This window comes from Tachyglossus aculeatus, chromosome X2, assembly GCF_015852505.1.
Source record: "Tachyglossus aculeatus isolate mTacAcu1 chromosome X2, mTacAcu1.pri, whole genome shotgun sequence".
NCBI lineage: Eukaryota > Metazoa > Chordata > Mammalia > Monotremata > Tachyglossidae > Tachyglossus > Tachyglossus aculeatus.
In genome coordinates this window covers 13,622,689-13,884,590 of record NC_052100.1, presented here as the reverse complement: position 1 = coordinate 13,884,590, position 261,902 = coordinate 13,622,689, and the positions used below count along the sequence as shown (strand labels likewise).

The 261,902-nt window shown below is 46.9% G+C and overlaps 2 protein-coding genes across 2 annotated transcripts; one reads left to right on the top strand and one right to left on the bottom strand.

Annotated features, from left to right (window-relative positions):
* Window positions 1-36,193: 36,193 nt before the first annotated feature.
* On the top strand, window positions 36,194-96,746 carry ATP8B3 (ATPase phospholipid transporting 8B3). Its single transcript, XM_038771265.1, has 26 exons — window positions 36,194-36,241; window positions 36,600-36,691; window positions 37,483-37,596; window positions 43,545-43,643; window positions 44,040-44,101; window positions 44,474-44,546; window positions 44,637-44,707; window positions 52,549-52,631; window positions 54,024-54,182; window positions 55,283-55,371; window positions 55,547-55,740; window positions 56,074-56,341; window positions 70,984-71,125; window positions 83,634-83,822; window positions 84,127-84,239; window positions 84,842-85,006; window positions 85,124-85,235; window positions 88,179-88,254; window positions 89,646-89,781; window positions 90,583-90,895; window positions 91,515-91,738; window positions 92,898-92,981; window positions 94,355-94,594; window positions 95,001-95,139; window positions 95,954-96,084; window positions 96,486-96,746. The coding sequence occupies exons 1-26, from the start codon at window positions 36,217-36,219 to the stop codon at window positions 96,717-96,719; spliced, it is 3,627 nt and encodes a 1,208-aa protein (XP_038627193.1). The 5' UTR covers window positions 36,194-36,216; the 3' UTR covers window positions 96,720-96,746.
* A 13,776-nt stretch (window positions 96,747-110,522) lies between these two features.
* On the bottom strand, window positions 110,523-229,948 carry ONECUT3 (one cut homeobox 3). The gene is made up of 2 exons (XM_038771523.1): window positions 228,925-229,948; window positions 110,523-110,818 (listed from the first exon to the last, which is right to left on the bottom strand). Exons 1-2 carry the CDS (start codon window positions 229,946-229,948, stop codon window positions 110,523-110,525), a joined length of 1,320 nt encoding a protein of 439 aa, XP_038627451.1.
* Window positions 229,949-261,902: the final 31,954 nt, after the last annotated feature.

The following is a 261,902-nucleotide window of genomic DNA, read 5'->3' as shown; positions in this document are numbered from 1 at the left end:
GGTTTTCTCCATGTGTTCTTGGCCCAGAGGGTTCTCCTTGGCTACAGAATCCGTGGCTAGGATTATATGGTTTTGTTTTGGGATTGGCTGTACAGCAGTGAAACCCCACCCAGACAAATGGATCTCTCTCCATTCTGATGATCTCTGAGAATGTAGTAATGTCAATCAGCCTTGTCAATGCACTATAATATCTTGTCAGTTTTGATTTTTTTTTCTTACAGCCCTACTCCTACTCTAACCACCACCTCCCCACCATTGTATCCTAAATTGATTTCCAGACTGGGACATATCTGCATCGTTAGACACTTTGGGGGCCCGAATCTGCCCAGAGCAAAACTATCGTGTCGCCCTATTGTTGGTGGGACCAGTGTTTCTAGAGCTACCATGCCTACCCCAAAGAACTCAGACTTGAGTGGATCTCCCTAACTGAAAGAGTATTTGGGGTTTTTCCAGCCCCCTTCACTACCATCACAGGTCTGTCTCCAGAAACCCGATGGCTGGCCAGTGTAGAGTTAAAGTAAGCCCAGGCAGGAGTTGCCCATTAGGTTGATTCCCTGGCCAAATAAAGGAGGTTCCCTAGGTTGCAATCTCTGGAGAAAATATCCCACTTGCATGACCTCAGCCCTACTGCTATTCAGCCTTTCTGATGTTAAGATGCAGATGGATTTTTCAACCTGCTTAGTAGGCTCGTCTCTTGCAGACACAGACCATGTAGATACTTGGCCATTAGCTATGTGTAGACACAGATGCTTGATCATTAAAAAGCTGTAAGTTTGTGGCAGACACTGAGTGGCCCACTGGTAGAGGAATCAACAGTCAATACAGGGTAGGTTATTTCTCATATCCCTACAGCCTTTTGGATGGTATTGATCCAGAAGTTTGGATGACACTGGCTCATGCAAAGGTGAGGGGGTAAAGGAAGAATCTGGTGTAACTTCTGCCATCTGGGTGAGGGCCCCAGTGAGGTCCTGGCTCATTGATCACATAATCCCCTTGCTGACCCTTACTTTGCTCTCTTCTCAGCCTGTTATGGATCAGGTGATCCTTGAGAAGCAGCATGGCTTAGCGGAAAGGGCACGGGCTTGGGAGTCAGAGGTCGTGAGTTCTAATCTCAGCTCCGCCACTTGTCAGCTGTGTGACTTTGGGCAAGTCCCTTAACTTCTCTGTGCCTGTTACCTCATCTGTAAAGTGGGGATCAAGACTGTGAGACCCAAGTGGGATGACCTAATAACCTTGTATCTAGCCCAGCACTTAGAGCAGTGCTTGGCACATAGTAAGAGCTTAACAAATACCAACATTATTATCATTGCTTTTATTATCAGGTACCTGGTGGTTCACCTGGACAGGGCAAACCTCTCTGGAACTTGTGGAGGCCAAAACACCAAGTCAGTAGTAGGAATAGCCAATAATCATTCATGGGATCACCTGTCCCATTTCCTGTCTTATCAAGGTGGTGTCTTGGGCCCAGGCCTACTGAGCTTGTAGGTTCAGAGGAAAAATGGGGAATGAATTAAGAATATGCATATTTCAGGCTCCAAATCTTGGGTTTGTATTTATCTGCAATGTGGGTGGAAGTCTCATGAACCCTCCTGGATCTAAACAATAAATGCAGCAGCGGAAATGAGGTAGAGCAAAAGATGGTGGGAAAAGCAATTTTGGAGGAGGAATGGTAGGGTGATTGGAGGAAGTGATATGGATTCCAGATCAGGACTAGTGCTCTAAATAGCCTTTGAAAAAAAAAAAAACCCATTTAGACTCCTAAAATTATATTGGGTAATGTTTAGCAGTTCACAAATAACCTCTTCCCACCTCCTCCTTTATTGTTTGTTGGAAGTAGGAAACAAAATCACCCTGTGGGGTACCTGGTTGGCCCATTGAGATGTCAGCGGTGGGAGGGGAGTGGCATGTTGGGAACTGGTTAGTATGGGCAGTTGCTACCCACAGGGTGATTCTGCTTCCTGCTTCCAACAAAGAGAGAGCAGGTGGAGACTGGCTTGAAATGTTAACTGTAGTGTATTATTGGTAATACATGCTTTCCAGTTAACCATTTACACATTTATAATTTTCCTTTCCCAGCCCACCAATGAACACTTAATGGATTTCCAAGAAGAGAGTTGTTTAATGCAAAGAGGAAGGTGGGGATGAGGTCAGAGCCAAGTGGTCAAATGAAGCATTTTTTTTATTTGGTTGGAAAACATAGACATTAGCTTTGGCCTAAAGAATCTTGTTTGACTAGTGGAAATGACCAACCATGACGGAAGTGTTTCTCAGAGAGCAGCTTCCCTGCTAGGGAAGAGGGGTGTGGAGGAAGGAGAAAACGGGTTCAAAAGGTGACCTTTCCCAAGGAGAAGCCTGGGTGTGTGGAGCCCATTGAAGTGTGTGGGTAGTTTGGGGGTGGGGCAGCAGCTTCTGACCCTGGAGTGCAGCAAAAATTCAGGTGCTTTCCTCCTTCCTTACCCCCTCCCCATTCCCCTTGGGTTGATCTCTTGGATAACTGGGCAGAATGGGAGAGAGAAAGTGAGAATCAGGGAATGGAACTGGTAAACCCAGCTCCCATGTCCAGGGGTTGGGTATGTCTGCTCTGGTCATCTTAAAAAACATTGGGCGGTATGCTAGACCGGGATCCAGAAAGCCTGGGTTCTGGTCCCAGGCTCAAGACCTGGACTGTCAATGGGCTTCAGTTTCCCCTTATGTGAAATGTTGGAGCTGATTCTGGCACCACCTTGCTCCTACCCACAACCAACTGTTCAGAAGACATGGATCTGTTTTCTTTCAATCAATCAATCAATCGTATTTATTGAGCGCTTACTGTGTGCAGAGCACTGTACTAAGTGCTTGGGAAGTACAAGTTGGCAACATATAGAGACGGTCCCTACCCGACAGTGGGCTCACAGTCTAGAAGGGGGAGACAGAGAACAAAACAAAACATATTAACAAAATAAAATAAATAGAATAGATATGTACAAGTAAAATAGAGTAATAAATACGTACAAACATATACATATATACAGGTGCTGTGGGGAAAGGAAGAAGGTAAGGCGGAGGGGATGGAGAGGGGGAGGAGGGGGAGAGGAAGGAGGGGGCTCAGTCTGGGAAGGCCTCCTGGAGGAGATGAGCTCTCAGTAGGGCCTTGAAGGGAGGAGGCGAGCTAGCTTGGCGGATGTGGGGAGGGAGGGCATTCCAGGCCAGGGGGATGACGTGGGCCGGGGGTCGACGGCGGGACAGGTGAGAACGAGGCACGGTGAGGAGATTAGTGGCAGAGGAGCAGGGGGTGTGGGCTGGGCTGTAGAAGGAGAGAAGGGAGGTGAGGTAGGAGGGGGTGAGGTGGCAGGCCTGGTCAGAGGCAGGGGATTAGGCTCTATGACCCTTTGACACCTTGTCCAGCTTGAGTGCCCCTGAAAGGTCCAAAAGATGGAGGAGTGGCTATGGGCCCAAAGGGGAGAGACCGCACCCCAAGTCTTGGGACCCTTATTGTACAATGACAAATTGCTCATTCTCCAAAGGCCTGTCTCATAGCTTTCAAAAATGCCCATGTATCCAGAAAAAATTATCCTTTGACCCTATGGAACTATCTAGTTATCACCCCATCTCCTTCCTACCATTCCTTTCCAAACAACTCAAACAAATTGTTTACACCTGCTGTCTCCTCTTCCTCTCCTCCAATTCGCTCTTTGACCTCCTTCATTCCATGAAAACTGCCTCTTCTAAGGTCTCCAAACACCTCCATCTTGCCAGATCAAGTGGCCTCTACTCCATCCTAATCCTCCTCAACCTCTTAGCTGTTTTTGACACTGAGAACCACCCCCTTCTCCTGGAAACATCTGAACTTGACTTCACTGACACTGTACTCTCCTGGTTCTTCTTCTATCTCTGGGCACTCCTTCCAGTCTCTTTTGCAGGCTCCTCTTTTGCCTATCTACACCTACTCCCTTAGACTTAGTCTTCCCTTCTAGACTGTAAGCTTAGTGTGGGCAGGGAATGTATCAGTTATATTGTAGTGTTGTACTCTCCCAAGCATTTAATAGTGCTCTGCACATAGCCTCAGTGACTACAATTGAGTGATTGATTAGTTAATCCTACAGCTTTAGCCATGTTTCTGGTTGATTTCCAAATCTACCTCTCCAGCCCCGACTTCTGTCCTTATCTGCAGTCTCACTCTTCTGCCTTGATTACAGTATGAGCCTCCTTGTTGATCTCCCAGCCTCCTGTCTCTCCCCACTCCATTCATACTTCACTCTGCTGCCCAGATCATTTTTCTACAAAAATGTTCAGGACATTCATTCATTCATTCAGTCGTATTTATTGAGCACTTACTGTGTGCAGAGCACTGTACTAAGCGCTTGGGAAGTACAAGTTGGCAACATATAGAGATGGTCCCTATCCAACAGTGGGCTCACAGTCTAGAAGGGGGAGACAGAGAACAAAACAAAACATATTAGCAAAATAAAATAAATAGAATAAATATGTACAAATAAAATAGAGTAATAAAAACATACAAACATATACAGGTGCCGTGGGGAGGGGAAGGAGGTAAGGCGGGGGGGATGGGGAGGAGGGGGAGAGGAAGGAGGGGGCTCAGTCTGGGAAGGCCTCCTGGAGGAGGTGATCTCTCAGTAAAGCCTTGAAGGGAGGAAGAGAGCTAGCTTGGCGGATGTGTGGAGGGAGGGCATTCCAGGCCAGGGGATGACGTAGGCCGGGGGTCGGCGGCGGGACAGGTGAGAATGAGGTACGGTGAGGAGATTAGCGGCAGAGGAGTGGAGGGTGCGGGCTGGGCTGGAGAAGGAGAGAAGGGAGGTGAGGTAGGAGGGGGCGAGGTGATGGAGAGCCTTGAAGCCCAGGGTGAGGAGTTTCTGCCTGATGCGTAGGTTGATTGGTAGCCACTGGAGATTTTTGAGGAGGGGAGTAACATGCCCAGAGTGTTTCCGGACAAAGAGAATCCGGGCAGCGGCGTGAAGTACGGATTGAAGAGGGGAGAGACAGGAGGATGGGAGATCGGAGAGGAGGCTGATACAGTAATCCAGACGGGATAGGATGAGAGCTTGAACGAGCAGGGTAGTGGTTTGGATGGAGAGGAAAGGGCGAAGGACATGTTTCCCCACTCCTCAAGAAACTCAGTGGTTGCCCATCCAGCTCCACATCAAACAAAAACTCCTCACCATTGGCTTTAAAGCACTCCATCATCTTACCCCCTCCTACTTCACCTTACTATTCTTCTAACCCAGCCCGCACACTTTGCTCCCCTAATGCTAACTTTCTCAGTGTACATCGCTGTCAGATATCTTGCCACCAACCCCTCATCCACGTCCAGCCACTGGCCTGGAACTCCCTCCCTCCTCAAATCCGACAATTACTTTCCCCCTCCTTCAAAGCCTTATTGAAGACACATCTTCCCTGACTAAGGCCTCCTTTCCACTTCTCCAACTCCCTTCTTCATTGCCCTGACTTGCTCCCTTTTTTCGCTTCCTCTCAGCCCCACAGCACTTATGTCTATATCTGTAATTTATATTGTCTGTCTCCTCCTCTGGACTGTAAGCTCATTGTGGGCAGGGAAATTGTCTGTTTATTGTTTTGTACTCTCCCAAATGCTTAGTACAGTGGTCTGCACACAGTAAGTGCTCAATAAATACAATTGAACGAACTTCCTTCTGCCTTCAGGATATCTCTACTTGGATGTACTGCCGATACCTCCAACTTAACATATCTAAACCAGAATTCATCTTCCCTCCGAACCCTGTCCTCCTCATTACTTTCCCATTATTGTATACACCACCACCATCCTCCCTGTCTTGCAAACCCATAACCTTGGCATTAACCTCGACTCATCTTTTTTATGGTATTTGTTAAGTGCTTACTATGTGCCAAGCACTAGAGTAGATACAAGTTTATCAAGTTGGACACAATCCCTGTCCTACATGGAGCTCAAAGTCTAAGTATGAGGGAGTAGGATTTAATCCTGGAAGGACAGCTGGCCCTGGGGATTGATAGGGTTTGTGGCCAGGGGAATATGGTGGAACAAACTCGGATGCTGAGAGAGTGGCATGGTTTTTGGGTAGGGAGTGGCTGCCTCTCCCCAACCCAGAGAATGCTACTTCATATGTATGGAGACCTCTTCTTTGATTATTCAGCAAATCAGTTTCTAGGTTCTGTATAGGCTGGGGATGCAGTGACTCTGAGGATTTAGTGAAGCCTGGATACTGGGCTGTAGGAGGTGGCACCAGAGCCTTTAGAGACAGGTCAGGAAACTGGGATCATTTCCTGGCTCTACTACTAAGCGACTACGTGCTAATAACTATAATTATTACACCATGGGTGGGGAGGAGCTGGTTTGATCCGGTCTGACCTTTGGGTTGCAGGCAGTCATACCCCAAGGGCAGTGCCAGGTGGAGCAATCATGGGATAGGACTGACCCAGGTCAGGGTGCAAGAGGACATGGGGCTGGCCTCAGGTTTCCAAGTGCTCCCCTCAAATCACGTCCACTCTCCTTAGTCCTTTCCCTTTCCATCTTGTTCTCACAGCTATGTTTTTTGGCTTGAGGCCCTGGGGGCTAGAGAAGTTAGGAGAGAGGGAGAAAGGGCAGTTGTTCCTGAAGATACTGAGAAAGAAAACCGAGAACCAGTTTGAACCCAGTAAAAGTGCATTTGTTGCTTCCAGCCATGTTCCCCTCCTGGTATCTGACACTTGGCATTCTGTCTCTGACCCTGAGCAATGAGAGGATTCCAGGCCCCATCCTTCCCTATGGCTGGAGCCTACACACCTGGCCTCTCCCAGGCAAAGTTGTTAGAGAATCAGTTTCTTTCCACATTGAGCCTTCAGCCTCCAAAATTATGTGGGTGGGGGGAGTATTGGGGTGAGTGGATGGATGGAAAGTAGAAATGGAAGAGTTAGGGCTGAGGGGTAGAAGCAACTGGGTGAGCTGGTAAGGGGGAGGGAGTGGGAAACTGGGCAGGAGAAAGGGAAGTGGGGAGGGGAAGGGGGGAAGCCATATGGAAGATTGGAGTGAAGAAACTGGAGAAGGATCAGGGATTGGGACTGGGGACTCCTGGCCTCTCATTTAGGCTGGGCCCCTTTGTCGAAACACTCAGCCAGCATGAGGTCTGCTGTCCCTACCAGGTGGCTTGCACCCAGCATCTATGCTGCTGACTCATGTCCAGCAGACACCGGGGTCAGAGGTAGGCCATGGTTACTGAGCCCATCTTTAAAGGTCCTGAACTGGTTTGGTTGTCCCCGGGGCGAGAATCTCAGGCCCATTGGCTCCCATGAATGAGGAAGGCAGAAGGAGAGGATTGGAGAATGGTAAACCAATGTGATTAATTGGGGAGAAAAGTGGGTAAGCCCCTAGCTGACTGACAGCCTCACTGAAATGCAGCAGGTGGTTGGGAGGGGGTGCCAATTAGGGGTTTCCAATCAGGGATTAATGGGTTCCCATCCACGTTTTTGGCGGAGCTGGTGAGGGTAATGGGAACTGGAGGTCAAGGGTCACAAGGGTGAAGGCAGAAAAAGGCAGAACTGCTATGAGAAGGGAGGGACCCAGGCTTCTGTCTCCTCCCCTTGCACTTTGATGAGCAAGGCCTCAGGCTGGGGCTCCCCACAACTCCATAGTCTTATGAAGTGGCTGCAAGTTGGAGTGGGACTCCTGGGGCTGTCTTTGGATAAAATCCCAAAAGGCCTAGGAATTAGAAGGACCTGCGCTCTAATGCTGGCTCTGCCGCATGTCTGCTGTGTGACCTTGGGCAAGTCACTTCTCTGTGCCTCAGTTACCTCAAGTGTAAAGTGGGGAATAACACTTTGAGCCCCATGTGGGACATGGACTCTGTCCAACCTGATTAGCTTGTATCTCCCACAGTGCTTAATACAGTGCCTGGCGCATAGTAAGTGCTTAACAAATACCATTTAAAAAAAAGTCCTCTATGGTGGCATCCAGCTAGGGCTCCCAGCTTGTTGTTGGGGACAAGTCACTCCCATTAGTTCCCCCTCACCCCATTACCACTCCTTCGGGGACCCTGACAAGATCTGCTCAGTTGACTTGGGACTTTGCGATCCAAGCCACTCTAGGCAGAGCCTTATTGAGCCCCCTCAGCTGTACCACCACTCCCCTCCCTGCATGTCTTCCCTTTCCTTCCTCTCCTTCCTTTGCTGACCCTGAATGGAGCAGTGGAGTATGCTCCAGGGCCCAACCACTTAGCCCATCACCCTGCTAGGCCAAAGCTGGGACTCTGGAAGAAGAGAAGGTTGACATAAAGTGAATTGGGACCAGGGTAAGCTCATTGTGGGCAGGGAATGTGACTACCAACCAGTGCTTAGTGTAGTGCCTGGCACATAAAAAGCGCTTAACAGATACCATCATAATAATGATGTTAACTGCTTACTATGTGCAAAGTGCGAAGCACTGGTCTAAGCGCTGAGGGGATACAAGGTGATTAGGTTGTCCCATGTGGGGCTCACAGTCTTAATCCCCATTTTACAGATGAGGTAACTGAGGCACAGAAAAGTTAAGTGACTTACCCAAAGTCACACAGCAGACAAGGGGCGGCACTGGGATTAGAGCCCATGACCTCTGACTCCCAAGCCTGTACTCTTTCCCCTGAGCCACGCTGCTTCTCTTCTCTTCTCTTATAATCATCATTATTATATTGTATTCTCCAATTCAATCAGTCACATTTATGGAGTGCTTACTGGGTACCGAGTACTGTACTAAGCACTTGGGAGAATACAGTATAACGGAGTTGACAGGCATGTTTCCTGTCCACAACAGGCTTACAGTCTAGAGGGAGAGAGACATTAATATAAATCAATTAAATTATGGGTATGTATATAAGTGCTCTGGGGCTGAGGGAGGGTGCAAAAAGGGCGCAAATCCTAGTGCAAGAGCAAAGCAGAAAGGGAGTGGGAGACGAGGAAATAAGAGCTAGTCGGGAATGGCCTCTTGGTGGAAATGTGGTTTCAATACTTTGAAAGTGAGGAGAGGGAATGTCTGTTGGTAATGCGGAGGGAGGGAATTTCTGGCCAGAAGCAGAATGGGGAAAAGGGGTTGGTGGCAAGACAGACGAGATTGAGGTACAGTGACATTAGAGGAGCCAAGTGTGCAGATTGTAGTAGGAAATCGGGGAAACTCCAGTGGTAAGGAGTTTCAGTTTGATGCAGAGGTGGATGGACAACCACCGGCGGTCCTTGAGTGGGGAAACATGGACTGACTGTTTTTGTAGGAAAATGATCCGGGCAGCAGAATGAAGTGTGGACTATAAGTGGGAAGAGGCAGGAGGCAGGAAGGTCAGCAAGGAGAGTGATGCACTAATCAATCTCCCCCTTCTAGACTGTGAGCCCGTTGTTGGGTAGGGAACGTCTTGTTGCCAACTTGTACTTCTCAAGCGCTTAGTACAGTGCTCTGCACACAGAAAGCACTCAATAAATATGATTGAATGAACGAATGAATCAAGGTGCGATAGGATAAATGTTTGGATTAATGTGGTGGCAGTTTGGAGAGGAAAGGGTGGATTTTAATGATGTTGTGAAGGTTGAACCCAAGCACTTAGTACAGTGCTCTGTCACAGTAAGCACTCAATAAATTCAATTGATTGATTGATTAGGACTCTGGTCCATGAAACCAACCCCCTTACCTTCCACGCTCCCCCGAACAAAGATTTGCAGGAAAGCTTAAAGAATGGGAACTCAAAGGAGCAGAATAAATTTTGCATTAGTCCTATTGCCTGATTTCTTTCAGGCCTTGAGCATTTAGCTCCCCTTTTTAGAGACCCTGGCAAAGAGTACATGAGGTCCTCCAATGGTCTGGCCAGTTCCCGTGATGTCAAGGTACCGGGAGATGCTTCCCACTCTGGCAAAGGTAAGGAACAACTTTGACAAATCAGGGTCCTGTTGATTTTGGGCATCACAAGATCCTGGAATCCTTATGCTGGAAAGGACCTCAAGAGGCCATCTAAGTGCGACCTTCTGCCTCCATGGAAGTGATTGACTAGATCATCCAGGACAAATGGCTTCCAATTTTTCCTTTAATAACTCTAGGGATGGAGGCTCCACGACCACTCCACGTAACCTTTTTAACCACCCCAACAGTCAAGGAGATGGCCCATGCATTGAACATAACTGTGTCTTGCTGCAATTTAAGCTCATTTTCTTTTGCTGGGGCTTCTGTGGTCCTGGAGAACAATTAGGCAGAATTCTCCCTCTATATACTCGGAGACAGTTAGTAAACCAACTCTCAGCCTTCTCCAGACTAAACAATAAATCCCAATTCCTTTGCCCTTTCTTTAAGAGTCCGCAGTCTCCTTCCCTTATTGCCATTTCTGTTGCCCTCCTCTTAACTTTCTCCAGTTCTTCCGTATCCTTTTTAAATTAGTGATAGCTTATTAGAAAACTGAACTCCTTTGTCTCAATTCTGCAGTAATGCACATTTCACTACATGTTTTCGTTAGAACCCTGTTAGGAAATTAGAGAGTCTTCTTCTGTCAATGGAAGTTTATTAGGGTTCAGTGTGCCACACATGTAAGTGGAAGAAACTGCTTTTTTCTTCCACTTACATGTGACTTTGGAACTGGTGAGTGCTATAGGGCAAGTTTTTCTAAACTTGAGGTTTTGTAATAATGTGATTCTCATGTTATAAAAGAACTGGGTGTACTCCAGTATGGGTCTGACAAGTGCAGAGGATTAAGGAAGGATTATGGCATGACGCTTGCCAGTTTTAACATAATGGATTTACGAATTGCAACCCAGTCATAACTGAACTTCAGGTTAAAATCTGTTGCTACTGATTGGTTATCAGTGTGTGTGTGTGTGTGTGTGTGTGTGTGTGTGTGTGTGTGTGTGTGTGTGTGTGTGTGTGTGTGTGATGAGACCAAACCATAATTTTTTTAATGGCACTTATTAAGCGCTTACTATGTGCAAAGCACTGTTCTAAGCTCTGGGGAGGTTACAAGGTGATCAAGTTGTCCCACGGGGGGCTCACAGTCTTAATCCCCATTTTACAGATGAGGTAACTGAGGCACAGAGAAGTTAAGTGACTTGCCCAAAGTCACACAGCTGACAATTGGCAGAGCCAGGATTTGAACCCATGACCTCTGACTCCAAAGCCCGTGCTCTTTCCACTGAGCCACGCTGCTTCTCCAATTGACAATCCAATCTACAGTATGTGCACTTAAACATTGTCCCTTGGCATACTGGTACATTCCTTATCTGCAGGACTTGGTGCCGTTTTGGGGGTGATCTTTGTGGTATGATCTTCCTAAAACCTCTGCTCTTAGACAATAACTCCATTTCTAATTGCTGTATACCAGACTGACCTGTCTTCTGCTACTGTCTTCCAACTGTTCGTTGCTATTACCCCACCATTGAAGGTTTTGCCTCAGGGTGACTTTAAATCACTTCTTCAGTCCACTTTGTTTATGATTACTCTATTTCAGCACAACACAGAATAGCTGTTTGTTCATCCTGCTGTTGTCCATTCTTCTCACTTGTCCCTCCCAGTGAAGGTATGATGTGACAAGTATTATTAGTTGTTTGTGTTTCAGGATCTCATTGTGATCTTGTACGTACCACTTGATGTTCCACACTGCACTTAGATGGCATTGCAGGAACTGTTCAAGAGGTTGGATATGGCATCTTGGTAGGTCCACGTTTTGTAGATGTAAATTAGTGATATTTATTGAGCATTGCCTGTTTGCAGAACACTGTAGTAAGCCCTTAGACAAGTACACCAGAAACACGACTGTTGTCTCAATGGAAAGAATGAGGCTCTGGGAATGAGAAGACCTGAGTTCTGGTCTGAGTTTTGAGTTCCTCAAAAATCTCCAGTGGCTACCAATCAACCTACGCATCAGGCAGAAACTCCTCACCCTGGGCTTCAAGGCTCTCCATCACCTCGCCCCCTCCTACCTCACCTCCCTTCTCTCCTTCTACAGCCCAGCCCGCACCCTCCGCTCCTCTGCTGCTAATCTCCTCACCGTGCCTCGTTCTCGCCTGTCCCGCCGTCGTCCCCCGGCCCACGTCATCCCCCTGGCCTGGAATGCCCTCCCTTCCCACATCCGCCAAGCTAGCTCTTTTCCTCTCTTCAAGGCCCTACTGAGAGCTCACCTCCTCCAGGAGGTCTTCCCAGACTGAGCCCCCTCCTTCCTCTCCCCCTCCTCCCCCCTCCATCCCCCATGCCTTACCTCCTTCCCTTCCCCACAGCACCTTATATATGTATATATGTTTGCATGGATTTATTACTCTATTTATTTATTTTACTTGTACATATCTATTCTATTTATTTTATTTTGTTAATATGTTTTGTTTTGTTCTCTGTCTCCCGCTTCTAGACTGTGAGCCCACTGTTGGGTAGGGACCGTCTCTATATGTTGCCAACTTGTACTTCCCAAGCGCTTAGAACAGTGCTCTGCACACAGTAAGCGCTCAATAAATATGATTGATTGATTGATTGGTCCTGGCTTGGCAAATAGGGGAATGCCTACTGGTGCTGTGCTATTGGTGGTGAAGAACCACCTAGGGTGTTCCACAAGGTGGAGAGGCCCAGCAGGAATATTATAAAATAGTTGGCTAACGTGGGCAGTGAAGACTACCATGGTTTCCAGGATGGAAAACACCTTTCTAACACTAGGATCATGTTGGACCAATTGGTAGTTTGTAATCCACTTTTTTCTACTGTGAGTTTTGGAAATTCCCAAGATAGAAGCTTGAACAAACACTCCCAGATCAGGGGTCATTTAACAATAAACTTATCTTTGCAAACTCCTTGAATGGGTGGTTCACACCCCTGCCTTCACTTCCCCTCTACCAACTCTCTTCTTGACCTACTGCAATCTGATTTTTGCCTTTTCATTCCCATGGTCTCCAATGACCTCTCAGTCAAGTTTAATGCTCTCTACTCTATCCTAATCTTCCTTGACCTCTCGGCCACTTTTGACACTGTTGACCACTTCTTGCTCCTGAAATACCCTCAGAGGATATGATACTCCTCTGATTCTCCTCCTACGTCTTTGACCTCCTCTTCTAAGTCTCAATTGCTGGCTCTTCTTCCTCTTTTCAGGTCCTTACTGCATGTGTCCCACAAGGGTCTCTTCTGGGCCCCTAGCTCTTCTCACCCTCCTCTCACTTTCTTGGGAAGTCATCACTCATTTGGCTTTGGCTATCATTTCTATTTGGATGACTCCCAAATCTACCCTAACTACCCTTGACCTCTCATGTATACTTCAATCCCATATTTCCTCCTGCCTCTAGGACAATGCCACATGGATGACTAACTGGCTCTTTAGACTTAACATGGTTAAAACATGACTCTTCATCTTCCCAGTCCTCCCACCTTTTCCATCCCAGTCAATAACACCATCATCTTTCCTATCCCCGCAGCTCACAACCATGGTGTTATCTTAGACTCCTTTTGGCTTTTTACTGCTCACACTCAGCCCGTCACTAAATCTTGATGGGTTTTCCTCTACAATATCTTCAGGATCCACCACTTTTCTCTCCACATTTATGGCTACCACCCTGCTTCAAGCTCTCTCAACTAGACTTGTACATTAGCCTCTTTATTGGCCTCCCTGCCTCCAACCCCTCCCCTCTATACTTTGTTGCCCAGATCATCTCTAAAAAGTCACTCTGAATACTAAAAGTCACTCCTCATAAACCTTCAGTAACCATCCCTTTGCATCAGATAGAAGTTCCTAACCTACAGTGTCTGGCACACAGTAAGTGCTTAACAATTACCATTTTAAAAAAAAGAAACAAAGAACAAAACAAAACAAAAACCATCTCTTTAACATATCTGCTCATTTCAGATGCTTCACCCCAATTTGCACTTTGCTTCTCCCAAACTCACATTCTCATCATGCTATGCACTCAACTTCCCCACCTCCGACCCCTGGCTTAGGCCCTTCCTCCTCTCTGGAATCCCCTCCCCCTTCAGATCCACAACTCTCCCCATATTCAAAGCCCTTCTGAAATCCCATGTCCTCCACAGACTCTGTCGTCCCAACAGCTATCCTTAGCACTTACATCTATATTGAATTACAGACTCAATTCATCATTCTACAGCATTTATTGCATGCCTACTGTATGCTGAGCACTGTACTAAGCACTTGGGAGAGTACAATATAATAGTAGTCATAATGGTGGTATTTATTAACTGTTTACTCTGTACCAAGCATTATGCTCACTGCTGGGGTAGATACAAAATAATCAGTTTGGACACAGTCCCTGTCCCTCTCCCACATGGAGCTCCCAGTCAAAGAGAGAGGGAGGTAGAGGAAACTGAGGCTCAAAGAAGTTGAGGGACTTCCTCAAGGCCACCCAGTTGGCAAGTAGCAGGATGATCATACTTCATTTTTTTAGTCACCTTTCCATAGTCTGCTGCTTCCAAGTCTATCTATGCTTTACCTCTTGCTTCCAACGTATATATACTGTTTGGGTCTGCCGGTCTCCCCCCCGATGGAAGGTCTGTGAGAACAGGGGCCATTTCTTTCACTTTTATTGTACTCTCCCAAACTCCTAGTACAGTGCTCTGCTCATAGGTGCTCAGCAAATACTACTAAATGGTGCACTAGGAGTAGTAACTCTAGCAGCTTGCTCTGCTGGATAGACACAACATTTCAAATGCTGTTCAAAGAAACGGTCTGAAGGAGTTGTAACTTATTTTCAATTCGCTTGGGTTAGCACCAGCATTATTTTTCTTGCTGTCAAGACCCAGTCTGAAGGGGAGATAGGAAAGTTAGGGGTAGATTGGACTGCTTTTGCTTGCTCTGTACAGCACCCAGGGCAGTGGCAGGTTCATGCTGAGTGTAACAAATCCTATGTAATGATGCCCAACCAGTGGGATTGGCTGGGAGAATTGATGGGCCCACCTGGGCCTTGCCTGAGGGATCAATTAATCAATCAGTGGTATTTACTGAGTGCTTACTGTGTGCAGAGCACTGTACTAAGTGCTTGGGAGAGTACACTACAACAGAGTTGGTAGACACATTCACTGACCACCATGATGGAGAATATGGGCCATAAGCCTGGGTCTACATTTTCCACAGGGCAATAGCCTGGTTTGGTGGTGCTTTGATTTTTGGAAGGAGCTAATTCCTTTGATGGGTGTCTTGTCCTGGGGGGAAAGCCGGGGGAAAGAGGTGAGGAAGGGTGATGGTTCCCATTCCATTGGCCTTAATCATTGGTTCCTAGCATGACCCTGACTCTTCTTTAATAATAATAATAATAATAATGGCACTTATTAAGCACTTACTATGTGCAATGCACTGTTATAAGCGCTGGGGAGGTTACAAAGAGATCAGGTTGTCCCACGGGGGGCTCACAGTCTTAATCCCCATTTTACAGATAAGGTCTTTAGGCTTGTTCCCTGGTACTGTCCCCAAGCTTGGGCCTTATCCCTAGAGGGAACAGCAAAATGACTCTGCCCCAAGAGAGGACTGCAGGGGCAGAGGTAGTATTCTGGGTAAGAGCCGACACAAAGAGCTAGAGGTTAAGCCCCTGATATTCTGGTGCCTCTCTCTGCCCAAGCTCCAGTGTGCTTGGGATTCTTTATCACAATTATTCTCTACAACATCCTTCAGGCACAGAGGGAGAAGCCTTTAGCACACTTACCATTTTACCAAGGAGAAATGGAGGCCCACAGTTTCTTTGATCTCCAGTGAGACCAGTAGGAGGCTACAGTGGAACCAAGAGTTCTGATTCCCAGCCTTAGGCTTAATTCACTGGTCCTTATTTTGAGGTTTCTCTAGGGGTCAAACCCTGGCATGTTAACACAGTGCTTTATCAGAGGGTCATAGAGTCAATGTTCAGAGATCCAGTTGTCTATCTCTCCATCCTTATTGACACTTATTGCCCATCACCCTTGCCAGTTGTTCCAGTTATTTTTATTTTGCTAAAGGTGGGCAAAAGTAAGTACATAAGTGCAAGAGGTAGCTGAAGGGTTGAGAAGAATCAGGGGGTTGAAAATTTTAGAAGGACCTTGGAGGTGAGGAGTATGGAGGCCTAGCAGATACTGGGGGGTGGAGGGAGTTTCAGGCCTTGTAGACAAAGGGTCAGAGGTTTGCAAGGGAGGACTGAAGAGTGAGAGCACAGGAGTGGACAGCTGGTAGACAGCCTTAAAGCCAACGATAATGGAGTCTTTGCTTGCTGTTCAAGGAGATGGGCGGCCACTGGAGTATTTTGAGAAGAGGGGCGATACCTTGAGAGGCACTACAGAAATGTGATGAGGGCAGCAACAGGGAGAATGGACTGAAGCAGGGAGAGGCTGGAGTCAGGGAGACCAGCAAAGAAGCTGAAACAATAGTGCAATTGTGATATGATGACAGCTTGAACCAGGGATGTGGCTGCCTGGGTTAGAGGAAAGGGGCAGATCCGCAAGATGTTTTTGAGGGAAAATCAAGGAGTTTCAGCAGTAGACTGTGCGTGAGAGCAGAATGGCAGTACTGCAGTACTGTTTCTAGACAGCAGAAAGAGCTGTTGGTACTGAACAGTGCATAATAATAATAATAATGGCATTTATTAAGCGCTTACTATGTGCAAAGCACTGTTCTAAGCTCTGGGGAGGTTACAAGGTGATCAGGTTGTCCCACGGGGGGCTCACAGTCTTAAACCCCCATTTTACAGATGAGGTAACTGAGGCCCCGAGAAGTGAAGTGACTTGCCCAAAATCACACAGCTGACAATTGGCGGAGCCGGGATTTGAACCCGTGACCTCTGACTCCAAATCCCGCGCTCTTTCCACTGAGCCACGCTGCTTCTCTAATAATGATGATGGTATTTGTTAAGCGCTTACTATGTGCCAACCATTCATTAATTCATTAATTCATTATTCAATCGTATTTATTGAGCACTTACTGTGTGCAGAGCACTGTACTAAGTGCTTGAGAAGTACATGTTGGCAACATATAGAGACGGTCCCTACCCAACAGCGGGCTCACAGTCGAGAAGGGGGAGACAGAGAAGAAAACAAAACATATTAACAAAATAAAATAAATAGAATAAATATGTACAAATAAAATAAATAAATAAATAGAGTAATAAATACATACAAACATATATACAGGTGCTGTGGGGAGGGGAAGGAGGTAAGGTGGGGGGATGGGGAGGGGGAGGAGGGGGATTCATTTGACTGTTCTAAGCGCTGGGGTAGATACAAGGTAATCAGGTTGTCCTACATGGGGCTCACAGTCTTAATCCCCATTTTACAGATGAGGTAACTGAGGCACAGAGAAGTTAAGTGACTTGCCCAAAGTCACACAGCTGATAAGTGGCAGAGCCGGGATTATTACATCTGTGCATACAAACACAGACTTGGAAGGAAGAGGTGGTATTATTTGAGGTTGTCATTTATTCATTCACTGAGATTTAATAAGTGCCTGTTGTGTGCACAGAACTGTACTAAGTGCTGGAGAAGATTACAATGGGGAAAAAAAATCAAACACTGTTTCTGCCTCACAATCTAAGAATAAGGGGGAGGAGGGCTGGGGGGTGGAAGGCCCCTGACACGCAAGGAAAGATTGAAGCAACAAAATAACATAACAAAATGACAGTAGTGAAAACAATAAGAGCTAATGCCAGGTTACAGATAAAAGAGTCATTTTCAGGTGCCTCAATCCAGAGTCCAACGGTCATAACATTTCAATGCTTTAACTGAGTGCAGCAGCATCTCCTTCCTGACAAGGTAGCCCTCTCCCTCCTCCCCACTCACTCCTGGTAGTGGGGGCATGGGTTGGGCTGGGGGGAGACTCAACAGGCTGCAGAATTCTGCCGGAGTGGTTGAACTGAGGTCGATGACTGTGGTTATCCTGGTGCTAGTTCTTTCATGTCAGGAGCGGTACCACTATTGAATAAGCACAGGTGCAGGAAGAAAACTTAGAACACAAACCCCTACACTTCTGTGCCCTACAATTCCTCATCCTGCCAGGAGTGGTAATTTGAGAATGTTGTTTGTCTCTTGTTTTCTTAAGTAGCTTTTGAGTGAGCCTTCCTTACTTTTGACAAGTGGGTGGGATGCAGGTCATGTCCTTCTGTGCTTTGAAGCTTCCTCATTGTTTGACCCTGAAGGAACTCAGGCTCAGATTGAACAACAACACTGGCCAGGAGTGAGCAAGGTGGAAGAGGAGTGGAGCAGGGGGGAGGAGTTCCATTTTCCAACAGGTTGCCGTTTAGGGCGAGTGGACAAGTAAGGTGGGGGAGGAAGTGATGAGTCCCAATTCCAGCTTCCAGTGATGTGTGGTGTAACCTTGAACAAGTCATTTAACCTCACTGAGCCTTATTTCCTATTTAGTGCTCTCATGCTCGATAAATGTCATTTATTGATTGAAGGGGAAGTGCAGTTTCAACCTCCCTTCTAAAGTCGTTGGGAAGAATCGTTAATGAAGTCCTCAGAAGTCTTGTTTGAGGGGCGGAGGTGTTGGAGGATGTGAGGCACTTTGAGCCCACAGATTTACCTGGTATTGAAGCCTCAGGATCTAGTGCTTATGTATTGGAGCTACATTATATAGAGAGAAGCAGCATGGCCTAGTGGAGGAACACAGACCTGGGAATCGGAGGACCTGGGTTCTTAATTCTGGCTTTGCCGCTTGCCTCAATTTCCTCAACTGTAAACACCTGTTATTAATAATAATAATGGTATTCATTAAGTGCTTACTACGTGCCAGGCACTGTACTAAGCACTGGGGTGAATACAAACACATCAGGTTAAACACGGTCCCTGTCCCTCATAGGGCTCACAGTCTTAATCCCCATTTTATAGATGAGGTAACTGAGGCACAGAGAAGTGAAGTGACTTGCCCAAGGCCACACAGTAGACAAGTGGCAGAGCTGGGATTAGAACCCATGACTTTCTGAGTCCCAGGCCAATCCTCTATCCACTATGCCATGCACAGTGCCTCCCTCCTACTTAGACCGTGAGCCCCATGTGGGACAAGGGACTGTGTCCAACATGAACCCATCCACTCCCACAACCTTAACTACAACCTCTATGCATATGGCTCCCATATCTACCTCTCCAACCCTGACTTTTCTCTTTCTCTGTAGTCTCTCGATTCCTCCTGCCTCCAGAACATTCCTATATGTATGTTCCCACCACCACCTCAGGCTCATCATGTCCAAAACTAACATCTAACTTTCGCATTACAATTGACACGTCCACCATCCTCCCCTTTTCTCAAGTCCTGATCTTGGCATTATCTTTGACTCCCTCTCTTTCAAAACCCATATTCTTTTGACCACCAAATTCCTTTGGTTCTTCCTCCACAACATTTCCAGAATCTGTTCCTTCTTCTCCATCAAAACTGCCACAACACTGATTCTCCCGGCTTACATCCTCTATGTCCTATCTGCCTCCACTCTCTTCCCTCTCCAGTCCATATTTCACTCTCTGTCAGGATTATTTATCTGAAACATCATTTTACATATGTCTTCCCACTCCTCATAAAAAACCAGTGGCTGCCCATTCCTCCCCACAGGAAACAGAAACTCCAGACCATCAGTTTTAAGGCCCTCCAATCAGCTCCCTCCCTCCTACTTATAATTATCCTCTTTCCTCTCTCACTACATCCCAACTCACACTCTTCCTTCCTTTCAAGCTAAACAACTCACTGGGCCCTCTCTCTTTATAGTTGACAGACCACAGGTCTCCACACCTTCAGAGTCCTTCTGGAATCACCTCTCCTCCAGGAGGCCTTTTATGGTTAATTTCTCATCTCCCTCCCACTGCTACTTCAGCAATTCCACACCACCTAAGCACTTGTGTACTTTCACTCCTCATAGCACTTATGAACATATCTTTATGCTTGTTTACTTCCTCTTATCTGTAATTTAGTTTTCAGTCCATTTCCCTGCTAAATCATGACTACTATCTGTACTGTACTCTCCCCTGCACTTGGTGCACAGTGAATACTCTATGCATATTGTGAGTGATTGACTGATCTGTCAGTGTGGTCTCCTTGTAGTTCTCTGCTTTACACAGAAACTGAGGTCTTTCTCCCCTCGAGGGTATTCAAACTGGGATGGAGAGGAGTGGCAGACTCTGGAATCCTTCATAGGAGGGTGACCCATCCAAGAAATTGAATTCAAGCCTCATTGGAGGCTAATAGCTAGAGCCCCAGGTACCTTTAGACCAACTCTAGCCTCCAGTTCCACACTTCTTCTTGAGTCGGGGGAAGGGAATGTCTTCTTAGAGCTGGGATCAGCATTGGCCAGGCAAGTGGACTGAAGAGACTTTTCAGGGGTCAAGTGAGGAAGAAGATGAAGAGAATCCAATCCACTTCAGTGGAGCAAGGTGAACTGAAATAGTGGCTGAGAATGGGAGTGGAGTGGAGGGAACGTGAATCCTTTGGGAGCCTTTGCTGAGAAGGACAAGACTTTCCGGAAGGGCCATTACTTCTACCCTGGACTCTGAGGGGGGGGGAGGGGAGAGGGAGAGAGAGAGGAGAGAGAGAGAGGGAGAGAGGGAGAGAGAGAGGAGAGAGGGAGAGAGGGAGAGAGGGAGAGAGGGAGAGGGAGAGAGAGAGAGAGAGAGAGAGAGAGAGAGAGAGAGAGAGAGAGAGAGAGAGAGAGAGAGAGAGTGTGTACACCCGAACATGCGCCTCATTGTCTGGGGATAGCAGCTCCGTTTTCTCTTCAGCTGGGATCCTGGGAGGAGCTTCTCTGCCTCTCTCTCACGTGCTCACTGTTGCATTTAAAACCTGAATGCCTCAGCTGTCTCCAAACAGCTCCGCCAGCATAGTACAGGAGGTGTGAGGTCTCTGTACAACCCTTGGACCTGATTCCAGGAGCCCCCCAGGGCCCAGGTGAGTGCCCAACTGGCCTTTGGGCTGATTGTAATCTGAGTGGCTTGGCTCTCTTTAGAATGGGGACTAGGGGCAGTACAGTACTTTCTGACTCTCTCTTAGTTGGCTCAGTCCCTACCCAGGGGGATAGGGTGCTGCTTAGAGCCACCTTCCTGGATTTACTGAACTGAAAAATCTGCTCAGTTGGACAGGGAAAGGCTGGAGAATGCAGATCCCTGTGGTAGTGGGGCTGGTGAGAGGGAGCCATTGCTTGGACTCCCCTGAATCCCCATGTTGCAAGATTACCTCCACCTGTGCCAGGGGCCACTCCAAAATAGCAGCCCTCCAGGGCTCTTGTTTTGATCGCATATGTCTCCAGGAGCTGACAATATCTTCTCCCCTTCTCCCCTGGCTTCAAAGTCAGGAGAGGGAATTCTTTCGCTGCTTTGCAGATGGGGACACGAGGGCATGGGTAATTTCCCGGGTCCAAGCTGGAACTGTAGGCATGGATGTGTGGCAGATTAGAAAACTCCAAAGAGCACATCATGGAGAACTGGGAATCCAGGGGCTAAGGGCCTCTAAGGGGAGTGGTTTCTGAAAACTATGCAGAGGAGAGCAGGAGCCCCAGACTGAGCCCCCTTTTTCCTCTCCTCCTCCCCATCCCTCCCCGCCCTACCTCCTTCCCCTCCCCACAGCACCTGTATATATGTTTGTACAGATTTATTACTCTATTTATTTTACTTGTACATGGTCACTATTCTATTGTTTTGTTAATGATGTGCATCTAGCTTTATTTCTATTTATTCTGATGACACCTGTCCCACACGTTCTGTTTTGTTGTCTGTCTCCCCCTTCTAGACTGTGAGCCCGTTGTTGGGTAGGGACTGTTTCTCTATGTTGCCAACTTGTACTTCCCAAGCGCTTAGTACAGTGCTCTGCGCACAGTAAGTGCTCAATAAATACGTTTGAATGAATGAATGAAAGGAGCAGGGGGTTAGGCTTTGTGGGACAGGCACTGTCTTGTACAGGTAAGAACTCTGGAAAAGCAAGATGTTAGTAATATTATTCTATTTTCAATGCTTCAGAAATAATTCTCTAGCCAAACACTCAGACCTCTCCCGCTAGACTAGTGTGAGTTTTGGTTTGTAGTTTTGCAGGTCTGTCCTTGGGGGGTGGGGGTGATTGCAGGCTCCACAGAGGCTGTTTCCTGGGGAGACAGAGGTGGGTGGGATACCCATATGGGGCCCGGTGCTCTGATTAAGAAACATCTTTGTGAATTGCTGCAGAAAACCCCAAGAGGCCCCCTTTTCTAAGTAGCTTGGAAACTAAGCTGCAGGTGCTCTGCTGCTCGAACTTTCCGGGATTGGAAGTACTAATTCCTGAGGTGCCCACCTTGTTTTGTTGTCTGTCTCCCCCTTCTAGACTGTGAGCCCGTTATTGGGTAGGGACCATTTCTATATGTTGCCGACTTGTACTTCCCAAGCGCTTAGTACAGTGCTCTGCACACAGTAAGCGCTCCTTGTCTTCCCTCCCAAACCCTGCCCTCTCCCTGACTTTCCCATCACTGTTGACGGCACTACCATCCTTCCCGTCTCACAAGCCCGCAACCTTGGTGTCATCCTCGACTCCGCTCTCTCATTCACCCCTCACATCCAATCTGTCACCAAAACCTGCTGGTCTCACCTCTGTAACATTGCCAAGATCCGCCCTTTCCTCTCCATCCAAACCGCTACCCTGCTCGTTCAAGCTCTCATCCTATCCCGTCTGGACTACTGTATCAGCCTCCTCTCCGATCTCCCATCCTCTTGTCTCTCCCCACTTCAATCCATACTTCATGCCGCTGCCCGGATTGTCTTTGTCCAGAAACGCTCTGGGCATGTTACTCCCCTCCTCAAAAATCTCCAATGGCCACCAATCAATCTGCGCATCAGGCAGAAACTCCTCACCCTCGGCTTCAAGGCTGTCCATCACCCCGCCCCCTCCTACCTCACCTCCCTTCTCTCCTTCTACAGCCCAGCCCACACCCTCCGCTCCTCTGTCGCTAATCTCCTCACCGTGCCTCGTTCTCGCCTGTCCCGCCGTCGACCCCCGGCCCACGTCATCCCCCGGGCCTGGAATGCCCTCCCTCCGCACATCAGCCAAGCTAGCTCTCTTCCTCCCTTCAAAGCCCTACTGAGAGCTCAACTCCTCCAGGAGGCCTTCCCAGACTGAGCCCCCTCCTTCCTCTCCCCCTCCTCCCCCCATCCCTCCCGCCTTACCTCCTTCTCCTCCCCACAGCACCTGCATATATGTATATTTGTTTGTACGTATTTATTACTCTATTTATTTTATTTGTACATATTTATTCTATTTTATTTTGCTAATATGTTTTGTTTTGTTCTCTGTCTCCCCCTTCCAGACTGTGAGCCCACTGTTGGGTAGGGACCGTCTCTATATGTTGCCAACTTGTACTTCCCAAGCACTTAGTACAGTGCTCTGCATACAGTAAGCACTCAATAAATACGATTGAATGAATGAATAAATATGATTGAATGAAAAAAGTGGACAATCCCCTAGTCTCATCCCCTGTCAGTCAAGCTAAGTTTGGCTTGAGAGGGGTACCTGGCTGAACTTTCAGGGGCCTGAACTCCTTGCTTCTGGAGTTACCTAGCTTTTTCCCTCCCACTCTGCATAGGGAGGGGTCCATTTCCATTTCTTCCTGAGCTCAGCTCTATCCTAAAGGGTGGGTTGTGGGCAGGGGGACAGAGAGGGAGGAAGAAGACAGAAAAGAGAGCAAACTCCTGAAAACTTCCCTGAGGACTTAGGTTCTATGTTGAGCTGGGCTGGTCAATCAATCAACCAATTGTATTTATTGAACGCCTGTCTGTCTGTGTACTAAACACATAGGAGAGTTCAACAAAATTGGTAGACATGTTGCCTGCCTGCTGGGCTTTTTGGGTAGAGAGAGTAGAGTGCAGTCTATATCTTGGGAACACTGAAATGGAATTGCCTTCTCCCCAGCTCCCTGAGATAGAGAGATTGGGCTTCCAAACTCATCTGGGAAGGGAGCCCTTTCACCAGGAAGCAGGGATTCCCATTATCTCCACACTGCAGCCAGACTGTCCAGCCTCCCCTCCTTTGGAAATGGCAACTTCCTCCTTTCTCTCCTGTGCCACCACTCATCATTCAGAAATTGATCTTCTCCTTCCTCCCCATTTTGTGCTTCCACACCTTTCTCCCTCCTTTCATCTCCCTCCTCCTTTCTCTTCTGTCCTTCCCTCTCTCCCATCTCCTTCCTCCCCCCCTCTTTTTCTCCTTCTCCCCCCTTCTCATCCCTCTTCCCTCTCATCCCTCCCTCCCCCCTCCCCCCTCTTACCTCTCCCCCCTTTATCGTGCTTCCCTCTTTCTTTCCCCTTCCCCCTCCCCCTCCCCCTACCCAGTCCCAACACTAACTCTGTTGGAGTCGGAATTCTAAAATTCTGCAGTTAACATCTGGGTTGCTGACACATATGAAAACCCTTGGCTTTTTCCCCCAGAAAAGTTTCTCTTGTGATGGTTATCAGTGAGGATCAGATTTCGGTTTGCTTTTCAGGCCCTTTCACTGCCCCTGAAACTCTCTCTTCCCTGCCACTTACAATTTCATTTCATTCGTCTTCGAGGGAGGGTAACTGCCTCTCTCTTTGCCTGGCTTGCCTCTTCCTCAAAATGTCCCTCGTCATTTCAGTGGCTGCTGCTGTTGTTGTTTACTTGCTGCAAGGTTGCTGTGACTGGATGTCGTTTTCGAGTCTTGAGGTGGCTATAGTGCTTTCTAACCTATTCAGAGTCAAGAGACATGGATTCCAATTCCAGTTTTGCTGCCGCCTTTTATGTGACCAAGTCATCTAACCTCTCTGTCTCAATTACCCTGGTAAACTGGAGGGAAAAATCCCTTCTAGAGATGTTAGGAGGGTTATGATAGCTCATAAATGAAGCCACTGGAGCTCCTCTGAGGATGGTGCTGTGAAGCAGCTTGGCTTAGTGGAAAGAGCATGGGCCTAGGAGTCAGGGGACTGGGTTCTAATTCTGACTCCACCACTTTTGTGTTGTGTGACCTTGGGCAAGTCATGTCACTTCTCTGTGCCTCAGTTTCTTCCTCTGCACAATGAAAATTCAATACCTGTTCTCCCTCCTACTTAGATTATGAGCCCCATGTGGGACCTACTCCAGTGCAAATGCCACAGTTATTATTATTATCGTAAATCTTTACAGTTTAGCTTGTTTGTGCTTGGACAGAATACTGAACTGGCAGTTTGTAGAACAAATGCAACAAAATAAAATTAACTTCAAAACTAGCCCTCCACCAACCATATATGAGAGGGAAGCTGCTAACGTGCATTGAGGATGTGGTTGGGGAAGGATCAGCAGTCCTTTCCCTACCCCCGCTCCTGGGGCCTCCTGTTGCTGCTGCGGGCACCTTTGCTGGCTTAAGTGTCAGGTGGGAAGTGCAACTTCTGCTCCATGGGCCTGACTCTGTAGCATCCTCTCCTGGAAAGTGGAGAGATGGAAACACCTGAGTTTAGGAGATGGGGAAATGGTCTGAACAGCAGCAACCCCACCTCAAAAATCATTGTCACGGAGATGGAGTGGGAGAAACAGTCTTCCTGGATCCCTCCCTTAACTACTGGGGCAGGTCCTATGTAATAATAATACTAATGATGGCATTTCTTAAGCACTTACTATGTGCAAAGCACAGTTCTAAGCACTGGGGAGGATACAAGATGATCAGGTTGTCTCATGTGGGGCTCACAGTCTTCATTCCCATTTTACAGATGAGGTAACTGAGGCACAGAGAAGTTAAGTGACTTGCCCAAAGTCACACAGCTGACAATTGGTGGAGCTGGGATTTGAACCCATGACCTCTGACTCCCAAGCCTGTGCTCTTTCCATTGAGCCACACTGCTTATCTAATTCCTGCTCCTTGGATAACCACTCGGTACCATGTGCCCTGCACTATTCTCAGTCCCACCTCTGCTTGAAGTCATCTTTGGACTTCAAGGCCAGTCTGTGCCATGGAGGTTTTTCTGTATACTCATAAGAGTCACACACAGTTTGGACCTAACCTACTTGTTAGGAACACCAGGTTCAGTGCCAGATCCTCAGAGAGCACTCTGTTAATATTTGCTGTGGCTGCTTCTGAATAAACAACTTTGATCTTGAACCAAAGTGGTGACCTTTTATGGTGACCTTTGCATGAGGACCACCCTCACTGGTATCCTGGGTTTAAAGAAGGTTAAAATGGTTCCAGCCCTGCTTGATGGCATCTACTTAGGATGTTGACAAATGGTAGTATGAAAACAACACTGGGTTTTTTTAGGTATCTCAAAAAGTAGGGCTTTTTCCCCCCAAAGTTACATGACAAGGCAAAGCATGGCATTGCAAGGCCTTGTGGAAAGAGTAGAGAATCAATCAATCAATCAATCGCATTTATTGAGCACTTACTGTGTGCAGAGCACTGTACTAAGTTCTTGGGAAGTACAGGTTGGCAACATATAGAGACGGTCCCTACCCAACAGTGGGCTCACAGTCTAGAAGGGGGAGACAGAGAACAAAACATATTAACAAAATAAAATAAATAGAATAGATATGTACAAGTAAAATAAATAAATAGAGTAATAAATACGTACAAACATATATACATATATACAGGTGCTGAGGGGAAGGGAAGGAGGTAAGGCGGGCGGGGATGGAGAGGGGGCGGAGGGGGAGAGGAAGGAGGGGGCTCAGTCTGGGAAGGCCTCCTGGAGGAGGTGAGCTCTCAGTAGGGCTTTGAAAGGAGGAAGAGAGCTAGCTTGGCGGATGTGGGGAGGGAGGGCATTCCAGGCCAGGGGGATGACATGGGCCGGGGGTCGACAGCGGGACAGGCGAGAACGAGGCACGGTGAGGAGATTAGCGGCAGAGGAGCGGAGGGTGCGGGCTGGGCTGTAGAAGGAGAGAAAGGAGGTGAGGTAGGAGGGGGCAAGGTGATGGAGAGCCTTGAAGCCGAGGGTGAGGAGTATTTGCCTGATGTGTAGGTTGATTGGTAGCCACTGGAGATTTTTGAGGAGGGGAGTAACATGCCCAGAGCGTTTCTGGACAAAGACAATCCGGGCAGCGGCATGAAGTATGGATTGAAGTGGGGAGAGACAAGAGGATGGGAGATCGGAGAGGAGGCTGATACAATAGTCCAGACGGGATAGGATGAGAGCTTGAACGAGCAGGGTAGCAGTTTGGATGGAGAGGAAAGGGCGGATCTTGGCAATGTTGCGGAGCTGAGACCGGCAGGTTTTGGTGACGGCTTGGATGTGAGGGGTGAACGAGAGAGCGGAGTCGAGGATGACACCAAGGTTGCGGGCTTGTGAGACGGGAAGGATGGCAGTGCCGTCAACAGTGATGGGAAAGTCAGGGAGAGGGCAGGGTTTGGGAGGGAAGACAAGGAGTTCAGTCTTGGACATGTTGAGTTTTAGGTGGCGGGCAGACATCCAGATGGAGATGTTCTGAAGACAGGAGGAGATGCGAGCCTGGAGAGAGGGGGAGAGAGCAGGGGCAGAGATGTAGATCTGGGTGTCATCAGCGTAGAGATGATAGTTGAAGCTGTGGGAGTGAATGAGGTTACCAAGGGAGTGAGTGTAGATCGAGAACAGAAGGGGACCAAGAACTGAACCTTGAGGAACCCCCACAGTAAGGGGATGGGAGGGGGAGGAGGAGCCTGCAAAAGAGACTGAGAATGAACGACCAGAGAGATAGGAGGAGAACCAGGAGAGGACGGAGTCTGTGAAGCCAAGGTTGGATAGCGTGTTGAGGAGAAGGGGGTGGTCCACAGTGTTGAAGGCAGCTGAGAGGTCGAGGAGGATTAGGATAGAGCATGAGCCGTTGGATTTGGCAAGCAGGAGGTCATTGGTGACCTTTGAGAGGGCAGTTTCCGTGGAATGTAGGGGATGGAACCCAGACTGGAGGGGGTCGAGGAGAGAGTTGGTGTTGAGGAATTTGAGGCAGCGCGTGTAGACGACTCGTTCAAGGAGTTTGGAAAGGAATGGTAGGAGGGAGATGGGGCGATAACTAGATAATAGAGAAGCAGTGTGGCCCAGTGGAAAGAGCACGGGCTTTGGAGTCAGGGGTCATGGGTCCAAATCCTGGCTCCGCCAATTGCCAGCTGTGTGACTTTGGGCAAGTCACTTAACTTCTCTGTGCCTCAGTTACCTCATCTGGAAAATGGGGATTAAGACTGTGAGCCCCATGTGGGACAACCTGATCACCTTGTAACCTCCCCAGCGCTTAGAACAGTGCCTTGCACATAGTAAGTGCTTAATAAATGCTATCATTAATAAATGCCATCATTAAGTCAGGAAGCCCATGTTCTAATCCCAGCTCTGTCACTGGCCTGTGTGTGACCTTGGGCAAGTTGCCTAACCTCTCTCCGTCTCAATCTTCCCATCTGTTAAATGGGGAAAAGATACACCATAAGGGACAGGGACTGCATCTGACCTGATTATCTTTTATCCTCCCCAGTGCTGGGCAGATAGTAAATGCTCAGGAAATCCCATCATTCTGTCTCCCTGGGCCTACCACCGGGCAAGGTAAGCCAGTGCTTCCATTTGCCTCCTCTCCATTGAGCCAGGGTCAGAGATGGTGCATTCGTTGGCAAGAGGTGGCTGAAGACTAGAGAAAAGGTAGCGTGGTGTACTCCCTCTGCTTCTCTGCTTTGCCTCTGTGCCTCTCTCTGTGCTGAGAATTTGTCTGGAGAATTCAGAGCTACAGCATTCTCTGATTCTCCTTCCGCCAAGCCTGCGGGACCGGGTCCAACTGGCACTGAATAAATCAGTCAGTTTCTGGGCCAGGCTCAGATTGTCTGAAGTGAGGAGGTGGGGGAAGAAGGAGATGAAACTAAATACTTCACTGTTGTCTTTGTTCTGGCCTTATCTTCCAGCAGATACTTGCTGTTGCCTTGGTGACCTTGGGCCTGTCAGCTGGTGTCACTCTGTATGGTTAGCATCAGACTCCTGGGTTTTTTCTTGGGCCCTAGCAGTGACCCTGATGATGATAAATTATTTATTTATATTAATGTCTGCCTCTCCCTCTAGACTGTAAGCTTGTTCTGGCAGGGAATGGGTCTGCTAATTCTGTTGTATTGCTCTCGACCAAGTGCTAAGTACAGCGCTCTGCACATAGTACGCCTCACCACCAGCTTTAAAGCAATGAATCACCTTGCCCCCCGCACCTCACCTCTCTACTCTCCTACTACAACCCAGCCTGCTAACCTACTTGCTGTACCTCAATCTCTATCTCACTGCTGACCACTAGCCCACATCCGGAAACACCCTCCTTCTTCATATCCCACAGACAATTACTCTCCCCACCCTTCAAAGCCTTATTGAAAGCACATCTCCTCCAAGAGGCCTTCCCTGACTAAACCCTCTTTTCCTTCTCTTCGACTTACTTCTGCCCTTCTGCTTCACCCTGACTTGCTCCCTTCATTCATCACCCCCTTCCCAGCCCCACAGCACTTATGAACATATTCATAATTAATTAATTTATTTATATTAATGTCTGTCTCCCCTTCTAGACTAATCTCATTATGGGCAGGGACTGTGTCTGTTATATTGTTATATTGTACTCTCCCAAGCACTTAGTACAGTGCCCTGCACACAGCAAGCACTCAAAAATTATAATTGATTGATTGCATGTGGGATTTGTTAAGTGCTTACTTTGTGCCAAGCACTGTACTAAGCACAGGGGTAGATGCAAGATCATCAGGTGGGACGCAACCCCTGTCTCACATGGGGCTCATAGTCTAAGTAGGAGGGAGACCCGGTATAGAATCCCCATTTTACAGATGTCCTTTCACCAATATTTCCCAATATCCTTTTGCCCCAACATAGCCATTTTTTTTCCCCATAATGTGTGCTGTTTCCTGCAGGGAGAATGCCCACCAATGGCTGGGAATCCAGCTGTCTATCCCCACTTCAGTCTATACTTCACGCTGCTGCCCGGATCATCTTTGTACAGAAACGCTCTGGGCATGTTACTCCCCTCCTCAAAAATCTCCAGTGGCTGTCTATGCATCAACCTATGCATCAGGCAAAAACTCCTCACCCTGGGCTTCAAGGCTGTCCATCACCTCTCCCCCTCCTACCTCACCTCCCTTCTGTCCTTCTACAGCCCAGCCCGCACCCTCCGCTCCTCTGCCGCTAACCTCCTCACTGTGCCTTGTTCTTCCCTGTCCCGCCGTCGACCCCCGGCCCACGACCTCCCCCTGGCCTGGAATGCCCTCCCTCCACACATCCACCAAGCTAGTTCTCTTCCTCCCTTCAAAGCCCTACTGATAGCTCACCTCCTCCAAGAGGCCTCCCCAGACTGAGCCCCCTTTTTCATCTCCTCCTCCCCATCCCCCCTGCCCTACCTCCTTCTCCTCCCCACAGCACTTGTATATATGTTTGTGATGGCGGTGGTTGTTCCGGATGGCCACCAAGTCGCCGGGCGACTAAAGGATTAGTCAGACAGCATGTGACTGCCGAAAGTTTTAATAAGGTTTTATTGGTAAGGCCAAAGACCGAATAGGGGGTAACGCACCCCGGCTGGCTCATTTCCTTAAGGGAAAAGGCCCCAAGTGCCCAATACAATGGGCTTATATACCGCTGTTGCTGATCACAGTGATTGGTAGATTTGAAAACAGTGGGGACTGGATTGGTACAGATTTGTTCCAGAGCTGGGTGGAGTCTATCACCTTATTTGGTTTGGTTCCTGGACCCAGCCAGTGGGCTGCAGGGTCTAAGGCCCGTACCAGATATGGCAACAGAACCGCGTATATTCAAACAATATCTGCAACCTTTCCATGGTGCATGAGGGGCCCCCATCATTTGTACAGTTTTATTACTCTATTTATTTTACTTGTACATATTTACTATTCTATTTATTTTGTTAATGAGGTGCATCTAGCTTTATTTCTATTTATTCTGATGACTTGACACCTGTCCACATGTTTTGTTTTGTTGTCTGTCTCCCCCTTCTAGACTGTGAGCCCATTGTTGGATAGGGACCATCTCTATATGTTGCTAACTTGTACTTCTCAAGCGCTTAGTACAGTGCTCTGCACACAGTAAACGCTCAATAAATACGATTGAATGAATGAATGAATGGAGTGGCCGTTGACACAGTGGAAATGGGAAAGCACTTCAGATGTGTCTGGATGGATGACCACAAGCATCATTTAAATGAGTCCATTGGGAATGAGTCAGAAGCAAATGAATTAGGCTTTTCAGTCATACCCTCGGGACAGAGAAGAAGAAGAGGAGTGCTCAGAGGTCAGGAAGGAGTCTGGTCTTCACATTGGGGTTCTGATTGCTTCCAGCTGGTCAGTTTGAACACCTGATGACCTCAGTGTGTGTTTTGTGTGTGTCTGTGTGTGTGTATACATCGGCATTCGTGTATTCGTGTATTTCGGTGACTAAGTGGATGGCTTTGTGTGCATGTATGAATAATTCTGACTCTAATTTCCCTGACTGTAACAAACTGTGGGAGCATTTGGTGGGTGGGGACAAGAGTAATTGTCTATGGGATATGAAAAAGGAGGGCACTGCAGGACATGGGCTAGTGGTCAGCATTTGGTTGGTGGGGGTGGGGACAAGGGGGACCAGCTCAGTTTTTTTCCCTTAAACTCACTTCATTGTTCTGGTTCCCAGAAATCATATCGATACAGCAGAGCCCAAGCATCAGGAGTGACCTTGGAAGTCTCCTGGCCTGAGCATCACAAGGAGACTGGTCAGTTCTAGATAGGGTTCAGGCCTTGAAATCATATTTTCTGGAGGAGGGGTAAGAACCAAGTAGTTTGGCAAATCCTAAAGGGAAGGTGTTCCATGCATTGGGAAAACCTTGAGCAAGGTTGGAGGCAAGAGAATCACAAGCAAGGGACATCAAAAGCAATAGATCAAACAGAAGTTCCTGCCCATTGACTTCAAAGCACTCCACCAGCTCTCTCCTTTTTTAAAAAAATGGTATTTGTTTAGATATTATTCTGTGCTAGGTACTGTACTAAGCACCAGGGTAGATACAAGCTAACCATAGTCTCTGTCCCAGTGGAGCTCCCAGTCTTAATCCCCATTTTACAGATGAGGTAACTGAGGCACAGAGAAGTTAAGTGACTTGCCCAAGGTCACGCAGCAGACAAGAGTACTCACTTCAGCCACTTGCTACACCCCAGTTAGCACTCTTGGTGCCTCCCAAGCTCACCTTCCTACTATACACTCTTCTCAACTCTCCCAGCCCCAGCTCATTGGTCACATCCTACCCCCTTGGAAATCTCTCCCCATTCAAATCCACCAAATGGCAGCTCTGAAGCAGCCTGACTTAGTGACAAGACCACGGGCCTAGGAGTCAGAGGACGTGGGTTCTAATCCCAGCTCCACCATTTGTCTGCTGTGTGACCTCGGGCAAGCCACTTACCTTCTCTGGGCCTCAGTTACCTCATCTGTAAAATGGGGATTAAGACTGTGAGCCTCACGTGGGACAATTTGATTGCCTTTGATTGACCCCAGCGCTTAGAACAGTGCTTGGCACATAGTAAGTGCTTAACAAATACTATTGTTATTATTATTATTATTGTTATTATTATTATTATTAATCCCAGTAGGCTTTTCCCAACTAAAAGAAGCAGCACAGCCTAGTGGAAAGAGTATGGGCCCGGGAGTCGGAGGACCTGGGTTATAATCCTGGCTCTGCCTCTTGTCTGCTGTGTGACCTCGGGAAAGTCACTTAATTTTTATGTGCCTCAGTTACCTCATCTGAAAAATGGGGATTAAGACTGTGAGCCTCACGTGGGACGGTTTGATTGCCTTGTATCTACCCCAGCGCTTAGAACAGTGCTTGGCACATATTAAGTGCTTAACAAATACCATTATTATTATTATTATTATTATTATTCTTAAATCCCAGTAGGCTTTTCCCAACTAAAAGAAGCAGTATGGCCTAGTAGAAAGAGTATGGGCCCGGGAGTCAGAGGACCTGGGTTATAATCCTGGCTCTGCTTCTTGTCTGCTGTGTGACCTTGGGAAAGTCACTTAATTTTTATGTGCCTCAGTTACCTCATCTGTAAAATAGGGATTAAGACTATGAGTCCCATGTAGGGCATGGATGTGTCCTACCTGATACCTTGTATCTACCCCATCATTTAGTACAATTCCTGGTTCATAGTAAGTGTTTAACAAATGCCAACCAAACTAATTCCTAGTAATAAAAAAATAATAACTGTGGCATTTGTTAAGTGCCAACTATATGCCAAGCATAGTACTTGTATCTGTATCTGCTGGGGCAGATGCAAGTTAATCAGGTCAGACACAGTCTCTGTCCCCATAGGGGACAGCCTATGGGGAAAGGAGAAGAGGTATTGTATCCACAACAGATAAGGAAATGGAGTCACAGAGCAGTTAAGTGACTTGCCCAAGGTCACACAACAGGCAAGTGACAGGGCTAGGATTAGAACCCAGATCCTCCGACTCCCAGGACCATGCTCTTTCCACTAGGCAATGCTGCTTCTCAATACCCCTGGTGATATCATCCTACCAGTCGCCTTTTCATGTCTATTGAACATGCTGCATATGATGCTCAGCAGGGCACTACCCCCATTTAGAGATTGAAGCAATAAATAATATGTGACAAAGGTGATGTTAAAAGCTGGTTAAGAGTTGAGTGGCAGGGCTGAGAGAGGATGGCAGGGTGAGTTGTTGAGGGGAGTTTCAGCAGTTTGTCCAACCAAGTGAACCAGTGGGGTTTATTTCTGGCTTGGTCTGGTTGGGAACCTTTCCCTGTTTTGAGCCACCCACCTGATTAGGAAAATGAAGCTCTTTTATAGAAGGTTTGAGAATCAATTTTGGGAAATTATATATCAAGCTATGGTTACTCCTTTGATATCAGTTTTTCTCAGCTGTAGATGTAAGGAATCTGGAGAATATTTCTTAAACTCTCACACTGGGCAACCCTCATTCCCTAACCCTCCATCCCCACTTTCCCCAGGGATCACTCACCTTAAACGACTGAGAAACAGAGAGAAAAGACACCACTCTCTCAGGGGCCATCTGGCAGGTCATCAACTCCTATTGAGAGTCACCCTCAAATGGCCTCTGGCATGCTGAGGTCTGAGTGCCCTACCTGGACTGGTGATTGGGTTTCTTAATTACCCGTGTGATGAGTGAAAAATCACCCTGGGCTCCAAGCTCTCCTGGAAAAAGCTTGGCCCCTAGAGCGAGCTGGAAATTATTGCCCGGATTCCTCTACCTTCTCCTCTCAATCTTTCTCTTTCTGCTTTATGAAGTCATTTACATTCTCATTCTTCCTCTGCCCTACCCTCCTCTGCACTCACCTCTTCACTCTCTCATATTCCCTTGTCCCCATTCCTTTGCCACAGAGTTGTATGCCCATGGGGCATGCTTGGTAAGATTGCTGTCTCTGTTAGGACTCCAGCCCAATTACAAACAATGTCTGAACTATTGACTGGAAATACAAGCCTCCTATGTGCACGTCATTGCCAATCAATCCCCAGTGTTTCTTAATGACTTTTAAGTGAAATGAAGTGAGTGAAAGGAAGACATCATGGGCCCTGCTCTCAAAGTTAACAGCCTAATGGGGGAAACCAGGCAGACCTAGAGACCCCAGAACAAATGAAAAAACATGAAATCCAAATGAATGCAACAAAAGAGTCTAAAAAGATACATAGAACACAAATGAAGGAAAAAGAAGTTTATATTGGACCTAAGTGTGTCAGGATTTCTGGGACATTTGGAGTGGTGAGTCAGCCAGGTGAGGTCAGTCTGACAAGGTTTCATTAAGGAGGGAAGCTTACAGGTTTTGAAAGAGAAAGGCACAGGTTTGATGATGAGGCTATGGAAGGAGAACAGCATGTACAGAGGCAATGAAGTGGAGGTGGGGGGAACTGTAAACAGTTGGCTTTGTTGTACCAGAGTGCCGAGCATTTTGCATTTTTATGCATTTAATATTCAAATACACGGAAATCTCTGGCCTCTGCTCCTTTCTGGTTGTCTTGATTCTAAAAATAGTGATCTTGTTTTAGAGAAAACACAAGGGCACAGAAGGAGTCAGGGCTGGATAAATTAGTGTCCTACAGCTTTCTGATCAGAAAATTAGAGTACCCATGAGAAAATAAAGGTCCTATCTCCAGTCCATATTTCCTTTTTTCTGCCTAGATCATTTTTCTAAAATGTCACACTATAGTTATCTTGTACTTTTCAACACACCCAGTCATTGCTCATTCCTCTACATTTCATGCAGAAATCCCTAACCACTGGAGGTTTTGAGGGAGTGCATAAACTTTAAGTGCTAAGGGTGGCTGTAGGACAAACATAACCTGGGAAGGTGGAGCTTAATCAGGGAAGGCCTCCTGGAGGAAGTAGGGTTTTTCAGGAGGGCTTTGAAGATAGGGGGAAATTGTGGTCTGGCTGGTTTGAAGTGGGAGGGAGTTCCAGGCAGAAGGAAGGTCCTCTGATGACTTGTCAGGTGTAAAGCTAAAAAACTCATGGTGGGCAGGGAATGTATCTGTTATAATGTTGTGTTGTATTCTCCCAAGTGCTTAGTAAAGTGCTCTGCACACAGTAAGTGTGTAACAAATTCGTTTGATTGACTGATTGATTGAGCTGATGAGCAGATTTCCCTTCAAATCCTGTGGCAGCCACGGTCAAGCATGAGGAGAGTTTAGCCCCTTTCTCTGGGCTCCTCAGTGGACTTGCTAAAGGTGTTGGCTTTCATGCTGATGGGTATTTAGAAACCTTGATTTTGAAATTGAAGCTCCCACTTCAACTTTTATATGCATTCTTTTCTTTTGGGTAATTTCCTCTTATGTCTTCAGACTGCATAGCATAATTTCCCACAGTGCCACACCACTGTGGTGGCTCAGAAGTTTGGGAGTGCTGATGACTGGGCACACATAACAAACAGAGCATGCAAAAGGCCTAACAGGCCATGCCAACTTCTCTTAGGGTCAGGCCAGGAAGCTCCCTGAAACACATCTTTTATTATTTCTCCATGAGAGTTTTCAGCCTCCTGAGGGACAGAATGTCCAGCACCTTCCCTCAGGAGATGATTCCCAAATCAAACAGTTGCCACCATCAGGATTACTCTTCTCTGTTGGACCCAGGTGTTCCTTGCTGGTTTCCCTTTGGGGATGAGGGCTGGAAAGGAGGAGGAGTAGGCAAGTTCTGGTGTCAAGAGCCCTGGATTGGAATTTGGATAATGGGGTGTGTGTCTGGCTCCTTATTTATTCTCTCTCTGAGACCTTGGGCTACCTTCCTGAGAGAGAATTGTCCTACTCTCTCTGGGAGGGGATTGCATCTGGAAGAAGAAGCTTTGAGTCTTTAAGGAAATCCCAAGTCGTGACATTCCTGGTGGTCAGCAGGGCAGAGAGAAAGGGGATGACTGTGCTGGTTCTTGTAGTTCTATCAGGATGAGTGGCAACGGTTCCCAGGACAACTACATGGCTGGCAATGAGAAAGAACCAGGTGAGTGCAACACTGATAATGTTGGGGGTGGGGGATGAGGAGGCTGGGGGATTAGGTGGGGAAGTAGATGTGAAGGAGTTCATCAGTGCCGGGAAGGTAGGAGATAGTTGTAGGGGGTAGTGTGGGGCCTAGTGAGGAGCAGGGGGTTGTGGTTGGGGGAAGTATTTCAGTCGCACTACTGTGCCTGCTGATTTGTTTGTCTGCTCATGTGTTTGCTGTCAGGTGAGCCAGACACTTCCTGGGGAGCCAATTAGCTCTCCTTTGAGAGATAGTTAGTCACCATCTCCTCATCAGTGCATTCCACCAGCTGCTCAGTGCTTGGCAGTAAGAATTGCCATGGGTTCTATTTGGCTTTCAGAGTTCACCTGGGAGGTGAAGGCCAATGACCAGGCATATCATGAGCAGATCAAGAAGAAGTTTTTCCTGTGCTGGAAGAAGAGAAAGTATGCGGTGAGTCATTTTAGTCCGCTTCAGTCTTAGAGCTGATGATTCACAAAAGGGTCCTAAGATATGAAGAGCTGGGAGAAGGGGAAATTGGACCTGTCCAAGACTCAGGGTCCAGGCATCCAACTTCTTCCCCATTCTGCCTGGAGAGTTTGGTGGGGTGGACTCAACAGTATTTAGTGAACATTTACTGTGTGCAGATCACTGTACTAAGCACTTGGGAGAGTACAGTACAGAAGAGTAGGTAGATAAGATCCCTGCCCTAAAGGAGCTTACCCTGTAGTGAGGAGACAGATGCTAAAATCAATTACAGATGTATGTACATAAGTGCTGTGGGAGTGGGGTGAAGATCAAAGTGCTTAAGGGGTATATAGCCAAGTGCATAGGCGATATAGAAGGGAGGGTGAATAGGGGAGGTGAAGGCTTAGTCAGGGAAGGCCTCTTGGAGGCAATATGATTTTAGTAGGACTTTGAAGACAGGGAGAATGGTAGTCTGTTGGATATGAAGTGGGAGGGAGTTTCAGGGCCAAGGGAGGATTTGGACAAGCTGTTGGCAGTGAGACAGAAGAGTTTGAAGTACAGAGAGTAAGTTGGTATTTAAGGAGTGAAGTGTGCAGGTTGGGTTGTAGTAGAGATCATTGAGGTAAGATAGGAGGGGGAAAGCTGATTGAGTGCTTTAAAACCCATGGTAAAGAGTTACTAGTGAAGTAACTTTGGCTCCCATGACCTCCATTACTGGCAGGAAGGTGACCTGGCTTCAGCAGGGTCCAAAATAGGGGTGTTCGCTGTTATTTCAGGATAATGCCATCAAGACGGCCAAGTACAATATGCTGACTTTCCTGCCCTTGAACCTCTACGAGCAGTTCCATCGCATGGCCAACCTCTACTTCCTCTTCATCATTCTCCTGCAGGTGAGGGATCTGAGAACATAGTGTAGGCTGGGGTTGGGAGTCTCTGCTGGAACAAGGGGTGGGGATGGGAGAGAAAGTCTGGGCAAAGACTCCTCCTGTAATTGGAGACGATCCATTGGGCTCTCTGGGACCTAGGATAGCTGGGCTCAGGAATGGGAGAGTAGGCTAGTGGCTAGTTCATGGGCCTCTTGTGTTTGGTCCCTGACTCTGCCACCAACTACACCATTGGAGAACTCATTTGCTCATATGGCTTCAGCTACCACCCCTATGCGGTTGATACCCAAAATCTACATCTGCAGCCCTGATCACATTTCCTCTTGCCTTCAGGACATCTCTACTTGGATGTTCTCCCATCACCTCAAGCTTAACATGTCCAAAACACAAAATTGTTCTTCCATGATTTATAGAATTAGAAAAGAGTCATGTGAAGGATAGGCTGTGGGTTTGTGTATATGACTTGATAGGTTAAAGATAATTCCTGATGATCAGAGTAAAAAGTCAGAGACTTGGCAATTGCTTTGCCTCATAATAAATATTCCTTGGCTTAATGAATAAATTTGTGTTTTAGGTGTGTTGCTTTTTTTTTTTTAAACAAGAGCAGGTCCAGTTTTCATCATTCATTCATCATTTCATTTCATCATTCATCAGGTGATTTTGACACCTGTCTACATGTTTGTTTTGTCATCTGTCTTCCCCTTCTAGACTGTGAGCCCGTTGTTGGGTAGGGGCCATCTCTATATGGTGCCAACTTGTACTTCCCAAGCACTTAGTACAGTGCTCTGCACACAGTAAGCGCTCAATAAATATGAATGAATGAATGAATGAACTCTATCTTCCCACCCAAACTTTGTCCTCCCCTTGACTTTCTCATCACTGTAAACAGCACCATTCATTCATTCAGACTTATTTATTGAGTGCTCACTGTGTGCAAAGCACTGTCATAAGTGCTTGGGAGAGGACCATATAACACCATCCTTCCTGTATCACAAGCCCATAACCTTGGCTTTATCCTTGACTCCTCTCTCTCATTCAACCCACACATTTAATCCATCACTAAATCCTGTCAGTCCCACCTTCACAACATAGCTAAAATCTGCCCTTTCCTCTCCATCCAAACTACACCATGCTAATACAATCACTCATCCTATCCCACCTGGATTACTGCATCAGCCTCCTTGCTGACCTCCCAGCTTCCTGTCTCTCCCCACTCCAGTCCATACTTCACTCAGCTGCCTGGATCATTTTTCTACCAGGACATGTCACCCTACTCCTCAGAAAACTCTAGTGATTCACCATCCACCTCCACATCTAAGAAAAACTTCTCACCACCGACTTTAAAGCACTCTACCACCATGCCCCCTCCAAACTCACTTAGTCTGCTTCTACAACTCAGCCTTCACACTTCGCTCCTCTAACACTAACCTTCTCAATTTGGCTCTATCTTGCCTATCTCTCTGTTGACCCCTAGCCCATGTCCTGCCTCTGGCCTGGAACACCCTCCCTCCTCAAATCTGACAGACAATTACTTTCCCCCCCTACAAAGCCTTATTGAAGGCACATCTCCAAGAGGCCTTCCCAGACTAAGCCCATCTTTTCCTCTTCTCTCACTCCCCTGTCTGTCCCCCTGACTTGCTCTCTTTGTTCTCCCCCGTCCCCGGCCCAGCCCCATAGCTCTAATGTATATATCTGTAATTTATTTATTTGCATTGATGTGTCTTCACCCCCCACCCCCCCCAAGACTGTAAGCTCATCATGTGCAGGGAATGTCTCTGTTTATTGTATTGTACTCTCCCAAGCATTTAGTACAGTGCTCTGCACACAGTAAGTGCTCAATAAATATGATTGAATGAATAAATAATGGAAGGTTGAGTTTGAGGTTCATATTTCTCAATAAGAAAGAACTTGGACCTTGTTAGATACCTCTGTGACAATGAAACAAGAAACTCCATAATTTTTCCCTCCTCATTCTCCTTCCCCTGCCACCTCTCTTCCTCTCCTCACCCCTAAAATATTTGCCATAGCTGAGCTCGTGGATACCTTCAAGGGATGAGGTTATGCCAAATAGGTCTCTGGAGATAATCTTTTCTTCTGGCCTCTTTCCCACCCCGAGTCCTAATTCTCTTTCTGTGGAAATGAGGAAATGCCAAGTAAATGTCTCAGGGGGAAGTGAGAGGAAGAGCCATTGTTATGCTATTCAGGAACAAATGAGCTATTTCCCTGCCAATGACCTCAACCTAATGGGCCAAAGGGAGGAGACATTCTGCCAACATGGTCCAGGAATCAGGAAGTTTCAGAGACAGTATTGGATTGACTGCCATAGATCAATCAATGGTATTTATTGAGCACTTACTGTGTGCAGAGCATGGAACTAAGCTCTTGGGAGAATACTCTATAAGTGCAACATACAATATAATATCAATCAATCAACAATAACACTGGTTAAGTTCTGACCCAGGGTAAAGCAGAGAATGGTGCTAAGGTCTGGGGAAGAGATGTGGACATGGATTCAGACCACCGGTCCCTGGCCTAAGGGGGCTCCCAGTCCCTGGGAAGTGGGGTGGGGGCGGGGAGAGCAGGCTCGTGGGGAAGAAGTAGAGTGGGACAAAGGAAACAGGCTCACATGGTGGAACCAAAACCAACAGCTGTGACAATCAATCAATCAATCATATTTATTGAGCACTTACTGTGTGCAGAGCACTGTACTAAGCGCTTGGGAAGTACAAGTTGGCAACATATAGAGACAGTCGCTACCCAACAGTGGGCTCACAGTCTAAAAGGGGGAGACAGAGAACAAAAACAAACATACTAACAAAATAAAATAAATAGAATAGATATGTACAAGTAAAATAAATAGAGTAATAAATATGTACAAACATATATACTTATATACAGGTGCTGTGGGGAAGGGAAGGAGGTAAGATGGGATGGAGAGGGGGACGAGGGGGAGAGGAAGGAAGGGGCTCAATCTGGGAAGGCCTCCTGGAGGAGGTGAACTCTCAGTAGGGCCTTGAAGGGAGGAAGAGAGCTAGCTTGGCAGATGGGCAGAGGGAGGGCATTCCAGGCTCGGGGGATGACGTGGGCCAGGGGTCGATGGTGGGACAGGCGAGAACGAGGCACAGTGAGGAGATTAGCGGCAGAGGAGCGGAGGTGCGGGGTGGGCTGTAGAAGGAGAGAATGGAGGTAAGGTAGGAGGGGGCGAGGTGATGGAGAGCCTTGAAGCCGAGGGTGAGGAGTTTCTGCCTGATGCGCAGATTGATTGGTAGCCACTGGAGATTTTTGAGGAGGGGAGTAACATGCCCAGAGCGTTTCTGGACAAAGACAATCCGGGCAGCAGCATGAAGTATGGATTGAAGTGGGGAGAGACACGAGGATGGGAGATCAGAGAGAAGGCTGATGCAGTAGTCCAGACGGGACAGGATGAGAGCTTGAACGAGCAGGGTAGCGGTTTGGATGGAGAGGAAAGGGCGGATCTTGGCAATATTGCGGAGCTGAGACCGGCAGGTTTTGGTGACAGCTTGGATGTGAGGGGTGAATGAGAGAGCGGAGTTGAGGATGACACCAAGGTTGCGGGCTTGTGAGACGGGAAGTATGGTAGTGCCGTCAACAGAGATGGGAAAGTCAGGGAGAGGGCAGGGTTTGGGAGGGAAGACAAGGAGTTCAGTCTTGGACATGTTGAGTTTTAGGTGGTGGGCAGACATCCAGACGGAGATGTCCTGAAGGCAGGAGGAGATGCGAGCCTGGAGAGAGGGGGAGAGAGCAGGGGCAGAGATGGAGATCTGGGTGTCATCAGTGTAGAGATGATAGTTGAAGCTGTGGGAGCGAATGAGGTCACCAAGGGAGTGAGTGTAGATCCAGAACAGAAGGGGACCGAGAACTGAACCTTGGGGAACCCCCACAGTAAGGGGATGGGAGGGGGAGGAGGAGCCTGCAAAAGAGACTGAGAATGAATGACCGGAGAGATAAGAGGAGAACCAGAAGAGGATGGAGTCTGTGAAGCCAAGGTCGGATAGCATGTTGAGGAGAAGGGGGTGGTCCACAGTGTCGAAGGCAGCTGAGAGGTCGAGGAGGATTAGGATAGAGTATGAGCCGTTGGATTTGGCAAGCAGGAGGTCATTGGTGACCTTTGAGAGGGCAGTTTCTGTGGAATGTAGGGGACGGAAGCCAGACTGGAGGGGGTCGAGGAGAGAGTTGGTGTTGAGGAATTCGAGGCAGCGCGTGTAGACGACTCGTTCAAGGAGTTTGGAAAGGAATGGTAGGAGGGATATGGGGCGATAACTAGAAGGTGAGGTGGGGTCAAGAGAGGGTTTTTTTAGGATGGGAGAGACATGGGCATGTTTGAAGGCAGAGGGGAAGGAACCAGTGGAGAGTGAGCAGTTGAAGATAGAAGTTAAGGAGGGGAGAAGGGATGGAGCGAGAGATTTTATCAGATGAGAGGGAATGAGGTCGGAAGCACAGGTGGCCGGAGTAACACTTGAGAGGAGGGAGGAGAGCTCCTCTGAGGATACTGCTGGGAAGGATGGGAGAGTAGCAGAGGGTGTTGAGAGCCGGGGGGTTGGAGAAGGCGGGGGAGTGACAATAACAGCTGATGACTGGTCCTCAGCTTCTCGTGGCTCCAGGCAGGGCCAAGGTGCTGCCACCCTCCCAGAGTCCTGCAGGGGATGGCATCTTTGGTGATTCTGCACTCTGGAGGGGAAGGGGGAATTTTTCCTGTGTATCCACTTGTATATCAGGATCATCTTCCTAGTCCCTGGGCTCAAAGCACTATCACCTCTGCAAACTTACTATACCTCTCCACTGCCCAATGCAGGTGAGGCCTCTAATGTCTTCTTCCTGAGCGTTTAATGGTTTGGGTTTCATATCACCAGGAACTAGTATTTTTCCCAAGAGAATTTTGCTGAAGAAAGTTCTATTTTAGTCACAATTCAAATTGGGGAAAATCTAATGTCCATCGTAAGCCTTATGCTGATAGAATTTGGAGTGTGTAGATGCTGCTTTCTGATAGGGATTCAGCACTGCTACTCCCACATTCAATCTGGCCCAGAGACCCTGGCATCACCACATTGATATGATGACAAAGGGTATCTCCAGCTTTTTCAGGCCTATCTTCCCTCCCCATTGCGAGTTGGATGCCCCTATGAAGTCCAGGAGGCCAGTGACAATGTATGGGGAGAGAATAGTGTTGCGGTTCCATCAGACATGATTCTTAAATGGGAAAAGTCTTAAGCTAAGCAAGAGGTCCACACATGAAAGGTGCACTTAGGATGGCCAATGAGGGCATTTCCAAAAAACTGGAACCTGAAATATATGTGAAATTCCATGCATTTTGCTGCCTTGTAGTATGATGTGCTGATGTCATGTGGACACCATTTTTGTGGTAGTCTGCCAGATTTTGCTTGAATCTGCCTCAGCCCAGGATGTCTCTCTGGGGTATTATGACACCTCCAATCAGCCCAGAGCCATCATAGTCCTCTCCCTGGTCCCTGCAAACACAGCTGCCAGTGTTGGGGTACAGAAGCTGAGGTGGAGGGAGGCTGGGCCTGAAAATAAAAACATGGGGAATCAAGGTGTCTGGTGGTGCTGAATTAATATAGGACAGGGGTAGAGCTGCTGAAAGCCTGGTATGAAACAGGACAAGGATCCCGCTGTCTTGTCTCCATTAGCCCAACTCAGTTTGCCACAAAAACTGAGCTGAATTGTGACTAAATATTGTGCCAACCCTCCTTGGGTTGCATTGAAAATGAGACTGGGATCACAACAACTGTTAAGGAGTGGGCAAGATCCACTTGGACTTTTTCATTGGTTGCAAGCTACTGCATTGTTTGTCTGGGGAAGACACAGAATCAGAGATGGTGAAGGGACAGAGCCGGAATGGGGGTAGTGGTGTGGCTCTGTTCTCAGGAAGACCATGGGCCCTGCATTATAATGAGGCTGCATCTTTCCTACTGCAGACCATCCCAGAGATCTCCACACTGCCCTGGTTTGCCCTTCTGCTGCCCCTTGCCTGCCTCCTCATCATCAGGGGAACCCGGGACCTCGTGGATGATATTGTGAGTTCTGAGTCAGTGGGCTGGGGGGACTGGCCCTATCCTGAGGATGGCAGTTTGGGGACTCCATATTCCCTGAGACAAGCCAGCTCAGTTTCTGGGGCAGGCTACGGGCCGTTGGCTGGTCATATGAGGTCCAGAAACTAGTTCTCATGGCTTCACCCTATGGCCTTTGGTGGCCATCTTGGAACTTCATCCCTTCTTTCTTCCCAGCCCAGCTCCTCCCTCCCCAACATAGCTCCCAGGACACACAGAGAGATTGGTGCCTGACCCAGATGCTCTACTTTCCTCCTCACCCTTGCTTTTGTGGGGCCCAGTCTTATATTTCTCAGGCTTGGGGGCAGGCAGACTGTGGTCACTGGGTCATTTGCTTTCTGCTTCATTTCTTCTCTTTTTCAGGCCCGGCACAGGAGCGATTGGGCCATCAATAGCAGACCCTGCCAAATCCTGATGGGGAAAAGGTGAGGCAGATAGCAGTGATTTCCAGGGGGAGAGAAGGGATGCTTTCTTCATTGTCCTATCAGCAGCAGGGTATAGGGCCCTGTCAGAAAAGTCCTCAGTAGAAGAACTCATTAACTAAACCTTTCCCAGAGGTCAAAGTGAATAGAGTTTTGTCCTGGGCCCAGGCCAAAGACCATGTAAGACCTGGGGATCCAAGGCTCTTCTTGATCTGAGATTAATCTCACTGGCTCAGACTCAAAGCTTGGAAGTGGGAAGCAGCCTCTGCTGGGAGTATGGCATCTCTGACCAGATCGGGGCTTGGACTGTGGGAGAGTTTGTGGCATTGTCCTGGCCTCCATCTCAGCCCTGGCCTTGAGCACCTTCCCTTATAGTTTCTGCAAGAAGAAGTGGCGGGACATCCGGGTGGGAGATGTGGTTTGCCTGAAGAAGGACGACTTTGTTCCAGTAAGTTGGTGGCTTTTTCTCTTGCAGTTCTTCTTTATGTCTAATTGAAATCTCTCTGCCTACAATTGAACCCTATTCCTTATCTTCAAGGCCGACCTGCTCTTACTGGCCAGCTCAGAACCCAGCAGCCTGTGCTACGTGGAGACAGCTGACATTGATGGGTGAGAAGAAAGGGGCCGTGAGTTGGTGGGTGAGGTCTCAGTCCTGGCCCACAGTCCTGCCAGCTATGACAGAGAAGGCCAACAGCAGGCCTAAAGGGATAGACCTCCTTCTTTCTTTTTGTCCTTTGGGACATTGCCCATTGGACTCTTGGTCAACAGGGAATCTATGCTGGTGTCCTAGTGGACAACGTGGCTATAACCACTCTCCTGTAGCTGGGGGTAACATGGCAGAGGCACTAGGGATTCAGCCTTGGTGCTCACACTCTTAATCCCCATTTTACAGGAGGTAGCTGAGGCCCAGAGAAGTGATGTGACATGCCCAAGGTCACACAGCAGACACGTGGTAGAGCTGGGATTAGAACCCAAGTCCTTCTGATTCCCAGGCCCATGCTCTATCCACTAAGCCATGCTGCTTGTCTAAAAGTGTGCACTAGCCGGAAATTGAACTTGGGCCTTCCAAGTGGCAGACGAGAATTCTACAACTGAATATTTAAACCATCCAATCCATACGTGTGTCTAGGCTATTTTTAAAGATCTTCAGGGTTGGAGATTTCATAATCTCTTCTGGTCTTCCATCATAGTGTTTAATCATCCTAGTTCCTTGAAGGTCTTCCTAATGTCTAATTCAAATTTCTCTTTGTACAGTGTAAACATACTTTCTCTTGGCTCTTCCTCTGTGGAAATGTGAACTACTCCATGCTTGATTCATCAGAACCTTTTGTACTTTTGGAGGCAGTTATTAAGCCCCCTCCAGCCTGCTGTTAGCCAGGCTAAACAACTTTAACCCCTTGAACATTTCCTCAGAAGACCTATTTTTCATACTGGACCCTCTCCTGTTTTTCCATGTCTTTAAAAAATTCTAGTAGCCCAAACTGGACCCAGTTCTTCAATATGGGTCTGAGCAATGTCAAGTTTAGCAGAAGAATTATCTCCTGGTTCCTGACATTGTCAGTCCATCCCAGTATCAATGTGCAGCCTTGTTGACTCATTTTCAGCTATAGGCTACCATGATACACTGTTGCCTTGCTCTGCTATCTGGCCAGTGTTTCCCCCAACTTGTATCTTTGTCTTTGGGTCCTGCATTGAACTTGCCCCAATTGAATATCCTCCTGTTTTATAGAATCACTTTTCTAATTTATCAAGGTCACTTTGGTTTTTATTCCTTCTCAGGTGTGAGCAACCTTGCTCAGTTTAGTGTCCTTTCATTTTGGTCATGGATCAATATATTCATCCTGACAAGAATTTCCTCCCTGGGTAGGGAGACAGTAGACTTTAGTGAGTCCGTGGAAAGATGCTTTCTCAGATTATTGTAATGAAGGACGGATCCATTTGCTCAAGCCTCTTGGTTCAGGTTGTTCCCTGAGCAGGGATGACTTCAAACATTTGACTACCCTGAGGCAAGGAAAAATTTGCTACCCTCTCCTTTTCCTCATGACATCATTATTTTATACTACATATGCATGTGGTGTAGCATATTGATGTCATATGGAAATCTGTTTGAACCCCTAAAATTAGCATGTTTCTCCATGAGAGCCCCCCAAGGTCCCTCTCTCCCCCTCATTCTTGTGTCAGAGCAATTGGATTCTCCTCCCAGATCCCTGTTCATTCCAACTCAAGTGGGGGCTTTCAAATTTTTAACCACTGCTGTTCTCTGACAGTGCACCCTGAGGTGACTCTCACCCATTTATTGTCTGAAGCCCAGCCAACCTAGGTTGCTGATTAGATGGGACACAAAAAACAATTTTAAAGTTTAGATCAGTTGCATCTATTGCTTCTTTCTTGTCTGTGTGGTTTATAAATCTGTGCTTCTTGAGAAGTTTAGATTCTGATATTGATACCTATTCTGAAAAACCAATACATGGTCTTTGAGGGTAGAGAAGACTGTGTCTTATTTATTCAGAATGAGAAGCAGCATGGTCTAGTGGAAAGAACACAGGACTGGGAGTGAGGGGACCTAGCTCTTCCACTTGCCTGTTATGTGACCTTGGACAAGTCACTTCACTTCTTTGTGTTTCAGTTTCCTCATTGGTGAAATGGGGATTTATCTTCTCTCTCCCTCTTAGACAATGAACCCAATGTGGGGCAGGAACTGTGTCTGATGTGAAAGTATTGCGTCTATATCAGTGCTTAGCACATAGCAAGTGTTTAACAAATACCACACTTATTATTAATTATTATTAGTTGGTATAAGCTGTATTGACCAAACTACTGCTGTAGGCACAGTGCTTAAGTAAACACTTGGAATACAACAGAAATGAGAAGATATGCTCTCTACCTTTGCGGAACTTTGATTCAAATGAGAAAGACAGCAGGTCCACCATAGCTGAGAATAAGAGAATAAACATAAATAATAGATGCAAGGAAATAAGTAAGCATGAAATAAGGAATCCTCCACACCTCCCAATGGGCACCCAGTGATATTTCCCATTGTCAATGGCAGATGGGCCTTGGTCCAGCATGAAAACTTTGGCCCTGAGAAACTTCGTGATAGCACTGATGAGAGTGCTAGTGGTTCTGTGCGGAGCCACTTGCATTCTCTTTTTCCTGACAGTTGTGGTGCAGTGGGTGCAACAAGTAGGTGATCATTACGTCCTAGTGTAAAGAGCACAAGTCTTGCTCTTAGGCCTTTGGACCTGAGTTCTAATTCCAGCTCCACCACTTGTCTGTTTGTGATCTTGGGCAAGTTACTTCACTTCCCTCTGACACAGTTTCCTTGGCTGTAAAATGAGGATTCAATACCTACTCTCTCTCCTACTTAGACTATGAGCTCCATGTGAGGTAGGAAACTATTTCCAACCTGACTATCTTATATCTACACCAGTGCTTAGAACAGTGTTGCCACATAATAAGTGTTTAACCAATACAATGATGATAATAATAATAATAAAAAGGGGCCCCAACATAGATGCTGTGCCATAGAACTGTAGACCAACAGGTAATTCCTAGGGTAGCTGCCTTGGTAGCTTGGTAGCTTGTGGCTTCGCTGCCCATATTAGCCAGCTATTTTTAGGATTTCTGTTGAACTTGTCCACCTCCAGAGATGCCCCAGGTGGTTCCTTGATTAGAAATCTTGACCATTGGTAGCATAGCTCTAGCAGGCACACTCGCTTCCTTGGAGAACTCATGCACTCCCATGACTTAAATCACCATCTCTACGTGGATGATTCCTCTAGACTGTGAGCCCGTTGTTGGGTAGGGACCGTCTCTATATGTTGCCAACTTGTACTTCCCAAGTGCTTAGTACAGTGCTCTGCACTCAGTAAGTGCTCAATAAATATGATTGAATGAATGAATGAATGATTCCCAAATCTACATCTTCTCTCTCCTTTTCTGCAATCTCGATTTTCCTCTTGCTTTCAGGACATCTCTACTTGGATGTCCCACCAACACCTCAAATTTAACATGTCCAAAACAGAACTCCTCATATTCCCACCCAAATCTGGCCCTCCCCTTGACTTCCCCATCACTGTAGACAACACCACTATCCTCCTTGTCTCATAAGCCCATAACCTTGGCATTATCCTTGATTAATCTCTCTTTCAACCCACATATTCAATCTGTCACCAAATTCTGTTGGCTCAACCTTCACAACATTGCTAAAATCCACCCTTTCCTCTTCATCCAAACTGCTACTGGGTTAATTCAAGCATTTATCCTAACCAGCCTTGACTACTGCAGCAGTCTTCTTGCTGACCTCCCAGCTTCCTATCTCTCCCCACTTCATTCCATTCTTCACTCCTCTGCCTGGATCATTTATCTACAAAACCATTCAGTCCATATTTCCTCATTCCTCAAGAACTTCCAGGGGGTTACCCATCTACCTCCACATCAAACAGAAACTCCTTACCATCGGCTTTACCACTGTGTGACTTTGGGCAAGTCACTTCACTTCTCTGTGCCTCAGTTACCTCATCTGTAAAATGGGGATTAAGACTTTGAGCCCCACCATATCACCTTGTATCCTCCCCAGTGCTTAGAACAGTGCTTTGTACATAGTAAGCACTTAACAAACACCATCATCATAATTATTATTATTTAAAGCACTCAGTCACCTTGTCTCCTTCTACCTTACCTCTGATTTTCTACTACAAAAAACCCATCCCACACACTTTGCTCCTCTAATGCCAACTGCCTCACTGTATCTCGATTTCGTCTGTCTCGCTGCTGACCCTTTACCCAAATCCTGCCTCAGGCCTGGAACTCCCTCCCTCTTTATATCCAGCAGACCATCACTTCCCACCTTCAAAGCCTTATTAAAAGCAAATCTCCTCCAAGTGGCCTTCCTCAACTAAACCCTCATTTCCCCTACTCCCTCTCCCTTTTGCATCACCCTTGCACTTGGATTTGCACCCTTCATTCACCCCACTCTTAGCCCCACAGCACTTATATATCCATCCATAATTTATATTAATGTCTTCTCCCCCTCTAGGTTGTAAACTCCTTGTGGGCAGGGAATATGTCTACCAATTTTGTTATATTGTACTCTCCCAAGTGCTTAGTACAGTGTTTTGCATACAGTAAGTGCTGAATAAATATAATTGATTGATAAGCCCCCAAATCCCCTTTGGAGCCTGAATTATCCAATTGGGCCATCTATATGAAGCATGCCAACTGGATAAGTACTCAATCCATTTGACTTGGAGCTGGCCAAATCCAGCTATAAGATAAATAAGTGAAATTCACTTGACTTCACAGATTTGGGTGAGAGGTCAGAGATGGGGCAGGGTGGTGATTGCAATTCCTCCAAGGATATCTAGCAGCGTGGCTCAGTGGAAAGAGTCCGAAGAGTCAGAGGTCGGGGGTTCAAATCCCAGCTCTGCCTCTTGTCAGCTGTGTGACTTTGGGCAAGTCACTTCACTTCTCTGTGCCTCAGTTACCTCATCTGTAAAATGAGGATGAAGACTGTGAGCCCCCCGTGGGACAACCTGATCACCTTGTAACCTCCCCAGCACTTAGAACAGTGCTTTGCACATAGTAAGTGCTTAATAAATGCCATTATTATTATTATTAGTCACTGCTACTCTGCCCCCATAAAAAAACATTCCAAAGTGCCTCAGAGATCATTTAAGAGCAGTGTATGGGGAACTAACCCTAGTAAGTTTTGGGTTTTTTTATTTTGGTGGCATGCACTGTTCATGCCATTCTCCCTGTTCCAGTTGCTCTGTCACTGGAACAAGGCAGGAAACGGGAGAGTATAGGTAGTTTCCCCTCTAGTGCTAATGAGGATGCTTTAAAAGAGGCACTTGGGCATTCCAGTAGAAGACTATGTGAAAATCTGTTAATTCTTTAGTCAATTAAGTATCATAGGAACTGTGTTATAGGCCCTGATGATTTGAAGGCGTTCAGGTTTTTTTTAGTTCTTTATTTCCCTATGCTTGTTTAGCTTTCTAACCCTCCCAGCATCATGTGTTCTGGTTAATCAATCAATCAATGGTTGAAGAAGGAGGCAATGGTAAACTGCTTCCATATTTTTACCAAGAAAACTCTATGGATCCACTACCAGAACGATTGCAGATGGAAGTGGGGCGTTCTGGGAGAAATGTGTCCATGGCATTGCTATGGGCTGAACACGACTCAACAGCATAAGACAACAACAACTTGACATTTCATTTTTTTTCCATTTCAATCATATTTACTGAGCACTTACTGTGTGCAGCACATTGTACTAAGTGCTTGGGAATGTACAATACAACAATAAAGAGTGACAATCCCTGCCTGCAATGAGCTCACAGTCTAAAGGGCATCGTGGTACACTTCTTACTTGGGTATTTATTGAGCACTTAATGTACGTCAAGCACTGTGCTAAGGGCTCGGGTAGTTACAAAAATACCAGACAAGACATAATGATAATAATGATAATAATTGTGGTATTTGTCAAGTGCTTTCTATGTGCCAGGCACTGTACTACGTGCTGGGGTGGATACAAGCAAATTGGGTTGGACACAGTCCCTGTCCCACATAGGGCTCACAGTCTCAATCCCCATTTTACAGATGAAGTAACTGAGGCACAGAGAAGTTAAGTGACTTGCCCAAGGCCACACAGCAGAAAAGCAGCAGAGCCGGGATTAGAACTCCCAGGCCCATGCTGCCCAAATGGAGCTCACAATCTAGGTGGGGGTAGACAGATAAAAACAATAACAATGGAAAGACCACGGCCTAGTTGGAAGCAGCGTAGCCTAATGGCTAGAGTGTGGGCCTGGGAGTCCAAAGGATCTGGGTTCTAATCTCGGTTTCACCACTTGTCTACTGTATTACCTTGGACAAGTCTCTTCACTCCCCTGTGCTTTAGTTACTTCATCTGTAAAATGGGGGTTGACTTGTGAACCCCATTTGAAGCAGCGTGGCTCAGTGGAAAGAGCCCGGGCTTTGGAGTCAGAGGTCATGGGTTCGAATCCCGGCTCCGCCACATGTCTGCTGTGTGACCTTGGGCAAGTCACTTAACTTCTCTGAGCCTCAGTTACCTCATCTGTAAAATGGGATTAAGACTGTGAGACCCATGTGGGACAACCTGATCACTTTGTATGCCCCCCCAGCGCTTAGAACAGTGCTTTGCACATAGTAAGCGCTTAACAAATGCCAACATTATTATTATTATTATTTGGGAGAGGGACTGTATCCAACCAGACAACCTTGTACCTATCCCTGTGCTTTGTACAATGCCTGGCACACAGTAAGTGCTTAACAAATACCATAAAAAACTAATAAGCAACGGAGTCAACAAACCAAGGCAGCAATGACAAGTAAATGAAGAGTTCTTGTAATGAGGAGTTCTCAGACTTTCCATTGATCCAGGCGAACCATCCTGAGTTTTAAAACTCCAGAGTCCCCCAGGGTTCTAAAGGCTGTAGAGGTGGGGATTGGTTTTTTTGTTTAGGGTCCTGCTAGCCATTGAGTGTCTTGGAGTAGTCCCCAGTTTTAAGGGGGATCTGGGCCATTTTATTTTAATGGTATTTGTTAAGGGCTTACTATGTGCCATGTACTGTACTAAGTGCTGGGGTAGATGCAAGTTAATCAGATTGGACACAGTCCATGTCCCACATGGGTCTCACAGTCTTAATCCCCATTTTACAGATGAAGTCACTGAGGCACAGAGAAGTTAAGCAACTTGCCATGGTCACACAGCAGACAAGTGGTGGAGCCAGGATTAGAACCTACGTTCTCCGACTCCCAGGGCCATACTCTCTCTGCTAGGCCACTCTGCTTCCCAAGTGACTCAGACTCTGCCCATCCCCAGCTTGTGCAGGCAATAAGACTTCTGAGTGTCCTATGAGCCGGGGGGAGGCTGACTCCAGAGCTCTGGGCTTAAGGGGACTCCAATCATGTTTGGCTTGCATATCAACCAGAAGAGTTGTGTTTGTGCCTGTAGCTAGGCTGTTTGAAAAGCAGCTGGACTTTCTAGAATCTTTTTGCCTCTTGAACAGTCTTTTTTCTGGGGAGACAGCTAGACAGCTTTTGACTTCCTTTTTTTATTATATTTTTTAAGCGCTTACTATGGATTAGGCACTGTACTAAGTGCTGGGGTAGATATAAAATAATCAGGTTGGACACAGTCCCTGTCCCACATAGGGCTCATAATCTAAGTCAGAGGGAGGAGGATTTAATCCCCATTTTACAGATGAGGTAACTGAGGCACAGAGAAGTAAGCAACCTGCCCAAGATCACACAGCAGACAAGTGGCAGAGTCAGGATTAGAACCCAGATCCTCTGACTTTCAGGTCTTTGTTCTTTCCACCTGGCCACATGCTGCATTTCCATCTCTCCAGGACTTGCTGAGTCCTTTTAAGGGTCTCATTGTGTTAACTTTGTTCTTTCCTTTGTGTCTTCTCTGTTCTCATTGTCAGGGAAACCAACCTGAAATTCCGGCAGGCCCCAATCATCACACACAAGGAACTGACCAACATAGAAAATATGGCTGAATTTAATGGTGAGTAGAATCCTAGGGAACCACCATCCACCAGCCCCTTGATTTTTGAAGGCAAACTGTGGCCTGGAGAGTTTTGCTTTTGAGCACTTCATTGTCTCCTCCAAAAGCCCTAAGCCAGGAATTCTGAGACCCTGTCTTTTGACCCTGACCATGGTTCTTTTCTTCAGTTCAATGGCACCAGCTCCATGGGTGAGAAGAGGGGCCATCACCCACAGTGGATTGACACTGAAGGGGCAAAGTCATTCGTTTTGCTCCCACAGCTTTTGGAGCAGGGTGGGCAGTTGTAGCTAGCCCAGCCTGCCCCTTGGAGCCAGAAAAAGGCCAGAAGTAGTGTCAAGTTAGTGTTTCCACTTTATCCCCCCAGTTAGGTATCTGGCCCGGCTCTGGCTCCTGCAGGGTTCCCATCATCCTCACTGGGTTCTGGAGGGGTCAGACTAGAGACACCTCTCCCCTCCTCGGCCCCAGAGCTCATTGAGGGTGAGGAGAAGCCCAACTACCCAGATATGCCAGGTCAGCATGAGGGGTGCTCCGGGGACAAGCCATACATATGGGCTTTGGAATCACCACTGCAGCGGCCAGTTCAGCCCCGAGGGGCTGCATAGTCATCGTGCCACCCAGGGCCACCAGCCACCACAGCTGCTGCTCCCACAGCTGTTGATGCCACTACCCAAGTGGTAGTGGCACTGGCTCCAGCTCAGCTGGACCACGCTGGACCGGTGTTGGAGTTGCTGCTACTTGGTTGGTGGTAGCAGCAGTGATGGATGTGGTGGGGAAGAAAGGGACAGTGCCACAGCAGAGGGTAAGTACTTTTTTCCCTTTCTCTCCCTGTCCCCCTTTCCTTGTCTTCTGATGACTCTGCTTTCTCCCCCTTCTTTTCCCTGCCTCGCACTTTCTCTCCCTTTCTTCTTCACCTTTCTTGTTTCCCTTTCTCCCCTGTCCCTCCACCTCCCCTTTCTCTCTCCCTCTCTACCCCCTGAACACTCCACCTCTGTTCCAGTCTATAATTCTTGGTTTCTCTGCAAAGTTGGACTAATTAGATTACTATGATGCCAAGGCATTGGGTGGAGGACGGAGCTTCCACTGGGTTTCAGGATGAGGCTTCTAATAACTGGTGACCCCCCTCCTTTGCTGTGGGACAGAGGCAGAGCTCAAGAACTGGCCTATATTTCACCTCCTCTCCTCTCCTTCTCTCCTTTCAACAGAAAATACAGGCTGCCCCATAGGTTCCTAGGCAAAGGCCCTCTCCAGTTGTCTGTCCCTGATTCCTGGGCCTGTTCAGGATGGAGGGAGCTCAATCTTGGGCCTGGACCACAGATCTAACCCCAGCCAGCTCCTGGGGCTCAGTACACGCACCACCACAGATCTCCTGAGTTCTTCCCATTGGTGTGGCAGGCACAGTCGTGTGTGAGGAGCCCAGTAGTCGCATGCACACCTTTGTGGGAACACTGGACTGGAAGGGTGAGCAGCACTCCCTGGACAATGAGAACGTCCTCTTGAGGGGCTGCAGGATCCGCAACACAGACACCTGCTATGGCCTTGTTATCTATGCAGGTAAAGGAAGAGTTGCCCCCTTCCTCCCAACCTTGCCCACTCTGCCCCACAGTTCAAATGAGAAAGAGAAAGTAAGCATGAGAGTGCAAGCAGCTCTTCCATCAGACTCCAGGACTCATCAACCAGGAAGTCCTCAGATATTGACGACAGGCTTCCAGCCCTCTCTGCCATAGGGGAGTCACTATGTTCTCATTGCAGGGGCCAGTATCTCACTCCATTGTATCAGGGGAAACAGAGGCCCAGATCATGTGCACTATCTGCCTGGTGGGGTTAACAAGCTAATTCCCAAGCCATACTGCATCCCTTTCACCTTCTCCCTTCCCACTGCCTTCTTCTCCACCTTGTCTTGGGGTCTTGTCCCCCAGGCAGCCTCTTCAAGGGCCCCCAGTCTGCTAAATAACATTCTGTATGGGCCAGGTTAGGTGCCACCCTGCTCAGAGACAGTGGATTGGCCTGGATGGAGTTTGCACATCTCCTTCCACATGAGAGTTCAGTGTCAAAGACCCACAAGCTCCTCCACATCTTCAAATCTCAAGCTGCCCACTGTTTTTCAATGGGGTTTTAATTACTGATCATAGGCTTCTGGTATATTTGGAATTGATCTTCACCCACCCACTCTGATTCTCACTGGTTTTCCTCATAGGAGGTGGGGGAGAGTGGTTGGATGAAAATGAAAACTGAAAAGGTTCAGCATTCCAGCAGCAAAATCTGTGGTCACTTCTTTGACCCACGTACCCCTCCCCCATCTCCCTATTATCCACTTGGCCTTATCTGGAGGATTCTGACGGACTAGTTATTTGCCATCTTTCCTGGGAACAGGCTCTGATGGAGAAGTGATCCAGGTGAAAAGGGAGTATGCATAAGTACCCAAGGAGTTTACTCCTCTCTGCTCAGGATGGGGCATGCTAATGTTCACCTGGGGTCAAAGGGCAATCCAAGGGCTTCCCCACTGTCCCTAAGAGTAATGACTCTAGAGTCTGGGCCCCATGTGGCTCAGCTGCTCTTGTGGGGAGGGAGGGGGAAATCCAGTCCCCAAACAGGTGACAGGTTTCTCTGGGGGGGTGGGGGGGCTTAAGCCCTTGAACTTTGATTCCCTTCAGGCTTTGATTCTAAAATCATGAAGAACTGTGGGAAGATCAAGCTGAAGAGAACCAAGTTGGACCGCTTGATGAACAGACTCGTCATCTTAGTGAGTGTGGCTCTGCAGCCAGACAGAGCCCATGTCTGTACCCTCCATAGCAGAGCTGAAGTTGTTTCCCTGGGCCTCACAGGAGCTCAGCCTGCTCTAGACCCCAGGGTTAGAGCATCTGCCCCACACTGCCCAGCTGAACCTTCCATCCTCCCCAATCCCTGGCTCCTTACAGATATTCCTGATGCTGATTGCTGTGTCCTTCTGCCTTGCGGTGACCAGCGGCTTCTGGGCAGTTGACTTCCGGGACAAGCACAGTTACCTCTCAGCTTTCCACTCCAACTCCTCACCGGCCACAGAGGCCTTCCACACTTTCTGGGGCTTCATGATCCTGCTGAGTATTATTGTGCCCATGTCCCTGTATATCACGTGAGGCCCAGGGTGGCCTGTGCCACCTGTTTCTTTTCTTTCTTGGGTTAAAAGATGGGATGGAGAGGGTTGGGGAGAGCAACCTTTTGGGGATGGGAGTCATGCGTCAACAGGCCCCTACTCATTTTTCCCCTCTGGAGCCCATTTCAGTGGCACATGTATCTTGAAAGTAGACTGGGCTGCTAATTGAAATTTGCTGGTCCTTCTTACTGACCTTTCAGGACAAACCCAGGATAAAGGGGAACTGGGAGGCAGAACGCTGGGGTCCTATTCCTCTTCCTTCCTTGGGGATGCTGGGGGCTTGTAACCAGCTGTACATGTCACTCCCCACAGTTTCGAGTTCATCTACCTGGTGAACAGCTGCTTTATCGACTGGGACCTGGAAATGTATTACTCGCCCAAGGACACCCCTGCCAAGGCCCGGAGCACTAGTCTGAATGATCAGCTGGGCCAGATTGAGTACATCTTCTCAGACAAGACAGGAACCCTCACCCAGAACATTATGACTTTCAAGAAGTGCTGCATCAATGGAGTTATCTACGGTAACTCTTCTCACTCCTCTGCCTCTCCTGGCCCCAATCCCAGGCCTTATCTGGATGGGGCTGAGCTACCTCACAGGGGAGTTACAGAAGCCACTAGATCTTTTGGACAGGAGGGCAAATTGCCCTAAGGAATTTCCCCTGAGTTCATGGAATTCATGGGGCCAGGTCAGGAATCTGGAGTCGAATGTGCCTTGGAGAAGGAAGAGATGAAGGGATGTGGGGAGAAGGGAATTGGTGTATGTGTTTATGTGGTTGGGAAGGAAGCGGGTGGAGGGAAGGGAGAGTCAGAGGTCAGGAGGAGAGATGGAGAGGAGAGAGGATGGAAGAGTTGGGGGCTGAGACCATGATACTTTGCTCCTTTCAAGCTAATTTTCTAATGGCACCTTGCTCACAACTCTCCAACACATTGCTTGCTCCCTCGGCATAGATTCCCCCTTTCAAATATACCAGACTACACCCCTCCCTCCTGAAAACCCTCCTCCTCCAGTGGCCATTTCCTAATTAAATCCCACCTCCCAGATCAGGCCATCACAACAGCCATCCTTAGCACTTATGTGTCTATATGTTTGTTTCTTACTGATGTGTTTATTTGTCTACCTAAAAACATGTCCATCTAATCTCGGATTTGTTCTTGTTGTGTATTTGGCAATTTATGTCCTCTTTTCTCTGCCATTAGGTCGTGAGCTCCTTGAGGGTAGAGCCTACATCTTTTATTTCTGTTGTATGTTCCCAAACAAAGTGCTCTGCACACAGTAAGCGCTCAGTAAATGCTGGTGATAATGATGGCTGAGGATGCCTGTCTCGGGGAGCTGAAGGGCACAGAACACAGCAAAACTACAATCCCTGGGGCTGTCTTCTACTACCATTGTCCTCTCCCAAGCAATTAGTAGTGTGCTTTGCCTGCAGAAGGTGTTGAATACATACATATTTACATAAATAAATACACTTTGTAGATTGATCCCTGCCTGCCAGAAAGAAGGTTTTCATGGAATTGAGGCAAGGCAGGCACACTGTATACACAAGACAATGGATTGCTAAGTCTTCAAAGTCACTTACTTGCTGGAACCACAGATTTGATTATTAGGAGCTTTACATCACCACCACTATTTCTAGGCCCAGTCTCCAGTGCCCATTGCAATGCCAGGGAACAAGACTGGGAAGCGGCCAGAGGGAGAGGAAGGATGGACTAGTTCTATCACTGTGTTTGGCTTCTTGACCGGTCAACATTGTGGTGTGTCCAGGGGGTTCAGGAACAGCCCAGCAGATGTAATTCCAGCCAGTTTAGCCAGGCAGATGTCTGCAGGACTGTGTCAGGGCCACTCTATGAGGGCAGGCTTAGGCTCAGATGGGCTCCTAGGATGATTTGTGGGGAGGGCTGCTCAAGTCTGTAGTTGCCTCAGGAGGTGAAATCTCCCAGATTTGCACTTAAGTTCTGAAAGTGTAGCCCCACCAGGCCATAGGGCACTCCTACCACCTAGCATTGCTATGGGGAATGTTCAGAGGGATCCAAATGGTCCAGCAGCCTGACTCTGGTGGGCAGCTTGGTCTGGTCTTTCAGTATGAAGGGCAATTTTTTTCTCTTCTCTGTTCTTTCCAATGTCTTCATAACCCTTTGGCTGAGGGGTACCATTATGGCCCATGGGGGTTTTCTTAGGTCCAAAACTTTTCAAACGTTCTGCCTTAAAAGTGCTAACTAGCCCTCACCACCTTGCAAGGCCTTTTCTCTCTGGCCTGATATGTTTATTCTTGCTCACAGGATGTTATTTTGGTCCCCCTGTCCTGGAAGCATTTCACTGCTGTGAGGAATAGAGGTTTCTAGCCGCAGGGCCCCAACCTCAAACCCTGGTGTGTCATCTTCTTGCTGGGATGACTGAAGAATCTTTTCTCCCACAGGTACAATTGAAGGAGGCAGCACCAAAACTCCGGTGAGTATTCTGGCCCCAGTGCCTTTCATGCTTAGAGGGGCAGGATGGGGTTGGTCCAGGCAGAGTCGATCACCTCGTCCCAGAAGGCTGGGACATTTCCAAGTTGATAATGATAATAATGAATAGTAACAATAATTGTGATATTTGTTACATATTTACTATGTGCAAGCACTGTACTGAGCATTGGGGTGGATACAAGATTATCAGGTCAGACACAGTCTCTGTTCCACACAGGGCTCACAGCCTAAAGGGGAGGGCAAACAGGTATTGAATCCCTATTTTACCCATAAGGAAACTGAGGAGGCACAGAGAAGTGAAATGACTTGTCCAAGGTCACACAGCAGACAAATGGTGGAACTGGGATGAGAACCCAGGTTTTCTGACTTCTGGGCCTGGGCTCTTCCCACTAGGTCATGCTGCTACTCACATGTTGCCATGTGACTTCCAAGGGTTTCTTATAGGGGACATTATGCATGGTGCTTTCTACTTAAGGGATAATAATAATAATAGTATTTAAGGGCAGAGCACTGTACTAAGCTCTTGAGAGAGTACAAAACCATGTGATAAACACTGGGGTAGATACAAGTTAATCAAGTTGGATATAATCCCTGTCCCACGTGGTGCTCACAGTCTAATAGAGGTTTTCGATACAAGTTAATCAAGTTGGATATAATCCCTGTCCCACATGGTGCTCACAGTCTAATAGAGGTTTTCTAGCTGCAGGGCCCCAACCACAAACCCAGGTGTTTCTTCTTTCTGGTAAGACAGAGGGATTTTTCTTTCTCTCACAGATACAGATGTTCCCCTTGGGGCTTATTGGGGATAGGGTTAATGGCAAGACAGAGGTGGAACTTGACAATTGGCCACTGCTGCTCTTCTCCACCTAGCCCCGGGTAGATTTTCTCTTTGACAGGCAAACCCTGTGACTAGAGACTGGGGGGAGGGAGAGAAACCATGGAGGGTGAGTCCTACGGAGGATGTGGATTAGCCTAAGTCTAGGCATTGGAAAGCTGAAATGGGCCTGCTTAAGCAGCAGACAATTTCTCCCTCTCTTCTCCAGGCCTACTCTTCTTTCCCATAGCAAACAGTATGGATAGAGTGAGAAACAGCATGGCCTAGTGGATAGAGCATGGGCCTGGGATTCAGAAGGACCTGGGTTCTAATCCTAGCTTGTCTGCTGTGTGATCTTGGACAAGTCATTTAACTTCTCTGTGCCTCAATGATCTCATCTGCAAAATGGGGATTAAGACTGTGAGTGCCTGTGGGACATGAACTGTGTCCAACCTGATTAGTTCGTGTCTACCCCAATGCTTAGTATAGTGCCTGGCACATAGTAAGCGCTCAACTTCCACAGGAGAAGCAGTGTGGCTTAGTGGATAGAGCCTGGGCCTGCAAGTTATTAGGACATGGGTTCTCATCCCGGCTCTGCCACATGTCTGCTGTGTGACCTTGGACAAGTCACTTCACTGGGCCTCAGTTGCCTCACCTGTAAAATGGGGATTAAGAGTGTGAGCCCATGTGAGACAGGGACTGTGTCCAACCTGACTAACTTGTATCTACCCCAGTGCTTGGCCCATAGTACGTGCTTAACAAGTACCAAAATTATTATTGTTATAAAAGAATAGCAAAGTGGAACTTCAATGCAGTCATGCACATATAATAATGATGATATTTGTTAAGTGATTACTATGTGCAAAGCACTGTTCTAAGTACTAGGGGCATACAAGGTAATCAGGTTGTCCCACGTGGGGCTCACAGATATAGTGATCATATATCACATATATGATCCCACTCCACAGTTCCTTCTGCCGTTGCTTAAAAAACTAAACAAGCTCCCAAGGAGGGACAGGGGCAGTTTCAGGAAAAGGGAACTTGGCTCATACAGAAATCTCAGGGATACCAGAAGTTGAATAATTTGCAAAAATATTTCATGCCATTAGTTTCCATTTGCACTGCTCTTTCAAACACCCACTCTGAGGAAAATAAACCCAGTTTAGTCCTCTTTTTCCACTAACAACAATGCTGTGATATTACAAAATTGAACCCAAATGATCTATATGCTGCATTTAAAATTCCTGGAGAATGAAGGCACAAGTAAGAAACGTAATGACACTGAAGTGGCACTGTTAAGGACAATAGACTCTATTTTGTCTCTACCAATATGCCCAACTTTAGGTGACTGTATGGAATAACCCCTACCAGGGCAGTCTTTAAGACTTGGGCCCTGCCAACAGATAAGGACTGCCACTCCTTTGAGAAGAGCTCTGAAATCGAACACATACTTGCAGCAAAGCAAGCAGTACCTTATTAACACTTTGCTAGTTCTCTGGACTTTCACAAAAGGGACCCTTAGCAAAGCAAATGGTAGGGGGTGCCAAGGCTTAAGAGATCCAAGGCTAAACAGATTTAAAAAAAAATGACTTGTAGGCATTGCTGGAACCACACACATTGCCATAGCACCACTGAAGGGCTGAGAGGGCTCCACCTTCATTGCAGACAAGGAGAGAATCTTAAAGAAATGGCACAGCATTTCAAGGATCTCCTTAGCATTCTTACCACACCTGTGGATGAAACACTAAAGAACAGTTACCCTGCTAATGTGTGAAGACACAGTTTTCATTCCAGTGTTTACTGAAGTCACCGTTGCAATTAGAGCAATCAAGACTGGTAAAACTTCAGGATTTGATAGTATATCTGCTAAGATCTGCAAGCAGGGTGGAGATATTCAGCTCAGACACATCAACATATTCATCACTGAGGAAATGCAACAGAACTTCAAAGGATGCCACCATTATAGACATCTTCAAGAGGAAAGGTGAGAGAGTAGGCCGTTGGATCTTCAATCAGTCAATCATATTTACTGAGTGCTGAGGACTGTACTAAGCCCTTGGGAGAGTACAGTGTAATACAATTGGTACACACGTTCCCTGCCCACAAGGAACTTACAGTCTAGAGGGGAAGACATTAATATACATAAGTGCTGTGGGGCTGAGGGCAGGGTGAATAAAGGGTACAAATTCAAGTTCAAGGGTGACACAGAAGTGGGAGAAGAGGAAATGAAAGCTTATTCAGGGAAGGTCTCTTGGAAGAGATGTACCTTCAATAAGGCTTTGAAGCTGGGTAGAGTAATTGTCTGTTGGACATGAGGAGGGATGGAGTTCCAGGCCAGTGGCAGGATGTGGGTGAGAGGTTGGTGGTGAGAAAGACAAGATTGAAGTACAGTGAGTAAATTGGCATTAGAGGAGCGAAGTGTGCTGACTGGGTTATAGTAGGAAATCAGGGAGGTAAAATAGGAAGGGGCAAGTTGATTGAGTGCTTGAAAGCCCACTGTAAAGAGCTTCTCTTTGATGTATAGGTAGATCAATCAATTAATTGCATATATTGAGCACTTAATGTGTGCAGAGCATTGTACTTGGCACTTGGGAGGCTACAGTACAACAGAGTTGGTAGAAAAGGTCTCTAACCACAATGAGCTTGCAGTCAAGAGGGGGAGACAGACATTAATAGTCACTCTTTAGAATGTAAGCTTATTGTGGGTAGGGAACATGTCTACCAACTCTGCTATATTGTACTCTTCCAAGCACTTAATACAGTGCTCTGCACACAGTAAGTGCTCAATAAATATGATTGATTAATGTAAATAAATTACAGATGTACATAAGGGCTGTGGGGCTGAGGGAGGGGTGAATAAAGAGTGCAAATCCAAGTGCAAGGGGGATGAGGAAGGGAGTGAAATGAGGAATTAGTTGGGGAAGACCTCTTGGAAGAGATTTGCTTTAAATAAGGTTTTGAAAGTAGGGAGAGTGATTATCTGTTGGATATGAGGAGGAAAGGTGTTCCAGGCCAGAGGCAGAACGTGGGTGAAAAATAGGCAGTGGAATAGATGAGATCGAGGTACAGTGAGTAGATTGGTATTAAGGAGCAAAGTGTGGGCTGGAGAACTGGATGTTCTTAAGGAGTCGGAAACATGGACTGAATGTCTCTGGAGAAAAACGATCCGGGTAGCAGAGGGAAGTATGGACTGGAGTGGGGAGAAACAGGAGGCAGGAGAAACAGGAGGTCAGCAAGGAGGTGGGATAGGATATCCTATCAAGATGGGATAGGATAAGAGGTTGGATTAACATGGGAGCAGTTTGGATGGAGAGAAAAGGGTTGATTTTAGAGATGTGAAGGTTGAGCCAACGTGATTTGGTGACAGTCAATCAATCAGTGTTGCTTATTGAGCACTCACTGTGTGCAGAGCACTGTACTAAAATTTAATATGTGGGTTGAATGAGAAAGCTGAGTTGAAGATAACACCAAGATGGGCAACCACTGGAAGTTCTTGAGCAGTGGGGAAACAGGTATCGAATGATTTTGCAGTAAAATGACCTGGGCATCAGTATGAAGTGTGGACAGAAGTGGGGAGAAACAGGAGACACGGAGGTCAGCAGGGAAGGATTAAGTAAGTGACAGACCCAGCCGCTATTCCCATTCTGTATTTCTAGAAAAATATTAACTAGATTCCTCCTGTGCTAACTACTGGAAAACAGTTAACCATGCCCTCCCAGAATTGCAGTGTAGCTTCAGATCGTCATGGGCCACAGGGGGGCATGATATTTACAGCATGTCTGATACAGGACAAATGCAAGAAACAGTTTCAAAACCTTTACCTGGGGTTTGTAGAATTTGACATTGTCAGTACACCTCAACTGTGGCAACAGTTAAAAAAAGCTTTTGCTGACCTAATATTAGCAGGAGTAGCTGCATTAATTGAGTACCCACTTGGTGTGGTGTGCAGTACTAGGCACTTGAGAAGTATAGGATAACAAAGTGACATGTTCCCTGCCCACAAGGATCTCACTTTCTGAGGGAGAAGAAAAGGAAAATATTTACAACTACAGTGGTCAAAAATAATCGAGCACACACCTATGTATGAGTGGAAAGGGAAAAGGTAAGTAAATTTTTTAAGTGCTAGGGTAGGCTGAAGGGATGATATGGCTGGGAAATTAATCTGGGAATCCTTGTTGGAGGAGATGGGATTTTAGGAGGGATATAAATGTGGGCAGAGCTGGGGTCTGCCTGATGTGGGGAAGGAGGGAGTTCCAAGCTGGGGGAACAGCAGGATCAAGGAGATGGAGGTGGGATAGTCAAGAGCAAGGGTACTGCTACAAAGATAGAATGTCTATAAAGGTTATTAATGTCTTAAAATTACTTTGACCGCATCACGGAATAAAGCAGGGCCATGAACTAGATCCAATCCTGCTCAACCTGTTCTACACACCATGCTCGAGGACATAATAAAGGATCTGGAAGCTGGTGTCAGAATACAATTCTGACTCTGTGGGAAACTCTTTTAACTCTACCGGCTAAGAGCAATTTGGAGAGTTCTTGAATTACTCATATTGGACACTGAAAATCATGCTCTAGTAGCACCCACAAAGAAGACATGCAGATGATTAAGAACCACTTTAAAAATCAGCAAAACACTATAGCTTGACAATTAATCTGCAGAAGACCAATCAAGCCCTTCTCCCACCAATTGGACAGACCACAGCTTCTCCCACCTTAAAAGGCTGCCTAAAATCCCACCACCTCCAACAAGTCTTCCCTGATTAACTCCCAATACACTGAACAATATCAACTCATTAGTATCCACACAGCATAGTGGATAGAGCATGGGCTTGGGAGTCAGAAGGTCATGTGTTAGAATCCCAGCTCTGCCACTTGTCTGTTATGTGGCCTTAGGCAAATCACTTAACTTCCTCTGTGCCTCCGTTACCTTATCCTTAATACGAGGAATAAGATTGTGAGCCTCAGTTGGGATGGGGAATGTGTCCAACCCAATTTTCTTGTAACCACCCTAGAGCTTAATGCAGTGCCTAGCACAAAGTAAGCACTTAACAAATACCACTATTATTATTAACACATATTTATTTATAACCTTCCTCAGCATATATATATATATGATCAATTTGGACATAGAAGTTATTTATTTTGATTATTTGTCAATTGAGAAGCAGCATAGCTTACTGAATAGAGTACGTGCCTGGGAGTCAGAAGGACCTGGGTTCTAAGCCCGGCTCTGCCACGTGTCTGCTGTGTGACCTTGGACAAATCACTTAACTTCTCTGTGCCTCAATTACCTCGTCTGTAAAATGGAGATAAGCATGTGAGCCCCATGTGGGACAGGGACTTTGTCCAACCTGATTAACTTGTATCTACCCCAGTGCTTAGAACAGTGGCACATTGTAAGCACTTAACAAGTACCATAATAATAATAATTATTATTATTAAATTATTTCATGTCTAGCTATCATGTTACAGTATAAGCTCCTTGTGGGCAGGGAACATGTCTCATGCTTCCATTGTACTATCCTAGTAGAGAGTACTTGGAAGAGTACAATCATAATAATAATGGTATTAAGCACTTACTATGTGTCTAGCACTGTTCTAAGTGCTGGGGTAGATACAGGGTACTCAGGTTGTCCCATGTGGGGCTCATAGTTTTAATCCCCATTTTTTTACAGATGAGTTAACTGAGGCACAGAGAAGTTAAATGACTTGCCCAAGGTCACACAGCAGATAAGGGGTAGAGCAGGATTAGAACCCACATCCTCTGACTCCCAAGCCCATGCTCTTTCCACTAAGCCATGCTGCTTTTCAAAAGAGTTAGAGTTATTAGTAGACATGACTCTACCCTCAAGGAATTGACAGCCTAATGGGGGTGGCAGATACTAAAATAAAATACAGATAGGAAAGAGAAGAAAGAAAAATGGATAATGTAGATGAGTGATTGATTAATTGGGTAAGTCAGTAGGTTCAGAAATGCTACAGGTGGTTGTGAGTACATAAGTGAGTAGCAGGTGCTGAAGTGCTGAGATGGTAGTTGGGAGGCTATAATCTGGGGAGAACAGAAATGTATTGGGGAAGACTTCACAGAGGAGATGCCATTTCAGAAGGGTTATTGACAATGGAGACAGCTGAGGTCTGGCAGATATGAAGTGGGAGGGAGCTTCAGCCAGCAGGAAATAGTAGTAAAGGTATTCATTAAGCTCCCATTGTACTAAACATTTGGAAAAGCTAGAAGCTTAGCTTGGGATAAATTAGAAAAAGCTAAGGAGTATGTAAGATGAGGAGTAGCATGGCCTAGTGGATAGAGCACGAGGCTGGGAGTAAGAAGAACCTGGGTTCTAATCCTGACTCCACTACTTGTCTACTGTGTGACCTTGGCAAGTCACTTAACTTCTCTGTGCCTCAGTTACCTCATTTGTAAAACGGGGATTAAGACTGTGAGCCCAGTGTGGAACAGGGACTGTGTTCAACCTGGTTAATTTGTATCTACCCCAGTGCTTAGTATAGTGACTGGCACTTAGTAAGCACTTAACAAATACCATAAAAAAGGAAAGTTGGTGGAGAGTCTTAAAGCCAATCATGAGAAGTTTATGCTTGATGCAGAGAGAAATGGGAAGCCCCCGGAGGAAAGGGGAGATGTAAGATGAATAACCCTTCATAAAAATAGGAAATAAGGAGGTGTTAGGGTAGGAATGGGAGTGATTTATGTCGGTTTGAAATCAATCAATTGTATTTATTGAGTGCTTACCATGTGCATAGCATTGTACTAAGCACTTGGGAGAACACAACAGAATTAGCAGACACATTCCCTGCCAATAACAAGCTTATAGACTATAAGCTTATAGACTAAAGGGAGAGACAGACATTACTATGATTAAATAATTTAAAATACATAATTTAAAGATATGTACATAAGTTTTGTGGGGTTGGGTGGGGCAAATAGCAAATGTCTAAAGGTCACAAATCACAAATGTGAGCCCTTTGTGGGACAGGGACTATCCAACCCGCTTAGTACAGTGCCTGGCACGTAGTAAGTGCTTAACAAATACCGCTATTATTATTATCATTAGGCTTCTAGCCCTGTGGGGGCTTGTAATATTTCTATGCTATGAATAATAGTATTTATTGAGCACTTACTGTGTGCATAGCACTGTAGTAAGCACTTGAAAGATCCTACCTAACACAAGCTTACAGTCTATGCACTGTGTAATGCCTGAGCGGCTATTTTTCAAGAAGGGAAATGGGCCCAGAAAGGAAAAGTGACTAAATCTGGTGCTGGCAGGGCCCTGGCAGAGGAGGAAGCAAGCCGGCAGGCTGGAACCCCAGCGTAGCTGGCTGCTGAGTCTCATTCCTCTCCTGTGGGCAAACTGGTGGCTGGAAAGATAAAGCATCAACCATTCCTTTTCCCTTCCTGCTCCCCAGAGGAAAACCTCAGCCAGGGCTGATCTGCCCTGGCAGGTGCACCCTGCTAATGGCCTCATGTCCGTGGGGCAACTCTAGCCCGGGCTCAGTTCAGCACCCCTAATTCCTTTACAAGCAACAAGGGAGTGGTGGGGGAGGGCTCCTGACTAAGCTTGTTGTTGGGTAGGGATTGTCTCTATCTGTTGCCGAATTTCCAAGCACTTAGTACAGTGCTGTGCACCCAGTAAGCGCTTAATAAATACGATTGAATGAATGAATGAAATCTAAGTGCATAGACAATGCAGAAGGGAAAGCAAGCTGGGGAAAAGAGGGCTTAATCGGGGAAGTCTTCTTAGAGATGTGACCTTAGTAATGCTTTGAAGGTGGTGAGAGTGATGGTCTAATGTATATGGAGGGGGAAGGGAGTTCCAGGCTAGGGGGAGGTCATGAAAAATGAGTCGGTGGCCAGATAGATGAGATTGGAGCACAGTGAGTAAGCTGGCACTAGAGGAGCAGAGAGTGTGGGCTGGGCTGTAATAGGAGATTAGTGAGGTGAGGTAGATGGGCCAAGCTGATTGAGTGCTTTAAAGCCAGTGGTAAGGAGTTTCTTTTTGATGTGGAGGTGGACGGGCAGCCAATGGAGGTTCTTGAGGAGAGGGGAGACATGGACTGAATGTTTTAGTTGATAAATGATCCATGCAGCAGAGTGAGGTATGGACTGGAGTGGGGAGAGACAGGAAGCCTGGAGGTCAGCGAGGAGGCAGATGCAGTAGTCAAGGAGGAATAGGATAAGTGCTTGAATCAGCATGGTAGCAGTTTGGATGGAGAGGAAAGGGCGAATTTTAGTAATATTGTGACTGTAGAACTGCTAGGATTTGGTGACATTGAATATGTGGGTGGAATGAGAGACATGAGTTGAGGATAAAATCAAGCTTGCGGGCTTGTGAGATAGGGAGGATAGTGGTGTTATCTACAGTGATGGGAAAGACAGCGGGAGGACAGGGTTTGGGTGGGAAGATAAGGAGTTCAGTTTTGGACATGTTTAATTTGAGGTGTTGGGATATCCAAGTAGATTATTATTTATGGTATTTGTTAAGTGCTTACTGTGTGCCAGGCACTGTACTAAGTGCTGGGGTAGATACAAACTAATCAGTTGGGGCAGAGTTCCTATCCACATGGGGCTCATAGTCTTAATCTTCATTTTACAGATGAGGTAACTGAGGCACAGAGAAGTTAAGTGACTTGAGCAAGGTCACACGAGACAAGTGGCAGAGCCAGGATTAGAACCCAGGTCCTTATGACTCCCAGGCCCATGCTCTATTCAGTAGGCCATGCTGCTTCTATTAGGCCTTGCCTTGAAGGCAGGAGGAAATGTGAGATTGCAAGGAAGGAAAGAAGTCCAAGCTGGAGGTATAGATTTGGGAATCATCTGCATAGAGATGGTAATTGAAACCATGGGAGTGAATGAATTCTCCAAGGGAGTGGGTGTAGATGGAGAACAGAAGGGGACTCGTAACTTAGCCTTGAGGGACTGCCACTGTCAGAGGGTGGGAAGCAGAGCCAGCAAAAGAGACTGAGAAAGAGCGGTCAGAGAGATGGGAGGAAAACCAACAGATGACAGTGTCAGTGAATCCAAAGTTGGATAAAGTTTCAAGGAGAAGGGGGTGGTCAAAAGTGTCAAAAGTGGCTGAGTGGTCTAGGAGGATTAGCATGGAGTAGAGGCCATCGGATTTGGTGAGAAGGAGATAATTGGTTACTTTAGAGAGAGCTGTTTCTGAGGAGTGAAGGGGACGGAAGCCAGATTGGAGGGGATCTAGGAGAGAATTGGAGGATAGGAAGTAGAGACAGCAGGTGTAAACAACTCCCTCAGAAGTAAAGAGAGAAGCAGCATGGCTTGGATGTAGCCCGGCTTGGGAGTCAAAAGGACCTGGGTTCTAATTCTGGCTAAGCCACATGTCAGCTGTATGACTTTGGGCAAGTCACTTAACTTCTCTGTGCCTCAGTTACCTCATCTGTAAAATGAGGATAAAAGTCTGAGCCCCATGAGGGACAGGGACTGTGCCCATCCTTATTAACTTGTATCTACCCCAGCACTTAGAGGAGTGCTTGGCACATAGTAAGCGCTTAACAAGTACCATAATTATTATTATTATTAAAGGAGCTGCCAGAGTGAGAGGCTAAAAAGGTTTCACAAAGTAACTTCACCTTTATGGACAGCGATCCTGCTATTTGGTGAATCTCTTGGAGATTGAGGCCAATGTAGCTGGCTGACTCAACACTTTCCAAAATCCTTTGAGTTGTTTTCACCCGAACTACCGAAGAGGGGGTGGGGAGTGGGTGGAAAGGGAAGCAAGCAGCTCCCAGAGCTTGCTTGGGAGTGCACCACTTCCCCAGAAGTGCACTGGACTGGAGCTATAGCTGTGGCAAACCCCAACCCCAGGAATGGGCTTTAAACTTTGAACTGTGCTAAGGAGCACTCCGGTTCCCCCTCTCCCATCTCACTTCCCTTCCCTTCCCTCTATTTCCTGCCTGGACCCAGTTGGACTGTAAAATTTTTCACTAGGCACATTTTAAAACGAAAACCTGATCTTGTTTTCTTCAGATTCTAGGACATTTTAAATGACCAAATGTGAAATTCACTCTTAGGCTGCAGCTGCTGCCATTTTTTTTCCCTCCAAGCCCCTCCCAATCAGACCCTCAACAGGCAGATTGGCAGATGTGTCCACCAATAAGATCCTGCCTGGGGGAAACCAATTAGAGGAAGCAACCTATAAATACTCCAAAAAACAACATTTTCAACTGGTAGAATGTGATCAAAGAAGGCCTTCTGGGGCCCAATCATTTCATAATCCTTAGTACCTTAGCAAGATGCATCTTTGTAAGGTGCCCATTGAAGATAATGAGGGAGGGGAGGCAGGGAGAGCAGAAACAAGTGCTTTTAGGAAATGAGAGGCTCCAGGGTCAGGGCGCAGGTGGAAGGAGTGGGTTTAGAGAGCAGGGGGAGACATCTTCTTGAGAAACAGCAGGGAAGCGGGAGAAGGATGAGGAAGATTTATTGGCATAATGAAGAGGTGATGGGGTACTTCGGGGAGTTAACTTGGGAAAATCCACAAATAATCAAAAGATCTCCATAAGTGACACAGAGCTGAATGCTGTCACTGAATCCTGCCAAATAAGCAGCATTCTGTTTAATGATGCAAGGTTAAACAAGTAGGTAGAAAACTGAATCAAGAAAATATGTCTTTGGAAGATTGACGGATAAAATGTGCACCAATATGGCCTCAAGATTCAGATCAAACTGAAGGTCTAGAACAGTCGATCGTGTTCAATCTTCTTTATCTGAATTTTGGAACTACTCCACCAATGCTATCTACGTGTCATATTTAAACATCAAATGGCAAGAAAGGATCATAAAAAATAAGGTCCTGGAACACAGTCAGCCCATCAACATTGAAGCAATTTTCTTCACATCTTACCTATGCTGGGCAAGAAATTCAAGGAGAATGGATGGCAGTAAAATACGTAAACAGCTGTTTTGGGGTGAGCTGAAATGAAAAATTATAAACTGGATGGACAGATGGAACACTTGAGAGAACAATCAAGTGAAAGCTCAAATAATGTGGCAAAGCCATGAACAGTTGGGGGATAACAGCATCTTTATAGCATACAGTAATCAGAAATGGCATGAGAGACTTAGACTTCAGGAAAATCAGGATGCAAAGAGGGAGAAATGAAATGGCACCAGGCATGGTGGATAACAAATGCAGTAATCCACATATTCAGGGAAGTGATTGTTAGTTACACATTGGTTTTATCAGCCACACTTCCAACACACCTAATTAAAAATCATGCCCTCAATAACATCAGCTTCAGGTCTAAAGGATGCCTGGTAGAGTTATAAATAAACCAACTAGCCCTGGGTCAATAATAATAATAACAATGATGACATTTGTTAAGTGCTTACTATGTGCAAAGCACCGTTCTAAGCACTGGGGAGGTTACAAGGTGATCAGGTTGTCCCACGGGGGGCTCACAGTCTTAATCCCTATTTTACAGATGAGATAACTGAGGCACAGAGAAGTTAAGTGACTTGCCTAAGGTCACACAACTGACAATTGGCAGAGCCGGGGTTTGAACCCATGACCTCTGACTCCAAAGTCCGTGCTCTTTCCATTGAGCCACTCTGCTTCTCCAAGAAGCCCTGGGTTTCAGTTCAGGGACTAAAAATTAGTAGAATGAACAACTTCTTCACCCAACTTAATTTTATTAACTCAATTTGTTAAAATGCTATCTGGAAATTGCTCACAGGTGCCAATGTCCAGCTTTGGCATTTTAATGACCAACTCTCTTTGGCTGTGTAGACAACAGAGGCAGCCACTGTGAGAGAGGTCAGTTCCTTCCTCCTCCAGATATGGGTCAATAGCACTTGCAGCAGTTAAATACTCCAGGGCTCTGTAGATTGTTTTCCCTCCTCCAGCCCCTCCACCTGTCCTGCCTTGTGCCATGGATGCTTCTCTTCCCAGCAGGAAGTCTCTTTCCAGTGGAATGAATATGCAGATGGGAAGTTGCTGTTTCAAGACCCCTTGCTCCTGGAAGCCATCCATCAAGATGCTGACACTGTGATGCGGGAATTCTGGAGGTTGCTGGCCCTCTGCCACACCGTCATGGTAGAGGAGAAGGACAGTGAGTGAAGGGGTTGGAACGGGGGAGAGTGGTGGCGGCTATGCTTGGACCAGGCCAGGACCGTGACAGGTCCTAGTCTTAGAAACCTTTGGCAGATGGGGCCAGCACTTACATCTCCAAAATCATAGAGGTGGCAGAAAGGTGAACTGAGCTGCCAATGTTTTACTTTGAGGGTGGCTCCTGACACAGCTGGGCCCTAAAACGGACTCTGAGAGAGTGAATGTAGCACATATTTGGTGGTACTGGGTATTTCAAACCAGCTTTGGAGGCCCCTTTTGGTCTTTTTTTTTAGGATTGTGGTTTTAGGATTAGCATTTGAGCAGAGGATGGAAAACTCTGAAGCAGATGGATTTGCTCCAGTGAGCAGAGCCTGATGTACCCAGTGCTTAGAACAGTGTCTGGCATATAGTAAGTGTTTAACAAATGTCATTATTATTATTATTATTATTGTTCATGGGGATAGCCCCCCTCAATGCCAACTCTGTGGTGGGAGTAATGGGGGCCAATAATGGTGTAATTGCATCCAACTTTGCCCAAACCCTTGTTTTATTTACTTCCCATGTGTTTTGCCATCCTATCCCTTCCCTTGTGTTTGGGGCTGGACTCTCAGTTTCACTCATCCCCAGGTCTCTGATAAATCTTGAGCATACAAGGAGGTTGAAAAATGCTGAGATTTTTCTGAGAGGAGCTAATACTACAGAAGACCTGCTTTCCACACCATTACTAGTACTCTGCTGCATTCTGCACTCCCTTTCTAACCAGGGTGGCAAAATCAGCAGCTGCTCAGACAGAAAATACTAAATTTAGAGCTGGAAGGTCCAAGAAGAATTACTAGAAGAAAACTTAGGTTTATTAGCACAAGGTTGGATATCCAGGAGGGCAACCATCACATGATTCTTTTTTTTGTTGGTGGTGGTGCTATTTGTTAAACACTTCCTCTGTGCCAAGCACTGTACTAAGAGCTGTTGCAGATAAAAGGTAATCTCAATCAATCGATCGTATTTACTGAGTGCTTACTGGGGGGTGTGGAACACTCTACTAAGCGCTTGGGAGAATAGAATATAATAGAATTAGTAAACCTGTTCCCTGCTGAATATGAGCTTAGTCTAGATAGGGAGACAGGCATTAATATAAATAAATAAATTATATATATATTTATGTACGTAAGTGCTGTGGAGCTGAGGGAAAGATGAATAAAAGGGGCAAATTCAAGCACAAGGGTAACATAAAAAGGAGTGGGAGAAGACGAAATGAAGGCTTGATCTCTCCCCCTCTCTGCAGTCTCACATTTCCTCCTGTCTTCAAGACATTTCTATTTGCATGTCCTCCCATCACCTCAAGCTTAACATATCTAAAACAGAATTTCTTATCTTTCCACCAAAACCCTGTCCTCCCCCTGACTTTCCCATCACTGTAGATAGCACCACCATCCTTCCTGTCTCTCGAACCCATAACCTTAGCATTATCCTTGACTCTTCTCTCTTATTCAACCCACATATTCAATCCATCACTAAATCCTGTTGGGTAGACCTTCACAACCTTGCTAAAATCTGCCTTTTCTTCTCTATTCAAATTGCTACCACATTAATCCAATCACTTACGCTATCCCGCCTTGATTACTGTATCAGCCTCCTTGCTGGCTTCCCAGTCTCTGGTCTCTCCCCACTCCAGTCCATACTTCACTCTGCTTCCTGGATCATTTTTCTATATAAATGTTCAGACCATGTTTCCCTTCTTCTCAAGAACCTTCAGTGGTTGCACATCCAACAGAAACTCCTCATCTTTGGCTTTAAATCACTCAATTACCTTGTTCCCTTCTAGCTCACCTTGCTACTCTTCTACTACAACCCAGCCCACCCACTTTGCTCCTCTAATGCTAACCTTCTCAATGTGCCTTGATCTCGACTATCTTGGTGCCTACCCCTCACCCACATCCTGCCCTTGGTCCAGAATGCTCTCCTCCTCATATCTGACAGACAGTTACTCTCCCCCTGCCCCCTACAAAGCCTTATGAGGCTGCTGCTGCTATCAAAGCCTCCCCCAAGAGGCCCTCCCTGACTAAGCCCTCCCTTCCTCTTCTCCCATTCCCTTGTGCATCACTCCGACTTGCTCCCTTTATTCATCCTCCCCTGCAAGTCCCACAGCATTTATGTACATATCTGTAATTTATTTATATTAATGTCTCTCTCTCCCTCTAGACTGTAAGCATGTTGTGGGCAGGGAATGTGTCTGTTATATTCTCCCAAGTGCTTTGTTCAGTGCTCTGCACACAGTAAGTGCTCAATAAATATGATTGACTGACTGACTGGAAGGCCTCTTGTAGGAGATGTGCCTTCAGTAAGGCTTTGAAGGTGGGGAGGATGATCTTCTGCCAGATATGAAGAGGGAGGACATGATAAGCCAGAGGCAGGAAGTGGGTGAGAGGTTGGCAGCGAGATAGACAAGATTCAGGTACAGTAAGTAGGTTAACATTAGAGTAGCAAAGTGTGTGAGTTGCATTATAGCAGGAAAGTAGCGGGGTAAAATAGGAGGGAGCAGAGTAATTGAGCACTTTAAAGCCACTGGTAAGGAGTTTCTGTTTGACGCAGAGGTGGGTGGGCAACAGCCACTGGAGGCTTTTGAGGAGTGGGAAACCATGGATGAATGGTTTTGTAGAAAAATGATTCGGGCAGCAGAGTGAAGTATGGACTGGATTGGGAAGAGACAGGAAGCAGTGAGGTCAGCAAGGAGGCTGATGCTGTTATCAAGGCAGTGTAGGATAAGTTCTATCTAGTTGGACCCAGGCCCTGTGCTACATGGAACTCTCAGTCTAAGTGGGAGGAAGAATGGGTATTGAATCAGTAGCTCTGAAAGACCACACAAGAAGCCGTATCAAGGCAGGGAGCAGAGTAGGGCACTTGTGTACTTTTTTAGTCTTAAAGCTAACTCTGGGAGGGCAGTAGAGGCTAAGTGGGCATCAAGAGGCCCCTAAGACCCAGTTCCCTTTTCAGATGTTGACTCCCTAAGTAATTATGAGGATGACATGCTCCCTCTCTGGGCCTCAGTCTCCCCTGCTTTTAAAGAGCCAGGGAAGGAAAAGGTGAGAGCTCTGATCTCCAGCTTGGCACCTGCTTGCAAGCAGCTCCGAACAATCGTAAGAATGGGACTGAGGGCAGGGGATGGTGATGAGGGCTGAGCTTCCTGCAGAAAGAGTGGGTGTTGGAGTGGCTAAAGCCAGAAGAACTGGCAGTCTGATAGGGACCTCCCCTAAACTGGCTGTTGCTTGGGCACAGCAGCCTTTTAGCTGCCTATGAACCATGAACTCAGCTGATTGCAGCACTCGCATCTCCAGTACTTCTAGTTCCTTGGCCATGTCTGGGAGTCAGGACTTCTGAATCCTCTTCCCTCCTGACTCTGCTGCAGATTTTTGATAGGACTTTGGGTGAGTCACCTGCCCCCTACAGACCTCAGAGTCCCCAGCTATAGATTTAGACTCCTACAAATTAGATTTAGATTTAGGCTCACCCCTGTGAATTTCCCTCCCTTCCCTCTCCCCTGCTATAATAATAATAATGGCATTTATTAAGCTCTTACTATGTGCAAAGCACTGTTCTAAGCACTGGGGAAGTTACAAGGTGCTCAGGTTGTCCCACAAGGGGCTCACAGTCTTAATCCCCATTTTACAGATGAGGGAACTGAGGCCCAGAGAAGTTAAGTGACTTGCCCAAAGTCACACAGTGGACAATTGGCGGAGCTGGGATTTTGAACCCATGCCCTCTGAATCCGCAGCCTGTGCTCTTTCCACTGAGCCACGCTGCTTCTCTGCTATGGTTTACCTAAGGGCTGCTTGCTTTGTTTCTTGTTTCGGAGGGGTGCACTCTGTTGCTGTGAAATGAAGCCACCCCAGAAGAAGCTAGATTTAACTGGCAGAAATAGTGAGCCCTGGGTTACCTCATCAGCTCAGAGATTTGCTGGTGCCTCTGTGTGTTAGCACACCCCATAACATAAAAATTGTGGTACTTGTTAAATGTTTACTATGAGCTAAACACTGTACTAAGGACTGGGGTAGCTGCAAGATAATCAGGTCAGGCACCGACCCTGTCTCACACTGGGCTTACAATCTAAAGGGAAGGGAGAATCTGTATTGAATCCCCATTATATAGATGAGGAAACTGAGGCACAGAGCAGTTAAGTGACTTGCTCACAGTCACACAGCAGGCAAGTGGCTGAGCCAGAATTAGAACCCACGTTCTCTGGCTCCCAGGCCTGTGCTCTTTCCACTAGGCCACATGTCTTCCTGAGAGTTAGGAGTAATAGGCCGGCTGTTCTTAATCAATCAGTGGTATTTTAGAGTGCTTACTGTGTGCAGAGCACTGTACTAAGCATTTGGGAGAGTATAAAATAGAGTTGAGAGAAACGTTCCCTGCCCACGAGGCGTATCAAAGTGCTGGGGGGTACAGACCCAAGTGCAGAGGCTATGCAGAAGGGAGAATAGGGTGGGGAGATGAGAAGTTAGTCAGGGAAGTCTTCCTGAGGAGATATGGTTTTAATAGAGCTTTGAAGAGGGGAAGAGTGGTGGCTTGTTGCCTGGAAGGGAGTTTCCAGCAGGAGGGAGGGCATGTGCAAGGCATTGAAAGCAAGAAACACAAGACTGAGTAAGTAGGTTGATGTTAGAGAAATGAAGCATGTGGCATGTAGTGGGAGATGAGCAAAGTTAGGTAGGAGGGGGAGAGCTGGTTGAGTGTTGTGGGTGGGGATCATGTCTACCAACTTTGTTATATTGTATTCTCCCAAGCACTTAGTACACTGCTTTGCACAGAGTAAGTGCTCAATAAATGTGATTGGTTGATTTAAAGTCAGTGGTGAGGCATTTCTGCTTGATACTCAGTGGTGAGACATTTCTGCTTGATACACAGATGGATGGACAGCCATTGGAGATTTTTGAGAATTGGGGAGGGTTTTTTTGTTTGTTTTAGAAAAATGATCCTGGCAGAAGAGTGAAGTATGGACTGGAGACAAGAGAGTCTGGAGGCAGGGAGTTCAGTGAGGAGGCTGGTGCAGTACTAGAAGTGGGATATGACTAGTGCTTGGACAAGAGTGGTAGGCATTTGGATGGAGAGGAAGGGGTGGATTTTAGAGATGTTGTGAAGGTGAAACTGAGAGTGTTCGGTGACTGGCTATGCAGGTTGAAAGAGAGATGAGTTGAGGATAAAGCCTCAGAGGAGGCTGAGGGACGACCAAATGATAGGTTGAAAGAGAGATGAGTTGAGGATAAAGCCAAAGTTATGGGCCTTTGAGACAGGAAAGATGGTGGTGTTGTCCATAGTGATGGGAAAATCTCAGGGAGCATGGGGTTTAGGTGGGAATGAAGAGTTCTGTTTCTAGATACATTGAATTTGAGGTGTTGGAGGGACTTCCAAGTAGAAATATCTTGAAGGAAGGAGGAAATGAGAGACTGCAGAGAGGAGACAAGTTGGGGCTGGAGAGGTAGATTTAAGGAGACATCTGGGTAGAGATGCCCTGGCCTAAAGCAGAAAGCACTACAGCTGGGTCTGGGGGCAGTGTAAGGGGCAGGTCTGAGGAAGAGGGCCTTTATGCCCCCAGGCCAGAAATCTGTGAGTCCCATTCTCCTCAGCCCCATTGGACATGATTCAAGAGCTGTACTACTAAATACTCCTGAGCCTGTGGCAGGTCTGTATTCCTAAATCTTTCTAACCAGCCTCAATCTCAGCCCCTCTTCCTGGGACTAAACCCCCTCCCAAAGGCAGGTACATTGAATATGTTTTCTTTTGAGTAACAGGATGCTCTAAATCTATATCACTCACATTGCTATCCCTCACCTCCTAATGTTGAATCTGTGGCTGCCCCCTCCTCAACCCCATCTCCAAACAAACTTGGTAGGCCTCTGTTTCTCAGTTCAGTTCTTTTCAAGACTCCTTCACCCTGATTTCCTGGTTATTCCAGGAAGCTGTGGACTGGGCCCCAAGGAGCAGGATGTTCTAGGACAGAATGTTATTCACTTTGATATGCTGGGCATCCAATGAGTTTTCTAAGAGGACCAAGTGACCCCAGAGGCAGCAGTTGAAACCTCCTCATGAGTGCAACCTGTGTGCCTGGAGTTGGCATCTCTATTTTTGGGGGGATCATTAGCTTTCCTGGGGCACTTCTGAGGCATGAAATTCCATTCAAGCCTTTCCTGTAACATCAAAGGGTTGAAATCAGGCAAAGCACTGTGGATACTGACCTGCCAAACAATGGCTCCAAATTACTATGGAGGTCACTTCAGGCTCAGGGCTCCTGGGCTGGCAAGATGTTTCATAGCTTCTGAAGGTGGAAATTAGTCTGTTGTCCAGCACTGAATACTGTGGCACACTCAGGAGCTTATAAAGGGCTTTGATGAAGTAGACTGTGACCCCTTCTAGACTGTGAGCCCGTTGTTGGGTAGGGACTATCTCTATATATTGCCAACTTGTACTTCCCAAGTGCTTAGTACAGTGCTCTGCACACAGTAAGCACTCAATAAATACAATTGAATGAATGAATGAAGTTAATGAGAATAATGGTGGTGATGAAGAAAGGTCAGCTCTTGGATTGGGAGAACCTCTTGTTGGCCATGTAACTGCAAAGGAGAAGGAGAAGCTGGGCCTGGACCCTGACTACAAATGTTGGCAAAACAAGCATGGTCCTAGGCCGATGGAGTCCTTGAATGGTTCTGGGTTTCCAAGGGAAAAGAAGCTAGAAATGGCTTAGAGTGGGGAGCCCCATAGGTTTGGAAAATGGGAGGATGTGCTAAAGGAATGTAGATGATTTAGCCCAGAGGAAGCTGAGGGACAACCAAATGATAGCCTTCAGTGGTACTGAAAGTGGTGATCAGCTTCTCACTGATTCCACTAGGTTTTGTATGAGAAATTCATTTAATTGATAATAATGATAATAATAATGATAATAGTAATCATGATGGTATTTAAGTACTTACTATGTGCAAAGCACTGTTCTAAGCACTGGGGGGATACAAGGTGATCAGGTTGTCCCATGTGGGGCTCACAGTCTTAATCCCCATTTTACAGATGAGGTAACTGAGGCACAGAGAAGTTAAGTGACTTGCCCAAAGTCACACAGCTGACAAGTGGCACAGCCAGGATTAGAACCCATGGCCTCTGACTCCCAAGCCCGGGCTCTTTCCACTGAGCTACGCGGCTTCTCTAAGATACAGCTACAGCTATTTAAGCTACAGCAGGCAGGATTTACGGGTGAAGAAAGAAAGAATTTATTTCTGGATTGGGCTACCAAGGAGGGCATGGAGTCTCTTTTTCTCAAGATTTGCCTTTCCCCAGATAATTCCTTGAATTTGGGGGGCACTTTTATTTTCCAGTGCACTTTCACTATAAGTACAGCCTATTGGCTTTCACAACCAGTACTTAATTTATACTGGGGTGTTCTGGTTCTTATTCCTGGCACCTCTGGGCATAGCTTCAGCAAAATTGTTTTCACTGGCAATAATGATGTTGATTTTGGCACCCATTCAAAGTCATTACAGAATGAGCTGAAATGAGGTAATGGATGTGCAAATACTTTGGAAAAATAAAAGCATTATCCAAATTCAAATTATCATTACACATTTAAAATGTAAAATTGTGTAACTGCTTGAGCTCCACATCTCTTAGAAAATTAAACACTGTTCACAACATCCCTGGAAGATCAAGCTCTGTTTAACTAGGGAAAAATCTAAACTGAAGCCCTGAGAGATTCAATAACTTGCCTGAGGTCATATAGCAGATCAGTGGCCCCACCTTACCTCCTTCCCCTCCCCACAGCCCCTGTATATATGTATATATGTTTGTACATATTTATTACTCTATTTATTTTCCTTGTACATATTTATTCTATTTATTTTATTTTGTTAATATGTTTTGTTTTGCTGTCTGTCTCTCCCTTCTAGACTGTGAGCCCGCTGTTGGGTAGGGACCATCTCTATATGTTGCCAACTTGTATTTCCCAAGCGCTTAGTATAGTGCTCTGCACACAGTAAGCGCTCAATATATATGATTGTATGAGTGAATGAATGAATGAACAGGGATGAGAATCCAGATCTCTTGACCTGTAGTCCATTCTGCCTCCCCACCCTCTACCACCTGACTGAAGGATCAAATTCTTTGCCACCCCTATGCCTCAGTATCTTATTAATAATAATAATAGCAATAATAATGATTATTATTAGTATTATGATATTTAAGCACCTACTATGTGCCAAGCACTGAACTAAGCGCTGGAGTGGATACAAGCAGATTGGGTTGGACACAGCCCCTGTCCCACGTGGGGCTCACAGTCTCAATCCCCATTTTACAGATGAGGTAACTGAGGCCCTGAGAAGTGAAGTGACTTGCCAAAGGTCACACAGCAGACAAGAGGCAGAAAAGGGATTAGAACCTGCGACCTCTGACTCCCAAGCCCGTACTCCTGCATCTAAGTCATGCTGCTCATCTTGGTTACTTTGGAACTGGTCATCATCCAGTTGTCATCTAAGCACAATGGCTGCACAGGACTGCACGGAACAGCTCGCTGCCCCCAGGAGAACCTTAGTTTGAAGTGGAGAGGAAACCCTATCCATCAAAGGCTCCAGACTAGAACTCTATCTAACCCTGGAGCATCAAGCTTGGATACCAGGCTATCGGGGAGTTGGCTTGAACACTCCCCAGGCAGAGCTATAGTAACAGGAGGGGATTCTGATCCTATCTCCCCTCTCCATTTCAGATGGACTGACAGTAAAATAGCTTTCTGCCTTTCCCTACTGTTCTTCCTTGCAGGTCAGCAGGGATCCTGGAGATGAGGTTATGGATGGGGGGTACGGACTCTACTCTATCCTAATCCTCCTCAGCCTCTTGGCTGGCTTTGACTCTGTGGACCATTCCCTACTCCTGGAAACTCTACCCTACCTTAGATTCATTCATTCATTCATTCAATCGTATTTATTGAGCGCTTACTGTGTGCAGAGCACTGTACTAAGTGCTTGGGGAGTACAAGTTGACAACATATAGAGATGGTCCCTACCCAACAGTGGGCTCACAGTCTAGAAGGGGGAGACAGACAACAAAACAAAACATATTAACAAAATAAAATAAATAGAATAAATATGTACAAGTAAAATAGAGTAATAAATATGTACAAACGTATATACATATATACAGATTTACCCACACAGTTCTCTCCTGGTTCTCCTCTTACTTCCTTCTCAGTCACTTTCACTGGCTCTTCCTTCGTCTCTCACCCTCTAACTGTGGGTGTCCCTTAAGGCTCCTTTCTGGGTTGTCTTCTATTCTTGCTTTAAATCACTCCCTGGGAAGCTCATCCACTCCCAATGGCTTCTACCACCTCTTTGTGAATGACTCTCAAATCTACTTTGTTCCCTGACCTCTCGCCTCCACTGCAACCTCACATTTCCTCTTGCTTCCAGGACATCACCATATGGATGCCTCACTGACCCTTCAACCTCAACATGTCCAAATCTGAACTTCTCATCTTCCCTCCCAATTCCTCTCCCCCATCTAACTTTCCCATCACATTCGACAACACCCCCATCCCCTCCCCTTTCCCAACCCTGAAGCTCACAACTTTGTCATTATCCTTGACTCCTCCCTCTCTTTCAAACCCCATATTTCAGTCTGTCACTAAATTCTGCCAGTTCTTCCTCCACAACATATCCAGGATCCACTTTTTCCTCTCCATCAAAACAGCCAACAAGCTGGTCCTTCTAGACTGTGAGCCTGCTGTTGGGTAGGGACCGTCTCTATATGTTGCCAACTTGTACTTCCCAAGCGCTTAGTATAGTCTTCTGTACACAGTAAGCATTCAATAAATACGATTGAATGAATGAATGAATGGTCCAGGTCCTTGTCATATTCTGGCTTCTTCATGGGCCTCCTTACCTCCAATCTCTCCTCTCTCTAGTCCAGAATTCACTTTGTTGCCTGGATCATTTTTCTAACACATTATTCTGTACAAGCCTTCCCAGCTCCTCAATAACCCTTAATGGTTGCCCATTCTTCACCACATCAAGTTGAAACTACAGACCATTGGCTTTAAGGCACTCATTCAGCTCTCTCCCTCTTACTTATCCATTCTCTTTCCCCCCTGCACCCCTGCTTATACTCTTCATTTCTCTCAAGCTAGCCTATTCATGCCTTCATTCAGTCGTATTTATTGAGCGCTTACTGTGTGCAGAGCACTATACTAAGCGCTTGGGAAGTACAAATCAGCAACATATAGAGATGGTCCCTACCCAACAATGGGCTGTATTCACTAGGCCTTATTCTTGTCTCTCCCACCTCTGACCCTTTCTTATGTCCTTCCTCCTGCCTGGGATTCCCTCCCCCCTTCATATCAAAGTCCTTCTGAAATCCCATCTACTCCAGGAAAGCTTCCCCAAATAATTTCTCTACCCCCACTAGTTTTACCCCCCACAACAAACACCCCGGACTTTACGTACTTGCAACCACCTGTAGCCCTTTCGTAAGTATCCTGTTACTTAAGCACTCACCTAAATATCCACTTTCCTTCATCTCCCTACCTGTAAATTATTTTAATGTCCATTTCTCCTGCTAGATTATATGGTCTCTGTTCTCCCCTTGCAGGGCAGCAGGGACCATGAAAATAAGCCTGTGGATGGGGCTTATGGACAGAGATTGTATCTTCTAATTCTAGTGTACTCTTCCCAAATGCTTAGTACAGTGCTCTGCACATATTGAACATTCATTAAATACTATTGATTGGGGCTGGCAGGGAGGAAAAATAGCCTCTTAATTCCCAGAAGTGTACCAAACATATGTGCACATGCACACACATCCACACACAGTTAGGGCCACAAGACATGGGGTAGTTCTGGAAATTAAAAGGACATTATAGCTGATTGGTCAGCCTCAGGCTGGGGGTGTTCATTTCCATTAATGGAAAAGAAAATTGACTTGGCTTTGCTTCCTGTGTGGGCAGGAGGCAAGAAGATGGGAGTTTAGCTCAGAGCAGACCATTTCTAGGGATAGGACCAGACAAACCAGGATAAGTGCCCTTCAGAAACATCTCAATTCTGGCAATTGCAAAGGAAGAAACTCTTGGAACACTGTCCATCGTAATTTGATTTAATGTAAATGGAGTTATCTTGCCCAAATTTTCCATTGCATCAGGGCCATGGGACAGAAGGAAGCCCTTAAATTTTGGATCAGAATTCCTTTTGACCAATAGTACCCCAGATAATTTGATCTCTGTCCTAGTAGCATAAGCAACTCCAAGCCTGGACTTTGTGAGGAGTCCTGGATTACTGCTTCTAACTCACCATTTTAGGACCTCAAGCTAACCATCTATAAAATGAGTATTATCATTCTTGCTTCCTTCTTCCCTTAATGGACTCGTACGTGGGGACTTGAGATAAAGATGGAATCTCTCATCAAGAATGCAAGATAAACCTCAAACCTGATATTTCGGGATCAAGAACTTGTACGAATAGGAATTGGTCATAGTAATAATAATAATAATAATAATGGTATTTGTTAAGCGCTTACTTTGTGCAAAGCACTGTTCTAAGCGCTGGTGGGGGGGGGCAGATACAAGGTGATCAGGTTGTCCCACGGGAGGCTCACAGTTTTAATCCCCATTTTACAGATGATGGAACTGAGGCACAGAGAAGTTAAGTGACTTGCCCAAAGTCACACAGCTGACAATTGGCAAAGTCGGGATTTGAACCCCTGACCTCTGACTCCAAAGCCCGGGCTCTTTCCACTGAGCCACGCTGCTTCTCAGCATATATATAGCTGCATAGTATAGAGCTGCGTAGCATATAGCTGTGTAGCTGCGTAGACTGAGCATAGTATAAGTGGATTGTGTAGCACCCCTTGTATTGCCTTGTTTCTGCCAGTTGAATTCCCACTAGGGCACAGAGTGCAAAAAAAGTGAGTGGGCAGGACGACACATCAAGGAGGGCATACAGAGGTTTTTTTAAAAAAAACAACAAACCAACAAACATGTTTAAGACCCATGTAGGGCCATGGTGCTATAAACCAGCAGGTGGTTGTCTTGGTAACCATTGTGGTCTTCACTGCTCATGTTAGCCAAATAATATGAGGATTTCTACTGGGCCTGTCCACTTCATGGAATGTCATAGGTGGTTCTTCAGTTAGAAAACCTCACCACTGCTAGCACAGCCTCCAGCAGGCATAATCCTACTTGCAGAGCTGAGATTAGAATCCAGGTCTCTTGATTCTCAGTATTGAACTTTTTTCAGGTTTTTTTTTTTGGTGGGGGGTGCTTGGAGATGTGAGAAAACACACATACCCACTTACAACACTGGGTTGTCACTATTAATCAGGGAATTTCCAGGGTAGGCAGATATGACAGCTGTATGGATTGGGCCATAGGCTGGGAGGGACTTTGTGAGGTCATCTCTTTTATTCCCTGCTTTCAGGACAGACCCTTCAGTGTCCTAGGGCTTGGGCATGGACTAATCAGGAACTGAACCCATTTTTCTTCCCCAACCACTTTCCAGACCAGCTGATCTACCAGGCAGCTTCTCCTGATGAAGAGGCCTTGGTGACGGCTGCTCGGAATTTTGGCTATGTGTTTCTGTCACGGACCCAGGACACCATCACCACCAGTGAACTTGGGGTAAAGAGGACATACCAAGTGCTGGCCATGCTGGACTTCAACAGTGTCCGCAAGAGGATGTCTGTTCTCTGTAAGATGGATTCTCCACCTAGAATGGCTGTGGTGTAGGGACTACTGGGTTCTATCCCTGAGCTCTGCCCCTGACATGGAGTAGGACACTTCCCCTTATCTAAATTGGAGAGAATCATGTGGCTCCTCCCAAATCCAACCAAATTCATTTCTCCAATGTTTTCTCCCCTGGCTGTCCTCGTCCCATGCTCTCCTCTCCACATTCCCCCTACCTCCCAACCCCTCTCCCAGACACAAACCCCATCCAGAGATGTTGGAAAGTGACTTGAGGACATACAAAGCCTCTGGGTGCTTTTTCTATACAGTGAGAGACCCTGAGGGGACAATCCATCTCTACACCAAAGGCGCAGACACAGTCATCTTTGAGAGGCTGCGGGATGATGACCCCATTGAAGTTGCCACTGAAAAAGCCTTGGATGTGAGTACCTGGGGCAGCTCCTGTGGGGGTGGGGCATCTGGTGGCTTTTGTACCATTCTTCTTCCTCCCTTTTCCCTTAATCTGCATGTTCCTCAGGTGGCCTTTGTGGGATCCAAGTGATCCCTCTCGCCCCTGAGGGAAACTAGGATGAGGCCTCTGCTTAGTAACTACCTTATCTCCAAATTTGCCTCTGGGTAGAGCCCTGGTGGCTAGTGCTTGTCATTCCCCGTCTCTCTCCTTGGCTTGTACCTCTTTGATCCTGGGGTGTCTTTATACCTCAGCCTCAGCTGGAGCTCATTGGCAGGTTCACAGTCCACCTCTAACTTAGAAATCGGCTGACTTCTCGAGGGACGGGGGGTGGGGGGGTGTCTCTATGTCTTCTGAATTTGGTTCTTGTAGCTATGGGTCGGGGGTTGGGGGAAGATGGGTCAATGAGGAAGGCATTGACCCATCATTTAGTACTCCTCTGGTCCTTTTAGGCTTTCATCCCAGCATCCCCAATGCCCCAGCGGTCTCCAAGGGTTTGAGAGGGCCCTTTGGAACAGTTGGTGGGGGCTGTGCCCACCCTCCCTGTCACCTCCCCACCTTCCCATCCCCTGCAGGCCTTTGCTGAAGAGACACTGAGGACCCTGTGCCTAGCCAGCAAAAAGGTGGAGGAGAAGGTGTACAAAGAGTGGAAAAAGCGGCATCATGCAGCCAGTGTCCTGCTGCAGAATCGGGCCCAGGAGCTAGACAAAGTGTATGAGGAGATTGAACAAGATCTCCAGGTATGTGAGCTGGAAAGGGAGACTCAGCATCCTGGAGCTCTTGTCCAGCTGGGAATCAATCTGACAGTAGCAGAGGATGTTTGGTGGCAAACCACACCTCTCTGCTTTGCTCTCCAGCTGTTGGGGGCCACTGCCATTGAGGACAAGCTACAGGAAGGGGTCCCTGACACTATCCACCTGCTCAAGAAAGGAAATATCAAAGTGTGGGTGCTGACGGGGGACAAACAAGGTGGGTCTGGGAGCCTTAGTTCCTAGCCTAAACTGCCCAGCTGTCAATTGTGCAGTCACATTTATTGAGCACCTACTGGTGGGGGTGGGGGTGGGGGCGGCAGAGCACAGAATAAAGTGCTTGGGAGAACTTAACTTCTACCGTAGAAACAAAAGACATGGTTTCTGTCCTTAAGGAGCTTACAATCTAATGGAAGAGACAGACAGGTAGGTACAAATTGTTTACATATAATGGGAGCAGGAGGGAGAACAATGATAGAGCTGGTAGTAGCAAGGGTAGTAGAAAGTCAACAGCTGAATATTCATAAGTGCTGAGGATAGATTTAAGTACACAAAAGTTAATGATGGCTCTTGGGTTGCTGGGACTTGAGGCCCTGGGAGTTAAATAAGGAAGGCCTCCTGGAGGAAGTAGGATTTTAGGAAGGCTTGGAAGATGGGAAGAGCTGCCTGCCTGCCTGTGATCTTGGTGGACTCATCTGGAGGAGGTCATGGGAGAGTGGGGATCAAAGGACAGTTAGAGAAAGTGAGCTTGGAAGGAATGGAGAGTGCGAGCTGGGGGTTAGTGGGCCAAGAGAGCTGATATGTAAGATGGACAAAGCTGGTGGAGAACCTTGAGGCCAGTGGTAAATTTCTGCTTAATGTGGAGGGAAAATGGGTGGCCATTTGAGATTTTTGAGGAGTGAGGAGATGGGGTCTGAGTGGTATTTTAGAAAGGTTATCCTGGATAGGCAACCGTCTCTACTTCACATAGTAACTCCCTACCATCATCTTTAAGGCACTGTCCCTCTTCCCTATCTTTGCTGATATCCTACTACAACACAACCCACACACTCCACTCCTCTAACACCAACCTACTCTCTACCTTACTCTTGTCTATCCTGCCACCAACCCCTTGGCCCCATTCTTCCTCAGGCCTGGAACTCTCTTCCCCCTCGTATGTGACAGTCCACCACTCTCCCTACAATCGCATCTCCTCCAAGTGGCCTAAGTCTTTCATTTCCCCAATTGGCCCTCCCCATTGTGTCGATTATGAACTTGGCTATGGCTTTCTTAAGCACTTTGGTACTCACCCTGCCCAACAGTATTTGTGTAAATATTCTTATACTCTTCTATTTCCCCTATTCCTAATCTATTTTAATATCTGTCTCCCCTGGTAGATCATAAGTTCCTGGTGGGCAGGGATTGCACCTACCAACTCTGTTGTATTTTCCCAAATTCTCAGTGCTCTGCACACAGTAAGCACTCAATAAACACCATTTATTGATTGATTGGTAACAACATATAGTCAAAACTGAAGTGGGGAAAGTCTGGAGGCTGGAAGACCAGTGAGGAGGCTGATAGAGGAATCTGATGATGAGAAGTTGAACTTGGGTATTGGCCATTTGTGGGAAGAGAAAAGAGCATGTCTGGGAAATGTGGAGGAAGAACTGGCATGATTTAGCAATCAAGTGAATGTGAGAGCTAAAAGGCTGTGAGGAGTTAAGGATGACACCAGGGTTGTGGGCTTCTGAGGCAGGGAGGATGATCATGAAGTCAGCAGAAATAGCAAAGTTAAGTGGAGGAGTTTGTTTAGGAAGGAAGATGCAGTGTTTAGTTGTAGACCTGTTACATTTGAGGTGTCTGCAGGACATTCAAGTTAAGATATCCTGTTAGGCAAGAGGAAATGTAGGATTATACTGCAGGAGAGAGGTTGGGGCTGGTGAGGTAGATTTGAGAATCATCCACATAATAATAATGATGGCATTTATTAAGCGCTTACTATGTGCAAAGCACTGTTCTAAGCACTGGTAGTAACCAAACCTATGCAAGTGGATGAACTCTCTAAGAGTGAGTCCTACCAAGAGCTAGGAGGGAACAAGGTGTGTTCCATGGAAACAAAAACAAGGCCTAGAGACTTGGGGTCATTATCATGTAAACTCCTTGTCATTAGAATGCAAGCTCTTGTGGGCAGGGAATATGTCACTTGCTTGTTTTGTAATTCCCAAACAGTACAATTCATTGTACTCCATGGGTGCTCAATAAGGACTGCTGTTACTACTACTACTACTGCTACTACTACTACTACTACTACTACTACTACTACTATTACCACTCTTGGCTAACCGGCAGTATTCAACCCCAGTTAAATCCTCCCTCTGGCCTCTGAGGATATTGTCTGGCCCTGCCAACCAGGGAGCACAAATGGGGCTGTTGAGCATTTGTGAAAAAATGACGTGGGTTAAGCCAAACTAGTTTGGGGGAAAATTAACTCATTCTAAGGCTGGGCCCATACCGGCAAATTATCCAGTGCTTTTGAAAGGTGAGAGGGGTCGGGATCCAGGGCACAGAAAGAGCCAACCCCTTGCCTATGTTCTGCCTGTGGCCTGGATCGCCTTCCCTCCTCAAATCCAATAGACAATTACAATCAAAGCCTTACTGTGGGTATAATCTCCTCCAAGAGGCCTTCCCTGACTAACCCTCCCCTTTCCTCTTCTTCCACTCCCTTCTGTGTTGTCCTGATTTGCTCCCTTTTTTCATCCTCCCAGTCCCATAGCACTGAGGTACATATCTGTAATTTATTTATTATATTAATGTCTGTTGTTTCACCACATCTAGACTGTAAGCTCATTGTGGGCAGGGACAGAATCCATTTATTAGTATAGTGCTCAGCATACAGTAAGTGCTTAATAAATATGATTGAATGAATGAATGAATAGTAACAGATGTGAGTCCTCCTCTTGAGAAATGGCTGGGAAGGAGGAAAATGTAGAGGTGGAAGCAGAAGAGGATTGAGGAGGTGAGGGTGATGACCCTTGGGACAATGCATGTCTGATGACTGCTATCTTGCTAAGAAAATCCTTAGGGAAAGCTTCAGGGTTTAGTGATGCAAATTCCCCCTCAGGGATTGTTTGCCCCTGAGAATGGTCTTCAACCTGAAAAGTTTGAGAGCTATTCTGTTTTGCAGAGACGGCAGTGAACATTGGTTATGCATGTCGACTGCTGTCGGATGACATGGAAGTTCTGGAGGAGAAGGAGATCTGGTAAAGGAGGGTTCTGATGGGGAAGTGTTTAGTTCATGGCAGGGCTGGTTTTAAACCTTTGGCTGCCCTAAGTTCTGGGTATGAGGATTTGCTGCCCTCTCCTGTAACGCGATAGCAAACATTTGACATTTGAACCCTCAAACCTAGAGGAATCCAGGGGAATCTCTTTGCTTGCCCTCCCCAACCCCCCAACTTCCTCCAAGGCTAATTTAGGTTGAATGGTTTCAAATTTTCAACGGCCACAGCCCCACATCTGAAGGCAGCCCTGGTTCAGGGGGATTTCAGAAAGATCTGAGAAAGATGCCATGAATCCTGGAGCAGGAATGGTGAATAAATCAAATAAAAAATCTGGAAGAAATTTCAAGCCTCATTCGGTCCAATCCACTGCCAGAAAGCAGGAGAATGACTTAGCCATCCTGCAGGACAGTGGGGAATCTTCTTACCCATCTGTGGGTGAAGTGGTGATTTCACAATCTCCTTGCCTAGCTGTTCCAAGGTCAAACACCCTGATAAATTATTCTTTAATTCTCCTTAGCCTCGCTCATGTTTTAATCCTCTAGACTGTAAACTTGCTGTGGGTAAGAAACATGTCTACCAACTCTTTTGTATTGTACTCTCCCAAGCATTTAGCACAATGCCCTGAATATAGAGTAAGTGATCAATAAATACCATTAATTGATTGATTAACATAAGCCTATTTCTTCTTGCCCAGACCTCAACAACATGGAGAGCAATTGGTCAGTGGCATCCCCATAGAAACGTTTCAGAGACTAAAAAACACAAAATCATCCTTCAGCCTTCTCTTCTGCAAAATAAACAATCCCAATTCCTTTACCCTTTCTTCACAGAATCCATTTTCCGTCCCTTTCGTAATTTCAGTTGCCCTCTTTTGGACCTTCTCCAATTCTTCCAAGTCCCTTTTAAATGGGGATGACACAAACTGGCATCCCAATATGGATCTGACCAGGTGTAGAGTCCTCATACCCCCTCACAATCCTTCACCCACAGTCAAGAGTTGCTGAGACTGCTTTTCCAAGAGGTCCAAGTGCAACAGAACTGCAGGGAGCAAGGAGGAATTTACCATTGTTTTATAGATGGAAAAACCGAGAACCAGAAAATCAATCAATGGTAATTATTGAGCACTTACTCTGTGCAGAGTGGCGTACGAAGCTCTTGGGAGAGTACAACAGAGTTGGTAGACATGTTCCCTGCCTCCAAGGAGCTTACAGTCTGAAAATAGGAACTTCACCCACCCTAGGCCACCGGCCATGTGGGTACTGAGCCAGGAATAGTATGCACAAGTTCTTCCTCAGGCCATTGTTTACCTACCCCAATCTACATCTGCATTTGCATCTGCAGTAGAGTTACCTACCCCTTCTCCATCCCTGCAGTGAGATGCTTGATGCCTACTGGGAGAGTAACAACAACCTTAGCAACAGCCAGGAGCCTCTGACCAGGGAAAAGTTCTGCCAACCAAGGCCCAGACGACACAACAAGATGGCCCTGGTGGTCACTGGAGATTTCCTGGTAAATATCCCAGTTACCCTACTGAAAAAAACTCCACTCGAGCCCCTGATTAGCTGGGAGTTCAGATTGAATCCCCAGCCAGCACAGCTCCTGTGAGGCTGTTTTGAAGTCACATCTGGGCAGTGCCTTGCATACACAGGATTGTCTGTGGCTTGCAGGGAACAATGGACCCTAGAGCCCTGTAGGGAGAATATGAATGGGTAGAATCCTTTGCCCTAGAAATCATGACAGGCTTGATGACTTCGAGTCAGAGAAGAAGGGATGAGGTTGGGAATGCCCCCCTGGCACTCCAGCTCACCTTGAGGTGAGACCAGATCAGAACCCCTACAGGGTTCCTCTGAAGAAGAAGAGTCCTTGGTCAGGAAGGAAATTAGACAGGCAATATTTTTCAACCTCCTGCCACCTCCAGGCTACCCCTCACCTAAGCCTTTCCAAAAGGGATGACTGAGTAGGGGAGCAGAGTGGGGTTGGGGGGGTTCTCTTCTGCCTTTAAAGGATCCCTGAACAGTATGCTCACATCAAGGGTCAGGGCTGGGAAACAGGTTAGGGGATGATGAAGTTTCTGAGCTGAAAATAGTCCAGGGGACCCTTATGCCCTGCTCCAAGAAAGGATAAAGGCAGAGAGGTGGGGGCGGGAAGTGATTCAGAGATGGCTCCTGCCTCTATTCCTCATCCAGCCTTAGGGGCCAAGGTTTTTTCAGGGGATCCCCCTCCCCGCAGGGATTGAGTATAAACAAGCCTGGGGCTGGGCTGAGGGTATATTAATCTCTGCTGGGCTCTCATAGATCCTTCCCCTTCTAGGACAGGATGCTGCTGCATGCTGGGGAGATGAAGGAAAAGAAGAAGAGGACCCTAGGGCCTCTGAAAAGGCTACAAAAATGCTGTGCGGGGTGGGGATGGAAGCAAGAGCAGGAGCTGGGGTTTGGACTGGAAGAAGATCCAGAGACCCTACGGGAAAGAGCTTTTGTGGATCTGGCCACTCAGTGCCAAGCAGTGATCTGCTGCAGGGTGACCCCCAAACAGAAGGCCATGATTGTGCAGTTGGTCAAGAGGCACAAGCAAGCAATCACCCTGGCCATTGGGGATGGAGCCAATGATATTAACATGATCAAGAGTGAGCAGCCTCTACCAGCCAGTCAGCCAGGGGGCCCCAGCTGACAGACAGGCCCAGCAGTGGTTGGAGGATGGGGGGAAGGGTCCAGTGGTGCTAGCTATGCCTTAGAGAAGGTGCCAGTGGTGGTCTTGGGGAAGGTGCCAACTGCATCTGCCTCAGGAAACAGAGAGAAAGCTCTTCTGGAGCCCCTTTGTATTAGTCCCTCTCAGACTCTTGTACACTTGTGATTGGTGGGAGATGCTCAGCCAGCTGTGGACTGAAAATTTCCAAGCTTATTCTTGCTTGGGATACTGCCCCTGTGGAGAGTACAACCCAAGAGAGGAAACTCAATCTGTTTTGTCCTGAATCTGGCTGAGTGGTTGGAATATGGGTAAGGGGACTGGCACCTGGCTGCCCAGTTATTCTTTCTGTTTGGCAGATGGGAAATTGAGGCTTGGGGAGAGGCAGTTATCTGACTGCCATCCACCTGGGAGTCAGTTGGGAATAGGGCCTAGGAATCCTGGCTCCCAGGGAGCCTGCCTTTCCTAGGCTGACCTCTCCAGCCATGTCCACCACCACCCCCCACCAGCCTCCTTGTCCCTGCTCCTCACCCTGACTCTGCTCTATCACTTCTGTGCAGCGGCTGACATCGGGGTGGGGATCAGCGGGCAGGAAGGCATGCAGGCAGTCCAAAGCAGTGATTATGCTCTGGCCCAGTTCTCCTACCTGCAGCGGCTGCTCCTGGTGCACGGGCGCTGGTCCTACCTCCGCATCTGCAAGTTTCTCCGCTACTTCTTCTACAAAACCTTTGCCAGCATGATGGTGCAGATCTGGTTTGCCTTCTACAATGGTTTCACTGCCCAGGTGTGCCCAGCAGGTCCTGGGATTGCCCTTCCCTCCCGTGCTCCCTGATTTTTCCTAAGGACCCTTTCTCTCATGCTGCAACAAACCATGTCTGAGCTGTGTTTCAGAAAAGACAGATTTTCTGGGAAATGTTCATGGTCCCCATTGGGTGTAAAAATGCCCAGAAGCATAGCATTAGTCCCTGCTCTTTCACCACTGTCTCCAAATCCTGCCCCATTTCCCTACTATCCCTATACCCCTTAACCCCTGCTCTTCTCTTCCCAGTGCCCTCAGCACCCCCTCATGTTTCTGTCCCTGCTCCTCTCCCCAGTGTTTCCAACCCCTGGCTTTTTACATTCCAGGGATGCCCAGCCATGGCTGGATCGATGGCCTGGTTTGGCTCAGAAAACCCACTAGTTGGGCTCCATCTAAGTACCCCCAAGCCCTGCAGCAGTGTATCCCCAGACTTTATTCTATGGGCTAGAGGCAAACAGAGTCCCCAGCTGGAGTCTGCTCCCAGTGACATTCTGTTCTGACTCTTCCTTCTGCTGCAGATTCCCTCAGAGGGCATACTAGAGCTACATATCAGTCCAAAATTGGTGCCCGGTCTCACCAGGGCTGAGCCTCGGGAATGTGGAGCCCCTGCCTGATTGGGTCTCCAGCTTCACTTCCGGGGAGTGGAGTTGTAATTCATGGCGGGGCGTGTATCTGCAATTGTCTGGGACTGCTGAGACTTGTAGACCCAGCAGGTGCACAGTCAGGAGTTTAGGTCCACCTGTCCATCCCAAGTTGGGCTCATATCCCCTTAATAATAATCATGGTATTTGTTAAGAGCTTATGATGTGCCAAGCACTGTTTTAAGTACTGGGGTAGATACAAGCCACATGGGGCTCACAATCTAAGTAAGAAGGAAAACAGGTATTGAATCCCCATTTTGCAGATGAGAGAACTGAGGCACAGAGAAGTTAAGAGACTTGCCCAAAGTCACATAGCAGACAAGTGGTGGAGCCGGGATTAGAACCCAGATCCTCTAATTCCTAGGCCCATGCTTTTTCCACTAGGCCATGCTGATTCTTAACCTTCCTGAAGTCTTCCCAACCTTAACTCTCCTGAAGTCCTCCCCTGGCCTTTACCCCTAAAGTCACTCAAGGACTTTCTTTCTTGCTCTCTCCCTCTTTAGCCTCTGTATGAGGCCTGGTTCCTGGCGCTATTCAATGTCTTCTACACCGCCTACCCTGTGCTCTCCATTGGACTCCTGGAGAAGGTGCGTAATTCTCCTTGGATATAAAAGATTAATGCTTCCTCCCACCCCATCGCCACCCCCCTACCCCCGGGTTTCTCTTTGAAGGGCTGGTGGGAAGGGGCTTGCCTTTGGGTAGAACTGGGGAGCCTCCAAAAGGGCTCCTGGAGGAATCCTGGATTGATCACAAATCATCTCTGCAAAGTCAAGTGTTTAAGGATAGACAAATCGGGATATCACATGCATTGGTTTTTGATAGTGAAAAGCCACTTATTGTACCGTTAGACCTCTCACTCTTCCTCACCCTAATCTAATAATAATAAAAGTAATAATAATGTTGGTATTTGTTAAGCGCTTACTATGTGCCAAGCACTGTTCTAAGTGCTGGGGTTGATATAAGGCAATCAGGTTGTCCCACGTAGGGCTCACAGTCTTCATCCCCATTTTACAGGTGAGGTAACTGAGGCACAGAGAAATTGTGACTTGCTCAAGGTCACACAGCTGACAAGCGGTGGAGCCGGGATTAGAACCCATGACCTCTGACTCCCAAGCCCATGCTCTTTCCACTAAACCATGCTGCTTCTCTGTAGTCTGTAATCTGTAATCTAAACCCTAATCCTAACCCTTACCTTAACCTTATCCCTAACCCTGAAGCTTAACTTAGTCCTAACCCTTACCCTTAGTCCTAGTTATAACCCTAACATATCCCCAGCCATTAGCTCTCTCCCTAACCCTTTTACCATTTCCCTAATAACTTTTAACTCAAACCCTAACTCTCATCTAGATCTTCCTCTTTCCCTTAAAGGATTCATTTTAGCAGCTTTCTGTGTTCTATTTCTGAACACTTTGGGTAGGTGTTGAGTCAGTACCTCAATCTCAGTGTGCTATTAGGGCTAGGCGGGTTGCCGGGGGGAGAGGAGAGAGGTCTTAGGGTGTTTAATGCTTTACTGGATCTATTGGAGAGAGATCCCCTCTCTGTCTGGAGGTTCTCGTGGTCCCTGAATTGGGTAGGCCTCACCAACCTTAAGCCTTCTGACTAGTGCTTAATTTGCTCTGGGAGAGGGCTGAAATACCTGAACTTCGCCCACTCTCTGGCCCCAGTGAACTGACTTCTAGCTGCCAGGGGGTCAAGAATTTGGAGATGGCACAAGAGAGGGAGGGTAATTGAAGTGTTCTGGATAAAACTGAGTTGTTGATAGCCTGAGATAGACCCTTTGTAATGACTACCAGAAAGGCTAGCTTTGTTCCCTTGTGGGGGCAATTTACACCTTAGAGGTCCCAGGTGGGAGCTCCACAAGCCCTAGAACAAACTGCTCTACTGACCCTTCTACTCTGTCCCCTTTGAGGATGGGGGTGATTCACCTCCATTCTGTGTCTCTTCTTTTCTCCTGCCCTAGGACATGAGCGCCCGAAAATGCCTGGAGTTCCCTGAACAGTATTGTGTGGGTCAAAAGGATCAACTCTTTAACTACTGGGTCTTCTTTGTGGCCCTGGTCCATGGAACAGCCACGTCCCTGGTAAACTTCTATGTGACCCTATGGGCCTTTGAGGACATGGCCGGACTTGGGGGCATCTGTGATTACCAGTCCTTTGCAGTCACTGTGGCGACATCAGCTCTGCTCTCAGTCATAGTTGAGGTAACCGTGGATCAAAAGGGGCTGGGATAAATGGAATGGGGTGGGGAGTGGGTGTCACCTTTGAGCCTAAGGGATTCCCTACCCACTTCAGGTGACAGAGGCACCCCTCTGCCTCTGGCCACAACTCTGCCTCCCTAAACCTTTCCTCACCCCTCTCTTGTATGCCCAGCTCTAATGCTACCTTAATGATTTTGCAGGTATCTCCAATCAATTAACCAATCAATGGTATTTGAGTGCTACTGTGTGCAGAACACTGTACTAAAAGGGGAAAGGAATCATAATCTAGAATGCTGTTATGATGTCCTTATGCCACAATTCCCCTGTGACCAAACAAGGAGGAGGTCCTGGGCTGTTCTCCTCATCTCCTTGATTAACCAGACCTTTCTGCTGCTTCCTTTCTGACCAGATCATGATGGATATCAAGTTCTGGACATTGCTGTCTGCCCTAGCCATAACAGTCAGCCTGCTGCTGTTCAGCCTCCTTTCCTACGTCACCCAGAACTTCCGTGCTTACAAGGTGGCACCTACTATCTTCCAGTTTCTATGTAAGAGTCACCGCCCATCCCCACCAGACCCTGGGAGAACTTGCTGGTTCCAGCTCAGAACCTTCTTCAATCTTCTAGTTGCCCAGATAGGTCAGGGGTCAGTGCCAGGCCTCTCCATCTGTTTCTCTTTGGGTTCAGGTCGGGGCTGCTGGGGACCAAAGGTGAAGTGGAAACTTGGATGCAGGCTCTAGGAGAATGAGGGTTGGTTGACGTTTCATAGGAGCAAACATCAGGGTGGTGGTGTGATCCAAAGCTCATGGAGGCCAGATTTTACATGGGTTAAGGATTGTCTGTCTTCAGGGTAGCCCTGGAGGAAGTTAAGTTGGATGTTGAAACCAGGGACCTTGAAGCTTTCCAAAATCATTGGTCAGTGATCTGATTTAGTTGCACTCGGGTCCCTACAGACTGCACCCACCTCTCTCCTTCGTTCCTCCTGCTGTCTCTCTATACCTCTTTATCTCAACACTTAGCTCCATCAGTATTCATATACTCATCGAGTATATATGGCAGAGATTCTCATGGAACTCTGAAAGCTTCCATAATCTCCTCCGGAGAACTCTGGATGGGATCAGATTTCTTTGTGGTGGTGGGGGGGTGGAGCCAGTTGGTTGGTGTACTTGTACTTGCTTGACTTGACTCAAACAACCTTGTCCTAGCCCTATTCTGCAACTTGGGGGAGGGCTTTCCGACTTCTCCTAGTTGGGGTGACTGGGAGGAGGTGAAGGAGGAAAGGACAGGACTTTCTGGGAGGTCTAGTTCTTCTCTCAACTTTTTCTTTCCCCTGGAGAGACCTTGGGCTTGGCTCTCTCCCCAGTTGCCAATCAAAATGCACTGACAGATCCCTACATCCTGCTGGTGGTGCTGCTGACCGTGGCAGTGAACACCATCCCCTCGCTGACCATCCGCCTGCTCAGTCAAATCATTGCCACCAACAGCATCCATGATGTGAGTGCCCTCTAAGCAGGTTAAAGCATGACTGAGAGAGATGGGTGGCGTCATTCCAGAGAGGGCCCTCAGGATGTGGGAAACAGGGGACTGAGGGTTGGGGGTGGGTAGAGATGGTTCAGCCTTGTGGGGGAGAGGGAAGGTAGTGGGACTTAAGTCTAGTCCCTAGAAAAGTCAGGGGGCATCCCAGTTCTTGCCCCCCTATAGGCCCTGGACTTCCATCCCTGCTAGAATGTGGGGCAGAGGTTGGAGAAGGGGGGATAGGGGATTTAAGAGGCAGCACTAGATCACTCAGAGTCTCAGTAGGGTACTGGGGACAACTGCTTGCCTTTTCCACCCCTGAGTTGGGCAGGAGAGAAATTAAGGTGTGACCTTCTTCCTCCTCACCTGCTCACTTGCAGAAACCCGAGGACTGGAAAACACAGATCAGTAATGTGGAGCTCAGGTCCCACTTCCGTCGGAACTCACTGCTGCGGCGCTCCAGCTATGCCTTTTCCCACAAAGAGGGCTATGCGGACCTCATCGCCCGAGGTGCCAGCCTGCGTAAGAAGGCTCCAGCTGCTTCCCAGAGCCCAGACAACAGCCATCTCCCCACGGCAACTGGAGGGCAATCTCCCCAGCCTGAGATGAAATGATAATGCCAAAGATCTTTCTCTACAAAATTAGCCAACATATAGTTTGATACTCTTTTTTATATGACCTTCCCGGCTGCCCAATTCCTTTAAAAGAGATGGTCTCCTTAGTATTGGAATGCCACATGGAAATACTGGCTGGTTGGTGTAAAGCAACAGTGGCCTCCTGTGGCCATGTGGGTGAATGACAAGGATACTTGCCTCTTTTCCCGGAATAGACCTATGGATGAGGTTTGTGGCCTAGCACTGATTGCTGCTTAAGCAGGGGAGGTCGGGGGATGGCGGGACAAAAGCAGCGCTGGCGAACATCCTCTGAGGCACACTTCTAGCCATTCCAGTGATTGCCCTGCTCCACTGAAGCCTGCTGCACTCTGCCATTAGGGTGCTCAGAGGCTCCAAGGTGGCAGCTGTTGCTGTTCCCGCCTGTAGCCTCAGAAGGCTGTAGCCCGTCAAACACTCTGTGGCTCTTCCTACTACCACCTCAGAGACATCATGGGTCCTTTCTTTCCTCTCCAGAGTCTAAAACATTTGGCTGACTTGTTCTTCTCTTGCTACAGGGTAGGTGAGACCCTCTAGATCAGCCCCGACTGACTTCCCTGGGCCGGAGAAGAGTGGGGATGAGGCTTTGCCCTTTTCCCTTCCCCTGACTGGTGCATTCTGATCCAAAGCAGATCAAATGGTCCCAGTGGGTTGCTGCTGTGGAACCTTTCCTAGCTGTTAGGAGTTGAATCTATGAGGTCCAAGTTATTAGGGCATAAAGGCAAGCTACTCAGGGTGGGGCAGGAAATCAACCCAGCAGGAACACCAACCAATAGCACACTATTCCTTGCTAGGAAAAACTACAGATTTACCAAGCAGTGACTGGGAGATTCCCCACATCATCATTAATGGCACAGCACTGCCCACCTGGAATTGGAATCCAAACCCAGAGGTGTTTCTTTGGCTAGTGACTTTGTATTCCCAGTGCAGTGCTATGTGCAGGCAAGCAGGGTCAGACTACCTCCACCAAAGCCAGGCAAATTTTTAGGATTCATTCAGTCATATTTATTAAGCACTCACTGTGTGCAGAGCACTGTACTAAGTGCTTAAGGATGCCAGGCTCTTGGGTTGAGCTTCTAAGAGTGGGGCTTAATGGGACTGGTGCCATCACAAGAGGACGGGGTTAGGGGCAGACCAGAGGGACTACAGTTCCCTACCTCCATATGAGAAGTACAAAGAGAGTGCTTAATTCCTCAGGCCTCCAGGCAAATGCCAGAGTGACCTCGGAAGTAGTCCAGCCCAGCAGATGAAAGTGTATCTAATAGAAAAAGACTGTTCTAGGGCTTTGGAGATATGCTTCCAGGCTGTTTTCTTTTAGGGCCTGGGTCTATGTACCTGTGGTCTTTTCCCTCCTTTTCCTTCAACCACCTCACCCTAAAAGAGGCCTACCTACCAATCATGTCAACTTTTCCCACCTTGGCTATGGCCCCCAGGACTTATTTTAGACTCTGGGTCCACATGGAGAAGTCACTGAATTGAAAAGAAAATCAAAGCCAAGCCACTTTGTCCTCAGAGGTAGCTTTGCACTAAACATCTTCACATTGGCTTAGCTGGAGATCGGCCCCTCACTTCCACTCTCACCATCCAGTCCCCAGTTCATGCTGCTGCCATCTTCCTTGGCTCTGTTAGCCAAAAGGGCAGTCATATGAGAAAGAATTGGTTTGGGCAGACTTAGCCCTCCCGAGTGTGTGTGACTGGAGTGGCCCGCCGGTGCCATGTGCCTGCCTTGATACCCTGGAAGCCAGGAGTTTGGGGCTTAGCTGACAGACATACACGAGGGTGAATGACTAGAAAATAATTTATTGAAGAAACAGAAACAGCCAAAACAACACAGCAATGAACAGTAAAAGATGAATCAATCAAGATAGGTTATGTGGATTTTAAGCCTGTCAGCAAGGGGCTGCTGGCATGGCCTGCACAATGCCTCCCAATTAGAGCCTGTTTTGTCTGGGGCCAGGCCAGGCTCTGGCCATATTCCTCCCACCACTCTCTCATCCTTTGAAAATAATTTTAAATGATAGAATCCCAGCCACAGAAACCCACGGGGCCATCTCCCAAAGAGGGAGATGACTGACAAATCCATTACCCTTTGAGATAATGTAACAGACCCTGGCAGGTGCAAGACACTGTCCCCATCCTTCCTTGATTTGTAGAAAAGCCATGGGGTGTGTGGGAGGTAGGTGGGGAGAGTGGAGTTTGGAGGGAGGGGGTTTGAAGTTGGTCTATTGCTGTATGAAAAGTTCTCTACATGGGTGGAAGTCCTGGAAGGATTAGGGGGGGTATCCCCACCCCTAGGCAAGAACACCCCTCCCCCCCACCCTAAACCCTGCCTATGGGAAAGGCCTATGAGGAAAGGCAACTCTATGGTGGCCGGTTTCTGGTCCAACTCTTATGTTAGCTGGAGTCTGTTGGGAAAGAGATCCAAGAGCTGTCCTCCCCAATGTACCCCCTATCTGGGACTGCCTCCCACCCCTATCCTGACATTCCCAAGACAAGCTGATACTCAGAAAAAATGCCACTCTTTCCTGGTAATTCAATTCATTCTCTGCTTGGTAGTGGGCTCTGAGATAATGGATTCCCCTCGAAGAGATATGAGGAGTGGACTTGGTTGGAAGGATGAGGGGATAGAGGAAGGGGAGTTTGTCACTGCCATGTGGTGGGAAAGTGTCAGAGGGCCATTTTTACATGACACCCGCCCCTGGTTCTGTGGAGGGAAAGTGGCACAGGAAAATATCCTTTTGGCACCCAGGCTTTAGTGCTTGGGCATTATGGGGGAAGGATCCTTTAAGCTATTGAAGAATAGGGAAGGAAGGAAGGAAAGATCAGATTGGTCTGAGCTGACTCTTGGTTCTACTCTAGAAGCTGCTACCCCAGACAACCCCCACCTCCTCCAATGAAGGAGAAGGACAACCTAGTTTCTTTCTCAAGATTTCTTTGTGACTGACTCACCTGGGCACAGAAAATAAAGCTCTTTTTGTCCAGGCATGTTCGAGAGAGTAAATGAAACAGACTCTTGGCCCTCCCCTGTCACCACTCCCCTAGGAAGCGCAGAGACCCTAGCCAGTGTGTGGTGAAGGGCCCGGCCCCAATCTGGCACCCCAGAGGGGAGAGCTGACAAGACTGTTCTCCAGAGGGAGAAAACTGACATGGAAAGGGAAAGCCTTTTGCTGAATGGTAGCGCCTCTGGGAAGGAAGCCCAGGTCCCAGCCACCTTCTCTCTTAGGGGCTATTCAAATATGAACGAGGAGTCAGAAAGCAGAGCTCCCAGTTTTCCTTGAAATTCCAATCAGTCCCTCTTCCTCTGACCTACACAGAGTCAGCTAACTGTCTCTTCACCTTCCCCTTCTGGTAGGGGACAAAGAAAACCCCTCAGCTGTTTCTCTGAGCACCTGGTGTGAGAGACCCTTCTCACTCTGAACCAGGGAGACTCCCCAGGGCTCTATCCTCCTATGTACCCCTCTCAGGGAAACGATGAGAAAGCTAACTCCTCTTTAAAACCAGAGTCCTCTGTCTCCTCTCTCCTGCCCCATTCTGCCTTCACTGACTCAGATCCTATAGCCTTGGCTCAGGAGACAGATGGTCCAGACTCCCAGCCATCAGACCCCTCCCCTCACCTTCATCTCTCTTCTAGGATGGTGGTGGAAACAGTGACAGAACGTAGAGGGGCAGGGGGTATGTAAAGAAGGGGGAGAGGGCATTGCAATGTCCAGAAGGAAGGAGCTTTGTGGCAGTAGTGGGAGATGGAGAGGGATCTATACAAAGCCAAGGGCCTAATTTAAAGGATCAGGTATGATTTTTTCAATCATTCAGGCAGGTGAGGAATTGAACAATTTTCCCCTTTGCCCTAGGAGATGCCAATGCCATACTGGGAATTGTCTGCTCCTCCACACTTGAGAACAAGTTCTAATCATTTGCTGTTCTAGGTGTACCCATTGGCCACGGGGTTGGTGACAAGGAATTGGGAGGCCCCAGAGGTCTTGGTCAGGGCCCATTATTCTGATCCCACCTGGTGCCCAGTATCCCTATAGTCCCTTGCCTTTTGGATGTTTGGAGTGGAATGCCAGGCTCTTCCCAGGAGTGCTTTCTTCTAGCTGAGCCAACAACCTCTCAAAACAGATCTTCCTACAGCTAGAAACTAGGCATTTCTACCCCAACAGCTCCCCATTAAATAATGCCTTGGAGGACTCCTTTCTCTCCCTACTGAACCATCTTCCACAAATCCCTGGTCTTTTCTTCTCTTCCTTCCACAGTTCCCAGTGCTCTTCAGGGACAGCCCTAGTTTAGAGAATTGCCTTTGGGACAAAACACTAGGATTGTCATTACTGATATGAAAAATCTTTGGTATAGTGGAAGGTTGTTCCTCAAGACCCTTGGGGAACTGTGGGAAAGGTAGGCAAGAGAGACCAGGGACTAGGGCATGGGGCATGGAAAACTCCTCACTCCATAAATGCCCTCTTCTCAAGATTCCCCCTATTATATTTGGGTAGTGAACTAACCCCTTTGCTCCAATCAGAAGGGGCCATACTGAGACTTGGTTTTGTGCGAGGAGGCCCTGTCCTGTCCACTCTCAGTATGGCCTAGTGCCCTCATGGGTCCCACTGTCTCCATATTCTTGGAATCCTCAGATTCATGACCAAGAAGGCTGACTGTGCTGTGGTCAATGAGCCATGCTGTCCAGAAACTCTCTTTCTTGCATTTCCTTTGCCTTCTGGTGCCCTTGGAGGTGAGGAATCTCTATCCTTGGAATGGATGAATTTTGGAATAGAATAAAGACACTATGGAATTTCCAGTAGGAGATTCAAGTAGCCAAGAGGCAAGGAAAGGGCCAATGACAGATGGGGAGTTGGCAGGAGGGAAGTGTGGGGAGTAGTTGAGATTCACATGGATTTATATGGAATACTGTGCCTCAGTTTTCCACCAGAGTGCTAATGTGTGTGAAAGCTGTGTGCTGGGCAGTGAAGTTGGTTCATTCCATACCTGATCTCACCCTTTGGGTTCTGGAGTTAGCTTGTGTGGGATACAATCAAGGCCAAAGTTTTCACAAAAGTAGCGAAAACCTTGAGCTGTTTCTGGATCTGTGATAATTCTCTTCAGGTTAAGCTGTGGAGATGCTGATCCTGCTAGTCTCGGGTTGGGCGTCTATTGTCGGGGGAAATCCCTCATCTTAGAGAGCAGGACAGAGTCCTTCCTCTGTTTAAAGGGACTGGCGACCTGGAATGTTTTGGCTTTCTCCCCAGAATGGAATGGAAATCAGATTAGGCCTGTGAACAGTTTAGGCAGGAGAGAAGGGTAGCTGGCTAGACCCCATCATGGTTGTGAAACAGAAAGAGGCAGCTCTTCCCCCAACCTCTAGCCCTCTCCCTAGAGGGGAGAGGTCTTGAATGGCTCCAAGGGAGAGAAGAAGTGATTTATTTGCTTTGGCTTTATCACCATTGTGATCATCTCAACTCTTCTTCCACCCCAAGCCTCAGGCCCCTGTGCCCAGTCAAAGAGGAAAACTTGTCTCAAACTCAAAGAGCAGGGTCGCCCCCATCTGGGCAACATGAGCAGTTTGGCAGAATGGCTGGGAGGCATTTTGAAAGGATGGAGAAAAAGACCACCACCCTGGCCCAAAATGGTTAGAAGAAAACATCCCATGGCAGGAGAGAGGAGAGCTAGAGGCTGTTTCTACACAGGGGAAAATCTGGCATGCCTGTGTAGAGTTCACCTGGGTGTTCTAGAAAAAGACAAGGGGAGGGCCAGCAGGGGAATGAGGCAGGCTCTTTGGAGTGCCATAAAGGAGGAATGATGGCAGCAGAATCCCCAGTTAGGGAAACCTCCTAGCTCCCAGGTCTCAGGGTCAGAGTGTGGGGCCAGCTCCAGAGGGTTCATCACCTTTCCACACTGGGCAGCTCCTGCAACTTTTCCCCATCCAGAACCCTGGATTTTCAAGGCCCAGTGCAACCCAGGTCCTTCCCAGCTCAAGCCCAACAGGCAGACCAAAATTTGGGGACTGGCCTGCCTGAACCCCAAATTTGAAAAGGTCTCACAGCATGGCGGGGCCAACACTTCAAATGGACAAATGTCTCTGGCTGCACATGCAAAACCACTCTGCTCTGGCAGAAGTTGCAGTTGCAGCACTCCTAGAGGAAGGGAAATGTATATTAAAATGTTTTGGAGGGTTATTTCCTTTCTCCTCCTCCCTCATACTATTTAGCAGAGGGACACATGAGACACGAGGAGGAGCGCTGCCTGGAATTGATTGACTCAGTCAATGCATGGAGCCTCCAGGCTGCCTGGATTCCCTTTCTCCAGTTTTCTATTCCCAACTAGGCAGAGAAAGTGGCAGGAAACCAGGGCAAATAGCTGGGAATGAGCCTTGGCCTTCCTGTCTTTCCTCTTTCTCTCCCTTCCCTTCCCCCTCCTCTTCCCACATCTTAACCCCTCCCACCTCTTGCCTCTCAAAATGTAGGTGATCATAAAAGCAGAACGGGATTTCTGTGAGGAAGGCCCTGCCATGCCAGTGGTTATTGGGGCAACACTGCCCCTTTTACCATCCCTGTAGACCCCTCAGAGGACTGGGCTAGAACTGGAAATCAGGTTCATGAGCTGAGATAGAAAGTCAAGAAAAACCTTCAGGTCTTTCACTAGAACCCCTTTCTGTTTTCTTCTCTCCCAAGTTGATTTCCCAGCACAGGGGCTTTGAGAACCTCTGGGTCTGGAGTGGTCAAATCAAGGGAACAGAGGGGAAATCTGTTTCTGAGCAAAGACCCAGCTCTGCCATTTCGGTTGTCTCAGAGTCCCCAGGTCCCCTACCAAACCCTGCCTAGCTACAGGCCTTGTGTTGGCTGATTGTCTCTCTCCTCTGAACAAGACACTTGTGATTTGATACTAAGTGAACCAAATAAAAACATCGACCGAAGCATCGAGACTTACAAGGAAACAACATCGACAAGATTACTCTTGGGGAGGTGGAGGAGGCCTGGCTTTTCATCCTGCCCCTCCTGACTGCTGGAGGGTCCAAGTGGTTCCAACCCTGTAGGCCCCATTGCTGAGGGTTCAATGCCTTAGCACTGCCCAGCTTCCCTCCCAACCACCCTGTCCCGTGTCCCACTCCAGCTGCCTCTTCCAACTCTCCAGGTGGTCACAATACAATTATATACAAAAGAAAAACGGTGTGTGTGGTGGGGGGAAATCAAATAAGCAGAAGCTCCCGCTATCATGTGACTTAGGGAACATGGTCCATGCAGGAGTCCTAGTGAACTGAAATTTCTGTCCATGGAACATCTCAGTTTCCTGCCCCCACCCGCCCACCCCTCCCCGCAGACTAGTTATTACATTAGCTTCAAGAAAGAGTACATTTGTCATGCAGAAATCAAATCTTCATTTCATCTTTTTTTCTTTTTTCTTAAATTACATTTGAACACATAACACATAGAATAATAAATACTTTTGTAAGACATGACTCAGAAAAGGTAACACATCAGAACGGAAAGGTATTTTTTCTTTCTCTCTTTTTTAAGGACTTATTTAAATACGAAATCTGTAAACGCCTCATGTCCTTCTCTCTCCCTCTCTCTCTTTCTCGCACTCATTTCTTTCTCTCTTATCTCTTTCCTCTTTCCTCTCTCTCCCCTCTCTTTCTTCTCACTCTCCTCTTTTTCTCCCCCTTCCCCCTCCCTCCCCTTCCTCCCGGTCTTTCTCTTCTTTGCCTTTCTGTTGCTCTCTCTTTTTTGTTTGAAATTAACCAGTTTTCATTTTCTTAACATTCAATATGTCTCCCACTGAACGCTTCAAAGAAATAACAACATGCCATCGCCTGCAAAATTATAATTTAACAGTATAAAGCTTCAAGTCACAAATTCCAAAAACTAGCTAAGTAATTTTTTATCACATAAACTATACATTAAATATTTTGAGGTATTTCAGAGAAAATTGTCAAAGGCTTGGAGGGACTGTGCTGGAATGAAAGCTTTCCCTGGGGGAAGAATGTCTTTGGTATCATGAGCCTGTTGGGTATTGCGCAGAAGACTGAAGTAGGGTTGGGGGATATAGGGTGTTCCTGCTTCAGAAGGGCATATAAGGGAGACTGGAGCCAGAAGCAGGAAGCATCCTGGGCTGGGAAGGGAAAAGTGGAATCCTCTACTTTGGAGTTGGGAAGAGTAGGGTGGTCTGGAGGGAGCAGAAAGTTTGGTAAATGTCATTGCTCCCAACCTACACCCCCACAGGATTAGGTCTTTAGGAGAGGGTGTTCTGGATCTGAGTCCTATAGACCTTTCCAGGGCCTCCCAGAGTCTAATGGGGAGGGCAGCCTTACTCATTCCCATGAGATCTGGAAAATATTCCATGGAGAAAGGTGGGAAAGATAAAGAACATTGTGCTAAGGGGTCAGAACAGGAAAGTAAAACTATCTGGGACTGGAAGGAGAGCTGACCTTAAAAATAATGGTACCTATTAAGCACTTACTCTGTGCCAAACAATGGGGTAGGGACAAGATAATCAGATTGGACCCAGTCCTTGTCCCACACAGGGCTCACAATCTAAGAGGGAAAGGAGAACAGGCATTTTTTCTCTATTTTCCAGTTGAGGACACTAAAGCACAGAGACATTAATTGACTTGCCCAAGGTCACAGAACAAAGTGGCAAGTAGCAGAGCCAGGACTAGAATCCAGGTCCTCTGACTCCCAAGCCCCTGCTTTTTCCACTAGGCCACATTGCCACCCACCGTTCTGATGAAGGGAAAGGCAGAGATGAAAACTAGCCATTAGTTAAAGGGGAAATGGGATTTGGAAAACTGGGTTTAAGTAACTGTAAGGCTTGGTATTATAGCCATATTGTGATAATCTGGGCGTTTGGAAGAAGAAGAATATTATACAGCTATACCTTCCACAGTTCCAAATCTCCCATTCCACAGTCCGCATCTCTCTCTTTCTCTCTGCCCTCTAATGGGAGTCAATGTCAGTGAGAAGGGACCTGGGACCTGGCCCAAAGCTGGGCAGTAGGAGAGAGGGAAAAGAAAGAGAAATATTGGGAGTGGGCAAGCTACAGCCTGGAAAACCAAGAGGCTATCATAGTTTTGTAACAGGGAAGTGCATGCTAAATACTGCACATCCCTCTACAAAGCCACAGTCAACTCGTTATGTATAGGTGTAGCTCCCTCTATATGTATACATAGCGAGAGACACAAACACACACACCCAGGCATGAATTGTAAAAAGGAGTCCAATCATTTGAAAGCTTTTATTCTTATCTTACTAGGTTAAGGATTAATTTAGGAATTAAGTTTATTTCGTCCTTAAGAAAAACTCAGGGTGTCTATTTACAAAATGTAATATATTTCAGGGAGTATTGAGTGGGGTGTCCCATTAAAAAGAGACTCCATTTAATGTTGTGCAGCTTAAAGTGGAGCTGTCTGGCAATGGGCCATCCTGAACCTCTTGTCTTTGTCTTTGAGACCCCTGTTTGTTTCCACCCACCAATTTAGGTGGCTCAAAAACCAGCCCCTGAGAAATTACTGAAAATCTGATCCTGAGTCCCAAAGCATCTGTGCTTCATTAGCTCCCTCCCTCCTGGTGGTTGCCCTGTTCCAGAATAGTCCCCCTTGACAATTTCTCTGCATCCCACCACTCAAATTACCCTGCTTTCTTCCTGGGCCTTTGCCCTAAAGGATGAGCTGGAAGGTGCTGTTCAGCAGGGCCTGAGCACATAGCAAGTCTCCCAGCCAGCAGCCCACTTTCAAGAGGAATTTTCAGAGTCCTGTGTGATTGATCTGAGAACTATAGGGGAGGTAATGGGGGAAGGAAAGGTGTTTGCCAATGATAAGAGAAGAGGGAGGCAAATGGGCTGGCCAGTCATGGGGTCAAAGGCCAAGGGCTAGGGAAACATCTCACCCCTCAGAAGAATTTCCAAGACCCTTCCAGTTGAGCGCATCTGGATTTTAATGATGAAGTCTGAGGTTGCTCTGCCTACTAGCCTAGTGCTCTGTGCTGTGTGAAGAGCACTCTGGTCCATGGGTTAGATTGGGGAGGGAGGGACATAAAATGGGGAAATGGGAACCAGATGTGCTTGGTCTAAGGGTCCAGCAGCTCATCTTCCTTTAAACTTGGGAGGGGACACAGTGGGAAGAGGGCAGAGAAGGGGATAGAAGCTGCCAGCTGGGGGTGGAGCCTTGGGAGCCAGGGATATTGGGAGGGGGTCATTAGGAAGGGGGAAAGGGGCAGACAGAATCCTAAAACTAGGACTCAGAGGGGATGGAGATTCAGGAATTAGAAGGAAGAACGTTCTCACAACTGGTTTAATTGGGTTTTTCTGCTCCAACACCCAAAGGCTATAAGCATTACTCAAATACACTTGCTTAAAAAGCTGAGGTAACAGTGAAACTATAGGACAAGATAACACACAGAGAAATGACCACACACCTTTGGTATAAGAAAAAGGCACTCATCAAACTCGCTACCATCCTCTTCTCTCTCTCTGGGGAAAGGAAAAGGGGTGGGGAAGCAGGAAAGGAGAAGACTGAGGGCTGGAGGAGAGGGAAAAGAGGGTTGGGGGTGGCAAAAGAGAAGGCCAGAGGGGACTGACAGATGTACCTGTTAACAAAGACAGAGGGAAAGGGGCATCTCCAGCACAGACCCTACAAGGGGAACAAAATCTTTGGTATCAGACGTGATTTTCCAATCACAGAATTGAAAACTCAAGTGAGGTAGCCTTAACTTGGGGTCTCACTAGAAATGTCTTTTGCATCCTTAGGGCATGGGGCTCAGCTAGCTTTCCCCCATCCCCCCTGCCCCACGCAAGTGGGGGCCAGAGGGAGAGGTGTCTCTTTATGGCCTCTCAGCCCTTGAATACTACTACGAAGTTGGCGTCGAGATTCCACCATCCTTCGTCGCCGTCATCATCATCACATCACAAGACAAGACAATTTGGAGGATAACAAGGGAGTGGCGGTGGGGGCTAGGCAGGAAAGAAGGTTCTCTTTTTTTTTTTTTTGCCTTTTCCCCCTTTCTTGATTTTGGCAAAACATGGCTAGCTGCTGTCTTCATGGTTGGCTCAGTCTCTCCTTGCTCATGAGAGGAACAGTAGTCCAGCATTCTAGCAATTGCCTCCAAATTCTCCACCCACCCTCGGGCCCACTTCACCCCTTTGGAGAATGAGGGATAGTTTGTGCCCAGCCCCCTGAAGTCAGCATTCGTTTGGGTTCAGAGTTGCTCTTTTCTCATTGGGGATTTGAGGGAGGGCAGGGGAAGGACTTTGCCCTTCTTTGCTTTCTTGGTTTCTTTTTTTTTTTCCTGTTTTTCTGTTTTTCATCAAGGTGCCTAGGTGGTGATGCAAAGTAAATTGAACGGAAACAATCTATCGAGCCGCAAGAGTGGGGGAAGGGGACTATACGGGGAGGAGCCCGAGTTTACCCGCATCATTTCAGCTTCGTGTCCCTTTTCTCTCAAACCCAAGTGATGCTCCAGAATTCTGGTTTCCCCTCCCTGTACCACAGTGGGGGCCAGGTGGGAACGAGGGAACTTCGGGAAGTGTGCAGGAGGGGAAGAGACCCGGACCCGGGTTTGGGGTGGAGGGAGGTGTGAATGGGGAGGGAGATGTGTTGTGTCGTTTGCTCGGACCATCTCACCAGGTGATTGCTTGGCGTAATGTACAGTCAGCACAGAGGCTGGAGACCGTGCTGGCCTGTTCCGTCTTCCCAGATTGGGTTTAAGGCAGGCTGTTATTGGCACAAATAAATCTTGCAGCTTGTGGAAAATGGGCGGGGATTGTTTGTCTGTTTGTTTTGTGTATGTGTGTGTGTGTTGAGCTTTTAAAGCATTCATTCCCCCTCCCCCCATTTTTTTTTTCCAACTGCTCTTTTGGATTTCTGCCACAGGATCCAGGTTGGGCAGTTGGCGGCCTGCTCCCCTCTTTCCCACCCCGCGACTGCATGATAGGAATCCCGGTTGCCTTTGGTTTGCGTCTTTGGTAGCCGAGACAAGGTTGGGGCCAGAAGAGGGCTTTGCAGTGAGACGGGGTTCCGGGAGGGCCGGGAAGTTTGTGGGGGTGGGGGTCGGGTGTCAGGAAGGCCAGAATTGTAATGTTCTGGGGGCTGGCGGCTTGGGCTCGGGGATGAAACAAAAAGGAAAACCTTTCTGGAAAGGGGAACTTTGCTGAGCCAGCGTGGCCCACCCCACCCATCCGTCCCCGGGCGGAAGGGGCTTTCACTTTCACTCTTCCTTACTAAGGGGATTACAAAAATGATTATTTACTTATTTTTGAATACCCGATTCATGTCCCTTTTAATGTGCTTCTTGACCCGCTTTGCTTCGAGGTGACACAGTGCGACCTGTTTTCTTCTTGGACACCCTGGAATGGGTTGGGGCATCTGGGTGGAGGGGTGGGAAGGAGGCTCCCCAAATTCACTGTGCCCTTCTCCCCGCCCACTTTGGCTTTGGAGTTTCTGTTTGATGGAATCCCCGACCAAAGAGGAGTCTTCTTTCGGGTGGATTTGGATATCTTTGGTACCCGGGGTCACCTGGGTTGCAGCTCCGAGGAGCTCCTTCCTTTCATCGGAATTGGCCGGGTGGGTGGGGAGAGGGAAGAAGGGATGGGTTCTTCCCCTCTCTCTGACCCTGCCGGGGGCCGGCGCCGCCCTTGCAGACACTTCGCCAGGACGGTCACCCTTCACCCTGCATCTGAGCACTCCATCGACGCACTTCTCCAGCCAGGTTCAGGATGCGCCCTGGGGGCGTCAGTGGGCAGGAGACGGTGAAGAGACTGAACTGGAAAAGAAGGGAGGAGGGAGGAGGGGGGGGAGGGACTTGCCCCAGATCACATGGTGGTCGAGTTGGACACTGAGCCCAGTAGAGCGGGCTAAACACCGGCCCGTCCTCCCCTCTCACCTGTGCTCCTCAGGGATAGCCGCCTTGACACTTCGAGGAGAGCTGCAGGGCTCCCTGCTCCCAGGGACTGGCACTCGACTTCCCTTTTCTCCGGATAACTCATATTCCCCGGGTCCCCGAGCCGGTCGGGTGCCCCCAGGGACAGAGTCGCTAAGCCCACAGGCCACTGAATGGCACTGCCATGGGCTTCGGAAGGTGGGTCATCATCAGAAGTCGGTTGGTTGGTTGGTTGGTTGGTTTTCCACCTGGGCAGGCCCTCGAGCAAAACGTGCCCCTGCAGGAAAGCAGAATCAGAGGGCTGGCGGTGAAGATGTTGCTTTGGGTCCCTCCTCCCACAGGGAGGTGAGGAGGCAGGAGAGGGTTTTCTCCAGTAGGCCAGGCAGGCCAGGCACCCCCAGACCAGACAGGCCTTGCTCCACAGCCTGGAGAGAGCCCGGAGGGGTTCGAGAGGGAGCCCAGTTGTGCCTGCCGTGCGGGGGAACCGATCCAGGTCCAGCAAGTCTGACTGTCCCAGGTGGGTGGCTGCAGAACTGGACCCAGCAGCCTAGGTCCTTCGGAACTGCAGTCAAGAGGACCGGATTGTCTGGGTCCCACCCCTCCCCCGTACCCTCCTCCCCTTGCAGGAAGCCGGGCGTTGCCTAGACAAATGGCGCCTTCTGAGCAGACTCCCATAGAGCTGAGCCGGAGAAGTAGGCCATTGCCTCAGTTTATTCTGAGTATTTTTTCAAGGGGATATTTTCTGCTTGGTCCTCCAGAGCCCCAGACTCCTCTTGGGTACAGCGAGAGCTGAAGAGTTTGGTGCATTGGAGCGAAGAGACAGGGGCATGAGGAAGGTGGGGGGCGGTGTAATTGTGATTCTGGGCACATTGGGGCGGGAGGGGGAGGGTGGGGCAGGGGTGGAAGGGGCTCATGCTTTGGAGAAAGTGCTTGTGGAGGAGGAGGGCACACCGCCTGGGTTGGTGCCCGGCTCCTCCTGCCAGCGGTTCATGCACCGCCGGCGGGCGTTCATGAAGAAGTTGCTGACGGTGTTGAGCTCCAGGCCGAGTTGCTGGGAGATGGTCATCTGCATCTCCTTGGACGGCCGCTTGTTCTCCTTGAAGATGGCAATCAGGGTGCGGCGCTGCAGGTCCGTGAAGACCAGCCGCTGCTTCTTGGGCTGCAGGTTCCGATCTTTCTGCTGCTCCTGCTCTTTGCGTTTGCAAGCTACACAGGAGAGAGAGGCGGGGGAGGGGGGAGAAGGAGAGATAGACAGGAAGAAAGATGGAGAGAGATAAGGAGAAAGAGGCACACAGAAAGAAGGTGAGGGATGGAGAGAGATAGGAGAGTTGGAAAAAGACACAGAGAGAAGAGAAAGAGGGTGAGAGATGGAGTGATAAATACGGAGAAAGAGATGGAAAGAGACGCAAAGAGAGAAAAGAAAGGGTGAGAGATGGAGTGATAGACATGGAGAGGGAAAGAGAGAGAGAGGGACATGGAGAGAGATGGAGACATGAAGAGAGAGAATGAACAGGAGCATTAGCTCTGCTGCAGGGCCCCGCGCTCCCTCCCCTCCCCTCCCTTCCCCTCCCCAGCTGGCTCTTTTCTCTCTCCTTTTTACAGGGGCTCCTCCCCAGGCACTGCCAAATCCACCCACCATCACCCAGGTTGGGCCCAAGATACCTGCTCTCCCAGTACTAGATTAGTTCTGTCTAATATACCCCCTTCCCTGGGTTTATACCAGTAAAATAGCCATGGCTAGTGACCTGTTTATAGGATGCTGACAAATGTTAGTTTGTGACAAAAGGGGATATTTTGGCCATCCTGTAAAAGTAGACAACTAGGGCTTTCTTAACAAAGTATACGCTACATAGAATGTGGGGGAAACTTCACCTTAAATTTGATAAACTCCCTGTTCTTTACATTTAAAATGCAGAGGGATGGGCTCAAATGGTATTTTATTCATTCTAGTCACTGGGAGCTAGTCAATCCCCTGCCTCCTTTTTCCCCACGGAATTAGTTAACATCCTTAAGTGGGGTTGTTCAAAAAGTTTGTCATGGTTGTTGAATAATTCATTTTGCCAGGGTAGATGGCAGAGCCAAACAAGTAACCTCAATGGACCCAAAGTGTGTGTGTGGGGGGGTGTCTTTCCTGGCCTGCTAGACAGAGTGGGGGCTGTAGGTAGCTGCCCCTCTTTGGGGCTCTATTTTGTCCTTTCCGACCCCTCTTGGGGGTAGCTGGCACCACTTGCCCCAGCCTCATTGCCAGGACCGGTTTGGATTCTTGACCCTCCACTTCTGGGGCAAATTACAATCATTTCCCGTGATGAATGGGATACTTTTCTCTAGGAGGTCAGCAAAAGGTCAGGAACCTGTTAGATGGGGTTCACCAGGGGTTGGGGAGTCCTGGTGGCAAGAAGCAATGATGGGCCCAGTGGGCTTAGGGTACAGCCAGGTGAAAGGCAGATAAGCAACACCATTTTGAGGGGTTTTAGGATCCCATAAGGGCCCCAGTGATTCTGTTCCTTTATGGTACTCTTCCCTCAGCCAGGGCTGGTCTGGTATTTAGGACCACAGGAAAAGCATTCTGTAGTTTGTGTCCTAAAGGCCCCGGCTTGGCTAGCTGCAGTTGACCAATGGGCTGGCTCCCTGTGACTCTGCAAAGAACCTCTTTCAACCTCTGCAGAGAAGCCAGGAAAATTGACACTCTGATACTGTAATGCCGATTACATTTTTTTGTTTTCCTTTTCCAAAAATGCCTTGTCTGGATGTTTGCAAGTGCTGGTGAATCTGTTAGTGCCATTGAGGGATGTGGACAGATTGGGAAACATAGTAGGTGAATTTTAGGGAGGCTCCAGAGTTAGAGTAAGGAAGGAGGGCAGAAAAAATAGTGTCAGCTGATGTTTGGCCTATCCTACCTTGTGCCTAGTGCTCAGGAAATTATCAAATTTGAAGCTCAGAGCTGATAGAGATAATAGATTGATTTACTGATGGTTATCCACTAGATGCCAATAGAAGAGAGGTACGGACTGGACAGTCAATCAAGAGGTTCCATTTCAGGGCCCCGAATAAGCAAGGTTATTTGAGGGGCCCTATTTAGTTTTCTTTCATGCCTCTACACCCTACCCTGCCTGGTCTTTCTGCCCAGGAGATCCTCACCCTCCATTCTCCTTCAACCTTGAATGCCAGATCTCTAAAGAGCAGCAGTGAGTAGCTGGGGGGTTAGAGGAAGCTTGCTGGCGAGTGAGCATTCAGAATCCCTGTAGGGTAGATTCACAGGCCTTTTTTTCCTCCATATGTCAACAGTCCAACTCATCAAAGCCTCAGGAACTAGCCTACGAATGGTGAGCTTCATTTGGCTTCTCCCTCAATTTTATGGGCGGGGATTGGCAGTGTAGAGAGGGAGATCAGAACCCCTAGTCCACCTTGTCCCATCTACTGTTGGGTTGGATGAAGAGGAGAGAATCCCAGCCAGCTTTCTTGTGTGTGTGTCAAGCATTGCTCAGGATCTCAAAGCACGCAGAGCACAGGAAGTGCTAGGATCATCAAGGAGTTGGGAATGGAATAACAACTAGGAGTCCTGACTCCCCATCTGTGCCTATAATATTTGATGGTATAACCTGGCACAAGGAGATATGCAGACAGATGGGTGGAGGGATAGACTAAAAGTCTGAAAAGTCCTAGAGATTTCCAAGCTTGGTGGAGTAACTCATTGAGAGAGTTCCACACCAATGCCACAGAGAAAGTGGAAGGGAAGAGTTGGGGTTAGCTACTTAAAGCTAGCTCATATAAGTATGCTAGAGAAAGGAGAGATTTTGTTGTTTTGGATAATGCAATGAGGAGGGGAGAAGCTGCATAGGAGAAATCATTTAGCTAAAAGCCTCAAACCCCTCTTAGTAACTTAGCGAAATGGGCTAGTTATGAATCTGTTGAACCCCACCTGAATAATGAGGGAGAACCAATCACCTGAAGACTTGGGTATAGGCCATGAAAAAGAGATATGAAAGGAAAGACCAGAAGATGAGATCTTAGGGTTGTGCATAGACTCTCATCCTTGTTGAAGGATGCAGAGTACAGAAGCTGGGTGCCAACCATTTTCAAGTTTCAGGTGAAAGGAACCAGGGTCCTCTTGGGAAAGTAAGCAAAGAAACCCCGTTGGCTAGTAAGGAATCGTGGATTGCTGAAGCTAAGCAGTTCAGATGGGGTTTGTTTTTGGCTGTTATTTACTGAGGAGTCTTTTCCCCTTCATTTTCCTGGTGTGGGTAAACTCTCTTTTACCCGCTCAACCGATCATCTGCTCATTTGGTGGGGAGAGGACTGAGGAGGGGGGATGGGACCCGAGCTCCACAGGAACATGTGACCAGAGAGAGAGAAGGAGTGAGTGACATCAGCAATCTCTCTGTGTAGACAGCTTCAGCTCCAGGGGGCTTCCTGGGAGGGCTGCACCCCCTCTTGTCCCACTTGCCTAGAATCCAAGGGGTGCCCTCACCAAAGTGACTCAAGGGGGCTGGCTCAAAAGGGGAGGCTCTGTAGGAGAGCCCTTACTGCTATAATTACATTTTCTGACACGGGGCTGGGGAGGGGGGAAGGGGAGACTCATGGAGTTTTGAAACCCAGGACTTGCCTGGGGGTCTGAGCCCTCCTCAAAAGCGACCCATTAGGCTGCTCTTAGGGTGGGGAAGGCATGGAAGTAAGTCTGTCAGGGGTCTCCTGTCTCCCCTGCTTCTACTTTTCATCGACCTTTCTCCCCTCCTTGGGAACCCCAAAGACCCCCGTGTTGACATGGGAAATGCTATTTTTAACCGGAACAGCACACTGGGTGAGAAGGGGACTGTGGGTGCCCAGATGCTCCAGATATGGGCCCAGACACTTTGACTTCCCACATCAGACCCTTGGAATCTTCTCTCTGCTGGACAAATGTGAGACTCCTTGAACTAATGGAACAAAGAACACATTGGAACCCCTCAGCTGCTGGCCAAGCCCCAGGAGAGCAGGAGGCCCCTAATGAGGAGAGTCAGCTGAACCATTTGGACCCCAGTTGGCCCTTAGAGCGGGTTCCTGGTAGGGGCTTGAGAGAGGAACAAGAAGCCCCTGCAGGAGATCCAGGGAAACAGAGATCCTGATGCTCTTTAGTTTCGGCTGGAAACAAATATCCTAAGGACTTAGGTGTTCTCTCCCTCTCCCTCTCTCTTTCTCTCTCTCACTCTTTTCAGGCAGAGCTTTCAACAGGGGGCCGGATGCCCGGGTCCAGTTTTCTTGTACACAGCGAGCAGCAGATGAGTGTGTTTAGAAGGAGACCTACCCTATGTGCATCAGATGCTTGCAAAAAAAAAAACAAAAAAAAACCTTTTACGAGAACGTTGACGTTTCGCGACTTCAACCCACCCCCAGAAGTAACCAAAACCCTCCGACGTGCATGTGGCAGATTCCGGCACTTCAGAGCTCAGATCTCACACTCTTCCTCCCATTATTTCTGTCCCCATCCCCACCCTGCCCGGCTCTCCAACCCTCCTCCCGTGGCCCCACCCGAATGATCTGGGCTCAGACTTCCCCAGGACTAGAAACCAAGGTATGAATCTGCTGCAAAGAACAGACCCTGCTGCAGCTCTTGCCATGCTAGTCTGGGGACAGTGCTCCTTTCTTTTTCACAAGTACTGGTTCCAGAGTCCCTCTTCCAGCCACCCCCTGGCTGTGATGTCCCCATCTAGATACTATGGCAGGAACCACACCTTTGTATTCTGTACTGGAGTGGCAAATGCTTCAGCAATCAAAAAACTGGCATTCAGCGTGCACATGATAATTTCTCTCTGTGCATGCTGACTGGGAGAATGCCGTCTTTGGGAGTTAGAGAGGAGAAGCAATATTGGATATGGAGATGAACCATTTGCTATATGTCAGCGTTTCAAGTCACTTTCACCCCTTCTCCAAATATGAGGAACCGTCTGCTGGGCCCCTTTAAGGTTTGTTTTCCAGGGAAGAATGAACAGATAGTATTGGGAAAGCACTCTGGGCTCCTGAAAAGAAAAAACCTGGAGAAATTTTGGACAATTTTAACAAGTATGGAAGATAAGAATGAACAGCTTACCAGCTTACTATATGAAGCAGTATAATAAGTGAATTTGGCAGTTTTATCCAATCACCCAGGAAAAAAACAACCATATATATCCTTGGCCTGGTGAGCGTAAATGCTTATTTTATCAGACTGAAGGAAAGGTACAGACTGGGAAAAAACAAAGAGAGTCCAAAAATCTTTCTGGATGGTGGTTATCAAAGCCTGAAGCTGGGGAGAAACAGAAGTGGGAGACGGGGAGAGAATTGGCCAGGTGTAACTGATCCTTAAACTTATTTTTTGCTGATGCAGCTTAATTTGTCTTAATATGTCTCTTCCTCCGTTCAATCTAATTACAGCTCAGTGAAACCAAAATCGATACTGGCTCAAGTCAGATCTATTTACAACTGTGATCTCAACCCTCTTTCATATTTCCACGTGCAGCTGTTTTTCCTCTTTCCCCTGGCTGGGTGCAATGTGTCAGCAGGGACCAGCGAACAATGAAGGGAAAAACAACCCCCTTCTTTCAAAGCAAAGTGATGACTGTCCTCACCAGAAGTCAAGGCAACTACCACAAGGTGGGTTTCCAAACAAATGACTGCCTTTAGGGGCATTTCTGCTCTTTGGCAGTCTCCCTGAATGGGGTGGAGGAGGCGTGGTGGGGGGAGTGAAGGTGAGGTATGGAAAGACTGGGAGTTTGGTTGCAAAATCTTCTGGGACCTTTGGGTAGCCGGATCTTCTAATGCTGATGGCTACATTCCTTGAATGATGGGGGTGTAAACTGTACATCCTGGCGACATTTGAAAGTTCCCCCATGCTCCATTCTTTCAAGAAGCCAGTTCCGCGTGCTCCCCCCCGCCGCCCCCCCCGGCCATCCTTGACCAAATCCATCTCCCCAAACCTCATTTATTTTCTAGAGAAGAATGTACATTTGCCTGTCCTGTGCAAGTGGAATCAGGGGCTTTCGCAAGCTGTGGACCAAACCCAGCAGACTTGGATTTGTTCAAAAAATGGGAATTCATTAATGTTAAGTAGAACCAACTATCTTTTGTTCAAAGTATCTCCTTCCTAAGGCTCCACAGTTCTGTCCGTTTTCCCCACACAGCATCCCTAGGGAGAGGAGGAAGTCCACAGGCTGCAAAGGCTTCCTTCACATGTGACAGGAGAAAATTGAGCCAGATCATTCCGTATGCTGCAGGCATGTCTGCACAGCCTAATACCTGTTTTGGCCTTCTGCTGGTTTTCCTTGGTGCTCTTTTTCAGTTGAGCAGAGACAGCAGCTGCCCTGGGGCCAAAATTGGGGATTGGAAGGGAGCAGCTATTTGTACCTCCTCACCTCCCCATGAGCCAACTCTGACATCTGTGCCCTGGACCCCCACAGCAGTGAAGTTTGGCATGCCAAGATTCTACCCCTTGAGAGTGTGTGTCCATGAGACACTTGCCAACCCCTTGGCACTGCTCTACTTTTGGCCCAATGCCACAGAAAGGTCAGTAGCTCTGCCAGGACCAGAACCCAGGACTCTTCACTCTCAGCTCATTCCACTTACTCATGTGGACAATTCAAAGGTCAGGTCAAGCAAATAATGTGAATTTCATGGAATTTTATGAATTTTAGATAGGCTTGGGGGGCTATTGCTTAGTCAAGATTAATATCTCAGGTCTATTTTTACTAGCCAGTTCATGCTTTACTGTGGTGAAGCATTGCCATCCAATTTTCTCAAGTCATCATGCCCATTTAATCTCCATACCCAAATTACCTTCCCTTGATGACCAAATCGATTCCCTCAACACCACCCTCACTACTGAACTCAACTCACTTGCTCCCCTATCCCTTCGTCGATATCATAACACTGATCCACATCCCTGGTTCACTTCCAAAGCCCATTTCCTTCGCAGAATGTTGATGGTGGAAATCTAGATATCAGGCCAACCTGGTCCACCTCAAGTTCATCCTTGCATGCTTGAACTCTGCCCTCTCCTCTGCCTGGAAAAAATATTTCTCCATCCTTATTGAATCCCATCCCTATTGCCCTCGCCAATTGTTCCAGATGTTTAACTCCCTCCTCAAACCCCCGTCCCACCGCCTCCCCCATCTCTCACCCCTAATGACCTGGCCATGTACTTTCCAGAGAAAATTGACACTATCAGGTGTGTTCTCCCTAAAATCTCCCCTGCCCCTTCCCCGTCCTGCCCCTACCTCAACTCTTCCATCCTTCCCAGCAGTATCTCTAGAGGAAATCTCCTGTCTTCTCTCAAAATCCACCCCTCCACCTGTGCAATTGACTCCATCCCTTCACACCTTATCAAAACACTTGCCCCCTCCTTTCTTCCTTCCCTAACCACCATCTTCAACTGTTCACTCTCCAAGGGCTTTTTCCCCACTGCTTTCAAACATGCTTGTATCTACCCTATTCTAAAAAAAACCTTCCCTTGACCCCAGAGCTCCCTCCAGTTATCGTCCCATGCTTCTCCTGGCAGCATTATGCAACCTTGGCCTCACTGACACTGTCCTCTCCTGGTTCTCCTCCTATCTCTCTTGCCGCTCATTCTCAGTCTCTTTTGTGGACTCCTCCTCTGCCTCCAATCCCCTAACTGTGGGAGTTCCTCAAGGTTCAGTTCTGTCCCTTCTGTTCTCCATCTACACTCACTCCCTGGGAGAACTTATTCGCTCCCATGACTTCAACTACTATCTCCATGTGGATGATTCCCAAAAATCTACATCTCCAGCTCTCATCTCTCTCTTTCTCCGTAGTTTTGCTTCTCCTCCTGCTTTCAGGACATCTCTACATGGATGTCCCACCATCACCTCGAGCTTAATATGTCCAAAACAGAACTTCTTATCTTCCAACCCAAACCCTGTCCTCCCTGTAACTTTTACATCACCATAGGCAGCCCCTCCATCCTTCCTGTCTCACAAGCCCAAAACCTTGGTGTTAGCCTCAACTCATCTCTCTCATTCAACCCACATATTCAGTCTGTCACTAAATCCTGTTGGTTCAACTTCACAGTATTGCTAAAATCTGTCCTTTCCTCTCCATCCAAACTGGCTCTGCCACTTGTCAGCTGTGTGACTTTGGGCAAGTCACTTAACTTCTCTGGGTCTCAGTTACCTCATCTGTAGAATGGGGATTAAGACTGTGAGCCCCATGTGGGATGACCTAATTAGCTTGTATCCCCCCCCCCCAGCACTTAGAATAGTGCTTGGCATATAGTAAGTGCTTAACAAATGCTATTATTTTAAAGAAGCAGTGTGGTTCAGTGGAAAGAGCCCGGGCTTGGGAGTCAGAGGTCATGGGTTCTAATCTTGACTCCACCACTTGTCAGCTGTGTGACTTTGGGCAAGTCACTTAACTTCTCTGGGTCTCAGTTACCTCATCTGTAAAATGGGAATTAAGACTGTGAGCCCCATATGGAACAACCTGATTACCTTGTATGCCCCCCACCCCCAGCACTTAGAAAAGTGCTTGGCACATAGTAAGCACTTAACAAATGCCACCATTATTGTTACTATTATTAAATCCAAGCACTTATCCTATCCTGCCTTGATTACTGTATCAGCCTCCTTGATGACCTCCCTGCCTCCTGTCTCTCCCCACTCCAGTCCATACTTCACTCTGCTGCCCAGATCATTTTTCTATAAAAATGTTCAGGCCATGTTTCTCCACTCCTCAAGAACCTCCAGTGATTGCCCATCCACCTCCACATCAAACAACACTTCCTTTCCATTGGCTTTAAAGCACTAGCACTCAGTCACCTAGTCCCCTCCTACATTACCTCACTGCTTTCCTGCTACAATCCAGCCTGCACACTTTGCTCCCCTAATGCCAACCTGTTCGCTGTATCTTGTATCTGTATCAAAATATTTTATTTTGTTAATATGCTTAGTTTTGTTCTCTGTCTCCCCCTTCTAGACTGTGAGCCCACTGTTGGGTAGGGACTATCTCTATATGTTGCCAACTTGTACTTCCCAAGCGCTTAGTACAGTGCTCTGCACACAGTAAGCGCTCAATAAATACGATTGCATGAATGAATGAATCTTGATCTCATCTATCTCACTGCCAACCTCTTGCCCACATCCTGCCTCTTGCCTGGAATGCCCTCCCTCTTCATATCTGACAGACAATCACTCTCCCCACCTTCAAAGCCTTACTGAAGGCACATCTCATCCAAGAGATGAGCATGGCATAGTGGATTGAGCACTGGTGTGGGAGTCCGAAGGTAATGGGTTCTAATCCCGGCTCCACCACTTGTTTGCTGTGTGAACTTAGCCAAGTCACTTCACTTCTCTGGGCCTCAGTTACCTCATCTGTAAAATGGGGATTAAGACTGTGAGCCCCATGTGGGACAACCTGACTACCTTGTATCTACCCCCGTGCTTAGAACAGTGCCTGACACATAGTAAGTGCTTAACAAATACCATTATTATTATTATTAAGAGGCCTTCCCTGACTAAGCCCTAATTTCCTCTTCTCCCATTCCCTTCAGCACTGCCCTTGCACTTGGATTTGCTTCCTTTATCACCCTCCCTCAGCCCCACAGCACTTATGTACACATCTGTAATTTATTTATATTAATGTCTGTCTCCCAATCTAGAATGTAAACTCACTGTGGGCAGGGAACATGTCTACCAACTCCCTGCTCTCAAGTGCTACTCCGGCCACCTGTGCTTCTGACCCCATTCCCTCTCATCTCATGAAATCTCTTGCTCCATCCCTTCTCCCCTCCTTAACTTCCATCTTCAACCACTCACTCTCCACTGGTTCCTTCCCCTCTGCCTTCAAACATGCCCATGTCTCTACCATCCTAAAAAAACCCTCTCTTGACCTCACCTCACCTTCTAGTTATCGCCCCATATCCCTCCTACCATTCCTTTCCAAACTCCTTGAACGAGTTGTCTACACGCGCTGCCTCGAATTCCTCAGCTCCAACTCTCTCCTTGACCCCCTCCAGTCTGGCTTCCATCCCCTACATTCTATGGAAACTGCCCTCTCAAAGGTCACCAATGACCTCCTGCTTGCCAAATCCAACGGCTCATACACCATCCTAATCCTCCTCGACCTCTCATTTGCCTTCGACACTGTGGACCACCCCCTTCTCCTCAACACGCTATCTGACCTTGGCTTCACAGACTCCGTCCTCTCCTGGTTCTCCTCTTATCTCACCGGTCGTTCATTCTCAGTTTCTTTTGCAGGCTTCTCCTCCCCCTCCCATCCCCTTACTGTGGGGGTTCCCCAAGGTTCAGTGCTTGGTCCCCTTCTGTTCTCAATCTACACGCACTCCCTTGGTGACCTCATTCACTCCCACGGCTTCAATTATCATCTCTACGCTGATGACACCCAGATCTACATCTCTGCCCCTGCTCTCTCCCCCTCTCTCCAGGCTCGCATCTCCTCCTGCCTTCAGGACATCTCCATCTGGATGTCTGCCCGCCACCTAAAACTCAACATGACCAAGACTGAACTCCTTGTCTTCCCTCACAAACCCAGCCCTCTCCCTGACTTTCCCATCTCTGTTGATGGCACTACCATCCTTCCCGTCTCACAAGCCCGCAACCTTGGTGTCATCCTCGACTCCGCTCTCTCATTCACCCCTCACATCCACGCCGTCACCAAAACCTGCCAGTCTCAGCTCCGCAACATTGCCAAGATCCTCCCTTTCCTCTCCATCCATACCGCTACCCTGCTCGTTCAAGCTCTCATCCTATCCCGTCTGGACTACTGCATCAGCCTTCTCTCTGATCTCCCATCCTCGTGTCTCTCCCCACTTCAATCCATACTTCATGATGCTGCCTGGATTGTCTTTGTCCAGAAATGCTCTGGGCATGTTACTCCCCTCCTCAAAAATCTCCAATGGCTACCAATCAATCTGCGCATCAGGCAGAAACTCCTCACCCCGGGCTTCAAGGCTCTCCATCACCTCACCCCTTCCTACCTCACCTCCCTTCTCTCCTTCTACAGCCCACCCCGCACCCTCCAGTCCTCTGCCACTAATCTCCTCACCGTACCTCGTTCTCGCCTGTCCCGCAATCGACCCCCGGCCCACGTCATCCCCCGGGCCTGGAATGCCCTCCCTCTGCCCATCCGCCAAGTTAGCTCTCTTCCTCCCTTCAAGGCCCTACTGAGAGCTCACCTCCTCCAGGAGGCCTTCCCAGACTGAGCCCCTTCCTTCCTCTCCCCCTCGTCCCCCTCTCCATCCCCCCATCTTACCTCCTTCCCTTCCCCACAACACCTGTGTATAGGTGTATATGTTTGTACATATTTATTACTCTATTTATTTATTTATTTATTTTACTTGTACATATCTATTCTATTTATTTTATTTTGTTAGTATGTTTGGTTCTGTTCTCTGTCTCCCCCTTTTAGACTGTGAGCCCACTGTTGGGTAGGGACTGTCTCTATATGTTGCCAACTTGTACTTCCCAAGTGCTTAGTACAGTGCTCTGCACACAGTAAGCGCTCAATAAATACGATTGATTGATTGATTATATTGTACTCTCAAGTGTTTAGTACAGTGCTCTGCACAAAGTAAGCACTCAATAAATACGATTGATGGATTGATTGATACTCAGTTTCCTGGTATCTGATTCATTGATGGTGACAGTCTTCTGTCAATGCATGAGGAGACCAAGGCTTGAAGCACAGGGGTGCACATAAGGTTGTTCTGAGCACTGGTTGTTCTGCAGCACTTTAAACAGGATTTTACCTTGTGACTTCTCCTTTGCTGTGCAGTGCATTTGTATTCAAAGGACTGAGTAGCCAAATGGCAGATCTGACCCTAAGATTTGCCCCGGACATGTGTTTGCTCCTTTTCTTCTGGCCACTTGTGGAGTCTGCTCTGGTGCTGAGCTGTCTTTCCATACAAGATCATCTCAGGAATTATTTTATCATTCATTTGAATAGGATGCCCACACCATTGCAGTTGAGCTGTGATCGTCTCCTCAGTTATTCATTCATTCATTTATTCAATTGTATTTGTTGAACATTTACTGTGTGCAGAGCACTGTACTAAGCTCTTGGAAAGTACAATTTGGCAACAGATAGAGACAATCCATACCCAACAATGGGCTCACAGTCTAGAAGGGGGAGACAGACAACAAAACAAAACAAGTAGACGGGCATCAACAGCACTTACTAAGTGCAAGGATACATACAAGTTAATCATGTAGTTCACAGTCCCTGTCCCAAATGGGTCACACAGTCTAAAAAGGAAGGAGAACAGGTATTGAATCCCCCTTGTACAGAAGAGGAATGCCAGTGACCTCTCTGTGTTGGAGGGCCTAGGAGTTTCAGGTAACATTTTGTTACTTTATGCAAGCTTATTGCCTAGGGCATTATAGATGTAACTGTTTCCATTGCTCTAGATGTATCAGAATGGGGTCCAGGCCTCACAGCCATACAGCGATGTTTAGATGACAGCAGTAGGGTAGATGTCAATATTTGTCTTTAGGCTGACACCCCTTTTTGAAAGTTGTGCTGAATGTGCCAATGCATCTTATGATACAAAAACAGCATTTTGCGAGAGCATGCTGCCCAAGTAGGAGAATTTATTGATGTCTTTAAGCTGTGCATCATCAGTGGATACCAACAGTGCATGAGCTATATTATCAGGCTTTCGTTGAAGCATGACTTTGGTCTTTTTCAGACTGACTGTCAATCCAGAGCCATTAGTAGCTTGTGAAAAGCATTTAGTAAGAAATTCATGATATTTATTGAGTATCTACTTAGTACTAGACACTGTACTAAGTACTTGCGAGAAAACAACAGTAGCAAGACACATGTTCCTTCCCATCAAGCCTACATTCAAATGAGGGAGACAGACAAAAATGACTTCTTCCTCCTACTTAGACTCTGAGCACCATTCATTCATTCATTCAATCGTATTTATTGAGCGCTTACTGTGTGCAGAGCACTGACTGTACTAAGAGCTTGGGAAGTACAAATTGGCAACATATAGAGATGGTCCCTACACAACAACGGGCTCACACCATGTGGGATAAGGACTGTGTCCTACCAAATGATCTTGTACCTGCCCCACTGCTTAGAACAGAGCTTGGCATAGGGTAACTGCTTAACAAATACTGCAATTATTATTATTATTATTATTATTGTGATGATGATGATAAAGACAGAGAAAGAACAAGTCTAAGCAGGAAGCAATACAAACATGCCAGGATGAAACACCAAAAAAATTGAATGTGCAGATAAATATATAAATAATATGTATATTTTTCATTTATTCATATATGTATGCAAGTGGTGAGGATACAACTGAGGTGCCACATAAAGTGGGGGGTTGGCCTGACATTGCTGGGACATTTGAGGAAGATGTTTTGGAGTAGGTGTGATTTTAGGATAGCTTTAAAGATGGGGAGAGCTGTGCTCTTGCAGATTTGGAAGGGTGAGGGAGTTTCAGGCTGGGTGAACAGCCAGGGAGAGGTGGGAGAGTTGATGGTGGGATATCATCAGATGGGAACCTTGGGAGGAAAGAAGAGTGTGAGTTGGGGAGAAGTGGGTGAAGAAAACCAATATATATGGATGGAGAAATGATAATAATAATAATAGCATTTATTAAGTGCTTACTATGTGCAAAGCACTGTTCTAAGCACTGGGGAGGTTACAAGGTGATCAGGTTGTCCCATGGGGGGCTCACAGTCTTAATCCCCATTTTACAGATGAGGTAACTGAGGCCCAGAGAAGTTAAGTGAATTGCCCAAAGTCATACGGCTGACAATTGGCAGAGCCAGGATTTGAACCCATGACCTCTGACTCCAAAGCCCGTGCTCTTTCCACTAAGCCATGCTGCTGGTGGAGAGCCTTGAAGTCATTGGACAGGAGTGTCTGCTTGACATGAAGTGAGCTGGTAACCACTAGAGGTTTTTGAGGTGTGGAAAGATGTGTGCTGAAGATGATTCTTGCATAAGTGAGAAGGGAGAGGCTGGAGGCAGGGAGACCAGCAAGGAGGCTGATGTAGTAATCTTACCATGCTATGACCAGAGCTTGGACCAGGGTGGTAGCTGTTCAAGTGGAGAGGAAGGGGTGGATGCAGAAAATGTTATAAAGAATCAGCAAGATTCAGCAATTGAGATTTGAGGGCTGAAAGATAGTGAAGATTTAAGACTGTGCCAAGAGTGTGGGCTTCTGGGACAGGGAGGATGGTGGTGGTATTGACAGAGATAGTAAAATTAGGAGGAAGACAAGAAGAGAAGAAGTTTCATTTTAGACATGTTGAGTTTTAGGTGTCAGAGGAAGCTTCACATGGCTATGTGCTGGAGGAAAAGCGGGACCGTAGATCTGGTGAGCGGTTGGGGTTGGAGAGGTAAATGTGGGAGTCATCGCATTGAGGTGCTAGTTAAAGCCAGGTAGGTGGATCAGCTCCTAGAGAAAGTGAGTGGGAGTGAGTGGGAAGAGTTGAAGAGAGCTTTGTGGGAGATTCTCAGTTAGGGAATGAGAGATAAAAGAGCAACTTGTGAATGAAACTGGGAAGGAGCAGTCATGGAGGTAAGAGGAGAAACAGGTGAAGACCTGGTCGGCAAAACCAGGGTCTGAAAATGTTTAAAGGAGGAGGGAATGATCCAAGGAGTCAAAGGCAGCAGAGAAGTCAAGAAGGATTAGGGTAGAATAGAGCCCATAGGTTTGGCTATGAGGAAGTCATTGTTGAACTTGGAGAGTGTGGCCTCAGTGAAGTGGACGAGGCAAAAATCAGTTTATAGTGGATAAAGAAGGGAGTTGGTGGTGAGGAAGTGAGGGCAGCAGGTGAACACTATCCATCTAAGGATTTTGGACAGGAATTGGAGTACGGTGATTGGATGATAGCTGGAGAGGGCAGAGGAATCTAGGGAAGGCTTCATGAGTATAGGGGAGACTTGGGTACATTTGAAAACAACGAGGAAGAAGCCATTTGAGAATGAGAGGCTGGAAATAGAAGTAAGGGAAGGAGAAGAATGGGAGAAAGTGTTTTGAGGAGGTGAGGTGGGATAGGATCAGAAGCACAGTTCCAGGGTTTGGATTTAGAGAGCAGACAGTAGACCCACACTTGAAAGACAACTGGGAGGACAAAAAGGAAAGAGGGTAGTAGATTGGTGAGGGAGTGATGAAGACACTTTGGAAGTTCCTGAAGTACTTGGTTAGGTTAGCCAGGGGAACAGAGAGCTTTAGAAGAGAATGAAAGGTTCTGAATAGTGAGTGGGACTGTGGGCATGGGAGTCGATGAAGGAGAAATGGAAGGGAGAGCTGGATTATAGCAGGGGAGAATGAATTTGCAATGCCAACAATTGGCCTGTTGTCTGGATTTCCTTCCACTGCATGTATGCGGGAACTGAGGAAGCAGATTGTGGGAATGATTCTGGACTAGGGGTTGATGGTGCAAGAGAAATGGAGAGACAGGAAGTCAAGGTCACTGGGTTGGGTGCAAAGGATAGAATTGAGATCATGGACTTAAAGGGATAACTACCCCCATAGCACTTCTGTACATATCCTTAAATTTGGTTGCTTCCCCTATTTGTAATTTATTTTAATGTCCATCTCCCTTGCTAGGTTGTAATCTTCTTGAGGGCAAGGGAGATGGACATTATTACGCCTATTTACTCTATTGTCTCAGAGAGCTGGGGAGGAGACAATTCCATTTCAGTGCTCCCAAGAAATAGATTTCACCCAGCTCCCTTCCTCCCTGCCCCACTGCCAAAAGCCCAGTGGGCAAGGAACATGTCTACTAACTCTGTGGTATTGTATTTTCCCAAGCTCTTAGTACAGTGCTCTGCTTACAGTATGTGCTCAATAAACAGCATTGTTTGATTGATTAATCAGTTTCATTACTATGCAGTGTCAGCAAGATCCTGGCCTGGATCAACTACTGAAGAGTGTTGTCACCTGAATGCTCCCAGATTCACAGTGTAGCTTCAGATTATAATGTGGCATGGGAGACATGCATGTCAGGCAAAGGAAAAGTGCTGGGAGCAACACTAGAACCTCTGTACAGTTTTCATACACCTTAGAAAGTATTGGACACCATTAGTAGATCTGGACTCTGGAAATCAGTAAATTTGCCTGCCCTGAGCACTTTAGCTGTCTTGGGAGTTTAGATGTCACTTGTTGATGCAAGAGCTACATAGTATGGGCAGCATGACTAGCCAGGTCAGAGCTGGGAATGCTCTTTTCAATCCATTTCCCATTTCCCAGCGCCCAGGAGGGTAAAGTTGGTATGTGGAATGGACCTGTCCTGTTCAATTTAGCCTATGAAGCCATGAGGGAGGATGCAACAAGAGGCTTGGATGTAGGTGTTAGTGCTTCTCCACCTCCGGGAAACTCTTCCAACTCAAAAGACTTTTGAGCATCATCCAAAGTTCTGGAGACACTCATTAGTACACAGTTGAACACAGATGACTGTGCCCTAGAGGCACTTAGCCAAGAAGACATGCAAATGATTGTAAACTACTTCACTAAGTCAGCCAAGCTCTATGGACTGATGATAAATCTAAATAAATCCAAGGTAATGTAACAGCTTGCATCAGAGAAGGCAATACACATAGCACAGTCTATATTTGTAACAGAGCTAGTGCTGTCACAGAATTGTTACCTAGGCAGCTGATTGACCAACAGTGTAACAATAGGCAAGGAGACCGAAAAATCAAATCAAGAAGGCTAGGCTTTGGGAAACAGTGTGGTGGCAGCATGGTATTAAGTTCCAGATGAAACTAAAGGTCTACAGAGCTGTATTTGTTGTCTGACCTTCTCTATGGCTTTGAGACTCTGACTCCTCACAGATGCCACATCTAACTACTTGAGCACTTCTGTCAGTGTTACTTAAAGGCTATTTTCAGGGTCAAATGGCAAGACAGGATAACAAACAATATAGTCCTAGAACAAAGTAAGTCTCCCAGCATATTGTTATTATTACTGCACTTCTCTGTGTCTCAGTTCCCTCATCTGTCAAATGGGGATGAAGACAGTGAGCCCCAGGTGGGACAACCTTACTACCTTGTTTCTACTCCAGTGCTTAGAACAGTGCTTGGCACAGAGTAAGCGCTTAACAAATACCGTTATTATTATTATTACTGCACTTCTCTGGGCCTCAGTTCCCTCATCTGCAAAATGGGGATGAAGACTGGAAGCCCCACGTGGGACAACCGAATTACCTCGGATCTCCCCCAGTGCTTAGAACAGTGCTTGGCACTTAACAAATACTATTATTATTATTATTATTATTATTATTACTGCACTTCTCTGTGCCTCAGTTCCCTCATTTGTCAAATGGGGATGAAGACTGGGAGCCCTAGGTGGGACAACCTGATCACCTTGTATCTACTCCACTGCTTAGAACAGTGCTTGGCACAGAGTAAGCGCTTAACAAATACCAACATTATTATTATTATTACTGCACTTCTCTGTGCCTCAGTTACCTCATCTGTAAAATGGGAATGAATACTGTGAGCCCCACGTGGGACCACCTGATGACCTTGTATCCCCCTCAGTGCTTAGAAGAGTTCTTGGCACGTAGTAAGCGCTTAACAAATGCCATCCTTACTATTATTATTAGTACAACATAATTGGACACAGTCCTGTCTCTCCGCATCAGGACAGCTAGGCCTAGTGGTTGGGATGCAGAAGGTCCTGGGTTCTAATCCTGCCTCCGCCACTTGTCTGCTGTGTGACCTTGTACAAGTCACTTTACTTCTCTAGGCCTCAGTTCCCTCAACTGTAAAATGGAGATAGAGACAGTGAGCCCCAACGGGGACAGGGACTATGTCCAACCTGATTTGCTTGTATCTCTCCCAGCACTTAGTGCTTAGTACAGTGCCTGGCACCTGGTAAGCGCTTAACAAATACCATCATCATTATTATTAGAGGGCTCACGGTGAAGCAGTATGGCGCAGTGTGTAGAGCAGGACACTGGAAGTCAGAAGGTTATGGGTTCTAATCCTGCCTCTGCCACTTGTCTGCTGTGTGACCTTGGGCAAGTCACTTTACTTCTCTAGGCCTCAGTTCCCTCAACTGTAAAATGGGGGTTGAGACCGTGAGTACAAAGTGGGACAGGGACTGTGTCCAGCCTGATTTGCTTGTATTCACTCATTCATTCATTCCATCGTATTTATTGAGTGCTTTCTGTATGCAGAGCACTGTACTAAGTACTTGGGAAGTACAAATCAGCAACATATATCTACCCCTGTACTTAGTACAGTACCTGGCCCACAGTAAGCGCTTAACAAATTCTGTAAGTATTAATTATTATTTTTAATCCCCACTTTACAGATGAGGTGACTGAGGTACTACGCTGCTACTGAATGGCAGCGGAATCCCTTAACAAGCCCCTCATTACCCCCTGCAAGTCCTGTAGACAATGACCTGGTTGATACTACCCTTTTTCTTTGATTTTTGCCTGGAGAATTCGATAAGGAGAGCCCCTTTTTGAACCTAAAAAATCTCAATTCCCCTGGATTGAATTTTAACCTCCCCCCCAGCTCAATTAACTCGGACTGCACTGATATTTTTTTTCTACTTTTCTCTCCCCAAACAGAAATCTCTGCACACAGAGCTCATTCATTGATTTGAAGCTTGTCCTTTAGGCTGTAAGGTCGTTGTGGGAGGGAAACATGTCTTTTTAATGTTGTATTGTCTTCTCCCAAGTGCTTAGTACAGTGCTCTGCATCATGTAAGCACTCAATAAATACAATTGAATGAATGAATGAGTGCTCACTTTTCATTCATTCAATAATATTTATTGAGTACTCACTGTGTGGAGAGCACTGAATTGAGTGCTTGGGAGAGTACAATACAACAATAAACAGACACATTCCCTGTCCACAGTGAGCTTACAGTCTAGGGGGGTCAGACAGACATTAATATAAATAATTTAATTACAGATATGTACATAAGTGCTGTGGGGCTGAGGGTGGGGGGGAAGAACAAAGGGAGCAAGTCAGGGTGACTCAGAAGGGAGTGGGAGAAGAAGAAAGGGGGGCCTGATCAGGGAAGGCCTCTTGGAGGAGAAGTGCCTTCAATAAGGTTTTGAATGGGGGTAGAGTAATTGTATATTGGATTTGAGGAGGGAGGGTGTTCCAGGCCAGAGGCAGGACATGGGCAAGGGGTCGGCCGTGAGATAAGATGAGATCGAGGTACAATGAGAAGGTTAGCATTAGAGGAGTGAAGTGTCCGGGCTGGGTTGTAATAAGAGAGTAGCGAGGTGAGGTAGGAGGGGGCAAGGTGATTGAGTGCTTTTAGCCAATGATTAGGAGTTTTTGTTTGATGCAGAGGTGGATGGGCAACCGCTGGAGTTTTTTGAAGAGTGGGGTGATGTGTCCTGAACATTATTTTAGAAAAATGATCCAGGCAGCAGAGTGAAGTACGGATTAGAGTGCGGAGAGACAGGAGGCTGGCAGGTCAGCAAGGAGGCTGATGCAGTAATCCAGACTAATGCAGTAATCACCTCAACACAACAGGTCTGGGTAGGACATGTGAAGAGAATGGATGACAGGAGGGTACACAAGCAGGGTGTGGGTGTGGGTGTGTGTGTATGTATATACATGCATAGATTATATATAGAGAGATACACACACATACACACACATATATGTTTACTTTTGAGTCCAGTTTTGGTCACTGTACTTTAAATGGATGTGGAGGAACTGGAGAAGGATTTTGAAAGGGAAGGAAAAGAGATCATAAGAGGGGAGACAAAAAATTGGCGTTTAGCTTGGAAAAGAGAAACCTGAGGGGAATTAATAACTGCCTTCAAGTGTATGAGGAGAGTGCTGACCATTGTTATCTGTGCTCATGCAGGACTAAAAAATAAGACATGGACTTATGTTGCAGTAGGAGAGGCTCCAGATAGACATAAAGAAGAACTTCCAGACTATGAGGGTGTTAACTCCTTCTTATACACTCTCTTCTCCCACTTCATCCCAGTTCACACTCTTCATTCCTCTCAAGCTAACTTACTCCCTGTGTCTCTCATCCATGTATTTCCAGCCACCAAACTCTTGCTCACATGCTTTCCCCTGCTTGGAACTTCCTCCCCATTATATTCTGCCAGACCACAGCTCTCCCCATCTTCAAAGCCCTTCTGAATCACATCTTCTTCAGGAAGCCTGCCCCTATTAACTTCTGAGGTCTCCAGATTTTATCCCCAACTGCCACTTCAGCATTTTAGGTCACTTACATACTAGTGCATTCATAATTACCTGAACAGTTGCCTGTAGCATTAACTCATGTACATATCCACTTTTCCTTCCTTCTACCTGTAATTTATTTTAGCGTCTGCTTCTCCCATTAAATTATAAATTCCTTGAGAGCAGGGATCATGTCTTCTAGACTGTGAGCCCATTGTTGGGTAGGGACCGTCTCTATATGTTGCCAACTTGTACTTCCCAAGCGCTTAGTAATAATAATAATAATAATAATAGCATTTGTTAAGTGCTTACTATGTGCCAAGCACTGTTCTAAGCACTTGTGGGGGGAATACAAGGTGATCAGGTTGTCCCACGTGGGGGCTCACAGTCTTAATCCCCATTTTACAGATGAGGTAACAGGCTCAGAGAAGTTAAGTGACTTGCCCAAGGTCACACAGCAGACATGTGGTGGAGCCGAGATTCGAACCCATGACCTCTGACTCCCAAACCCACACTCTTTCCACAGTGCTCTGTACACAGTAAGCGTTCAATAAATATGTTTGAATGAATGAATGAATCCTGACTCCCCCACATATCTGCTGCGTGACCTTGGGCAAGTCACTTAACTTCTCTGAGCCTCAGTTACCTCATCTGTAAAATGGGGATCAAGACTGTGAGCCCCACGTGGGACAACGTGATCACCTTGTAACCCCCCAGCGCTTAGAACAGTGCTCTGCACATAGTAAGCGCTTAACAAATGCCATTATTATTATTTATTGATTTATTACTAACTCTATTGTACTTTCCCAAGTGCTTAGAATAATGCTGTGCACATGGTAGGTGGTCAATTAATACTATTGATTAATTGATAACATATTGGAATAGGCGGCCAAGGGAGGTTGTAGAGTCTCTATCACGAGAGAACATTTAAGGTTTGAGGCCCCTAACAGATTCCCTTCCTTTGGTTGCAGATTTTCCAAGCAGGGAAGTCTTTGAGGATTCCAGTCACTATCACTGACTGGAAAGATATTCTCTCCCTCTAGACTGTAAGCTCGTTGTTGGCAGGGAAAGTGTCTAATAATTATGGGATTTGTTAAGCGTTTACTCCCCTCTCTCAGGATTACACCTGGAGAGTTTCCAGTACTCTACCAGTCAAGCAGAGGCATACCCATTCCATTCCTAGCTTGAGCAATGGCTAGCAAGGGAAGGCAGTCTGCTACAAGTCAAAACTCACCTGTGCTGGGCAGCAGCAGCACGGGACAGAGTCGAGAGCTGAGACTCAAGTTTACTGCATGGAAGAAGGCAATGGTAAACCACTTCTGTATTTTTACCAAGTAAACTCTATGGATACACTACCGGAATGATTGCAGATTGAGGTGGGGCATTCTGGGAGAGATGTGTCCAGAGAGTTGTTATGGGTTGGAAATGACTTGACAGCAAAAGACAAGTGTTTACCATGTGACAAACACTATTCTAAGCTCTGGGTTAGATACAAGGCTATCAGGTTGGACACAGTCCCATCCCACATGGGCCTACAGGCTAGGTAGGAGGGAGTAGGATTTAATTCCTGTTTTACAGATGAGGAAACTGGGGTTCAGGGAAGTTAAGGTCACGCAGCATACAAATGGCAGAGCTGGGGTTAGAACCTAGGTCCTCTGGCTTCCAAGTCAGTGCTCTTTCCTCTAGGCCATGTTGCTTCTCTAACTCTGTTGTAGAGTACTTTCCAAAGAGCTTAGTACAGTGCTCTGCACACAGTAAGAGCTCAATAAATACCATTGATTGATTGACTGATTGACGTCATAATATTTAATTATGGTATTTGAGGCTCAAGAGCTGGTGAATATGACAACAGGTGGTGCACGGACCCTGAGTCTCACATACCATTGTCTATTTCACCTGTGCCTGTGTTCTGTAGATACCATCTCTTGGGAGAATTCACTTCGACCAAGGTTTTCCTTCTGAGAAAGTGACTCTTGGGGCCTGGAGTTGGGGAATCAGCATCTAGGACCTGATTTAGCTGGGGTTGGGGGTAGAATCTTTGAAGGTGATGGACATTCAAACCACATTTAGTATAAAGCAAGTTCATCCCTGCTCAACTGCTCTGTGTATCTCCCCAGGTGTTGACTCTTCACTGACATTATTTACTGTCTTCCCTGCCATTCATTTATTGTGTGTCCCTGCTTCATTTCCTGCTCTCTGCAAGCATCACCATCATCATCAGCAGTAGCAGCAGCAGCAGGAATATTTCTTGAGCACTTATTATGTGCAAAGCCCTGCACTAAGTGCTTGGGAGAGTACAACAGAGTTGGTAGACACATCCCCTGTCCACAAGGAGCTTAGAGGGGCAGACTATCATTCCAGTCAGTGATAGTGACTGGAATCCCCAAAGACTTCCCTGCTTAGAAAACCTGCAACCAAAGAAGGCAGTCTGTTAGGGGACTCAGCTTCTTTCAGTGGTGTCCTTCCCCTCATCTACTCCTGACTCTGAATATGTTTCCATGCTTCCCAAGCCTGGAGCAACTGATCACTGTCCTGAAAGCAAACCTTCTCTCTCCCCTCCTTCAAGTCCCTCCTCAATGTTCACTACTTCTGAGATGCTGTATTGTGAGCCCCTATGGGAACCTGGAAGGTTCTCAGATTCTAACTGCACTTTGCTCTTGGTTTGTCTACCTCCAACCCCTCACATACACTGTTCTCCAACCCTAGAATTCCCATTCAGCCCTCAAGAAAATCTACTAGCTCACAGTTCTCCCCATCTTCAGAGACCTCTTTAAATCCCCCTAGTTTTAGGAAGCTTTTCCATGTTAATGCATAACTCTCCAATCACATCAAGCCTTTATTTATGGTATTTATTATGTGTGCCAGGCACTGTACTAAGCAGGGAAGTAAAGAGAAGCTAATCGGGTTGGACACAGTCCATGTCCCACAGGGTGTTCACAGTCTTAATCTCCGTTTTGCAGATGGGGGACTGAGGGACAGAGAAGTGAAGTGACTTGCCCAAGGTCATACAGCAGACAAGTGATGGAGCCAGAATTATAACCCAGGTCCTTCTGACTCCCAGTCCCATGCTCTGCCCATTAGGCCACACTGCTTCTTGGAATTTCTATATTTCATTCTTATCCTTGGAACTTATAATATACTATGTAGACTTATATACTATGTATAGTTTTATTTGTATATTCAGCTATTTGATCAGCTATTTCATCCTGATTCATTAGTAGTACTTTCTGTTATATCCTTGTTCTTCCTTCTGCTCTCACTGTTCATATATAATTTTTATTTGTTCACTAGGGGAGTAATGTACCCTATTGGAAAGCGCATGGGCCTAAAATCTAATCCTGGCTTCACCACTTGCCTGCTGCGTGACCTTGGGCAAGTCACTTAACTTCTTTCTTCCTCAATTTCCTCATCTGTTAAATGGGGATGAAGACTGTGAGCCCCCCGTGGGACAACCTGATCACCTTGTAACCTCCCCAGTGCTTAGAACGTGCTCTGCACATAGTAAGTGCTTAATAAATGCCATTTTATATATATACTTAGACTGTGAGCTCCATGTAGGTCAGGGACTGCACATCTGGTTATATATATATATATATATATATATATATATATATATTTAGACTATGAGCTCCATGTGGGTCAGGGACTGCACATCTGGTTATCTTGTATCTATCACCAGCACTTAGAACACACACTTAGTACTTGACACATAGTATTCATTCATTCATTCATTCATTCAGTCGTATTTATTGAGCGCTTATTGTGTGCAGAGCACTGTACTAAGCGCTTGGGAAGTACAAGATATTATTAGACTGTAAGCTCCTGGAAGGCATGCTTATGTGTCTCGCTTCCATTGCAGGCAGCATGTGGTTAGTGAATACTAGTGAATACCAGAAGTTTGGTATTCACTAAGTAGTCAAGAAATACAATTAAAGATGATAATGGTGAGAACCAAGAAAATCCATTCTGCCCACTTGGAAGGGCAGATAATGCCAGCTCCCAAGGATTAACTGGTTAAGGTGCTTAGTATAGTGTTCTACACAGGGTAGGTGCTCAGTAAATGCCATTAATAAGGGGCTGAAAACATAAACCTATCATTAATTTGTTCTAGATTTGCCCCACATCACCCCAATAGGACTGAACTTGAAGCCTTTCAAAGTAGCTCGTTATGGGCAGTGTCTAGCAACTCTGTTACGTTGAACTCTCCCAAGCTCTGCACACAGTAAGTGTTCACTTTGTGAACACAGTGATTGTTTCCACCCCATCATACAACGGATTGAATGATTGATTAGGGGTTTGCCTGTCTCTCTCTCAAACTGTTCTGGAAACCGGAATGCCCCATTCTAGCCTGCTGTGGCATGGTAGAAGCTCAGCTCCCCTTGGTGGCTACTGAGTATAAACAAGGAGGAGCCGGGCCAAACAGCCCCACACCAACAGTTAGCTGGGCTCCCCCACTTACAATGGTGGTCTCCCAGAAAGCCTTGTAGCCTCACCCGAGAGACTAAACCCTCTATGTTCTGGCAAAGAACCAGATGGCTCTGAAGTCCTTGTGCCTACTAGCCCCAGAGTGGGTGTCCTGCCGAGAAGCTCCTTTTCCCTGGATTTAATCTTGGCAACAAAATAAAATACCAACCAAACCATCCCTGAAGGGACATAATAAGGAAAATCATGTGGCTGTTGTTGAAAGTGCTCGATTATGCCATCCAACATGAAATCTTCCAGGCATTTAACTAATATCTGATTCTTTCCAGGCCACCAGGGCTTGTCAAGTAGCGGTTTCTGTATTACAGCCACAAAAACCTCTGTTTTCTCAACCCTTGGCACTCTCACTCTCTTCCTCTGCAATACAACCTGTAATTTTCTGACCACTTTGCTTAAGTGCTGGTGATTTGTTGAAATCACAAAAGACAGCCAGAAGCTTTCAGCAGCCACATGCTGTCTGCAAAACACCTGGCTCCTCTCTTCTCCCCATCAAGCAGATTTGATTGAGTAAAGGGAGAAGCCTGGAAGAGATGGGTTTGAACAGGTCTCTGGACACTGAACTATGTTGCTGAGTAGGAAAGTGGTCTCTGGAAGTGAGATGCCTTGGTTCTAGGCCTTACCCAACCACATGTGGGCCTGGCCCAGGAACTAGAGGGGAAAGAAGGAAAGGGAAGTGGTAGTTAGTAGATAAATGAAAGTGGAAGAAGTCTCCTATTCACACTGTGAACAGTGAACAAAACAACTTCCTTTTCTTGCCTATATCTTTTAGGGTTTGCAAGAGTGAGACTGTGCCTCAAACCAACCCTAATTAAAAATTTTGCCCCTATGTTTCTTTTCTAATCATAAGTCATTCAGAGAATGGCAATTTCCCCAAAGAGTTTGCATTTGCAAACCAGTGGCCTAGGGCAGAGCCTGGGCAGAAGCAGCCCCCCTGGTGGGACTAAGTAGCATGGCTTAGTTGAAAGAGCACAGGCTTTGGAGTCAGAGGTCATGGGTTCGAATTCTGGCTCTGCCACATGTCTGCTGTGTGACCTTGGGCAAGTCACTTAACTTCTCTGAGCCTCAGTTACCTCATCTGTAAAATGGGGATTAAGACTGTGAGCTCCATTTGGGACAACCTGATCACCTTTTATCGCCCCAGCGCTTAGAACAGTGCTTTGCACATAGTAAGCGCTTAACAAATGCCATTATTATTATTATTATTACTAAATCCCAGCTGGATGCACCTGGGCTGGCCTCGGCTCAGCTGCACTTTAGTTCCTGTCCAGGCTTCAGCCATTCTGTCTCTGTGCTGGTGCTGGCCAAAACACCTTTTCCCTGCCTTTCTGTCTGAGTGACCATGTGATCTGTCGGGCTTCCCCTGTACCTTTCCTGGTTTGAGGAAAGGCTGACGGCTCACTTTGCAGAGGGTTCAGTCTGCCAGATAAGTCTTAAGGTTTCAAATTCCCTGAGGTTATTTTCCCTTTCTTCTTAAGTCCAGAGCCCCACTACCCTTTTGAGCCAGTCCCCTTCGATCACTTCTATCAGAGTGTCCCTTGGTCTCTAGGTGAGTGGGACAAGACGGGGTGCACCCCTCCTAGGAAGCCCCTTAAGGCTGAGGCTTTCTATCTAGGATCACCAGTGTGACTTGCTTCTTTTCCCTCTCTGGTCACATGTTCCTGTGGAGTTTAGGTACCATCCCCCGGCCCCAACAGATGAACAGATAACTGGGTGAGTGGGTAAGGGAAGGTTTACTCTAACCAGGAAAATAAAGACTATCCAAAGAGAATAGATTTCTAAGTAAGTGACAAGCAAAATCTGACCAGAGCTGCTTAGCAATAACCATCCATGGCACCTCCCTAGCCAAAAGGGTTTCTCTGCTTCCTTTCCCACGAGATCCCTGTTTCCTCTGAACTGTAAGCTCATTATTGGGAGGGAATGTCAACTCTGCCAACTCTGTTGTATTGTGATAATAATAATAATTATGGTATCTGTTAAGCACTTACTATATACCAGGCACTGTACTAAGTGCTGGGGTGGATACAAGCAAATCAGGTTAGACACAGTCCCTGTCTCACATGGGGCTCACAGTCTCAATCCCCATTTTACAGATGAGGTAACTGAGGCACCAAGAAATAAAGTGACTTGCCCTAGGTCACCCAGCAGACAAGTGGCAGAGCCAGGATTAGAACCCTTGACCTTCACATAGTAAGTGCTCAATAATTACCATTGATTGATTGATCCTTCCAACTGCAACTTGCAGATCCTTGGCACCCAGATTCTGCACTCTGCATCTTTCAGCAAGTATGAAAGGTTGTTTGAGGGTCTATGAAAAGTCTCATCTTTCTCATCTTTATTCCTCTTTCAAAACATGTACTCCTTTTTTTCCCAAGTCCTCAGGTGTTTGGTTCTCTCTCATTCTCATTACCCAGGTGGGGTTCAACAGATTCATAACTAGCTCATTTTGCTAAATTACTGAGTTTTGAGGCTTTTAGCTAAATTATTTCTCTTACGCAGCTTCTCCTCTTCTCACTGCATTATCCCTGGTATGGGTAGTTGCTCAAACCAAAACAAACTCTTTCCTCTTTACTTAAATGAGCTAGTTTCCTATGGGGGCTTTTAGTAGCTAACCCTAACTCCTCCTTTCCACTTTCACCATAGGATTGGTGTGGAACTCTCTAAATGTCCAAGTGCAGGGATCTCTGGGACTTTTCAGTCTTTTTGACTCCTCCACTCTCTCCTTATTCCAACGTACCAGGGCATTTTATTGAATACTACAGACCAACCTTTTAAATTTCCACATTAATTAACTTTTGGACTAGCATTTGCCACTGACTTATAACTCATTCAGTCATATTTATTGAGCGCTTACCGTGTGAAAGCATTGTACTAAGCACTTGGAAGAGTACATTATAACAATAACAGACACATCCCCTGCCCGCAACAAGCTTAGAGTCTAGAGACAGAGACAGACTTTAATATAAATAATTAAATAAATTGCATGTACTGATTGGGCTGTTTCCTTCAAGCTCACATGAATTTCCTTCAAGCCCATCCAACTCAGTTGTTTCAGTGGAATGAGACAGAGGTTAGTTTCTAGCTAACAGCTCAATGAAACCATGCACCCAAGAAAGACCAAGCCAGATGTCTCTCCAGCCTAGATGGACCAGACTGACACAGGGGAGCAGGGCGTGCATAGAAAGGGGCAGGAGGGGCTGGGAAAGAGCAGGAGTGGGGGATTTCTATGTAATTTGCATAAAATGTGACATATCAATCAAAGAATGGTATTTATTGAGCACTTACTATGTGCAGATCACTGTACTAAGTACTTGGGAAAGTTCAATGGAAAATGACGCTTGACCTATTATTTTATTTTATTATCGTATTTGCTAAGTGCTTACTATGTGCTAGGCACTGTACTAAGCTCTGGGCTAGATACAAGATAATCAGGTTGGACACAGTCCCTGTCCCACTTAGGGCTCACAGTCTTAATCCCCATTTTATAGATGAGGTCACTGAGGTACAGAATAGTTAAGTGACTTGTCCAAGGTCACACAGCAGATAAGGAGTGGTGACAGGGTTAGAACTCGGGCCCTCTGACTCCCAGTCCTATGCTCTCTCCACTAGGCTATGCTGCTTTTCCTTTTTCATGATTTTTGAGATGAGATGAAGTTTCCAGTGCTTTTTGTAATGGGATTGTAGTTCTAATTAACTGAGCTCAGGGAAAGCAAGACCACTTGCTGAGGTGCTCAGAATATATGATCGATTGATTGATCTGGGAGCCAGAAATATGGAATCATAGAACGGTGGGTGGGCCACTGGGGGCAGGCAAATGAGCAAGTGACTTGGGTTTCCTGGCTCCCTGGCTTTGGAAAGCAGCAACTCTAAATAATAGTAACCATGATATTTATTAAGCTTTTACTATGTGCCAGGCACTGTTCTAAGCGCTGGGGTGGCTACAAGCAAATCGGGCTGGACACAGTCTCTGTCCCACATTGGGCTCAAAGTCTCAATCCCCATTTTACAGATGAGGTAACTGAAACACAGAGAAATGAAGTGACTTGCCCAAGGACCCAGAGCAGACAAGTGGCAGAGCCAGGATTAGAACCCATAACCTTCTGATTCCCAGGCCCATGCTCTATCCAATACGCCATGCTCTCATGCACATTCCTCACTTAGAGTCCTGTACACCTGCTCTTTACCCAATCCAACACACTGGTACCCACAGCAAAGTTGTGGGCTGGGTCAGTCGTTGAGTGTCAGGGTACATGTTCAGGTTGAGTGTGGGTCAGTCAGGTCAGGGGGTGCTGTGTTGCATGAATAAATGAATCCTCTGCCGCTAACCTCTTCACTGTACCTTGTTCTCGCCTGTCCCGCCATTGACCTCTGGCCCACATCCTTCCCCTGGCCTGGAATGCCCTCCCTCCACACATCCGCCAAGCTAGCTCTCTTCCTCCCTTCAAAGCCCTACTGAGAGCTCACCTCCTCCCGGAGGCCTTCCCAGACTGAGCCCCCTTTTTCCTCTCCTCCTCCCCATCCCCCCTGCCCTACCTCCTTCCCCTCACCACAGCATTTGGATATATTTGTACAAATTTATTACTTTATTTATTTTACTTGTACACATTTACTATTCTATTTATTTTGATAATGGTGTGCATATAGCTTTAATTCTATTTGTTCTGACGATTCTGACACCTGTCTACATGTTCTGTTTTGTTGTCTGTCTTCCCCTTCTAGACTGTGAGCCCGTTGTTGGGTAGGGACCGTCTTTATATGTTGCCGACTTGTACTTCCCAAGTGCTTAGTACAGTGCTCTGCACACAGTAAGTGCTCAATAAATATGATTGAATGAATGAATGAAAGAAAAAAGAGTAGCTATTAGGACTGTGCTACAGCCCACAATGAGCCTGCCCTTTCCCTGCCCTATTTTTTCCCCTCATCTCTCCCCTTTCTAGCCACATCTTTCTCTGCCTGCTCCCTCTAGCCTCACCCCAGGCAGCACCACTCTGCCACCTACATATGTTTCCTCCTGTACATCCTCCTGTAGTAGCTATCCTGTAGTAAAGACTTGCAGTTTACCCAGCCTCATCTGCAGGTATTCATGGGTATTGGCTGCAAAGTTGCAGGTCAGACTGGACAAGGAAACTTTTTTTGTGGGTTTAGGGCACGTACACATGGGTGTTTTGCACGTAGGTGTGGGCAGTCTGCATTTAGGGCCAGTATAGGTACTATATGTAAAATAATACTTATGCAGATTTCTATTTCCTCTCCAGGCCAACATAGGCAGGTGCATCAGCAACAACAGCAGTCACACCTCTATGAGCAACTCAATACCCCAGGCAACTGGACTCCTCCCTATAGACACACAGGTACTACTATTACTAATAATAATAACAATTGTGGTATTTTTTAAGTGCTTACTATGTGTTAGGCACTGTACTAAACCCTGGGGTTTGTACAAGCAAATCGGGTTGGACACGTGGGGCTCACAGTCTCAATCCCCATTTTACAGATGAGGTACCTGAGGCATAGAGAGGTGAAGTGACTTGCCCCAAGTCACACAGCAGACAAGTGCAGGACCCAGGATTAGAACCCATGACCTTCTGACTCTGAGGCCTGTGATTCATCCATTACGCCATGCTGCTTCCCTACACCCCACTCATATCAAGCTGCACAAGCCCATTCATGAAACACATGCAACATGCTTGTCCCGTCCCTCCTTCCATACCTAGATTCTCTCTCTCACTCTTTCTCTCTCTCTCTCTCTCTCTCTCTCTCTTTCTCTCTCTCTCACAGATAGAATGCTGTGCTCCTCTCCCATATATCAAGTTCAGGGGGAGAGTTCATCGTCATTTGCTTTATGGCAAACAGACTTCTCAGAATCCCTGGTTTGCCTTCTAGGATCTATAAACTAGTAATGTTCCCTAGGCCAGATGAGTAGAGCCTTGGCCAGGTCCCAAAGGGATGGATAGATGTGGAGGTTGTCCCCCATCAATATAAAACATAGCAGAAGGACGTTATGGGTTGCCATTTTGTGGAACTATGTTGATTTTTTTTCCCTCCACACATCTGCCAAGCTAGCTCTCCTCCTCCCTTCAAAGTCCTACCAAGAGCTCACCTCCTCCAGGAGGCCTTCCCAGACTGAGCCCCCTCCTTCCTCTTCCCACCCCCCTGCCTTACCTCCTTCCCCTCCCCACAGCACCTGTATATATGTATATATGTTTGTACACATTTATTACTCTATTTTTTTGTACATATTTATTCTATTTATTTGATTTTGTTAATATGTTTTGTTTTGTTCTCTGTCTCCCCCTTCTAGACTGTGAGCCCACTGTTTGGCAGGGACCGTCTCTATATGTTGCCAACTTGTACTTCCCAAGCGCTTAGTACAGTGCTCTGCACACAGTAAGCACTCAATAAATACTATTGAATGAATGAATGAATGATTTAAAGTCATCCTAGACCATTTCTCTGGGGAAACCCTGAACCCCTCTCCAATTGCTCCAAAGTCTTTATGTTCCCCTTCCAGGCTAGTGTGAAGCTGCGGAATTCAGAGATGAGCCTCAGTGCTGAGAATGAAAAGCCGGATATAAAAGCATCTGGCTCTGTGTTGTTTGACAGGGGACAAGACAGGTGAAAATCAGCTGAGTGGCCTCCCTAGTTGTGCCCCTTATCTAAGACTTGGGGCAACTGCCTTGATTTGTGTCTTGAGACATCTAATCATTTTCTTCCATCCTAAGTAATGCCTGCCTGTGTATTAATATTCATCATAGGTAACTAAGGGTACCCTGTTAATTGCAAATAAACCTCACTGGCCTTAAGGTCCTATTCCATAATAGTTGTGGGTGGGGAGAAATAGCTGTGGGTTGCTGGCAGCCTTGGTAGGGGCAGCAGGAGAGAAAACTGGAAAGAGGTGGTCTAGGAGAGGTTGGAGGAATAGTGGCAGAAGAGCTATTGAGAGACCCAGCTTTGGAGTCTGGCTCTTCTGGCTTCACCCTAGCTCCCATCATCATCATCATCATCATCAGCTTTTATTGAGTGTCGACTGAATGCTACTCATTGTACTAAACACTTGGAAGAGAAGCAAGACATTTGCTCCTTCCCCTCAAAGTTGCAATCTAATGGATGAGACAGGCAAAAATTATTTACAGATGGTGAAAGCAGTGCAAACACTTCAGGATAAAACAGCCCCCATATAATAAATATGTAAATAGTACATAAAGAAAAATAGACATGTGTATATGAATGGTGAGGATGCAGCTAAAGTACCTAGAGTACCAAAGGGTGGGTGTTGTTGACCTGACAAGTTGGGGCATTTATGAATTAATCTGGGAAGGCTTCTGGAGTAATAAATAAAAATAAATAATGATGGCATTTATTAAGCGCTTACTATTTGCAAAGCACTGTTCTAAGTGCTGGGGAGGTTACAAGGTCATCAAGTTGTCCCATGAGGGGCTCACAGTCTTAATCCCCATTTTACAGATGAGGGAACTGAGGCCCAGAGAAGTTAAGTAACATGCCCAAAGTCACACAGCTCACAACTGGCAGAGCCGGGATTTGAACCCATGACCTCTGACTCCATTAGATGAGGCGTTTGGGAAGAGGGAAGAGTGTAATTTAATAATGATGGTATTAATTGTTTACTATGTGTTAAACACTGTTCTAAGCACTGGGGTACATACAAGCTCATCAGATTGGATACAGTCCCTGTCCCACATGGGGCTCACAATCTTAACCCCTATTTTATTGATGAGGTAACTGAGGCACAGAGAAGTCAAGTGACTTACCCAAGGTCACAAAGCAGACAAGTAGCAGAGCTGGGATTAGAACCCAGTTCTTAATGACACCCAGATCCATACTCTATCCACTAGGCCATGCTGCTTCCCTAACCTGGGGAGTAGTGGTTGAAGAGAGCCTATAGTTAAGATGGAGAAAGCCGTTAGATAACTAAGATGTTTCTGCTTAGTGTGGAGGAAGATTGGCTAAACTGGTTAGTGGAGGTTTTTGAGGAGTGGGGAAATGTGTGCATGAAGTAGAAACTGAAGGGGGAAAAGGTTGGAGGCAGGGAGACCAACATGGAGGCTGATGCAGTAGTCTGTGTTATGACCAGAACATGGACCAGAGTGATAATTATTTGAGTGAAAGAGAAAGGGTGGATCAATGAGATGTTATAAAGAATCAGTAAGATTTTGCAGTTGAGGGGATTTGAGGGCTGAAAGACAGTGAGGATTCAAGTCTGTGCTAAAGTTGCAAGATTCTGGGATAGAGAGGATGGGGGCATTATTGACAGTGATAAGAAAGCTAGGAGGACAAATTTTGGGAGGGATGAAATATTCAGTTTTGGACACAGCAAGTTTAAATTTTCAGTGGGACATTTAGGTGGAATTACTTTGTAGGCAGGAGGAAAGGCAGGACTGAATTTAGGTGTGAAGTTGGAGCTGGAGAGGTAGATTTGGGAATCATCTACATACAGGTAATAGTTAAAGCTTCCTTTCCCCCCAGTAGCCCCTCCCCCCCAGCTGCCTCTATTTTGAATCTACTGTTTTTACTGATTTATTTTGTTAATAGCTTCCCCCTAGAATGTGAGCCCCAGGTGGGAGAGGGACTGTGTTATACTGTACTGAGCACTGGGGTTACAGCTAATCAGGTCACAGTCCCTGTTCCACATGGGGCTCACAATCTCACTCCCCATTTTACAGATGAGGTAGCTGAGGCAAAGAGAAGTGAAATGACTTGCCCAAGGTCACACAGCAGACAAGTGGCAGAGCCGGGATTAAAACCCATGACCTTCTGAGTCCCAGGCCCATGCTCTATCCACTATGCCATGCTGCTTCTACACAGGGTGGAGAGGCCAGAGAAGTTAGGGGTTCGATAGGGAGAGATCAGGTGGCAGAGGAGAAGCTGGAACCTTCTCCTCTGTTGCCTTGCTTCTCTTTTCCCCTCCCCAACTTCCCCCGCTGCCTGTTCTCTCTCTCCATTTCAGTCCAGTTTCAGACCTTTGGCTTGATAGCCCTGGAAGACAGGGTGGCAGTGATGGCAGGAACAGCAAGGTCCCCGATGGATCCCACAGTGTTGATTAATAATAATAATCATGGTACTTCTTAAGTGACTGCTATGTGCCAAACATTGTGCTGAGCACTGATAAAAGATAATTGCCCAAAGTCACACAGCAGACATATGACAGAGGCAGGATTAGAACCCAGTCCTTCTGACTCCCAGGCCTGTGTGCTATCCACGAAGCCATTCTGCTTTGGTGAAGGGACCAAAGAGACAGAGGGCAGTTACAGGGAGCTGGAAAGCTGTAGGAACTAGGGAGGAAAGTGGGACTGTGGGACTGGTGTTACATATCTCAACAAAATAGAGGTTGGGTGGGTGACTTCTGGGGTACACAGCCCAGAAGATTTTTCTGTGGTGATGGGTAACTCCCACAAGGTCAGGAAACAGGGCATTACTTTCTCTAAAACACCCTTAGGGAGATGGAGGCAGGAGAACAAAAAGGCCTCCACTGGCCCCTACCTGCCTTGCCCAGATTCAGATTCATTCATTTCATTCATTCATTCATTTCATTCATTCATTTATTCAATCATATTTATTGAGCGCTTGCTGTGTGCAGAGCACTGTACTAAGCGCTTGGAAAGTACAAATCGGCAACATATAGAGACGGTCCCTACCCAACAATGGGCTCACAGTCTAGAACGGGGAGACAGACAACAAAACAAAGCAAGTAGACGGGTGTCAATACTATCAGAATAAATAGAATTATAGATATATACACATCAATAATAAAACAAATATAGTAAATATATACAAATAAAATATAGAGGGTAATAAATATGTAGAAATATATACAAGTGCTGTGGGGAGGGGAAGGGGATAGGGCAGAGAGAGGGAGGGGATGGGGAGTTGTTACCTCCCTACAACTAGTTTACAGCCTAGAGAGGGAAACAGATTAATATGAATAAATAAATTAAGTTCTGGATATGTACCAAAGTGCTAACAGGCTGAGGGAATGGGTGAATAAAAGGTGCAAACCCTAGAGGTAGCAGCATGACCTAGTAACTAGAGCACGGGCCTGGGTCATGGGTTCTAATCCCAACTCTGCCACTTGTCTGCTGTGGACCTTGGGCAAGTCACTTCACTTCTCTAGGCCTCAGTTACCTCATCTGCAAAATGGGAATTGAGACTGTGAGCCCCACGTGGGACAGGGACTGTGTCCAACATGATTTGCTTGTACCTACCCCAGGGCTTAATACAATGCCTGGCAGATAGTAAGCGCTTAACAAATACCATAATTAGTAGTAGTAGTAGTAGAGTAGTAGCACAACTTGTACTTCCCAAGCGCTTAGTACAGTGCTCTGCACAAAGTAAGTGCTCAATAAATACGATTGAATGAATGAATGAATAGTACAAGGGTGACACAGAAAGGATTGGGAGAAGAGGAAATGAAGGCTTACTTGGAGAAGGCCTTTTGTAGATGTATTTTAAATAAGGCTTTGAAGGTGGGGAGAGTGATCATCTGTTGGATATGAGGAGGGAAGGGGTTCCAGGCCAGAGGCAGAATGTGGACATGGGGTCAGTATCATGATAGAAAAGATCAAGGTATAGTGAGCAGGTTGGCATAAAAAGAGTGTAGCGTGTAGGATCTGGGTAGGAGGGGGCAAGTTGACTTAGGACTTTAAAGTTCATGATAAGGTATCTCTGATGTGGAGGTGAATGGGCAACCCCTGGAGGTGCTTGAGGACAGGGGAAACATGGACTATGTTGTTTCATAAGAAAATTGATCCAGGCAGTAGAGTGACTATGGACTGGAGTAGGGAGGAACAGGAGTTGGGGAGGTCAGCAAGAAGCTGATCAATCAATCAATCAATCAATCAATCAATCAATCGTATTTATTGAGTGCTTACTGTGTGCAGAGCACTGTACTAAGCACTTGGGAAGTACAAGCTGGCAACATATAGAGACAGTCCCTACCCAACAGTGGGCTCACAGTCTAGAAGGGGGAGACAGAGAACAAAACCAAACATACTAACAAAATAAAATAAATAGACTAGATAGGTACAAGTAAAATAAATAAATAGAGTAATAAATATGTACAAACATATATACATATATACAGGTGCTGTGGGGAAGGGAAGGAGGTAAGATGGGGGGATGGAGAGGGGGATGAGGGGGAGAAGCTGATGCAGTAATAGAGGTGGGATAAGATAAATGCTTGAATTAAACTGGTAGCAGTTTTGATGGAGAGGAAAGGGTAGATTTTAGTGATGTTGTGAAAGTGGGACCGATAGGATTTAGTGACAGATTAAATATGTGGGTTGAATGAGAGAGCTGGATTGAGGATACCACCAAGAGAGGATAGTTGAAGCTATGGGAGTGAATGAGTTTAGTCCCGATACTGCATCATATTCATAGATAACTTCCTCAGACACATAGGCTCATACACTCAGGCCCTCAAGCTCTCTCTCTGTCTCTCTCACACACACACACCTGCACCTTGGACCACTTAGATCAATAAGAGACCCTTTTGCCTGTTAAATTTCCCTGATGCAATGATTGTCATGGCTCCTAGTCTACTGCAAACCTCAGAAATGACTTGTCTGGGGGTTGGTTGCAAGTCGCGAGGGGATTCTTCAGGAGCAGACCACAAACCAGTATCTTTCCTTGGAGTCTCAAAGGTGATCAAAAGCCTTTCATTTACGAGTCAATCCTTGAAAAGTACTAGGCCGTTGAGTCCTTTCTCTCTCTCACACACACACACACACAGACAGCTGAGCTGGCAGATTCAGTGTTCTGAATTAGGATTTATTATGGAGTTGCTTGACTTTGGGGTGAATTTACCTTAGCTCTGAACCCCAGGAAAGTGGGTTATCAGTTTGTTAATTGAGGTCGGCATGACTGTCAGCTGCTGGCTCTGTACTAAGCAAGCACTTAGTACAGTGCTCTGCACACAGTAAGCACTCAATAAATACAATTGAATGAATGAATGTCTCCCTCAGAAAGCCTTACTGAAGTAGCAGAAGCACCTGAAGTTCAGTCTGCTAATTTCTCTCCCACTTTTTAAAGTGTCAGCATCTTCTGCACCAGGTCATTCACTAGTCTTCTGCCTGACTGGCATCCCCCAAATGTTCAGCATTATGACCTGGGTTGGCAGATGGCCATGCCAGGGAGTGAAGTTGTGACTATGGCAATTTCCCTCTGAGGTCCCATCTTCTCACTCTCCATCCCTTCAGTACACACACTCCCTTGTAGAACTCATTTGCTCCCACAGCTTTAACTATCATCTCTATGCACATGACACCCAAATCTATATCTCCTCCCCTGTTCTCTCTCCCTTCCTCCAGGCTCACATCTCCTCCTGCCTTCAGAACATCTCTACTTGGATGTCCTCCTGCCACCTAAAACTCAACATGTTCAAGACAGAGCTCCTTATCTTCCCTCCCTAATCTTGTCCTCTCCCGAACTTTCCCATCACTGTGGATGGCACAACCATCCTTCCCGTCTCACAAGCCAACAACCTTGGTGTCATCCTTGACTCCACTCTCTAATTCACCACACATATCCAACCCGTCACCAAATCTCACCTTCACAACATCGCCCACTGTGGGCAGGGGTTGTCTCTATTGCTGAATTGTACTTTCCAAACGCTTAGTACAGTGCTCTGCACACAGTATGCACTCAATAAATACGATTGAATGAATGAATGGAAATTTTCCAACTGTGATGCCCAGTTGGGCAGCAACTGCAGCAGCTCCAGGTGGAAGGAGATTCATGCTTCCCTTTCCCTGGTTCCTGCCACAGCTCCCAATCTACCTGCTACTGTAGCAATTACAGGGTGGGGGGCTCTGATCAGTGAGATGGTCCCTTTTTTTCCAGACTGGCCCTGACTCCTCTTTCCTCATCTATGCCATGCTCCTGCAACTGTTCTAAATCCAGGAAAGGGGCCTGCTCAAGGGTGGTTCTGTGGGCTTCCTCCAAGCCATGGAACCGAGAACATGTGCTCCACTTGCCCCAGCGTAAAGCTGCTGCTGGGTCGGCTGGGCGGACAAGATGCAGACTACGAGCCCACTGTTGGGTAGGGACCGTCTCTATATGTTGCCAACTTGGACTTCCCAAGCGCTTAGTACAGTGCTGTGCACACAGTAAGCGCTCAGGGGTGATGGAAGGGACCAGAAGTGGACAAGATGCAGGTGGGCAGCGTGGGCCTCAGGCCTTGGGCCTGGGGGGGATCCTCCCCCATTTTCCCTACTGAGAGCTCACCTCCTCCAGGAGGGCTTCCCAGACTGAGCCCCCTCCTTCCTCTCCCCCTCCTCCCCATCCCCCCCTTATCTCCTTCCACTCCCCACAGCACCTGTATATATGTTTGTTCATATTTGTTACTCTATTTTATTTGTACATATTTATTCTATTTATTTTATTTTGTTAATATGTTTTGTTTTGTTCTCTGTCTCCCCCTTCTAGACTGTGAGCCCACTGTTGGGTAGGGACCATCTCTATATGTTGCCAACTTGGACTTCCCAAGCGCTTAGTACAGTGCTCTGCACACAGTAAGCGCTCAATAAATATGATTGAATGAATCCCCCCCATCTCCTTCCCCTCCCCACAGCACCTGTATATATGTTTGTATATATGTTTGTATATATGTATGTATATATGTTTGTACGTATTTATTACTCTATTTTATTTGTACATATTTATTCTATTTATTTTATTTTGTTAATATGGTTTGTTTTGTTCTCCGTCTCCCCCTTCTAGACTGTGAGCCCACTGTTGGGTAGGGACCGTCTCTATATGTTGCCAACTTGGACTTCCCAAGCGCTCAGTACAGTGCTCTGCACACAGTAAGTGCTCAATAAATACGAATGAATGAATGAGTGAATGAATGAATGAATGAATGAATGAATGAATGGGCAGCTCTTGGCCACCTCTGCCTCCTTGCCAGCAGGCCCGTCTCCAGGAGGCTGCAGTTCTTGAGTGTGAACAGAAGAGGGCAATAGGAGTTTCCTTGTCTGCAGCCACAGCAGGAGATGCTTAGTTTAAGCTGCAGCTGTACCTTACATCTCCAGACACCTCCAGACGTCTCCAGGCACCTCGCAGAACTCCCAGGATCGGACTTTGGCCTGGTCCTAAAGGCTCTCCCCTCTGGTGAGCCAGAAATAAAACTCAGGAAATCCAGGCACTGCTACTTGTTAAGATGGATACCTAAAAGAGGAGGCTGGTGGAAAAGATTCCAAGAGGCAAGGAGGAGAGCCCAGGGAGGAGGAAGAGTAGGGGCCAGGTGCTGGATTGCTCTGACCTCTTCTTTGCCTATAGCCTCTTCATCAAATATCCCTGACACTTGGGCAAAGGTAGAGTAGAACCCCAGGGGAGGGTGACGACACAGAAATGAAATAAGACTTCTAGGCAGGATGTCCCTAGATGCCCAGAGGGCAGCCAAGCTGGCCTGGTAGTGCCAGCATTGGCTGGATTTAATTTCTCATTAACCAAGGAGGGAGAAGGCTGGGCCTCAGCTCATTCTGTAAGGCAAAACAATCAATTAATAAATCAATTACTATGTGCAGAGCACTCTACTAAACACTTGGGAGAGTACAACAGAATTAGCCAACATATTCCCTGCCCTTAACGAATATACAGTCTAGAGCAAAGAGAGAAAATCTCCAATGGGTCGCTGAGAGAGGGAAATCTTGCTGTAGGAAGAAAGGCAAGGCTGAGAGACAGTACCTGGGATGGGGCATTGGGAAACCTGGGTTTGATTACCATTTCAGGCACTGACTGCTGGACCTATTTCCCACTTGAAAAATGGAACAATAATTTATTTCCTTACCCGTCATAGCAGATGGGAGTGTTATGAGGGTGCATAAGCACTAAAATCACCATGTCCTTGTCCTGGAAAGGCTCTCTAAAGGTAATAATGATGATGATAATAATAATAGCAATGATAATAAGGCATTTATTCAGCACTTACTATGTACTAAGTGCTAGGGTGGATACAAGACTATTAAATCAGACACAGTCCCTTGTCCCGCAAAGGCCTCACAATCTATTTTATCTCCCATTTGGCATATGAGGAAACTGAGGCGCAGGGAGTGACTTGCCCAAGGTCATACAAACCAGTGGCAGAGCTGAGATTCAAATCCAGGTCTCCTGACTCAGTTCTGTGCTCTTTACACTAGGCTATGTGGCTTTCTACTCCACCTCTATCCCTATCTACAGACAGGACTGTACCTAACCCTACCCAGACATGGATTTCTCCGATTTCATCAGCTTAACCATTTGCAAAGCCCTTCTGAAATCACATCTCCTCCAGAAGGTCTTCCCAGATTAATTTCTCATCTCCCCACTTTATATTCCCCCATCTGCCACTTCAGCACTTCCATGGCATTTAAGCACTTAACTACTTATAATCCCCAAAGACTTATTTATCTATCAATCAATCAATAAATCAGTGGCATTTGTTGAGGTCTTACTGTGTGCAGAGTCAGTCAGTCAGTCAATCGGATTGAGCATTTACTGTGTGCAGAGCACTGTACTAAGTGCTTGGGAGAGTACAATATAACAATAAACAGACCCACTATCTGCCCACAAGGAGTTTATAGTCTAGAGGAGGAGACAGACATTAATATAAATAAATAAATTGCAGATATGTACATAAGTGCTATGGGGCTGGAAGGGGGTCGAATAAAGGGAGCAAGTCAGGGCGATGCAGAAGGGAGTGGGAGAAGAAGAAAAGAGGGCTTAATCAGGGAAAGAGATGTGCCTTCCAAAATACTTTGAAGGCGGGGAAAGTAATTGTCTATTGGTTATGAGGAAGGAGGGCATTCCAGGCCAGAGGCAGGACATGGGTGAGCACTGCATTACGCAAATATAATCTACAATAGAGTTGGTAGACTTCCTGCCTGCAAGAAGCTTACAATCTAGTGGGGGAGATGACATTAAAATAAATTACAGGTAGGGGAAGCAGCAGTGTATAAGGATATGTACATAAGTGCTGTGGGGGTGGGGATGAGGGTGGGATAAGTATCAAAGGGCTAGTCAGGGAAGACTTCATAGAGGAGGCATGATTTTAGTAGGGCTTGGAAGATAGGGAGAGCTGCGGTCTGTCAGATACGAAGTGGGAGGGAGCGCCACGCTGGACGGAAGACATGAACAAAGAGTCATTATTGAAATAATGATAGTGGTATTTGTTAAGCACTTACTATATGCCAAGCAATGTACTAAGTGTTAGGACAAATATAAGCTAATCAGGTTCCACATGGGGCACATAGTGTAAGTTGGAGCATAGTCTAAAACCATAGCCTAAGAGAAGCAGCACAGTGCACGTATCTGGGAGTCTAGACTGTGCATGTGTCTAGACCATGAGCCTTCTGTTGGGTAGGGACCGTCTCTATATGTTGCCAACTTGTACTTGCCAAGCACTTAGTACAGTGCTCTGCACACAGTAAGCACTCAATACGATTGAATGAATGGGAGTCAGAAGGTTATGGGTTCTAATCTATGTTTTCTAATATGTGTTCTAATGGGTTTCAGGGCTTAGAACAGTGCTTCACACATAGTAAGCACTTAAATGCCGTTATTATTATTATTAATCCCAGGTCTTGCACTTGTCTGCTGTGTGACCTTGAGCAAGTCACCTCACTACTCTGTGCCTCAGCTACCTCACCTGTAAAATGGGGATTGAGACTGTGAGCCTCACATCCAACCCAATTTGCTCAATTCCACCCCAGTGCCTGGCACATAATGAGCACTTAACAAATACCCTTATTATTATTATAATTATTAGGAGGGAGAAGAGGTACTGAACCCCCATTTTGCAGATGAGGACACTGAGGCACAGAGAAGCTAAGTAACTTGCCCAAGATCACACAGCAGGTAAGTGGCAGAGCTGGGATTAGAACTCAGGTCCTCTGACTCCAAGGCCTATGCTCTTTCTACTTGGCCATGCTGCTTCTGTGAAAGAGAGATTCAATCATATTTATTGAGTGCTTACTGTGTGCAGAGCAATGTACTAAGCGCTTGAAATCGAGGTACAGTAAGTAGATTGGCATTAGAGAAGTGAGGTGTGTGGATTGGGTTGTAGTGGAAGATGAACTGCGTGGCTCAGTAGAAAGAACCCGGGCTTTGGAGTCAGAGGTCATGGGTTCAAATCCTGGCTCCGCCAATTGTCAGCTGTGTGACTTTGGGCAAGTCACTTAACTTCTCTGGGCCTCAGTTCCCTCATCTGTAAAATGGGGATTAAGACTGTGAGCCCCCTTGGGACAACCTGATCACCTTGTAACCTCCCCAGCGCTTAGAACAGTGCTTTGCACATAGTAAGCGCTTAATAAATGCCATTAAAAAAAAACTGGGGGCAAGTCACTTAACTTCTCAGTGCCTCGATTACCTCATCTGTAATATGGGGACTGAGACTGTGAGCCCCACGTGAGACAGGGATTGTGTCCAACCCAATTTGCTTGTATACACCCTAGCACTTAGTACAGTGCCTGGCACATAGTAAATGCTTAACAAATACCACAATTATTATTATTAGGAAGCAGCATAGCGTAGCGGATAGAGCATGGGCCTAGGAGTTAGAAGATCATGGGTTCTAATCCCAGCTCTGCCACTTGTCTGCTGGGTGACCTTGGGCAAGTCACTTAACTTCTCTGTGCCTCAGTTATCTCATCTGTAAAATGGGGCTTTTTGGAAAGCGCCTGGGCTTGGGAGTCAGAGGTCGTGGGTTCTAATCCCAGCTCCTCCACTTGTCAACTGTGTGACTTTGGGCAAGTCACTTAACTTCTCTGTGCCTCAGTCAATGCATCTGTAAAATGGGGATTAAGACTGTGAGCCCCAAGTGGGACAATCTGATTACCTTGTATCCACCCCAGTGCTTAGATCAGTGCTTGGCACATAGTAAGTGCTTAACAAATACCAACATTATTATTATTACTTCACTTCTCTGTGCCTCAGTTATCTCATCTGTAAAATGGAGATTGAGACTGTAAACCCCACATGGTACAGGGACTGAACCCAACCCGATTTGCTTGTATCCACCACAGCACTTAGTACAGTGCCTGGCACATAGTAAGCATTTAACAAATACCATAATTATTATTATTATCATTGTACTCTATCACTTCCACCTACCTGTAATATGTTTTAGTATCGGTCTCCCTCACTTGACGGTAAGATCCTTGAGGGCAGGAATTGTGTCTGTTGATCTTACTGTACTCTCCCAAGTGCTTACTGGTATAGTCCTCTGCACACAGTAGGCACTCAGTAGAAACTGTTGATTGATTGATTGACAAGCCACACAAATAACCCCTTCAGCTGGTGCCTTTTTTTAAGCGCTTACTATGTGCCAGGCACTGTATTAAGTGCTGGGATCAGTCAGTCAGTCAATCTTATTTATTGAGCACTTACTGTGTACAGGTTCCTGTACTAAGTGCTTGGGAGAGTACAGTATAACAATGTAACAGACACATTCTCTGCCCACGATGAGCTTACATTCATTCATTCATTCATTCAATCGTATTTATTGAGCGCTTACTGTGTGCACAGCACTGTACTAAGTGCTTGGGAAGTACAAGTTTGCAACATGTAGAGACGGTCCCTACCCAACAATGGGCTCACAGTCTAGAAGGGAGAGACAGACAACAAAACAAAACAAAACAAAACATGAGGTCAGGTGTCAAGTCATCAGAATAAATAGAAGTAAAGCTAGAAGCACATCATTGACAAAATAAATAGTAAATATGTACAAGTAAAATTAATAGAGTAATAAATCTGTACAAACATATATACAGGTGCTGTGGGGAGGGGAAGAAGGTAGGGTGGGGGGGAGGGGGAGGGGGAGAGGAAAAAGGGGGCTCAGTCTGGGAAGGCCTCCTGGAGGAGGTGAGCTCTCAGTAGGGCTTTGAAGGGAGGAAGAGAGCTAGCTTGGCGGATGTGCGGAGGGAGGGCATTCCAGGCCAGGGGGAGGACGTGGGCCGGGGGTCGACGGCGGGACAGGCGAGAACGAGGCACAGTGAGGAGGTTAGTGGCAGAGGAGCGGAGGGTGCGGGCTGGGCTGTAGAAGGAGAGAAGGGAGGTGAGGTAGGAGGGGGCGAGGTGATGGACAGCCTTGAAGCCGAGAGTGAGGAGTTTTTGCTTGATGCGTAGGTTGACTGGTAGCCACTGGAGATTTTTGAGGAGTGGAGCAATATGCCCAGAGCGTTTCTGCACAAAGATGATCTGGGCAGCAGTGTGATAGATAGACTGAAGTGGGCAGAGTCAGGAGGATGGGGGATCAGAGAGGAGGTTGATGCAGTAATCCAGTCGGGATAGGATGAGAGATTGAACCAGCAAGGTAGCGGTTTGGATGGAGAGGAAAAGGCGGACCTTGGCGATGTTGCAGAGGTGAGACCGGCAGGTTTTGGTGATGGATTGGATGTGAGGGGTGAATGAGAGGGCAGAGTCGAGGATGACACCAAGGTTGTGGGCTTGTGAGACAGGAAGGATGGTAAAGGAAAAGGGAAAAGGAAAAAAGGAAAAGAGGGTTGCGGGCTTGTGAGATGGGAAGGATGGTAGTGCCCTCTACAGTGACAGGAAAGTCAGGGAGAGGGGGAGTTACAGTCTAGAGGGGGAGACAGACATTAATATAAATAAATAAATTACAGACATGTACATAAGTGCTGTGGGGCTGGGAGGGGAGATGAAAAAAGGAAGCAAGTCAGGGTGATGCAGAAGGGAGTTGAAGAAAAGGAAAAGAGGGCTTAGTCAGGGAAGGCCTCTAGGAGGAGATGTGCCTTCAATAAGACTTTGAAGAGTGGCTGAGTAATTGTCTTTCGGATTTGAGGAGGGGGTGCAATCCAGGCCAGAGGCAGAACATAGGTTAGAGGGTGGTGGACAGATAGACGAGACTGAGGTACAATGAGATGGTTGGCATTAGAGAAGCCAAGTGTGTGGGCTGGGTTGGGTTGTAGTAGGAGAGTAGCAAGATGAGATAATAATAATTAATAATAATTATGGTACTTGTTAAGCCCTTACTATGTGCCAGGCATTGTACAAAGCACTGAGTAGATACAAGCTTACCAGGTTGGACATAGTCCCATGGGGCTCACATTCTTAATCTCCATTTTACAGATGAAGTAACTGAGGCCCAGAGAAGTGAAGTGACTTGCCCAAGGTCACACAGCAGGCATGTGGTAGAGCCGGGATTAGAACCCTGGTCTTTCTGACTCCCAATCCCGTCTTTCTGACTCCCAAGCCTGTGCTCTATCCACAAAGCCATGCTGCGTCTCTGATAGGAGGGGACAAGATAATTGAGTGCTTTAAAGCCAATGGTGAGGAGTTTCTGTTTGATACGGAGGTGGATGGGCAGCCACTGGAGGTTCTTGAGGAGTGGGGAAACATGGCATGACCATTTTTGTAGAAAAATGATCCGGGCAGCAAAGTGAAGTTTAGACTGGAGTGGGGAGAGATGGGAGGGTGGGAATTCAGCAAGGAGGCTAATACAGTAATCAAGGCGGGTTAGGATAAGTGACTGAATTAATGTGGTAGCAGTTTGGATGGAGAGGAAAGTGTGGATTTTAGCAATGTTGTGAAGGTGGGACCGACAGGATTTAGTGATGGATTGAATATGTGAGTCGAATAAGAGAGAGGAGTCAAGGATAACACCAGGGTTATGGGCTTGTGACACAGGAAGGAAGGATGGGAGAGTTACACATTGGGCTCACAGTCTTAATCACCATTTTACAGATGAGGTCACTGAGGCACAAAGAAGTGAAGTAACTTGCCCAAGGTCACACAGCAGACAAGTGATGGAGCCAGAATTAGAACCTAGGTCTTTCAGACTCCCAGGTCCATTCTCTATCTACCAGGCCTTGCTACTTCTCAGCATGCTTTTCTGGCCTGTCCAAAACTAAACTCCTCACCTTCCCTTCCACAGCCTCTCCTCCTCCCAACTTTCCCATCACTATTGATTTTACAACCATCCTCCCTGTCTCCCAAGCTCACAACCACTTTGGCTCCTCTCTATCATTTGCTTCTATCACTAGGTCCTGTTGACTCTTTCTCAGCAATATTTCAGAGATCCATCCCTCTCCAGACTCACAGTCACAATCCTTGAATAAATCCTCATCATCTTCTGACTGGTCTCCCTTCCTCCAGATTCCACCCCACCCCATCCTATCCCTACATGGAGCATCACAGTTCATGCTACTAGGCCACCTCAGCACCCATGCTAACTATTTTTTTACTCTTAACTATAACCTTTGTGTCTTTTGTCTCCTCCATTAGATTTACAAGATCCACGAGGGCAGAGACTACTTCTATTACTTCTTTTGTATCTTCACCAAGGCCGTGGCTCAGTGGAAAAGAGCACGGGCTTGGGAGTCAGAGGTCATGGGTTCTAATTCCGGCTCTGCCAATCATCAGCTGTGTGACTTTGGGGAAGTCACTTAACTTCTCTGGGCCTTAGTTCCGTCATCTGTAAAATGGGGATTAAGACTGTGAGCCCCCCGTGGGGGACAACCTGATTACCTTGTAACCTCCCCAGTACTTAGAACAGTGCTTTGCACATAGTAAGCGCTTACAAGTTGTCAACTTGTACTTCCCAAGCGCTTAGTACAGTGCTCTGCACACAGTAAGTGTTCAATAAATATGATTGAATGAATAATAAATGCCATTATTATTATTATTATTATTATCTAATAATGATAATAGTAATTGTGGTATTTGTTAAGCACTTACTATGTGCCAAGCACTGTTCTAGTGCTTAAGTAGATACAAGCTAATCAGGTTGGACACACTCCCTGTCCCACATGGGGCTCACCGTCTTAATCCCCATTTTACAGATGGGGTAACTGAGGCCCAGAGAAGTAAAGTGACTTGCCCAAGTTCACACAGCAGGCAAGTGGTGGAGTCAGGATTAGATTAGAACTCATGACCTTCTGACTCTCAGGCCCGTGCTCTATCTACTATAAAATGCTGCTTCCAGATACAGTGCTCTACGCAGTCGGTCATTTTGCCAGTGACCTTAATCTTCCCCAAATGTTAATCTGCAATTACAGTGTCTCTCCTCAAAAAGTTACAGTGGCTTCCTATTGGCTCCCCTAAAAAAATCCTCCAGTTCTTAACTATTGGCTTGAAGTCCCTGTGCCAGCTGGTTCTCTTTACCAAGCACCTCCTGGAGTTATTTAGGCTCCATTGCTCTGGCAGCAGGACAGTTGGGCCAGAGGACTGGACACATCTACTAAATGAGGATAAATCTGTTTGGGCAAATGAATTCAAGGCTTGAGTTGCTGTGCTTGTGAAATGGAAATGCATGGGAATCAGAAGGACCTTGTTCTCATCCCTGCCCCACCACTTGTCTGATGTGTGACCTGGAGCAAGTCACTTAACTTCTCTGTGCCTCAGTTACCTCATCTATAAAATGGAGATTAAGACTGTGACCCCCACATGGGACATGGACTGTGTCTAACTAGATTAGTTTGTATCTACCCCAGAGCTTAATACAGTGCCTTGCACATAGTAAATGCTTAACAAATGAAAAAAAACAACAAAAAAAAATGGAGTCCAGGGTTGGGTTTTGTTAGGAATCATAGACAACGTGTGTGGGGTCAGATGACATTAAACTCAGCAGCAGGGTATTTTGTCCCTGGACAGGGCTTCTGGTGTGGAATTTCTCAGGGTAGAGTTTTGGGGATTGGTGACCTTCTTATTTGATGCCTCCTTATGTACGGGGTTTGGCATGACAGGCTAGAGACATGTAGGGCTGAAAATCTGGGGCCCAGTCCAGTCTGACATGATACCAGCAACCATGGCATCCTATTTGAGCAAGGGACTGGAGAGGCTTTGCAAACCCAGCCAGGTTTGACTTTGTATTCATTCAACCTAGCCCTGGAGGCCTGCAGCTGATGGATCTGAAGACTTCCCTGAACCCATGCAGGGCTCCAGAGGGATACTTCTGCTGTTTCCTTCCCCAACTCCTGGGAAAAACATGGCTATCCCAGAAGCATGTACCCTAAGAATAAATGGTCTGGCCCTAGGGATGCCAGTGATGGCACTTGTGAAGGAAACCCAGACACATGTGATGTCAAATGTATTATGCCAGGCACCCTGCATAACATAATAATGGTGTCCCACAGAACATTTTGTACAAGTTCACCAGAGCCTATATCGTTTCTCTAGACTGTATGCTCATTGTACGCAGGGAATATGTCTACCAACCCTGTTGTATTGTCCTCTCCCAAGTGCTCTGCACACAGTAAGCGCTCAATAAATGTCATTGATTGATTGATTTGGGACCCCTGATCTCCCCCCACCATCCTCTGAACGTGGGGGATGTTTCTGTGTCATGGCATTCAGGGGCAGGAGCTGATGCTGAATGAAGCTTGGTGCTTCGGGTAAAAAATATTGAACCTAAAGGTACCGGAAAGGGACAGACCTGCTTAAAAATCAACGGTCAGATACAGAACTGGTTGGCTGGCCACCTTCTCCGGTCCCCAGAGTCAGAGTAGCACCTACAGAGCCAGAAGTGGAAGGCACACTCAGAGCATTCAGCTTTCTTGCTGGAAGAATTTCACCTCCAGTAGTTTGTCACTAAGTCCAGATGAGGCATTACAGTCACTTAGGCTGAACAATTAGAACGTTTAAGCCACTTTGTAACACATCTGTTTATAGTCTCTCAGGTCAAGTATTCCCAATCCTCACTGTCTCAGCCCAAACAGAAACGATTCTCACCACTAAAGCCCAATTCCTTGCAAATGACACATTTCAAAGGAGTGGAAATTCACTCTAGTCAGGCACTTTCCGAACTTTTTTATTCTGAGGCATTCTGGAGAAATGAAGAGCATCTTTGTTAGGTGCTTACTATGTGTTAAGCATTGTCCTAAGAGCTGCACTAGATAGAAGATAATCAGGTTGGACACAGTTCCTATGCCACATGGGGCTCAGAGTCTAAGTAGGAGGGAGAACAGGTATTGAATCTCCATTTGCAGTTGAGGAAACTGTCGCACGGTGAAGTGACTTGCCCAAGGTCATGCAGCTGTCAAGTGGCAGAGTCAGTATTAAAAACCAGGTCCTCTGACTCTCAGGCCCATACTCTTTCCACTAGGTTCTGCTGCTTCCCTAAGGGAAGTGTGACCTTGTGCAAATCATTTAACTCCTCTGTGCCTCAGTTTCCTCATGTGCAAAATGAGGATTTAGACTGTGAGCCCCACATGGGACATGGACTGTGTCCAATATGATTAGCTTGTAACTACCCCAGCATTTAGAACAATGCCTTAGTCAAAGTAAGTGCTGAACAAACATTATTAAAAAGTTGGGGGCCTGGAAGCATTCCCACCTTTACTCAGTCACAGTCTGAGGGAGCTGGAGAACAATAACAACTGTGGTATTTGTTAAGCACTTAGTATGTGTCAAGCACTGCACTAAGCACTGGGGTAAATATAAGATAACCAGTTCAAACATAGTCTCCATACCACATGGGGCTCACGATCTAAGCAGGAGGGATGAGAAACCTGAAGCCCAGAGAATAATAATAATTGTGGTATTTGTTAAGTGCTTACTATGTTCCAGGCACTGTACTAAGCCCTAGGGTAGATACAAGATAATCAGGTTGGACACAGTCCCTGTCCCACATGTGGCTCACAGCTTTAATCCCCATTTTACATATGAGGTGACGAAGGCACAGAGAAGTTAAGTGACTTGCCCAAGGTTACACAGCAGGCAAATGATGGAGCCAGGATTAGAACACCAGTCCTTTAACTCCCAGGTCTGGACTCTTTATACTAGGCCATGCTGCTTTCCTAAGAAGAAGGGAGTATTTATTCACAGACTGCTTGTCATCATCATCTCCAGTACTCCTTAAATGCCTACTGTGTGCAGAGCCTGTTACTGAGTTTGTGGGAGCCTAGAGACAAACAATGCAGTTCCTACCCTGGAGCAACACACAGCCTAATGGAGGAGACAAGCAAACAGAAATAGACAAATATACTCATCCAATGAAGCAATATTATTTATCAAGCACCTATTGTGTGCAGAACACTGAACTAAGTGCTTGGGAGAGTACAATAGAGATAGTAGGCAAGAACCAGGCCTTCAAGGAATTTACAGTCTAGGAAAAAAGACAGGCATTAAAACAAACTTCAGACAGGAGGTTGAGACTACCTAAGTGCTTAAGTGACAGGAGGGTGGGGCTGGGGTGGAGATTCATTCATTCATTCAATCGTATTTATTGAGCACTTACTGTGTGCAGAGCACTGTACTAAGCGCTTGGGAAGTACAAGTTGGCAACATATAGAGATGGTCCCTACCCATCAGCGGGCTCACAGTCTAGAAGGGGGAGACAGACAACAAGACAGAACATATTAACAAAATAAAATAAATAGAATAAATATGTACAAGTAAAATAGATTAATAAATACATACAAACATATACACATATATGTATATTCATTCATTCATTCAATCGTATTTATTGAGCGCTTACTGTGTGCGGCGCACTGTACTAAGCTCCATCCAAACTGCTACCTTGCTGGTTCAATCTCTCATCCTATCCCGACTGGATTACTGCATCGGCCTCCTCTCTGATCTCCCACCCTCCTGTCTCTCCCTGCTTCAGTCTATACTTTACTCTGCTGCCCGGATTATCTTCGTACAGAAACACTCTGGGCATGTCACTCCCCTCCTCAAAATCTCCAGTGGTTGCCTGTCAACCTACGAATCAAGCAAAAACTCCTCCCTCTCGGCTTCAAGGTTATCCATCACCTCGCACCCTCCTACCTCACCTCCCTTCTCTCCTGCTACAGCCGAGCCCGCACTCTCCGCTCCTCTGACGCTAACCTCCTCACTGTGCCTCGTTCTCGCCTGTCCCGCTGTCGACCCCCCCCACCCACGTCCTTCCCCTGGCCTGGAATGCCCTCCCTCTGCCCGTCCGCCAAGCTAGCTCTCTTCCTCCCTTCAAAGCAATACTGAGAGCTCACCTCCTCCAGGAGGCCTTCCCAGACTGAGCCCCCCTTTTCCTCTCCTCCTTCCCATCCCCCCCCACCCTACCTCCTTCCCCTCCCCACAGCACTTGTATATATTTGTACAGATTTATTACTCTATTTAGTTTACTTGTACATATTTACTATTCTATTTATTTTGTTAATGATGTGCATATAGCTATAATTATATTTGTTCTGACAATTTTGACACCTGTTTACATGTTTTGTTTTCTGGTCAGTCTCCCCCTTCTAGACTGTGAGCCCGTTGTTGGCTAGGGAGCATCTCTACATGTTGCCAACTTGCACCTCCCAAGCGCCCAGCACAGCGCTCTGTGCACAGCAAGCACTCAACAAATACGACTGAATGAACGAATGACCACAAACAGCCCTGAAGCTTGGTACTCTACACCTGGAGATTAGAAATTAATTGAGGGAGGCCTCTTGGAGAAGATGTGATTTCAAAAGGGTTTTGAAGATGGGGAGAGCTATGGTTTGTTGGATTTGGGGAGGGTGAGAACAAGGGGTCGGAGGCAAGAGAGGCAAGAACAAGGCACAGCAAGTAGGTTATTTTGAGAGAATTGAAGAGGGTGAGCTGGTGTAGTGGGAGGAGAGTGGATAAGTAGGAGGTTGAGAGCTGATTAGCTACTTTAAATTCAATAAATAAAAGAATAAGAGAATAGATGCAAATGAATAAAACAACAAACAAAAGCAAGCAAGTCAATAAACAAATATAAAGAAACAGAAATACACATCAGCATTGAGTGACTGAGCCCCCTTTTTCCTCTCCTCCTCCCCATCCCCTGCCCTACCTCCTTCCCCTCCCCACAGCACCTGCATATATGTTTGTACAGATTTATTACTCTGTTTTACTTGTACATAGTTAATATTCTATTTATTTTGTTAATAATGTGCATCTAGCTTTAATTCTATTTGTTCTGTTGACTTGACACCTGTCCACATGTTTTGTTTTCTTGTCGGTCTTCCCCTTCTAGACTGTGAGCCCGTTGTTGGGTAGGGACTACACTGAATTAAGCGCTTATTAGAGTCCAATAGAGCAATAAACAGACACGTTCCCTGATTATAAAAACACTAATAAACACTTTGGATTGTCTTTTTCCCCCACCTTCTGCAACCCCCTGGCTCTCAACGCTCTCCGCTACTCTCCCATCCTTCCCAGCAGTATCCTCAGAGGAGCTCTCCTCCCTCCTCTCAAGTGCTACTCCGGCCACCTGTGCTTCTGACCCCATTCCCTCTCATCTCATGAAATCTCTCGCTCCGTCCCTTCTCCCCTCCTTAACTTCCAACTTCAACCGCTCACTCTCCACTGGTTCCTTCCCCTCTGCCTTCAAACATGCCCATGTCTCTCCCAGCCTAAAAAAATCCTCTCTTGACCCCACCTCACCTTCTAGTTATCGCCCTATCTCCCTCCTACCATCCCTTTCCAAACTCCTTGAACGAGTCGTCTACACGCGCTGCCTCGAATTCCTCAAAGCCAACTCTCTCCTCGAGCCCCTCCAGTCTGGCTTCCGTCAATCAATCAATCAATCACATTTATTGAGCGCTTACTGTGTGCAGAGCACTGTACTAAGCGCTTGGGAAGTACAAGTTGGCAACATATTGCCAACATTCCACATACATTCCATGGAAACTGCCCTCTCAAAGGTCACCAATGACCTCCTGCTTGCCAAATCCAAAGGCTCCTACTCTATCCTAATCCTCCTCGACCTCTCAGCTGCCTTCGACACTGTGGACCACCCCCTTCTCCTCAACACGCTATCCAACCTTGGCTTCACATCCTCTCCTGGTTCTCCTCTTATCTCTCCCGTTGTTCATTCTCAGTCTCTTTTGCAGGCTCCTCCTCCCCCTCTCATCCCCTTACTGTAGGGGTTCCTCAAGGGTCAGTTCTTAGTCCCCTTCTGTTCTCGATCTACACTCACTACCTTGGTGACCTCATTCGCTCCCACGGCTTCAATTATCATCTCTACTCTGATGACACCCAAATCTACATCTCTGCCGCTGCGCTCTCTCCCTCCTTCCAGGCTCACATCTCCTCCTGCTTTCAGGACATCTCCACCTGGATGTCTGCCCGCCACCTAAAACTCAGCATGTCCAAGACTGAACTCCTTGTCTTCCCTCCCAAACCCTGCCCTCTCCCTGACTTTCCCATCACTGTTGACAGGCACTACCATCCTTCCCATTCTCACAAGCCCACAACCTTGGTGTCATCCTCGACTCCGCTCTCTCGTTCACCCCTCAGATCCAAGCCGTCACCAAAACCTGCCAGTCGCACCACCGCAACATTGCCAAGATCCGCCCTTTTCTCTCCATCCAAACCGCTACCCTGCTCGTTCAAGCTCTCAACCTATCCTGTCTGGATTACTGTATCCGCCTCCTCTCCGATCTCCCATCCTCCTGTCTCTCCCCTCTTCAATCCATACTTCACGCCGCTGCCTGGATTGTCTTGGTCCAGAAACGCTCTGGGCATGTTACTCCCCTCCTCAAAAATCTCCAGTGGCTACCAGTCAACCTATGCGTCAGGCAAAAACTCCTCACCCTCGGCTTCAAGGCTCTCCATCAACTCGCCCCCTCCTACCTCACCTCCCTTCTCTCCTCCTACAGCCCAGCTCGCACCCTCCGCTCCTCTTCTGCTAATCTCCTCACCGTATCTCGTTCTGGCCTGTTCCGTCGTCAACCCCCGGCCCACGTCATTCCCCTGGCCTGGAATGCCCTCCCTCCGCGAAGCCGCCAAGCTAGCTCTCTTGCTCCCTTCAAGACCCTACTGAGAGCTCACCTCCTCCAGGAGGCCTGCCCAGACTGAGCCCCTTCCTTCCTCTCCCCCTCGTCTCCCTCTCCATCCCCCCCATCATACCTCCTTCCCTTCCCCACAGCACCTGTATATATGTATATATGTTTGTACATATTTATTACTCTATTTATTTATTTATTTATTTTACTTGTACATATCTATTCTATTTATTTTATTTTTTTAGTATGTTTGGTTTTGTTCTCTGTCTCCCCCTTTTAGACTGTGAGCCCACTGTTGGGTAGGGACTGTCTCTATATGTTGCCAATTTGTACTTCCCAAGCGCTTAGTACAGTGCTCTGCACGTAGTAAGCGCTCAATAAATACGATTGATTGATTTCCAAGCGCTTAGTACAGTACTCTGCACACAGTAAGCGCTCAATAAATACGATTGAATGAATGAATGAATGAATGAGTGGCCTGATAGAATTGCATCACAAGGAAACTGGGGACATTAGGCTGTAAACTAGAACTCTCCTGGTTCTCTCTCTCTGGCCCCTCATTCTCAGTCTCTTTCGCAGGCTCCTCCTCTGCCTCCCAATGCCTAATTGTGGGAGTCCCTCACGGTTTAGTTCTGCATCCCCTTCTCCTCTCCATCTATACCCACTCCTTTGGAGAACTCATTCGCTCCCCTGGCTTCAACTACCATCTCTATGTGGATAATTCCCAAATCTACATCTCCAGTCCTGAACTCTCTCCTCCTCTGCAGGCTCACATTTCCTCATGCCTTCAGGACATGTCTACTTGACTGTCCCACAGACACCTCAATCTTAACATGTCCAAATCAGAACTCCTTATCCCTCCACCCAAACCCTGTTCTCCCCATTACTCTCCCAGCCTCTGTAGACAGCACCACCATCCTTCCTGTCTCCCAAGCCCCTAAACCTGATATTATCCTCTACCCATCTCTCTCATTCAACCCACATATTCAATCTATCGATAAATCCTGATGGTTTGACCTTAACAACATTGCTGAAATCTGCTCTTTCCTCTCCATCCAAATTGCTATCATGTCACTCCAACCACTTATCCTATCCTTTCTTGATAACTGTATCAACCTCCTTAGTGACTTCCCTGCCTCCTGTTTCTCCCAACTCCAGTTCATACTTCATTTTGCTCGGATCATTTTTCTACAAAAACATTCAGTCCATGTTTTCTCATTCCTCAAGAACCTCCAATAGTTGCCCATCCATCTCTGCATCAAACAGAAATTCCTTTCCATCGATACCCTCAATCACCTTGTCTTCTCTTACCTTACTTTGCTGTTTTCCTACTACAACCCAGCCCACATACTTCTCTCATTTAATGCCAACCTATTCACTCATACCTTGATCTCACCTATCTCACCACTGGCCTCTTGGCCATGTCCTGCTGCTTGCCTTGAATGCCTACAGACAATCACTCTCCCCACCTTCAAAGCCTTATAGAAGGCACATCTCCTCCAAGAGGCCTAGTCACAAACCCTCATTTCCTCTTCTCCCACTCCCTTCTGCATTGCCCTTGCTCTTGAATTTGCCCTCTCAGCCCACAGCACTTATGTGCATATCCATAATTTATTTACTTATGTTAATGTCTGTCTAGCCCTCTAGACTGTAAGATGGATGTGGGCAGGGAGCGTGTCTACCAACTCTGTTATATTGTACTCTTCCAAGTGCTTAGTACAGTGCTCTGCACACAGTAAGTGCTGCCCGGATTATCTTTGTACAGAAACGTTCTGGGAATGTTACCCTCCGCTCTTCTGTTGCTAACCTCCTCACTGTACCTCGTTCTTGCCTGTCCCACCGTCGACCCCTAGCCCACGTCCTCCCCCTGGCCTGGAATGCCCTCCCTCCACACATCCGCCAAGGTAGCTCTCTTCCTCCCTTCAAAGCCCTACTGAGAGCTCATCTCCTCCCGGAGGCCTTCCCAGACTGAGCCCCCTTTTTCCTCTCCTCCTCCCCATCCCCCTGCCCTTCCTCCTTCCCCTCCCAACAGCACTTGTATATATTTGTACAGATTTATTACTCTATTTATTTTTCTTGTACATATTTACTATTCTATTTATTTTGCTAATGATGTGCATATAGCTATAATTCTGTTTGTTCTGATGGTTTTGACATCAGTCTACATGTTTTGTTTTGTTGTCTGTCTCCCCCTTCTAGACTGTGAGCCCCTTGTTGGGTAGGGACCGTCTCTATATGTTGCCGACTTGTACTTCCCAAGAGCTTAGTACAGTGCTCTGCACACAGTAAGCGCTAAATAAATACAATTGAATGAATGAATGAATAAATACAATTGATTAATTGATTGATTGATTAGGGGATGCTTCCTGGAAAAAGTGCATTCCCAGGAGGGCTCTGAAGAAAAGGAGGCGCTTAGTTTGGCACATTTGAGGGTGGAGGGAGTTTCACAAAGCAGAAAGTTATAAGCAATGCATTAGAATTGGGAGAGCTAAGACTTGCAAGAAGCGAGAGTAAGAGCTGGGGCACAGTGGGAGATGAGAGTGGAAAGATAAGAGGGAGAGACCAAGTAGAGAACCTTGTTGCCAATGGTCAGGAGTTTCTGTTTTATGTGAGAAACAATTGTTCACTTCCCCACTGCTTTCAAATGTTCTGATGTCTCCCCTATCCTAAAAAAAAAACCACCCCTCCTTTGACTCCATGGCTCCCTTCAGGTATTGCCCCATCTCCCTCTACTACTACTACTAATAATAATGATTATGGCACTTATTAAGTGTTTGATGTGCCAAATACTGTGGCAGATACAAGATCATCAGATTGGATACAATCCCTGTCCCACATGGGGTTCCCAGTCAAAATAGGAGGGAGTAGTACCTTAGAGAAGCAGTGTGGCTCAGTGTAAAGAGCCCGGGATTGGGAGTCAGAGGTCATGGGTTCTAATCCGAGCCCTGCCACTTGTTAGCTGTCTGACTTTGGGAAAGTCACTTAACTTCTCTTTCCCTCAGTTCCCTCATCTGTAAAATGGGGAAAAAGACTGTGAGCCCCACGTGGGACAACCTGATTACCTTGTATCTCCCCCTCTAGCGCTTAGAACAGTGCTTGGCACATAGCAAGTGCTTAACAAATAGCACAATTATTATTATTAGTAGTAGTAGTAGTAGTACCTCTAACTCCTTGAGTAAGTTGTCTACATCCACTGTCTCCACTTCCTTCCCTCCAATTCTCCCCCTGACCCCTTCCAATATGGTTTCCACCCCCTTCACTCCATGGGAACTGCCCTATCTAAGATCACTAATGACCTTCTTCTTGTCAAATCCAACAGCCTATACTCCATCCTAATGCTCCTTGACCTCTCAGCTGCCCTTGACACTGAGAGTCACTCCCTTATCCTGGAAACATTTATTTTATTTTCATATTTTTTGAGTATTTCTACGGTTCTCTGCATGCCTGTGATTTATTACTGCATCATTATGAGCTACTTTAGACTATCAATTCTCCTTCCCCAAAAATAACACAGGGGCACAGAGGATTGGAAACCTTCTGTGTCTGCCCTTCCCATGTGGCCAGTTCCAGAGGAGAATCATGCCCCTTTTGCTGGTAGCTGCCATGGGCCCTGATGATGTTGCTTTCTTTTGCGGCTTTAACAGTTGTGTAAGAAAACTGACAAAAATGAGAGCACAGGGGCTGTGTTGGTGGTTCCAGGCTTCATTGCTGCCTTCAGCCTGTGGTCCATTCTGAACTCAAGACATTTGTGAGACACACTGGCTTAGAGCCATCCTTCCCATCTTGTATTGCAAATTTTGTTTTAATGCCCTAGATGCCCTTTCCTCCTAGTACTTGTCCCCGATGAGCTTCATTCTGTTTGTATCTGACTGAATCTTCTCCATTTCCCAAGGTTATTTAGAGGATCCAGTCCAATCTCTGCCTGCCATTCCTGCCCACAACTCTACTCTCCCCATTTGGAAGGTGAAAAGACTGACATCCAGACTTGGCCCAGAGTCTCCTTGCAAACATGCAATAATGATAATAAAAATAATTATGATTATGGTGCTTAAGTGCTTGATATGCCAAATACTGTGGTAATAATAATAATATAATAATAATGGCATTTATTAAGTGCTTACTATGTGCAAAGCACTGTTCTAAGCGCTGGGGAGGTTACAAGATGATCAGGGTGTCCCACGGGGGGCTCACAATCTTAATCCCCATTTTACAGATGAGGCAACTGAGGCCCAGAGAAGTTAAGTGACTTGCCCAAAGTCACACAGCTGACAATTGGTGGAGCCAGGATTCGAACTCATGAACTCCGACTCCAAAGCCCGGGCTCTTTCCACTGAGCCACGCTGCTTCTCCCAAGCTGGTAGATACAAGATCATCAGGTTGGATACAATCTCTGTCCCACGTGGGGTTCACAGTCTAAATAGGAGGGAGTAGTATCTCATCTGTAAAATGGGGACTAAGACTGTGAATCCTATGTGGGACAGGGACAGTGTCCAACCCGTTTATCTTGTATCTACCCCAGTGCTTAGTACAGTGCCTGGAACATAGTAAGCACTTAACAAACACCTTAATAATTATAATTATTATTCTTAGTATTGAATCCCCATTTTACAGATGAGTTAACAGAGAAGTTAAATGACTTGCCCAAGGTCACACAGCTGGCAAGTGGCAGAGCCAAGATTAGAACCCAGGTCCTCTGATTCCCTGGCCCGGGCTCTTTCCACTAAGCCACACTGCTTCAGAAACAGTGCATGAACTTCGATCCTAAGACTCTAGGATCAGGAACCTGAGCAGAGAAATTGATTCTAGTGCTAGTGGTGCTAGTTTTGTCTCCTCTGGGGCACGGAGTGCAATGAATGAATAGGCGGGCAGGGAGGGTAGCACATGTACAGTGCCTGTACAATCTCACCTTTGACCATCAGTACCATGTGGGACAGAGGTTGTGTCTTACCTGATTATTTTGTATCAACCTCAGTGCTTAGTAGGGGGCTTGGCACATAATATGTGCTTTAACGATTACTATTATCATTATAATTAGCTAGCTGCAGGAAGAACTGGGACTAGAACCCAGATCTCCTGATTCCCAGAGCAATGTTCTTTCCACTGGCCCAGCAGCAGGACTAAACAAACCATAGAAGCCATACTCCCCCTGCCCTCCCTTCCTCTGCCCAGAGGATGCTCACTCATAATGAAGATATTGTTTGGGTAGGACCCAAAGGCAAACAAAACTTCAGATGCTTAGCCTGACTTGATTCGTTGGTAATGAAAATTCCACTCGATTAATTATCTGTAACAAATGAGAATGTCATCTGGTTCGGCAACAGCTGCCAGCAGCAGTGAAAGTGAGTTTGTTTATTTTCCAATGTATAAAAATGGGCTGAGCGAAGCTGAATTTAATAGAATCATGCAATGCAGTCAGAACAGATAGGTCTTCAGGGTTTAGGTCACTCTTCAGTGGAGATCCTGGAGCTTTGGGAATGAGATAGAGGAATTTAACCTCCTCATTAAGCTTAATTCACTGGTGTCCCAAAGACCTATGTCTCCCTGAGCCTGCTTCCAGCCCAGCCCAGTAAGAGAGCTTTGTGTAGTGGAAGCCCCAGTATAGGTAGGTACCTGACCTTCCCTCACCCCACCCCCCCAGTCCCAGTCCCCTCTGGATCACAGCCCCCCCCTAGGCTTCCACCACAGACCCTCAAATATCTTAGCTATGAGGAGGGGGAAACCTAGCTGCAAGAAGCAGTGTGGCTTAGTGGAAAGAGCATGGGCTTGGGAATCAGAGGTCATGGGTTCTAATCCCGGCTCCACCACTTATCAGCTGTGTGACTTGGGGCAAGTCACTTAACTTCTCTGTCCCTCAGTTACCTCATCTGTAAAATGGGGATTAAGACTGTAAGCCCCATGTGGGACAACCTGATTACCTTTTATCTACCCCAGCGCTCAGATCAGTGCTTGGCATAGTAAGTGCTTAACAAATACCATCATCATCATCATCATCATTATTATCATTATTATTATTATTATTAAACCAGTGCCCAGAGAGGGGATGAGATTTTCTCAGAGGAAAATTATGCTGGTCTCCAACCTGACCTGAGGCATTGTGTCAATTTCCTCCTCACTTTTACCAGACAGAGAGAGAGGGGCTGAGCCACCAGAATGAGTCCTGGAACCCAACTGATAGGTTTGGCTACCTTGCTGCTTCTGCCAGAGCTGTCCTGAACTGTAGGCAAAGAATCCCACAGTTCATTCATACTTCATACTTCAAAGTCCTGATTCCAAGCAGCTGAAGAGTTGGGGGCTGGGGCTGGGGCCAATAGAGGAGGCACACTGGGGAGAACGGGGGAGCAAACTCCTCCACCAGTCAGTAAAGGGCTCTCTGGATATGTCATTTATCCTGGGTCTATGGGTGGAAGGTTGGGGAGGGGGAAGAGAGGAGAGGAGGTCCATTCAAGAAGCCTAGGTCAGACAAGGACAGTTTTCAGAACTTGTTTCCCCCAGCTTTCGTGGGCCTCCCCATACTTCCTCCCTCCCATTTCCCTTCCCAGAGGAAGGGGGAACTTTCTCAAGGCCAGAGGTCAGAGTATTCAGGGCCGAGTCACAGATAAGCTTGATCCCTTTCTTGGTCATTGATGACTCACAGAAGAGGAAGAAGAGGAAGCTGAAGTAGGCACCAGAGCAGGGGGGTTGCCTCTAAGTGGTGAGGACATCTTTGGGGCTCCTTACCTCTAGCACTCCCAGGCATGAGACTTCCCTGAGCACAATAGTGAATGGGTCCTTGCCCCTGAAGTTGCAGCTGACAACAATGAGGGAGAGGTTGTGATGACTTTAGTCTCCCATATTTTGAAGGGTCTGTCCACGAGGTTGGCTCCGACAGAAGGGCTGAAAGCTAGTGGGGATTTATATGTTGCTTTAAAGCCATTCCTCAGAGCTGAACAAAGAAGGCAGGGGCATATTGTCTTACTGTCCTCTCCCAAGCTCTTAGTACAGTGCTATATACAGTAAGCATTCAATAAATACCTTTGATTGATTGATTCAAAATCGAAGAGACCTGAATTCAGCATGAGAAAATAATCTCATCAACAGTACCACAAAGTACAAACCTGAGGAGCAAACTACATCTTTCTGCACATGTCTGCTTTCTCTTTTTCAAAATCCTTACTAACTGGAATCTCTTCAGTCTAGCAGACCCTGCAGTACATCTCCCCATCCCCCCTGCCACCCCATCTCAGCACTATGGTATATGGTCTTCTCATGCTGGCAGAAGACCCTTTTCTTGAAAAACTCCAGGGAGTGATAGATCTTTCAGATAGTCAAAAAATCCATAGAATGGATGTGGTTAACACAGCTACAAATCTGAACATCTTTTGTGTTTTTTGAAAAAGAATGGGTGCTTTCCTCAATGCACTTTGGTATATTCAGTACCTGCTAGTACCCAGACCATTAGGGCTACTTGAAAAAAATTCTGTGACTTCTGGCTTGGTCTTTAAAACCTCTAGTGGCTAGGCCTGGGCATCAACTGTCTTCTAGAGCCTAGGTTTGAACTAGCATAAGGCTTTGGTTCTCAATCATCTTCATCATCTTGGGAACCGCTTCCTCTCTCCTAGGTCTTCTGCAACCCTCTCACTAACCCCCCTTGACCCCATAGGCATCCTGATTCCCATCTCAAGACTCACTGGTGGAAGGCTAAAATGTATCTGTAAGGATAACAACACATGCCTGCTAAACGGGCCCTTTGCTAAAGGCGATCAAATTATTTTGCCTTTCTTTGACTGAGTGACCTAGAGAAAGTATCACTTTTGAGGCTTCCAGACACACTGGAACCAACTCCTGTGAAAGCAGCTGAACCTGGGCTACTGCAGAGGTGATTCAGTTAGACCCAGACAGTTAGTGGGTGTGAGGATCCGGCAGATTCTGCCTTCAAAAAGGAGAGTCTAACCTTACTTAGTCCTACCTTAGCTTCACACAAAGCCTCCTGGGTGCCTAATCATAAGAACTTGCTCCCTCAGCCTTGGGTGAAGTTTTCCATCTTCCTGTAGCACTTGTGCTGGGCAGCAGCGACATGAGAAAGAGTCAAAGGTGGATGATCAAGTGATCAAAGACAACAGCAGAGACTCCAGTTTTTACGGCATGGAAGAAGGCAATGGTAAACCACTTCGGTATCTTTGCCAAGAAAACTCTATGTATACATGTACCAGAATGACTTTATGACAGAAGATGGGATGTTCTGAAGAGGGTATGTTAATGGAGTCACTATGGGTCAGGAACAACTTGACAGCATTTGTAGAAGAGTAGCATTGCTGTGTTTTGTCTGGCCTCACTCCAGTGGTGGCTGCTTGGCAGGTGGTCGCTGAGAGAAAGATTTCCAAGTATTTGAGGACCCCCCAACTAAGTAGTCATTACCTGCTGAAAGTTCCCAAGTTTTTCCTCAACCCTGGACTCGAACACTCACCAACATGTTTGAAATAGAAGTGGCAGGTAGACGTGGCAAGGACATGAGAGTATGGGAGGTGGCAGGAGACAAGTTTCCCAGGGTAGGTGATTCATCTCCTCCATCTAATATACCACAAACTTCACTTTTCAGAACCCAGTCACAGTTTAAAGCCAGGAACACATCTCATACATCTCTGACGCCTTGCAATTGGCTGTGTCCAGGTTTGTATTATTCTGCTACTTGTGTTTCTAGAGTTATGTGATTTTCCTCCAAACAATTTCCAGCTACCTAGAAGAGCATAAGTAGCAGCAACAGTAGTAGTAGCATTTATTGAGTGCCCACTTGGTACAGGTACACTGTATTAGGTGCTAGGGAAGCACAGACTACAGAAGTGGTAAATTCCTTGCCCACAAGGGGCCTACACTCTAACAGTGGAAGAAAAATATTATAATCTTTACAACACTATCAAAATAAATTAAATTGAGCACATGAGTGTTAAGGAAGGAATAAGAAAACTTAGAAGTGCTGGAGATGGCTGAAGAGATGACATGGCTACAAGGTAGTCACCAATTGTGCCAGAGCAATTTAATTTCCTTCTCCGATTGACAAGCCAGGTACAGAAGTGGGAGCAATGGATGGAATTGATCTAAACTTCATTTTATTCTCCTTTGACAGTCTCATTGACAAGATAGGAAATCCTAGACATGCTGGCTTGAAGGTGGTTCTTAAAAAGTTATATCACTGAGTCTGTGTCAACTAGGAGGGACATATGTCCCACTGAGGGTCAGCCCTACAACCTGTTCTACTCAGCATCTTTATCCATGACCTGCATAAGGGAATTGAGAGTATGGTTATCCTGTTTGTGATGACACTAAATTGGGCAGGGTGGCTCACCCTTTGGAAGCCAGGAATAAAATTCAAATTGACCCTCATAAATTCATTCATTCATTCATTCATTCATTCAATCATATTTATTGAGCGCTTACTGTGTGCAGAGCACTGTACTAAGCGCTTGGTAAATTGGAAAAACAATCCAAAAAAAACAAGATGGGGAGAAGCCAAACATAGATATGGGAGGGGGAATGGTTGGTGGACGCACAAGATCAGCGGCAGTAGAAATAGTAGTAGTAGTGATGGCATTGTTTGAGTGTCTCTGGGTGCAGTGTATTAAGGGCTTGGAAAATACAAAACAAGCAAGCGATGTATTCCCTGCCCACCTGGAGCTTAGCGCTCCAATGTGGGAGACAAACAGAGGCATTTATAAACAGAGTAATCAAATAAATAATTGTAGGTATAATAAAACACACGTATATTCATAAACATTGAGAATGGGTATAAATAAGTGCATAAGTGCTAACTAGAGGAGGCTGATGGGTTTAGATGACTAAGAGTGCTGGGCATGAATCAGGGTAGGCATAAAGAGCAGAAAAAGATCTGGGGAGGGGTGTGGTGGTGGGGGGTCAACCATAATCAGACAATGAGTCAGCAATACAGTGTGGTTTTCCAAACTGGTAGAATAGGTAAAATAGGTAAAATAGTCATTTTGCTAGGGTCCATACCTGGAAGGAACTTGCTGCTTACACCCTTAGGAACCCCCAAGTCCCGTCTTGCACCTTTTCCACTCTACCTTAAAAAATTCTAGAAGTGCCTGGGAGGGAAGGGTGCCTGGGAAGCAAGGGGTACACATGAGAGAGGCAGCATGGCTCAGTGGAAAAGAGCACGGGCTTTGGAGTCAGAGGTCATGGGTTCAAATCCCAGCTCTGCCAATTGTCAGCTGTGCGACTTTGGGCAAGTCACTTAACTTCTCTGGGCCTCAGTTCCCTCATCTGTAAAATGGGGATTAAGACTGTGAGCCCCCTGGGGGACAACCTGATCACTTTGTAACCTCCCCAGCGCTTAGAACAGTGCTTTGCACATAGTAAGTGCTTAATAAATGCCATTATTATTATTATCCCCGGAGTGGGGGAAGGAGACAAATGGGTCTATGACATCTAGTAGCTGGAAAATAATCTTTCTGTCTCACTCTGTGAACACTTTTGGTTGCTGCATTTTCAAAAATGTTTCAAGGATGAGGGACAAAATGGAGAAAGAGATGGCAGAAAATTAAGTCCTAAGAGGAAAGGTTAAAGGAACCTTTGTTGTTTAGCTTGGAGAAGAGGAAGTTGAGTGGACTCTTAATACTGTAACAGTCTTTAAAGTCTATGAAAAGATTTTGTGAGGAGGATGAGCAGTTATTCTCTATTTCCATTTTCCCAAAGGGCCAAAGAATACATTTTAACAAGAAAGATTTGATATCGTTAAAGGAATAATTTCTTGATGATGGCAAGTGGGTGGTAAAACCCAGGAAAACAGGCCTCCATCCAGGGGGATTTTTTGTTCATCTGCTTGGAGCAAGGGTCTTGGACCAAATGGCCTCTGGCTCTAGCATTATCTAATTCTATTGACCCCCTTATATAGGAAGTTCTTCAAGGCAGGGATGGTGTTTTCTCATTCAACTGTCACTTACCACAGTAGGTCCTACTTCAGAACTTTGTGCAGAATGGGTCCTCAGTACAGTCTAACTGATCCCTCTCCTCTCACACCTCACCCCCATTTCCCACTACTGATAGCTCTATCCAATGTATATGACAAGTCTCTCCCACTAGCCCATGTTTGTTTTCTCCAATTCACAAGGGAATTCACTGGTGAAGGGCAGCAGAATGCTCTGGGGAGATGAGCCCAGGTTTTCAACTTTGACTTCCTTGGAGTGGCCATCTCCACCCTCCTGCATTTGCTGGCTCATTGGAGATCCTGAAAGAGAATGCACCATGGCTTATTGGTGGGACTGCCTCCTACAGCATACTAGCCTTGGATAGCTGTGACTGTTCAGTTAACCTGATACTTGCCCTTGAATGTCAAGGCTCAAGGCATCATTTTGCAGCCTGACCTCAACCACTCACAAGGGACCATTCACAGTGCCAAGGGCACTGACCCCAGAGTGCCCAAGCCCTAGGCACCCCCAGGGACCTATTTCATGATATAAAACAGAAAAAGGGTCAAGTGGCTCCCGCTCTCCACTAAGTGGAACTGATGTTGGTAAAAACAAATATTGAAAGTTCTCTCAGTGAGCTGCCTGATCCCTGGGAGTTGGTTGAGGAACTTCCTATGCAACTCGCAATACCTGGCAGAGGAGGAATCTCTCTATTCAGGCCTGCCAAATCTGATCACAAACTGGAAACAGCCCAAGTCTGCATCACAAATCAATGTGGCTTTGGTTATTTACCAGCAGACCATCCAGAGCCCAAGAACCTCAGAGCAGTTAGAGCAATTAGGTTGCTTGGCATTGCTTGGATGGCAAGCGACTAATTGAAATTGAGGAGCCTGACCCCTCATGATAGCAAATTGGTTTCTGGGTGTATTAAATAGGCCTTCAATGCCCCCACACCTGGGGCTCGCCAGGTCCCTGGGAGAAATGACCAGAGACCTTTGCCTTTAAGCTTGTTTTTGTTTGCAGTCCTGATCCAAAGCCTCAGAGATTTCCCAACCCAGAAGCCAAAGAGGAGCAAAGTAACAGGAAGGCAGAAAGTGCTGGGGGCTGGGGGCTTCCTCACTGATTGAATGTGGCATCTGGTAGTTAACTGGTTCAGATGTCAAGGGCTTTAGTCTCCTTCTGGCATGTGCAGGTCAGGAGGGGAATCAATACACTTGATATCCACCAGAAGCCAACCTTGGGAGAGAGCAGTGGACACAACTATGCAAAAAGGATTTCCAGCTATAAGTGGTGTGGCTCTCATTGGCCTCTCCAAGGCCATCAATAGGGATTGGTGGGAAAAAGCCCTGAGAACTCTCAGGAGCTGGGTTACCAAGCATTAGCCTCTACCCTTATCTGTCCATTGCCAACTTTTCCCAGTTATTCTTAGGTTGTGACCCTTTTTCTAATTCTCATCCATGTACATTTTCCCAGCACTTGCTACAGTGCTTTGTGCACAGTAGAAACTTATTACATTCTACTACTACTGTCCTGTGAACCCTCTCCTCCAGCTTGCACAACACTCTTAGAGGCCATTATCTCTCTGGGCCATGGCTTCTAGAGGATGATCCAAATCCTGGAAGGTACAATTCCAACCTCCAGATGGCAGCAGTTTGCTGGTCAATTCATCCCACCATCTTGAATTCCCCAAAACTAATAATAATAATAATAATAATAATAATAATAATAATGGAGGCATCTGTTAAGCGCTTACTATGTGTCTAACACTGTTCTAAGCACTGGGGTAGATAAAAGGTAATCAGGTTGTCCCACATGGGGCTCAAAGTCTTAATCCTCATTTTACAGATGAGGGAACTGAGGCACAGAGAAGTTAAGTGACTTGCCCAAGGTCACACGGCTGAAAAGTGGCAGAGCTGGGATTAGAACCCACGACCTCTGACTCCCAAGCCCGGGCTCTTGCCACCAAGCCATGAACATGCAGCTCCAATAAAGGTTTCCGTTTCTGAGGACTCGCTCAATCAATCAATTAATAGTATTTATCGAGACTAGTCCACACGACAAGGTTAAAATCTGGTTCCATAAACATGGGTTTTTAGCCCAGGTGAGACCAACCTTTGTATCTCAGGACCCCAAAGGTACTTGTGAACAGGAACATGTCACTTATTTATTTTGTGCTTCCACAAGCACAGGGTACAGTGCACTGCATCAAGTCGTTGCTCAATAAATGCTGCTGCTACTACTACTGCTACTACTGTTCATTCATTCATTCAATCATATTTATTGAGTGCTTACTGTGTACAGAGCATTGTACTGTACTATTGGGAGAGTACAATACAACAATAGACACATTCACAATCCCTGCCCACAGTGAGCTTAAAATCTTGGGGGAGAGATAGATATTAATATGAATAAATAAATTACAGATGTGTACATAAGTGCTGTGGGGCTGGGAGGGAGGATGAACAATGGGAGCAAGTCAGGGCAAGGCAGAAGGGAGTGGGGGAAGAGGAAAGGGGGGGCTTAGTCAGGGAAGGCTTCTTGGAAGAGATGTGCTTTCAATAAGGCTTTGAAGGGGGAGAGTAATTGTCTGTCAGATTTGAAGAGAAGGGCGTTCCAGGCCAGAGGTAGGATGTGGGTGAGTGGTCAGTGGTGAGATAGATGAAATCGAGGCACATGAGATCGAGGTTAGCATTAGAGGAGCGAAGTGTGTGAGCTGGATTGTAGTGGAAGAGTAGTAAGGTGAAATAGGAGGGGGCAAGGTAATTGAGTGTTTTAAAGCCAATGGTGAGGAGTTTTATTTGATGCGGAGGTGGATGGGCAACCACTGGCATTTTTTAAGGAGTGGGGAAACATGCCCTGAATGTTTTTATAGAAAAATGATCCAGGCAGCAGAGTGAAGTATGGACTGGAGTGGGGAGAGACAGGAGGCTGGGAGGTCAGCAAGGAGGCTGATAAAGTAATCCAGGCGGGAGAGAATGAGTGATTGCAGTAATATGATAGCAGTTTGGATGGAGAGGAAAGGGCAGATTTTAACGATATTGTGAAGATGGGACCGATACAATTTAGTTGTGGAGCTAAATACAGGATCTACTACTACTACTACTACTACTACTACTACTACTACTACTACTACTATTACTACTACTACTACTACTACTTTAACATAGCTGTCATTCCTCCAGGCATTCCTACTACAATTTCCCTTCCAATGTGTATTCATTGCTTCCCCTATTCATTCGATTCTTATTATATTCTGGGAGGATTCCTGTAGGTACTGCCCATAGACACAGCGTCATGGATACTCAGTGTGGACAGAGTCAGGAACTATGCTTTGGTGTCAGTGCAAATGCTGTGGGTTTCCTGGCATCTCCTCAAACCTGGTTTTAACCATAGGCCATTCAATCCAGATTGGCAAACAGCTAGGTAATAGCCTCGAGGAATCTGGTTGTCTCAGGATCCAATTGCATTGTTCCCATGAGACAGAAAGGCTACACTGGCAGAGTCCTGGCTCAGAAGCTGAGGGCTGAAGTAACTATGGCAAATGAGCTGCCCTTCCCCACGGCTGGCAACAGACAATAAAGGAGTGAAAAAATTGCTCCACTTTTTTTTGCTGGAAACAGCCAATGTCTTTTAGGTGACTTTTCAAGGGAAATCCCAGGATTTCTGAAGTGCTAACTGGGTAGTATATTTGATGAACAACTCAGGTTATTTGTGCAGTATAGACTTGGCTTCAGGGTTTAGCTTGATGAATGGGAATGTTAATAAGTCCTGAATCCATTACTCACTGCTTTATCCTTCTTAACCCCCATATTCTGGGGTCAGGTTGACCATGGGCATACTCTGGCACTACGCTGTTGACATAATATTAATAAATGTGGTATTTCTGAAGTCCTTACTACGTTTCAACCACTGTAGTATGCTCTTTGGTAGATATGAGAGCCAGACACAGACCATTTCACATGGGGCTCACAATCTAGGAGGAAGAACAGGTATTTCATCCCCACTTTACAAATGAGGAAACTGAGGCACACTAAAATGGCTTGCCCAAGGTGACACAGTAGGCAGGTGGCAGAGCCAGGATTAGAACCCAGATTCCCTGATCCCCAGGCCTGTGCTCTTTCCACTAGATCACACAGCTTCTCAACACTCTTATTTGGCTTTTGGTCTACTAGTATTCCTCGGTCTTTCTTGGCCCATTCCATGGTGTCCTTTTGTGCTCCAATGTCCTTGGATTGTAGGTATGTGGGGCTGGGGACCAGGGAGGAGGTGGCATGAGGATGGAGACAAGCTGGATGGAAATGAGTGATGGGGTATGTTGCTGGGGATGGGTGTTTTGGGGTGGTGGCAAGAGACATTGTGAGGAGGGTGGGGTGGAGGAGGATGTGGTGAAATACTGGGTCCTGAGTGACTGCAGCTGAGGATAATTTCTAAAAGTGGTGATGGTTGACTGGTGCTTGTCCCCATCTCACACACTTCACTCCTCTAACACTGTGCCTCTCTCTTGCCTCTCTGTCAACCTCTTGCTCCCTTCTGCCTGGATCTCCCTCCCACTTCACATCTGGCAGACCACTTCCTCTCCACCACTTTTGAAGGCCTTCCTGACCCTCTTCAGGGAGGCTAGACTAACAGACCAAGAGCACCAGTTTTGACCAGAGAGGAAGGATAAACACTCAAAAGGGTTCCTGAAAGAATCCTTATGGCCTAGTGTCTTTAATTTCCTAATTTATAAATCCATTGTATTTACTGAGCTCTTAATGTGGGCAGAGCACTTTACTAAACACTTGGGAGAATGCAGTAGGGTTAAGAAACATGATCCCTGTTGTCCAGAAGTTTACAGTCTAGAAGGGGAAACAGATCCTAAAATAATTTACATCAATCAGTCAAACACTGGACTTCATTGAGTGCTTTCTATGTGCAGAGCTCTGTACCAAGTGGTTGGGAAAGTACAGAGTTGGTAGAAGTGATTCCTGCTCACAAGGAGCTTACAGTCTACGGGGGATGCATTTAGGAGGAAGAAGGAAATGGGAATATGTGTTTAAGTAAGGATATGTAAGCTGAATCAATAGTATTGTAAGATATGGAAATTGCTTCAAGAAGCTGTTAGTACACAAATGCATAGGTGGGACATCCATGAAGAGATTTCCTGGACACAAGATGAAATGTGAGGATTGCAAGGAAGGAGAGAGGTCAGGGCTGGTGAGGTATATTTGGGAGTCATCCTCTTAGAAGTGGTAGTTGAAGCCATGGGAACGGATGAGTTCCCCAAGGAATTGGATGTAAGGAGATGAGGAAATTGCTGTAGGTACAATGGGATCCAAAGTTTTTTTCTTTTAGATATAGGAGAGGCTTGAGTATGCTTGAAGGCAGAGGGGAAGGACCCATAATAATAATAATAATGGCATTTATTAAGTGCTTACTATGTGCAAAGCACTGTTCTAAGCGCTGGGGAGGTTGCAAGGTTATCAGGTTGTCCCACGTGGGACTCACAGTCTTAATCCCCGTTTTACAGACGAGGTAACTGAGGCACAGAGAAGTTAACTGACTTGCCCAAAGTCACACAGCTGACAATTGGCGGAGCCGGGATTTGAACCCATGACCTCTGACTCCAAAGCCCGTGCTCTTTTCACTGAGCAACAGAAGTCTTCCCTGATTACCCATTCAATTTTTCCTCCCTACCGTGTTATCTATGCATTGAGTCTGTGCCCCCTAAATACTTAGGTACTCCCCATACCCCAATCCCCACAGCACTTACGTTCATATCTTTATAGTCACTTGCTTCCCTTACCTGTAATGTGGATATCTATATCAATATCTATCTCCTCTGCTAGACTGTAAACTCCATGAGGTCAAGGATCATAACCACTTACTCTCCCAAGTGCTTAATACAGTGCTCTGCAAACAGTAAGTGCTTAATAAATACCATTGATTGATTGACTGATTGAATATGGAGGTCAGGGAGGGAAGAATATTAAATGTGAATGGATGGGGTCGGAGGTACTGGCAGATTTTGAAGGCAGGCAGGAGAGATGGCTTATACTATATTTATTGTGTACTGTATCTCTGATCTGCTTATATTTTATCTACCCCAGCACTTAGTACAGTGCTTGGCAATTAAGCAATTAAGAAATACCACATTTATGGCTGAGAAGGAGCTCTGGATTAGAACCCAGAACCTCCTGACTTCCAGGCCTGTGGCCTATCCACTAGGCCATGCTGCTTCTAACTCTATCCATGCTGCTTGCTATGGTAAAGAAGGGTAGGCCTAGAGAAGGGAGGCACAGAGAAATCAAGTGACTTGCCCAAGGTCATACAACAGGCAACTGGCAAAGGCAGGATTAGAACCCAGGTTCTCTAACTCCCCAGCCCATGCTGCTTGGCCTAGGATGAGTTTTCAGGAAGCTCAAGTTCCACTTGGATATTTTTCTGATTGCCCATTTAACCTTGTTCAACTTTGGCCTTAGCCAATCTGGATAATAATAATAATAATTATTATTATTATTATTATTTATTATATTATTATTATAATGGCATTTATTAAGTGATTACTATGTGCCAAGCACTGTTCTAAGCACTGGGGAGGTTACAAGGTGATCAGGTTGTCCCATGGGGGGCTCACAGTCTTCATCCCCATTTTACAGATGAGGGAACTGAGGCACAGAGAAGTGAAGTGACTTGCCCAAGGTCACACAGCTGACAATTGGTGGAGCCGGGATTTGAACCCATGACCTCTGACTCCAAAGCCCGGGCTCTTTCCCCTGAGCCACGCTGCTTCCCGTAACTATGATTGCTGAACTGTGTAGTTCAGTCAATGACAAAACTGCATGGAGCAAGTGGTTATTATAGAATGGAATTCGTTACCAAATTTTCATATGACACTCTCCCTCTGGGCATCAAACCAACACTTTGAGGAAGAGTGTCAAGTCAACAAGTGACATCCAGGCAGAATAGCATAGGGTGACAGGGGCAATGCAGAATCACCAGTTATCCCCCCCTCCAGACTGTGAGCTTGTTTTGGGCAGGGATTGTCACTCTTTATTGTTATATTGTACTTTCCCTAGTGCTTAGCGCAATGCTCTGCACACAGTAATTGCATAATAAATATGATCGAATGAAACAATCAATTGGGCAGACTCTTAAGCTGACTGGGAGATACCCAGGGTACTCCAGATCCAAAATTCCAGTCTGCACAGGCTGAAACCAAAGCCTTTCAGCTCATCCTGACACACCATGACAATGTGGTGTTTGCCAATTTTTCATTTGTTGGATTGACCTCTTCATCACCTCTCACCACTCTACAACCCTCTCTTGCTCTTTCTCCTCTTTCTCAAGAGGCTTGTTCTCTAAGTCTATCCAACTTTGTCTGCCTTCTAACACAGTTCCCTCACCTTTTCAAAATACTTCTGCCCAAACTTCTCCCCTGCCTTACTGTCATCTTCAACTGCCATCTTCACTCTAAGATGACTCCCCCTTCTACCTTCAATATGCCCACATTTTTCTTATCCTAAAATTAAACAAAAAAACCCTAATCTGGTCTCCACTGCAAAATCCAATTAACACTCCATCTCCCTTCTCCTATTCATGTCCGAACTCCCTGAATGGGCTGTACATATCCTTTGCCTTCACTTTCTCTCTACCAACTCTTTTCTTGACCCACTACAATCATTTTTTGACCCTTTCATTGCACCCTCCAGGGCAGGGATCCTGTCTACTAAATTCTACTGTACTCTCTCAAACACTTAGTGCAGTGCTCTGTACATAGTAGGTGCTCATTAAATAAATACTACTGGTTGATTAATGAATAGATGAACTTAACGACGGGGGCAAGGGGAGGCGGGGGCAGCAGCAGCCTTTGGAAGATGCGGATGAGGGGAGTCAGTAGGGTCAACTGATTGCCCACTGTGTGCAGAACACTGTGCAGGCCACTTGAGTGAGGCCAGATAAGGCAGGAGACACAGCCTGTGCCCTCAAGAGGCCCACAGTGCAGCATGGCCTAATGGAAAGAGCACGAGCCTGGGAGTCAGAGGTCCTGGGTTCTAATCCTGGCTCTGCCACATGTTTGCTGTGTGACCTTGGGCAACCCATGTCACTTCTCTGTGCCTCAGTGACCTCATCTGTAAAACGGGGATGAAGACTATGAGCCCCACGTGGGACAAAGTGATTGCCTCGTATCCACCTCGGCACTTAGAACAGTGCTTGGCACATAGTAAGCGCTGAACAAATGCCATCAGTATCCCGACTGGATTACTGCATCAGCCTCCTCTCTGATCTCCCATCCTCCTGTCTCTCCCCGCTTCAGTCTATACTTCCCTCTACTGCCCAGATTATCTTGCTCTGGGCACATCACTCCCCTCCTCAAAAATCTCCAGGGGTTGCCTGTCAACCTAAGAATCAAGCAAAAACGCCTCACTCTCAGCTTTAAGGCTGTCCATCACCTCGCCCCCTCCTACCTCACCTCCCTTCTCTCCTTCAACAGTCCAGCCCACACCCTCCGCTCCTCTGCCGCTAACCTCCTCACTTGCCTCGTTCTCGCCTGTCCCGCTGTCGACCCCCGGCCCACGTCCTTCCCCTGGCCTGGAATGCCCTCCCTCCACACATCCACCAAACTAGCTCCTCCCTTCAAAGCCCTACTGAGAGCTCACCTCCTCCAGGAGGCCTTCCCAGACTGAGCCCCCTTTTCCCTCTCCTCCTCCCCATCACCCCCCTCTGCCCTACCTCCTTTCCCTCCCCATAGCACTTGTATATATTTGTACAGATTTATTACTCTATTTTACCTGTACATATTTACTATTCTATTTATTTTGTTAATGATGTGCCTATAGCTATAATTCTATTTATTCTGACGATTTTGGCACCTGTCTACATGTTTTGTTTTGTTGTCTGTCTCCCCCTTCTAGACTGTGAGCCCATTGTTGGGAACATCTCTTTATGTTGCTGACTTGTACTTCCCAAGCGCTTAGTACAGTGCTCTGCACACAGTAAGCACTCAATAAATATGTTTGAATGAATGAATGAATGTCTGCTGCGTGACCTTGGGCAAGTCTCTTCACATATCTGGGCTTCAGTTCCCCCATCTGTAAAATGGGGATTAAAACTGTGAGCCCCCTGTGGGATAGGGACTGTGTCTAAACTGATTATCTTGTATCTACCCCAGCGCTTAGAACAGTTTTTGGTACATAGTAAGCACTTAACAACTATCACAGTAATAATAATCATTGTTATTATTAAATCCAATGGGTTCTACTTGTTCTTAAATCTCTTGGACCTCTCTGCTGCCTTTGATCCTGTGGACCCTTCTCTTTGAAACAGAGAAGCAGCATGGTTTAATGGAAAGGGCACGGGCTTGGGAGTCAGAGGTCATGGGTTCTAATCCCGGCTCTGCCGCTTTTCAGCTGTGTGACCTTGGGCAAGTCACTTAACTTCTTTGGGCCTCAGTTACCTCATCTGTAAAATGGGGATTAAGGCTGTGAGCCCTACATGGGACAACTTGATTACCTTGTATCTACCCTAACACTTAGAACACTGCTTGGCACTTAGTAAGTACTTAACAAATACCAAATTATTATTATTGTTAATAAACAATTTCAAACCTTGGCTTTGCCAACCACCAGCTTTCTCAATGTTATCTGTTCCTTATCTGCTCTCTTCACCTGCTACTCCCTAGGGTACACTCTCTGCTGCTCCCAAGCTTGTCTTCTAACTGTACCTCCCTCTCGACTCTCCCAAGCTTTTCTTTCATCCAGGCACAACCCCCTCACCACCAATTTCACTAGACACCCAGTTCTCCCCATCTTCAAAGCCCTTCTAAAATTCCACCTCCTCCAAAAATTCTTCCCTGATCAATTCAAAACACCCTAGTCATGACAACCATTGTCGACCCTTAATATTTACATATTTTATTCCTATCCTCAGCATTTATGCACATATGAATATTTGTATTGATTTTTTAATATTAATTTATACATTCAGTTATTTCCTGAGCTATTTTATCCTGATATTATTTGTACTACCTCTTGCTAAATCTTTGTTCTTACTCCTGCTCCCACTGCTTGTAAATAATTTTTGTCCCCATTAGATTGCCCTCTATGAAGGCAGGGAACTTCCCTTGCTTCTGCTGTATTCTCCCAAGTTCTCAGTACACTGCTGCACTCAGGAGGCACTCAAGAAATACCAGCATGGATAAAAAATGACAAGATGATTGCAGGTTTGGAATTTTGTTAGTTTTATCCATTATGACTTTGGGGAATGCTCCATAAGGATGATTTAGGCTGGGCTTATGCTAGCAAATTATCTAACAGTAATAGTATAGAGCACCCAGTTGGTGCAGTGCATTGCACTGCATGCTTGTGAAGTGCAGAAGAAAGAAGTGTCATATTCCCTGTCCACAAGAAGCTTACACTCTAACCAGTCAAACTTAAAAATATTTATAGAAGTAGTCTAAGTACATAATTTAATGTATAATTGAATAGACACCTATACAAGAGTGCTGAAGATAGGTATAAATAAATTACTAAGTGCTAGAGTTGATTTTCAGGTTATTTGGCTTAGGGAGCTGGGAAAGGAATTGGGGAAAGCTTGTTAGAGGAGGAGGGATTTTAGGAGAGCTGTGGTCTAGTGGATTTAGGAAGGGAGGTAGTTCCAAGCCAGGGGAACAGTGTGACTGTAGGGATAGAGGTAGGAGAATTGAAAGTGAGGTATAGCTAGAAGGTTGGCATAGAGATAGGGAGTAGCAGGTGAAGAGAGCAGATAGGTATGGTGGGACCAGATGGTAGAGAGCCTTGAAGCTGACTGTGAGGAGTTTTTGTCTGATATGGAGGGACTCAGGAAGCTAGAAGAGAGTTTTGAGGAGTGGGAGAGATGTGTGTCGAGTGGCACTTAAAGATCCATTCAACAATGAACAATATAGATTGGAGGTGGGGAGAGAACAGAGGGAGGGAGACTAGCACTGAGACAGATGCAATATTTCAGGCCTTAAAGCTATCCTTGGGCCAGTCAATGAAGCAAGGGTGTTAGTTATTAGAAATTCTTCCATCAAGGACTTCTAACTAATCAGCAGCCTTCCTACTGCTACCCTCATAAGGCCCAGGGAGAAAGTCAGTCAAGAGGACTTTAGAGGGGAATGGCAACAGGGGAGGCTAGCTGGGAGGGTCTTCCCCCAGTTTGAGAAGGAGACCAGGGAGAGGCTGGCAAAATTGAGTTACCCATAGTCCCTGCCCATCCTCCTTCTTACTTCCTGCTGCTGCTCCCCTGCCCTCTGACCACACTGACTTTTATTAATACTACTGCTAATAATAATGATAATAATACTTGTTAAACATTTACTATGGGCCAAGCACTGTTCTAAACCCTGGAGTAGTACAAGATAATCAGGTTGGACACAGTCCCTCTCCCACATTGGGCTCACAAATGAGGTAACTGAGGCACAGAGAAGTTATGTGAATTACCCAAGGTCACACAGCAGACATGTGGCAGAGCAGGGATTAGAACCCATAACCTTCTGACTCCCAGGCCCGGGCTCTATCCATTTATGCCATGCTGCTTCCCACTACTTTTGATGGTACCTTTAAACTCTTGTCTTTATTGCTGTATTGTACTTTCCAAGCGCTTAGTACAGTGGTCTGCCCACAGTAAGAGCTCAATAAAGAGAAGCAGCGTGGCTCAGTGGAAAGAGCCTGGGCTTTGGAGTCAGAGGTCATGGGCTCAAATCCCGGCTCCACCACTTGTCAGCTGTGTGACTTTGGGCAAGTCACTTCACTTCTCTGGGCCTCAGTTACCTCATCTGTAAAATGGGGTTGAAGATTGTGAGCCCCCCGTGAGACAACTTGATCACCTTGTAACCTCCCTAGCGCTTAGAACAGTGCTTTGCACATAGTAAGCGCTTAATAAATGCTATTAAACAAATAAATAAAATAAATAAAACATGATTGAATAAATGAATGAATGCTGTCAAGTAATCTCCGACCCATAGCGATGCCAGGGACACATCTCTCCCAGAATGCCCCACCTCCATCTGCAATTGTTCTGGCAGTGTATCCATAGAGTTTTCTTGGTAAAAATATGGAAGTGGTTTACCATTGCCTCGTTCCGCAAAGTCTCTGCCCTCGACTCTCTCCCATGCTGCTGCTGTTCAGCACAGGTGAGTTTTGACTTGTGGCAAATTACCTTCTACTCACTAGCCACTGCCCAAGCTAAGAATGGAATAGGTATGCCTCTGCTCGACTCTGCCAACTCTCCAGTTGCGACCCTGAGAGGGGTACCTTTAACCTAGACTAGTTAATTCAGGTGAAAATGTATTTTTAGGCCTGAATTTTCTGGATATTTTGCTAATGTGAGTTGAGTGTAGACTCAGCTTAATGCCTGAACAGATTTGATGATAAAACCAGGAGTTTGGTTGATTTGACTATATAATATAATTTCACAGTAACCTAAGGTTGAAAGGAGCCCTGAGAGGGTACATGGTCTAACCCCCTGGGCCCTGGCAGGTGACTGACAACCATTCAGGACACACTGTTGTCAATTGTGATTTAAAAGATCTTTAAGGATGAAAGATCTATAACTTTTCTTTATAATCTTAGTTTAACCATCCTGATAGTTAAGAAAACCAAACTGTCTCGCTGCAATGTAATCATATTTCCTCCTGCTTGGCATGCTATGGACAGAAAAAACAACTAGTCTTAGTCCTTAGTGAAGCCTTTTACACACTTGAAGGCAATGATTAAGTCTGCCTCAGCCTTCTCTTCACCAGGTGTACTGAACTGAGAGGAGGAGGAAGAAGAAGAAAAAGGGGAAGAAAAAAAGAAGAAGCATGGTAAGAGTAGAGCGGGAATAGGAAGAAGGATGGAAGGAATGGAGATCAGCTTGTAGGAGGAGGTCTTCAGTGGGGAATTGGTGTGGTGAGGGAGAGAAGAAACAAGGCAATTTAATGGGAAAAGTAAATATGTATTTTTAAGGAAACAGATACTGGAGAAGTGACTTCGAAAAACAACTGAGAGAAGTCCGCAAAGAAAAAATAAAGAGGCTAAGAGCAAAGAGGGAAGGGCTGACCACACCATATTTGAGAATGAGCTAGGATGAGGAAGGAAGATGGTGGTCCTGGTGGACCAAGAGCTGGAGAAGAGTTACAGGATGGAGGCCGTGGACAGAGTCACTATTTTTTATGCAGAACTTCATAGTGATGGGGAGCTGCCACAAGAGGGGCTGGAAAGGCATCTGCCCCAAGCTAAACTGCCAGATGAACAGAAGGAGGGATTTCAGAAACAGAGGGGCTGGCGTGGGAAAGAAGCTTAATACAGTCGCACTTTGGGTTCACATGGACCAAGGGTAGAATTTTATTTGTGGTGTGTGGATGTTTCCTGCAACCACTGGCCAGAGTTTTGAACGGGATCTGTGGGGAGGGTAAGATGTTGGTATACTCCCTCTCCTGAATGAGAAGGGTGACAAGGAGGACTTTAGGAGCTGGAGGCTGCTGGCTAGGCTGAGCACAGACCATAAGGTAGATCTCTGGGTGTCATACCGAGAAGGCCGGAGGTATTGGAGGGCAAGGTGTTCTATGGAATGCAGGGCTGGGTGGCCCAAGAAAGGGAAACTGCCTGGGGCACATTAGAGCCATTTTTGCCCTCGAGAAAGAAGGGAGGTGGAGTGGTACCTTGTGAGCCTGGACTGGGAGAAGGCTTCTGATAGAGTAAGTTATTGGAGGCCTATGTCAAGGGGGATGGGCAGGCTTGCAGTCTCAGTGTATAAAGACATTTCAAGCTTCCTCAAGCTGAATGGGCAGGTTGGAGAAGAGATCGAGATCAGGAGGGGGAGAGGTGGACACTCCCATGCCTCATCCATTGGCTTGGCCACCGATCCTGGGGAGAGGAGGGTGTCTGTTTACTTGTATTGATGACTGTTCTCTCCCTTCTAGACTGTGGGCTCGTTGTGGGCAGGGATTGTCTCTATTGCTGTACTCTACTTTCCCAAGTCTTTAGTACAGTGTTCTGCACACAGTAAGGGCTCAATAAATACGATTGAATAAATTGAATGAATGAGGAGAGTGTCCATTTACTTGTATTGCTGCCTGTCTCCCCCCTCTAGACTGTGAGCTCGTTATGAGCAGGGATTGTCTCTCTTTGTTGCTGTATTGTACTTTCCCAAGTGTTTAGTACAGTGCTCTGCACACAGTAAGGGCTCAATAAATACAATTGAATAAATTGAATGAATGAGGAGGAGGGGAGCAGGACCAAATGCCACCTGGAGCCGGTCCTGGCCTACGCTGATAATGTCCCATTGGTAGTGGACGAGTGGGAGGGTGCCCTGCTTCGATGATGGGAGGGTGCCAGGCACCAGGCTGAATGCAGAGACATGATGAATTGCAAGCTTGGGGCATTGGAAGAGATCAGAGGAATAAGAACTGAAAGCCAGCCAGCTATGATTTTAGGACCCTGTGTTCAGAGGGCAAGATAAGGCAAATGAGAACTGGGGAGCAAAGTTGGAAGAAGTTCAAAGATGGACAAAGATGGACCACAATCAGATTGAGCAGTTTTTTATCCCGATGGTTTTAAATGCCAGTCATGACCGACTGGTACCTGGATCTGTTTTTATGTAACTTTTAAAGGACTGTTTTCATGCTTTATAGGAATACCAAATTATCATCCTTAAGAAAGAGATTACATAACTGGACATGAAGAATAGGATGGGGGTTGGGCTTGTTAAACCAGAGTGTGTTTTATGGCCTGCTTCCTAGGCATTTCAACCTGAAGTGGCAAGAGCAGCAGTGTGAGGACAGAGTTTTAAGGGGGACATACAGTAGAGTGGATGTTGTTCTGGGGAAATGCCCAAATCCTGTGATAGTGTGGATGAGCTTGTTTTAAGAATAAGATGAATTGGAAATCAGTGATCTTAATCCTTTTAACGAAGGTGTTTCTGAATCTTGCTTAAAGTTTGTATCATTGTGATATGTTTAACTCCAGCCAAATTCAGAATTATGTTATTTTCACTTTGACTTCCAGAGCCTCCCTCTTCCTATAATAACAGTGGCATTTAAGCACTTACTATGTGCCAAGCACTGGAGTAAATACAATCAATGAGAACAGACACAATCCCTGTCCCACAAGGGGTTTACATTCTAAGGGTAGGGAGAACACGTATTTAATCCCCACTTTACAGACGGGAAAACTGAGGCCCAGAGAAGTTAAGTGACTTGCCCAAGGTCACAGAGCAGGCAAGTGGTGGTGCTGAGATTAAAACTCGGGTCTTCTAACTCCCAATCCTGGGCTCATTCCATTAGGCCATGCTCCTGTCCTCCACTGTGGAAGTGTATTCCCATCCCCACGGGAACAGAAATTGAGAACCTCTTGGCCCCAGGTCCCCATAAGACTGGGAGTCAAGGAGTCCTCAGAGGGGTTGCTTGAGGGCCAAGGCAGCCTCCTTCCACCTGCCCAACACCATGCGAGTGAAACCCGCAATAAACTTCATACGACTGAGCCAGCTGTGGGAGTTTCTTACCAAGGACTGTTGCCTAGGATGATGGCTCCCTCCAAAGACTGTTGTAGCTGCTTACTGTAATGTTTCTAATTTGGGCTGTTTTAATTCTAATTTTCTTTAATTTTAATTTAATTTACATTTTAAATTCATTTATGATTTATTGTTCTATATGTCTGGATTTTTTTTCTCCCACATATTTTCTCTTCATATTTTTGCAACCAGTAACACTGGAGAGGACATTACTCTTCATCTATGGGCAGGTTTTGTGGTTGAACTCAGCACAACGGGACTGAAGAATCCCCATTTAGATTGTGAGCCCCTTGTGGAAAAGGGACCATATCTTAATTGTTTATACCAGCACTTAGCACATAGAAAGTTATCAGGAAACGCCCAAATAATATTATAACATAATGTGTATCCATCCTATTTGGGGATTCTGTAACAATTTCACTCGTGAGAGTACAACAAAGAGAAGCTCCCATGACCTAATGGAAGGAGCACGAGTCTGAGAGTCAGAGGACCTGGGTTCTAATCCTGGTTCTGCCAAATGCTTGTGCCTCAGTTTTCCTGTTCTCCCTCCTACTTAGACTGTAAACCCCATGTGAGACAGAGATTGTGTCCAATCTAATTAACTTGTATCTACCCCAGCGCTTACAACAGTATTTGACACATAGTAAGCACTTAACAAATACCATTAAAAAAATGAATAACCCAGATATAGTCACTTCTCCCATAGCATGTATATTCATTATGTGTTTGGGATAAAATGTTATGGGGGAATTAGGAAATGATCTTCTGGAAATGCACATCTACCTGGATAGAACCCGATGTGATGTTGGAAGAAACAGTTGTGGGCGTGGGATCTGTCGAAGTGTACATACTACAATACCAGACCACAGCTCTCCACATTTTCAAAGCCTTCCTAAAAGCCCACTTCCTTCAGCATACTTTCCCCAATTAATTCCCAACACCCCAAGTTATATCAATACAACTACTTCTAGCATCTATAAATTTCTTCCCATCCTAAGTACTTGTATTGTTCATTTATTTTATTCTGATTCCAGTATTTATGATATTTTTATGTCTGTCTCTCCTGTTAGAGTGTAATCTCCTAATGGGCAGAAAAAATGCCATGACTTCCACTGTACTCTCCCAAATGCACAGTGCATTGCATCCAGTAAGATGCTCACTAAAATATCATCACTTCTGTATTGTGAGATTTCCTTAACATGGGATTCTTGTAACCCCAGTGTTTTGGGAGAACTAATTGTCAAATCTGAAAACTGGGGGTTCTGAGCTCCCCTTGCCACAGACACTGTTGATTTGCTAGAATTTAAGGACTACTTCAAGGGAAGAGATGGAAGCACCAGAGGCAATAGTTGTCTATCAGGCCAATGGGTTAGCTTTAAAGCGCCTGGGGCAGGTGTGGTGATGGGTCTTGTGATGCTGCCTCTCCAGTAGAGTGACAGCTACATAGCCCATTTACTGTCAGCTTTACCTGGCCTGATCACCTGGATACAGAGCTATGGAGTTAAATAAGATCTGAGCTTCTGTACCCCAGAGTCACAGAAATCTCCAAGAAATAATGGGCATGGAAAAAAGTTAAGACCATTTTTATTGGTATCTATGATTTTTGTGGGAGACCCCTTCAGCCCCTCACAACCACAATTATCTAGATAATTAAAAAGATGCATTTATTCTGAATCTGATTCAATTACTGTGTAATTGAGACTAGGTCTATACTCATCAGTTGAGAGTCCCAGAAGAGATGTGAGAGTGTTCTCCCCTTTCCCAATCTCCTGCAATACTGCCTGCACAGAATAAGCATTTAACAAATACCATCATGATGATGCTCCTTTCTCATGGACATGCTAAGGGACCAGCCAATTCTAAGCTGACTGGCATTTTGGCCCACAGCAAACACACTTACGTTCAATCAGTGATGATTTCTCTGGGGTTTCTGGGAACATGTCACCAAACCAAAATAATTCACCATTCCACCCCTACATTTTTTTTCTCCCACATATTTTCTCTTCATATTTTTGCAACCAGTAACACTGGAGAGGACATTACTCTTCATCTATGGGCAGGTTTTGTGGTTGAACTCAGCACAACGGGACTGAAGAATCCCAGCTGAGCACACAGGTGTCAATACTGGTCACTGGTTCACCGGCACTAATAGTAATAATAATGATAATAATAATTATAGTACTTACTATATGTCAAGCAATGTACTAAGCACTGGGGTAGAAACAAGATCATCAGGTTGGACACAGTCCCTGTTCCACATGGGACTCACAGTCCAAGTAGAAGGGATTTGGCTTGGCTATTTGTTCCTGCACTGCTGGGCTTTCTCTGGTTAAAAAATGGGTGAATCATGAATTTCTAATCATACATGCCTCACCTGCCTTGCTGCATGGGCCAGAAGCACAGCTCCTGGACAGGGGCCTTTCTTCCTGGAGCCCCCAGGGAGGTTGGGAAAGGTGAACAAGGTGCTCTGCAGGGCTGGGGTGAGGGCTGGAGGGGGAGGCCTGAACCTCAATTGAGGGCAGGATTTGCCACTGACTCCAATCATTGCATGAGCTTACTGAATGATTCCTGGTGGTGTGGCAGATGGCCAAACCATTCCCAGCAAGTGTCCTTGTTCCATCTACTTAGGCTGGCTACTTCTGAGGTGTCACTTAGCATTGCCGATTTCTGACCACTGTTCTGAGACCTTCTGACTTGGCCCAGTGGATGAAGTGGGGGCCACAGCAGATGTTACAACAGCACTGCAGGTGCCTTGGAGACCCCTTACCCTCACCTAGTGGTCTTTGATTCCCCAGTGGGGGCTCCCAGGGAAAAGTCCTTTACCTTCACCTCTTTTACACTCCCAAACCTTGTTTCAACCTTCCTTTGGCTATCTCTTTTAACCTCCCCCTTCAAGCTGATGGGGTGATGATGGAGAGAAGAGCGATGAAGAGGAAGAGGGGGGTCAGAGGAAAGCATCGGGAAACAGCATTTCAGGGATCTAGGGAATCACTCTATTCCTCCCCTTTACCAACCAAATTGGATCATTCAAGCAAAAAAAAAAACCCCTCAAAAAAACAATACAAAACAAAACCCTCTTTCTTCTTAATAGCAGGTTTTAAAAATCAGAATGATCTGGATTTCTGCCTTAATTATTTTTGCTAGCGTAGACACAGCCAGACAGTAGTATCCTATCTTGTCCTGGGCCCCCTGTAAACTGTCAAATTTTAATGAAATCAATACAGAGAGAATACAGACCAGAGCTCTCTACTGTTTCCAAGGTCAACACAAAGAGTTGGCTTTGCAGCAGGAAGGATTTACATTGGTTGGAAGAAAAAGCTTCCCAACTGGGTTCACACAGAGGGATAACAGAGAGGGGTTGAGCAGCTCTTTTAAGAATAGCGTAAGATGTTTCCCTCACTTCCACATGCCTGGAGAACTTTATGTCTAATTCATCAAAGGTGCAGAGGGATAGCCTACACAACCTCTAGACATAATTTTCAACCTTAGGGGCCTGTCATTCAAAAATCCCCCTCACACACCTATGTAACCAACTCTGTGGGCAGGTAAGCAAGGTTGTTTCTAATAGTGTATTCACCTGGTGCAGCATAGTTTAGCAGATTACCTTCAGACACAGCAGGCAGAAGTAGGTAAGTGAATCTTTTATCTTACTGTGTGACTCTGAGTTGCCTTACCCTCAGTTCCTTGGTTGTTCCATCCATCTGAAAGGAGCTAAAACTATAGCCTGCTTTGCCTGGGGAGATGAGAAGAGTGTCCCTTGCTAGAATTGTATCTGATCCAGTTATCTTGTATCAACCCCAGAGTTTAGCACAGTGCTTGGCACAGAGTAAGCACTTAATAAATACCATAACTAGTTAACTAAATAACTCTGGCATTCTTGTAGTACCATTAGTTCACCCCCTACAATTACTCCAGGGCTTTGGCTTTCTCAGAGCCTGGAACATAGAGGACCTGGGCTCTGGGCTGTTGGGAAACTGAGTGTGTTGATATCTCTGATTTAATCACCCATCAGCAGATCAGGATAAATTTTATGATTGTCCTAATGGCACGATCTTAGTCCTTATCCCCTGACTTTTTTCCAGACCAGACTGCTCTGCAGAAAGGCACTTCATGAAGGCAAAGTGGAGGTAGGAAGCCTCAGAGAGGACTTTGCTAGCACCAGGGAAGCTGCAGAGCCATTTGAAACAAAAAACAAAACACAATCAAACAACAACAAAAAGAAGTGGACTGTTGCACCATTAACAGTCTCAGTCTTGTTTGCCTTCAGAGAAGCAGCATGGTGCGGTGGATAGAGCCTGAGCCTGGGCATCTGAAGATCTTGGGTTCTAATCCCGACTCTGCCACTTGTCAGCTGTGTGACCTTGGGCAAGCCACTTCACTTCTCTGTGCCCCAGTTACCTCACCTGTAAAATGGGGATTGAGACTTGTGAGCCCTGTGTGAGACAGGGATTGTGTCCAACCCAATTTGCTTGTATCCACCCCAGCACTTAGTACAGTGCCTGGCACATAGTAAGCACTTAACAAATACCACAATTATTATTATCATTATTATTATTATTATTGTAGCCAAAGCAAGATTGGTAACTAGGACTTGTGTTCCTCTGGCAAATGGTAGGTTGAGTTTATAAAGAAAAGGCAGGGAATCAGTGGTATGATTCCTTTCATTCATTCAATCATATTTATTGAGTGTTTACTGTGTGCAAAGCACTGTAGTAAGCACTTGGGAGAGTACAATATAGCAACACACACATTCCTGCCCACAACAAGCTCACAATCTAGAAGGGGAGGCAGACATTGATATAAATAAATAAATTACAGATATGTACAGATATGTACATATGTGCTGTGGGGATGGGAGGGAAGATGAATGAAGGAGCAAATAAGAGCTATGCAGAAGGGAGTGGGAGAAGAGGAGAGGAGGGCTTAGTCAAGGAAGGCTTCTTAGAGGAAATGTGTCTTCAATAAGGCTTTGAAGTCGGGGAGAGCAATTATCTGTCTGATATGAAGAGGGAGGGTGTTCCAGGCCAGAGGTAGGATGTGGGCGAGAGGTTGGCAGCAAGATAGATGAGATCGAGGTACAGTGAAAAAGTTAGCATTAGAGGAACGAAGTGTTCGGGTTGGGTTGTAATAATATAATAATAGTAATAATGGCATTTGTTAAGTGCTCGCTATGTCAGGCACTGTGCTAAGCGCTGGGGTGGATTCAAGCACATCGGATTGGACCCAGTTCCTGTCCCACGTGGGGCTCACAGTCTCAATCCCCATTTTACTGGCTCTGGAACTGAGGCCCAGAGAAGTGAAGTGACTTGCCCAAGGTCACACAGCAGACAAGAGGTAGAGCCGGGATTGCAGTAGGAGAGTAGCAAGGTGAGGTAGGAGGGGGCAAGGCGATTGAACTTGAACTTGTTTACTTAGCAGTCATTTCTGCTCAATTAATTTTGACTGCTCAAGTTATAAATATTTTGATGTTTGTCTCCCTCATTAGAGTGTACGCTTCTTGTGGGCAGGGAGCTTGTTACTGTTATTCTGTACTTCCCAAAGGCCCAGCACAGTGTATTGCACCAAATGAGCTCTCCATAAACGCTCCTTCAACTACTTCTACAGCTATATCACTACTACTCCTTGGGTGTGCCCCCTAATTGACCAAGTATTCTGTTTGATTTACACCGGAGTAAATTTACACCTAATTTACATCTAATCCTCCTAGACCTCTCAGCCACTCAGCCACACTGTGGACCACTCCCTTCTCCTCAACCTTGACTTCACTGACACTGTCCTCTCCTGGTTTTCCTTTTATTTCTCTGACGGCTCATTCTCAGTCTCTTTTGCAGGTTCCTCCTCTGCCGCCCAGCCTCTGACAGTGGGGTGTCCCTCAAGGCTCAGTTTTGGGTCCTCTTTTACTCTCCATCTACACCGACATCCTTGGAGAACTCATTTGTTCCCATTGCTTCAACTAACATTTTTACAAAGGTGATTTCCATATACAGTTTCGCATTTCCTCCTGCCTTCAGGACATCTCTACCTGGGTGTCACGCTGACAGCTCAAACTCAACATGTCCAAAAGAGAGCTCCTTGTCTCCTCACCCAAACCCTTTCCTCCCCCTGTCTTTCCCATCACTGTAAACAATACCACTCTCTTTTCTATCTCACAAGCCTGTAACCTTGAGATTATCCTCAACTCATCTCTCTCCTACAAACCACATATTCAATCTGTCACCAAATCCTGTCACTCAACCTTAACAACATCGTTAAAATCTGCCCTTAATTATGACTTTTGTTAAGTGCTTACTATGTCCCAGACATTGTACTAAGCACTGGGATGGATACAAGCAAATCAGGTTGGACACAGTCATTGTGCCACATGGGGCTCACAGTCTTAATCCCCATTTTACAGCTAAAATAGCTGAGGCATAGAGAGGTTAAGTGACTTGCCCAAGGTCACACAGCAGACAAGCAGCAGAGCCTGGATTAGGTCCTTCTGACCCCCAGGACCTTGCTCTATCCACTAGGCCAAGCCCTTTCCTCTCCATCCAAACTGCTGCTGTGCTGATCCAAGTATTACCTATTCTGCTTTGACTACTGAATCAGCCTCCTTGCTGACCCTCCCTGCCTCCAGTCTTTCCCCTCTCTAGTCCACACTTCACTCGGCTTCCTGGATCATTTTAATAAAAACTGTTCAGTCCACATCTCTCCACTCCTCAAGAAACTCCAGTTGTTGCCCATCCACCTCCACATCAAACAGAAACTCCTTACCACTGGCTTTAAAGCACTCAATCAGCTTGCCCCCTCCTACTTCACCTCACTAATCTCCTACTACAGCCCAGCCCGCACACTCTCACATCCTCTCTTTGTCCTGGAAATCCCTCCTCCTCCATATACACCAGATCACCACTCTTCCCACCCTCAAAGCTTAGTTAAGGTCACATCTCCTCCAAGGGGCCTTCCCTGATTAAGCCCTCTTTTCTCTCACTCCCTCTCCCTTCTGTGTCATCTATGCACTTGTACCTGTGCCCTTCACCCCACCCTCAGTTCCACTGCACTTATGTACATATCCATTTTTTTTATATTAATGTCTATCTCCCCCTCTAGACTATAGGCTCCTGTGGGCAGGGAATGCCCATCTCTGTTGTATTCTCCTAAGTGCTTAATAATGATGGCATTTGTTAAGCGCTTATTATGTGCCAAGCACTGTTCTAAGCGCTGGGGAAGTTACAAGGTAATCAGGTGGGGCTCACAGTCTTCATCACCATTTTACAGATGAGGGAATTGAGGAACAGAGAAGTTAAGTGACTTGCCCAAAGTCACACAGCTGACAAGTGACAGAGCTGGGATTAGAACCCATGATTTCTGACTCCTAAACCCATGCTCTTTCCACTAAGCCACACTGTTTCTCACAAGTTGAGGCACCACTGGTATTCGAACCCAGGATCTCCTGTTTACTAGACAGGCACTTTAACCAACTAAGCTACTGTGTGCACACAGTAAGCACTCAATAAATAGGACTGATAGATTGATTAATGTCCTGAGGTGCAGGCAACTCTGCCCTCCTGCCCCCGAGCCTGCTGCTGGCTGATATGGGACTCTGGGGAAGCCTTAAAATCAATCAGGGCAGCAGTAGGATGGGGAAGAACAAAAGCTCCGGGCAGGGGGGTGGGGGGAGTCTCTGATAGTCAGATCAAAATGCTAATGTTGAAGTCCTCTGGGGTGTTCAGAGGTGGAATTAGTTGTAAATACTTCCAAAACCACTTAATCATCTTACCTGAAGCCAGGACTGGCAGATTTGGTGCTGAGCATTTGGCTTGTCCCATGACCTGATGATGGCCAGAACCACAGATTCTACTGAAAAATGATCTCTCCAAACTCAGATGGACATGCTACGAGTATGGTTGTACATTCATATATGAGAGATGGATTTTTTTTGTATCCAAGCAAGGAAGGATGGGGACCAAGATGGCAGTGGGGGAGGAGGCCAGGCATTATACTACACTCATCTATCTCACTCGACCCACATATTCGTATTCGGGCCTCCTCCCCCACTAAGTCCCTCCCTGTTTTCTTGATTTACAGGGTCCCAGGAGGTGCAGGCTGTAATGAATCCCCATGCAGGAGCAGCACAGTTAAGAAGCAACAAAGGTTTAAAAGAGCTTCAGAGATGGTGGGGTGAATGGAAGTGGGGAGTGGGAGAGGGAAGGGTGGGGTAAGAAAATAAAAGTAAATTATTTGGTGGGGGTGGAATGCAAAGAAAGTCTAGTGTGTCATCAGGAAGTTAAAAGGTGTCATGGAATGATAGGTGGCAGAGAGGATGGCAGGGCTCCTAGAACCCCTGGGTATCAAGGGTCAATCAAGTGGGTGTCTAGCGTAATCACTGGCCCTACTGCCTTGTCTCTGTGAGCACAATCTAGCTTTTGCCAGGTGAACTGAGCTGAATTTGCAACAAAAGCATAATGGTTACCCCTACCTCTTTCACTGAGTTAAATATGAAACTGGAGCTTCACTGGCCATTAAGTAATAGACAAGAGACTCTCATAGTCTTATCTTTGACACACCATTGCCAGGTTTGCCTGACGTGGACAGCATAGCTGTATGTGTGAGCATGGCCAGAGGGACACACACAATGTAAATTGGAGATTGGCAATTACCGGGTTAGTTTGATCCAAGTTGACAGCCAGACCAGATCATTCTGGAAAGAAAAATTCACTTTGAATCATGAATTATGGCCATCACCATGAATCAATTCAGCAGATAATTATCATAGGTCCACTACATTTATGCTCTGTAGACATAAACTGGGTATTTCTGAGTGTTTTGTGTACAAGTGGGTGCCCTCATAAAACCCACTACAAACTGCATCACTATCTGAAAAGAATACAAAGACAGTCAGCAGATAGCATTTTTCTTAGCAGCTCCCTGTTCCCATTCCTGTCCAAACTCCTCAGAAAAGTTACATAAACCCACTGCCTTCACTTTTTTTCCGACTCGTTTCTTGACCCACTACAGTCTAATTTCTTCTCCTTCATTCCCCTTCCCCACTGAGACCACACTCTCCGAAGTCACCAATGACCTCCTTTAGTCTTTTGGGCTGTATTTTTTCATAATCTTTAACCTCTCCTTGAACCTCATCCCATCTGGCTTCCTCCCCCTTCACTCCATGGAAACTACCCTCTCTAAAGTCACTGTTGAGCTCCTTCTTGCCAAATTCAACAGCCTCTATTCCATCTTAATCCTCCTCAACCTCTCAGCTGCCTTTGACACTGTGGACCATCCCCTTCTCCTGCAAACACTATCTAACCTTGGTTTTACTGACATTGCCCTCTCCTGATTCTCCTATAACTCTGTCCGCTCTTTCTCAGTTTGTTTCATGGGCTCCTCCTTTTTCTCCCATTTTCTAACTGCGGGGGTCCTTCAAGGCTCAGTTCTAGGTTCCCTTATATTCTCCATCTACGTCTTCTTCCTTGGAGAACTCATTTGCTCCCATGGCTTCAACTGCTATCTATATGCAGATGATTCCCCAATTTACCTCTCCAGCCCCAACCTTTCTCCTCTGAAGTCTTACATTTCCACCTGGCTTCAAGACAACTCTATTTGGATGACTCACTGACATCTCAAACTTAATGAGTCCAAAACTGAACTCCTCATCTTCCCACCCAAACTCTTCAAGGAAGAAGATGTAGATGGAGACTAAGTCCTCATTTCCCCTATTTCCTCTCATTTCTGTGTGCCCATGCACTTGGCTCTGTACTCTTTAAGCACTTGATATCCACCCCAACCTCAGCCCCACAGCACTTATGTTCATATCAGTAATTTATTTTAATGTAAGCTCTTTGTGGACCTTAAACATCTATCAATCTACTTGTAATAATAGTAATAATAATAATAATAATAATAATGGCATTTGTTAAGCGCTTACCGTGTGCAAAGCACTTTTCTAAACGCTGGGGGTTATACAAGGTGATCAGGTTGTCCCACGTGGGGCTCACAGTCTTCATCCCCATTTGACAGATGAGGGAACTGAGGCTCAGAGAAGTTAAGTGACTTGCTCAAGGTCACACAGCAGACATGGCAGATCCGGGATTCGAACCCATGGCCTCTGACTCCAAAGCCCGGGCTCTTTCCACTGAGCCACGACCTGTTCTTTTTGTACTCGTACAAAAGCATTCCCAAATGCTTACTGCAGTGCTCTGCATACTGTAAGTGCTCAATTAATAACATTGCTTGACCTCTCAGTTATCTTTGACCATGTTTGAAATGGGATCCTTGCCTTCAAGGGGTTTGCAATCTAGGCTTTCCCGAGCACTTAATACAGTTCTCAGCACAGAGTAAGCACTCAGTCAATACCTCTGATTGATTAATTAATTGATTGATTGATGGATTCTCCCTTCCTAAAGCCCTCCTCCAGGATGCTTTCCCAAATTAGTTCCTAACACCCTGGCCAACCCCTTAGGCACCCTTGCTACTTAGATCTATGTTCAATATCTATATGTGTGAATGGGGTGTTTTTTTGTTTGTGTGTGTGTGTGTGTTTGTGTCCAATTATTTATTAATTTATTTCAGCCTTATATATTCTTGTTTTACCAGTTAGGTTGATGTTCTTCCTTTAGCTTCCACTGTTTAAATCATTTTGTGACTGCATGTCTCCCCCAGTTGCTGGAAAACTCCTCCAGGGAAGTAATAATGGGGGTAGATACAAGATAATCAGTTCCCTGTCCCACATGGGGCTCACATTCTAAGGGAGAATGGGTATCTTATCCTTATTTTTACAAATGAGGAAACCAAGGCCCAGATAAGGTAAATGATATTTTATGGTATTTGTTAAGCACTTACTGTGTGCCAGGCATTGTATTAAGCACTGGGGCAAGCTAATCAGGTTGGACACAGTTCATGTCCCACATGGGGCAGGGAATGTGTCTGTTTATTGTTACAGTGTACTCTCCCAAACACTTAGTACAGTGCTCTGCATAGAGTAATTGCTCAATAAATACAATTGAATGAATGAATGTATGGCTCACAGTCTTAATCCCCATTTTACTGATAAGGAAACTGAGGCACAGGGAAGTTAAGTGACTTGACCAAGGTCATGCAGCAGACAAGTGATAGAGCCAGGATTATTACCTGGGCCTTCTGACTCCCAGTCCTGCTAGGCCATGCTGCTTCTCAGAAGCAAGGACTGTTATCTTTTGCTTCTGTTGTACTACATGTTGTACTCCTTCTCTCAATCTGCCACTCACCTTCTTAGTCTTTGAGGACTGATCTAAGGCTCCAGACCAACAAGAGGATGGAGAGTAAATGCTGGGAGTTTCATTTAAGGACCCACTCTGATCCTGACTCTAACCTTGCTTCCTCCCAGACCCTCATGCTGCCCCCCCGCCCCCCCATTCTTTGCATCCTGAGCTACTGCATCCCAAACCTTTGCTTATTCCATCAAATGTGCCAAGTTCTCCAGATTTCTGGGGCAATCACCCCAGAAAGGAATTCTAAGGAAAAACTGAGCTCATTCTCTTTCCTTTTAGTCCACCATCTGATTTCTTTTAGGCTTTTAACAGGTGAGCAAGGGCTTATTTTATTTTTTCTTTTAATGGTATTTGTTAAGCACTTACTATGTGCCAGGCACTGTAAGTGCTGGGGTAGATGCAAGCCAGTCACCTTGGGCATGGTCCATGTCCCACATGGGACACACGGTCTTATTCCCCATTTTGCAGATAAGAGAACTGAGACATAGAGGTGCTAAGTGACATGCCTATGGTCACACAGCAGACAAGTAGCAGAGCCAGAATTAGAACCCAGTTCCTTCTGATTCCCAGACCCGTGGTCTATCCACTAGGCCACACTTATTTTCAGGGTGGCCTTTGATCGTCCCAGTTCTCATCCCTTTCCTGTACTATGGGGTCTGCATACCTAGAGATTGTAGGGGGGCCGCAATGAGGTCGCAGCAAGGCCACAGATTCTGTAGGTATGTTTTGAGGGAGGGAGGAAGGGACGTGAGGTTGAGAAGAGTAGCAAGGCATCCTTGATTCAGAAAAGGTGAGAATGGCATCCTTGATTTAGGTTAGCTTCTGTCTTGCCGGCTGGTCAAATCCAAATGATGCCCGGCCCCTGAGGGAAGCTCTCCAAGAGCTGCACTTCTGGGGATTGATGACACCTTGGGGATGTCATTGGGAGGGGGTGCAGCTAGAGGCAGAGCAGAGGGTACTGCTCATCGCCTCCTGCAAACTGCAGGCTCTCACCCTCCTCCACCCCTTCCCTCAGGCCCCTGGGCAAATGTCCAAATACCCCGGCATGCAGTGCCATGTATGCTAGCGATTTGTGGCCCAAGGACTTGATTCAGGGAGTGAACGATGGAATTCCACCAGGAAAGCCGTTCTATATCCTGGGTGACCTTGAGCAATTTATACTTCCCCTCTCGGGGACCTCGGTGTCCCTACTTCTCTCCTCCCCCTCCTACACTCTGAGGTGCAGGCTTGCCAAAGCCTCCCGGGCACAGAGTGGGGGACTGAGCTCCATGAATCTCAACGAGGACAAAAACAGGGAGCACAGCGTGGCCGACTTTTACTGGAAGTCAATTGTCATGTCGTCCCACGCTGTTGTCCTCGGCTGGCGATCAGGTAAGCCCAACCCTTCCCTGCCCCCTCCCCGCCCTCTGTCCTCTCCCGCCCGGCCCCCCGCCCCGCCCTCCCCGCGGTTCTTTAAAACTCCCCCCTCCTCCTCCCCTCTCCCACCGCAGCTTTTAACGGGTTTTTTCTCCGTTTCCGCAAGGGTCCCGTGAAACCCCCCCGCCACTGCACCCTCGAGTCTGCTCCTCCCATCCCCATGGTCCCCACTCTAGGCCCTCCTCCCTACCCCGCCTGTCTCCTTTTCTTCCTTTTTTTTTTTTTTCTTTTTCTTTTTTTTTTTAATACCTTGTTTCGCTGCAACTGGGCCCTTCCTTGGCTGCAACTCGCGGCCTCCGGGACCACCCACGGCCACGGGGACCGGGGTGGACGGGGGTGAAATGGGGGAGGAGGAGTGCGGTGGCAATCCCTCCCCTGTGGCCGTGGCAGTGAAACAAGGTTAAAAAAAAAAGTGGCGGGGGGGATGGAAGGGGAGCGGATTTGGGGGCCCAGGGTTCATGGGGGCACACAGGAGCTGCGGGGGAAACGGGAAAAAAATGTATGAAGCTGCGGTGGGGGTGGGGAGTTTTAAAGAGGGGCCGGGAGGGTGGGGGAGCGGGGGTGGGGAGAGGACGGGGACGAGGAGGGGCCGGGGAAAGGGCAGGCTTACCTGGTTGCCAGCCAGGGATGCCAGCGTGGGATGACATGACAATTTTACTTCTGGCTGGAGTAAAAGTCGTCCCTGCTGTCATGGAACCGGACAGGGTAGTCCACCTGGGGAGGAGAGAAGAATGGCACAGATATAAGATGGGAAAGGATAGGTTTGAAATGAGTTCAACCGAAAAAGAGCTAGGGGTTAGAGTGGACCACAAGCTGATCGTGAAGCAGCAGTTTAACACTGTGGTTTAAAAAACAAATGTGAGTCCAGTTCTCCCAGGGCTCTCTGTCCGTCCGAAGTGGATGGGCTCTGCTAATTCACCCTGCAATCCTTGCCCCTTACTGGACCTTTCCACTTCTGTCCTGGAAATCGAGCCTTGTTCTAGCTCCCTGGGACCTGTTTCTTACCTGAGCAATCTTTTGTCCCAGCCTCAGCTAATGTATCTTCCAGCCCTCCTCTTCCCCAAACTCCCGCTTTCATTCTTGCTTAGTTGAGCAAGGGTGCTATTTTATTTTTAATATATTTGTTAAGTGCTTACTATGTGCCGGGCACTTTACTAAGTGCTATGGTAGATACAAGATAATTAGGTTGGACACAGTCCCTGTCCCCCATAGGGCTCACAGTCTTAATCCCCATTTTACAGATGAGGTAACTGGAGCACAGAGAAGTTAAGTGACTTGCCCAAGGTCACACAGCAGACTCGTGGCAGAGCTGGAATTAGAACCCAGGTCTTTCTGACCCCCAGACCCATGCTCTTTCCACTGTCATGCTGCTTCTCTGACCAAGGCCCTAGAGAGGACCACTGTGGCTTGGTCCAACTACCATTTTTTGGTGGCTGATACTTGCTCTAGACTCTTCAGATTTTGATGTCCACTGTTAGGTTCTCATGCAGCCTTCTCTTCCAAGAACCTCTCAGTTCCCATTTTGCCATTTTAAAATTTGTTCACTCATTCATTCAGTGGTATTTATTGTGCATTCATTCATTCATTCAATCATATTTGTTAAGCATTTACTATGTGCCAAGTACTGCTCTAAGCGCTGGGGTAGATATAAAGTAATCAGATTGGACACAGTCCCTGTCCCACATGGGGCTCACAGTCTCAATCCCCCATTTTACAGATGAGGTAACTGAGGCACAGAGAAGTGAAGTTACTTGCCCAAGCTCACACAGCAGACAAGTGGCAGAGCTGGGATTAGAATCCACGTCCTCTGACTCCCAAACCCGTTCTCTTGATACTAGGCCATGCTGCTTCCCATGAGCACCTACCCTGTGCAGAGCAGTATACTGAGAAAAAATACAAGGGTCAGAATTAGACACAGTTCCTGTTCCCCAAGGGACTCACATTCTAAAAATAAGGGAAAGGGAGGGGGCTGGTGACAGATACATAAGGAAAGATTAGGAGGAACCCTCCAAGGTAGCCTAGGGCTAGGAGAGTTTGCTCTGGCTGGAGGCAGTGCTAGATCATGGCTTGCAGGGCCTTCTTTTTATTTGGGCACTCTAGTCTGGAGGCCACATCCCTGGGTGTCCCTACTGACAATTCAGAACTCTCAGAGAATGCTGGAAAGTGATCCCAGGTTGATGGCATGGAGAGTGAGGCAGGATGACTTCATCTCCTGAGCATGTCCTGGTCTGAGCCACCTACAAGATGAAAGTAAGGCATGTATCCTTTGGTTTTGCTTTGTTCACAGAGTTATTATTTTCTTATTCATCATTTCCCATCTTGACTGCTGCATCGGTCTCCATGCTGACCTCCCTGCCTCCTGTTTCTCCCTTCTCCAGTCCATACTTCAATTTGTTGCCCAGATCATTTTCTTGAAAAACCTTTCAGTTCATAGTTCCTCACCCCTCAAAAACCTCCAATGGTTGTCCATCCACCTCTGCATTATAGAGAAAGCCCCTACCATCATCACTAAGGCACACAATCAACTCTCTGCCCCCCACCTAACCTCGCTGATTTTCCACTATAATCCAGCCTGCACACTTTGCTCCTCTAATGCCAGTCTACTCTCTGTACCCTTATCTCATCTATCCCACTGCCGACCCTTGCCCAGGTCTTCCCTTGGGCCTGGAACACCTTCCCCCTTCATATCTGATAATCCACCACTCTCCACCCCTTCAAACCTCTCCTAAAATCACATCTCCTCCAAGAGGCCTTCCCTGTCTAAGCCCCATTTCCCTTCCATCATCATCATCATCATCAATCGTATTTATTGAGCGCTTACTATGTGCAGAGCACTGTACTAAGCGCTTGGGAAGTACAAATTGGCAACATATAGAGACAGTCCCTACCCAACAGTGGGCTCACAGTCTAAAAGGGGGAGACAGAGAACAAAGCCCTTCCCTCTGCATAACCTATGTACTTGGCTGTGAACCCCATAATAATAATAATAATAATAATAATGGAATTTGTTAAGTGCTTACTATGTGCCAAGCACTGTTCTAAGCACCAGGCTAGATACACGGTAATCAGGTTGCCCCACGTGGGGCTCACAGCCTTAATCCTCATTTTACAGATGAGGTAACTGAGGCACAGAGAAGTTAAGCAACTTGCCCAAAGTCACACAGCTGCCAAGTGGTGGAGCCGGGATTAGAACCCATGACAATCAGTCAGTGATATTTATTGAGGCACTTTGATACTCACCCCAGCCCCACAGCACTTACGTACTTATCCTTATACTCTACCATTTCCCCTATCTGTAACTCATTTTAATGTAAGTTCCTTGTGGGCAGAGATTGTACCTACCAACTCTGTTGTATTGTACTCTCCAAAGCTCTTAGTACAGTGTTCTGCACACAGTAAACACTCAATACATGCCATTGATTGATTGAGAATTCCCACCCAAGCACCCAGAGGACGATGAGCTTCGTGATCAATCACACCAGTACAGAAATGTCAGTAATTGTGGACAGCTTCCTCGTTTGCTTGTTCCTACCCACCTTCTGCCAAGTTTATGTGGCTATGGTCCCAGCTGAGTCGTATGGTGTGTCTACAATAACCCCTGCAAAGTTGGATTAAGGGTGGAGTTGCATGGAGAAAGAAACAATATTCTGGTGGGTTTTGTCTGGTTTTCCTTTCTTGGGCAAGAAGGAAGTCCAACCAAAAGGAAATGGCAGCTTCAAGTAGTGTGCAAACAAGGGAAAATACCAGGCCTGAATGCAGCATTCCCATAGCACCTTTCCTCCAGGGAATTCAGAGTTCATTTCTATTTACAATCTCATTTGGCCATACAACAGCCCTATGAAGTAGAAGGGACCAGGGTTAATATCCTTGTATGAAGGTAGAAGTTGAGGCCCAGAGAAATTCAGTGACTTGGTCAAGATCACACAGAGCATCTGTGGCAAAGCCTGGATGAAGATACTACCCACTATATTCCTCAGGGCCAGTATAGATGATTTTTGTAACCAAAAATGCTTTCATCAACCGCAAGCTACAGCAGTTTCATCCACCAGGCTTGTTCTGATGGGTGGGGAACAGAGCTACATTAAAACTACTTGGAAGGCCTGTCTCTCAAAATAAATAGCTGGAGAAAATATCCTGTAGAAATTCCTCTATCAACATGCATAGCAGGCTGAAAAAAGGAGGCAGAAGCTTTAGTCTTACTTCCAATTCTGGGAAGCCTCGATCCATTCCTTAGCCTTTCAGTGGGCTACCTGCAACAGGACCCATAAGCTAAATGGAGGGGAGTATAACTGGACTGGGGAGGGGAGGGGAGAGACAAACTTATCCTAGGATAGAGACAGGATACTGCACCTAGCAGGTTGAGTAAATCCTGGGATACCAGGCCACTGGGAGGAACTTTCAGGAATAAAACTCTTGACTGAATGATACTTTCAGGAGTGAAACTGTTCAGTCCATGTTTACCCCTCCTCAAGAACCTCCAGTGGTTACCCATCCACCTCCGCATCAAACAGAAACTCCTTACGATTGGCTTTAAAGCACTCAATCACCTTGCCCCCTTCTATCTTACCTTCCTGATTTCCAACTACAACCCAGCCTGCACACTTTATTCTTCTAATGCCAACCTACTCACTGTACCTCGATCTTGTCTATCTCACCAACGACCCCTTGCCCAAATCCTGCCTCTGGCCTGGAACCCCTTCCCTCTTCATATCTGACAGAACGATCACTCTTACCACCTTAAAAGCCTTAATAAAATCACATCTTCTCCAAGAGGCTTTCCATGACTAGCCCTTCATTTCCTCTTCTCCCACTCTCTTCTGCGTCACAGTTGAATCTGTAACTTTTATTCACCCCACCCTCTGCCCCACAACACTTATGTGCATAGCTGTAATTCATTTATTTATAGTAATGCTTGTCTCCCCCTCTAGACTGTAAGCACCATGTGGGCAGAGAACATGTCTAACAATTCTGTTATATTGTGCTCTCCCAAGTGCTTAATACAGAGCTCTGCACACTTTAAACACTCAATAAATCTGATTGATTGAAACTCATGAGCACTGGTGACTTTGTGCTTGACATCACTCAGGGATGAGGATAAGGGCAGACCAGAGGTGTTATTGGTCTCTATGAGTACTGGCTTCTGGAAAAGTTAGAAAATCATCATTGTAAACCTCAATGGGATTTATTGAGCACCTACTGAATACAAAATATTGTACTCAGTAAGCAGTTGGGAGAGTTCAACAGAAGCAAAACACATGATCATTACTCTCCAGGAGCTTACAAATTAATGGAGTGACAAATGTTTCAGATTATCAGAGAAGCAGTGTGGCTCAGTGGAGAGAGCACGGGCTTTGAAGTCAGAGGTCATGGGTTCAAATCCCGGCTCTGCCAATTGTCTGCCGTGTGAAATTGGGCAAGTCACTTAACTTCTCTGTGCCTCAGTTCCCTCATCTGTAAAGTGGGGATTAAGACTGTGAGCCCCACGTGGGACAACCTGATCACCTTCTATCCCCCAGTGCTTAGAACAGTGCTTTGCACATAGTAAGCACTTAACAAATACCATTATTATTATTATTATTATTATTATTATTATTATATAGCTAAGGAAATAATTGCATATACAAATATAGGGTCATAAATGCTGTGGATAGGAATGGAATATACATTTACTTGGAATGGGGTGTTTATATGACAGAGGTGTTGTGAATTAATCAGGAGTTTCCCGGAGGAGGTGGGATTTTAAGAGGGCCTTGAGTTTGAGATTTTGGAGGGAAGGAAGTACCAGGCTGGGAACCAGCATGAGTGAGGGGTTGGAGGAGGGCAAGTCAAGAATGAGGTGCAGTTAATATGAGGGGAGCAGTTGAAGAGAGCTGTAAGGTAAAATGGAGAAAGCTTTAAGGACAATGATAAGTTGCTTCTGCTTTATGCAATGGGAAATGGGTAGCCACTATAGGTGTCTGAGGAGAGAAGAGATTTGTGCTGAATGATGCTTCAGGAAGATGATTTTGTGCAACAGTATGTTGAATAACCTGAACTGGGGAGAAGCTGGAGGTAGGGAGACCAGTAAGAAGGCTGATATAATAGCCTAAGCATGATATGACATATGAATTCCAGGTGAGAGTTTTAGGGGTGGAGAGAAAAGGGTGGCTCTTGGAAATACAGCCAAAGAAAAACCAGTGGGATTTAGCAGGAGATTGAATGTCAGAGCTCAAAATCAATGAGGAGTTGGGGATGACAGAGAAGATGGTAGTGAAAAAGATGGGGAATTTAGGAGGAAAGCATTGTGGAAGAAAGATCAATCAATCATCAATGGCATTTATTGAGCTTTTGACATGCACACAGCACTGTACTAAGCACTTGGGCAAGTAAAATACACCTGAGTTGGTAGACATGTTCCCAGCCCACAAGGAGCTTATAGTCTAGAGGAAAGATGAGTTCAGTTTTAGATAGTCATTTTTAAGGCACCAGCAGGACATAAGTGGAAATGTGTTGGAAGCAAGAGAAAATGCCAGATCATAGAACAGGAGAGAGGTCAAGGCTAGTGGGAAGAGATGGTAGGTGAAGCCATATGAATAGATGAGCTCCCTGAGAGAGTGGGCATAAAGTCAGAAGAGTAGGGAACCCTGAACAGAGCCCTGTGGGCACCTACAGTTAGGGGATGAGAGGTGGAAGTGGAGCCAGCAAACGAGACTGAGAAGGACTGTTTAGAGAAATAGGAGGAGAGCCAGGAGAATACCACATCAAGGAAACCAAGGTTTGAAAGTGTCTCAAGGAGGAATGATCCAAAGTGTCAAAAGCAGTGAAGAAGTCAAAGAGAATTAGGACAGTAGAGTCCACTGGAATTGGCTATGAGGAAGTCATTAGTGATAATAATAATAACAATTATGGTATTTGTTAAGTGCTTACTACATGCCAGGCACTGTTCTAAGCACTGGGACAGATACATGCAAATAGGGTTGGACACAATCCCTGGCCCACATGGGGCTCACAGTCTCGATCCCCATTTTACAGATGAGGTAACTGAGGCACAGAGAAGTTAAGTGACTTACCCAAGGTCACACAGCAGAAAAGTGGTGGACTCAGGATTAGAACCCATGACCTCATGGAGAGTGCTGTAGAGTGAAGTGAAGCAGCATGGCCTAGTGGATAGAGCACTTCTCTGCTGTGTGACCTTAGGCATGTCACTTGACTTCTCTGTGCCTCAATTATCTCATATGTAAAATGGGAATTAAATTCTTCTCCTTCCAACTTAGACTGTGAGCCCCCTACGGGACATGAACTGTGTGCAATCTGATTACTTTGTATTTACCCCAGCACTTAGTACAGTGTCTGGCACATAGTAAGTGCTTAACAAATGCCTTTTTTTAAATAGTGAAGGGACCGAAAACCTGATTTTAATGTGTCAAAAAGAGAGATGGTAGAGAGGAAGTGAAGGCAGCAAGTATATACAGCTCATTCAAGGAGTTTGAGAGGAAAGGGAGCAGAGAGATAGGGCAATACCTGGAGGGGACAGTGGGATCCAGAGATGACACAGTTTTTCTATCAATCAATCAATCGTATTTATTGAGCTCTTACTGTGTGCAGAGCACTGTACTAAGTGCTTGGGAAGTACAAGTTGGCAACATATAGAGACGGTCCCTACCCAACAGTGGGCTCACAGTCTAGAAGGGGGAGACAGAGAACAAAACAAAACATATTAACAAAATAAAATAAATAGAATAGATATGTACAAGTAAAATAAATAAATAAATAGAGTAATAAATACGTACAAACTATACATATATACAGGTGCTGTGGGGAAGGGAAGGAGGTAGGGCCGGGGGGATGGAGAGGGGGAGGAAGGGGAGAGGAAGGAGGGGGCTCAGTCTGGGAAGGCCTCCTGGAGGAGATGAGCTCTCAGTAGGGCCTTGAAGGGAGGAAGAGAGCTAGCTTGGCGGATGTGGGGAGGACACTCCAGGCCAGGGGGATGACGTGGGCCGGGGGTCGACGGCGTGACAGGCGAGAATGAGGCACGGTGAGGAGATTAGCGGCAGAGGAGCGGAGGGTGCGGGCTGGGCTGTAGAAGGAGAGAAGGGCGGTGAGGTAGGAGGGGGCAAGGTGATGGACAGCCTTGAAGCCGAGGGTGAGGCGTTTCTGCCTGATGCATAGGTTGATTGGTAACCACTGGAGATTTTTGAGGATTTTTTTCTACCCAAGCTACTCCTAGCCTGCCCTGGGAGAACCATATGATAATATTTAGAAATTTGTGATCTACAAAGCATGGGTGGCAGGGGTGGGAAGAGAGAATGCATATGAGACCTCCTCTTTCTCCCAAACAGCATCACAGAAACCAACCATGTGGGAGTGATGAATCAATGGACACCATCCACCGGTCGGTGGAAAGCCACTTCTTACATGTTCTCCAGGAGAACGGCAAATGGCTCAAGAGCTTTATTTGACTTCCTCTGATCTAGACACTGCATAGAAGATAAACTGACCTTCTCTCTAATTCATACTGATCAGCATTTGTAATAGTTAAAATAAGATTTCTATTATTATTTTTCTATTATTAAATATGTTAAGTGCTTACTATGTTCTTTTCAAAGGGCTGGGTTAGTTCAGTTCAAAGCAATGTTCAAAGGGCTAGGGTACATACAAGATAATCAGGTCAGAGGAAGTCCCTGCCCCACATGGGGCTCACAATCTAAGTAGAAGGGAGAACAGGTATTAAATCTCTGTTTTACAGATGAGGAAACTGAGGTACAGTTAACCTGGCTTCCAATCTGGCTTCCATCCCCTTCACTCCACAGAAACCATCCTCTCAAAGGTCACCAATGATTTCCTTCTTGCTAAATCCAACAGCCTCTACTCCATCCTAATCCTCCTTGACCTCTCAGCTGCCTTCGACACTGTGGACCAACCCCTTCTCCTGGAAACGTTATCCAACCTTGACTTCACTGACTCTGTCCTCCCCTGGTTCTCCTCTAATCTCTCTGGTCGTTCATTCTCAGTCTCCTTTATGGGCTCCTCCTCTGCCTCCCACCCCCTACCTGTGGGGATCCCTCAAGGTTCAGTTCTGGGCCCCCTTCTATTCTCCATCTACACCCACTCCCTTGGAGACTCATTCGCTCTCATGGCTTCAGCTACCACCTCTATGTGGATGTTATTCAAATCTACATCTCCAGCCCTGTTCTCTCTCCCTCTCTCCAGTCTCACAATCTCCTCCTGCCTTCAAGGCATCTCTACTTGGATGTCCTCCCATCAGCTCTAACTTAACATGTCCAAAACAGAGTTCCTTATCTTCCCACCCAAACCCTTTCCTCCTCCTGACTTTCCCATCACTGTAGATGACACCACCATCCTTCCTGTCTCACAAGCCTGTAACCTTGGCATTCTGTTTGACTCCTCTCTGTCATTCAACCCACATATTCAATCCATCACCAAATCCTGTCAGTCCTACCTTCACAACATCGCTAAAAGCTGCCCTTTCCTCTCCATCCAAATTGCTACCATGTTAATAAAATCATTCATCCTTTCCTGTCTGTATTACTGCATCAGCCTCCTTGCTGTCCTCCCAGCCTCCTGTATCTCCCCTCTCTAGTCCATACTTCACTCTGCTGCCTGGATCATTTTTCTACAAAAACGTTCAGGATATGTCACCCTGCTTCTTAAAAAACTCCAGTGGTTGCCCATCCACCTCCGCATCAAACAAAAACTCCTCACCATTGGCTTTAAAGCACTCCACCACCTTGCCCCCTCCTACCTCACCTTATTTTCTCTCCTTCTACAACCCAGTCCACATACTTTGTTCCTCTAGTGCTAACCTTCTCACTGTGCCTTGATCTTGCCTGTCTCACCGCTAACCCCTAGCCCACATCTTGCCTCTGGCCTGGAATGCCCTCTCCCCTCAAATCCGACAGACAATTACTCTCCTCGCCCCTTATTGAAGGCACACCTCATCCAAGAGACCTTCCCAGACTAAGCCCCACATTTCCTCCTCTCCCAGTCCCTTCTGTGTTGTCCTAACTTGCTCCCCCTGATTTGTTCCCTTTGCTCTCCCCCCACCAGCCCCGCAGCACTTGTGTACATATCTGTAATTTTATTTATTTGTATTGATGTCTGTCTCCCCCATTCTAGACTGTAGGTCCATTGTGGGCAGGGAATGTGACTGTTTATTGTTGTATTGTACTTTCCCAAGCACTTAGTACAGTGCTCTGCACACAGTAAGTGCTCAATAAATACGTTTGAATGAATAAATGAATGAAAACGTTAAGTGACTTACCCAAGGTCACACAGTAGGCAAATAGTAGAGCTGGGATTAGAGCCCAGGTCCTTGGACCCCCAGGCCCATGCCCTTTCCACTAGGCCACACTGCTTCTCTGGGTGAGCTCCTTGAGAGAAGGTGTGGAGCAAGAAGAGTAGAGGACCCAGAAGAGAGCTTTGTAAGACACCCACAGTTAGCGTATGGGGGAGAATGAAGAGCCAGTGAAGGAGACTGAGAAAGTGCAATAATAAATGTAGAAAGAGAAACAGGTGCAGACTGTAGCATCGCTATCAACCAAGACCAGAGAGTGATTCTAGAAAGAGAGGGTGGGCAGTGATGTCTTAAGGTCATTGAGAAGCTGAGGATAGAGTAGACACCATTAAATTTGGCCAGAAGGACATTTTTGGAGCCTGTGCTGTGTAAGGTGTGGAAAAGAATGGAAAAGATTAATTCCAGATTAGAGAAGGTCAAGAAGAGAGTTGGAGGAGAAGATACAAAGGCAGTATTTGTAGAGCTCAGTCAAGGAGTTTGAACTGGAATGGAGCAATAGCCCAAGGATTTGATGGTAGAGTCATGGGAGAGCTTTTTCAGGATGAGGGACACTTGAGCTTGTTTAAAGGTAGATAGAAAGAAGGCAGAATGCAGTGAAAACTAAAAAAATCACAATGAAAGAGGAGAGTGATGTGGGGAAGCATTTTTAAGAAAGGAGAGGATAAAACCCAATGCAAAGGCAGAGGGTTCCATTTTAATAGCTGGCTGGAGACCTTGTTTTGGGAGAGAGCTGGGAAGGAGAAGAATGTGGTTCTTTCCCAATCTCTCCCCTCCCCACCTTGTTATCCCCCTTCCCATCCCGACTCCATCAAGAATGCCTTTTCTACCTCCTGCACTCACCAAAATGTCCTATGTTTGAGACCTGATTTGGCCTCTGAAACTTATATACCTCATCTTTTCTCTCCTGCTTTGGTTTCTCAGAGACTTCTTTTCACTCCCTAGTAATCTCTCTTCTTTCTTGAATGGAGGCACCAAACCCACTCAGGCCAATTACAGCCTCTAACACCGCAGATTCCGTTTCTCTATCAGTCCATTCTTTTATCATGGAGCAATGCCAGGTGGAGGATACATTTTAGAGGCAGTTTATATTCCTATTGACATGGCTCAGGCCAAAAATATTGGCTGGCTACCTTTTTTATTCCGAGCTTCCTGGTGATATCTGCCCTCCAGCATGCATGGTTAGCAGTGGTTAGATACCAAGTGTTGGGACAGCCTTTTGTATTTAGTAGAGTAATGAGCTATTGGATTAGTTAGAAAGAAAAATTCAATATTCTGCCTGAAATTCTCCCACACTGGCCTTGTGGATAACACTACCCTTAGAAGTTTGAGGCAATGCAGTCTAATGGGGAGAATCCTGGGTTGGGATGTCAGGAATTCTGGGATCTAATCCCATCTCTGCTACTACTATGCTGTTTGATGTTGATCCGTAACTTCACCTCTCTAAACCTCTGGATGAGATTGAGCTATATAGTTTGCAAATAGCACCCTGTCCAACACTTCCCTCACCATAATTGCAGAGAAGCAGCATGGCTTAGTGGAAAAAGCATGGGCTTGGGAGTCAGAGAATGTGGGTTCTAATCCTGGCTCCGCCACTTGTCTGCTGTATGACCTTGGGCAAGCCACTTGCCCAAAATCTCCGTGCCTCAGTTACCTCATCTGTAAAATGAGGGTTAAGACTGTGAGCCCCATGTGAGACAACCTGATTACCTTGTATCTACCCCAGCACTTACAACAGTGCTTGGCATATAGTAAGTGCTTAACAAATACCAGCATCATCATCACCACAATTCACAAGGTTTGCCTCTGGATGCAAATACAAAGTACAGAGAAGCAGTGTGACAGTGGATAGAATGCAGGCCTGGGAATCAGAAGGACCTAGACTCTAATCCTGGCTCTGCCACATGTCTGCTATGTGACCTTGGGCAGGCCACTTAACTTCTCTGGGCCTCAGTTACCTCACCTGTAAAATGAGGATTAAGAGTGTAAGCCCTATGTGGGACAGGGACTGTGTCCAACCTGATTAACTTGTATCCATCCCATCATTTAGAACAATGCTTGGCACAGGCACACAGTAAATGCTTAACAAGAAGCTGCTTAGAGAAGCAGTGTAGCTCAGTGGGAAGAGCTTGGGCTTTGGAGTCAGAGGTCATGGGTTCATGGGTTCAAATCCCAGCTCTGCCAATTGTCAGCTGTGCGACTTTGGGCAAGTCACTTAACTTCTCTGTGCCTCAGTTACCTCATCTGTAAAATGGGGATTATGACTGTGAGCCCCCCATGGGACAACCTGATCACCTTGTAATCTCTCCAGTACTTGGAACAGTGCTTTGCACATGGTAAGCGCTTAATAAATGCCATTATTATTATTATTATAAGAACCATAATAATAATAACTATTATTATTATAAGAGAATGGTGAGGAGCAGGTGAGGGTGGGGGCAGCACTGGCCAGGGCCCCACTAGCAAATTATCCTAAAACTATCCAAATGTTAGTGTGTGTGTATGTATGTGTATGTCTTTTAAAGGCTGTGGTGATTCGGAAAGCATGGAGGCAATGTCAAGATGGAGGTAGGGGATTCTCTAGTGGGATAAGCAGAATCCAACCCAATTCACCCACATATCAGTTTCTCTGCAGGAGAGTTGTTGCTGAAAAGTGAGCTTTGTCTTAGGCTTGCTGTTTGCTTAGCTTCCAGCTCTTCCCCCACTCTCACCAGACACCTTGCAGTCTGCTCTATAACTCCCCTTGCACCACTTAGGCACTAAGAATGAGATTTTAATAGATGCATTTTCAAATTAGTTATGTGGCTTTCAAGACTTATCAGTTAACTGAGCTTTTCCCAATTGATCCAAAGGTCACCTGGAGAGCTTTCCCCCCTCTCTGTTATCTCTCCCTTAAAAGTCTCTCAGGCAATTGGTGAAAAGGGAAGGGGAAGAAACCTCAGGCACAAAAAAGGGGCGTGCAAGCATACACACACACACACACACACACACACACACACACCCCGGTTTCCATGAAAAGTTAAAGAGTAACAATACAAAACAGCTTCAAATGGATGTGAGAATGATGGGAGAGAAAAAAAAGGTAGGGAAGGGAGAGAGAAGGAAAGAGGTAGATAAACCACCCACACCCAGGAATGCTCTCACCCAGAAAAATGCATGCAATTTTGCTTTTTTTTTCTCTTTCATATATCCTTTTCTTCTTCTTTGTTTTTATTCCTCCAGTATTTATTTCTCTCCTGTCTCACTCTCCTTCCGTTCTCTGGCTACCCTTTCTTATTTTTGAAATTCTCCTTTTTGTCTTCCCATCTGGGAGATGTAAGGCCCTTCCGGCAGTGAGGCCAGCAGGAGGGGCTCACGTCCGTCTATTTCCGGGACGGATAAATTACACCTGGTTTGCAAATCCAGAGGGGATAGGGGTGGGGGGACAAGGGTGTGAATAAGAGTGAAGGAGGGGGTCACCCAGAAAGCGGAGCCGTGCCTTCTGGCTGACTTCCAATGAAGCAATTCATGCTCCTCATTGTTGCCCACAAAACAGTTGGCTGTGGGAGAGGAAGGAGCAAGGTCAGATCAGTTCTTTAAGATTATTATTTCTTGCTGGAAAATGTTTCTTATTTAACTTTCACTCCACTTCATTAACGCCTCCATGGCTTCTGGGTTCTAAGGAATCGCGGGGGAGAAGGAGCGGGAGCCACCCAGGCGGAGGCGCAGGGGAGGGTTGGGGATTGTATTAGCATCGCGAAGGAGGAAAAAGAGCCCGCCAATCTCTTGTCGGTAGCTGTGCCGTCGCCAAGAAAGCGGGTGGCTTCTTCTACCCTTTCTTTCTCCTGAGGCATCCTGCCACTCCCGAGCAAGGTGGCCGGAGGTTCGAGGTGAACTATCTGTTCATTCTGAGACATCTTAATCGGGCCCTGACCCATGGGTGGGTGTGTGAGTGGGTAGGTCTGTGAATGTGCAGGTGGGTGTTTCTGTCTGCGTGTATCTTTGGGCGCGCGCGACTCTGTGTATATGTGTGTGTGTGTGTATGCTATTATTGTTTGCACTCTCCCAAACGCTTAGTACAGTGTCCTGCACATAGTAAACGCGAAATAAATACGATTGATTGATTGTCGTCTCTAACTCCCGAACAGGCCAGGTGGCTGCTACGAGGTGTCCCCGGGTCTGGAAGAGGGAACCATTCTTGAGGACACGGTGGGGCTGGCCCGGGACGATTAGAAAAGTCAAGGGCACCTGTAGCAATATTTCCGATGGAAAATGATCAGTTGGCAAAAGCGAAGGCCGGGGGGCTGGAGAAGAGGGAGTCTTTGGAACGCCTCTACCACCACCTCCCACCCCAGTTACATGCGGTTCGGGCTAAAGTCCTCATTTTGATTCAAATTCTGAGAGCTAACTCTGCGGTACCTAAATGTCTGTCTCAGGGACAGAAACAAGAGCTTTTCCGACTGCCAAACATGCTCCAGTACTATCTATTTAATCATAGGAAATTCAACGGATATATTGATGCTCTTTAGGAAATATTGATTTGAAACCCTATTTAATTAAAAGCGAATTGCAAAATATGAATTGGGCTAACTTGATTAAACCTCTGTTACAAATACATAAACCAAGCCTAGCTATTCCCACAAAGTAGGCATTATAGTCAAATATATCCGTGTATCGTATATTCATCAACGGCTGTGGACAGTATATCTTAGCTCCAAATCTTTAGATGCTTATGTTGGCTTCCCGCTAGAAATGCATACATAAGCATCAGCTCAGGCTTACGTGTACACATTCAAGGTAACAAACATATGTGCTGTCAATGAATCACGGTATTGCCGATCTGAGTGAGTAAGGTGTGCGGGTGCCTATTTGTGAGTGTGAGTCCCGATGTCAGTTTTCTAAGTTACGCCTGTATCTGAGTAGAAACATGAACGCCTTATGTTCACTAATGTTAGTGTAGGTGAGATTCTGCTTGAGCCTTTCTAGAAGTTATTGGAGACATCAGGCGGAGCTAGGGAATTCCGCCGGAAGCGGATTTCCCCCACTTTGGAAGATTTGAGTGAAAGAACAGCTCTGGCTGATGTGACTGTGCCAGCCGGGCATTCATTCAATCATTAAATCGTATTTATCGAGCGCTTACTTATTGAGCAGCTCACGATCCCGCAGATAATTCATGTCCAAAGAGGGGAGATTTCGTTACAGAGTCGGGCAAACAGATTACCGAGCTAATGGGACGCGCGAGAAACGCGCCCTGGGAGCAGGCGAAATATATACCCAACCCTTCCACCTTTCTACCCCCTCTTTCCTGCCGGATGCCCCACAAGTCTTCGGTGGCACGAGTCGCCCTCAACCCCACCTTAAGGGAGAGGGTTGGGGGCGACCCTCCAGGGCCAGGCTGCCAGGACTATCCTTTTCAGCTGCCCGCCTTTGCAGATCCAGCCGGGCGCAGACCCAGACCTTGGAAGAGCTGTGCGATCTGGAAGTGATTGGATCCGGAGTGCAGCATGGCGTAGTCAGAAGGTCATGGGTTCTATTTTCCGGCTCCACCACCTGTCCGTTGTGTGACCTTGGGCAAGTCACTTCACTTCTCTGTGCCTCAGTTACCTCATCTATAAAATGGAGATTGAGACTGTGAGCCCCGCATGGGACAGCGACTGCGTCCAACCCAATTTGCTTGTATCTGCCCCAGCGCTTAATACAGCGGCTGGCACATCGTAAGCGCTTAACAAATACCACAATTATTGTTATTACAAGGGCTTCGCAGGCAGGAGCTATTAGGGATGCCGTCGATGGACGGTATTGTATGCGAACGTGGGGAAAACGCTCCCGAACGCGTAATATAAACGTGTAATAAACGTCTCGCATCCCGAATGGGAAGATTGCGTCCCTGGAGTCCGAGCGCGATACTGACTTCCCCTCGGGTAGAGTTTGTTAGCTATTTCCATCCTGGCCCAGATGGAGACTCCTTTTAGTCTCCGAAAACGGCTTTCTAGACACCGAATTTCATTTTTTTTTGGCCAATTCCCGGGCTTCGGGAATCTCCTAGGCCTCCATATGAAACTGCGACCTGTTCAACAATGAAAAAGCTCACGGAAGAGTCCATAATATCTGTTTTCAGAGCTGGCTTTTTCACAGAAAGAATTTTATTGACCGGCTCATAAATCTGATCTCCAGATCAAATGTCTTATAAAGTCTTTTTTTAATTTCTTGCATGTGAGTGCATCTCATAGGAGCAGGGAAGAAAAAACAGCACATGATTTATTAGTTGAGTGTTAATTCAAGTTAACGACAAACGAATGAGACGGTGGTGGAGTGATTGTGTTGTTCAACAGAAACAACTGGGTTATTGACTCATTTTTTGCAATAATCATCGCAAGTGAATTTTCTATTTATGTATCTATTAATAAATCTTCGAGGGAATGGGTTTCTGATGCACTCTCCTCACAGCTTTCGCCTCTTATCCTGATGGTTTGGGTAATGTTAATTTTGTCAGCTGCTGCCATTAAGCTTGAAATTAAAAACTGTATGTCCGGCACCTTCCAATGTGTGGCGAGATGGTTATAACCGACTGCCTCGCTAAAGCAGCGCTGAGTGTGTATGTATGTATGTGTGGTGTGTGCATGCGAGTGTTTATGTGTCTGCTTCTGCCCGTCCCGCATTTGAAAAAAAATTTGGTATTCATTTTTCTTCCCGTTTACATTCGGATTAGGTAGGGTAGGGGCACAGCATAGGAGCCCTGCTCCCGCGCTCCCACGTCGACTGGCCCTTCTCGCCCTCGGCCTGTTTCCCTTATTTGTTCTGGGAGGGGTGGAGAGAAGCACCGTTCATGCGACTTCTCAACCTGTTTCCCCGCAGATCTCTGTCGAAGTCCTACACTTACATGCGGCGCATGTGCTACCGTGGACCCTGTCCATATTGTATATCCCCGTGCCATTTCTAATCAAATGCAAACGCGCCCATTCATATACATCCCTTCCTCCCTCGAGCAAATAATACGACATTTCTTAATGAGGCAACCCTGATGGGTCTCTACATTTTTCTAGACTGCCCGGGTTTTGATATCCCCTCTCGCTGGGTAATGTCATTTCAGAACAGGTGGCCGGGGCTGAGGTCTTTGTGCTCACCTTTGAGCAATAAGTTTCGGGGGAAAGTTTGGAAGGGAGGAGGGGTGCGGGGTTTGGGAGGAAGAGCTGGGGAGAGAGAGGAGAAAGGGGTCATCTACCTGCAGGAAAGGCGACGCAGGGGAAGAAATCGATACAGATTCGGTTCAAACCAGCTATAGATCAGCCCTCTCTGAAGTCGCGGCGCAGCCTCAGGGCCGGGAAAGCCAATCAGCAGCTGCAGCCGCCAGCCCAGCGCGCTCAACTCCCTCAGCGCCCAGCCGAGCACAGCGCCGTCTCAGCCCCGAACTCGCATCCCCCCCACAAACACGCCTTTGTTTGCATCTTCCGGCTTGCACACAAAGCTCATACACAGACTCACGCTCACACAACCACCTCCACACGTATTCTCGGCTGTCACATGATGATGATGAAGACGGAGGAGACCCTGCTCAAAGGAATTGATACCGGTGCTAGTGGCTTGCCCCGCTCCACTCACACTCTGTTCTCTTGGGGTACTGAATGCAACGAGTGAGTAGGCAGGCAGAGGTGTAGCACGATTGCAAGTTGCTTGCAAAGATATTTTTTACGTGCAGGACCCACTTACGGCTGAAGTGAACGCAACAGCAAGGTGCGGATGCGGTGTCGAAGCGCCGTAACCGGGCAGACGATTGTTTCGGTAGCCGCTGCGGTCTTCGCCGTCTAAGTTAGCCAGTTATTTTCAGGATTTCTGCCCATGGTGGTGGTTCTTTGGTCGGAAACCTCCATCACCGTACCACATGCTCACAGAATCACATGCCAGCTTTACCTCTAGGAGATCCACAATCACACTCACTTCCCTCCCCTCTTATACATAGCTCTCCCATACCTCCTTTTCATAGTCTCACCTACAAACTCACGTTCCCATCTACAACTCACACCCTGCTCTCCCACCGCACATATGCGCGCACACACCCACATACTCATTCATAGGTGCCAACTCCACGGGGACTAACTCTTTGGGCTGGATTCCTAGCCTTGCTCATCCCGGGTTTCCAACAAGACCCGAAACTTCCACTCAGGCTGAAGAGACCCCAAACCGGATCTTTCTGCTCCGTTCGCGCTCCGAATTCTACCTGTCTGATATCCCCACTTGCTCCCCACCCTAAAGCCCGGTTCCTTTTCCTCCCTGCCTACACAGTGTCCATATGCTTACAGTCTCTCATATACACATATGTACATAGTCACCCACGCCCTGTGCAACGCTCACTTGACTGTAACAGGCCTTAGCGGAGGGGAGCTCACTGCCTCTATGCTTTTTCCTCTCTCCTACCCGCCTCTTGAAGGCTCGAACAGGAAAGAGCGATCGTGGCTCCCCGTCCTTCCTTCCTTGCCCATAGGTAAAGCGGCAGGAACCGGGGAAGGGGTGGAGGACTGCAGAGACGCTCCCGCTCCAATGTCTGAGAACCTCTCAGAGTCTAATAGGCAAGGTCGTGGAACGCAGCATTCCCCAGTTATGAAAGGAAGAACGACCTCTTGCAGTTTTGGGGGTGGGAAAAGAGAAAGGGGAAAATGGAAAATGTCGATATCTGAAAGTCTGTCTGTAACTGTGTCTCTGTTTATACCATTGATTAATTGATTGATTGATTGTTTATGCTGCACTCAGTCCACACCCCGGGCTCGTAGATTTGGATCGGGCATTCGTACATCCCCGTTTTGCAGGAGCCTCGAGAGAGGTCCTGCTTGAAGAATGAAGGAAAAGTGAATACCGCATTTGGGCGTGTTTGTACAAGTGTTTTTAGGGCGTGCTTGTTTCTGTGCGAGTATAGGTCTATGATGTATGTGTGTGTGTGTGTGTGTGTGTTTGTGCTAAACCACTTCTGTGGGAGAGCTCCATTTTAGTTGGGGATAGGAGATGACGGCGGAGGTGGGGTGTCAGGGGACTCAGATCCAGGGGACTCGAATCGGTATATATTCCCGGGCGTTACAGGAAGAGATATGGAGTGTGTGTAGGGGAGCAGACGGAGGGCGGGGAGTTTGAGGGTGTGTGGAAAGATACAGATAGGTGTTGGTTTCCTTACCGGCAGGAAGGATAACTGCAGGGGGAGATCGAGCCACCGGCTGGGAAGTTGCAGGAGGGTGGGAAGGGCAGGGTGAGGAGTCAGCGTGTTAACAGATCTTCTATTTGCTCACCCCGACTAATCCATCGGAGTCGGAGGGAGGTCTGCGGCGGGAGGAAGGGGGAACCAGGGCAGGAGAAAGTCCCATTTCCGGGATAGATTTCAGAAGGGGAGCTGAAAGGGTGGCCTGATAAGGGAGTTGGACCCTTCACTTCTTACCCTGCCCTGCACTCGTTCCGGAAAGTCGTAGGGGTCGTCCCCTTTTTCCCAAGGGATCAGTTTGCAGATTCCTGCCCCTGCAGTCCGGACCTGGTCAGTCCCAGGCGTGTCCTGATCCCCCACAGCGTGAGCAGTGATCACCGAGGTAAACAGAGTTAGGGTAGGCTCCCTACCCTAAAAGCGGCAGCTTGGGGGGAGAGGCTGAGTGCCCTCTTCCCGGTCCCAGGCAGCGGGGAAGTGGGATGGTGTCCGGGTTAGGGAATTAGCTCGAGCATACGGAAGGGAAGGGGGAAAACTGGGCCCGATCTCTGTTTCTTGATGCCAAAATAGGCTGGAGAGGATTGAGCAGCGCTTGAGGTTGGAAAAAGATCACTCGGTTGGAAGGAAGGTTGGAGGAAGACGCATATACCCCAGTACTCCACTGAGCCATTGACTACGGAGTTGAGAGAGGTTTCTCTCTCAACCTAAATTTGCGCCTCTCTCTCTCACCCCCCTTTCTCACCCTTCCCTACCCCCCCACCACTTTCCCTCCTTCTGTCCTCTCCTCTCGATTTTCTTTGTCATTTTTTTCTCCTTCCACTTTCTCTTAGGTTCTAGTCTGCCTTTTGATGTCAAGGCCACTTAAGACCTCATTTTCCTAACCTGGTCTCTCTCCAGCCATGACAAACGATCTTTGGAAGGGGTCAGAAGGTGCCTCAAATGAGCTCATCCGTGTGTGTGTGTGTGTGTGTGTGTGTGTGTGTGTGTGTGTAACTGCATATGAGATAGATGTGATCTGAACATATATGAACATATGACATGTTGAATTTAATAATCTGTTTTTATGAATGTCCCAAAACATATATGTGTGTGTATCTATGGGAAGAGAGAAGGAGGAATATAGACAGCTTTCGAGGATCATTATTACTGAATTAGGGTTTCTAAATCACATTTCACTGCCTGAACCTTATATCCTCCCATTTCTTCAAATGACCTCTATTTCTTCAAATCAGGACGGGTTTGGTATTCGACCCTGTGATTGATTGATTCCTGGGTTCTAGTCTTGGGGACTGGGCAATAGTATTCACAAATTCAATCAATTAATCAGTCAATAGTATTTACTGAGAGCCTTATACTAAGTGCAGGGGAGAGTGCAATAAAGTTAGTGAATACAATACCTACCCTCAGTGAGTTCACAATCTAAAGGGGGAGATAGTAAAATACATTACAGGTAGGAGGAGCATAAGTGCTACTGGAGGTTGGGGGTATTTAAGTGTTTAGGTGGTGCAAAAAGTGCTGAAGTGGTAATTCGTTGGATATAAATGGGGAGATTAGAAATTTACTGAGGAAAGCCTCCAGGAAGAGGTGTGATTTCAGAAGATCTTTGGAGATGGGGAAAGCTGTAGACAGTCACGTATGAAGGGAGATGGAGTTCCAGGCACAAGGGAGGAAGTGAGCTTGAGGTGCAACTAGTAGTTTGAGAGAAACAATGAGTGTGGGAAAAGAAAGTAGATAGTAGTAGTAGTAGAGAAGCAGTGTGGCTCAGTGGAAAAGAACACGGGCTTTGGAGGCAGAGGCCATGGGTTCAAATCCCGGCTCCGCCAATTGCCGGCTGTGTGACTTTGTGCAAGTCGCTTAACTTCTCTGGGACTCAGTTACCTCATCTGTAAAATGGGGATTAAGACTGTGAGCCCCCCATGGGACAACCTGATCACCTTGTAACCTTCCCAGTGCTTAGAACAGTGCTTGGCACATAGTAAGCGCTTAATAAATGCCACTATTATTAGTATTATTATAAAGAAAGAAGGAGGGAACCAATGGTTAGGAGTTTCTTCTTAATGTAGAGAGGAATGGGCAACCATTTGAGACTTTTGAAGAGTGGGGAGACGTGTGCAGAATGATGTTTTAGAAAAATAATGCGGGCAGTAGAGTGAAGTGTGGACTAGAGAGGGGAGAGACTAGAGGCAGGGAGGTCACCAAGGAGGCTGATGCAGTAGCAGGATGTGACAAGTGCCTGGACCAGCGGAGTGGCTATTTGAGTGAAGAGAAGGTGGATCCTGGCATATTTTCCATCCCCCACTTTATTTATTAATCAGTTACAAAAATAGTTTTACTCTGGAGTTGCAATTTAAACAATATTTGAAGAAGGCAAAAAGCAATCGATCCGAGTGACTGTGATGAATTAGAGATAGTAATTCGAATTGATCGATTTCTGTGTTTGAAGGAGTCCTTCTCCCCCAACCAATTCCACTTTCCATATAATTACTGTTTTAAATGTAATCACGGAGATGTGTTCCGAGTATATGCAAGGAATATGCATATTGGCTTTGAAGAAAATAAGCGGGTCCCCTAGAGAGACTGGGGTTAAGGTGCCTGTGTTCACATCGACGGGACCTGTCTACAAAGCCGTCTATCTAGCACGTTGATGTGTATAGCTAACGTCCGTCTCCCTAATGGTGTTCAGACTGCCTGGGTTTCGGTGTCTGCATTGTTCACACAACAACAAAAATCGCACACTGGCTGGGATTGTTGGTAAAGAGGTCACCTAGCCCCAAATTCTACGGCCGGATTTGTATACATAGCCACAATAACCCTGGTAAAAGAAAGGCGATTTGAACAAGAAACCGACCAAAAAACTAACAAACAAAAAAACCCCACACAGCAACCCAAAACAACCCTGCTTTTGCCAGGATTATCCGAATCGTATCGTTGAGGGAAAAGTGCTTTTTACCCCTGAAGGATCAAGATTGTGTTGTGTTTATTTAAGGTACTACTTTTCCTCCTGCGAGGAAATGTGAAAATATTTGCATCGTCCCTTTCTATTTTTACCAGTTTCTCTTTCTGTGTACTGTAGAATTCCTTATCTAAAAATCTTCTCACGATTTCCTTTGAACATTCTTATTATCAGTGTCCTAAATCCATCTCCACTCTCCGTCTCTCCCCATCCCACCTGCTCCGACCCCAGACCCATCTCTATCGGTCCTGTTTCGGATTGCTCGGTTGGGTCCTTATTTGGAAAATAATTAATAATTATGGTATTTGATAAGCGTTTACTATATGTCAAGCACCGGTCTAAGCGCTGAGGTATATATATGATAATCAGGCTGTCCCACGTGGGGCTCACAGTCTTAATCCCAATTTTACAGATGAGGTAACTGAGGTACAGAGAAGTTAAGTGGTTTGCCTAAGGTCACACCGCAGACAAGTGGCGGATCTGGGATTAGAACCCACGTTCTCGAACTCCCAAGCCTGTGCTCTTTCCACTAAGCACACTGCTTTTCTAAAAGCAAATCAGTCCTATGCCCGGCCAGGCCGCTCGTATCCCCTCTTCCCCCTTCCCCAAAAAGCGAATTTGTGGCTTTCCCTAGGAAAAACAAACTTCGTTTTTGCTCTCAGGCGGGGTCGGGGGAGTATGGGAGAAGAAGATAGGAATGGGGAGAAGGACCAAGGCCCATAGACACCCAGAGAAGCCGGATAGTCAGTTTCAGGGGAAGGAAATCCGACCCAACATCCAACTCGAAGCTCCTCAATTTCATGTAAGGAAACCAACCGGGTTTGGTTGAAAGGGAGGGAGAGAGGAGAAGGGAACAAGATCTGAAAAGCGACACATGGTTCGTATCGAACTCTCCTAGTGCGCAGGCGGGAAGAAAGTTTCGTGCAGGGAATGTTGAACGTTGAACGTCAACCTCTCATCTTCAAACTTTCATCTTTGGAAACTGTCTAATAGAGATGGTAACGGGAGGACGGAGGCTGGAGTGGGCGGATTAAACCGGAGCCTGAATATTCTGCTAGGAATGCGCGGGGCGGGAGGGTGTTGTGCCGGGGAAGGGGGAGGTGTTAAACCTGTGCATGAATAGATTGAGAAATAGCTCTCTACTGGGATCTATTTAATTTTTTAAATCTCCCCGAATTTCATTTGTAATAAGCCCCTCCTGGATCATTCGCTTTCCCTACCCTTCATTTATTTATTTAATTTTATTTTGGTGAGTCAGAAATAAAATACCCACTGCTCAATTAGATTGAACAACGGGGGTACTTAAGAAGCCAATTGCGGCAGTGTTTAAATCTTTATTTACCAGAACCTTGTAAAGCCAAGAACGATTTGCATTCTATTAACTGCTTTTCAATAGAGCATTGACTGGGACTAAAGAATGGCACTAGCCAGCCCTAATTAAAGAGCAACTGAATTGTGCTAAATACATATGAATACAACTATCCTTCCATAAATAAAGCCGGGACACTCGTCGGGGACCGAGGACGGAGTTCTTCCTCGCCCAGGAGAAATCCTCGGCTTGGGTCAGGCTCCAGCTCAGGTGAACGGGGACTAAGAATCATCCTTTTTAGAAACAGTAATGAGGAAAATCGTGTTAAAACAAAACGATCCCTCCTCTCATCACTCGCCCCATGCGGAGCAGTTAAGATCTGTCTGTGCTTTATTTTCAACGGTCTTCGGGTTTGCAAGAAAGCAAGGGGGGAGGGGGCTAAATTCCTCCTGGAAGAAGGATGGCTCTCTCCAGCTCCCTCCCACCCCAGCCCCTACCCCTTCAGGGAAGAAGGCGCCGATTGGCAAGGCCAAAAGAGGGTTAGAATTAACCCTGTGCCCAACCCGGACCGCTCAGCGGCCCCGGTTCGTCTGGAGGGCCCAGAATGACGGTCCCTATCTTCCCACCTGGTGTAAAGGTTGGCGGGAGAGAGGTTTCCCCAGTATAGGGCCCAATATAATTGGGATAGGTACTCATAAATTTCCCATCTGATTCCTGGCAAGATTCGGCATGATGGGGGGGGGGAAAGCATACCTAGATCTTTTCTGGTGAGAGGGGTGGGGTGGTGGCCCCTTTGTGGGAATCTTGCAGCCGATTTTGCTAGATCTGGCTAGGCCTGTGGTCAACTGGGCTAGAGGGATAGTCGCAGGGAGTTTTCCCTAGGGTAGCAGAGAGCTCTGTGTGTGTGTGTGTGTGTGTGTGTGTGTGTGTGTATGAAAGAGAGAGAGAGAGAGAGAGAGAGAGAGAGAGAGAGAAGTGTATGCAGAGTATGCGATTACTGTCTGTCTGTGCACCGGGTATTTGTAAAACTGAGTCTGTGTTATTGTGACTATGTGACTGCTTGTGAAAGACTTTGTGTGCGCCTCTATTTCTCCCTCTCTCCTTCCCCTCCGTGGCTGTCCCTCAACCACTGCTGATCATTCTCCGGGGCCCCTGGCTCTTTGGAGACCTTTGCCTGCAGGACTCGTCTTCGCTGCGGAGCTGTCAGGGACACGAGGCAGGAGGGTAGGTGGTCCAGCACCACCAAAGGAAACCCCAAATCCTCTCTCTCTTCTCCCTTCCTCTTCCCTCCTCTCCCTTCCTTTCTACTCCCTTCTTCTCCTCTCCTCCCCTCCCTTCCTCTCCCTTTCTCTCCACACTTCTCTCCCCTTTTCTCGGCTCCCTTGCCCTCCTGTCCCTTTACGTTCCCTCCCCCCCACCCCCCAGCCCTCCTCTCCTCCTCTTTCCTCCTCTCCTCTCCTTTCCTTCTCTCCAATTGATCGGCGGGGCCATTTGTAAAATGAAGGAGCGATGGGATCGATCGTGGGGGAGGGGACGGGAGGAGAGCAGCTGAGTTGGCCCCAATCGAGCCTCTATCAAGGAACAGGAAGGGTAGGAATCGGCTGCTGAAACCCAGAGCGGAGAGCTAGGACTGCCCGCCTCCTGCGCCCCCCCCCCCCCCCGGAATAATACCGGAAAGTGTGTTATTCATTTTCATCACTCAGCGGTGTCCAAAGGCCAGTCAGACCCGGCATTCGCCGCCCTCCTTCCTGACCTTTGTTCCTGGGAGTCGGAGCTGTCCCTTGTGTTACAGGGGAAATAGGCAGACGCTCCCTCTGCCATCCCGCACCCTCGTTTGTCCTGCTCGGCGGCAGTTTTTTTCCTCGAGACTTGAAACGCGTGACGCGCCCCTTCCCACCTCCATAGGCCCCCACCTCCCCCCGCGGAATCACCATATCCAATACCGATCCCCGGCTCCCGGGAAGGGGAGGGGGTCGGAAAGGGGGCACCTGGCCGGGGCAGGCCTCTGTTTTGGCCTCTCTCCGAGGGACACAAAGACTCGGACCGGGGGAGAGGGATCAAGGATCCGGAGCGCGGACCCTCGCCCCCAGCCTAGCCCCCTGCCCATCCCCAGACCTGAATGCTGGGTTAGCTGTGAGGGGAGGAGCGTGAGGCGTGGACGCGCTCGCACACACTCGCACCCCCCCCCCCCCCACCAAACCGGTTGTGTCCCCAGCCGGACCTGCCCTGAACCATAACCCGCTCGTAAGGGGGCAAGGGGATTTTGGGGGGGTCTGTGAGACACCCCCCCCTACCTGCAAGCCTCAGCGCCGACATCCTCTGAAATTCCGGTTCCTGCAGCCATTTCCACATCCTTCGGAAAGTCTCCCGCCCGGACTTGAGCTTACTCCAGGGTTTGGGGTTCCTCAGCAGGTCCGACAGGGTCCCCTGCGAGCGACACAAGATCCGCTGGGCGAAGATGGCCTGGGGGATGCTGTAGCGCTTCAGCTCGGCCGTGATCCTCTGAGCCACTTCCTTGGTGTTGATCTCCTCCACCTGGCCAGAGCCGCCGGGCTGCGAACCCGAGGCGGCCGCTTGCCGCTCCCTGTCGCCCAGGAGCGAGCCGCTGCCTTGGCCTGGGTGATGCCCGTGCGGGTGCATGCCATTGAGCGGGGGCATCATGCTCGCGCTGGGCGCCCCCAGTCCCCGAGCCAGGGGATCCTCCCCCCGAGACAGCATCGTCGCGTGAGTCTCGAAGCCGTTGGGCGACAGCATCTTGTCGTTGGCCAGATGGCCGCCGGGACCGTAGGGCGCTAGAGGCTGCTGAGAGTTGTGCAACGTGCCCAGGCCGTTGGAGAGAGGGGACAGGGGCTGTCCCATGCCGGTCATGTCCTTGGGGTAGTGGCCGTACAGGTTGCCCACCGAGGTCAGGCTGCGCTCGTCCCGCATGAGCGTGAAGCTGCCGCTGACGTTGCCCGGGAGGCGCTGGTGGTGGTGGTGGGGGTGGTGGTGGTGGTGGTGGAACTTGTCCGAGACGGTGGAGATGGGGGGCAGGTGCTGGAGCGGAGTCAGCGTCGTGTAGGTGCCGCTCAAACTCATGCCCGACGGCGACTCGCACGCCATGCTCATGGCCGGGTGCAGCGGGGCGGACAGCGGGTGCTCCGGCCGGTACTCGCCACCCTCCAGAATCGAGGCCATGCTGGACACCATGGCCGGCCGCCCGTGGGCCACTAGGTTCCGATGCGGAGCCTGCCGCCCGTGGGCCGAGCTCATGAGCTCGCCCGCCTGGGAGTGGGCCACTCCGTGGAGGCCCCCTAGGTTCTCCATGGTAAGTTCCATGCCAGCTCCCGGCGCTGTCCACTCGCCCCCCTTCGCGCTTCCCAGATTAATTCAGAGCCCGAGCCCGAGCCATCGATTTATCCTGCTTGCAGTCAATCCAGCATGATTTGATGAGGTTGGCTCTCGGGCTCGCTCGCTCCCCTCCCCAGCCCTCCTTGCTCCGTCCGTCTCTCCTTTTCCCTCCCTCCCTCGTTCCCTCCCTCCCCCAACCCGCTCCCCGGCCCCGTCCTCCGGGAGCTTTTTCCTCCCTCGGCCCAGCTGGTTTGGTTGGCCCCGGCCGCCGCGCCCCCGCGGCCCCGTGGCTTCGCGCCCCGGTGCGCGCTCCGCTCCGCTCCGCTGTCCGGGCTCCTCGGCTTCCCCGGGCTGAGGGATGTGGCCGCGCTACGCCGCGAGTGCTGAGAGAGGCTGCGGCTTTGCCTGGGAATCGCAGACCTCCTGCCAGCCTCGGCCTCACAGCCAGCACAGCCTGACGTCAGCATCTCCCGGGCTCATCAAGCTTCGTTCTCTCTCTCTCCCCCCCCCCCACTCCCTCCCTTTCCCCACTGGCACCTGCCCCCCTCCCCCCTTCCTTCCCCCCGCTTCCAGTCTATCTAGCAAAACTAGAACTTGATGGCAACAGGCAAGTGGAAAATAAATGCACTTCTGGATTTTATGGACACAGCTGGCTCTTGGCTCCTCCCCCCCCACCCCCAACCTTCCCGGGCACCCGACATATGGGTCTGCTTTTGTGTACGTGTGTGTGCGCGCGTGTGTAAATGTGGGAGCGTGTCGGTGTGTGCGAGTAGGCTGACTCGAAAAATAGAAAGCGATTGATAACTATACCGAATCTGGGGGTTGGGGGTTGAAGATTGTTGGTCTAGTGTACAAGGAAGAGAGGGAGAGAAGAGAAGTAGAGAGAAAGGGAAAGGGGAGAGGGCGGGGGGACAGAGATCGAGAGAGAAATTTAGCTTTACCCAGTATGTGTCATCCCCATCGCCACCATATCTTTCAATATAATCACCTCTATATAGACAGGTATATTAAACACACAAATAGAGAGACTTTTCATAGTCTGTGTGTCGCTCTAAACTATAGAATTACACCCTTTAAAATACATTTCTGGACCATATAATCTGAAGGCTGGGCACATTTACATATTTTTTCTGAATGCACAGTTGTATTCAGAGAGTATATAACCGTGGGTTCACATGTGTTTGTCTCATTGGATATCTGCATCTTTGTTCAAGGGATGCAATTTGTGTCTTGAATTAGATGCATGCATATGTGTTATGGGTTTTTTTGTTTTGTTTTAGAGAGCAACAATGTACCAAACAATGCATATGTACGTGCACAAATACTCACATATGCACACGTGCACACTGACAGGACAATGGGTTTGTAAGTGCGTATATCAAGGAGAAAGCAAGCAAGAAAGCGATCCTGCTTTGACCCAGGGACCATTCCATGAAGAACTAGGCAGAAGATGACACACTTCAATTAAGCCCCCAGGCCTCCAAGCCCTCAGGGCCAGAAAGTTTCCCTGTCCCAGGTGCTGGATGGATGGGGTTTTTAGGAAGGGAAGAGAGAGACGGATATTATGTATGCCTACGTTTGCAGAAATATATTCATACATACATGCCTTTATGGCCAGAACAACACCAGCGAAATAAAGCGAAGAACTGAAGCAACAACTCAGGCCACAGTTGGCTTTTCATCTGAAATAGAGAGTATCCAGATAATCTAGGCAAACGCTACGTGCTGGGAATTCAACTATTCTGTATAGTTGCCTCAGCTCTCTGCTTGGCTAGTATAGTCCAGTCCTCTGTGTTTAGATTTTGTATAACCTGATATGGAATAATGTAAGTGCATATCTAATAATGATGATGGTGGTTTTTAAGTGCTCGCAATGTGCCAAGCACTGTGATAGATTCAAGATAATCAGATTGGACACAGTCCCTGCCCTATTTGGGGCTCATAGTCTAAGAGCAAGGGCGATCCGGTGTCTTATCCCCATTTTACAGATGAGGATACTGAGGAGGCATAAAGAAGTTTACTGACTTACCCAAGGGCATAAAGCAGGCGAGTGGAAGAGTCAGGACTAGAGCCCGGATCTCCTGACTCCTAATCAGGCTGCCTCCCATGTAACTAAAATCTGTCACTAGTCTGTATACATACACATTTATGTGTTCAAAATTACATGCAAATGATATTTACATGCATTCAACGTGTCTGCTGAAAAGTGAAATATTCTAGGTATGTATGTATTGTGTTATTATTATATCCCTATACCTGTAAAAACATCCTAAAATAGAAATGGTATGGATTAGCTCACACTTTCAAACGACAGGGATATTCTTACAGAGTGAAGTAAAGAATCCAAAATCATTTTTTTGCCTAAAATATTCAAATAATGTAGGGAAAAGTTAAGTTTAAAAAAACTGAATCGTTGCCTTAAATAGCCACTTCACTTTGCAAGCATAAACTGACCATAGTCTGGTCCATGTAAGTGGGCAGTGAGTCTCTGCATAGTGTCTCTATCGATAGGTGTGTCTGCTAAACAACCTACACCGGATGCCAAATATTCAGAAAGAGGTTTATTTTTCTTTCTTCCTCACTCCTCTCAGAGAAGTTTGCTCGTAGAGCAGGCTGAGAAGGCTGATCCTTTTTGATACGCATTTCAAATCAGAAAGGGCAAGTTCAGGAAGCTCTCCCTGAATCCCAGAGCCCCACTCTCAGAGCCAATAGAAAAGGGAAATCAGTGGGATTCGGGCGGGGATCGCAAAGGTTCTGGATCGATTCTGAAACGGTCGCGCTATTTTCTTAATCCTAAATCCTCACAAGTGGTAACTGTGGAGTTTCGGTGGATGGTCCAAACTTCCATAACTTGCCTTTTGCGACGTGCTCCTGATTTTTAGAGTTGTAGACCTGGAGAAGCCCCGAGAGGGGGCCCATATTACTTTGAAGAATCTTAACTGGGAGCTGACGAGGCTGGGAGAAAAGGGTTCTGGTCTGGCCGAAGCTAATTGCAAATACCGACCGAAAGATTGAGTTCTCACATAGAAAAATCGCCTGGTAATGATTTTGTTGGCTAGTCACTAGTCACCTCTCCCCCCCTCCTGGCTTTATTTCCAAAGGCAAAGTGAAATCCAGTCGATTTTCTGGGTAGCTCAGGTTAAAAAAAGGACCCCTCCCTTCCCCCCCCCCCCCCCCCCGCCACAAACCACCTTGCTATCGCTACTATTTGAACGTGTTCTGATCCACAGCGGCCCTAGGACATGGCTCGGTATTGCTACCTCCATTTCAAGGAAGGAGGGGACCGGGATGGGGAGAATAGGGGCTCAGAGAGGTTAACAATTTGTTCAAGATCACACTGCAAGTTCAGTGGCAGAGCTCACAGCTCTTGGGTGTCCTCTTGGTTGTAAATAATTTTTCCTCACTTTCCTCACACAAACTCGAACACGTCTCGTATCTCTCGGGGGAAAGAGGAAGGAAAAGAGGCCTTACACTTATCATCATCAGCAAGGCAGCTGTCAACCACTCTTGAATGCGAAGTGCTGTTCCAAGCGTTTGGGAAAGTACAATAGATCACAAGACCCACAATTGCTGCCTTCCAGGAGTTCACCATCTAACTGGGTAGACAGAGTGACAAATATTATTTACAAATAGCCGTAGTCCGTGTAACAACAGGGTTATAACAGGAAATAGTACAAATGGTTCAGGATGAAATAGCTGAATATCTACATATATTTATAATGATATATAACAATATATTGAACATATAAATCAAATAGGACCCTGCTCCAGCTCGAACTCCATCAAAGGAAACTCCAGCGTTTCAGGCCAGGGCTCTAACTTACCCCGAAGTGACCGAGGCTGGAGAAACCTGAGCTGCCCCAGGAATGTCGTGACAAAAGGCTCTCCCTTTCTTCCTCCTTCCCCGGTCCCTTTCCAGTCCCCGTCCTCCTGGAGCTCTGCCTGAAGCGCTTACCCGGTACCCGTCTCCACCCCAACAGAGTCTGGGAGATACCTTGCGAACCACGAGGAGACGTTTCATCTGCAAGAGCAAGAGATGACTGAATGAATGTACCTGGCATGATTTATCCTCGAGTACAGGGTAATGCCCCGCTGATTGGAAATGGAAAGGAGAAAGACAAAAATAATCGATGTGCAGATGGGAAAGTTTTGGCAACTTCGGTCAACAAAACTCCTCCATTCCCGCTGGAGGGGAGGGGTGGATGGATATCTGTGATGTAAAAACTCCGCCCCCCCCCCCCCGCTCCCCTTCAGCCAGAACTTGAAATAAAGAGGGCGGGGGGGGGGGGGGGGGGGCAGGGAGGGCAGACTGTGACCGCCATAGAACTCCGAGGCTCCTGGCTGGCTCCTTGGCAGTTCCCAGTCAGATCCTTTTTCCCTGACTCCCGTGCTGGAGAAATCCCCCCTCCCGCCCTCTCCTCCTCCCACAGAGGGAGGTCAGGGGCCTTGAGCATCCCCTCAGAGCGGCCCAGAGCTCCTGGTGGTAAAGGGTTGGCGGGAGACAGGATGGATGGGGCCCCTGTCTCTTCTCCTGCCTGGGCATGAGCGAGCAAAATGAAGGGAGGGATTACTTGGCCTATCAGCAGGAGGCAGTCTACCCCCGAAAGGCTCCGGCCCGCCACCACCGGGAGGGCGCACAGTCCGGGGCCTGGTTTCAGACCCAGGCTCAAAGTCTCCCCCAGAGGCCTAACTGAGGCCCAACATTGTCCAACAGAGCAAGCTCCCTGGATCCTTCCTCCTTTTGGACCCGGACCAAGTACTTAGTACAACGCTCTGCATACAGTAAGCAACTCCCACGGGCTTTGGAGTCAGAGGTCATGGGTTCAAATCCCGGCTCCGCCGCTTGTCAGCTGTGTGACTTTGGGCAAGTCACTTCACTTCTCTGTGCCTCAGTTACCTCATCTGTAAAATGGGGATTAAGATTGTGAGCCCCACATGGGGCAACCTGATCACCTTGTATACTCCCCAGCGCTTAGAACAGTGCTTTGCACATAGTAAGCGCCTAACAAATACCAAAATTATTATTATTATTAAATACCATTAATTTATTGACTGACTGATTGGTAAGTCCCACATCTTCTGTACACTTGTGGAAGAACGTGAGGCCTTATTCTCTATTAGTGGAGGCGGGACCAAAAACCGAATATTTTCGGGGCTGAACTTGCGAGGGGCATTCAGCGTGGGTGCATGCTTCACTGAGGGATGTGACAGCACCAGAGAGGAAAAGCAGAGGGAGAGTAGCTTCTCTCTGGTCTCTCGTTGCTTATACTCGGGCTCCCGATAGGGCGGTGTTGATTTTTCCCTTCATTTATCAATACACCGTGATTTATGTAGAAAAAAAATCCATCTCTGTGTCCAGTGGACTTCATAATCTCCTTTGGAGTCATGAGAGCTGAATTGGAATTTCTGGATTCAGCTGGAGAGGGCTCAGATTGGATCCCGCATCAGGCCCCGCCTCCGCCCTGCTCAGCTCAGTCCAACTCACCAGACCCTTACCTTCTGAAGGGTTATGGTCCCTTCTCACAGCCATCATTTTTGATGCTGCTCCATGTCTTGTCTTGATCTGGCCCTATCCACCCCAGAGCTCTGTAAATCTTGGCCTCTTGTAGGCTGGCACATATAATGGGTTAAGTGTCAGGCCCGGATCTATACCAGGACAACCATACCCATAGCTCTTTTAGCTTTTAACCCACAACATCGCGTGGACCTCGTCCTGGGTGAATCTAGCCAATTTACTCCAAGGTGAGCGCCAGCTATTTCCTTTCTCTCCCCCGCCCCCGGATTCTCCATTTGATTAAATCCCAGTCTGCCCCTCAGGACTCCTGCCTAATGGTGCAGTGCCCCTACACCATATTCGTGTTCACTAAGTCAGAGAAGCACACATCCACAGCCGGAAGCCGTTGCCATCCTTAGCTGTCTATTGGGACATCAAGGGAAGGGCACTTGTCAGATCTGGGGGTGGGGTTGAGCGGAGGATGGAAGTGCCAGGGATGCCACCAGTCAGGCGTCCTGAGTAGGAGGGGGAGTCAAGGACTGGGGTTGTATGTGTATTTCCCGAACTTGTCGGGCATGCGCTCATATACACGTGAGCCCATGCGAGAGTATACGACTGCAGCCTTGTATGCATTTGCTGGTGTACGTTTGTATAGCGTGTTTCCATTTCTTGTTCTGGTGAGTGTTTGTGATGGCTTCTACTGGCACTTGAATATTGGTGAGGGCATGGACACAAAGGTTCACCCGATTGCTGGGTCAATCAGACACCCTGCTTCCCTCCCCAAATTCCCTTCCTCGCATTGAATGTCTTTGGGTTTATGCTCCGGATCTATTCCGAACTGACCACCCCCACCCCCTCCGCTTTTCCCCTCCCCCAAGCTTGGCGAGAGGCCTTTTAGTAATTAGTAAAATATAATTGAGCAATGCGATCGCGCTTCCACTCTGCAACACCCCAACGCTGCTGCCCGATCGATGCAATATCATTAGGCAAAAGGCAGGCAAATGTGCTGAGCAGAGAAGGGGAGGGGAGGGAGTGTATGGGGGGGGCGGGGAGGGGGAGGGGGCAGGATGGGACGGGACAGGGCGGGACGACTACGCATCAGGGTCCCCAAAATGCGAGAAACTGGTCTGCGATTCCGGGAGGCTAGAATTGGAGTATGGATTCTTTAGTGGGGTGGGCTAGTACATTCAGGAAGAGAGGCAGTCGGTGGTAGAGGGTGGAGTGGAGGAGGATGGGCGTCAGGAATTCGGGTGCGGGCGGCAGTGAATTTACTTCTTGGGACCCAAACCCCCTTACTCCATGTACTTTACTGGTCTGCTCCTATGCCCATGACATAAACCCCAGGGGGGCTCCACCTTTCCCGAAATCCCGGCCTACACAAACCCATTTCTTTCTGAAGATTTCTATCCGAGAAGAAGCACCAAGAAGAGAAACCAGCGAACCCTGGGGCTGTGAGTTCGAATTCCGACTCGGCTCCCGGAACGCAGCGTGACCCTGAACAAGGAGCCCAATACCTCCTCATTTCGAAAAACGTGGAAATTGTCTTATTTGCTTGCTATTCCTTTTATGTGCTACTTTTTCCTCTCTGTTTTTCTTCTCTCTGGATGAGGTCTCCGTTCCCAAACCTGATCCCTCCTTCCCCTCCGTCCCGCTTCCCCTCTCTCACCCAAACGCCCCGATCCTGGTCGTCCCCGTTCCTTCCAGGCGACTCCTCGGTACAGTGTGAGCCAACCAGACTCACAGTTCTCTGTTCATCTACCCTTATTAGATTTCTATCATGTAAATGGAATTAAGCGGCAGCCCCCTACTCCCCACAGAGTTTAATTACAGCTGGATTTTAATAAATGGTGGCAATTAAAAAAAATACCACGAGCCTCGGTTCAAAATGAATTCATGATCCTTCCCCCCAAAACTCGAAATCGAAAGGATCCGAAATTTAATCTAACCACGCAGTGCGTCGGGTCTACATTTTTCTTTTGTAAAGACCATTTTCGGGAGCGGAGAGAGTTTGCTTACTTCTTTTTATCTGCTGTTTTGACTTCTGACACCCTCGTTCCAGCCTCAAACTGTAACCGCAGTAGATTTGCTCAAGAGAAAATAAAAAGGCGAGGAAGCAGCAGCCTGCCAGCCCGCCAGCCCGCGGAGCTTGGAACCGACATTGGAAACCTCTCAACAATTAGTTTGAATGTAGTTGTTGAAGGCGATTTTGATTTTCTTTGCTCTTTCTCTATTCGACAGCTGTACCCTATTGATCTTTCTCTCCCTCTCTGTCTTTTTCTGAGCTTCCTCTCTCTATTTAATCCTCATCTCTCTGTCCTCCAAAGCTAAGCAGTCAACTTGGCAAACAACGGGGAAATCGGGAACCAGCTCAGGTTTGGGCGTCCCCCGCCTCTCCCTTGACAAAATCCTATGGAGGAGAGAACAAAAGAGGGGAAAGTGAGAAAGGAGAGAAAGGAAGAGAGAGAGAGAGAGAGAGAGAGAGAGACAGACAGACAGAGAGAGAGAGAGAGAGAGAGAGAGAGAGAGAGAGCGAGAACCCTGGGTGAGGAGTCAGAGACAGTACAGACATGTCAGCAACACAAGGGACGAGAAGGCTGATGGGTTTTCTTTAAAGGTTTCTTTAAACCTGTATACAGCTTCCGCGGGCTGGGAGAGTGAAACTTTGATTCTCACTTGGCTCGGCAATGATTTTAGCAACAGTAACTCGAACTCGCTTAATACCTTGTGCGGGAGCCAAAAAGGCAATGATGCCTATGCTCATTGTTTTATAGCTGTGGTTTTTAGTTTAGCATCAGTTTTTATCTGGGCGTGTGTGAAATTCCAGCCCGGAGCCTTGAACTGTATTTGGCTTCTCTTGGATTCGCCTTCTCCGTCAGTGCCCGAGTTCGGTCCCGCGTCCTCCGTAGGCAGAAGGGGAGCGGCTCTGTCTCCTGGGGGCGATAACTGGGAGAGAAGCGGAGACTGTGAAAGCACTTTCGTTCGTCTACGTCTCCCTCCCTCCCGGGGCTCCGGGAAGTCTTTCTCGAGACATGGCACCTCCCTCGGAGGCCGATTAGCTCTCAGCGAAGTGGGAGCGAGGGGCAAGGAGAAAGGGTAGGTTGTAGATGGGGGGATAAAACTTCAGCTTCCCGCTGTTGGGAAGGGGGGGTCAGTCCTGGTCGGACTAAGCGGGAGCACGAGAGGAACACGTGGATTTTAGGGATTCCTTTTTTCTTCCAGCTCAACGGAATAGAAATATGTATTTAAAGTGGGGAAGGGTTGTGGGGGACGGGGGGCGAGGAGGAGGAGCGGGGAGTAAGACAGAAAGGGTGAAGAGGTAGCCTCCCTTCCCTTTTTCCAGATCACCTTTCTCGGTTGGGTCTAATCCTCTAGGGATACATATAAGTAACATTTTTTATGGATATTTGGAAACCAAAGAGCTAAGCCCTCAAGTTCTGCGTCTATTAAAGTTGCCGCAATTCGAAACATCGAATAGACTCAGCCATCTTTTGGAGACCAGGGGGCCCCATCTCGTTATAAGGCCAGATCGCCCGGAAAGTGATTTATTTAGCAGCTACAGCATAGAGAAGCCCCAAGTTATCTGGGCCAGCTTGCCTCTGGGTTCCAAATCTTTTCTCCAGCCCAGCTTTGCTTATAGATTTCTCGATTTTTACAACAATCAACTGTAAAGCAAATACCGTGGCAATTTCTGTGAATCGATTTTCTATACAATGGGCCCCAGATGATGCTTTAAAATGTGAGAAACTAAAATGTGTTGGTTTAAATAAGACTTTGGCAGTCGATGGGAACCAAAATAAAAAGTGACTTTGATAGTCGCAGCCAAATAGAATCGCCTGGTTCCTCTAGTCTCTCTCTCTCTCTCTCTCTCTCTCTCTCTCTCTCTCTCTCTCTCTCTGTGTGTGTGTGTGTGTGTGTGTATGTGTGTGGTGGGGAGGTAAAGGCAACGGCCACGGCCCTCCGATTTCCATCCACTGAGGGGAGGGTGAAGGGAGATGGGAAAGCGTATCTCTACTTTTTCTCTCTCCGACTCCCCGTCCACTTTTCTGTTGTCCCCAGACAGGAAAAACTTTTGGGACCTTTCTCCCTGGATTGAAATGATGCCCTCCCCGGCGAGAAGCTGCGTTTAGCAAAACGAACCGCGGACGGTTCGTCTGTTATTACCTTGGATTAACAGCAGTTTTTTTAATTCATCGTTTTCACACGAGGCGATCATTTTGTTCTCGGAACAAAGGAAAACTCGAGGAAGACATTGGTTTTGAATTTAGACGATTTTCACCCGCTCTACAGTTATTATCATTATTATCTCTTTCTTTTCCAAGTTACTTAAAACTCTTAAAAAAACCTTTTTTGACCCAAGATCCTAAATAAAACGAACCCCTTTCGTCCCCACCCTATCCCCTACAAGGGAGTTGTCATTTTTAGAAGAAGAAAATAGTTTTGGAATCGTTCTTTACACGTTTTCTCATGAAACTCTTTCTCACTTGGGATGAGAACTTACTTAAATCACATTTCACCAAGAAATAGAGCAAAGAGAGGAAGCGAAGATACGGTCGGGGAGCCTTGCTAAAACCAAGTTCCAGATTGTCCGCTCGCCCCGAACCCCTTCGCTCCTCCCCGACTCCGGGCTCTGGGCATCGGGTCAATCTCAGACCCTTGGATTTTCTAAGAAACTTCCGGACAGAGTAGGTGGGAACAGAGCGATTTTTTTCTTTTAAAAAGCAAAATCAAAAAGGGAGGTGAAACTTGAGTAATCAAATGAACCGGACTACGTCGTCCCGGGTCAGAAAAAGTTTAGCCGGATGTTTTTTTCTGTCTCCAAAAGCTTCAGGGAGTTGAAAAAGAGTATCAGTAACAATCTCCAAATCTTCGAAAAAAGGAACACTAGAAAAACTAGCTGGTACTCCCCGGAAGACAAAGTCACCTGTTTGACACAATAGGTTCCGTTTGGGTCCCCCCCTCCCCTTCCTAAGCCGCGCTTCTGTACTTGGAAGAAGTGGAAAAAGTGGGAAAGAGGAAGGAAGGAATGTTAGAAAAGTTTCACGTTCTGTACACACCTTGAACTTTCAACTTTACCACCCGCTGGGGCCACTGCGGGATTGGGGTGGGGAAGGGGTGGGAGTGTGGGGGGGGGGTTAGGGGGGAAGAGCTAGAACTGTTTGCCGGCCAATTCCAACTGCTTGACCCTTCCTTCCCCTCCGCTCCAATGCACATTTTCCTTTTCTCCCGAGTGAGACACTGGTTTGAACTGGGAGGGAGGCGACTCTCTGTGGTCGAGTTCTCGCCTTCTCGTCCGCCTCTCTCTGAAGCCCGCGGACGGGGTGTGGGGGAGAGGCAGTTATTTTGGGCTTCCTGATTAAAGGCAAACGTGGCGTCGTTGTCTGGCGAGGAGTGGAAAAAAGAACAGGAGGAGGATGGGGAGGGGGAGAGGACAGTGTTGGGAGGCCAGAGGTTAGGGTCCCAGCGTACATAGAGAAGCAGCGTGGCTCAGTAGACAGAGCACGGACTTGGGAGCCCGAGGTCGTGAGTTCAAATCCCGGCTCCGCCAATTCTCAGCTGTGTGACTTTGGGCAAGTCACTTAACTTCTCGGTGCCTTAGTTACCTCATCTGTAAAATGGGGATTAAGACTGTGAGCCCCACGTGGGACAACCTGATCACCTTGTATCCTCCCCAGCGCTTAGAACAGCGCTTTGCACGTAGTAAGCGCTTAACAAATGCCATTATTATTATTATTATTATCCTTCGATAGGGATACATGCCTAATAAACGCCTATATTAATATATGTAATCGTGTTTGTAATATGAATTTATACTCGAATTCCCAGACCCACATCTATCTGTTCATAGACACAAGCTCTTCTACGCTATTTCTGGCTATTGCGATATATGATTGTCCCACGTATTTATGTACATATAGTATGTCCCTGATTATAGATAGAATTCGCATTTAAATGCATTTTCTCTGATATGTGAGCTCAGTTCTGTAAATTACTGCAGTTACATAAATAAATGAGATCGATTGTCCATTCACGTCCACATAGGATTAGGATTCTCATTTTCTCTGCACCCGGGCCGGCCCACACCTTGCGGGTACACACCTTGAGGGCACACACCAGAGGCGCAGCCTCGCGAATCTATTCCCTGGACTATTCCCCACTCTGTCCCCCCAATTCTTATCCCCGCTGGTTAGGGAGCCCCGGAACCTGAGAGCCCCCGGGGCGGGGCAGAACGGAAGGCAAGGAAGGGGGTTCGGAATCGGGCGGCGCCTGGATAAAAGGATAGGTGGGGCCGGGGGTCTCTCGCCCTCTCCCAGAAATTTGGTTGAAAGAAGGAAATCTGTGTCCCGCAAGGGCACTCAGGAGCGGTTCAGTGACCGGACAAGTGAAGAGTCCGGAGCTAGGAGGGAGAGGGCTGGGAATCCAGCCCGGGTTTAGGGGCGGCGGGGGCGAGGAGAAGATTGATGGGCGACAGCTTCGCGTGTTTACCCGGGCATTGCACATCTGTTAACGGGATCGACCGGTCACTTCCCCCAGTGTCCTATCTCTTCCCACTGGGGAGCGGGGTCAACGCAGATGGGAGCAGAGCCGGCTCCTCTTGTCTCTTTCCCGGGCTCCCCTCGTCCTGCTTTTCGGGAGCTCGAGAAGGACCCGCTCCGGGGTGCAACACGCCGGGGAGAGGGAGGGATCGCAGGGCCGGTTAAACATTAATGAAACTGGGCGAAGCCTCCCAGGATAAACCAGCTTGCCAAGTGGGGAGCGGCGAGTAATTTGCCACAACTCTAAAGATATTCGGTCCTCTGATCCCCGCTTCCGCATTTCCTGTGACTCACCCGGCAGTCCGTACCCGCCTTCTGCCAACCCACCCCCCTGACTGGGGAGAGCCATGAGGGAGGGGGTTTAGGAGCCCTTCAGGGGGCGGGTCTGGGGCTGATTCCAGGCCTGCTCCTGCCAGACTGCGCGGGGAGGGCTGAGGGTCGGGGCGCCGTCCTGAGGGGGACCTAATAGAGTTTATACACTGGGCTGCTCTTCCTCAGGGGAAACCAGGGTCCCAGGGTTTCCTGGAGAGCAGCACCTGACCGTTTCCTGAGATGTCTGTCTGCCCGGCTTCCACCTCTTCTCCTTCTTTCCCTCTCTTCATCGACATCTTTCCTCTCCTACAGACGTGGGAGCACAACACAATCACATCGGAGTATATAACCCTCCTTTCTTTCTCCACATTCACACATGCTAGCATACACAATAGCAAGAGCGAGCACGCGCGCGCGCGCGCGCACACACACACACACACACACACACTCACACACACACACACCAAAAACCCACTAGCGCAGAGTTCCAGAAGGGCTTCCAAAGGCCGAGAGGAGCACAAGTTTCTGAGGAAGGCTGCACCTGGAGACCGTTGGATAGCTCTTTGGCCACTGGAACAACAACCTTTTAAAGGTCCAAATTTCCGACTTCAAAGAGGCCTCGCTTTTGGCAAGGCCGCTCCTTCCTACTCAGCTCACTCTCCCCTGACCTCCCAGCCCCCAGCCCCCCCATATCATTGTTCCCCGCCCCCTGCCTTGGTGCCGCCCGCACAATGCTCGCAGCCCACGTCTTGGAGACACCGTTTCCTCTTTCCCATTCTTTGCATCCAGAGGTCATCGATCTCCTCCGGCCCTCTTTCCCTCCCCCAACAGCTCAGCGTGCGGGATGAAGCTATGGGGGCGAGGGAAGGGAGAAGGGGCACCTGGAGGACCTCGATTTCTAGGGCGCGTTCCTTTGAATGTCATGCTGCTCCGAAGAGTTGGGGCAAGGTGGAGATGATGGAATCCTTGCCTTGCCCTGCTCTGTCCGGCCCTGCCGTGCCCCCTTCACCCAGAGTAGGCACCTAGGGCAGGTTGGGGGATAGGTAAAAGCCGCTGTCTGAGGCCCAGCTATGTTCTATAGATGCGGGGCAAAACCATGCAAGAGGATCCCGTTGGTCTTCTCCAGTCCCAGCGCCCTCCCCTCAAGGGTAAGCAATATTTGCTTCCAGAACAATTACGTACGTGCCTCTTTGTATTTACACATGCACACACAGACTCCCGCGCATTTAGAAAAATAAATCCAGATTTCGCTTCTCTTTCTTCAACCATCTGAGGCCAAAGCCCTGACTGGAAAGCAGAGCCTTCATCCCTGCCCCATCTGGATAAATCGGGGCTGTCTTTCCTGTTCATACCCATCAGGGAAGCCACCGCTAATGTTTCAGAGGGTGAAATACTGAAAACATGGAATTCACCAAAAAGGATGAGAGGACAAGCATGTGAAGCTACAAGGAAACACTGTGCCACATTTAGAAGGAGCTTTTTAACCTCCCCCGTCTCTTCCCCTAACCCCCTCCCGCCAGCCCACCATTTTAATGTTATTTCTAGGACCTTCCTTCTTTTTCAAACTGTGGAAATCAGTCTTCCGGCCAGGAGCTGGCGGTGGCGCTGACTCCTGAGCTGGGCTGATAAGCACCTTGGGCAGGGCTCCCAAGACAGGGCCCCTCCCTCCCGGGCTCGCTCTCTCTGCTCCGCGCCATTATTAACAGCTGTAATTGTTGTTTAGCAGAACAACATAACGAGAGCAAACGCCTCAGAGTTATTTTCCTGGAAGCCTCCTCAGTGTAATTGCCTTGATAATAAATCCCCACGCTTTGCCCGGGTATGAATCCCTGCCTTTTCTTTCCTTCTTTTTAACCATTTCATTTATTATTGAAGACAGGGGGAGGGGGGCATGTGAGCAGCAGCATTTTCTGCAGCCGTGAAAAAAAGAGAAATGTGGGCAAGGGAAAGGGGAACAGAGTGTATAAATGGCCACCCCAGGTCTGTCCCAGGTCCATCTGAGTGAGCCAATGGGTCTTTGAGAATGGCTCCCCCTCTGGGACAAATCTTTACCTTCCCCTCTTGATTTGTGCTTTCTTGAACACGACTCCAGCTTTTTTCTTTTTTGGGGGGCGGGGGGGGGGGGAGGTAGGGAGGGAGTGTTGAAAGTGAATTACACTATTACCTAACATTTAAATTTAGATCACTCTTGGATTAATGATGTTGACAGGCAAATTGACACCACAGGAAGATGGCAAGTCAATATATTTTTCTCCTGCTTTATACTGTATAAATGAAATCAAAGGAGACCTTCATAGAAGAGACATCAATGGATTATGAACAGAGAAATGGGGAAAAAGGAGATGATTAATTATTGTAGCTAGCTCTTGAAAGGAACTCAGATATGGTGGTGCAGAGTGCTGAACAATAGGCCAGATGGGTAAAGGCACTTTGACTCTTGATCTCAGAGCACTTTTCAAACCTAATCTTCCTGACCTTAACCACAAAGAATTTTGTGAAGCTGGGGGCTTGAGCTATTTTACCCTCTCTTCAGGCAATTTGGTCTTTTTGGGTGCTGCTGGACACACCATCAACACTTCCTTAGAGATCACATTCTTCAGAGCCCATCATCAAGTAGTTGTCCTTTAGATTATTTTTTTCTACTTGCTTTACCTAGCACTTGCTCACCCTGAAGTTTACCTGGCATTATTTGTAGCTGGCTCAGCTTTATGAAGGGTCTTCTTGCATTTACCCTTATCTGCCTGGCATCTCATCAGGGCTTGGAGATTTCACTGCAAGCTTCCTCTTCCAGATTATTTGGGAAGATGTTACACAAAACTGGTCAGAGTACCACTTTCCCATTCCCAGAGTGTTCCTTTATCCCTAGTTTTCTTATTTTCTAGCTGAAATTTTTTATGTTCACTGGTTCCCTTCTATTCACATGCTTACTAACTTCTTCCAAGAACTCCAGCAGATTAGTGAGACATGATTTTCTCTTTCAGAAATCATGTTATTTTCCTCCAACAAGTTGTGGTCACCAGTTTTAAAATAAAAGGGTCTAATTTGCCTGGTATAGAGATAAGACTTTTCCACCTATAATTTCCAGAATCATCTTCGAAACACTTTTTATAGGTGGGGATTTTAAAAGCAATCCATCATTTCGCCACTACAATGACTGCCCTCCCTTCATACTAAAGTCCAGGCCCTCAACTCTGCTCTCTCCAGCAAACTCAACTCCCTTCCCTCCAGTATCCTCACTTCATTCTTGATCCAGAAACTCTCAGTCATAGATCATCCCTATAATCTACTTCTCCACTCCTGCCTTCACACAGCTGAACTTAGAAGGTGGAATTATAGACTCCAGATCAATTTTGGCCACTTCATTTTTTCATGCTCAGCCTTCTTTTCAGCCTTCTTTTATGCTCAGAAACTCTTCTACTCTTCAATCATATTTATTGAAGACTTTCTGTGTGCAGAGGACTGTACTAAGTGCTTGGGAGAGTACAAAACAACAGAGTTGGTAGACACATTCCCTGCCCACAACAAGCTTACAGTCTTGAAGGGGAGACAGAAAGTGCTGTGGGGCTGAGGGAGGGGTGAATAAAGAGAGAAAATCAGGATGATGCAGAAAGGAATGGGAAAAGAGGAAATGGAGACTTAGGGAAAGCCTCTTGGTGGAGATGTGCCTTCAAAAAGGTTTTACAATGGGGGAGAGTGATTGTCTGTTGGATGTGATGAGGGGGCACGTTCCAGGCCAGAGGCAGGATGTGGGCAAGAGGTTAGTGGTGAGATAGACAAGATCAAGGTACAGTGAGTACGTTGGCATTAGAGGAGTGAAGTGTACGGATTGGGTTGTGGTAGGAGAGTCCATACTCCAGTCCATCCTTTGCTCCGCTGCCCATATGATCTTTCTACAGAAATGCTCAGGGCATGTCACTCCCCCCTCCTCAACTATCTCCAGTGGTTGCCCATCCACCTCCATATCAAACAAAAACTCCTCAGTATTGGCTTTAAAGCTCTCCATCACCTTGCCCCCTCCTACCTCACCTCACCTTTCTCCTTTTACAATCCAATGCACACACTTTGCTCCTCTGGTGCTAACCTTCTCACTGTGCCTCGGTCTCGCCTTTCTCGCCACCAACCCTTGGCCCAAGTTCTACCTCTGGCCTGGAATGCCCTCCCTCCTCAAATCCACCAATCACTTTCCTCTCCTCCCCCCACCCCCCCACCCCCCCGGCAACCTTCAAAGCCCTGCTGAAGGCGCATCTTGTCCAAGAGGCCTTCCCAGACTAAGCCCCACTTTTCCTCATCTCCCACTCCCTTCCACATCACCCTGACTCGCTCCTTTTGCTCTTCCCCCCTCCCTCCCCACAGCACTTATATACATATCTGTAATTTTATTTATTTATATTGATGCCTGTTTACTTGTACTGATGTCTGTCTCCACCCCCACCCCTACTTTGATCCGCCCCCACCCCAGACTGTGAGCTCGGGATTGTCTCTCTTCATTGCTGTATTGTACTTTCCACACCATAAGCACTCAATAAATACAATTGAATGAATTGAATGAATGAATAAAAGAACAGCAAGGTGAGGTAGGAGGGGCAAGGTGATGGAGTGCTTTAAAGTCAATGCTAAGGAGTTTCTGTTTGATGAGGTGGTGAATGGGTAACCACTGGAGGTTCTTGAGGAGTGGGGAAACATGGACTAAACATGAGAAGCAGCATGGCTTAGAGGAAAGAACACGGGCTTGGGAGTCAGAGGTCATGGGTCCTAATCCCGGATCTGCCACTTGTCAGCTGTGTGACTTGGCAAGTCACTTAACTTCTCTGAGCCTCAGTTACCTCATCTGTAAAATGTGGATTAAGACTGTGAGCCCCACGTGGGACAACTTGATCATCTTGTATCCACCCCGGCGCTTAGAACACTGCTCTGCACATAGTAAGCGCTTAACAAATGCCATTATTATTATTATTATTATTATTCTCTGTGCCTCAGTTACCTCATCTGTAAAATGGGGATTAAGACTGTGAGCCCCACGTGGGACAACCTGATAATCTTTTATCCATCCCAGCGTTTAGAACAGTGCTCAGCAAATAGTAAGTGCTTAACAAATATCATCAACATTGTTATTACTATTATGAAGGCACATCTCTTCCAAGAGGCCTTCCCAGACTAAGCCTCATTTTTCTTCATCTTCCACTCCCTTCTGCATCACCCTGACTTGGTCTCTGTTCTTCACCCCTCTCCAAGTCCCACAGCAATTATGTATATATCTGTAATTTTATTGATTTGTTTTGATGTCTGTTTATTTTTATTGATGTCTGTCTCCCCCCACCCCCCCCAGACTGTGAGCTCGTTGTGGGCAGGGATTGTCTCTCTTTATTGTTGTATTGTACTTTCCCAAGTGCTTAGTACAGTGCTCTGCACACAGTAAGTGCTTAATAAATATTATTGAATGCATGAATGACTATGTACATAAGTGTGGTGGGTCTGAGGGAGGGTTAAATAAAGAGAGCAAGTCAGGATGATGCATAAGGGAGTTGGAAAAGAGGAACTGAGGGCTTAGCCAGGGAAGGCCTCTTGGAGGGGATGTGCCTTCAGTAAGGCTTTAAAGGTGGGGAGAGTAATTGCCATAAAGTAACAAAGCAGGTGGCCAGGACATTGGGGGAAGAGATGGGGGCGGTGGGGGGGCAGAGGGTTTGAGGAGGGAGTTAAATGTCTGGGACAACTGGCGAGGGCATTGAGCATGTGTGTCAATAAGGATGGAGAAATAATTTTGCTGGGTAAGGGAGAGGGCAGAGAGGGCACCCAAGAATGAACTTGAAGTGGACAAGTTCAGCCTGATGTCTAGATTTCTGCCAGTAGTGCTCTGCAGTTTGTGCACAGTAAAGAAGGAAGTGAACTTTGGAGATGATCTAGGGCTGTCTGTTAGTGGTATGAGATCAACAAAGGGACAGACGAGTGAGTGAGTTGAGTTCAGCACAGGGGGTGGTGTTGAGGGTATCAATTTGGTCATCAAGGGGAGGTAGTTTCATTCATTCAATTGTATTTATTGAGCACTTACTGTGTGCAGAGTACTGTACTAAGTGCTTGGACAGAACAATTAGGCAACAAATGGAGACAATCTCTACCCAACAATGGGCTCACAGTCTAGAAGGGTAGTCTAGTTTGGTAGTCTAGGAAGTCTAGTTTGGGTATGGAGGCTAAATGGAGCATGATGACATTAGAAAATTGGATGGGGTCCCTCACTGACTTCCATGTCCACAACCCACAACAACTATTCCAAACATTTAATTCCTTCCTGAAGGTCCCAGTACTCCAAATTCTCTCCTTACTTCTCAGTTACCTGAAATAACTTGATTGTAAAATAAAAATCATCAGATGTGAATGCTCACAGTCCTTCCCTCTCTTTCCCAGCACTCCACTACCCCTCCTTCTCTTTCTCTTTCTCCTGGCAAATCCTCAAGAGGAGCTCTCCCTCCTGCTCTATAACTCTATCAGCTCTATCTGAGCTTCTGACACTAATGATAATAATAATAATGATAATGAAATTGTGGTATTTCTGAAGTGTCTACTGTGTGCCAAGCACTGTAATAAACAATGGGGAAGATTCAAGATAATCAGGTGGAACACAGTCACTGTCCCTCATGGGGCTCGCAGTCTAAGTAGGAAGGAGAACAGATATTGAATCCCCATTTTACAGATGAAGAAACTGAGGCACAGAAAAGTGAAGCAACTTGCCCATAGTCACACAGCAGACACATGGCAGAGCTGGGATTCAAACGAGGCCTTTGATTCCCAGTCCTGTGCTCATCTGTTGGGTGTCCAGGTTTGTCCTTGCACAATCAATCAATCAATCAATCAATCGTATTTATTGGGCACTTACTGTGTGCAGAGCACTGTACTAAGCACTTGGGAAGTACAAGTTGGCAACATATAGAGAGAGTCCCTACCCAACAGTGGGCACACAGTCTAGAAGGGGGAGACAGAGAACAAAACCAAACATACTAACAAAATAAAATAAATAGAATAGATATGTACAAGTAAAATAAATAAATAAATAAGTAGAGTAATAAATATGTACAAACATATATACATATATACAGGTGCTGTGGGGAAGGGAAGGAGGTAAGATGGGGGATGGAGAGGGGGGCGAGGGGGAGAGGAAGGAAGGGGGTCAGTCTGGGAAGGCCTCCTGGAGGAGGTGAGCTCTCAGTAGGGCCTTGAAGGGAGGAAGAGAGCTAGCTTGGCAGATGGGCAGAGGGAGGGCATTCCAGGCCCGGGGGATGATGTGGGCTGGGGATTGACGGTGGGACAGGTGAGAACGAGGCACGGTGAGGAGATTAGCGGCAGAGGAGCGGAGGGTGCAGGGTGGGCTGTAGAAGGAGAGAAGGGAGGTGAGGTAGGAGGGGACGAGGTGATGGAGAGCCTTGAAGCCCAGGGTGAGGAGTTTCTGCCTGATGCACAGATTGATTGGTAGCCACTGGAGATTTTTGAGGAGGGGAGTAACATGCCCAGAGCGTTTCTGGACAAAGACAATCCGGGCAGCAGCATGAAGTATGGATTGAAGTGGGGAGAGACACGAGGATGGCAGATCAGAGAGAAGGCTGATGCAGTAGTCCAGATGGGATAGGATGAGAGCTTGAACGAGCAGGGTAGCGGTTTGGATGGAGAGGAAAGGGCGGATCTTGGCAATGTTGCGGAGCTGAGACCGGCAGGTTTTGGTGACGGCTTGGATGTGAGGGGTGAAATGAGAGAGCGGAGTCGAGGATGACACCAAGGTTGCGGGCTTGTGAGACAGGAAGGATGGTAGTGCCGTCAACAGAGATGGGAAAGTCAGGGAGAGGGCAGGGTTTGGGAGGGAAGACAAGGAGTTCAGTCTTGGACATGTTGAGTTTTAGGTGGCGGGCAGACATCACTCTCCTCTTCCCCTGTGGTCATTCATTCAATCATATTTATTGGGCAGAACACTGTACTAAGCACTTGGGAAAGTACAATACAGCAACAAAGGGTGACAAACCCTGCCCACAACGAGCTCACAGTCTAGAGCACAGTCTGCTCTCCATGGGTGAAGCTGGTTGCCCAGATTTCTTTCAGCCTTGAGGATGGTGACAATGCTATTAGGATCAAAAGCAATTGGCTGGGTTGCCCAGTTTCTCTTCCCACCTGGATTTCTAGACCAAAGTTGGCTTAGAATCTTTCTATCTCAGTTTCCCCCATGAAACATGGAAGTTGGTGGATAGCCGAGGGCCCCTTTCTTCTTTGGAATCTGGTGAAATGTGGGCTGAAAGCCAGGGCTTCTGGGTTCTGTTTGGGGTCATCCCAACCCAGGTGGTAGTCATGCTTTGGCCTAGGAACTTGTGGGAAAACTTGACCCTTTCTACATGGGGAGGGAGGGAAGGACAGAGGAGGAAAAGAGAAACAGCAGCCACTAATCTTAACCCCAGTGACATTTCCTCCCTGGAATTTCCCTGCTCTGCAGAGGTGCTTGGATATAAGCCTCTTTCTAACTTCTTCACTCCCTTCCTATGCCAATGACTACACTGTGTCATGAATGAGCATCAGGACATTTGATTCATATAGATTAAATACCTATAGTTGGTCAAACCAGGTAATTCAAAGCAGGTAAGACACATTCAGAGTGTGGATGATGGATAGAGCACGGGCCTGGGAGTTAGAAGAACCTGGACCTGGGTTCTAATCCCAGCTTTGCCATTTGTCTGCTGTGTGACCTTGGGCAAGTCATTTAACTTCTCTGTGCCTCAGTTACCTCACCTGTGAGCCTTAGGTGGAACAGGGACTGTGTCCAACCTGATTAACCTGTACCTATACAGTGCTTAGTACAGTGCCTGGCACATAGTAAGCATTAAACAAATGCCATTTAAAAAAAAAGGTAAAGCTTCTCTTTGTCCTCCATGACATGTTCTTTGACCCAAATTACATATTCAGGTGAATTCACTTTCTTCTTCTGACTGCTGGTTCTCCATATTTTCAGATTGGTAAGTTCTTTTTGCTTTTCTGCAATGCTGAAATACTCCAGTTTTTGAAAGGAAATCTGAAGTCAGGCAGCCTGAGAAATTTGAATGGTCGAAGTCTTTTTCTGGGTGACAGCTTTCATTATTACTACCGTTGTTGAATATTTGACATACTGAATTCCCATCACCATACCCTGGAATCCACTGCTGACTAAATGAATGACCTCAGCAATCATCTCATCTGCCTGGGCTTTAGTTTTCCCATCTGTCCAGCTGGGAGAATCACCCTTTCTATCCAGAGAGGGGAGCCCAAACAGGGGAGAGGGACATGCTTCAGGGTTGGTTAGAGAACTCTAGCAAAACTCAATTATCCACCCGATTCTGGAGTTTGAAACCCCTTTGATGCCGGCTGTGGCATTACAATTTATATCTTGCACCCACTGGCCTACTTATCTAAGGCAAGTCCAAATGCACACCTGGTGAGTAGAATATAATGCTGATTTTCTGTATTTTGCCATCTGTGTTAATGGGGAGAAGAAAGAGGGGCTGGCACAACCTTGGGGACTGTTTAACTTGTACTTATTTGCCACTCGGGCTACGTTATGGAGTTATAAGAATCAAGGCAGAGGACCAGTTTATAAGCAGTAATGAGTGAGGGAGAGAAATTGAGTGGAGCTGGACTAAGAGGTCTCAAATTTCCCAATCTAAAGAGAAAGGAAGTCCTGAACTCGGCAGACAGCTCCTGAGTAGCAGTCATAGAGACTGATTGATCATTGATTCAATTTGGAAGGATGGAATCCCCAAAAAAGAAATGATCCGAGAATAGTCACTGGGTCCAAGGATCCAGCTCTCTATTCTCAGATGCCAATTTCTCAGTAGAGGCTCTGAAGGCAGAGTCAGACCAGGGAGAAAGAACATGGGTCAAATCTCGGAAGGTGGAGTCAGCATTCAATGTTTTTTCCTGGGATGAGCCCAAGATTGACACAAGTAAGGATTTAGCAGCACTCTCATTTGAGAAAGACCGTTTATCTCTTGCTCATTTCACTTTTATAGATCCCCATAGTTTCTGCATTAATCTATACTCTTCTAAATACAAAGTGAAATCAAGCTGTCCAGTCTCTTCCTCAATCAATCAATCAATCAATCAATCATATTTATTGAGTGCTTACTGTGTGCAGAGCACTGTACTAAGCGCTTGGGAAGTACAAGTTGGCAACATATAGAGACAGTCCCTACCCAACAGTGGGCTCACAGTCTAAAAGGGGGAGACAGAGAACAAAACCAAACATACTAACAAAATAAAATAAATAGAATAGATATGTACAAGTAAAATAAATAAATAAATAGAGTAATAAATATGTACAAACATATATACATATATACAGGTGCTGTGGGGAAGGGAAGGAGGTAAGATGGGGGATGGAGAGGAGAATGAGGGGGAGAGGAAGGAAGGGGCTCGGTCTGGGAAGGCCTCCTGGAGGAGGTGAGCTCTCAGTAGGGACTTGAAGGGAGGAAGAGAGTTAGCTTGGCGGATGGGCAGAGGGAGGGCATTCCAGGCCTGGGGGATGACGTGAGCTGGGGGTCGATGGTGGGACAGGCGAGAACGAGGCACGGTGAGGAGATTAGCGGCAGAGGAGCTGAGGGTGCAGGGTGGGCTGTAGAAGGAGAGAAGGGAGGTGAGGTAGGAGGGGGCGAGGTGATGAAGAGCCTTGAAGCCCAGGGTGAGGAGTTTCTGCCTGATGCACAGATTGATTGGTAGCCACTGGAGATTTTTGAGGAGGGGAGTAACATGCCCAGAGCGTTTCTGGACAAAGACAATCCGGGCAGCAGCATGAAGTATGGATTGAAGTGGGGAGAGACATGAGGATGGGAGATCAGAGAGAAGGCTGTTGCCGTAGTCCAGAAGGGATAGGATGAGAGCTTGAGTGAGCAGGGTAGCGGTTTGGATGGAGAGGAAAGGGCGGATCTTGGCAATGTTGCGGAGCTGAGACCGGCAGGTTTTGGTGACGGCTTGGATGTGAGGGGTGAATGAGAGAGCGGAGTCGAGGATGACACCAAGGTTGTGGGCTTGTGAGACGGGAAGGATGGTAGTGCCGTCAACAGAGATGGGAAAGTCAGGGAGAGGGCAGGGTTTGGGAGGGAAGACAAGGAGTTCAGTCTTGGACCTGTTGAGTTTTAGGTGGCAGGCAGACATCCAGACGGCTCTGGACGGCTTCCTCAGCCAGAGAGACAGCACACAAGCAACCTGCTTGCAGATCCACGGTTGAAACATAGAGTTTTAAGATGATAACCCATCACTCTGCAATATTTACTTCAGTCCTTTGGAAACTGTGATGGTGGTAGATCTCAATTGGCAAAGCTACAGTTTGGAATAGAGCTATCCTATTCTGTGTGTGTATATGTGGTTAGGTGGCCAGTGACAGTCTGGCTTTGGGGGCAAGACAAATAGCATTTTAGTCCCCATTAGCATTTTTAATATGATAAAACAATTTTTAATGAAAATAATTGCTGTAGGGCTTAACCAGGCATTAGCCAAGGACTCAATACATATATTTTTAGAAGTGATGATAGGGATATAAGAGAAACAATGCCATCATACTTTGCCAATGGAAATACTGGTTGATGGAGCTACTATTTCTCATCATCAGTTAGAGAGATGGGTCTGTTGAGGTCTTGTGTTAGGATTTCATTAAAAAGGGTTTATTATGCTTGATGGGACCACATTTTCCTGCAACAGCACTTAAGTTCTGCCCACAAATCAATGCATGTGTGTGCATATTTGTGTGTGTGTGTGTGTGTGTGTGTGTGTGTGTGTGTGTGTGTGTTAAATGCGCACTGTATTTAGACACGATTCCCACCACTTGAATTATGCTCACATTTGTTGGGTGTAGGTATTTGGCTGCTTGAGGGAGGCAACCTGGCCTAGTGGAAAAAACAAGAGTTTAGGAATCAGGCAACCTGGGTTCTATGCCACTTCTGCCATTGGCCTGCTGTGGGACCTTAGGCAATCATTCAACCTCCCTGTGCCTCAGCTTTCTCACCTGTAAAATGGAGATAGGATACCTGTTCTCCCTCCCTCTTAGACTGTGAGCCCTGTACGGGACAGGGATTATGTCTGATCTGATTATCTTGTATCTACCTCAGTGCCATTTGGCACCAAGTAAGGCCTTAATAAATACCTTTTTTTTTGTTATTTTGAATGTGAAACAAGTGTTGTCTGTGTATATGTGTGTGTGAATGACAGTACAATGGTATACAATGGTATGTGGCTATGCATGCTTAGTACAGTGCTCTGCACACAGTAGGCACTCAATAAATACAATTGTGTCTGAGTATGAGTGTACATATGTATGTTAATGTTCTTCATCTGTTCATTCCCATGCATTTTGGGGGAAGTAAAACTGCAAGATCAGAGAATGAAATGGGCCAAAATGTTTTAGTTTATGGCGTAAGACAAGACAACTGGTTAAAGACTAATTCTGATTCTCTTCCACTGAATCCTAAAAGCTAAACTATGCTTCTCCCAAAGATGGATTTCAGTTTGCAAAAGATAAAGTTCTGGTAATAACAGCATTTTCTTGGTGCTTAAAAATATCAACTACTTAGCCCTGACAGTGATCCAGTAAGGGGAGTCCTGATGGCGACTGTTGTCTCCCTGATGAGGAGAAAGACCCAGCTGCAAGTGAGGCACTTTGCTCAAGGTCAAGGAGCACCTCTGTACCACAATGGGAAATGTATTGAATACTTTATGTCTACATCATTAGCCATCCTGTCCTCTTGATCTAGTGATGGGCTTTGGAGGACAGAGACTGCTTGTTCACCATTTTTAGTGAGGGCAAGACATATACTTAAATAGTAGCAAGATTTTAAATTAAGCATTCCCTGGCTGCAGAGCTCACTGGACACTGTATTCTTAAGGGAGCTTGGGAGTACCTCCCTCTCTCCCCACTCTGTGTGAGACACACACACACATACACACAAAATCAATCAATCAATCAATCAATCAATCTTTTAAAATAGACTGGCCATTGAGTTGTGCATGCTGGGTTAGGAACAGCTAGTTTGGATTCAGGAGGCCATGCCACTTTCATGGTTCTATAGGCCCATACGGGAAGCAGTGTGACTTAGCACGGGCTTGGGAGCCAGAGGCCATGGGTTCTAATCCTGCCTCTGCCACTTGTCAGCTGTGTGACTTTGGGCAAGTCGCTTAACTTCTCTGTGCTTCAGTTACCTCATCTGTAAAACAGGGATTAAGACTGTGAGCCCCATGTGGGACAACTTGATTACCTTGTATCTACCCCAGCATTTAGAACAGTGTTTGGCACATAGTAAGTGCTTAAAAATACCATCATCATTATTATTATAGGAGTTTGAAAACTCTGGGCCAGATCTCCTGACACTATCTCTTTAAAATAGAAACTACAGCCCAGAGCAATAGGTTTTGAAAGTGAAAACGTTTGCTCATGGCCTCCTGCAAGACATGTGACTTCACCTTTCCAGTCAGTAGCCTATTATATCTTTCTTCCAACACCCAAACACACAGATCTCCAGAACAACCAAGAGTAAAAACTTCTTTTGAGCCATTTGGGTCTTTTGCAGGTCTGATTACGTAAGACTTCAGCTGATGTACTTCAACAGAGAGAAGTAAAATTAAAAACAACTTTAAAATGTATTGATGCTAAAGCCTTCAGACTTTGGAGTCACCTATGCTTTTCCTACCTGGATTAATAAAATAATTCAGATCATATGATATGTAGAGCAAAGTAAGAGTAAGTCGAGGAAGGCGAAGGTGAAGAGAAAGCAACTCATAGCATTAACCCATACAGTTATTTTAAAAACAAAGGCTGGAAATGGATTTGCTAATGCATTGAAAGCAAACCTATTAGAATGCATATTTCTGATGGGGTTCTTGAGTGTGTGTGTGTGTGTGTGTGTGTGTGGTGTGTTGTGTGAGTACCACTAACCCACAGCCCTGGATCACTGCTACTGTCCGCCTCCTTCGCTCTTATGCTCAAGCTGCCGAACGCTGCTGGCGAAAGTCTAAACACCATGCCAACCTCGTTCACTTCAAGTTTATCCTTTCCTGCCTTAACTCAGCCCTCTCTTCTGACAGACAAAACTATTTCTCCTCCCTTATTGACACCCATGCCCATCATCCTCGCCAGCTCTTCCGTACACTCAACTCCCTTCTCAGGCCCCCGGTTCCTCCTCCTCCTCCTTCCCTCACCCCCAACGATCTGGCCTCCTACTTCATTAACAAAATTAAATCCAACAGGTCCGACCTCCCCAAAGTCACTCCCCGCCCCCTTCTCCAACCGCCCAGCTCTCAACACTCTCTGCTGCTCTCCCATCCTTCCCAGCAGTATCCTCAGAGGAGCTCTTCTCCCTCCTCTCAAGTGCTACTCTGGCCACCTGTGCTTCCGACCCCATTCCCTCTCATCTCATGAAATCTCTCGCTCCATCCCTTCTCCCCTCCATAACTTCCATCTTCAACCGCTCACTCTCCACTGGTTCCTTCCCCTCTGCCTTCAAACATGCCCATGTCTCTCCCATCCTAAAACAACCCTCTCTTGACCCCACCTCACCTTCTAGTTATCGCCCCATCTCCCTCCTACCATTCCTATCCAAACTCCTTGAACGAGTTGTCTACATGTGCTGCCTCGAATTCCTCAACACCAACTCTCTCCTCAACCCTCTCCAGTCTGGCTTCCGTCCCCTACATTCCACGGAAACTGCCCTTTCAAAGGTCACCAATGACCTCCTGCTTGCCAAATCCAACAGCTCATACTCTATCCTAATCCTCCTCAACCTCTCAGCTGCCTTTGACACTGTGGACCACCCCCTTCTTCTCAACACGCTATCTGACCTTGGCTTCACAGACTCCGTCCTCTCCTGGTTCTCCTCTTATCTCTCCAGTCATTCATTCTCAGTCTCTTTTGCAGGCTCCTCCTCCCCCTCCTAACCCCTTACTGTGGGGGTTTCCCAGGGTTCAGTGCTTGGTCCCCTTCTGTTCTCTATCTACACGCACTCCCTTGGTGACCTCATTCACTCCCACGGCTTCAACTATCATCTCTACGCTAATGACACCCAGATCTACATCTCTGCCCCTGCTCTCTCCCCCTCTCTCCAGGCTCGCATCTCCTCCTGCCTTCAGGACATCTCCATCTGGATGTCTGCTCGCTACCTAAAACTCAACATGTCCAAGACTGAACTCCTTGTCTTCCCTCCCAAACCCTGCCCTCTCCCTGACTTTCTCATCTCTGTTGACGGCACTACCATCCTTCCCGTCTCACAAGCCCGCAAACTTGGTGTCATCCGCGACTCCGCTCTCTCATTCACCCCTCACATCCAGGCCGTCACCAAAACCTGCCGGTCTCAGCTCCGCAACATTGCCAAGATCCGCCCTTTCCTCTCCATCCAAACCGCTACCCTGCTCGTTCAAGCTCTCATCCTATCCCTTCTGGACTACGGCATCAGCCTTCTCTCTGATCTCCCATCCTCATGTCTCTCCCCACTTCAATCCATACTTCATGCTGCTGCCCAGATTGTCTTTGTCCAGAAACGCTCTGGGCATGTTACTCCCCTCCTCAAAAATCTCCAGTGGCTACCAATCAATCTGCGCATCAGGCAGAAACTCCTCACCCTGGGCTTCAAGGCTGTCCATCACCTTGCCCCCTCCTACCTCACCTCCCTTCTCTCCTTCTACAGCCCAGCCCGCACCCTCCGCTCCTCTGCCGCTAATCTCCTCACCGTGGCTCGTTCTCGCCTGTCCCGCCATCGACGCCCGGGCCTGGAATGCCCTCCCTCTGCCCATCCGCCAAGCTAGCTCTCTTCCTCCCTTCAAGGCCCTACTGAGAGCTCACCTCCTCCTGGAGGCCTTCCCAGACTGAGCCCCTTCCTTCCTCTCCCCCTCGTCCCTCTCTCCATCCTCCCATCTTACCTCCTTCCCTTCCCCACAGCACCTGTATATATGTATATATGTTTGTACATATGTATTACTCTATTTATTTATTTATTTTACTTGTACATATCTATTCTATTTATTTTATTTTGTTAGTATGTTTGGTTTTGTTCTCTGTCTCCCCCTTTTAGACTGTGAGCCCACTGTTGGGTAGGGACTGTCTCTATATGTTGCCAACTTGTACTTCCCAAGCGCTTAGTACAGTGCTCTGCACACAGTAAGCGCTCAATAAATATGATTGATTGATTGATTGAAGGTGGCAGTGGAAAGGAAGAGAGCAGCAACAGTGGATGAAAAAGCTCAAAAGAAGAGCAAAGGAAGAAAACATTAAGCCAATTATCAATATGTCTCTTGAAAATATGTAATTTGTTTTCTTTTTGGAAAAATTAATAACCTAACTTTTCAGTTAATTTTTTTTTTATCTCAGTGGATGTCCAGTGGAAATCAAGGAGAGAATGTGAAAGCTTGAGGAGGCTCACAGTTCAAGACATGATTCTTTTCAGTGAGCTAAGGATTGAAATTTCCAGACACCAAGTCTCTCTGGGAAGTGAGAGACTCAAACTGGGAAACACAAGATTTTTCTGTCAGCTGGTTAGAGCTGCTGCTTTTCTCTGCTCAGAAATACCCCCACACTCTGCCCTTCTTTTCAAATTGATCTTGTTTCCCATTGTGGAGGAAACTGAACCTGGAAGGTGCTGGGGTAATGCCAGGCTCTAGCCTCAAGAGGACAAGCCCCAGAGGATGGTCAAGATTTATCTAGGGGAGGGGTGAGGGGAGTGGAAAGCTCCACTGAGGCCTGGTCAGGGGTTCTCAGCTAGGTCACAGGTGTGTCAATATCACCAGGAACATCCATAGGGGGTGCAAGGAAGTTAAATCCCTTCCCGGCAAATAATAATAATAATAATGATGGCATTCATTAAGCACTTACTATGCACAAAGCAATCAATCAATCATATTTATTGAGCGCTTACTGTGTGCAGAGCACTGTACTAAGTGCTTGGGAAATACAAGTTGGAAACATATAGAGACGGTTCCTACCCAACAGTGGGCTCACAGTCTAGAAGTGCTGGGGAGGAGGTTGCAAGGTGATCAGGTTGTCCCATGGGGGGGCTCACAGTCTTAATCCCCATTTTACAGATGAGGTAACTGAAGCATAGAGAAGTTAAGTTACTTGTCCAAAGTCACACAGCTGACAAGTGGTGGAGCCAGGATTTGAACCCATGACCTCTGACTCCAAAGCCCATGCTCTTTCCACTGAGCCACGCTGCTTCTCTGTGATACTTCACTGCTGCCTCCCAGCCCAGTCCTCCGAGCAGGACTCTAGAAAACTCCCAAGGCCCCATGACCTGGGGGTCCAACTTCTTCTGGGTAGCAGGGACAGGCCACCACCAGGGTGGTGGCAGGCAAGGGGCCAGTGACTTGGGTGGATGACCATTCTAGCTGTCATCACACTGCCCTTATTCTGAGACTTGTTTGGGAAGTTGTGAGGAGGTGAAGGGAGGAGAGAAGACTTTTGGCTTTAAGTGTTACAAGTAGTTTTAAACATCTCCAAGCACTGTTCACGTTTTGGGGGAATTCCATAGAAACAGCATGGTGTAGTGGGGATAGAGCACCGGCCTGACGTCAGAAGGTCATGGATTCTAATCCCTGTTTTGCCACAGGTCTGCTGTGTGACCTTGGGCAAGTCACTTTATTTCTCTGTGCCTCAGTTACCTCATCTGTAAAATAGGGATTGAGACTGTGAGCCCCATTTGGGACAGGGACTGTGTCCAACTTGATTTGCTTGTATCCACCCTAGTGTTTGGCACATAGTAAGCACTTAACAAATACCACAATTATTATGATGATGATGATTATTTTTATCTGGAAACTGTTCTCCCATGTAATACTCTTAATTTCTGAATTCTGTGTTTGAGTTGATCCACTGTTCATGACTGTATTCCTTTTTCTATATATTTGTCCTCCTCCACTCAGATTGTGAACCCTTTGTGGGACGGGGAATCTGTCTCAATTGTTTATTTTATATTTACCTCAGCATTTAGCAATGTGCTCAGCACATGCTCTCTTCCTCCCTTCAAAGCCCTACTGAGAGCTCACCTCCTCCAGGAGGCCTTCCCAGACTGAGCCCTCTCCTTCCTCGCCCCCTCCCCACCCCCCCCGCCGTACCTCCTTCCCCTCCCCACAGCACCTGTATATATGTTTGTACAGATTTATTACTCTATTTATTTTACTTGTCTGTATTTACTGTTCTATTTATTTTATTTTGTTAATATGTTTTCTTTTTTGTTGTTGTTGTCTGTCTCCCCCTTCTAGACTGTGAGCCCATTGTTGGGTAGGGACCGTCTCTATATGTTGCCAACTTGTACTTCCCAAACGCTTAGTACAGTGCTCTGCACACAGTAAGTGCTCAATAAATACGATTGAATGAATTACTAAGGACTTAATACCATCATCATCATGGTCATCCTCAAACCCTTTCTTAAGATTCCAGAGAAAGGGGGGTTAATAATATCAAACAGCCAGTTCTTTCAAAATGTATGTTTTCACTAAACATTTTGGCTTTTCCAACAGTGTTAGAGAATTAGGGAGATTTTTTTGGGAGAACACAAGCCTGTTTTGCACACAATACAACCTGATGTCAGAAGGCACCTGCATGTGGCATCTGACAAGAGTGACTGCTATGATGTGAGTTTTCCTTAGTGTAGAGTTTTTGCAAGAATGCAACCCCTGGGTTATAGGAGAACTAGGTGTACTTTGAATTTGCATAGGATCACATTCATTTTCCCCCATTGCTTTTATATCAATTATCTCTTTTTTATGAAATTTGTTAAGTGCTTACTATGCACCATTCATTCATTCAATCATATTTATTGAGCACTTGTGTGCAGAGAACTGTACTAAGCACTTGGAAAGTACAATACAGCAATACAAGCACTGTACTAAGTGTTGAGGTAGATACAACATGGGTCAGTGGAAAGAGCACGGGCTTTGAAGTCAGAGGTCAAGGGTTCAAATCCCGGCTCTGCCAATTGTCAGCTGTGTGACTTTGGGCAAGTCACTTCTCTGTGCCTCAGTTCCTTCATCTGTAAAATGGGAATTAAGACTGTGAGCCCCACGTGGGACAACTTGATCACTTTGTATCCCCCCAGCACTTAGAACAGTGCTTTGCACATAGTAAGCACTTAACAAATACCATAATTATTATTATACAAACTAATCAGGCTGAATACAGTCCCTGCCCCATAGTCCAAGTAGGCAGGAGAACAGGTATTGAATCTCCATTTTACAGTTGAGGAAACTGAGGCACAGAGAAGTGAAGTGACATGCCCAAGGTCACACAGTAGGCAAGTGATAGAGCCAGGATTAGAATCCAGGTCCTCTGGCTTCCAGGCCCGTGTTTTTTCCACTTGACCACACTGTTTTTTGTAGGATTTTGCCCTCACAAAATCTCTGTGATGTAGGGAGAGGTAGTGCTCTCATTCCCCATGTTACAGAAAAAGAAATTGTGTCCAAGAATGGCTAGGTGACTGGCTCAAAACTGCACAGCATGTTGGTAGCAAAGCTGGTACTAGAACCTTGATCTCTTTACCCTCAGATATGTACATTTTCCACCAAGTCACCCTGTCTCCCAAAGTATGTTGATAGAGCCAGACTGATATTTGCTACTCTGAAATGGGGACGTTAT

Coding starts and splice junctions, on each gene's coding strand:
- ATP8B3 (XM_038771265.1), top strand. CDS start 36,217: ATGGCTGGCAATGAGAAAGAACCAG. Junction 54,183..55,282: donor TGGCCTTGTTATCTATGCAG/GTAAAGGAAGAG, acceptor GATTCCCTTCAG/GCTTTGATTCTAAAATCATG. Junction 94,595..95,000: donor TGCTCTCAGTCATAGTTGAG/GTAACCGTGGAT, acceptor CTTTCTGACCAG/ATCATGATGGATATCAAGTT.
- ONECUT3 (XM_038771523.1), bottom strand. CDS start 229,948: ATGGAACTTACCATGGAGAACCTAGGGGGCCTCCACGGAGTGGCCCAC. Junction 110,819..228,924: donor GTCGGCGCTGAGGCTTGCAG/GTAGGGGGGGGT, acceptor TCTCCTGTGTAG/CTTGCAAACGCAAAGAGCAG.